The following is a 288,358-nucleotide window of genomic DNA, read 5'->3' as shown; positions in this document are numbered from 1 at the left end:
CGCCTCCTGAAGTCGATCGAAGAGCTCCATACGATGTTTTAAATGTTCTTTCCATGTCTGGAAGTTGAAAATAAAAGCAGATCGTCCCACTTTCTCCATGCAATCCTTCAATAGTGGGTCAGGATAAGAGTCCGTTCTTGTAACTGAATTCACCTTTCTATAGTCCACACACAACCGTTGGGTACCATCTGGTCTAGGTACTATCACTATGGGTGAGCTCCATTGGCTGCAATCCACTTCAATTATGCCATTCTTCAGCATACTCTCAATCTCTCTGTTAACCTCTGCCGATTTGAAAGGATTAAGTCTATATGGATGTTGTTTGACAGGAACAGCATTTCCCACATCTACATCATGTATAGCCATTTTAGTACTTCCCAATTTATCTCTACAAACTTACCCATGTGATATCAATAACTCTTTCAGGTCAGTTTGTTTTTTCTCTGGAAGGTAACTTAACAATACATCCCAATTTTTAAGAACATCCTCATTTTCCAATTTAATTTGAGGTATGTCAAATTCACAGTCACCTGGATTTGGTTCGTCACTTTGAGTTAGAATCATTAAAACCTCCTTTTTCTCTCCTTCCCTTTCAAAGTCCCTTTTAAGCATATTCACATGACACACTCGGTGTGTCTTCCTTCTATCTGGTGTTTTTACCACATAATTCACCTCACTTAATTTCCCTTCAATCTGATACGGTCCACAAAACCTAGCTTTAAAGGCTCCCCTACCACTGGTAACAACACTAAAACTTTATCCCCACTGGCAAAACTATGAACTTTGGATTTCTTGTCCGCTACCTGTTTCATCACATTTTGTGCGACTTTCAAATGTTGTCTAGCCAATTCACCTGCTCTATTTAATTGTTCTCTAAAATTTGACACGGAATCCAATAGTGTAATTTCCGATTTCTCACCCACCAATTTTTCCTTAATCAATTTAAGTGGTCCTCTTACCTCATGACCAAAAATTAGTTCAAAAGGACTAAATTTGGTAGACTCATTAGGTGCATCCCTAATTGCAAACAATACGAATGGGATTCCTTTATCCCAATCCTTTGGATAATCTTGACATTACGCCCTCAACATTGTCTTTAATGTCTGATGCCACCTTTCTAACGCTCCCTGCGATTCTGGATGGTACGCAGTTGATTTAAATTGTTTTATTCCTAAGCTAGCCATAACTTCTTTGAATAACGTTGAAGTAAAATTTGTTCCTTGATCCGATTGAATTTCTGTGGGTAGTCCATATCTAGTAAAGAATTTAAGTAACTCCTCCAAAATCCTTTTAGCTGTAATATTACATACTGGAATGGCCTCTGGAAACCTAGTAGACACATCCATTACAGTCAAAATATATTGATTCCCACTTTTTGTTTTAGGAAGTGGTCCTACACAATCGATTAGGACCCTTGTAAAAGGTTCCTCAAATGCTGGAATGGGTATTAAGGGCGCTGGTTTTATCACTGCTTGAGATTTCCCTATCACTTGACATGTGTGACATGATTGACAAAATTTAACTACATCTTTATGTAGTCCAGGCCAATAAAAATGTTTCTGGATTTTAGCTTGAGTTTTCTTTATTCCCAAATGACCTCCCACTGGTACCTCATATGCCACTCGCAACACCTCCTTTCTATACCCTACTGGCAATACTACTTGATGAACTTCTGCCCGCTTTTCATCCGCCTGCATATGTACAGGTCTCCATTTTCTCATCAAGACATCTCTTTTATGGTTATAACACTCTGGTATACTCTCAGATTCCTCTTCCGTATATGCTTTCTGATATATCCATTTTATTTCTACATCTTTCTGTTGTAACTCCGCCAATTTTCCTGAACTAAAAATATCCGCCTCATCCTCCACCTGTTCTTGTTCTTTTTCAACCATCTGATCAAAAATTGTTTCTGATAATTGCACTTCAACTTTATCTTCACTCTTTGATTTCTCCTCTTGTCTTAACCTGTGACTTTGCGACCTTGTTACTACACAATCTGGAAAAATCCCAGGATATTCGTCCTTCAGCACTTCAGTTGACTGATTTTCCAATGGTGTATCAACCACAGTAGGCATCACTCCCACCTGCGATCCAGCTATATCATTACCCAAGATAAACTGTATTCCTGGACAAGATAGTTTATCTATTACTCCTACTACCACTTCACCACTCTTCACTGGACTTTCCAACCTTACCTGATATAATGGAATGCTACTCCTCTCACCCTGAATTCCACATATCACCACCTTTTCTGGCAACATTCTTCCCAAACTACATAATTCCTCATCTCTTACCATTAAAGATTGACTACCCCCTGTATCTCTTAATATTGTGACTTCTTTACCTGCTCCTCCTGATACATATGAGTAAACTTTATCCACACAAGTAAATTCTTTAAAGACATCTGGCACCTTCTTAACAATTACTTCTTGAACAGGCTGTACAATCATTTGCACCTCCTTCGCTTCCCTTGGGCTTTCCTTTACCACTCGAACAAACCCCATCGTCTTATCCTGTTTTACCACATCAGTCTTCCCAGTACTTTTCTTCAACCACAACACTGTGACTTTATATGGCCTAGTTTATGACAGTGAAAACATTTGAAACTTTTCATTTCTTTTCCACCCTCCTGGATTTCTTTTTAAATCTGAGGTACACTCTCTTTATTGTCTCCCATCAGATCACCTTTATCTTTACCACTTGAGTGTTTCTCATGTCCCCAGTTTCTATCCCTCACCGGCTGAAACCGATGTCGGAAACCAATCTTTGATTTATGAACTAATTCATAATCATCTGCCATTTCCGCTGCTAATCTTGCAGTTTTAACCCTCTGTTCTTCTCACTACATCAGGAATTGAATTTTTCAACTCCTCCAAAAGTCTTTTCTCCTTTCTTCCCTCTCCTTTTCTTTTTCCTCTCTCTCTCTTTCTCTTTCTTTTTCCTCTCTCTCTCTTTCTCTTTCTTTTTCCTCTCTCTGACTCTTGTATGCCAGCCGCTTAATTCTTTCTGATGTTCGATTTGTTTAATTTGCAATTGAATTTTTGCCATTTCCAATGAGTCACACTCTATCTCAGGCAACATTAAATGCTTAACCACCGCCATAATGACCTCATCTTTTCGCATTTTGTCAGGTAATGTTAACTGCAATGTTCTTGCCAAATCTAACAGTCTGCTTTTCGTTTCTGTCCGTAAAGTACTACGTGTGACATTCTCCATCCCAAAAAACTTCTGAGCCTCTGAAAGAGCCATTGTTCACAACACTCTCCCCACTTAAACTAAAAGACCACACCGGAAAAGCAACAATCCTTCACTGTCTTTAAGTTCACAAAAGCCAATCCAATAGATAGTCTTTTATCCCGTATGAGCCCCCAATTGTTATGGGCGAGGCATTTTCAGAACCCCAAAATGTATCATGGAGTTCAACCAACCTCTCCCTTTAATGGATTTGTTGCTTTTCCTAGCACACGGCTTTTTCCCTAGGTGTGGGATTACAATTATGGACACGTGGGTTTTTAAACATAAAACACTGTTTATTCCATGAACTCAATTTAACATCTTAAATAAACATTGGATCTCTTAACACCCCTTACTTCAAAGATAACTCAGAAAATATTGCAACAGTAAATAACTCCTTAAAATGTTCCTTCAAACTTCCAAGACACTTAACACCTTTAAACTGTATCACATCAGGTTAAAGGATATATATATTTTCTGTAGAATGGCAGAGACATATTAGCTTGGTTGACTTCAGCTCCAGCACCTTGCTTTCTTCCTGCAAACAACTCATAGCAAACCAGAACTTCTCAAGCTGCTGTCTCAAACTGGCTTTCTCCTTTTAATCAGCTCACAGCAAAACAGCCAGGCGCTTTTACACTGCTCTCAGCAAAACCAGCCAGGCACTTTTCAAACTGCAAAACCAAAACTGCAAAATGTCTGAACCGAGCTGAGCTCCACCCACTCTATGACATCACTGTTTTCTTAAAGGTACATTGCTTAAACATCCATGTCTTAAAGGTACCCTCACACGACACCAAGGTTTGAGCAGCACAGGTTACCTACCACACAGGTAACAAAACACGAGTCACCCAACAACAGACATTGAATTCCTTTACGTTTTAATGGACTTTATCATTCTGGGAACCTATCATCCCTCACTCTGTAACCTATGGACGCGATTGACTGTAAAAATGTCAAAGTCTGGTTTCGGGGGCATTTGGCGGGGTGTTTCATGACAGCTGCAAAGCCGAGATTGAGACCACTATTCCAATGGCACGTAGCCATTATTTGGGGACTCGGGGAGTTCCTCCCCATCAAGGCCACACTTTGAAAATTTTCCGCCACTGGGGAGCTGAACCCACCAACAGGCCCAGCTCCTCACAGATCAGGGTGACATTTTGAAAGCTGCTCCAATCTCTACATCCCCTTTCTTTCAAGATCCCACTTTCAGGACTCTGCCCTTCACCCCCCAAAACATTCTGCAGCTCCCACAAATCCCCCCTCACACCCGCCCCCACCAGTCCCTAACCATTGGCAGTGTCAATCTGACACACGGATACCTTGGCACTGCCAGGGTGCACAGTTGGCACTGTCAGGGTTCCGGATGCCAGGGTACTGCACTGCCCCATCTCTAGCCAACAGAGGGGCTCTAATGGCCACTGAGATTCTCCGAGGTATCATCACGCTTGGTCTACGCTTGTGCAGATCACTGCTAATCACCGCCCAATTGAAGCCTCACAGGCACGGCCTGATGGCTCATTAAAATATCATTATCTGGATCACACCCAGTGAGGGCGTGAACAAGTTTGCATCAGGCGTAGTGAGTTGGGTGACTCACGATCAGCCTGGCACCCGACGCAAATTGTCAAGCGAGGAGAGGGCAAAGAGGGAAAACATTCGACCTCCCCTCACGGTGGACATTAATGCAGCTCCAGCAACTTGCTTTCTTCCTGCAAACAACTCACTGCAAACCAGAACTTCTCAAGCTGCTGTCTCAAACTGGCTTTCTCCTTTTAATCAGCTCACAGCAAAACAGGTGTATGTTTTTAACATGTATCTCTGTACACAAATGTTTATAAACTTGTGCAAAGATTGACTCCAGTCCTTTTCTTCACCTTTTTGGGGAATAACAGTAAAAGTTATAGGTTTGGAATGTGCTTGTGAAGGAGCCATCGGTGAGTTTGTTGCACAATATCTTGTAGATGGTACACTACTGCCACAATGTGCCAGTGAAGGAGAGTGTGAATGTTTAGCTTGAGGGTGGAGTGCCACCTGCCTACTTTGTCTTGGATAGTGTTTAGCTCCTTGAGTGTTGGAGCTGCCCTCATCCAGGCAAGTGGAGCGTATTTCATCACACTCCGGACTTGTGCCTTGTAGATGCTGGACAGGCTTTGGGACGGTGAGTGAATATCCACAGAATACCCAGCACCTGACCTTTTCTTACAATAACTGTATTTATGTGGCTGGTCTCGTTAAGTTTCTAGTCAATGGTATTGTTTCCTGACTCTAAGAATCATAGACTCTCTACAGTGCAGGAGGAGTCCATTCGACTCATCGAGTCTGCACTGGTCCTTGGAAAGAGCACCCTACTTAAGCCCATGCCTCCACCCTATCCCCGTAACTCAGTAACTCCGCTAATCTTTTGGACACTAAGGGACAATTTAGGTTGGCCAAACCACCTAACCTGCACATCTTTGTTGATGGTAAAGGTTTTAGCAATGGATGACTTCCGGTTGCGGCCATGCCTGAATAGGTCGCACGTTCGGCAGCTCCCGCCAGGAACGGACTTTTGGGCTCTCTAGAGGGGCCCCAACGGCACTTGTTCGACGGCTTCCCATGTGGGAAGGTGGTAGCAAGGTCCGCCCGAAAGTATATGGATTGGACCAGGAGTGGAGCCGTGAAAAAAGGGATCTTGGAGCAGCGAAAAGTGAGAGGGAGAAAAAGCAAGATGGCGGCGGGTGGAGGCCAAGCAGCATGGGCGCAGTGGTCGCAGGAGCAGCAGGAGTTTCTTAAACGCTGCCTTGAGGAGTTGAAAACCGAAATGCTGGCGCCAATGAAGGCGGCGATTGAGAAGCTAGTGGAGACCCAGAAGGCCCAAAGGGCGGCGATCCGAGAGGTGCGGCAAAAAGCCTCGGAGAATGAGGACGAGATCTTGGGCCTGGCGTTGAAGGTGGAGGCGCACGAGGCGCTGCACAAGAGGTAGGCGGAAAGATTTGAGGACGATAGGTCGAATAGCTCGAGGAGAAAGAATCTTCGGATTCTTGGTCTCCCTGAAGGAGTGGAGGGGCCCGATGCCGGGGCATATGTGAGCACGATGCTCAATTCGCAGATGGGCGCGGGAGCCTTCCCGAGGCCCTTGGAGCTAGATGGGGCGCACCGGGTCCTGGCAAGGAGACTCAAGGCCAACGAGCCGCCAAGGGCTGTAGTGGTGAGGTTTCACCGCTTTATGGACAGGGAGTGTGTCTTGAGATGGGCCAAGAAAGAGCGGAGCAGCAGGTGGGAGATCACGGAGATCCGAATCTACCAGGACTGGAGTGCAGAGGTGGCCAAGAAGAGAGCTTGATTTAATCGGGCTAAGGCGGTGCTCCATCGGAAGGGGGTGAAGTTTGGTATGCTGCAGCCAGCGCGATTGGGGGTCACATCCCAGGATCGGCACCACTATTTCGAAATTCCTGAGGAGGCTTGGAGCTTTATACAGACTGAAAAGTTGGACTCAAATTGGGGGTTTGTTGTTGTGGGGGGGATGTTTGTTTGCTGTATATATGGTTTTACCTACGTGTAGGGAATGTTCCCTTGGTTGGGTGCTGGATGGGGAGGGGTGAAGGGATTTGATGGGGAGACTGTGGGAGAGTGTGGGCGTCGGTGTTGGAGGGTGGGGAGGCCCGGGGATGGGGAATTGAGGTAAGGTCGCAAAAGGAGCTGCGCAAGAGGGGGCGGGGCCGGCTCAGGAAAGCGCGGACTTTTTCCCGCGCTAGGGAAGGACGGAGGTGGGGGTCGGGGTGTTGGGGGGCGGTACTGGAGAGGAGCGCACACTGACTGCCAGGGAGGAGGGGGAGGCAGGATTCCCACACTGGGGGGGGTCGATGGGAAGGCGGCAGAGGCCGGGGTCAGCAGGAGTCAGCTGACTTACGGGAGTGTTATGGGGGGAGCAAAAGAGCTAGATATGGATCTAGCGGGGGGAGGGGGGGGGTATAGAGATGCTGCTGCATTGGCCAAAAGGGAACTGGAAATAGGAGAGGTGGTCGGGGCGGGGGTCCGCCGTCCGGGGGACTGGAGGGTACGGGAGGCGCGGGCACGTGACTGGCCTAGAAAAGGAGATGGCTAGTCGGCCGGGGGGGGGGGGGTGGTGAACAGACCCCAAATCCGGCTGATAACTTGGAATGTGAGGGGCCTGAATGGGCTGGTCAAGAGGGCCCGAGTGTTCGCGCACTTAAAGGGACTGAAGGCAGACGTGGTCATGCTCCAGGATACACATTTGAAGGTGGCAGATCAGGTCAGGCTGAGAAAGGGATAGGTAGGACAGTTATTCCATTCGGGGCTGGATGCGAAGAACAGAGGGGTTGCAATACTGGTGGGGAAGCGGGTGGCGTTTGAGGCAAAGAATATTGTAGTGGATAATGGAGGTCGATACGTGATGGTGAGCGGTAGGTTGCAGGGGGTGTGGGAGGTACTGGTAAACGTATCCGCCCCGAAATGGGATGATGCCGGATTTATGAAGCGCATGCTGGGTCGGATTCCGGACCTGGAGGTAGGAAGCTTGATAATGGGGGGGGGGATTTCAACACGGTGCTGGATCCAGCATCGGATCGCTCTAGGTCCAAGACGGGGAAGAGGCCGGCTGCGGCCAAGGTGCTTAGGGGGTTTATGGACCAGATGGGGGGAGTGGATCCATGGAGGTTTGCCAGGCCCCTGGCCAGGGAATTCTCATTCTTTTCCCATGTACATAGAGCCTACTCCCGGATAGATTTTTTTGTTTTGAGTCGGGCGCTAATCCCGAAAGTGGAGGGAATGGAGTATTCGGCCATAGCCACCTCAGACCACGCCCCGCACTGGGTGGAGCTGGAGTTAGGAGAGGAGGGGGATCAGCGCCCATTGTGGCGTCTTGATGTGGGATTATTGGCGGATGAGGAGGTGTGCGGGAGGGTGCGGGGGTGCATCGAGAGATATTTGGAGGCCAATGACAACGGAGAGGTGCAGGTGGGGGTAGTCTGGAAGGCGTTGAAGGCGGTGCTCAGGGGAGAGTTAATCTCTATCAGGGCCCACAGGGAGAAGAGAGAGGGCAGGGAGAGGGAGAGGTTGGTGGGGGAGATCTTAAGGGTGGACAGGAGGTATGCAGAGGCCCCCGAGGAGGGACTACTCAGGGAGCGGCAAAGCCTCCAGACAGAGTTTGACCTGTTGACCACAGGGAAAGTAGAGGCACAGTGGAGGAAAGCACAGAGGGCGACGTATGAGTATGGGGAGAAGACGAGCCGGATGCTGGCACACCAGCTTCGTAAGAGGGAGGCAGAGAGGGAAATAGGTGGAGTTAAGGATAGCGGGGAGAATACAGTGAAGAGTGTGGTGAGAGTAAATGAGGTATTCAAGGATTTCTTTGAGGAGCTGTACAGATCGGAGCCCACAGCGGGGTAAGAGGGGATGCGATGATTTTTGGATCAACTGTGGTTGGAGGAGCAGGAGGTGGCTGGTTTAGGGGCGCCAATTGGGTTGGAGGAGCTGGTTAAAGGATTGGGGAACATGCAGGCGGGGAAGGCCCTGGGGCCAGATGGGTTCCCGGTCGAGTTTTATAGGAAATATGTGGACCTGCTAGGCCCGTTGCTAGTGAGGACTTTCAATGAGGCAAGGGGTGGGTGGGGAGACTCTGCCCCCGACAATGTCCGGGGCGCTGATCTCTCTGATCCTGAAGCGGGACAAGGACCCACTGCAATGTGGGTCGTATAGACCGATCTCGCTCCTCAATGTGGATGCTAAGTTGCTGACAAAAGTGCTGGCTACAAGAATTGAGGACTGTGTCCCGGGGATGATCCATGAGGACCAGACGGGATTTTTAAAGGGCAGGCAGCTAAACACTAATGTGCGGAGGCTCCTCAACGTGATTATGATACCATCGGTGGAGGGAGAAGCGGAGGTAGTGGCAGCTATGGACGCGGAGAAGGCCTTCGACCGGGTGGAGTGGGAGTATCTTTGGGAAGTGTTGCGGAGGTTTGGGTTCGGGGAGGGGTTCATCAGCTGGGTCAGGCTGCTATATAGAGCCCCGGTGGCGAGTGTGGCTACGAATCGGTGGAGGTCGGAGTACTTTTGGCTGTACTGAGCGACGAGGCAGGGGTGCCCCCCTGTCCCCCTTGTTGTTTGCATTGGCAATTGAGCCGTTGGCCATGGCACTAAGGGAGTCCAGGAAATGGAGGGGATTGGTCCGAGGGGGAGAGGAACATCGGGTGTCGCTGTATGCGGATGACCTGTTGCTGTATGTGGCAGATCCAGTGGAGGGGATGGTGGAGGTCATGCGGATCCTAAGGGAGTTTGGGGACTTCTCGGGCTACAAGCTCAACGTAGGGAAAAGTGAGCTCTTTGTGGTGCATCCAGGGGACTAGGGAAGGGGGATAGACGACCTACCATTGAAGAGGGCGGAAAGGAACTTTCGGTACTTGGGGATCCAGGTGGCTGGGAGTTGGGGGGCCCTGCACAAGCTCAATTTGACGCGGTTGGTGGAGCAGATGGAGGAGGATTTCAAAAGATGGGATGTGCTGCCACTCTCGCTAGCGGGCAGGGTGCAGTCAGTTAAAATGATGGTCCTCCCGAGGTTTCTCTTTGTGTTCCAGTGCCTTCCCATTATGATTCCCAAGGCCTTTTTTAAACGGGTAGGTAGGAGCATCATGGGTTTCGTGTGGGCAAATAAGACCCCGAGGGTAAGGAGGGGGTTTCTGGAGCGTAGCAGGGACAGGGAGGGCTGGCGCTGCCGAATCTGTGCGGCTATTATTGGGCAGCTAACGTGGCGATGATCCGTAAGTGGGTCATAGAGGGTGAGGGAGCGGCGTGGAAGAGGTTGGAGATGGCGTCCTGCAGGAGCACGGGCCTGAGGGCACTGGTGACGGCACCGCTGCCGCTCTCGCCGACAAGGTACACCATGAGTCCGGTGGTGGCGGCAACGTTGAAGATCTGGGGGCAGTGGAGACGGCATAGGGGCGAGGTGGGAACCTCGGTTTGGTCCCCGATTCGGGAGAACCATCGGTTCGTCCTGGGAAGGATGAATGGGGGGTTTCGGAGCTGGCATTGGGCAGGAATTAGAAGAATGGGGGACCTGTTTATAGATGGGACGTTTGCGAGCCTAGGGGCGCTGGAGGAGAAGTTTGGGTTACCCTGGGAAATGCGTTCAGGTATATGCAAGTGAGGGCGTTTGTGAGGTGGCAGGTGAGGGAATTCCCGTTGCTCCCGGCACAGGGGATTCAGGACAGGGTGATATCGGGTGTGTGGGTCGGAGAGGGCAAGGTTTCCGCGGTCTATCAGGAGATGAAAGAAGAGGAGGAGGCCTCGGTGGAGGAGTTAAAGGGCAAGTGGGAGGAGGCGCTTGGGGAGGAGATAGATGAGGGTCCGTGGGCTGATGCCCTGAGTAGGGTTAACTCCTCTTCCTCTTGTGCCAGGCTCAGCCTAATACAATTTAAGGTTACTCATAGAGCGCATATGACAGGGGCGAGATTGAGTAGGTTCTTTGGGGTGGAGGATAGATGTGGGACGTGCTCGGGAAGCCCGGCGAATCACATCCACATGTTCTGGTCATGCCCGGCACTAGATGGGTTCTGGAGGGGTTTCGCGAGGACTATGTCCAAGGTGGTGAAAGTCCAGGTCAAGCTGAACTGGGGGTTGGCACTATTTGGGGTAATGGATGAGCCGGGAGTGCAGGAGGCGAAAGAGGCCGATATCCTGGCCTTTGCGTCCCTGGTAGCCCGGCGGAGGATCTTGCTATTATGGAAGGATGCAAAGCCCCCCCAGTGTGGAAGCCTGGATCAATGACATGGCAGGGTTCATTAAGCTGGAGAGGATAAAGTTTGCCTTGAGAGGGTCTGTGCAGGGGTTCTTCAGGCGGTGGCAACCGTTCCTAGACTATCTCGCGGAGCGTTAGGAGGAGGTCAGCAGCAGCAGCAACCCAAGGGTGGGGGGGGGGGAGGGGGGGGGAGGGGGGGTCTCTTTCGAGGGGTTATTTGGGTGGGTGGGTGGGGGCTTCCCCAAGGGTACCTTTGAATGTTATATGGGGGGGGTTGCTATATACGGGGGAAATCCAATGTATAAGTTTTGTTTTCTTTTCGATTGTTGTGTTTGTGTTCCTTTTTCTTTTTGTTATGTGGGGGGGGGGTTTGTTAAAATTTTGTTGGAAAATCTGAATAAACATATTTTTAAAAAAAAGGTTTTAGTGATGGCAATACTGTTGAATGTCAAGGGGAGGCGGTTTGATCTTGGTGGAGATATCCATTGCACTGGAGTGGAGCAAATGTTACTCGCCACTTATCAGCTCAAGCCTGGACAATTTGGCTATATTAATAATTTGATATGATTTATTATTGTCACACGTATTAGCATACAGTGAAAAGTATTATTTCTTGCATGCTATACAGACAACGCACACCGTACACAGGGAAGAAAGGAGAGATTGCAGAATGTAATGCTAAAGTCATAGCTAGGGTGTAGAGAAAAGATAAACTTAATACGAGATAGATCCATTTGAATGTCTGATGGCAGCAGGGAAGAAGTTGTTCTTGAGTCGGTTGGTACGTGATCTCAAACTTTTGTAACTTTTTCCTGATGGAAGAAGGTGGACGAGAGTCTGTCCGGGGTGCGTGAGGTCCTTAATTATGCTGACTGCCTTTCCGAGGCAGCGGGAATTATAAATAGCGTCAATGGATGGGAAACTGGTTTGCGTGATGGACTGGGCTACATTCACGACCTTTTGTAGTTTCCTGCGGTCTTGGACAGAGCAGGATCCATATCAAGCTGTGATATAACCAGAAAGTATGCTTTCTATGGTGCATCTGTAAAAGTTGGTGAGAGTCGGAGCTGACATGGCAAATTTCCTTAGTCTTCTGAGAAAGTAGAGTCGTTGGTGGGCTTTCTCAACTATAGTGTCGGCATGGGGGGACCAGGACAGGTTGTTGGTGATCTGGACACCTAAAAACCTGAATCTCGACCCTTTCTACTTCGTCCCCATTGATGTAGACAGGGGCATGTTCTCCACTATGCTTCCTGAAGTCGATGACAATCTCCTTTGTTTTGTTGACATTGAGGGAGAGATTATTGTCGTCGCACCAGTTCACCAGATTCTCTATCTCATTCCATTACGGTGGTGTCATCAGCAAATTTGAAAATCGAGTTGGAGGGGAATTTGGCCACACAGTCATAGGTGTATAAGGAGTATAGTAGGGGGCGGAGGACACAGCCTTGTGGGGCACCGGTGTTGAGGATGATCGTGGAGGAGGTGTTGTTGCCTATCCTTACTGATTGTGGCCTGTGGGTTAGGAAGTTGAGGATCCAGTCGCAGAGAGAGGAGCTGAGGCCCAGGCCACGGAGTTTGGAGATGAGTTTCGTAGTAATAATGGTGTTGAAGGCTGAGCTGTAGTCAATAAATAGGAGTCTGACATAGGTGTCTTTGTTATCTAGGTGTTCCAGGGTTGAGTGCAGGGCCAGGGAGATGGCGTCTGCTGTGGACCTGTTGCAGCGGTAGGTGAACTAGTGGATCAATGCAATCCGGGAGGCTGGAGTTAATTTGTGCCATGACTAACCTTTCAAAGCACTTCATAATCATGGATGTCAGAGCCACTGGACGATAGTCATTAAGGCACGCTGCTTGGCTTTTCTTTGGTTCAGGGATGATGGCCGTTTTCTTGAAGCAGATAGGGACCTCAGATTGTTGGAAGGTGAGGTTGAAGATGTCTGCAAATACCCCCACCAGCTGATCCGTGTAAGACCCGAGTGCTCATCCGGGTACCCCATCTGGGCCAGTGGCTTTCCGTGGGTTTACCTTTGTGAAGGCTGCTCTGACATCTGCAATGGTGACCTCAGATAATGGGTTTGAGACTTCCAAGCACCCAAGTTGAAGTGGAAAAATGCTGGAGATGAAACAAATGTTCACATAAAGATGAAACTCAGGAGACAAAGGACGTGGACCCAGTGTGACGAACGGTTACTGCCTTATCATCATGTAAGGTGATGTCCCCTTTAAGACCGGGCTTGGAACCCTGGGGACTCCGCCTCTGGCTCCGCCCATCTGTGAGCCATATATAAAGGGGTGCCTAATGAGCTATGTAGCAGTCAGCACTTGTCTCAGATCTAACATAGTTCTTAGTCTAATAAAGCCTTCTTTACAGTTTAATCTCTAAGCTTCGTTATTGAGGATACCTCACCCAGAAACCCTGTGTCACCAAGCAGGCAATTATATCTGATTTCTTCCGATGGAGAGAGTGCTTTCCATCTGCTTGACACAATAAATTCCTTTATAATATCTTGTTTGCTTTGCGACCAATCATTCAGCTAATCTGTATGCTTCTAATCTGATCCCTGGGAGGGGCAGTTGCAAGGATTAGTCAGCAAAAAACCTGATTAACAGAGGACTCCCTGAGAGAAGAGACTCTACCTGACATTTTTCATCTGTGGGATATAATGTAGGCAATAAAATGATAAATGACAAATTATGCCATTTTTATTGTTTAGCAAAACAATCAACTTACAGAACATGGTGATATGTGAAGAACAGTGCAATATAAATGTACAGAGTTATTCTAAGATTTTATGGTGCATTTAGCAGATCACAGATTACATTGTGCTACATTTGGGTCAACACACTGGAAAGATAATTAGTAAGAGCTTGAGAAAGAGCAACAGGACTGATACAGGGCTAATTCCATGTGTAATGGTGAAGAGCCTTCAGGATAGGTGAGCAGATTCAAATTTTATAACCTCGAAGGAAACGAGGACCTCATCAAGGTATGTAAAGTATAAATAGAATGGTTAAAGGTAACTCAATTACTCTCAGGAAAGCAAGATGGGATAGATAAAATGGATATTAGTGCAACGCAAGTTTAGCAGATATCAACTTATAAAGTCACAGAAAGAACTTGCATTTATTTTCTGCCTTGCTCATACTTAGATCCACTTCCTCAGGATCTCAGATTGGAAAGACAAAGGGGGTGATTCTCCGAGCCCCACGCCGGGCCACAGAATCTGAGCAACCGCGCCACGACGCCGGCGCGTGATTCTCCGAGGTGCGGAGAACCAACGGCATTTGCACCGGCACATTTGGCGCGCCGCCGATTCTCCGGCGCGGATGGGCCGAGCAGCTACTCCGACATGACAGAGTCCCGCCGGCGCCGTTCACTCCTGGTCACTGCCGGCGGGAACTCTGTGGGAACGCTCGGGGGGCGGCCTGTGGGGGTGGGGAGGGGGGCTCCTTCACCGGGGGGAGCCTCCGAAGGGGTCTGGCCCGCGATTGGGGCCCACCGATCGGCAGGCCGGCCTCTCCCCCCCAGGCCTACTTCCTGGCACGGTCGGCCCCTGAACACTGACCCCATGTTGCGTCGGGGCCGGCGCGCGTAGGATGTTCCCCACACATGCGCAGGATGGTGCGGCCCAACTGCGCATGCGCAGGATTGAGCTGCCCCAACTGCGCATGCGCGGGTTGGCTCCGCGCCCATTTGGTGTCGCGTAAGGAGGCTGGAGCGGCCTGAACCGCTCCAGCGCCATGCTGGCCACCTGTGGGGACCAGAATAGGTCATGCCCGGGCCCTGTTCACGCCGTCATGAAATGCAACGGCGTTCACGACGGCACGAACACTTGGCCTCCATATCGGAGAATCGTCCCCAAAATGTGGAATCTGTTTGGGTGGAGCTAAGGAACAGCAAGGAACAGCAAACATCGGTAGGAGTTGTTTATCGGCCACCAAACAGTAGTGTTACTGTGGAACATGGTATTAATCAGGAGATTAAAGAAGCATGTAGCATGGGTAATAACAGTAATCATGGGCAACTTCACTCTCAATATAAACTAGGTAATGCTTGGAGGACGAGTTTCTAGAATGTGTTAGGGATGGTATTCCAAAGAAGTATTTGAGGAACTGACTAAAGACCAGGATATATTAGATCTACTATTATGGGCAGAAATTTACACTCCCTCCCCACATAATGGACGCTTGAAGTCCTTTTCTTGCCCAGTCACAATTTCTAGGCTGGTGAGAGCGGGTGAGGGTCGGGTGGGAAAATAACGATAAAACTTTTCCCAACTCAGGTGGGAAGAGGGTGGTGCCTCACTCGGAATGCTCCCTCAGAGTTGTTGTGCCCTCTTCCCCAAGACATTGGAGCTTCGGGACCCCCTCAGCCCCTGGCCTATTACCCAGTGCCGCGATCGCATCCCTTCCAATCCGCCCATGAGTCCCCTATGCTCCCGGCCCCTGGCCCGAGGGATTACCTTTTCGAAAATCCCGGAATTTAGTCCCAGGGAACATGTTGCAGTACTGCTTCTGGCCACAGCAGCGCTGTGACTGGTCAGGTTGAAGAGACAATTTGATTGGCCGACAGTTCTTACGGATGGGACTTCCTTCCAAGAACGGATCGAAGTGTCAGCAGCTGTTAATCAACGCTCTAGTAAGCATTAAATGGCAGTGGGAGTTGGAGAGTTGGCAGCTGTGGGTTAGGTGCTGACTCTAGGGATGGTGAGTGCTGGTGACTCGCCGTCCTTAAAATTCTACTCTATGTAACAAGAAAGGGATAATTAGTAATCTCGTTGTAAAAGAACCTTTAGGGACAATTGACCATAATATGATCGAATTTTAAATTATGTTTGCAAGTGAGGAAGTTCAACCTGTAAACAGTTAAATTTGAACAAAGGAAATTATGATGATATGAGGGACAAATTGGCTGATGTGGATTGGGAAAATGCATTAAGAGGCGTATGACTGTACATATGGAATGGATAGTCTTAATATAATTTAAAGCAACTATACATTCCTTCAAGGCACCAAAATCCAAGTCAGACTTCCGGGTGCGGCTATGCAGAGCTAGGTCGCATGTTTGGTAGCTCCCGCTTGGACGGACATTTGGGCTCTTTACAGGGCCCCCACGGCATTTGTTTGACATTTCCCGGTGTGGGAAGAAGACTGCAACACTCCCCTGACGGTGTCCCCCAGGAATGTTATGTCTTTTGGCTACCAGACCCGGCAGAAACAGTAAAAGATTTGGCTTTGGCTGCAGGATAAACAAAGCCTCTTCCAGCATGCAGGCAGGGGAAGGGCAAGCTTAAGGCTGCAAGCTGACTTGAGGGCCTTTATTAAAGGTGAATTCTAGCAGCAGAGGGAACAACTGTGAAAAGATCTACCAATGCCATTGAAGAAGCGGGGTCGAGGCTTCTGGAGGCGGCCACGGAGGAGTAGGTCGCGCATTCGGCAGCTCCTGTCTGGAACGGACTCTCAGACCTTGTTCAGGAGTTTCCACAGACTTTTTGGGGCAGATTGGTGAAGCGAGCACTGCCAAAAGGATTCTCTCTCGAGATTTCTGGTTACGTCTATCCGCAGCTAAGTCGCACATTCGGCGGCTCCCGCAAAAACGGACTTTTGGGCTCTTTTCAGGGCCCCCAAGGGCACTTTTTCGACATTTCCCGGTGTGGGAAGGAGTTAATAATAGCTCCTCATTAGTATATGGCTTTAACTAGGAGCGGGGCGACAAAAAAGGTGGTGGACCAGAAGAAGGGAGGGAAGAAGGACAAAATGGCGGCGGGCGGAGACCAGGCAGCGTGGAGGCAGTGGGTGGAGGAGCAACAGGAGGGTATCCAGCGCTGCCTCAGAGAGATTAAAACGGACCTGCTAGAGCCGATGAAGGCTTCTATTGATAAGCTGCTGGAGACACAGACGGCCCAGGGGGTGGCGATCCGAGAGGCTCGACAAAAGATCTCTGACAATGAGGACGCGATCTTAGGCCTGGCGGTAAAGGTGGAGGCACACAAGGCGCTCCACAAGAAATGGCAGGAGCGGTTCGAGGAGATGGAGAATTGGTCGAGGCGGAAGAATCTGTGGATTCTGGGCCTCCCGGAGGGGCTGGAGGGGCCGGACGTGGGGGCCTATATGGTCACCATGTTGAACTCGCTGATGGGAGCGGGGTCCCTCCAGGGGCCCCTGGAGCTGGAAGGGGCCCATAGAGTGTTGGCGAGGTGGCCCAAGGCTAACGAGCCTCCGCGGGCGGTCCTGGTGCGGTTCCATCGGTTCGTCGATCGGGAGTGTGTGCTCAGGTGGGCCAAGAAGGAGAGGAGCAGCAGGTGGGAGAACGCGGAGGTTCGGATATACCAGGACTGGAGTGCGGAGGTGGCGAAGAGGAGGGCCGGGTACAATCGAGCGAAGGCGGTGCTGCACAGGAAGGGGGTGAAGTTTGGCGTGTTGCAGCCGGCGTGACTGTGGGTTACCTACAAGGACCGGCATCATTATTTTGAGTCTCCGGAGGAGACGTGGGCCTTTGTTCAGGCCGAGAAGCTGGACACAGACTGAGGCTCGGGATGGGCGATTGGGGACTGCGGTGGATATGTTATGCCTACTTTTGTTTCGGGGGAGGGGGGGCCTTTGCATTGTTATGGGTTTCTTTTTCTCTGTGTTTTTCTCTTTCGGGTTGGGGAGGGTGGTTGGGGCTGGTTGGGCACTGTTTTGGTTGGTGGCGGGGCCTGGTAGGTTCCCGCGCCGAAGACTGGGGGGGTGCGTGGAAGCGAGGATTGTTTCCCGCGCTTAGAACGGAGGGGGGAGAGGGAGAGCCCGTGGATGGGGAGCGGGAGAGGAGGGTGTGCCACACAATGGGAGAAGTCGAGGGGGAAGCGGGAGTGGCCGGGGTCAGCAGGAGTCAGCTGACTTGCGGAAGTGCAATGGGGGGAGTAAACCAGCTAGGATGGGTCCTAGCCGGGGCGGGGGGGGGGGGGGGGCGGGGGGGGGGAATTGAGTTGCTGCTGCTAAGGTCAAGGAGGAGCTGGAGCGAGTGGGGGGGGGGGGGGGGGGGTCGGGACGGGGTGGGGGGGGGTGGTGCCGCTGTGGGGGACCGCCCGGGTGTGGGGTGCAGGCGCGTGGCTGGCCGAGGAGGGGTCATGGCTAGTCGGCGGCGGAGGGGGGCGGGTAGCCCCCTGATCCGGCTGATAACCTGGAATGTAAGGGGACTGAATGGGGTAGTTAAGCGGGCCCGCGTATTCGCGCACCTGAAGGGGCTCAAGGCGGATGTGGTTATGCTCCAGGACACACACCTGAAGGTGGCAGACCAGGTAAGACTGAGGAAAGGGTGGGTAGGTCAGGTGTTTCACTCGGGGCTAGATGCCAAAAATCGAGGGGTGGCGATCTTGGTGGGAAAGAAGGTGTCATTCGAGGCGTCGAGCATTGTGGCAGATAATGGCGGTAGGTACATAATGGTAAGTGGTAACTTGCAGGGAGAGAGGGTGGTACTGGTCAATGTGTATGCTCCGATCTGGGACGATGCGGGTTTTAAGCGGCGTATGTTGTGTCGGATCCCAGATAATGGGAGGAGACTTCAACACGGTGTTGGATCCTGCACTGGATCGCTCCAGGTCTAGGATGGGTAGGAAGCTGGCGGCGGCTAGAGTGTTGAGGGGATTTATGGACCAAATGGGAGGGGTGGACCCTTGGGGATTTGCAAGGCCAGGGGCTGGGGAATTTTCATTCTTCTCACATGTCAATAAGGCTTATTCTCGAATCGACTTTTTCATTTCGAGTAGGGCGCTGATAGCGAGAGTAGAGGATACCGAGTATTCGGCAATAGCCATTTCGGACCACGCCCCGCATTGGGTGGACTTGGAGATGGGGGAGGAGAGGGACCAGCGCCCGCTGTGGCGCTTGGAGGTGGGGCTGTTAGCGGACGAAGAGGTGAGCGAGCGGGTCTGAGGAAGTATAGAGAGGTAATTGGAGACCAACGACAACGGGGAGGTCCGAGTGGGGATGGTATGGGAGGCACTGAAGGCGGTGGTGAGGGGAGAGCTGATCTCCATTAGGGCCCACAAGGAGCGGAGGGTGCGGGGGGAGAGGGAGAGGCTGGTGGGGGAGATGGTGAGGGTAGTCAGGAGGTATGCGGAAGAGCCTGAGGAAGGATTGTTGAGGAAGAGGCGCAGCTTCCAGGCCGAATTCGACCTGGTGATCACCAGGAAGGTGGAGGTGCAGTGGAGGAAGGCCAGGAGGTGGTCTACGAGTATGGGGAAAAGGCAAGCCGGGTGCTGGCGCATCAGCTTCGGAAGCGGGACGCAGCTAGGGAGATCGGGGGAGTTAAGGACAGGGGAGGGAGCGTGGTGCGGAGTGGGGTTGGCATCAATGGGGTCTTCAGGGACTTCTACGAGGAATTGTACCGATCCGAGCCCCCACAGGAGGAAGGAGGGATGGGCCATTTCCTGGACTAATTGAGGTTTCCAAAGGTGGAAGAGGGACTGGTGGCGGGACTGGGGGCCCCGATTGGGCTGGGGGAGCTGATCAAAGGGATAGGAAGCATGCAGGCGGGGAAGGCACCGCAGCCGGACGATTTCCTGGTCGAGTTCTATAAAAAATATATGGACCTGTTGGGCCCGCTGTTAGTTAGGACCTTTAGTGAGGCAAGGGAGGGGGGGGGGGGCTTTACCCCCGACGATGTCCCGGGCACTGATCTCCTTGATCCTTAAGCGGGACAAGGATCCCCTGCAATGTGGGTCTTACAGACCGATCTCCTTGCTAAATGTAGATGCCAAGGTGCTGGCGAAGGTCTTAGCCACGAGGATTGAGGATTGTGTGCCGCAGATAATCCATGAAGACCAGACGGGGTTTGTGAAGGGGAGACAGTTGAACGCGAATGTGCAGAGGCTTTTGAACGTTATCATGATGCCGGCGAGGGAGGGGGAGGCGGAGATAGTGGTGGCGATGAACGCTGAGAAAGCCTTCAAGAGGGTAGAGTGGGGGTACCTGTGGGAGGTGCTGAAGAGGTTCGGGTTTGGGGAGGGGTTTGTCAGGTGGGTTAGGCTGTTGTATGAGGTCCCGATGGCGAGTGTGGCCACAAATAGGAGGAGGTTCAAGTATTTTCGGTTGCACCGAGGGACGAGACAGGGGTGTCCCCTCTGCTCTTCGCACTGGCGATTGAACCCCTGGCTATGGCACTGAGAGAGTCGAGGAACTGGAGGGGGTTGATGCGGGGTGGGGAGGAGCATAGGGTGTCGCTTTATGCGGACGACCTGCTGCTGTATGTGGCGGACCCGGTGGGAGGAATGCCGGAGGTAATGAGGATCCTTAGGGAATTCGGGGACTTTTCGGGGTACAAGCTCAATATGGGGAAGAGCGAGCTGTTCATAGTTCAGCTAGGGGACCAGGAGAGGGGGATTGGCGAGCTCCCACTAAAAAGGGCGGAGAGGAGTTTCAGATATTTGGGGGTCCAGGTGGCCAGGAGCTGGGGGGCCCTGCATAGGCTTAACTTTACAAGGCTGGCGGAGCAAATGGAGGAGTTCAAGAGGTGGGACGCGTTGTCGCTGTCCTTGGCGGGTAGGGTGCAGTCAATCAAAATGACGGTGCTCCCAAGGTTTTTGTTCCTGTTCCAGTGCCTCCCCGTGTTTATCCCGAAGGCTTTTTTCAGGCGGGTTAACAGGAGTATAATGGGGTTTGTTTGGGCGCGAGGGTCTCCGAGGGTGAGAAGGGTGTTCCTGGAGCGGAGTAGAGATAGAGGGGGGCTGGCGCTGCCCAACCTCTGTGGGTACTACTGGGCCGCCAATGCGACAATGGTGCTCAAGTGGGTGATGGAGGGGGAGGGGGCTGCATGGAAGAGGCTGGAGACGGCGTCCTGTGTGGGTACGAGTCTGGGGGCGCTGGCAATGGCGCCGCTGCCGCTCCCTCCAAGGAGGTATACCACGAGCCCGGTGGTGGTGGCGGCCCTCAAAATTTGGGGGCAGTGGAGGCGGCACAGGGGGGAAGTTGGGGCCTCGGCGTGGACTCCATTACGGGGGAACCACCGGTTCGCCCCAGGAAGAACAGGTGGAGGGTTTTCGGGGTGGCACAGGGCAGGGATACGAAAGTTGGGGGACCTGTTTGTGGACGGGAAGTTCGCAAGCTTGGGTGAGCTGGAAGAGAAGTACGGGCTCCCCCCCGGGGAACACCTTCAGGTACTTACAGGTAAGGGCGTTTGCCAGATGGCAGGTGGTGGAATTCCCGTGGCTACTGCCACACACAATACAGGACAGGTTGCTCTCGGCGGGGGGGGGGGGGGGGGGGAGTGGGGAAGATCTCGGAAACTTATCAGGTGATGCAGGAGGAGGAGGAGGCCTCGGTGGTGGAGGTGAAAGGTAAGTGGGGGAGTAGTTGGGAGAGGAGATCGAAGAGGGGACGTGGGCAGATGCCCTAGGGAGGGTGAACTCTTCCTCATCGTGCGCGAGGCTCAGCCTCATACAGTTTAAGGTGCTGCACAGGGCACACATGACTGGGACAAGGATGAGTCAGTTCTTTGGTGGTGAGGACAGGTGTGTTAGGTGCTCAGGGAGCCCAGCAAATCACACCCATATGTTCTGGGCATGCCCAGCGCTGGAGGAATTTTGGAAGGGCATAGCGAGGACGGTGTCGAGGATGGTAGGATCCAGGGTCAAACTGGGCTGGGGGCTCGCAATATTTGGGTTGGCAGAGGAGCCGGGAGTGCAGGAGGCGAAAGAGGCCGGAATTCTGGCCTTTGCATCCCTGGTACCCCGGCGAAGGATTCTCCTTCAGTGGAAAGATGCGAGGCCCCCAAGCGTGGAATCCTGGATCAGCGATATGGCAGGGTTCATTAAATTGAAGAGGGTGAAATTCGCCTTGAGAGGGTCGGTACAAGGGTTCTTTAGGCGGTGGCAACTGTTCTTAGACTTTCTGGCAGAACGATAGACATTGGTCAATGGCAGCAGCAGCTCGGGGGGGGGGGGGGTTTACTTTATTTTGGTTTATGTTATTTACACTGGAGGGTCTGAAGGGGTGTATACACCTGTTGTGTTAAGTCGGGGTGTTAATGTTAATTTATTATTTATGTATGGGGGGGAGGGGTTTGGGGGGTTGCTTTTTTAGATTGTGTTTTGTACTTAACCCTGTTGGGTTCTTTTTTTCTTTCTCATTTTGTTGTTGATATTTTATGAAAATCTTTAATAAAAATTATTTTAAAAGAAAATAAATCCAAGTCAGCCAACTGCAGTTAACAAAGGAAATTAAGATTTGGATAAATTTTTTTTCAAAGGCCCACAAAGTTGTCATAAATAGTACTAAACCTAAGAATTGGGAGGATTTTAGAATACAGCAAGGGAGGATCAGAAACTGATAAAGACAGGAAGAATAGAGTATATATGTAAAGTAGCATAAAACATAAAAACGTACTACAAAAGCCTCTAAGTTGTATAAAAAGGAAATCTTCAGCTAAGACAAATGCGGGTCCATTACAGGGTGAGTCAAGAGATTTTATAATGGGGAATAGAGAATGGTAGAGAAGCTAAATGATTCTTTTCAGTCTGTCTTCACTTAGTAACTTCCAGAATTAGAAATCCAAGGGACCAGGTAGAATGAGCAACAGAAGAGAATTAGTATTAATAAGAACGTTGTATTAGAGAAAGTTATGGGACTGAATGTTGATAACTCCCTTGGACCTGATAATCTACATTCCAGAGTGTTGAAAGAGGTTGCTATGGAGATAGTGGATGCATTGGTGATCACCTTCCAAAATTCTACAGATTCTAAGATGGTTCCTGCAGATTGGAATGTAGCAGATGTCACCCCACTATTTAAGAAGGAGAGACTACAGGCTTGTTAGCCTTACATCAGTAGTAGGGAAAATGAAAGAACCCTATTCTAAAGAATGTGATGAAAGAACACTTGGATAATAATAATCTGACTGGGCATTGTCAACATGGATTTATGAATGGGAAATTATGTTTGATGGATCTGTTGGAGTTTTTTGAGGATGTTACGAACAGAATTGATAAAGGGGAATTGGTGGACATAATATGCTAGGATTTACATAAGGCCTTTGATAAGGCCCCCCACATGTGGTTGGCTAGCAAACCTAAAACATTTAGATAGACGGTTATGTCATAATATACACCAGTATATCATGGTGCAGATACACACACACTGATGGACACACAGCAAGACCAATCAACACACACAATTTTAGTAAGGTGTTTGATAAGGTTCCCCATGGTCTGCTCATGAAGAAAGTAAGGAGGTGTGGGATAGAGGGAAATTTGGCCAATTGGATAAGTAACTGGCTATCACATAGAAGACAGAGGGTGATGGTGGATGGAAAATTTTCAGACTGGAGACCAGTTACCAGCGGTGTACCACAGGGATCAGTGCTGGGTCCTCTGCTATTTGTGATTTTTATCAATGACTTGGAGGAGGGGGCTGAAGGGTGGGTCAGTAAATTTGCTGATGACACCAAGATTGGTGGAGTAGTGGATGAGGTAGAAGGTTGTTGTAGGCTGCAAAGAGACATTGATAGGATGCAGAGCTGGGCTGAAAAATGGCAGATGGAGTTTAACCCTGATAAGTGCGAGGTGATTCATTTTGGTAGAAAAAATTTGAATGCGGATTACAGGGTCAACGGCAGGATTCTGAGGAATGTGAAGGAGCAGAGAGATCTTGGGGTTCATGTCCACAGATCTCTGAAGGTTGCCACTCAAGTGGATAGAACCGTGAAGAAGGCCTCTCGTGTGTTAGCGTTTATTAACTGGGGGCTTGAGTCTAAGAGCCGCAGGGTTATGCTGCAACTATGCATGACCCTGGTGAGACCACATTTGGAGTATTGTGTGCAGTTCTGGTCGCCTCATTAGAGGAAGGATGTGGAAGCATTGAAAAGGGTGCAAAGGAGATTTACCAGGATGCTGCCTGGTTTGCTGGATAGGTCTTATGAGGAAAGGTTGAGGGAGCTAGGGCTTTTCTCTTTGGAGCGGAGGAGGATGAGAGGCAACTTAATAGAGGTTTATAAGATAATGAGGGGGATAGATAGAGTGGACGCTCAGAGACTATTTCCTTGGGTGGATGTAGCTGTTACAAGGGTGCATAACTATAAGATTCAGGGTGGGAGATATAGGAGGGATGTCCGAGGTAGGTTCTTTACTCATAGAGTGGTTACGGTGTGGAATGGACTTCCTGCTGTGATAGTGGAGTCGGTCACTTTAGGAACTTTCAAGCGGTCATTGGATAGGCACATGGAGCTCACCAGAATGACAGGGAGTGGGTAAGCTTGATCTTGGTTTCGGACAATGCTCGGCACAACATCGAGGGCCGACGGGCCTGTTCTGTGCTGTGCTGTTCTATGTTCTATGTTCTATAACACCGCAGCCAATCACCAGTTAGAGCACACTCACTATAAAGATAGGGGGCATCAGAGTTCCCGCTCATTCGGGATGCAGCCTCTCAGAAGGACACAGCTAACAGCACAGATCCTCACCATGTGCTGAGTGCATAGACTGGTTAGGACAGGCATAGGTCTTTAGTTTAATCTAACATCGTGTTAACCCACAGTGAAAGTATGTTCAACAGTTTCTAACTTAATAAAATAGTGTTGCACTATTTTAAGTGTTGGTGGCCTGTATGTGTTCCACGGATCCAGAGCACCCAACACATCATGATACCAGGAGTTGAGGGATATTAGAACTTCTTAGACCTACCTGCAAGTGATCTGCCTTCCACCAGCATACAGCCATCCTGCAAAATGGACAGCGTCCGCCCACCGCCGCCGCTCCACATCACCGGTAACCTAGGGGGCCAACTGGAAGATATTCAAACAACGCTTCCAGCTCGACCTTGAAGCCACAGACCGGGAAGATGCCTTAGACACCAGGAAGATCGCTCTCTTCCTATCCACGGCCGGGGAACATGCCATCCACATTTTCAATTCTCTCACCTTTGCTGATGATGAAGATAAATCAAAATTCAAGACGGTCCTCCTCAAATTTGACACCACTGCAACATAGAGGTGAATGAAAGTTTTGAGCGCTATGTATTCCAACAGCGTTTGCAGGGTAAGGATGAACCTTTCCAGTCCTTTCTCACCCACCTCTGCATCCTTGCGCAGTCCTGTAATTACGGACTCCATGATACGCGACCAGATCGTTTTCGGTGTTCAGTCGGACCCGCTATGCCAGCAGCTCCTCAAGGTAAAGCAGCTCACCCTAGCGACCGCCATCGAGACCTGCGTGCTACATGAACACGCCACTCGCCGGTATTCCCACATCCAAGCAGCTGAAACGGCGCGGCAAGGTCCCCACGAGGCAGAATGGGTCCAAGCAATCGAGCAACTCCAGGGCCGCAGCCTGGATGAGGGCGGCCATTTTGCACGCTTTTCGTGGACTCCCGCGCTTGTGCGCACCGAACGAGGGGACGGCGGCATCGACGAACGTACTGCGCAGGCGCGCACCACGTACAACCGCACCACGCATGCGCGGTGGCACAGCGAACATACTGAAGCTACAACGTGCGACAACTGTGGCTCCGCCCACTTAAAGCGGCAATGTCCTGCCAAATTCCGACGATGCCTGAGATGTGGCAAACTTGGCCACTACGCTGCTTTATGCAGATCAGCTCATCCTGCCAACTCATATCGCTCCAGCCAGCCTCGCAGGAATGTCCAGGCCATTCAACCCACGGTCACTGAATCCGATGCGGACCTACTCCCCGATATTGACACCGAGGACCTGAAGGCGCCTTTTCGAGTCGGTATTGTTCCAAAAAACAGGGTGTCCCCGAAGCAAAGAATCCAGCCTCGATCGGTATACAGCATCGATCCAGACGATGAGTGGTGTGCCACCCTTACGGTCAAGCGGTCCCAAATACGATTCCACCTGGACACTGGCGCCTCCGCCAATCTCATTGCGTGGTCTGACCTCCAAAGCCTACGTGTCAAACCAACCATCCTCCCATCAGCCTGCCAGCTATTAGTTTATAATGGCAATGCCATTGCTACCAGCGGCTCGTGCCAACTTGAAGTGACTCACAGGTCACGCAAAGCCATCCTTCTCTTTGAAATCGTTGGCTCCTTGAAAGCCACCCTGCTTGGCACACAGGCATGCAAGCTGTTGAAACTAGTTCAGAGAGTTCACTCTCTCATGCTGACGCGTCTGCCTTTCAGGACACCGACTTCAGGGCGCAGCTCAACGCCATTATCAACCAGTACCACGACGTCTTCGAGGGCATGGGCATGCTCCCGTACACGTACAAGATTTTATTAAAACCGGACTTCCGGGTGCGGCGATGACCAGCTGAGTCGCACGTTTCGGCAGCTCCCGGCGAAATGGACTTTTGGGCTCTTGATAGGAGCCCCAACGGCAATTTTGACGGCTAAAAACACTGTGCGGTAAACCAGAAGGGAATCCCCCCTGGATACGGATGAAAAAAGGAGAAAGTGGCCGGATTGCAGTGGATCCTTTAGAACAGCGGCAAGGAAGGCAAGCAAAAACCAAGATGGCATCGGAAGGTGGCAGTTTAACATGGGGCCCTGAACAACAAGAGTTCTTGAAATGCTGTGTGGAAGAACTCAAAAAGGAAATGAAGAAAGAGCTGTTGGCCCCGATACTACAGGCGATCGAAGGGCTAAAGGAGGAACAAAAGACCCAGGAGCGGGAGCTTCGGGTCGTGAAGGCAAAGGCAGCCGAGAATGAGGACGACATACAGGGCCTGGTGGTGAAGACGGAGACGCATGAGGCACATCAGACACGATGTGTGGAAATGCTGGAGGCACTGGAGAACAACGCAAGGAGGAACAACCTGAGGATTCTTGGTCTTCCTGAAGGTGCGGAGGGAGCGGACGTCGGGGCATATGTGAGCACGATGCTGCACTCGTTAATGGGAGCGGAGGCCCCGGCGGGTCCGTTGGAGGCGGAGGGAGCATACCGAGTGATGGCGCGAGGACCGAGAGCAGGAGAAATTCCCAGAGCCATAGTGGTGAGATTCCTCCGTTTTAAGGATAGAGAAATGGTCCTTAGATGGGCAAAGAAAACTCGGAGCAGTAAATGGGAGAACGCGGTGATCCGCGTTTATCAAGACTGGAGTGCGGAGGTGGCGAGAAGGAGGGCGAGCTTTAATCGGGCCAAGGCGGTGCTTCATAAAAAGAAGATAAAATTTGGAATGCTGCAACCGGCAAGACTGTGGGTCACATATCGAGGGAGGGACCACTACTTTGAGACGGCGGATGAAGCGTGGACTTTTATTGTGGAAGAAAAACTGGAATGAGCGGGTTATTAAAAAGAACGTTTGAACAAAGTGGTGGGGCGAATGTGGGGGGCGAAGAGGGGGGTTAAAAAGGGGGGAAAGAGGAGTTTTATGTACTAATCCTGCGATGTGGTAACTTTTCTCTCTTCCACAGGTGGTGATGGGGGGAGGAGGGGAGGTGGAGGAGATGGGGCGTTGGCCATTGGGGGCGGGGCCAAGGGAGAAGCGCGGGCTTGGTTCCCGCGCTATGATAATCATGGCGGGAATAGAGAAGCAGGAAGGAGGGGGCGTCGCACGGTGCGAGCCGAGGTCACGGGGGGAAGCCGAGGTCGACCAGAGTTTGCTGACTTCTGGGAGCAACATGGGGGGAGTAATTACGCTAGCGGGGGATCTAGCGGGGGGGGGGGGGGTGGGAGGGGGGAATTACTGGGTTGCTGCTGCTGGGGAGAGGGGGGAGCTGGTATGAGAGGGGATGGGCGGGGGGGGCACCGCCTGGGGGAGATACAGCTGCGTGGGAACCGGGTGAGGAGCTGGAAAAAGGGGATGGCTAATCGACAAGGGGGAGGTGGTAGGAAGCCCCCCAACCCAGCTGATCACGTGGAACGTGAGAGGGCTGAACGGGCCGATAAAGAGGGCACGGGTACTCGCACACCTTAAGAAACTTAAGGCAGATGTGGTTATGTTACAGGAAACGCACCTGAAACTGATAGACCAGGTTAGGCTACGCAAAGGATGGGTGGGGCAGGTGTTCCATTCGGGGCTAGATGCGAAAAACAAGGGGGTGGCTATATTAGTGGGGAAGCGGGTAATGTTCGAGGCAAAGACTATAGTGGCGGATAACGGGGGCAGATACGTGATGGTGAGCGGCAAACTACAGGGGGAGACGGTGGTTTTGGTAAACGTATATGCCCCGAACTGGGATGATGCCAATTTTATGAGGTGGATGCTAGGACGCATTCCGGACCTAGAGATGGGAAAGCTGATAATGGGGGGAGATTTTTATACGGTGTTGGAACCAGGGCTGGATAGGTCGAAGTCCAGGACTGGAAGGAGGCCGGCAGCAGCCAAGGTACTTAAAGATTTTATGGAGCAGATGGGAGGTGTAGACCCGTGGAGATTTAGCAGACCTAGGAGTAAGGAGTTCTCGTTTTTCTCCTATGTCCATAAAGTCTACTCGCGAATAGACTTTTTTGTGCTGGGAAGGGCGTTGATCCCGAAGGTGAGGGGAACGGAGTATACGGCTATAGCCATTTCGGATCACGCTCCACACTGGGTAGACTTGGAGATAGGGGAGGAAACAGGAGGGCGCCCACCCTGGAGAATGGACATGGGACTAATGGCAGATGAGGGGGTGTGTCTAAGGGTGAGGGGGTGCATTGAAAAGTACTTGGAACTCAATGATAATGGGGAGGTCCAGGTGGGAGTGGTCTGGGAGGCGCTGAAGGCGGTGGTTAGAGGGGAGCTGATATCAATAAGGGCACATAAAGCGAAGCAGGAGAGTAAGGAACGGGAGCGGTTGCTGCAAGAACCTTTGAGGGTGGACAGACAATATGCGGAAGCACCGGAGGAGGGACTGTACAGGGAAAGGCAAAGGCTACATGTAGAATTTGACTTGCTGACTACGGGCACTGCAGAGGCACAATGGAGGAAGGCACAGGGTGTACAGTACGAATATGGGGAGAAGGCGAGCAGGTTGCTGGCACACCAATTGAGGAAAAGGGGAGCAGCGAGGGAAATAGGGGGAGTGAGGGATGAGGAAGGAGAGATGGAGTGGGGAGCGGAGAGAGTGAATGGAGTGTTCAAGACATTTTATAAAAAATTATATGAAGCTCAACCCCCGGATGGGAGGGAGAGAATGATGGGCTTCTTGGATCGGCTGGAATTTCCCAAGGTGGAAGAGCAGGAAAGGGTGGGACTGGGAGCACAGATCGAGGTAGAAGAAGTGGTGAAAGGAATTAGGAGCATGCAGGCAGGAAAGGCCCCGGGACCGGATGGATTCCCAGTCGAATTCTATAGAAAATATGTGGACTTGCTCGCCCCGGTATTGACGAGGACCTTTAATGAGGCAAAGGAAAGAGGACAACTGCCCCCGACTATGTCTGAAGCAACGATATCGCTTCTCTTAAAGAAGGAAAAGGACCCGCTACAATGCGGGTCCTATAGACCTATTTCCCTCCTAAATGTAGATGCCAAGATCCTGGCCAAGGTAATGGCAATGAGAATAGAGGAATGTGTCCCGGGGGTGGTCCACGAGGACCAAACTGGGTTTGTGAAGGGGAGACAGCTGAACACGAATATACGGAGGCTGTTAGGGGTAATGATGATGGCCCCACCAGAGGGGGAAACGGAGATAGTAGTGGCGATGGATGCCGAGAAAGCATTTGATAGAGTGGAGTGGGATTATTTGTGGGAGGTGTTGAGGAGATTTGGTTTTGGAGAGGGGTATGTTAGATGGGTGCAGCTGTTGTATAGGGCCCCGATGGCGAGCGTGGTCACGAATGGATGGGGATCTGCATATTTTCGGCTCCATAGAGGGACAAGGCAGGATGCCCTCTGTCCCCATTATTGTTTGCACTGGCGATTGAGCCCCTGGCGATAGCGTTGAGGGGTTCCAAGAAATGGAGGGGAGTACTTAGAGGAGGAGAAGAACACCGGGTATCTTTGTATGCGGACGATTTGTTACTATACGTGGCAGACCCGGCGGAGGGGATGCCAGAAATAATGCGGATACTTGGGGAGTTTGGGGATTTTTCAGGGTATAAATTGAACATGGGGAAAAGTGAGTTGTTTGTGGTGCATCCAGGGGAGCAGAGTAGAGAAATAGAGGACCTACCATTGAGGAAGGTAACAAGGGACTTTTGTTACCTGGGGATCCAGATAGCCAAGAATTGGGGCACATTGCATAGGTTAAATTTAACGCGGTTGGTGGAACAAATGGAGGAGGATTTCAAGAGATGGGATATGGTATCCCTGTCACTGGCAGGGAGGGTGCAGGCGGTTAAGATGGTGGTCCTCCCGAGATTCCTCTTTGTGTTTCAGTGCCTCCCGGTGGTGATCACGAAGGCTTTTTTTAAAAGGATTGAAAAGAGCATCATGGGTTTTGTGTGGGCCGGGAAGACCCCGAGAGTGAGGAAGGGATTCTTACAGCGTAGCAGGGATAGGGGGGGGGCTGGCACTACCGAGCCTAAGTGAGTATTATTGGGCCGCTAATATTTCAATGGTGAGTAAGTGGATGGGAGAGGAGGAGGGAGCGGCGTGGAAGAGATTAGAGAGGGCGTCCTGTAGGGGGACTAGCCTACAGGCTATGGTGACAGCCCCATTGCCGTTCTCACCAAGGAGCTACACCACAAGCCCGGTGGTGGTGGCTACACTGAAGATTTGGGGACAGTGGAGACGGCATAGGGGAAAGACTGGAGCCTTGGGGGGGTCCCCGATAAGAAACAACCATAGGTTTGCCCCGGGGGGAATGGATGGGGGATATGGAATGTGGCAAAGAGCAGGAATAACGCAACTGAAAGATCTGTTTGTGGATGGGAAGTTCACGAGTCTGGGAGCGCTGACCGAGAAATATGGGTTGCCCCAAGGGAATGCATTCAGGTATATGCAACTGAGGGCTTTTGCGAGGCAACAGGTGAGGGAATTCCCGCAGCTCCCGACACAAGAGGTGCAGGACAGAGTGATCTCAAAGACATGGGTGGGGGATGGTAAGGTGTCAGATATATATAGGGAAATGAGGGACGAAGGGGAGACTATGGTAGATGAACTAAAAGGGAAATGGGAAGAAGAGCTGGGGGAGGAGATCGAGGAGGGGCTGTGGGCAGATGCCCTAAGCAGGGTAAACTCGTCGTCCTCGTGTGCCAGGCTAAGCCTGATTCAGTTTAAGGTATTACACAGGGCGCATATGACTGGAGCACGGCTCAGTAAATTTTTTGGGGTGGAGGATAGGTGTGCGAGGTGCTCGAGAAGCCCAGCAAATCATACCCATATGTTTTGGTCATGCCCGGCACTACAGGGGTTTTGGATGGGGGTGACAAAGGTGCTTTCAATAGTACTGGGGGTCCGGGTCGAACCAAGCTGGGGGTTGGCTATATTTGGGGTTGCACAAGAGCCGGGAGTGCAGGAGGCGAGAGAGGCCGATGTTTTGGCCTTTGAGTCCCTAGTAGCCCGGCGCAGGATATTGTTAATGTGGAAAGTAGCCAAGCCCCCGGGGGTGGAGACCTGGATAAATGACATGGCAGGGTTTATAAAGCTAGAGCGGATTAAGTTCGTTCTAAGGGGGTCGGCTCAAGGGTTCACCAGGCGGTGGCAACCGTTCGTCGAATACCTCGCAGAAAGATAGATGGAATGGAAAAAAGAAGGCAGCAGCAGCAGCCCAGAATCGGGGGGGGGGGCGAGGGGGCGGGGGCGGGAGGAGGAACCAGAAGGACTCTCAGGGTTGTTAATATATACTGTATAATATGTATAGGTCGTTGCGACAGATAATTATATATTGGACTGTTAAATTATATTTTTGGAGAGTGTTACTTGTGATAAGGCAGTTGCCAATTAGGGTTAGTTTTCATTTTTGTTATTTATTATTTATTCATTTTTTGTTTATAAAATAGGTCATTGTTATTTGTGATGTTATAATATTGTGTAAAGGATGCACAATGTACTGTGTTGGTTGACCAAAAATTTTCAATAAAATATTTATAAAAAAAAAAAAGATTTTATTAAAACCGAATGCCACGCCTGTGGTGCACGCACCTCGCAGGATCCCAGCACCCCTTAAGGACCGCCTCAAGCAGTAGCTGCAGGTCCTCCAGAACCAAGGAGTGATTTCCAAAGTCACGGAACCGACCGACTGGGTCAGTTCCATACAGAACATAGAACATTACAGCGCAGTACAGGCCCTTCGGCCCTCGATGTTGCGCCGACCTGTGAAACCACTCTAAAGCCCATCTACACGATTCCCTTATCATCCATATGTCATTCCAATGACCATTTGAATACCCTTAGTGTTGGCGAGTCCACTACTGTTGCAGGCAGGGCATTCCACACTCTTACTACTCTCTGAGTAAAGAACCTACCTCTGACATCTGTCTTATATCTATCTCCCCTCAATTTAAAGCTATGTCCCCTCGTGCTAGACATCACCATCCAAGGAAAAAGGCTCTCACTGTCCACCCTATCCAATCCTCTGATCATCTTGTATGCCTCAATTAAGTCACCTCTTAACCTTCTTCTCTCTAACAAAAACAGCCTCAAGTCCCTCAGCCTTTCCTCATAAGATCTTCCCTCCATACCAGGCAACATTCTGGTAAATCTCCTCTGCACCCTTTCCAATGCTTCCACATCCTTCCTATAATGCGGCGACCAGAATTGCACGCAAAACTCCAAATGCGGCTGCACGAGAGTTTTGTACAGCTGCAACATGACCTCATGGCTCCGAAACTCAATCCCTCTACCAATAAAAGCTAACACACCATGGTATGTGTAAAAAAGCCTTCCGGCGAATTGAGAATTTGCATTGATCCCAAGGATCTAAATCGCAATATCATGAGGGAGCATTATCCAATTCCCAAGTGCGAAGAGCTCACATGTGAGATGGCTCGCGCCAAGCTCTTCACCAAACTCAACGCAAATCCAGCTCGATAAATCCAGCAGTAAACTTTGCACATTTAATATCCCCTTTGGCAGATATTGTTACAACAGGATGCCGTTCGGGATCATATCTGCATCAGAAGTTATGGAACAAATGATGGAAGGCATTGAAGGTGTTTGCGTCTATGTCGATGACATAATCATTTGGTCCACCACCCCGCAGGAGCATGTTAGTCGCCTCCAGCGCGTATTCAGACGTATACATGAGCATGGCCTCCGCCTCAACAGGACCAAATGCTCTTTTGGTCAGAGGGAACTCAAGTTCCTCGGGGACTACATCTCCCAATTGGGTGTGCAGCCGGATGCGGACAAGGTAGCTGCCATCACAGCTATGAAAACTCCAGAGGACAAGAAGGCGGTCCTCCGATTTCTGGGCATGGTCAATTTTTTAGGGAAATTTGTTTCCAACCTCGCCTCTCATACCACGGCTCTCAGGAACCTGGTCAGGAAGACGACAGACTTCCAATGGCTCCCTGCCCACGAGCGCGAATGGAGAGAACTCAAAACAAAACTGACCACGGCCCCGGTCTTAGCTTTCTTTGATCCAGCAAAGGATACCAAAATTTTGACCGATGCTAGTCAATCCGGCATTGGGGCAGTGCTCCTTCAACATGATGAGCCCTCATCATGGGCCCCCGTTGCATATGCGTCACATGCGATGACCCCAACGGAGCAGCGCTACGCGCAGATAGAAAAGGAGTGCCTGGGCATTCTGACCGGTGTGGCTAAGTTTCACGATTATGTCTACGGACTTCCTCAATTCACCGTCGAGACCGCTGGTCAATATAATACCGAAAGACTTGAATGACATGACACCTCGCCTCCAGCGTATTCTTCTCAAGCTCCGGCGATATGACTTCCTGCTGGTTTACACCCCAGGCAAAGACCTCAGCATTGCTGACACTCTCTCCAGGGCAGTCAACACTCCATGTGACCCAGTGGGATTTGTCTGCCAGGTTGATGCCCATGTGGCTTTCGCGGCCTCCAATCTACCTGCCTCGGATGAACGCCTCATCCAAATTCGCCGCGAGATGGCGGCTGACCCCTTGCTACAGCATGTCATGCGCCACCTAACAGACGGGTGGCTCAAGGGCCAATGCCCTCAGTTCTATAATGTCAGAGATGATCTGGCAGTAGTCGACGGGGTTCTTCTAAAACTGGACCGCATTGTCATCCCGCACAGCATGCGCCAGCTTGTCCTGGAACAACTACATGAGGGTCACCTTGGCGTGGAAAAGTGCCGCCGACGGGCCCGAGAGGCAGTGTACTGGCCCGGCATCAATGACGACATCGCCAACACAGTGCTCAACTGCCCCACTTGTCAGCGCTTCCAGCCGGCCCAACCACGTGAGACCCTGCAGCCCCATGAGTTGGTCACGTCACCATGGACCAAGGTGGGCATCAATCTGTTCCACGCGCTGGGTAGACTATGTCCTTATCGTGGACTACTTTTCAAATTGCCCGGAGGTGATATGGTTGCACGACATCACCTCGTCTGCAGTAATTCATGCATGTAAAGAAACCTTTGCTCAGCACGGCATCCCGCTCACGGTTATGTCGGACAATGGCCCCTGCTTCGCCAGCCAGGAATGATCCAACTTTGCCAGGCAGTACAATTTTGCCCATGTGACATCCAGTCCACTGTACCCCCAATCCAACCGCAAAGCGGAGAAGGTAGTACATATAATCAATCGGCTCCTATGCAAGGCTGCCAATGCCGGGTCCGATTTCTACCTTGCCTTGCTGGCCTATCGCTCCACCCCACTGTCCACTGGCCTGTCGCCAACCCAGTTACCCATGGGTCGCACCCTGAGGACGACAGTGCCGTCCATCCATGTCCCAGACCTCGACCACGTTCCGGTCCTTCGCCGGATGCAGCTGTCTCGTGCATAGCACAAGGCGGCTCATGACTCCCGTGCAGCTGATCTCCCTGCTCTGGCTCCAGATGACAATGTCCGTGTCCATCTTCCGGATGGGGACTGGTCTGCAACCGCTGTTGTCATTCGGCAGGTGGCCCCCGCTCGTTCCTGGTTCGTCTACCGGATGGCTCTATTCTGTGCCGCAATCGACGCGCCCTCCGCCTCGTTCCACGCTCGCCACGTGATCCTCCACTGTCGCCTCGCCCTCCTGCTGACCCTGCCACGGACTATGCAGAGCTCCCTGTCACTCTGCATCCCCCTGACTCTGACGCAGTCCAGTCCGCTCCTGAACCGGCGGCTCTCGACCGACCCTTGAGGCGGTCAACCAGAATTCGTCGCCCACCTCAGAGACTTAATTTATGAACTTTGCGGACTTATAGACTCTCTGAATTGTTTTGTTGCTTTGTTTAATCGTTTCCCTGGTTTGTATATAATGTTGATCTCGTCATTTTTGTTGCATACTGCTTCTCTGCACCAGGCACCTTCCCATGTAAATAGCTTAGTTCTCATGTACGTAGTCCTGTAAATATGTCTTCGCACCCCACACGTAGTTAGGAACATTCTCACCACACATTATTTATTGCCAACCATACATCAGTATATCATGGTGCAGATACACACACACTGATGGACACACAGCAAGACCAATCAACACACACAACACCGCAGCCAACCACCAGTCAGAGCACACTCACTATAAAGACAGAGGGCGTCAGAGTTCCCGCTCATTCGGGATGCAGCCTCCTAGAAGGACAGAGCTTACAGCTTACAGCACAGATCTTCACCATGTGCTGAGTGCATAGACTGGTTAGGACAGGCATAGGTCTTTAGTTTAATCTAACATCGTGTTAACCCACAGTGAAAGTATATTCAACAGTTTCTAACTTAATAAAATAGTATTGCACTATTTTAAGTGTTGGTGGCCTGTGTGTGTTCCACGGATCCAGAGCACCCAACACTTCAGGTTATATGCTAGCATCGATTAAGGATTGGTTAACAGACAGAAAATAGGGAGCAGGAATAAACGGGTCATTCACACATTTGCAGGCTGTGATTAGTGGGGTACTGCAGGTGTCATTACTTAGGACTCAGCTGTTCACAGTATGGGGGTGATCATGAACCTGCATGAGTGTAAACAGTGACACAGGCACAAAATTTCGCAAAGTCGGAAAAAAGATTCTTATCAGCGATTAAAGAGGTTCCTGCCCAGGAAGGGCAGGAATTTCATTTAAAGTCTCGCTATGGGACTTTGTTTGCATTTAGTAAAATTGCGCGGTAGTATTAACGCTGAGCAATGTTACTCTTTCCTTTAACCATTACAGTACTGACTCCCTAGGTAACCATTGTGCTGAAAAGGCCACTGCATTCACGATAAAGATGACATAAATCAAATAACTGGCAAGTAAATCGTTATGGAAATGATAGATGATTCCGGGGCCTGTTTGGGTACACAGAGGGAGAATTCAGAATATCCAATTCTCATAACTCATTCAACTCAGAGTTGAGTCTCAACTTCTTATGATTGTTTCATATGTCTACTAATCCTGGTCTCCAGTAAGTTTTCATTAACGTGCCGAGGATGACATTCATAAAAGCCTTTCTGATAATTATTTTAGCTCCTCACTCAACTGTTCATCTCCATGGAGATCTACTCAGGTCTCCGTAAAGTGATACAGATCCTTCTCTTAGGCTTTTAACAATCAAAACTGAATTTATTGAATAAAAGATGCATGAGCAAATACATGACGGTGCCAAAATAGATATATTCACAGTAAAATTCATAGCATCAACGTCTTTTGTGGTTTCCATATTCAATTATTTATTTTTTAAATGACCATTTTATTAGATTTTTTTTCTCTTTTTGGTTCTCACCATTGTGGACATTACTGAGTTCTGATCTAACTCTAGAGAGCCACAAATGCAATAATGAACAATTCAACTAGAGGCCCAGAACTACGCGTCCCCGTTTAAAAAACGGTAGCGCCCATTTAAGACAGAGAGAAGCTTTTGGAACTCTCTCAAAAGGTGGTGGAAGCAGTATCTTTGAACACTTTTAAGGCAGAGGTAGTAAGATACTTAGAGTGTGTGTGGGTGTGTGTGTGTGTGTGACAGGTTATTGAGGGGGCGGGGTAGGTGGGAGGTTACAATCTGGGCGGCACGGTAGCACAGTGATTAGCACTGTTGCTTCACCGCGCCAGGGACCTGGGTTTGATTCCTGGCTTTGGTCACTGTCTGTGCGGCGTCTGCACGTTCTCCTCCTGTCTGCGTGGGTTTCCTCCGGGTGCTCCGGTTTCCTCCCATGGTCCAAAGATGTACAAGTTAGGTGGATTGGTCACGCTAAATTGCCCCTAAGTCCAAAAAACGTTAGTTGGGGTTGCTGGGTTGCCAGGATAGGGTGGAGGTATGAGCTTACATAGAGTTTCAATTCCAGATTTTTAATAATGATATTCAAATTACACCAGCTGCTGTGGTAATACTTTAATCCATGTCCCCAGATCATTGGATGAATAGTCCAGTGGCATTACCGCTATGCCACCATCTCCCTCGACTGCACTGAGACAGGGCAACATATATTCAAAAACTAACTATAAAAACAGAATAAAAGATACACTGTCTGTGCGGAGTCTGCACGTTCTCCCCTTGTCTGCATGGGTTTCCTCCGGGTGCTCCCGTTTCCTCCCAAAAGTCCCGAAAGACAGGCTTGATAGGTGAATTGGACATTCTGTATTCTCCCTCAGTGTACCGAACAGAGCTGGAGTGTGGCGACTTGAGTTTTTTCACAGTAACTTCATTGCCGTGTCAATGTAAACCTACTTGGGACACTAATAAAGATTATTATTATCTGATCAGCCATGATCTAATCGAATGGTGATTGGCTTACTTTTCTCCTTATTCGTGTGTTTGTATATAGCTTTTTTAAAAAAAAAAAATTTTTATTAAAGGTTTTCATAAAATATCAATAACAAAATGAGAAAGAAAAAAGAACCCAACAGGGGTAAGTACAAAACACAATCTAAAAAAGCAACCCCCCAAACCCCTCCCCCCTGTACCTAAATAATAAATTAACATTAACACCCCGACTTAAGACAACAGGTGTATACACCCCCTCAGGCCCTTCCAGTGTAAATAACATAAACAAAAATAAAGTAAACCCCCCACCCCACCCCCCGAGCTGCTGCTGCCATTGACCAATGTCTAGCGATCTGCCAGAAAGTCGAAGAACGGTTGCCACCGCCTAAAGAACCCTTGTACCGACCCTCTCAAGGCGAATTTCACTCTCTCCAATTTAATTAACCCTGCCATATCGCTGATCCAGGATTCCACGCTTGGGGGGCCTCGCATCTTTCCACTGAAGGAGAATCCTCCGCCGGGCTACCAGGGACGCAAAGGCCAGAATTCCAGCCTCTTTTGCCTCCTGCACTCCCGGCTCCTCTGCCACCCCAAATATTGCGAGCCCCCAGCCCGGTTTGACCCTGGATCCTACCACCCTCGACACCGTCCTCGCTACGCCCTTCCAAAATTCCTCCAGCGCTGGGCAGGCCCAGAACATATGGGTGTGATTTGCTGGGCTCGCTAAGCACCTAACACACCTGTCCTCACCCCCAAAGAACCTGCTCATCCTTGTCCCGGTCATGTGTGCCCTGTGCAGCACCTTAAACTGTATGAGGCTGAGCCTCGCGCATGAAGAGGAAGAGTTCACCCTCCCTAGGGCATCTGCCCCCGTCCCCTCTTCGATCTCCTCTCCCAACTCCTCCTCCCACTTACCTTTCAACACCACCACCGAGGCCTCCTCCTCCTCCTGCATCACCTAGTAAGTTTCCGAGATCTTCCCCAATCCCACCCACCCCCCCGAGAGCACCCTGTCCTGTACTGTGTGTGGCAGTAGCCGTGGGAATTCCACCACCTGCCGTCTGGCAAACGCCCTTACCTGTAAGTACCTGAAGGTGTTCCCCGGGGGGAGCCCGTACTTCTCCTCCAGCTCACCCAAGCTCGCGAACTTCCCGTCCACAAACAGGTCCCCTAACTTTTGTATGCCTGCCCTGTGCCACCCCGAAAACCCTCCACCTGTTCTTCCTGGGGCGAACCGGTGGTTCCCCCGTAATGGGGTCCACGCCGAGGCCCTAACTTCCCCCCTATGCCGCCTCCACTGCCCCCAAATTTTGAGGGCCGCCGCCACCACCGGGCTCGTGGTATACCTCCTTGGAGGGAGCGTCAGCGGCGCCGTTGCCAGCGCCCCCAGACTCGTACCCACACAGGACGCTGTCTCCAGCCTCTTCCATGCAGCCCACTCCCCCTCCATCACCCACTTGCGCACCATTGTCGCATTGGCGGCCCAGTAGTACCCACAGAGGTTGGGCAGTGCCAGCCCCCCCCTATCTCTACTCCGCTCCAGGAACACCCTTCTCACCCTCGGAGTCCCTCGCGCCCACACAAACCCCATTATACTCCTGTTAACCCGCCTGAAAAAAGCCTTCCGGATAAACACGGGGAGGCACTGGAACAGGAACAAAAACCTTGGGAGCACCGTCATTTTGATTGACTGCACCCTACCCGCCAGGGACAGCGGCAACGCGTCCCACCTCTTGAACTCCTCCTCCATTTGCTCCACCAGCCTTGTAAAGTTAAGCCTATGCAGGCCCCCCTAGCTCCTGGCCACCTGGACCCCCAAATATCTGAAACTCCTCTCCGCCCTTTTTAGTGGGAGCTCGCCAATCCCCCTCTCCTGGTCCCCTAGCTGAACTACGAACAGCTCGCTCTTCCCCATATTGAGCTTGTACCCCGAAAAGTCCCCGAATTCCCTAAGCATCCTCATTACCTCTGGCATTCCTCCCACCGGGTCCGCCATATACAGCAGCAGGTCGTCCGCATAAAGCGACACCCTGTGCTCCTCCCCACCCCGCACCAACCCCCTCCAGTTCCTCGACTCTCTCAGTGCCATAGCCAGGGATTCAGTCGCCAGTGCGAAGAGCAGGGGGGACAGGGGACACCCCTGTCTCGTCCCTCGGTGCAACCGAAAGTACTCAGACCTCCTCCTGTTTGTGGCCACACTCGCCATCGGGACCTCGTACAACAGCCTAACCCACTTGACAAACCCCTCCCCAAACCCGAACCTCTTCAGCACCTCCCACAGGTACCCCCACTCTACCCTATCGAAGGCTTTCTCAGCGTTCATCGCCACCACGATCACCGCCTCCCTCGCTGGCATCATGATAACGTTCAAAAGCCTCCGCACATTCTCGTTCAACTGTCTCCCCTTCACAAACCCCGTCTGGTCTTCATGGATGATCTGCGGCACACAATCCTCAATCCTCGTGGCTAAGACTTTCGCCAGCACCTTGGCATCTACATTTAGCAAGGAAATCGGTCTGTAAGACCCACATTGCAGGGGATCCTTGTCCCGCTTAAGGATCAAGGAGATCAGTGCCTGGGACATCGTCGGGGGTAAAGCCCCCCCCCTCCCTTGCCCCATTAAAGGTCCTAACTAACAGCGGGCCCAACAGGTCCATATATTTTTTATAGAACTCGACCGGGAAACCGTCCGGCCCCGGTGCCTTCCCCGCCTGCATGCTTCCTATCCCTTTGATCAGCTCCTCCAGCCCAATCGGGGCCCCCAGTCCCGCCACCAGTCCCTCTTCCACCTTTGGAAACCTCAATTGGTCCAGGAAACGGCCCATCCCTCCCTCCTCCCGTGGGGGCTCGGATCGGTACAATTCCTCGTAAAAGTCCCTGAAGACCCCATTGATGCCAACCCCACTCCGCACCACGCTCCCTCCCCTGTCCTTAACTCCCCCGATCTCCCTAGCTGCGTCCTGCTTCCGAAGCTGATGCGCCAGCATACGGCTTGCCTTTTCCCCATACTCGTAGACCTACCCTGGGCCTTCCTCCACTGCACCTCCGCCTTCCTGGTGGTCACCAGGTCGAATTCGGCCTGGAGGCTGCGCCTCTTCCTCAACAATCCTTCCTCAGGTTCTTCCGCATACCTCCTGTCTACCCTCACCATCTCCCCCACCAGCCTCTCACTCTCCCCCCGCTTCCTCCGCTCCTTGTGGGCCCTGATGGAGATCAGCTCTCCCCTCACCACCGCCTTCAGTGCCTCCCATACCATCCCCACTCGGACCTCCCCGTTGTCGTTGGCCTCCAAGTACCTCTCTATACTTCCTCGGACCCGCTCGCTCACCTCCTCGTCCGCCAACAGCCCCACCTCCAAGCGCCACACCGGGCGCTGGTCCCTCTCCTCCCCCATCTCCAAGTCCACCCAATGCGGGGCGTGGTCCGAAATGGCTATTGCTGAATACTCGGTATCCTCTCCTCTCGCTATCAGCGCCCTACTCAAAATGAAAAAGTCAATTCGAGAATAAGCCTTATGGACATGTGAGAAGAATGAAAATTCCCTAGCCCCCGGCCTTGCAAATCTCCAAGGATCCCCCCCTCCCATTTGGTCCATAAATCCCCTCAACACTCTAGCCGCCGCCGGCTTCCTACCCGTCCTAGACCTGGAGCGATCCAGTGCAGGATCCAACACCGTGTTAAAGTCTCCCCCCGTTATCAGGCCCCCCACTTCCAAGTCTGGGATCCGACCCAACATACGCCGCTTAAAACCCGCATCGTCCCAGTTCGGAGCATACACATTGACCAGTACCACCCTCTCTCCCTGCAACTTACCACTTACCATTATGTACCTACCACCATTATCTGCCACAATGCTCGACGCCTCGAATGACACCTTCTTTCCCACCAAGATCGCCACCCCTCGATTTTTGGCATCTAGCCCCGAGTGAAACACCTGACCTACCCACCCTTTCCTCAGTCTTACCTGGTCTGCCACCTTCAGGTGTGTCTCCTGGAGCATAACCACATCCGCCTTGAACCCCTTCAGGTGCGCGAACACGCGGGCCTGCTTAACCGGCCCATTCAGTCCCCTTACATTCCAGGTTATCAGCCGGATTAGGGGGCCACCCGCCCCCCTCGACTAGCCATGACCCCTCCTCGGCCAGCCACGCGCCCGCACCCCACACCCGGCCCGTTCCCCACAGTGGCAAACCCCCGTCTTTACCCACCCCACTCGCTCCAGCTCCTCCTTGATCTTAGCAGCAGCAGCAGCAGCCCCATCCACCCTCCCCAACCCGAAAGAGAAAAACACAGAGAAAAAGAAACCCAAAACAATGCAAAGGCCCCCCCCCCGAACCAAAAATAGGCATAACATATCCACCGCAGTCCCCAATCGCCCATCCCGACCCTCAGTCTGTGTCCAGCTTTTCGGCCTGAACAAAGGCCCACGCCTCCTCCGGAGACTCAAAATAATGGTGCAGGTCCTTGTAGGTAACCCACAATCGCGCCGGCTGCAACATGCCAAACTTCACCCCCTTCCTGTGCAGCACCGCCTTTGCTCGATTGCACCCGGCCCTCCTCTTCGCCACCTCCGCACTCCAGTCCTGATATATCTGAACCTCCGCGTTCTCCCACCTGCTGCTCCTCTCCTTCTTGGCCCACCTGAGCACACACTCCCGATCGACGAACTGATGGAACCGCACCAGCACCGCCCGCGGAGGCTCGTTAGCCTTGGGCCTCCTCGCCAACACTCTATGGGCCCCTTCCAGCTCCAGGGGCCCCTGCAAGGACCCCGCTCCCATCAGCGAGTTTAACATGGTGACCACATAGGCCCCCACGTCCGGCCCCTCCAGCCCCTCCAGGAGGCTCAGAATCCGCAGATTCTTCCGCCTCGACAGATTCTCCATCTCCTCGAACCGCTCCTGCCATTTCTTGTGGAGCGCCTCGTGCGCCTCCACCTTTACCGCCAGGACTAAGATCTCGTCCTCATTGACAGAGATCTTTTGTTGTGCCTCTCGGATCGCCACCCCCTGGGCCGTCTGTGTCTCCAGCAGCTTATCAATAGAAGCCTTCATCGGCTCTAGCAGGTCCTTTTTAATCTCTCTGAGGCAGCGCTGGATACCCTCCTGTTGCTCCTCCGCCCACTGCCTCCACGCTGCCTGGTCTCCGCCCGCCGCCATTTTGTCCTTTCTCCCTCCCTTCTTCTGGTCCACCACCACCTTTTTTGTCAACCCGCTCCTAGTTAAAGCCATATACTGACGGGGAACTATTATTAACTCCTTCCCACACCGGGAAACGTCGAAAAAGTGCCCTTGGGGGCCCTAAAAAGAGCCCAAAAGTCACGAGAGGGAATCCTTTTGGCAGTGTTTGCTTCACCAATCTGCCCCAAAATGTCCGTGGAAACTCCTGAAAAAGGTCTAAGTGTCCGTTCCAGACGGGAGCTGCCGAATGCGTGACCTACTCCTCCATGGCCGCCACCGGAAGCCTCGTCCCCGCTTCTTCAGTGGCCCTGGTGAGATCTTTTCACAGTTGTTCCCTCTGCTGTTAGAATTCACTTTTGATAAAGGTCCTCAGGACTGTTTGCAGCTTTAAGCTTGCCCTTCCCCCGCTTGCATGCTGCAAACTGCTGCAAATGCTGTTTATCCTGTTGCAGCCAAGTCTTCCACTGCTTCTGCCGGGCCTGGCAGCCAAAAGACACAACACTCCTGGGGACACCATCAGGGGAGTGTTGCAGTCCTCTTGCCACACCGGGAAATGTCAAACAAATGACCTGGGGACCCTGCAAAAGAGCCCAAAAGTCCGTTCCAAGCGGGAGCTACCGAATATGCGACCTAGCTCTGCATAGCCGCACCCTGAAGTCCCGTGTTTGTATATAACTAACCCTAAATGACTCTGATAGAGTCGCTGAGTTTACGTGGACTTAAATACCTGACAACACAAAAAAGGTTGCCGTCAGTCATGCACGTATCTTTTTAAAAACTCGTTCAGGGGATGTGGGCGTCGCTGAATGGGCCAGCATTTAATGCCCATCCCTAATTTCCCTTTGAATGATAGAAGCAAGGGGCGTGCGGCACGGTGGTGCAGTGGTTAGCACTGCTGCCTCACGCTGCTGAGGACTGGGTTTGATCCCGGCTCCGGGTCACTGTCCGTGTGGAGTTTGCACATTCTGCCCGTGTCTGCGTGGGTTTCACCCCCACAACCCAAAGATGTGCAGAGTAGGTGGATTGGCCACACTAAATTGCCCCTTGATTGGAAAAACTTTAGAAAAAGAATCATAGAATCCCTACAGTGCAGAAAGAGGCCATTTGACTGCACCAACCCTCTGAAAGAAAACCCTATCGAGGTCCACTCCTCCACACTATCCCTGTAACCCCACCCATCCTTTTGGACACTAAGGAGCAATTTAGAATGGCCAATCCACCTAACCTGCACATCTTTGGGCTATAGGAGGAAACCGGAGGAAATCCACGCAGACACGGGGTGAAAGTACAAATTTCACACAGTCACCCGAGGCTGGAATTAAACCCAGGTCCCTCGTGCTCTGAGGCAGCAGTGCTAACCACTGTGCCACCATGCTGCTCTTGAACTGAATGGTTTGCTAGGCCATTTCAGAGTCAACCAGATTGCTGTAGGCCTGGAGTCACATGTAGATTAGGCCAGGGAAGGTTGGTAAATGTTCTTTCTTAAAGGACATTAGTGAACCAGATTTTTTTTTAACGCAATCGACAATGGTTTCATGGTCATCATTCGACTTTTAATTCCAGATTTTCATTTATTTCAAAATGTGAGCACAGTTTCTGCTTTGAGACTCAACTGAGGCTAGAATGCTTCATTGTGTAAATGCTGGAGAGCAGCAAAGATAGGTTAGTGTCAAATGACTTCAAAATAGATATAGACAGCAGCATAAGTGACATTTGTCATAATACGCACCCATGCACATCATGAAGTAAAAACAGGCAGTGACAGACACCCAGGTGAGCCAATCAACATACAGGACAGAACACAACCAATCACCAGACAGAACACCAGAGGGGGGCTTCCAACGATAAAACACACGAGACATCAGTACTCCTTCTCTTTCCACTGGTGACAACTGTAGTGACAGTCAGGGTGTATATATCAGTCAGCACCTTCTACACGTGGATCAGAGCTAGCCTGGTCTAGTTAGTTAGAGTTAGTATACTTAGAGTAGTAGAGTGTCAACTCACAGCCAGCTGTGTGCATTGTTATAGAAGTTCAATAAATCGTATTGAACCAACGCCTACATTTGGTGTATGCTTTACAGTTTATCTGCATCCTGTTGCAGTCCGTGTTACCCCAGGGTGAATAACACAACAACATTGGTTGAGATTTTAAAAGTAAATAGAACCAAGAAGAAGTTTAGTTACAGAACAACCTTGATCTAATCAAATCACTCCCTTTGTGTTGTGTCCCTGGCACCGTTATCAAATCTCTCCTGAGATTCCACCTGACACTCACCTTCCATTTTGCTCCACCTGCTCTACCCCAGTGTTTTTCAAACTTTATTTCCCAGGACACTTTTGGCAACCAGCCGACCTTTGCGACCCACGTCAGCCGACTTTCGCGACCCACGCCGGCCGACCTCCATGATCCACGCAATGCTCATTTACCTTTCAATGCGAAAGGGGAGCCTGGATGTCCTCATGATCTCACTTGAATCCGGTTCAAAGGAGGAGAGGGCAATGTACAATCAGGTGCAGACTTCAGCCAGTTCCTTTGTGCCGTCTTCATCTTTCTGAAAATGGAAAATCTAACCTCACACCTGGTCGTCATGAAGGGCAACAGCAACAAAATGTGTGTTTTACTCAGCATGGATACTTTTGGCACGTTTTTAATGTGGTATTACAGGTAAGCTGCAGCAGCATAGTTTTTTTAATATGGAATCAGCTGTAAGTTAATGACTGACTCTGGGGTCTCAACCTCAAAACAAATTTTTCACAAACCACTTATTTTTCGAATTCATTTGCCAGTACTTCCCTGCATATAACACACATGGGCTTTGCCTCTTTATTTGCATTTTCACAATTGACAAAACTGTACCTCATGAAATCATCTTTAAATGTTTTGTTTCAAGTTAAGTTTCTTTTCTTCAGGGCCGTTAACCAAAGGCCCTGGTGATCTTAGCACTACCACTGCTCTGTCCTGCCCTGGACTCTTCTGAGCTGCTCTTTCCAGGCAGATTCTGTTGTTAAATTCTCTCCAATAGGTAAACTGTCTATTTGAGTCTCTGGCCAGCTCTTATTTTTTAAAAAATTAATCGTCACAGTTCATTTGCCTTGCTTGCCAGCACCTGCAAAATCGAAGCAACTCTACTCCCTGCTTTGGCACCAAAAGTACATCCCTGGACAGCGTTTCACATAAATTCTACGTGCAGGGCACGTGACCTACTTTCCACTGCCGCTTCTGACCGGAAGACTCAACGCAGCATAATCTGTACCTCCATTTAAAATGCGGCAGTGGCCGCAATTCTCCATGTAGAAGCCGGTAGCGGCTGTTCGGTGCTTCTCCTGTGATCGGGACCGTCGTGGGAACAGCGGGACCGATCGCTCTGCAACCATCCCAAGCCCATGGGTCTCGACCCTAAGTTTGGAAAACCCTGCCCTACTCCATCTCTCTTCAATAAAACCCATCACATTTCTACCTCTCTTCAGCTCTGAAGAAAAATCACATGGACTTGAAATGTTAACTCTGGCCGAAATCTTCCATCCTCATTCGTGGCTGGGATTTTCCTGTGCCGCTGAGAGTGAATGGAGTTTTGGCTGGAACATCAAATTTTCTGTTCTTGTTTGCAACGGGTCGACAAGGCTGGCGAATCCCGCCCTCTGCTTCTCTCTCCACAGATTTTGACAGACCTGCTGTGTTTATCCAGCATTTTCTGCTTTTACTTCGGATTTCTAGCATCTGCGGTATTTTGCTTCGATGATCTAGCTGAATGCTGGAGCAGGCACGAGGGGCTGAATGGCCGACTGCCTGATCCTATGTTCTCTACTTGCCCACAGACGGTGGGGTGACCAGGTGACTGAGCAGAAATCTTGCCATTAACTTCCCCCCAAAAATGTACCTGAACCAAGCTAGATTAAAACAATACATTCAGTTTTGTAAAGAGAAAATTCCACGTTGAACATGATTTGACTGAAATTCAATATGTCTATGCATCCTGTTTTACTTTCTTTAATACATAAACTTTTATAGGCCTTGCTGCAGCAACAAATAAAACCGTAACTGTGCTGGTTAAGCATCGTAGCCAAGGAAGGCTGTGTACCCTGCACTGTCCGGGATCACTGCCCCTCAGCAGAGGACAGTGAATGTTAAAGGCTATAACTGCAGGTTGCTGGAATATCTGACCGATCTCACTTCACTGTGGTTTGTGGTGTCACCTCAAGTTACAGTTTTCGAGGCAGACCTAATTTTATCACGTTGAACACATTACTGCCACATTGCCCTGTTCGCTACAGTTGCTGCTAAAACAGAGGTCTTAGCTGCCATGGTGCACGTTTATCGAGTCATGGTGACCTTCTGCGCTGAAAACCCTTTTTGGGGATTAAGTTTCCAGCTGGGTGGATGGTGACACATTTTGGACTGATTCCATCATTTCTGGAGGAAAGCTCAATCCAGCATCCACTCTGGTCTGGTCTTGTTTTCAAAAGTAGATTTGGATTTTGTTTATTGTCACGTGTACCGAGGTACAGTGAAAAGTATTTTCTGCGAGCAGCTCAACAGATCATTCAGTACATGAAAATAAAATAAAATAAAATACATAATAGGGCAACACAAGGTACACAATGTAACTGCATAAACACCGGCATCGGGTGAAACATACAGGGGTTTAGTGTTAATGAGGTCAGTCCATAAGAGGGTCGTTTAGGAGTCTGGTAACAGTGGGGAAGAAGCTGTTTTTGAATCTGTTCGTGCATGCTCTCAGACTTTTGTATCTCCTGCCCAATGGAAGAAGTTGGAAGAGTGAGTAAGCCGGGTGGGAGGGATCTTTGATTATGCTGCCCGCTTTCCCCAGGCAGCGGGAGGTGTAGATGGAGCCAATGGATGGGAGACAGGTTTGTGTGATGGACTGGGTGGTGTTCACGACTCTCTGAAGTTTCTTGCGGTCTTGGGCCGAGCAGTTTCCATACCAGGCTGTGATGCAGCCAGATAGGATGCTTTCTATGGTGCATCTGTAAAAGTTGGTAAGAGTTCATGTGGACATGCCAAATTTCCTTAGTTTCCTGAGGAAGTATAGGTGCTGTTGTGCTTTCTTGGTGGTAGCGTCGACGTGGGTGGACCAGGACAGATTTTTGGAGATGTGTACCCCTAGGAATGTGAAGCTGCTAACCATTTCCACCTCAGCCCCGTTGATGCTGACAGGGATATATGTACAGTACTTTGCTTCCTGAAGTCAATGACCAGCTCTTTAGCTTTGCTGGCATTGAGGGAAAGATTGTTGTCGCTGCACCACTCCACTAGGTTCTCTATCTCCCTCCTGTATTCTGACTCGTCGTTCTTCGAGATACAGAACCACTGGAGGAAGAGCGGAACATTGTGACAAGATGAATACCAGAACAGAAAGGTTGTAGCTAGAAAAGATCAAACTGACTGGAGCTTTTTTCTATAGCAAAGCAAAGGCTAAAGGAGGTTTTTAAAAGTGTGAAGTGTTTTGATCGGGTGGACACTGAGAAGATGTTGCCACTTGTCGGAGAGATGATTATTATTAGATAATCACCAGCTGATGGAAGAGAGAACACAGGAAAATCTTCTGTACGGAAACAATGGTAAGAATGTGGAACTCACTGTAACGGGTCGTTGAGGTGAGTAGTATAGAAAAACTGGATAAGCATCTAAAGAAGAAATGAACAGAAGGATATACTAATAGGGTTAGATGAAGTGGGGGGGGGGGGGGGGGGTGGCTGTGTGGGTCTTAGATGCCCACAAAACAAAGTGGACCGAATGGCTAGTTTCTGTTGTATAAATCGATTTCAGAATAAATTTGGAGCCTCTGCTGCAGAAAAAGCAAAACATTTTGATGCTGGAAATCTTTTTTTAAAACAAATTTAGAGTATCCAATTATTTTTTTTCCTCAATTAAGGGGCAATTTTGTGTGTCCATTCCACCTACCCTGCACATCTTTTGGGTTGTGGGGGTGAGACCCACGCAGACATGGGGAGAATGTGCAAACTCCACTGCACTGTAAATTCTATGATAATCTATGATTAATCTAGGACAAAGGTTCGGCACAACATCGTGGGCTGAAGGGCCTGTTGTGTGCTATATTTTTCTATGTTCTATGTTCCACATGGTCAGTGATCCAGGGCCGGGATTGAATCCGGGTCCTCGACGCTGTGAGGCAGCAGTGCTAACCACTGCGCCACCATGCCGCCTTCTGATGCTGGAAATCTGAGCTAAAATCATAAATGACTGGAAAAGTTCAACTCCAATTCTTCGGGTTCTGATGGGAGGCCATCAACATTTTCCAATTTTATGATTGGAGTTTATACTGCAGGCAGTGCAAACTCAGACCAATGTGAGACAGGCTCCTGGAGAGGACTGCCCTCACACAATTTCACTGTTCTAAGTCAATTCCAACATGGTACTGCCTCTCAGGGTGAAGAAACTTCTCCTGATCTCAATTCTAAAAGTTTATCCCTTATCCTCAAACTATGACTCCGAGTTCTCGACTCCTCCGCCATCGGGAACATTCTTTCGGAATCTACCCTGTCTAGTCCTGTTAGAATTGTATAAGTTTCTACGAGACCCCTTCTCACTCTTCTAAACTCCAATGAATATAATTACAACCAATGTTGTCTCTCCTCGTATGACAGTCCCACCATCCCAGGAATCAGCCTGGTAAATGTTCGCTGCACTCTCTTCATAGCAAGAACATCCTTCCTCAGATAAGGACACCAAAACTGCACCCAATACTCCAGGAATGGTCCCACCAATGCCCTATACAATTTTAGTAAAACATTTCTATTCCTATACTCAAATCCTCTAGGTATGAAGGCCAACATACAATTTGCCTTCTTTACTGTCTGCTGTACCTGCACGCTTACTTTCAGCGACTGATGCACGAGGACACCAAGCTCTCGCTGAGTAGCCACCTCTCTCAATTTACACCCATTCAAATAATAATCTGATTGCTATTTTTGCTCCCGAAACGAATAACCTCACATTTATCCACATTATACTGCATCTGCCATGCATGTGCGCACTCACTCAGCCTATCCAAATCCCGCTGAAGCATCTCTGCATCCTCCTCACAGTTCACCCTCCCACCCAACTTTGTATCATCTGCAAGTTTGGAGGTAATAGATTTAGTTCCCTCATCCAAATCATTAATATATAATTGAACAGTTGGGGTTCTAGCACAGATCCCTGCAGTACCCCACTAGTCACTTCAATTCGAAAAAAAAACATTTTTTCCAATGTTTTGCTTCCTGTCTGCGAACCAGCTTTCTATCCATTTTAAGACTACCCGTAATCTCATGCGCTTTAAATTTACATATTAATCTGTTATGTGAAACCTTGTTGAAAGCCTTCTGAAAGTCTACATAAACCACATCCACTGGTTGTCATAGGTCAACTCCACTAGTTACATCTTCAAAGAATTCTGGTAGATTTGCCAAGCTGACTTTGTCTGATTATACCACTGCTTCAAATACTGTGCTTATTTTGATGTTGCATTGGACACACGGCACCTCTAACGTTGCAGCCTCTTGGTATGGTACTGGGGCATTCGTCTAGAGTTTCTACTGAAATCCCTGGAGTGGAGAATTAAGGGCACACCAATTGGCAATTGGTTGTATTTTGCTTTTGTCAATGCGCTGTCATAATTCAATTGGCTGATTCGTGAAGGTGACTCCTTCACTGTTGCACAGTGAGAACCAACATACAGCACAAGTTAGGAATGTGATGAAATACTCTCTATTTGCCCGGATGAGTGAAACTCTGACAACACCCAAGAGGTTTGCCCACAATCTGCAACAAAACATCCCTGTTGACTGGCACCCCATTCGCCACCTTAAACATTCACACCTTCCAACACTGATGCCACCTACAAGACACACACATCTACAGATTTAAAGTGGTTTGCAAAAGAAGCAAATGTGATGTGAGAAAAATCATTTTTACACAGCGTGTTGTTCGAGTAATGTGCTGTCTGGAATGTACTGTCTGGAAGTGTGGTGGAGGCAGGTTCAAGCGTGGCATTCATGAAGGCATTAGATGATTATTTGAATAGAAACAATGTGCAAGGGTACTGGGGAAAAGGCAGGAGAATAGCACCAAGTCATAATGCTCGTTTGGAGAGCTGGTATTGACACAATGGGCCAAATGGTGTCCTTCTGTGTGGTAACAATTCTGTGATTCTGAGTGCTACAGCAACTCACCAGCACTGTATCTTCCTAACCCGTGACCTAGCAGATAATGACAACAGATGCATGGAAGCAGCACCATCTGCAAGCTCCCTTCTATGTCACACACTGACATGGAATTATACCATCCTTCCTTCATTGTTGCTGAGTAAAAATCATGGAAAACCCTTTCCAACAGCACTATATGTGCACCTGTTGTATTGTAGCCAATTCGTGTGCAGCAGGTTCCACAAACGGCGGTGTGATAATTGTGGTGTTCTTTGTGATTCTTATTATCAGGATGGATGTCGTGGTGTTTACAAAGACCACAGAAGCTAAGTTCAATAACAAAGCTAACATTTATTACACTACTTATTAAAGCTCGACCACTTACTCCTGTAGCAAGCAATAATCTAGTAATCTGCAATCTACACTCTCCTAACACTAGTCTCTGCACTCTATTTATAACTGTACTCTACTCTCTAGACCTCTCCTCCGCACTCTCTCCAGCCCTCTCCCAGAAGCCTGAGAGTCAGTGCTTTATATAGTTCTGCATCTAACTCCATCCAGTGGTCAATTATGATATTACATGAACCCTTTATATTCTGGACATTCTACATAATGTCACAATAATGACCCGCTAATTTGTTTTTGGTGTTGCTGATTGCTAATTTTATTTTTCAAACTTCAAATCTCATCTCCAACTTCATTTCCACAGCTGTGATAGGAAGAAGGGTGAAGAACAGAGTGCTACTTTGCAAGGACAAAGGAGTTGAGGGTAAACAAAACTTTAAAATGACTGGATGGGGTGATCAAGGGTGTACCCCAGATCTGTAAAGTTTAAATTGATAATGAATTAGCTCCTTGTCATCTGTCCGAAAGATATTTTACAGCCACGCTCTCAGTTGCAGACAGCATTTCCATGGGAAGCCCACATAAAATATGTCTTAAAACATTGCTTGCCACATCCACCCCAGTTACACAGGGTTTATGTCAAAGCAGAATATCTCAGCCACAACATACATTACCAAAAAGAGACCAACGCATTCCCTTTTGCTGCTTATCTATCACAACATCATAAAGTTTGAATGTCAGAATCAAAATATCTTAAGTGCATGTTACAGGGTAGGTAAGTCTCTCTTGAGTGCGTGTGCTCCATCCGCTCTTTCGAAAGTCTAGCTCATGACCGCTGATTTCACTGATACATCGTCATCTACATCACTCATCAGCACATCCGTGATCTCGGTTTATATACTTGCCTTTGCCCCAATCTCTTTGGTGAGCAAAAATAGATCAATCGCAAATTTAAAATTGATCCTGCAGCAATTGCCATTTGTGAAAGAGTGTTCCAAAATGCCACAGCCCATTCTGTGTCGAAAGATATTTATAACTCTGACACCGAAGGTAGGGCAGATGAACAGGAGGACCCCATGCAGACGTTCCATCCTGATGGAACAATCTGAATGGGGTGGACTTTCACCCTCATTCTCTATAATCTAGTGGGAAAGATTTCTTGACCTTCACAGAATGGAATAAAAACCAGCCGAGTTCTGTAATGGTTACACAATCTGCTAAATCAGATTTACAACCAGATCATCACCAAGGGCTTGTTGATGCACTGAAAGCATTTTCAAACACTGAATGAAAGTTCGATGTTTGCTTCATTCCCAGCAGGTTTGTAAATCGTGCCTAAAAAAAAATGGGGACTGTTATGTATCTGGGAATACATTCCTGTTGGTTATGCGTCGCATGATGTGTAGTGATGTCAGCAGAATGTTTGCGCGGGCTTTGTGCAGATCAGCATCTTGCCTATTTTGAACAACACCCTTAATAAACCTCTCATCGTGTTTTACAAGAATCTTTGCGGCAACAAAGAAATATCACAGGAACCAGTTCCCCAATCTTTAATTGGAACTATAAAGAAGGTGGTGGGTGGAAGTGGGGGAGGGTGCCTGTTATAACCCGCATGAGTCTTATGGGATAGGGATAATTAACTACCCCGTGGATTTTGCGGAACATGTGCTCCCCCAATAAGGGGGAGGGGATCTTTAACAATATTTGCTTTGTATAAATAGAGTTGGCCAGTAAGGCACCGACTAGAGAAGACCCAGGAGGGAACTACTGGAGCTGTACATAATAGCAATTGTTAAATAAAAGTTTTTGTTTTCGACCAACTTGGTTTGGATTCTTCATGTCCCTCACAAAAGTGCCCCATACGAGCTGCTGATTTTAATAGCAGGACTTGTTTTTAATTATATTCAAGAGGCTGTCTGTTTTTTAGGCGTCCTGACTAACAGGCTGTCTGCCTGCCTCGTGGGATGTCAACTGGGGGTGGGGCGTTGGCAGCCAAGGTCGCCTTTGAACATAGTTGATGATCAGAAGTGGCGTGGGGGGGTTCGCGTTTGGACATCTAGAAGTTACAGACACTGTGAGCACGGGGTCAACATTGTAGGTAGCATGCTATCGCAGGAAGTGCAGACATCATATAAAATATGGATATCATAGTGGGTGTGGAGATCATGGGAGTCAGACATAGCAGGGGTTACAGACATCATAGGGAGGGTATGGATATTGTGGGTGGCACAGACATCCTAGGGGCTATGGACATCACTGGGTGCGCAGATATCCATGTAGCTATGTCCACTTATGTCCAGTAATGTCCACCTTATTGATTTCCAATTCCACTTGGGGCGAAGAGGATCAAAGGATATGGGGGAAAGGCGGGATCAGGGTATTGAGTTGGATGATCAGCCATGATCATAATGAATGGCGGAGCAGGCTCGAAGGGCCGAATGGCCTCCTCCTGCTCCTCTTTTCTATGTTTCCATGTTTCTAACTCCCTTCCTGCACCTAGTGGTGCCCTAATGCAGACCGTCGTCCTTTTCCATAGGTAGTAATTTCTGGGACAGGTCACCCGGGGCTAGAGGGGCAGCACTCCACATCTAGCGTGGCTGACCAGGGGTCTCTCGCACTCTTACTGTGAACCATTGGCATGTTTGGAAGGATTTTGGCCATTCCTTGGCCATCAAGTCCTGGGGTGGGAATCAAACCCAAAGCTTCTGGCTCAGAGGCAGGGACGCTACCACTACGCCACAAGACTTCTCCATCTTACTGGATATTGTGGGGTTCCGGACATCACTGGTACAGATATCAGGGATGCTGAATTGTATTGGATTTGGATCAAGGGAATGCCGGTATCGTAGGGAGTTCGGAAGCAAGCGTTGAAGATATTGTGGGGGTGGTTTGTCCACTATCAGAGGAGATTTTACATTGCTGAGGTCAGTCACTTGGGATCCACTCAGGTAGAGGTAAGCTTGTTAATGCTTGGAAAACTCTCCTGCTCCTCCTGGCTCACAAGCTGTGCAATAAAAATGTTTGCCACATGGACCTACTTGCCTCTTTTTATCTGTCTGGACTCCTAGCCTCCATGTGTTAAAATGTAGTTAAAGGTTTTAGTGTCAACTCTCCTCCTGAGAGCAAGTTGTTCACCCACCCATCAATTCGCCTCTGTTAAAATCGGAAGTGAAGTTGGCGATGGGATTTGATATTTTAATTTTCTCACACATCTGTAATCCAACTCTCTTTGGGGGTGAGAATCCAAAACATGAAAAGCAATGTGTCACAAGTTCAATACGTTTGCAGAAAGAAAGTAAATCTTGTATTTGGGACACTCCTGAGCACTTATCATTGATAATATTGTATTGCAGCCAATCGTCCCATAGCAGGTTCCACAAACAGCTGTGTGATAATAGAATTTACAGCGCAGAAGGAGGCCATTCAACCCATTGAGTCTGCATCAGCCCTTGGAAAGAGCACCCTAACTAAGCCCACACCTCCACCCGATCCGCGTAACCCTACCCAACCTTCCTGGACACTAAGGGGCAATTTAGCGTGGCCAACCCACCTAACTTGCACATGTTTGGACTGTGGGAGGAAACCGGAGCACCCGGTGTAAACCCACGCACACACAGGGAGAACATGCAGACTCCGCACAGACAGTGGCCCAAGCCGGGAATCGAACCTGGGACCCTGGAGCTGTGAAGTAACTGTGCTAACTACTGTGCTGCTGTGCCGCCCTAAAAATAACAGGCGGTCTCCCATCCAAGTACTACAGGCCTGAGTCTGCTTAGCTTCCGAGATCAGACTAGAATGGGCGTTTTCCGACGAGTACAGCCATAGGCCATAATTTGTTTTTGGTGATGCTGGCTGGTTGAAAAAAAAATTCAAATTTTAAAATCCCATCTCCAACTTGAATTCCACAACCGAGAGAAGGAAAGGGATGAAGAACAGAGTGCTAATTTGCAGGGGTAAAAGAGTTGAGGGTAAAAGAACAAAGAAAAGTACAGCACAGGAACAGGCCCTTCCGCCCTCCAAGCCCGTGCCGACCATGCTGCCCGACTAAACTACAATCTTCTACACTTCCTGGGTCCATATCCCTCTATTCCCATCCTATTCATGTATTTGTCAAGATGCCCCTTAAACGTCACTATCGTCCGTGCTTCCACCATGTAGCGCACAAAGACTCACGAGAGACGAATAGAGATGAAGTCGATGAGGCTTTATTAAGCGTGACTTGTTCCCCGCAGTTCAGCAACAGACTGGCCTGCGGGGGAGAACTCCTGGTTCTTATACTCCGCCTTCAGGGCGGAGCTAGAGATCAACAGCCAACCAGGACCCGGGATCGGTCAGCCAATGACATCACGGCTTCACAGTCCCACATGACCCCTAATGCATACTACCACATTCACCCCTTGTTAAAAATGAACCCGGCGGGGTGGTGCTTCGCATGGTGGTAGGGGTTTACAAGGCTGGTCCTGGGAGGAAAAAAAACTTTTGCATGTCATCACAGTGCCCTACACTGGGCTATGTACAGGGTTTTTTTGTTTTGAACTATTTACAGTATTCGTAAGAGGGAAAAAGGAAAAAAAATTCTCGTTAAAGTCCACAACATTCTAGTGTTACACCGATGCCACGAGTCGGTCGGGCGGTCTGGTCGTCCTTGTCGATCGCCTCAGCCCCGGTGGTGGTGGTGCTTGTTCCAGTGTTGTCGTCTCTGGGAGCTTTATAGTTTCTGCTTCAGCTTCACTTCTGGTCGGACCTGGGAGGAGGACCGATCCTCCCGGGAAGGGGGCGGTCGCGGGGTGCGCCGGTGGCAGGGAGGGGGTGATTGGTGTCGAGGGGTGTGCGTGTTGCCGGCGTGCACCAGATCTCGCAGGGAGACTGTGTCCTGTCGGCCGTCGGGATACTCCACGTAGGCGTACTGTGGGTTCGCGTGGAGGTGAACCCTCTCGACCAACGGGTCCGACTTGTGCGCCCGCACATGTTTCCGGAGCAAGATGGGTCCTGGGGCCGCCAGCCAGGTCGGCAGTGACGTTCCAGAGGAGGACTTCCTGGGGAAGACAAGGAGGCGCTCATGAGGCGTTTGGTTAGTGGTGGTACACAGTAGCGACCGGATGGAGTGGAGGGCGTCCGGGAGGACCTCCTGCCACCGTGAAACTGGGAGATCCCTGGACCGTAGGGCCAGTAGGACGGTCTTCCAGACCGTGGCGTTCTCCCTCTCTACTTGCCTGTTCCCCCGGGGGTTGTAGCTGGTCGTCCTGCTTGAGGCTATACCCTTGCTGAGCAGGAACTGGCGCAGCTTGTCATTCATGAAGGAGGACCCCCTGTTGTTATGGACGTATGCGGGGCAACCGAACAGTGTGAATATGGTGTTAAGGGCTTTAATGACTGTGGCCGCTGTCATGTCAGGGCAGGGGATGGCGAAGGGGAAACGGGAGTACTCGTCCACCACGTTCAGGAAGTATGTGTTGCGGTCGGTGGAGGGGAGGGGTCCTTTGAAATCCAGACTGAGGCGTTCAAAGGGACGGGAGGCCTTGATCAGGTGCGCACTATCCGGCCTGAAAAAATGCGGTTTGCACTCTGCGCAGATGTGGCAGTTCCTTGTGACTGTACGGACCTCCTCCACGGAGTAGGGGAGGTTGCGGGACTTTATAAAATGGTAGAACCGAGTGACCCACGGGTGGCAGGGGTCCTCGTGGAGGGTTTGGAGACGGTTAATTTGTGCGTTGGCACATGTGCCGCGGGATAGGGCATCGGACGGCTCGTCCGATCCTCCCGGACCAGCCTTGTAAACCCCTACCACCATGCGAAGCACCACCCCGCCGGGTCCAGGATCCTAGCTGCAGGATCCCACTCCGTACAGATCAAAGGATTTCCCTAGCTGCAGGATCCCACTCCGGGACAATCCTGAGCTCCATAGTCCTTTAATCACGCTTAATAAATTGTAGCGCACAAAGACTCACGAGAGACGAATAGAGATGAAGTCGATGAGGCTTTATTAAGCGTGACTTGTTCCCCGCAGTTCAGCAACAGACTGGCCTGCGGGGGAGAACTCCTGGTTCTTATACTCCGCCTTCAGGGCGGAGCTAGAAATCAACAGCCAACCAGGACCCGGGATCTGTCAGCCAATGACATCACGGCTTCACAGTCCCACATGACCCCTAATGCATACTACCACACACCACCTCCTCCAGCAGTGAGGTCTAGGCACCCGCTACCCTCTTTGTAAAAAACGTGCCTCGTACATCTCCTCTAAACCTTGCCCCTCACACCTTAAACCTATGCCCCCTAGTAATTGACCCCTCTACCCTGGGAAAAAGTCTCTGACTATCCACTCTGTCTATGCCCCTCATAATTTTGTAGACCTCTATCAGGTCTCCCCAGGTCCGTAAAGTTTAAATTGATAATGAATTAAATCCTTGTCATCTGTCCTGAAGATATTTTACAGCCACGCTCTCGTTTGCATACAGCATTTCCAAGGGGAGCTCACGTATGTCCCACAACGTTGCCTGCCGAACCCACACCAGTTGCAAAGGGTTTATGTCAAAGCAGAATATCTCAGCCACAACATACATTACCAAAAGAGAACAAAACATTCCTTTTTGGTTCTTAGCTATCCCAACACATAAAGTTTGAATGTCAGAATCAAAATATCTTAAGTACATTTAAATTATAAATAGTTATCAGGTACTGCAGGCGGCATGGTGGCACAGTGGTTAGCACTGCTGCCTAACAGCGCCAGGGACCAGGGTTCAAATCCGGCCTTGGGTTATTGTCTGTTTGGAACTTGTAAATTCTCCCCGTGTCTGCGTGCGTTTCCTCCGTGTGCTCCAGTTTCCTCCCACAGACCGAAAATGTGCAGGTTAGGTGGGTTGGCCGTGATGAATTGCTCGCTTAGTGTCCAGGGATGTGCAGATTAGGTTATGGGGCAACGGGGATAGGGTGGGTGAATAGGGTAGTGGACATGGGTACAGTGCTCCTTTGAAGCGTCAAATGGCCTCCCTCTGCACTGTAGGGATTATATGATACGAGAGTTTGTTGAACAAATAAGGATGATTTTTCTTTCTAATGTGTGGCAGGGTTCAAAGGTCAATGATCCTGTGGTAACTCCATGGGAGATTTAACATCTTTTCATTCATCTAATGTGTCCATGTTGTCTCCGTGTCGGTAAAAGAAAAATCTGTAGATATACAACCAATCGGAGTCATACGTTGTTTGAAACGTGTTAACTTGACCCGCCGTCATGATCTGTGAGAATGTTGGGAAAGATGACACCAGGGAGTCCAGTGAACCTGGTTATTTACGGGGGTTGTTAAGAGTGAATGGTTAACTCCCAAAGCTGTAAAACACAGCCAGTAATAATGAGGAAAGTGCCTGAACTTCGCTCAAAGCTGAGAAAGTGTTTCAAATCTTTCTTCATTATCGCAGTTGAGTTAAGCCTTTGCTGATATGTAGTTCCATGAAGCAAAGGTACATACACATGGTGAGCCCTTTCAACGACAATTATTGGTCCAGCGTCTGTTGTACCCACTGGAGAGTGATGGATCCAAAGTGAGAATTGCAACTGGTTTCCTCATTTGTTCGCAGCCTAGGATAGTCTGGTTGGAACTGATCCCTTGCTACACCCACGTTATGGTTTTCAGGTTGCCTTGCTGTCTGCTCCAACTGAACAGGTATTTGTCCTTAATGTAACATGTAACAGTACAGATGGTTTTACTCTAACTTGCATGGACGGGGTGAAACAAACCTGGGTGAAATAAATGGAGCAGTTTAGATGCACGGGAATTCATTGAGGTGAATTTGCGATTTCTGTGCCTGATCCCATGGGAAACAACTTATTGTGCTTTACCCATCTCACCCATTTTGCTCAGTTTCAATGCGGCTGTATCTGAATGGTTAAAAGACCAACATAAGTAGGGTGATTGTGCATGACGTCAATGCGGAGCATGTTCCATCTCAATAGATGTTACAGCTGAATTTCGCATCCTGGTTGGTGTTGGTAGCAAGTCGCAGTGATGCTCATAGCGACCTCAGGCAGGCTCTGGGCTTCACCATTTTCTCCATCTTGGACAAGCCCAGACACGTAGATCCAATCAGATGTTGGATATCCAGGTCACAGGCTACCCTCCCACAGAGATCTGGTGGATTGCTGATCCTCAGTCTGGTATCAGGGGGTTGTACTGCAATGGGTTGTACTGCAATGGGAATTGGGAAAGCAGGCCACTGTCAGGATGACAGCCTGTCTTCATGTTACTTTGAGTCAATGTCTGCTCTGGCGCTGGAGGGTGAGCTGCACGAGACTGTCCCTGCAGACAGTCTATAGCCGGACTCTTTAGAATAATAGAATTTACAGTGCAGAAGGAGGCCATTCGACCCATAGAGTCTGCACCGTCCTTGGAAAGAGCACCCTACTTAAGTCCACACCTCCACCCTATCCCCGTAACGCAGTAACCCCACCTAACCTTTTTGGACACTAAGGGCAATTTAGAATGGCCAGTCTACCTAAACTGCACATCTTTGGACTGTGGGAGGAAACTGGGGCCCCCGGAGGAAACCGGGGAGAACATGCAGACTATACACAGACAGTGACCGGGAATCGAAACTGGGGCCTTGGAGGTGTGAAGCAACAGTGCTAACAACTGTGCTAACATGTCGCTCGCTCCATGTGTATCTGAAGAACCCTTAAATGAGAAATTGCAGCTTCCCTTCTCCCATCCTGTAGCCATTAGGGGAGCACCCCATCACAACACTTGATTAGGGAAGGGCACAATGGGCTCATAGTTGGGCAGTATTTGGCAAGTATTTGAGTGAACCATGCGAGTTAGAATAGCAATAATATATAGCAAGCCACTGTTATACAGAACACTTTTTGTTGTACTGCAGCAAATCACCAGACCTGTCCAGGTACTGGAACCATTGCCTGACAATTTGATGGTCTGATGGTCTGATAAATGAGGGCTTACCTGACCCTGGATCAGGTTGTAGCACAGGTCAGTTGGTGTGCGCACATCCTTGAGATCTGTCATGAGCCCAGATTGCAAAGAGATAAACCTAGTCGGCAAGCAGCAGCCTCTCACTAACTGTGAAGGGGGCAAATGGGAATTGAAGGAACAGAGGCTTTCTGGAGAAGTGAGTACTGACTGACAGGATGTATTGCTGGTGATGACACACCTGTGGTTGCGCATAAATGATGCAGGAGCCTTGCAATTTCTGGGTGTAGGGGCCCATGGGACGACAGGTTCAAATCTCTGATGAGGTGGCACAATTATTATTTCTGCAGTAAGCCTGAAATCTGTGTGAAGTCCAGAGTGCCAATCTCCAGCTTCTGATCACCCACAGGGGAAGAAAACACAGCATCAGCCACCCATTCAATACAAGCATGGGCTGCCGATTGACTGATGTTACTGATCCCCCTCATGGCAGCTTGAAATAAGGTGGAGAAGCCATGGAACTCAAGGCTGCAGTGACCATGACTATAACAGGTATTGTGCCAGCCAGTTGCAGAACCTGTAACATGAGGTGGCACAATTATTATTAAAAAAAAATTTTTTTTAAGAGTACCCATTTATTTATTTATTTTCCAATTAAGGGGTAATTTAGCACGGCCAATCCACCTAACCTGCACATTTTTGGGTTGTGGGGGTGAAACCCACGCAGACTTGGGGAAAATGTGCAAACACCACACGGACAATGACCCAGGGCCGGGATTCAAACCCGGGTCCTCAGCGCTGCAGTCCCAGTGCCCAGTGCGCTGCATGCCATCCCGACACAATGATTTTACAGTCTGACTATGGAGCACTGCCCCTCAAGAGAACTGCAACTAATGTTGTTCTGATCCTCTGAACTTTAATGGGAGTGTCATCCCTTCAAATGTACTGCCTCTTCTGTCTGCTCTCTCCCCCACTCCCACTTGTTTTGCTCCTCTTGACAGAGGGAATTCCGAAATAGACTCCCATGAACAAGAATTATGATGACTTCAGAATGTTCTACAGAAAGTAAACATGCTTTGAAATCATCTATCACAGATTCCGATGCTGATACTGAAGTCAATTTTTTCCATTAGTTTTGGTGCAGCCAGATGTGAATTTCTCTTTGCGCACCTTTCAATCCACAGACACTATTTTAAACAGGTTACAGACTGTGTTAAAACAGCACTGACAGGAATCCATGTAGTATGGGTTGAAGTCAGAAATAGGAAAGGAGCAGTCACCTTGTTAGGAGTTTTCTATAGGCCCCCCAATAGTAGCAGAGATGTGGAGGAACAGATTGGGAAACAGATTTTGGAAAGGTGCAGAAGTCATAGGGTAGTAGTCATGGGCGACTTTAACTTCCCAAATATTGAGTGGAAACTCTTTAGATCAAATAGTTTGGATGGGGTGGTGTTTGTGCAGTGTGTCCAGGAAGCTTTTCTAACACAGTATGTAGATTGTCCAACCAGAGGAGGGGCAATATTGGATTTAGTGCTGGGTAATGAACCAGGGCAAGTGATAGATTTGTTAGTGGGGGAGCATTTTGGAGATAGTGACCACAATTCTGTGACTTTCACTTTAGTAATGGAGAGGGATAGGTACGTGCAACAGGGCAAGGTTTACAATTGGGGGAAGGGTAAATACGATGTTGTCAGACAAGAATTGAAGTGCATAAGTTGGGAACATAGGCTGGCAGGGAAGGACACAAGTGAAATGTGGAACTTGTTCAAGGAACAGGTGCTACGTGTCCTTGATATGTATGTCCCTGTCAGGCAGGGAAGAGATGGTCGAGTGAGGGAACCATGGTTGACAAGAGAGGTTGAATGTCTTGTTAAGAGGAAAAAGGTGACTTATGTAAGGCTGAGGAAACAAGGTTCAGACAGGGCATTGGAGGGATACAAGATAGCCAGGAGGGAACTGAAGAAAGGGATTAGGAGAGCTAAGAGAGGGCATGAACAATCTTTGGCGGGTAGGATCAAGGAAAACCCCAAGGCCTTTTACACATATGTGAGAAATATGAGAATGACTAGAGCGAGGGTAGGTCCGATCAAGGACAGTAGCGGGAGATTGTGTATTGAGTCTGAAGAGATAGGCGAGGTCTTGAATGAGTACTTTTCTTCTGTATTTACAAATGAGAGGGGCGATATTGTTGGAGAGGACAGTGTGAAACAGATTGGTAAGCTTGAGGAAATACTTGTTAGGAAGGAAGATGTGTTGGGCATTTTGAAAAACTTGAGGATAGACAAGTCCCCCGGGCCTGACGGGATATATCGAAGGATTCTATGGGAAGCAAGAGATGAAATTGCAGAGCCGTTGGCAATTATCTTTTCGTCCTCACTGTCAACAGGGGTGGTACCAGGGGATTGGAGAGTGGCGAATGTCGTGCCCCTGTTCAAAAAAGGAACTAGGGATAACCCTGGGAATTACAGGCCAGTTAGTCTTACTTCGGTGGTAGGCAAAGTAATGGAAAGGGTACTGAAGGATAGGATTTCTGAGCATCTGGAAAGACACTGCTTGATTAGGGATAGTCAGCACGGATTTGTGAGGGGTAGGTCTTGCCTTACAAATCTTATTGAATTCTTTGAGGAGGTGACCAAGCATGTGGATGAAGGTAAAGCAGTGGATGTAGTGTACATGGATTTTAGTAAGGCATTTGATAAAGTTCCCCATGGTAGGCTTCTGCACAAAGTAAGGAGGCATGGGATAGTGGGAAATTTGGCCAGTTGGATAACGAACTGGCTAACCGATAGAAGTCAGAGAGTGGTGGTGGATGGCAAATATTCAGCCTGGATCCCAGTTACCAGTGGTGTACCACAGGGATCAGTTCTGGGTCCTCTGCTGTTTGTGATTTTCATTAATGACTTGGATGAGGGAGTTGAAGGGTGGGTCAGTAAATTTGCAGACGATACGAAGATTGGTGGAGTTGTGGATAGTAAGGAGGGCTGTTGTCGGCTGCAAAGAGACATAGATAGGATGCAGAGCTGGGCTGAGAAGTGGCAGATGGAGTTTAACCCTGAAAAGTGTGAGGTTGTCCATTTTGGAAGGACAAATATGAATGCGGAATACAGGGTTAACGGTAGAGTTCTTGGCATTGTGGAGGAGCAGAGAGACCTTGGGGTCTATGTTCATACATCTTTGAAAGTTGCCACTCAAGTGGATAGAGCTGTGAAGAAGGCCTATGGTGTGCTCGCGTTCATTAACAGAGGGATTGAATTTAAGAGCCGTGAGGTGATGATGCAGCTGTACAAAACTTTGGTAAGGCCACATTTGGAGTACTGTGTACAGTTCTGGTCGCCTCATTTTAGGAAGGATGTGGAAGCTCTGGAAAAGGTGCAAAGAAGATTTACCAGGATGTTGCCTGGAATGGAGAGTAGGTCTTACGAGGAAAGGTTGAGGGTGCTAGGCCTTTTCTCGTTAGAGCGGAGAAGGATGAGGGGCGACTTGATAGAGGTTTATAAGATGATCAGGGGAATAGATAGAGTAGACAGTCAGAGACTTTTTCCCCAGGTGGAACACACCATTACAAGGGGACATAAATTTAAGGTGAAAGGTGGAAGATATAGGAGGGATATCAGAGGTAGGTTCTTTACCCAGAGAGTAGTGGGGGCATGGAATGCACTGCCTGTGGAAGTAGTTGAGTCGGAAACATTAGTGACCTTCAAGCAGCTGTTGGATAGGTACATGGATTACGGGAAAATGATATAGTGTAGATTTATTTGTTCTTAAGGGCAGCACGGTAGCATTGTGGATAGCACAATTGCTTCACAGATCCATGGTCCCAGGTTCGATTTCGGCTTGGGTCATTGTCTGTGCGGAGTCTGCACGTCCTCCCCGTGTCTGCGTGGGTTTCCTCCGGGTGCTCCGGTTTCCTCCCACAGTCCAAAGATGTGCGGGTTAGGTGAATTGGCCAATGATAAATTGCCCTTAATGTCCAAATTGCCCTTGGTGTTGGGTGGAGGTGTTGAGTTTGGGTAGGGTGCTCTTTCCAAGAGCTGGTGCAGACTCAGGGGGCCGAATGACCTCCTTCTGCACTGTAGATTCAATGATAGTCTATGATTAATCTAGGACAAAGGTTCGGCACAACATCGTGGGCCGAAGGGCCTGTTCTGTGCTGTATTTTCTATGTTCTATGTTCATGTGAACCCACCTGGGAATAGTGGCATAATGATAATGTCGGTGGGCTAGTAATCCAGAGGTCCCTCGCTAATGTTCTGGGGGCCTAGGTTCAAATCCCACCATGGCAGCTGATGGAATTTAAATTCACTTAATAAATCTGGAATTGAAAAGCTAGCTTCAGTAATGGTGATGTCACTGCCAATCCTTGTGAAACCCCATCATGTGACTCCAGACCCACAGAGGTGTGGTTGCCTCTTAAATGCCCTCTGTGGTAGCATAGCCCCTTTAGGGGGCGATCTTTCACAGTGACCCATTTGGAATCTTTCTAATGTCCCAAAGGCAGCCAAGAGCAGGAGAGACTTGAGGGGTGGAATCTTCCCAAAGTTTAAGGCTCAGAAGGAAACTCTTCAGTTACACAGGCCAGTTTTCTCTCCAGGTCTTGAGCTTCTTTAAAGAAAAAAAAAGTTGCCGTGGTTTATGCCATCACTTTGATGGGGTGGGCTTGATAAAGCCGGCATCCGGATCCATAGAGATCGGGGAGCTATCTTTAAAGGGTGGCCTGATCGGAACTGATACTAAGCAGCCCCCATCACGGAGGTATCAAGGGCCCACCCCGCCTGGACAATCAGCAGGGGAATCCCACTCCCACCACCCACCACTGAATAAGAATCGTTGGCATTCCCCACTCAGTGCCCACTCCCCCCTCGCCTGCAAGATCCCCCCTCAGAACCCACTTCCCCAACCCCATCACACACTAATGGGAACCTCCTCATGGACACCCAGAAGGACCCACCCTGGCACAGCCCCCTGGCACAGATTGACCTGTGCCGGGGTAATGCTAATATCCTTCTTACCCCGGAGGCTATACTTACCTTTGCTCCCCCGGATGGATCCCCTCGACTGTTTCTCAATTGAACAAACCCATGCATCGGCAAGGTTTGAATATTCAGTGAGGGGCTATCAGATGGCCAGCAGTGGAGAGGTGGGGGGAGGGGGTGGCTCAGTAATAAGATTAAAATGTATGTAAGTCTATTAAAATGAGATTTTTGCCCTTTGTTTCCCAATTTGCGCCCACGGTGCTGTTCTCCCTGACGCCGGATGCAGGTACAAAATTGCCCCCAGCAAATGGACCTATTCTTTGCAGACAAAAGGAACATGAACACACAATGCCCCTGCTTCAGCTAAATAAGAGGCAGCCATTCGCTGCCTTGACAGAGTTGGGCCAAGGTGCCTAGTTCAAATTTCGAACAATGCTTGGCAGTTATCTGTCAGTCGGCATCAACTGGTGCTTTTCCCATGGCAACACCTTTGCCAATCAGAGACCATTTGTTAACCAATCAGCATTCTCTTCTCATACAGCATAAATTGTTGTTTTCCCCTTATATCGGTTTTCTTGAGAAGTGTCCTGTTGAGAACAAGACCAAAAGCTTTGACATCTCTTTGTTCAGCAATACGCTTGAAGTGTATTAATCACTGTTATAATGTAGGAAACATGGCAGTTAATTTTGTGTAGCACAAGCTCCCACAAATAACAATGTGCATAGGGCCTGACAATCTGTTTTTGTAATGTTATTCAAGGGATAAAGATTGTGCAAGGCAATTGGGAGAACTTCCCTGCTTTATGTCAAATAGTGACGCCGGATCCTTCCTTTCACCACAGCAGGTAAGATGGTTTCACATCTCATTCAAAGGACAGCGCCTCAGACAGCGCAGTGCTGTATTGGAGTGTCAGATTGCATTTTGCACTCAGGTTTCTGATTCAGAGCTGAGAGTGCTGAAAATCGAACCGCTGACATCCGTTACATCACCCCAGATGCTCCCAACTGGCTGCTGTTTATATAGAATTCCAAAGGAAACATTCTCAGAACAAAACCCCTTTAACAGAAGGAAAATGCTGGCGGTCTGAAGTTAAAACTGCCAAAGTTGGAAATATGCAGCACATCAGACAACGTTCTGTGGAGAGAGGAAACAAAAGTTAACATTAGCAGTGAATGATCTTTCATCAGAAATTGCTCCCAATACTTAGAGAAGATAAAGTCGCTGTAGTCCCAGATGACCATAGACTGCTTTCCCCTTTGAGGGGGAGAGCTGACTGGTGGTGATTTAACCTGAGGATTACCACACTTCAGGCGAGGGGCAAGGTTGAGAAGGCAGGCCTTCATGAATAGCCTCAATACTTACACCACTTTTCACAATCTCATAGTTAACTGATAAAACTTTCCAGAGTGACACGTTTACCATCTGTAACCCTTTGTAAAGCCACAGTAACCACCACAGCAATCAACCCACTCATGATTTACCCCAAGATGAGTTTTTGCTCACATATCTGTCCCATCACTAAGATTGCCTATTTCCACCTCTGTAACATCACCTTATTCTGCTCCATACCTCAGCTTATCCGCTGAAACCTTTAACCATGCTTTTACTACCTCTAGGCTGATTATTTTAACCCATCGCTGGCTGGTTTCCAACCCACTGCCCTTTGTAAACATTTTTCTTTTAATTTAGAGTACCCAATTCATTTTTTCCAATTAAGGGGCAATTTAGCGTGGCCAATCCATTTAGCCTGCACATCTTTGGGTTGTGGGGGCGAAACCCACGCAAACACGGGGAGAATGTGCAAACTCCCCCCCCCCCAACAGGCCGTCCCCCCAGCCTTCCCGCGCTGTTCCCGCCGGCAGCGACCAGGTGTGGATGGCGCCGGTGGGAACCCGTCGTACTGGGCAGGCCGCTCGGCCCATCCGGGCCGGAGAATAGCGGGGATAGCGGAGAATCGCCATTTTGGGTGTCTCGGACGATTCTCCGGCCTGCGCCGCGCAGAACTCGATAGTGCCGATCCCGCCGCTTGGGTGAATCGCGGGAGGGCATTGGACCGGCGTCGCGTGAAAAAATGGCGCCCCAGGCGATTCTCCCAAACGGCGCGCGGCATCGGAGAATCGCGCCCCAGATGTTGTGGTTCACTTACCATTTTACTGTGTGGGTGAGCATTAGTCACTAATCATAGAACTGTGTATGGTTAGCACACACGCTGTTTCACTTTGGGCTGGAGAGAATGCATAGGGTAATATGCAAGCTGGAATCTGTTGAATGTAGTTTGTAATCAAGAGGCTGGAGTGTTAGCACAAACCACAGCATTGTCCCAACTTGAGGTACATAAAAATATATTCTATACTGGACAATATGTACAAGTAAAGTCTATGGGAAGGGTATCATCCATTATGGGAAGTTTTACAAGCAGCAAGTATCTGAGGAAAGAGGCGGAGATAAGTTTTTGTGGTTAAATCGCATGATTTGATAAGGTTTATTGCAATGCAGCTGTTGAGATGCATTATAATTCTACTAAGAGACGAGGTGTTGGGCGGAGATTGAAACAAAAATACATTTTGAGAGTGGGCTTTTTGAATAATTCATACATTCTGACCTGTTTACAGAACACAGCGTGGGTGCCAAAGCACCTCTGACGCAGACAGGATTCCTAGCTCAAAGGGGGATACATAGGAAGAAAAGAAACACTCTGAAGATTTCAGCTGATCGTTCCAAGCTCTGTTTTGTCACTTCTCCCAGCTGTTTGCCATTCTGTTCACCCTCTCTCTCTCTTTCTCTGTATCTCCAGTCTCAGTTTTATGCGCGGCTCTGTGTCTATCGCTCTCGCCTCTGAGTCAGGAGGTTGAGGGTCCAAAGTACAGTCCTTGTCCTTGTCGCAGCCGCGATCTTCTGATCCCGCCAAAGTCGACCCCCTGATGTTGAGACTTTGGCGCGAGCGGACGATTGTGGCAGTCAATGGCTCACTGCATCCACCATGGGGAAACCCACCGGGAGGGGGTGGAGGGTGCAAAATCCCAGCCATTGACTTTGTGCAAAAACTAGGCTGACTCTCCAGTACTGAACTACAGAAGTGCTGTACTATTGAGAGATTAAACCAAGGTCTCCCCACTCAATTGGGGGGGGGGGGGGGGTTCTAATGGTTCTGACAGTATTTTGTGAAGAAAAGCGGGGGAGTTCTGCCCAGTTTCCTTGACAATGTTTATCCCTCAACTTTAGAAATACTTTATTTGCTTTGAAGTGCTTTTGTACATTATGAAGACATTAAAGGCATTGCATCACAGAATCACAGATTTGTTACAGTGTAGAATGAGGCCATTCGGCGCACCGCTTTTCCCCCGGCTCCCCAAACAAACATTAGGATTTAGCACCACTCCCCTGCCTTTTCCCCATACCCCTGCACATTGTTTCTATACAAGTAATCAACTCATTTCCTCTTGAATGTTTCAATTGAACCTGCCTCCCCAACACTTACAGCCAGTGTGTTCCAGACCCGAACCACTTGCGTGAAAACGTTTTTTCTCGCATCACATTCGTTTCGTCTGCAAATCGTATTAAATCTGTGCCCTCTCGTTCTTGATGCTTTTACGAGCGGGAATAGTTTCTCCCTATCTGCTATCCAGCCGCCTCATGATTTTAAACATCTCTGTCAAATCTCCTCTTAGCCTTCTTCTCTTCGAAATATTACAATCCCAACAGACCCCAACAATTGCTAGGAGATGTCATGATAGGCCGACATGCAGATAATGATATACAGACAGGCACAGACAGGCAGCTAATGAACACAGAGAACAGGACATGACCAATGAGCAGGCAGGACACTCAGGGGTGGTATCTCACTATAAAAGGCACGAGGCACTCACACTCCGCCTCTTTCCACTGATGAACATCTACGGAGTGAGTCAGGGTGTATGTACAGTATCACACCTCCTACACGTGGCTAAGAGCTAGTCTGATTCAGTCAGACAGAGTAACCACACTTAGGTTAGCAGAGAGTCAAACTCATAGAGAACTGTGCTAACTGTGCTACTGGTTCAATAAATCAGATTGAACTAACTTCAAGGTCTGGAGTATCTTTTGGTTAAAGCCAGTTTCTGCCTGTGTTATCCCAGAATACATAACACGACATGCTACCAGGAGACTGTTTAATCTAGGTGGTTTACCTCAGTTCGTTCCGTGACGACCAGCGAATGTATCCCGGCACCATGGAGAAGATTCAGGCTCCTCACCAGCTCAGGACCTCCGGCAATCTCAGTGCCAACTGGTGGACATTCAAGCAAAGGTTTCTGATGTACATCGAAGCTTCAGACATTGTGGGTGCGTCTGATGCAAGGAAGATCGCGCTTCTCCTCTCATCAGCGGGTGATCAAGCCATCAAACTCTTCAACACTTTTCACTTCACCGAAGGCCAGGACAAGACAAAGTTTCAGATCATCCTGGACAAGTTTCATCGTCACTGTGAAGTGGACACCAATGAAATCTTCGAGCGCTACATATTCAAACAGTGTCTACAAGGTAAAGATGAATCTTTCCACTCCTTCTTAACTAACCTCCGCCTGCTAGCGCTGTCCTGCTGACTCCATGATCAGAAACCAAATCGATTTTGGAGTTCACTCTGATCCTCTGAGAGAGCAGCTACTGAAAATCAAGCATATGACCCTGCCAGTCGCGATTGAAACATGCACAGTGCATGAGCATGGCAAACATTGCTATGCCCAGTACAAATCGGCTGAAAATGAGAAACTTGCCTTCCACGAGGCAGAGAGTGTGCAGGCCATCTCCCGGATGCAGCGCCTCAGCATTGATGAAAGCGGCCATTTCGCATGCTTTTCCCAGGGCCCCACACATGCGCGATGCGAATGGGATAATGAAGCAGCCGACACCCACACTGCGCATGTGCGACGACGTGCGGAGCGTCAGGACGACGACGTCATGATGTGCTCGAACTGCGGCTTCGTCCACTTAAAGAAACACTGCCCTGCAAGAGGCAGGCAATGTTGAAACTGCGGGAAGCCTGGACACTACGCAGCCTTGTGCAGGTCTGCACCACCAGACGGGCCAGCGCTCTCAATTCCGACGACGCGCGTTTAGAGTGTGCAACAACGATTACAGGATTCTGATCCTGGCAGCACAATGGATCCAGAGGAAGAATGTCTGGACTCGCCTACTGTGTGGGCATCATTACCAAATGTGAATATGCCACATCCAACTCATCACAAATTCAATCCATCCTCGCTGTGGATTCTGTGGACGAATGCGTGCGGTGAAGCAGGTCAACCACTGCTCCATCCAGGTTAAGCTGGACACAGGTGCTTCTGCCAACCTCCTCTCACAGGCAGATTTCAAGCACATCAAGAAGCCCCCCAAGGTCCTTCCAGCAGCCTGCAGGCTCCTGGACGACAACGGAAATGCCATCACGGCACTGGGATCCTGCCATCTACTCTTCTCCAACCGGAGCACCCATGCACGGTTACGTTTTGAAATTGTCAAGCCAGACAGGGCATCCCTACTTGGCGCGCATGCCTGCAAGCAGCTGAACCTCGTGCAGCAGGTTTAGACAACGACATCCTCCAATGTGGATCATCAGGCCGGCATTGACGACATCCTCGCTCAGTATCCGGATGTGTTCGATGGGATGGGCATGCTGCCATATCGATACAAGATTCTGCTACGACCTGATGCCAAGCCAGTGGTCCACGCACCATGCCGGGTCCCGGCTCAGCTGAGGGAGCACCTGAAGGCACAGCCAAGGATCTTCAGCAACAGGGCATCATTTCCAAGGTAACCGAACCGACTGACTGGGTCAGCTCGATGGTATGTGTCAGAAAGCCTTCGGGAGACCTGCGCATCTGCATTGATCCCCAGGATCTGTATAAGAATATAATGCGTGAACACTACCCCATCCCGAAGCGGGAGGAACTCACCAGTGAGATGGCACACGCACGTTTTTCCTCCAAGTTAGATGCGTCACATGGATTTTGGCAAAGGGCAGCGCTGCCGGGGGTGCTTTGTCTGCCCGCAGAAATAGCACTTTGGCCCCCTGGGGTTGGTTGGCTGCCATGCGGCACAGGCTTGGGGTTGGCTGGGGGCGGTCATTGGTGGGGTCCACAATGTCCAGGAGGGGGCCGCCGTGCGGTCGGGGGTGTACACTAGTACATTGCGGGAGGCTACCGTTAGTGAGGTCGCGCGTTTCTTGATCGCCGCGAGGTCAAGCGTACCCCCTTCTAAGAGGCGCTGGCAGATGTACGCCGACCCTATGCCCGTAACGAAAGCGTCCCTGATTAGGAGTTCGGAATGTTCAATGGCCGAAACTGCCTGGCAATCGCAGTTCCTCACCAGGGCGTGCAGGGCACGCCAGAAATCTTCCAATGACTCACCAGGGAGTTGTTGCCGCGTGGACAGGAGGTTGCTGGCGTAGAGTTTGTTGATTGGCCGGATGTAGTTCTCTTTCAGAAGGGCCATGGCTGAGGTAGTTGGCGTGTCCCATATAAGGGGAAAAATATCGGAGCTCAACCGTGTGTACAGGGTCTGGAGTTTCTGTGCTTCTAAGGGTTGTTCGGTCGCTGATCCGATGTAGGCTACGAAGCAAGCTAGTCAGTGGTCGATTGCCGACGTGGCGTTGTCTGCTTGAGGATGTAGCCGCAGGCGATCTGGCTTGATGCGTAGGTCCATCCCTGTACATCGCTGCTTAATAAATTGATGCACTATCAATTACGATGAGACGAGAGTAGAGAGTAATCGAGGCTTTATTAAGCAGAGATGTGTAGTCTCCTACAGCTGCTGCTGAAATGGGTGCAGCTCGGTGAGCACACACATTTATACTCCGCCTACTGGGCGGAGCCAGCAGGCAGGGATCTACCCCTGTATTTGTAGTACAGGAGCCTTACGGTATTACTTCTCATATACGTCATATATACAAACAGTGGTGACTACCACAAATGCGTCACATGGATTTTGGCAAATCCAGCTGGATGAGTCCAGCAGAAGGCTCTGCACCTTCAACACACCGCTTGGCAGGTACTGCTATAATCGCATGCCGTTTGGCATTGTCTCGGCATCGGAGATCTTCCATGGCATCATGGAGCAGATGATGGAGGGCATTGAAGGGGTTCAAGTGTACGTGGATGACATCATCATATGGTCCACGACCCCTGAAGAGCATCTTTCCCGTCTTCAGCAGGTATTCCACCGTATCCATGCCAATGGCCTGAAGCTGAACAGGTCCAAATGTTGCTTTGGCATGTCGCCACTCAAGTTCCTAGGTGACCAGATCTCTCAGCAGGGCGTGTGCCCGGACACAGACAGGGTCAAGGCCATCAGAGCCATGAAGGCCCCTGAAGACAAGAAGGCGGTGCTGTGCTTCTTGTGCATGGTCAGTTTTCTGGGCAAGTTCATCCCAAATCTGGCCACACACACCACGGCCCTACGACACCTGGTGAAAAAGTCCACTGCCTTTGAGTGGAAGGCAGCACATCAGGCAGAGTGGTTGGAGCTGAAAGCCAAGTTCACCACTGCACGCGCCTTGGCATTTTTCGACCCAGACAGGGAGACGAAGATCTCGACAGATGTGAGCCAGGGTGGCATCGGTGCGGTGCTGCTTCAACCCGATGACACTTCATCCTGGGCACCGGTAGCCTATGCATCGAGGGCCATGACGCCCACCGAAACAAGGTATGCGCAAATAGAGAAAGAATGCCTGGGTCTTCTCACTGGCATTCTCAAGTTTCACGGCTATGTCTACGGCCTGCCGACATTCACTGTCGAGACGGATCTTTTTTCATAGAATTTACAGTGCAGAAGGAGGCCATTCGGCCCATCGAGTCTGCACCGGCTCTTGGAAAGAGCGCCCTTCCCAAGGTCAACACCTCCACCCTATACCCATAACCCAGTAAACCCCACCCAACACTAAGGGCAATTTTGGACACTAAGGGCAATTTACCATGGCCAATCCACCTAACCTGCACATCTTTGGACTGTGGGAAGAAACCGGAGCACCCGGAGGAAACTCACGCAGACACGGGGAGAATGTGCAGATTCCGCACAGACAGAGACCCAAGCCGGAATCGAACCTGGGACTCTGGCGTTGTGAAGCAATTGTGCTATCCACAATGCTACCGTGCTGCCCTAATCATAGGCCTCTTGTCCACATTGTCCACAAGGACCTGAATGACATGATACCTCGGTTACAGCGCATCCTCCTCAAACTGAGACGGTACGACTTTGACTTAGTGTACACGCCTGACAAGGAGCTCATCATCGCTGATGCATTGTCCAGCTCCATCACATTGCCTCGTGAACCGCTGGAAATCATCCGGCAGATTGAATCACAGGTGCAGCTGTGTGCTAGCACCCTCCCGCCATCTGATGAGAAGGTAGTTCGTATCCGCGAGGAGACAGCCAAAGACCCCCTTTTGCAGCGAGTCATGCACCACCTCGCCAATGGCTCGCAGAAAGGGCAGTGCCCTCAATTTTACAATGTAAAGGACGACAACAAAGAACAAAGAAATGTACAGCACAGGAACAGGCCCTTCGGCCCTCCAAGCCCGTGCCGACCATGCTGCCCGACTAAACTACAATCTTCTACACTTCCTGGGTCCATATCCCTCTATTCCCATCCTATTCATGTATTTGTCAAGATGCCCCTTAAATATCACTATCGTCCCTGCTTCCACCACCTCCTCCGGTAGCGAGTTCCAGGCACCCACTACCCTGACGGTGATTGATGGTATCCTCCTCAAGCTGAACCGGATTGTCATTCCACTCAGTCTCCAGAGCTTGGTGTTCCGCCAAATCCATGAGGGACACCTGAGCGTCGAGAAGTGCAGACGCAGAGCCAGGCAGGCTGTCTACTGGCCCGGTATTAGCTAGGACATCTCGAACATGGTTCTCAACTGTGCAGCCTGTCAAAGCTTCCAGCCAGCGCAGAGCAAGGAGACGCTCCCGCAGCATGAAATCGAGACCTCCCCGTTGTCCAAGGTTGGCATCGACCTCTTTCGTGCGAATGGTTGTGACTACGTGTTGATTATTGACTATTTCTCCAATTACCATGAAGTCGTGAAGCTCTCAGAACTCACATCTTGGACCGTCATCAAGGCCTGTAAGGAGGCGTTCTCCAGGCATGGTACCCCACTCACTGTCATGAGTGACAATGGCCCGTGCTTCAACAGCCACAAGTGGTCTATGTTTTAAAGCCATACCATTTCAAACATGTCACTTCCAGCCCACACTATCCGCAGTCCAATGGGAAGGTTGAAAAAGGGGTGCACATTGTGAAACAGCTCATCTGCAAGGCCGCGGATTCTGCTTCTGACATCTACCTCACGCAGCTTACGTATAGGGCGACCCCACTATCCACTGGCATGTCGCCGGCTCAACTCCTGATGAACAGGGACCTGCGAACGACACTTCCAGCCATACACTTGCCCAACCTGGATCACCTCCCGGTGCTGCAGAAGGTGCAGCAGCTCCGAAACCAGCAAAAGCAGGGCTATGGTGCTCATGCCACCGATTTGCCCGTGTTATCCCCGGCAGACACTGTCAGGATCAAGATACCGGGTGGTGACTGGTCTGCTCCAGCTGTCGTTGTTCGACAGGCTGCGCCCCGCTCGTATGTTGTACGTATAGCTGATGGTTCTGTTGTGCGACGAAACAGACGGGCACTGTGCAAAGTTGCCTGCCCCCAACCACTTTCATCTCCGTTTCCGTCCGTTGTTTTGCCACCTCCTGATACCTCGAACTACGAGGCCACCAGTCAGGCTTCCATCCCGCCTGTCAAGGCGCCGTCGTCCCCACCACCACCTCTCCGGCGGTCGACAAGGATCAGACGCAAGCCCCAGAGACTGGACTTATGAACATTTGTTTTGTTTGCTATGTTCTGTTTTCTCACATTAGACAGCTGTCTTCACATGTAAATACGTTCACATATGCCACCGCTTATAAATATGTTAATATATGCCACCACATGTAAGTACGTTCCCATGTGCCAACAAAACATTTTTAAAAAAGAGGGAGATATTATGATATGCAGACATGCAGATAATGATATACAGACAGGCACAGACAGGCAGCTAATGAACACAGAGAACAGGACATGACCAATGAGCAGGCAGGACACTCAGGGGTGGTATCTCACTATAAAAGGCACGAGGCACTCACACTCCGCCTCTTTCCACTGATGAACATCTACAGAGTGAGTCAGGGTGTACGTACAGTATCACACCTCCAGCACGTGGCTAAGAGCTAGTCTGGTTCAGTCAGACAGAGTAACCACACTTAGGTTAGCAGAGAGTCGAACTCATAGAGAACTGTGCTAACTGTGCTACTGGTTCAATAAATCAGATTGAACTAACTTCAAGGTCTGGAGTATCTTTTGGTTAAAGCTGCATCCAGTTGCAGCCTGTGTTATCCCAGAGTACATATACATAGAACATAGAGTGCAGAAAGAGGCCATTCGGCCCATCGAGTCTGCACCGACCCACTTAATACAGTTTAACATTAGCTGAGCAAAGAGTAATACTTGCTTTATAAAACAGATATGGCTCCAGTTGGAACCCCTTCAGACTCTGGCTGAATATCTTCAAATAGCTGCTTCAACTAGGTTGTTTCAGCCTCTTCCTTGTCTTCAGACAAGACTGCTCTGCTTTAAAATATTAGTGTTCTTTTTTTAAACTATCCTACTTGGAAATAATTGTGGCCTCAGAGTCAGGCAGATCAGAACTCATTGCCGAGGGCAGCCCGGTGGCACAGTGGTTAGCACTACTGCCTCACGGCGCCGAGGTCCCAGGTTTGAACCCGGCTCTGGGTCACTGTCCATGTGGAGTTTGCACATTCTCCCCATGTTTGCGTGGGTTTTGCCCCCACAATCCAAAGATGTGCAGGGTAGGTGGATTGGCCACACTAAATTGCCGCTTAATTGGAAAAATGAATTGAGTACTCTAAATTTATTGAAAAAAAGAACTCACTGCCTCTCTGGGCTCCACCCAGCAATGACCTCATCTATTCCAGTTAAAAAAGCAACTTACCTCTGCAGGCTGCAAAACCACATTAGCTCCCCAGGGACCACACCAGTCAAACCATAGTCCATTAGCCCAGACTGAAAAACATGTTCATTTGCCAATTTCACCTGCAATTCCCAAGAAACAAAACAAAAACCTTTTTAAAACCATGATCACTGCAGTCACACACTACAACCCCAGGGCTTTTAACTGTTAACTTATCCCAATATTTAGAAACCAATATTCTTAAAATCCTTCAATTGTCACAAAGGAGAACAGTCCCAACCTCTCCAAACTTTCCTCATAATTTAAGTTTCTCATCCCGGGAAACATTCTTGTAAACCTCTTCTGCACTCTCTCCAATGCGTTCACACCCTTCCTATAGTGAGGTGCCCATAACTGTACACAATACTCCAGCTGATACCTGACTAGTGTCTTGTATAAGTTCAGCGTAACCTTCTTGCTCTTGTACTCTATGCCCCTATTAATAACACCCAGAATACTATATGCTTTATTAGCTGCTCTCTCCACTTGCTCTGCTACCTTCAATGATCTATGCGCATATACACCCAGGTCTGTTTGCTCCTGCAGCCTTTTAGAATTTTGCATGGTGGCACAGTTGTTAGCACTGCTGCCTCACAATGCCATAGACCCGGGTTCAATTCCGTGGGTGACATTCTGTGGAGTTTGCACTTTCTCCCAGTACCTGCGTGTGTTTCCTCCGGTGCTCTGGTTTCCTCCCACAGCCCAAAGACGGATTGGCTATGATAAATTTGCCCCTTAGTGTCCAGGGAAGTACAGGGTAGGTGGCATTCTGGGGTTCAGGCAGGGGAATGGGCCTAGATAGGGTGCTCTGTCAGAGGGTTGGTGCAGACTCGATGGGCTCAATGGCCCACGTCTGCACTGTAGAGATTGTATGATTCTATTGAATTTGATATTGTCTCTCCATGTCCTATCAAAATGCATCAGCTCACACTTCTCCGCATTAGCTTCATCCGCCACCTATCTTCCCACTCTGCTATTTGTCTATGTAATGAAAGTTCATTCTTGCTTTTTTTCCTGTATTCTTCATTATGATTTTCTTCCTTTGAAATGTGCATTCTATCTATTTTAGCTATCAGTTTCCCTCTGAAACAGTATTGGATTTTATTTGATGTCCTTTCTCTCTTCAGCATCTCTTAGGGCTATAGAATGATACATAAGAACATAAGAACTAGGAACAGGAATAGGCCATCTGGCCCCTCGAGCCTGCTCCGCCATTTAATGAGATCATGGCTGATCTTTGTGGACTCAGCTCCACTCTCCGGCCCGTACACCATATCCCCGAATCCCTTTATTCTTTAGAAAGGTATCTATCTTTTTCTTAAAAATGTTTAAAGAAGGAGTCTCAACTGCTTCACTGGGCAAGGAATTCCAGAGATTCACAACCCTTTGGATGAAGAAGTTCCTCCTACACTCCGTCCTAAATCTACTTCCCCTTATTTTGAGGCTGTGCCCCCTAGTTCTGCTTTCCCCGACCAGTGGAAACAACCTGCCCGCATCTATCCTATCTAGTCCCTTCATAATTTTATATGTCTCAATAAGATCCCCCCGCATCTTTCTAAACTCCATTGACTACAGTCCCAGTCTACTCAACCTCTCATCATAATCTAATCCCCTCAACTCTGGGATCAACCTAGTGAATCTCCTCTGCACTCCCTCCAGTGCCAATATGTCCTTTCTCAGGTAAGGAGACCAAAACTGAACACAATACTCCAGATGCGGCCTCACCAACACCCTATACAATTGCAGCATAACCTCCCTAGTCTTGAACTCCATCCCTCTAGCAATGAAAGACAAAACTCGATTAGCCTTCTTAATCACCTGTTGCACCTGCACACCAACTTTTTGCGACTCGTGCACCAGCACACCCAGGTCCCTCTGCACAGCAGCATGTTTTAACATCTTACCGTTTAAATAATAATCCATTCTGCTGTCATTCCTCCCAAAATGGATAGCCTCACACTTGGCAACATTGAATTCCATCTGCCAGACCCTAGCCCATTCACCTAACCTATCCAAATCCTTCTGCAGACTTCCGGTATCCTCTGCACTTTTTGCTTTACTACTCATCTTAGTGTCGTCTGCAAACTTTGACACATTGCACTTGGTCCCCAACTCCAAATCGTCTATGTAAATTGTGAACAACTGCGGGCCTAACACTGATCCTTGAGGGACCCCACTAGTTACAGGTTGCCAACCAGAGAAACACCCATTTATCCCCACTCTCTGCTTTCTGTTAGTTAACCAATCCTCTACCCATGCTACCACTTTACCCTCAATGCCATGCATCTTTAGTTTATGCAGCAACCTTTTGTGTGGCACCTTGTCAAAAGCGTTCTGGAAATCCAGGTATATCACATCCATTGGCTCCCCGTTATCTACTGCACTGGTAACATCCTCAAAATATTCTACCAAATTAGTCAGACACGACCTACCCTTTGTGAACCCATGCTGCGTCTTCCCAATGGGACAATTTCCCTCCAGGTGCCCCGCTATTTCCTCCTTAATGATAGATTTCAGCATTTTCCCTACAACCGAAGTTAAGCTTACCGACCTATAATTACCCGCTTTCTGCCGACCTCCTTTTTTAAACAGTGGTGTCACGTTTGCTACTTTCCAATCCTCTGGGACCACCCCAGAGTCTAGTGAATTTTGATAAATTATCACTAGTGCGTTTACAATTTCCCTAGCCATCTCTTTTAACACTCTGGGATGCATCCCATCAGGGCCAGGAGACTTGTCTACCTTTAGCCCCATTAGCTTGCCCAATACTGGCTCCTTAGTGATTACAATCATCTCAAGGTCCTCACCTATCATTTCTTTATTCCCATCAGTCACTGGCATGTTATTTGTGTCCTCCACTGTGAAGACTGACCCAAAACACCTGTTCAACTCCACAACCATTTCCCCGTCTCCTATTATTAAATCTCCCTTCTCATCTTCCAAAGGACCAATATTTACCTTAGCCACTCTTTTTTGTCTTATATATTTGTAGAAGCTTTTACTATCTGCTTTTATGTTCTGAGCCAGTTTACTTTCATAGTCCACCTTACTCTTCTTTATGGCTTTTTTTAGTAGCTTTCTGTTGTCCCCTAAAGACTTCCCAGTCCTCTAGTCTCCCACTAATTTTTGCCACTTTGTATGTTTTTTTCTTCAATTTGATACTCTCCCTCACCTCCTTAGATATCCACGGTCGATTTTTCCCTTTTCTACCGTCTTTCTTTTTTGTCGGTATGAACCTTTTCTGAACACTGTGAAAGATCGCTCGGAAGGTTCTCCACTGTTCCTCAACTGCTTCACCATGAAGTCTTTGCTCCAAGTCTACCATAGCTAGTTCTTCTCTCATCCCATTGTAATCACCTTTGTTTAAGCACAAAACAGTAGTGTTTGATTTTACCTTGTCATCCTCCAACTGTATTATAAATTCCACCATATTGTGGTCGCTCCTTCCAAGAGGATCCCGAGCTATGAGATCATTAATCAATCCTGCCTCATTACACAGGACCAGATCTAGGACCGCTTGTTCCCTTGTAGGTTCCATTACATACTGTTCCAGGAAATTATCCCGGGCACATTCTATAAACTCCTCCTCAAGGCTGCCTTTACCAACCTGGTTACAAACCTGATACAAAGCCATACGATAATCATACATGAGTTAGCTCTTTGAAAGGGCTATCCAGTTGGTCCCACTACCCTATTCTTTCACCATAGACCAAGTATTCATCAAATTCCCTTTTGTCTGCCATCACCATTTCATGCAGTGTATTCCAGATACATCATGGAAAAAAAAATTCTTCATGTCCCCTCTCGTTCTTTTGCCAATTCCCTAAAGCCAATGTCTTCTTGTTACTGATTGGTCAGCCACTGGAAATAGTTTCAACTTATTTACTTTGTCATAGAGCTTCCAGATTTTGAACACCTCTATCAAATGCCCCCTAGTCTTGAGACTAGTTTGAAGGTGTCTTAGTCCCATCTGACTGCACAACCTTCCCGAAGGCAGCCAATTAACAGGCTCCTCGTGGACCCCTGTCCAATTTTGGATGGTGGGTAGGCTCCGCAGGTGGGTGGTTCATTTGCAGAGTCCATGTGGGTGGGTGGTTGGCTCTCCCACTGGGAGAAATAGGTAGGTGGACATTGCCAATGCAGGTGGGAGACCTAGAAGGCCCCTCAAGGTGTTCTCATTTGTCAAAATGTTCAAACATAGAAACATAAAAAATAGAAGCAGGAGAAGCCTTCAAGCCTATTCATGGCAGATCATCAAGTTCAATACCCTAATTCTGCCTTCCCCCATACCACTTGATCCCTTTAGCCCCAAGAGCTATATCTGATTCCTTCTTGAAATTACATGTTTTGGCCTCAACTACTTTCTGTGGTAGCAAATTCCAGATTCACCATTCTGGGTTAAGGAATTTCACCTCACCTCAATCCTAAAAGGTTTACTACGCATGATCCTCAAACTATGACCCCCCCCCCCCCCTCCCCACCATCGGGAACATTCTTTCTGAATCTACCCTATCTAATCCTGTTAGAATTTTGTAAGTTTCTATGAGATCCCCTCTCACTCTTATCAACTCCAATGAATATAATCCGAACCGACTCACCATGCACTTTAAATGTATATATTAATCTGCTATGTAAGTGTGCTCACAGCTACCAGGCCATCTCTGTGAGGGTGGAGGGAGGGGTTGGGCCCCTCCGCATACATGGCCGTCTGGTACCCTTGGCCCCTAGTTAAGGGGGAATTAAAGGAGGTGCACTCCCTGGCTTTGGCAGAGTGTCCAATCTGGTAGCATCAGCAATTCACCCCTAAATGGGCACTTACTTGACAATTGGCCCCATGCCACTGGCGTTACAGTAAAATGGTGAGAACCACTGACATCCAGAAACTCCTCTTTAACTGCAAGTCTGATCAAAAATAAGGCAGGCATAGTGATTGACAGCTGTCACAGGTGATCAAAGCCTCTGCTGATGCTGCATTTTGGTTGCTCAATGTTTCACGCTGCAGTATGCTTCCCAACGCCCCCCTTCCCCCCTCCCCATCCTCATCTCCCATCCCCAGAGCCCTTGACGAGAAGGAGTGAGGAGATTGTAGGGATCAGGGAGCTTCCCATCTCGAGAAAGAGACAGAGGCAGCCTCCGATATCACTCCGATTTCACGAAAGCAGTCACTTGGTAACTCAATGAAGGCTGCGCCTGGGGCAGTGAAGGAGAAAGTATGCGTCAGCCTTCCTGGGGACAGTGTTCAGCTGTCAGGATCTCGGAAAAGAGGGAGGGGGCAGGGAAGAGAGGAGGACTGCTTCTCCATTCGTGCTGCGCTAGCATCCTGCTATTTCCCCAATGCTGCATGCTGCTGGGGGCTGGCTGGCTGGCACAGCTCCCTGCTGCATTCCACTTGCTGCTCTTTCAGCTCGCCTCTGCGGCGGACACTTCAGCCTCATGTGATCATCATTCAGGAAATTCCTTGGCAAACATATTTACTACCAGACTTCCCACAAGCAAAGACGGAGAGTCTTTTTTTTAACAGCACAGATAAAGGAACTCTGCACCTTGGATCCGTTTAAGATAAACACTGGAAAGAAAGTATTTCGAACCACTCGGCATCAGTAGCCCTGACACAGGTAAGTGTCATTGCGCCTGTACCCTGGTATCAGTTGGGACTGACCCAGTCCCTTGTTAGGCAAGTAATGCCTCAAAACGAGCTTTTCAAAATTCACCTTGCTGGTCTCCGTGATGCATGTAGTCGACAAGAAGAAAGCTGAATTTCAGCAACATTTACAATGTTGCGACCTGGAAACTGTCCCCCGAACTATGCAGATGCCAGCAGTCTGTCTTTAAGAAATCGGTTATGTCTTGTATTGGTAGGTCTGTGTCAGCATAAAGCTGCGTTAAAATGGAACATTGCTGTTCAGTGATTTTATTTGACCTCCTTGCACTCAATCCTTGACTGCCACTTTGAGTTGGTGGTGAATGGGATCAGATGGGCAATTTGATCATCTGGACCCATTTCGCTGGATTTTTAGATTGTTCAGGTTCCAGCTCTGATTTGCATGGAGCAGGTTTGTGTTTGAAAGAGGCGCATTAACCGTTTGGTTGCTGAGAAACTTTTGAAACAGTTTTTAATAGGGCGGCACTTTGGTACTGCTGCCTCACAGCGCCAGGGACCTGGGTTCAATTCTGGCCTTGAGTCACAGTGTGGAGTTTGCACATTCTCCCTGTATCCGACTGGGTTTCCTGTGGGCGCTCCGGTTTCCTACCACAGTCCTAAGATGTGCAGGTGGGTTGGCCATGGTAAATTGGCCCTTAATGTCCAAAGGTTAGGTGGGTTACAGGGATAGGGTGGAGAAGTGGGCCTAGTTAGGGTGCTCTTTCGGAGGGTCATTGCAGACTCAATGGGCTGAATGGCCTCCTTCTGCACTGTCGGGATTCTATGATTCAGACAGGATAACTAGATAGCTTGCATGAATCACATAGAAGGTTAATAGTTAGTGGCCGGGGGTTACACAGGGATAGTACATAGCTAACAATTTTACAGTGCCCAGCTAATCTGTTTAGTCACTGTTAGTTGCGGGATAAATTGGCCAGGACACAGGGGGCGACTCCACTCCTCTGCATAATGCAATGGAATCTGTTATGCCCACCTGAGAGGGCCTTGAATCAACATCCCATCCAAAAGAATTGATAACTGGAGATCGGGAGGAGCCCAGTGGAATTGCAGAGATAATGGATTACACAGAGAAAACCCCACAACCAGCATTGGAGAAGAGCAATAGTAGGTAACAAATTACATGGAACATAGCCAGGAGTTGAATCCGGAGATGAAAAGATAACTGGCAGGGAGTTAAAAGGTATCAGGCAGTGAAACACGGGAAGAGTAATAAAAAATTGACAGTGAGTTACAGATAATTAATTACATGGAGGGCAATGGACAATGAGCTACATGAAGAATAAGTTGCTGTCAGCTGTACAGAGTACATGCCCCACACACAATTCCACGAGTTCCAGATAGCTGGCAAAGTTAATTGAGGGTAATAGACACCTGCATCACCGAAATAATAACAAATATCTGGTGGTGAGTTGAATGGAGGGAAATATATGCCTGGCAGTGGAGTAAATACAAGGTAACAATAGACACCTAGCAGTGAGTAACATAGAGGGTGATAGATAGCTGACAGAGCAAGTTGGAGAGGTGCAGAGGACTGTAGGATTGCAAGTTTTGCACCTTTGTTCGCGAAATGGGTAACGGGTAAACCTGGGGACTACAGGTTAATCAGTGATAGGAAGTCTAGGAGAGACCATTGCCAGGGTCGGAATTACTTCTCATTTGAACAGATGGGACAATGAAGTAGAGATGAATGAACATCTATCAACGAGTCACGCAGAAGCTAAGAAACACCTTGTAGTGGGTTACACAGAGTAATAGACAGCTGGCTGACAGTTACAATGCAGTAGGTCCATGCGGTGCTGTTGGTTATGTAAGTGGAGGACCCTGAGCCTGAGAGTGTGATTTGTATTTTCCAACAGAGATGTGTTATTATTCAACAGACACACCAAACCTGCTTTAATGAAACATTAAAGCAAGAGGCAGCATCACAGAGGCAGCAATGGAAGGGTATTAGTGGTGAGAGTGCCTGTCCAGTATTATGTGTACTTTCTTAGTAAAAGCAATAGTTGACCAGGTGGAAAATAATTTTTCTTTCATCCGACAGAATTAGTTACTGCAAATTTTGAGTGAAAATCACACTTTTGTTTGATCTGGATTGGTTTGACCTGAACATATTTCCTACAGTAATATTGGCAGTGTTACCCACTGTGATAGCTTCCTCATATAATCTGCTTCACTGAACTCAATGTAACAGAATCTGCTAAAGCTGTGCATTTGTATCACTTTGTAAAATTAGTCACCAGAAACATGCTACAAATTACTGTTTGTGATGTTAGACTTTATTTGACTCGGGTTGAGAGTCATCTATCTGGTTTTAAGCCAGAAAGAGATGAAATTGTAGAATCATTAAATATTTCCAATTTAGGACAAACTTAACAAAGATTAAACAGCTCCCTCTGATGGCTTAATGGGTACACACAGAAAGGGACATAAACACAGACGTGTCACTAGTATATTTTGAGGTAGCCAACAGAAAGAGTTCGCACATAGCACCTTCCTTGATCAATGTTTTTACTGAGCTGTGTAGAGTGTGCATCAGTCTGGAAGGTATCATGACCACGTGGTTCTACGTCTGCATAGCCACACAAAATAATTTAACGGTACCCCCATTGGAAAACAGGCCCCGCACAATGACTATATTTTAAAGGGAATGTTGTTCATGACTCCCAGAATTCGCAAAGCACTCACTGCAAATTAAATATTTTTGAAGTGTAGTCATCTTTGTGTTCAAATTCCTCCAGTGGCCTCACCCTTCACTACCTTTAACCTCCTCCAGTTCTGCAATCCTCTCTGCGCTCCTCCAATTCTGGTCTTTAAACATCCCTGACTTCCGTCGCCCCACTGTTCTTTCATCTGCCTCGGCCTAAGTTCTGGGGTGGCCTTAACCTCTCTGTATCTCTCACCACCTTTTAAAAAGCTTCTTAAAACCTGCTTCTTTGATCAATTCACCATTAGCCACCTGTCCCTTCCCACTGTGGCTCTGTGTCCAGTGCCTGTTTGATCACATTCCTGTGAGACCTTCAGTGCATTAAAGGAATTATGTAAATAAATGGAAATTGTCATTCTTGTAGCCAGTGTTGTAATGTAGAGATGTATTATCTCAGCAAGGGACAGTGATGGAGGCTCATCGTATATTTATATTATATATGTAACATAGGATCCCTGAATTTATAACTCTAGCCGATCTCTCATGATGCTGTTGGGGTGAAAGGTTATCGGGGGTAGGCAGGAATGTGGGGTTCAGTTTCCAATCAGATCAGCCATGATCTTGTTGATTGGCGGAGCAGGCCTGGGGGGGTGTGGCCTACACCTGCTCCTAATTCCAATGCTGTCATAGGTAGTCTGCGGTCTGGACTACTGTTGTGATGTGATGTTGCCAACTTGGTCTGAACCTTAAAATCATGACTCCAATAGGCAAGGCCAGGCCATTGTAAGTGGTTGTAAATTGCTGAGGTCACTCACAGAACAGTTAGAACCGATTGGAGATTTGAGTCTCTGGAACAATGATTAATTTCCGTTCCGAGTGTTCCTAAGGTTATATTGCAGCAATAAGAAAGTCTGAAATGTGACATTGAGAAATGGTTCCTCTGAGTGGTTTCAATTTTAGTGATTACCCAGGTCGTGTTACCTCAAAACTCTGTGTCTCATACCCTGATAGTGTTGATTCTGGGAATCCACAGGAACGCAATCTTTCACGTAGGAAATCATTGTTAAAGGCATTTTGTCGCAGAAAATGCAACTGCAAAAGCACATTTATTAATTTCCTTGTATTTTGAATGTCATTATAATATTGCAAAACTCATTTCCAGTAGCAACCAGCTACCTTGGTGGGAAACCCAATAAGATTGCCAAGAACAATTGCAGAATTATCTGTGTTTGGTTGGTTTACCGTCTACTTTTCTGGGCAGATCTCACAGGCTGCTCATTTCCGATTCCTTGCTGACATGGTCGTAGTTTCTTCATTGACTTTCTTCGTATTTGACTCAAAACCTCCCGACCAATTCAATTGTGATATTTCTCCTTCTGCGGGGAGGTGGAATTTGAGGCAGTCATTTTATATTTTTACAAAGTGTAATGCAGAAAGTGTGACCCAGACCGTGTTGTGACAGGTCAATTTTTGGGCTTGATTTTTAGCCTTGCCGTAACCAGGATCGGAAGCAAATGGGTGCTAAAAATATTGCTCGCCACTCCCCCATCTCTCCCCTACCCCGAGGGCTACCCAGAGCAGAGATGAGGATGAGATAGGTGCACGGCAGGGCTACCCTCACCCACTAGCGGTGAATGGCTGATCCAACGTGTTGAGGGCTACTTAGAAGGTCAACTCAAAGAGGCCAATTTTTTTCTTTCAGGGAAGTGTGGCTGGGCCAGCATTTGCTGCCCAACCCTAACTGCCCTTGAACTCAGTGGCTTGAGTGGCCATTTCGGAGGGCAGATATGAGTCAACCACATTGCAGTGGATCTGGAGTCACATGTAGGCCAGACCACGTAGGATTTCCTTCTCTAAAGGACATGAGAGAAACAGATGGGTTTTTATGACAATTGATAATAATTTCATGGTCACCATTACTGAGATTAAATTCATATTCCTGATTTATGATTGAATTTAAGTTCCAACAGCTGTTGTGGTGGGATTTGAACCCTTGTCTCTGGAACATTAACCTGGGTTTCTGGATTACTCGTCCAGCAATATTGCCACCACACCACTATCTCACCACCGCACAGCCCTCCTCTCCAGTGAGCCTTAAGGTTAATCTTGCTGGTGGTAGGGCCAGTTCAAATGCTGAGAGGTGGTCTGGCTTGAAAATCCATTTTATGATTTACATGAGCAAACATTGGAGATGGAGATGCCTCCCTTTTGAAGTGCACCTTCCCTCACTTACCTTCGTTGCAACGGGCAGGTTTCACGCTGGAAGTCCTTCGAATGGCCCTTCAACTGTGGGGAATCTCATTGGGCGAGAGTGAGCCACACCCTCTGGCCATTAATCGTCTTCTCCGGAGAAAATCACAATGAGTGACTTTTCCCCACAAAGAGCAGGCTTCTGACTAGTCAGATTCAGAAGCCCGCGGAGAAAATCCTGTCCTTTATATCATATTCCCTGTACACAGTGAGTCAGGCACGCAGTGGCAAGAGGCATGTATGTCTTCATCAAAGTAATTTGGAGAGAGGTTTGTGAGAGGCTTTGCAAGAGGCGGAGAGACAAATGTTTTTGGATTGGTTCACTGCAGAATGATATTATAGAACATTGCTACATATATACATTTCAAAAAGCAATAAAGTGAAATAATCTAACAATAAGGGGAAATTAACTTTCTCCTCTCCATGCCACTCTTTAAGCCAAAGAAGCATAGAAAGCATTGGGCTGGATTTTATGGTGCCCTGTGTTTTTGATGGGAGGTCGGGGGAGGGTGGAGAACGTACAATATGTTGGATAGGTACCCACCTTCTTCCCGCCCTGTCCCCCGTAATATGAGATGCAGGTAAGGTTCCTTTTGTGAGGGCCATGAAGAATCCAGCACGAGTTTTAAGGATACAAAGTAATAACATTTATTTACAATAACATATATATATAACAGCAGCAGCAACTTCCCTTGCTGCACACTCCTTCCTGCTGGTTCCAAACTGGCCAGCTTTATTTATACTTGGAGTTTACTAATGGTTTCTCTGCCCCCCCTCATTGGGGAAGCTCATACTCCCACAGCATTGTGGGATTGTCATTAGTCACCAGCCAATGGTAAGCAGGCAGGTTATAACATCCCTCCCCCCCAAAGTCCAAGGAATCCACCGAAGACACTGGGGAAGGAGGGCGTCGGACTCGTTTTGCCGCAGGCCGGACACCATTTGCACGCGGCACTGGATCAGGCGGCGTGTAACGAGACGGAGACCTGCGCTTCCGTGATGAACGGCGTAACGGTTGTACATCCACGGCCTGTGGACCCGAGGATTCCCCCTCTGATGCGTCCTGTGTCTCCATCTTGGAGTCAGAGTCTGCTGCTTCCGTCATGTCAGCGTCTCTATCTCCATTCGGTTCTGTAACGACCTGCGCAGGCTTTGAGTGAGGCATCAGTGGAAGATTGTGAGGACTACCTTCCCTTGTCTCTGGTCTCTGCGGCTGTAGAAATGAGCTCCGGGGGCGGGGAATCTTTGGAGGGGATAGTCTTCTGGACCGAACGTGGTCTACATGTTTGCGCTGGAGACGACCCTGGGCTTGCACCTGGTAAGATATAGGGCCCGTTTGGCGAAAGATTAGGGCCCGTTTGGCGAAAGGTTACGCCAGGAACCCACTGGGCACCACCAGCAAAATTCCGAACGAACACTGAGTCACCAGGCGCAAACTGCCGAATCGGCCGATGCCGAGAAAATCCCTGTCCCTGCCGTTGTTGTGTGCGGCATACTTTTGCGCCAATGTCCGGGAAACCATACTAAGGCGGGTGCGAAGTCTCCGACCCATTAGGAGTTCTGCGGGAGCTACCCCAGTCACCGCATGGGGGTTGGTCCTATACGTAAACAAAAAGCGAGCCAGTCTCGTGTCCATTGATCCGGAAGACTGCTTCTTTAAGCCTCTTTTGAATGTCTGCACTGCGCGCTCTGCCAACCCATTCGAAGCCGGGTGGTAAGGGGCAGTGCGGATATGGCGGATGCCGTTCATCTTCATGAACCTCGCAAACTCCTCACTCGTGAATGGAGTGACGTCATCCGTGACCAGCACCTCGGGGAGGCCATGCGTACTAAAAGACAGACACATCTTCTCAATTGTTGCGCAGGACGTTGTGCCTAGCATCTTATGCACCTCTAGCCATTTAGACTGGGCGTCGATTAATAGAAGGAACATGGATCCTTGAAAAGGGCCTGCAAAATCTGCATGCAAGCGCACCCAAGGCCGCCCTGGCCATTCCCAGTGATGTAGGGGCGCGGCCGGCGGAAGCTTCTGATGCTCCAAGCAAATGGAGCAGTTTTGGGCCACCTTCTCAATGTCGGTGTCGAGGCCTGGCCACCAGACATAACTCCGGGCCAACATTTTCATTTTGGTCACACCTGGATGCCCATTGTGCAAGTCTCTTAGTATCAGCTCTTGGCCTTTTTCAGGGACAATCACACGCGTCCCCCACAAGAGGATGCCGTCTTCCACGCTGAATTCTGACAGCTTGGAGGAAAATGCCCGCAACTCGCCTGGGAGCTGTCTATGCTGCCCATCATACAGGACTATGTGCCGAACCTTTGACAGGACTGGCTCTGTCTGTGATGCCGTGACAGGCAAGGTGTCCATAAAATTAGGGTTGCAACCACCTCACCGGTCGTGGGGGTTGACATGGGGCCGGTCGATAAAGGCAATCGGCTCAGTGCATCGGCATTTGCTATCTGCGTTCCTGTTTTGTGCTCCAGAGAAGACTCGTATGCAGCAAGCAACAAAGCCCAGCGCTGGATCCGTGCAGAAGCAATGGGCGGTATTGGCTTATCCTCTCTGAAAAGTCCCAGCAGAGGCTTATGATCAGTCACGATAGTGAAATGGCGGCCTTACACGTACTGGTGGAAGCGATTCACCGCAAAAACCACTGCCAGGCCCTCCTTCTCGATCTGCGCGTACTTTTTCTCCGCTGCAGTCAATGTGCGGGAGGCAAAAGCTATCGGTCACTCGGCCCCGTTCTCCATCTTGTGGGACAGGACGGCCCCAATACCATACGGGGATGCATCACATGTGACGAGCAAAGGCTTTCCAGGGTCATAGTGGGTTAGTAACCCAGACGACGACAATTGTTGCTTTACCCGCCGGAAAGCGGTTTCTTGCGGCTGACCCCAAACCCAGGTGTGATTTTTCTTTAGCAGAAGGTGCAACGGGGCCAGCGTAGTTGCCAGATTGGGCAGGAAGTTCCCGTAATAGTTTACGAGACCGAGAAAAGAACGAAGATGCAAAGTGTCAGTCGGGGCGGGGGCCTATTAAATCGCACGCACCTTCTCTGGGACGGGGTGCAAACCTTCGTGGTCCACCCGATAACCTAGGTAGACTACTTCCTTTGCCTGAAATACACACTTTGTGCAATGTAAACGGACTCCAGCCTCCGAAAAGCGTCTAAGGACAGCCTCCAGATTTTCCAAATGTTCCTCCTCCGACGTCCCTGTAATCAAAACATCATTTAAGTAGACAGCAACACGTGGTAAACCTCTCAAAATGCCCTCCATAACACGTTGAAAAATAGCGCAGGCAGAGGATACTCCAAAGGGCAACCGTGTATATTCAGACAGGCCCCGGTGTGTATTAATCATTACATATGGTCGGGAGGCAAGGTCCAGCTCCAACTGTAGGTAGGCGTGACTCATATCTAATTTTATGAGGGAGAGTCCGCCTGCAAGCTTCGCGTAGAGATCCTCTATGCGAGGCATTGGATTTCGGTCGAGTCGGGAAACCGTATTCACTGTAAGGTTATAGTCACCACACAAGCGAACTGTGGCATCTGGCTTCATTACAGATACAATTGGTGCTGCCCAGTCAGCAAAACGGACGGGCCTGATAATACCCATACTCTCCAAACGAGTGAGCTCCCCTTCTACCTTCTCGAGCAAGGCACAAGGCACCGGGCGTGCCCGGAAATAGCGCGGCGTGGCTCCTGGGTCGACTTGGATACGGGCTACGGCCCCTTTTATTTTCCCCAAACCAGGCTGGAATACGTCTGGGTATCGTCCTAGCACCTCAGTCAACCCTTCAGAAACTGTTTGGAGGATGTGCTGCCATTGCAACCGCAAATGACACAACCAGTCCCGACCCAACAGGCTGGGCCCATGGCCGCGCACCACGATAAGTGGGAAACGCCCCTCCTGGCGTCCATAAACAACAGGGGTCATTGTAGTTCCTGCAATGTCCAGTGGTTCCCCCGTGTAGGTGGCCAACCTGGCCTGTGAGTCGGTTAATGTAAGGGTCTGTATACCCTGCTTGATGCGGTCGAATGTCCTCTGGGCGATCACGGAGACCGCTGCGCCAGTGTCCAACTCCATCTCAAGCGGGTGACCATTGACCCGTACTGTCACCTTAATGGGGGCCACACGGGGAGCTGCCACACAATGCAGCTGCAGGCAGTCGTCCTCCGTCTCCACGTCCTCAGGAGTAGTCGCTGCAGGTTCATCTACATGGAAGGTACGGCCCCTGGGCTGGTCCCAGTTTCGGTCGGAACGGCGGCGCCTCTGGCGCCCCCAGGACCGGCGTCCGCGACGGGGTCGGTGCCTACAAGTCTGACACGGACATGGCTCCTCATCCATTGGTTCTGGAGAAGGCTCCCTTCGGGGAGGAATGTCCGACGGCCATTGGCGTCGGTCCGGACGTCGCCTCGCCCAAGGTACCGCAGGAATGCGGGGGGACGTTTTCAGACGGAAGGGGTTGCGCCCCAAGGCATGCACTTCCATTCCCTGTAGCTCCTGCACTCCTCGTTCTGCGCTCTCTCGGGACAATACTATTTGAATGGCCTGTTGAAAAGTCAATGTTGGCTCAGCGAACAACTTTCTCTGGGTGGCCGCATTGTTAATACCGCAAACCAAACGGTCGCGTAACATTTCTGACAAGGTCTCACCATAGTCACAGTACTCCGCAATCCTGCGTAGCCTGGATAGAAAATCACCAAGGGATTCTCCTGTGGTCCTCTCAGCAGTATTAAACCGGTAACGCTGGACTATCGTGGACGGGGTTGGGTTAAAATGTTGCCCCACTATATTCACTAGTTCATCAAACATTTTGGTGTCCGGCGCAGCTGGGTACGTAAGGCTCCTAATCACCCCAAATGTATGCGGGCCGCAGGCGGTGAGCAATATGACCACCTGGGACTCGTTTTCAGTGATATTGTTTGCCCGGAAATAGTAACGCATCCGCTGTGCGTACTGGTTCCAGCTTTCCAGCGCAGCATCAAAAACATCCAAACGTCCGTACAGAGGCATGGTATAATAGAAAACAACTTCCAACCTGTATCCAACAAAAATCCAGGGAAGTGGCTTCAGCAGTGTAGACAGCTAGTCACTTTAACCCTCGTCGCAGTTTTGTGAGGGACACAAAGAATCCAGCATGAGTTTTAAGGACACAATGTAATAACGTTTATTTACAATCACATATATATATATATATATATATAAAACAGCAGCAGCAACTTCCCTTGCTGCACACTCCTTCCTGCTGGTTCCAAACTGGCCAGCTTTATTTATATTTGGAGTTTACTAATGGTTTCTCCGCCCCCCTCATTGGGGAAGCTCATACTCCCACAGCATTGTGGGATTGTCATTAGTCCCCAGCCAATGGTAAGCAGGCAGGTTATAACAGTTCCCATTATCCTGCCCTCCTTTAAGCCTAGTGAAGCCCTTAAGTGGACAATGACTGTTCACTTAAGGCCCTAAATCTGCCCCCACTGTCATTATACGCTGGACAGCGGAAGACAGACGAGAGTGGGAAGTGGGTTTTTTATGAAAGTTGGTGAAAAGGCAGGGAGGAAGGGGTTACATTTTGGGAGGGGGGGCTGTGTGCATCGGAGATATCATATCTTAGACCACCCCCCCCCCCCCCTTTGTGCATCTCTGTCTGGCTTCCAAAACCCGCCTCCCGCAACCACCTCACTCACCCCCCCCTTTCGGGACAGCAATCACTCCAAGACCCAAAAGACTCTGTTTACCCATCTCTGGGCACACATGACACCCGGGGCCTGCTTGCAGCCCCCAGTGGTGGCCACTACTCTCCTCTGGAGCTGCTGAGACTGTAAGAGCTGCCAGCTAATCAGGGTGGCGGAAATATGACCATCACTTTATTCAGGCCATCCACAGCCTATTATTGCTATGGGGGTGGCCCTTTTTAAAAGTCAGTCAATTTTCAATTGACTTTTATTCCGGGTGGCTGGAATGTCACCCAATTTTCGATTGACCTTTTTTCCAGGTGGCTGGAGTGCACCCCTGCACCCCCCACCACCCACCGTGGAAAATCCAGCCCTTTTTTTTTAGTTTCTTCTTTTCCCTTTTTCCAATTATCTCTTTGATAATACTTAATAAATTGACGCAGAACCTTTTGACAAATCATTTTGTGTTCAGGATCCATATTCAGAATCTTGCTCAAAACTTGAATAATGATAGTGTTCAGTTAGTGTTAGTGTAGATGCTAGTGTTCAGTAAAGCAATTACCATTTTGTGAATATATAGAATCACAGGGCTGAATTCTTCTACTGTAACCGCCACAAGATCGCCACAGGCAGGACACAGACCATGTAAAGGTCCATTGACCTCAAGCAGGAATTCCTAGTTGCTGGGCGGGCGTGGCCAGAGATTCCTGCCCATAGAATCATAGAATCTCGACAGTGCAGAAGGAGGTCATTCGGGGCCCATCAGGTTTGCACCGACCCTCTGAATGAGTACCCCACCTAGGCCCAATCCCCCACCCTATCCCCGTAACCTGCACATCTTTGGTCTGTGGGAGGAAACTGGAGCAGCCAGAGGAAACCGACATAGACACGGGGAGAATGTGCAAACTCCACACAGACAGCCACCCAAGGTTGGAATTGAACCTGGTTCCTTGGCGTTGTGAGACAGCAGTGCTAACCATGCTGCTCATTTCGAACTATTTAGAATCAGACAGCACACAGGGAGGCTATTCACCCATCATTGCTTGTGCTGGCTCTCTATAAGAGAAACCAATTTGTTTCACTCTCTTTCTCCCAAAGCCTTGCAATTGTTTGTTTCCCCCCCTTTTTTAACTATATATCCAATTCCCTTTTGAAAGTCATGACTGAATCTGTTTCCTCCACCCTTTTAGTCATGCCTTCTAGATTATAACAACCTGCTGTGTAAAATAAATCTTATCTTCCGTCTGCCTCATAAATCTGCCTCACTATCCCAACCCTTCTGTTGCTGGAAATACATCCGCTCTATGGACCCGATCAAAAGCCCCTTGTGATTTTGAACAACTCTACCAAATTTCCCCTCTATCATCTCTACTCTAAGGAATACATATCCCAGCATCTCCAATCCCCCCACATAACTGAAGACCCTCAACCTCACTGAGGCCATGACATCCTTTCTGAAGTGTTGCATTCAGAATTAGACACAATACTCCAACTGGAGGTTTAGCACAGCTTCATTGCTTTCATACTGCATGACACTATTTATGAAGCCAAGAGATCCCATCGGCTTTTTTTAACAATCTTATCAACTTTTCCTGACAGGTATGTATGTGCACTCGTGTACGTTGATTCTTGTTCACTAGGTTGTTCAACAGAAAGTCCTGAAATTTGTTTTCTGACAGTCATTGCAAGACTAACATATCAGGGGGTGTCTTTATCTATGTGATCACTGTGTCTGAATATGATTATGGAGACTACAGTAACCTGCTTTGATCTATTGACATCATCTCATTCTCTCGCTCGTGATTGTTAAAGCCTGACAAATACACTCAATATCTTCTCTCAACACTCTTTGATAATTCCTATCAAACCTGAGGGACTTAGCCTATTCAGCTGCTCCAGAACATCTAGCTCCTTTAGATTGAAGATTTCAGTTTGTGGGGAGGGGGGGCGGTGCTGTGTTGGATGGTGTGTGAGCAATGTGTTTTCCTTTGTAAATAATTTAAGGCAGTAATCATGTAAAATAGTTACTATTTCATGTTCATTCTCAGTTTCTAGTGACTCTGTGGCTTCCAATGATCCACACTTGTTGGACAGTCCTTCCTGTTGTAATACTAAATATGAAAATATTTTATTGCTGTTAGATTTTATCTCTGCAGTTATGATTCTCTTTGTTTCAATTGTAATTTTAATTTGAGTTTGCTGACATGGGGTATGGATTTGCCCTGCTCATCTGAGCATTATTCAGACATCTTCTGCTGGATTGTTGATGAAAATTACCTTGCAGTAAATTGGTTTTAATTATTCCCTCTTTACCCAAGCATTTAGATCTTGGTCGAACTGAATGTGAGTTTACATCACAGATGAAATTTCTACCCAGAATAATCCATAATGTATACTGCACTTTCTATAGAATCAACGTTAATTTCCTCCCCGCTGGTGCTCAGAAAAATGGTGGCACTAATTCATATTCTCTCCCTTATGCCTATAGCCTTGGACGCCTCTCCTTCCTCTGAGTCTCTGATACCCCCACCACATTGTTCATCTCTACAATATTCATTAGTAAACATTTTAGTGAAAATTCTTCTCCTTATATGTCACCAAAGTCTACCAGACTGTTGTACATGTATTGTCCCTTTTGATCATTGCATCTATAGTCAGCTGTTGACCACTTCCTACCCCACCATCTTTCCCATTCGGGATGCGGATTTCATCTTAGCCTCTCCTCTCCCCTCCCCTTGCCACCTACCTCTTTAAATCAGATAACATTGTTGCCTCAGTATTCCTTGCAATCTCTTCTGCCTCTGCAGCGTTCTTATTTATTTGGAGCATGTCACCGTGGTGTGGTTAAGACACCAGGGGCGAAATTCTCCCCCAACGGCGGGATGCCCGCCGACTGGCGCCAAAGCCGGCGCCAATCAGACGGGCATCGCGCCGGCAAAAAGGTGCGGAAGTCTCCGCATTTATGGCGGCCTAGCCCCAACATTGAGGGGCTAGGCCGACGCCGGAGGGATTTCCGCCCCGCCAGCTGGCGGAAATGGCGTTTGTTGCCCCGCCAGCTGGCGCGGAAATGCGGCGCATGCGCGGGAGCGTCAGCGGCCGCTGTCAGTTTCCCGGCGCATGCGCGGGAGCATCAGCGGCCGCTGTCAGTTTCCCGCGCATGCGCAGTGGGGAGAGTCTCTTCCGCCTCCGCCATGGTGGAGGCCGTGGCGGAGGCGGAAGGGAAAGAGTGCCCCCACGGCACAGGCCCGCCCGCGGATCGGTGGGCCCCGATCGCGGGCCAGGCCACCGTGGGGGCACCCCCCGGGGTCAGATCGCCCCGCGCCCCCCCCACGACCCCGGAGCCCGCCCACGCCGCCTGGTCCCGCCGGTAAATACCAGGTTTGATTTATGTCGGCGGGACAGGCAATTCCTGGGCGGGACTTCGGCCCATCCGGGCCGGAGAATCCAGCGGGGGGTCCCGCCAACCGGCGCGGCCGGATTCCGCACCCGCCCAATCTCCGGGAGCGGAGACTTCGGCGGGGGCGGGGGCGGGATTCACGGCGGCCAACGGCCATTCTCCGACCCGGCGGGGGGTCGGAGAATGACGCCCCAGGCTCCTGAAATCCTACGGGTGTTCGCTCTCTGTTGGAACATTGTGCACAGGACCAGCAGGACCACTGGAGAAACATTGAAGATATGGAGAATTTGTTTCCAAAGAAAGTGCACCAAAAGCTAGTGACCAATAAAAAAATAATAGACATTAACCAATCCAATGAGGAATTCAGGAGAAGCACTTATACCTGGATAGTGGTGGAGTTCATGATTGAGACAAATAGCATTGATGCATTTAAGTTGATGTTGGATAAGTACATGAGAGAAAAAGGAACAAAAGACCATACTGATAGGGTTAGATGAAGAAGTGCAGGAGAGGCTCCTGTGACATGAACACCAGCATAGAGCATTTGAAATGAATGGTCTTTTCTTTGCTGCAGGTTCTAAATAAAAATGTTTGCTTAAACCAGTTCTCTCGGCAATTCTGCCAGTTTTCCACTGAAATATGGCAAGAAAATCGGAGACTGAGGACGTGAAAGGCAAATCTTTCTCTTTTTCACAAAGGCTGTGCAGCAATCCTTCCTTCCATTCTGACCGCAAGGGATAAGCTGGATAAGGAGAAGGGTCAAGTAGCTCACTCCCTCATATTGGTTTCTTCACCCCATGACACAGCCCCAATTTGCCGGCTGTGAATAGGAAGATAGACTTGGATTTATCTCAACCTCAAATTGCTCGACAGCTGATGAGAGACTATGTGAAATGCAGCTTTAACGTAGGGAAGTCAGCAATCAATTTGCATACATCAAGGCACTAATGGAATAATGGCTGTAGCAGCTGTTTTAGATGGTTGATGACCAATAAATTTTAACGAGGACAACTCTCTTTCTCCTAACCTCAGAGTAAGGGGTTGCTCATTTTAGACAGAGATGAGGAAGAATTTCTTCTCTCAGAGGGTAGTGAATCTGTGGAATTCTTTACTGCAGAGAGCTTTCGAGGCTAGGGACCCGATTCTCCCAAATAATGTTGAAGTTCATTTGTGGCGGGTTTTTCAGGGAGTTTCCCACCGGCTCTGCTGGTGAGTTCCCCATCACTATTCAATGACGTATAATCACTTTTTTGGGCCCTGAGGAGTTTCACATTGGTTTAGCCCACACTTAGAATTATTTTTAGCACTGGGGAGCTGAATTCAGAGATTGGGCCGCCATTTTGAAAGGGTGCCCCAATCTCTAAGTGAGCTTGTGGGTCCCCCACATCCTGCAGCCATGGGCAATGTCACCCTCCACACACATGGGCACTACCCCACACCCCCCAAGTGAGGACACCCTGCTGTATTGCACATTGCCCTTGGTGTTGGGTGGAGGTGTTGAGTTTGGGTAGGGTGCTCTTTCCAGGAGCCAGTGCAGACTCAAAGGGCCGAATGGCCTCCTTCTGCACTGTAAATTCAATGATAATCTATGATTAATCTAGGACAAAGGTTCGGCACAACATCGTGGGCCGAAGGGCCTGTTCTGTGCTGTATTTTCTATGTTCTATGTAGTGTCCCTGGGCCCCAGCACCTACTCCCTTCCAGAATCCCCACCCATTCTCGCTCAACTTCCCAGAGGTGCCTACTTACCTGCCCTGCACTCTCCCAACCTTCAAACCCCCACTCCACCCTCATTCTATGGGCAAGGCCCCTATCGCCTCCTGGCCCATGGCAGTGCCACTCTGGCACTCAGGCACCCTTGCACTGCCACCCTAGCACCCAGGCAGTGCTCCTGTTGGCTTGGTAGTGTCATCCAGGCACCTTGGCAGTGCTAGGGTGGCAGGGAGCCACCCTATACTCATCCTGGCCACCCTGGGGTCTCTTGTGGCCCAGGAGACCCCCCCCCTCCCCAGGTGCTGTTCCACCTGGTCCACGTTTGTTTGGACCAGCGCCCAGCTGCACCCTCCCTGGGGAGGCCGGTGAATGCCGCCAGGTAGGTCATAAATAGGTTTGTGACCGACCTCTGCAAGCGTCATTCGGTCACGCCCATTTGGGGCAGGGTTCTGATGTCTCGCAGTGCGTTGGAGAATCTTGTGAGGTGCGGAGGCTGTCGGGATGCTCGCCGGCGTGCTGTCCCGGCATTCACGGGCCGCGTTGCGTTCAAGCGAGAGCCCAATGTGGCCGGAAATCCCCGCCCAATGTTGTTACGTATGTCCAAGGCTGAAATAGACAGACTTTTAATCAGTGAGGAAACCAAGGGTTATTGGGATAAGGTGGGAAAGTGGAGTTTTGAGGATTATCATATCAGATCAGTCATGATCTCATTGAATGGACTGAACGTCCTACATCTGCTCCAACATCTTATGATCTTCATTGAACAGTAATGTGAAATCTTTCACATTCATCTCAGAGAATGCAGAAGTACCTTAGTGATGAACACTCAGGTACAACCCGAGGACTTTATGTGCACCTATCTTAAGGGTGTTCAACAGGAAGGAACACAATGGGCTGGATTCTCCGGTCCCCCAGCCGCGTGTTTCTCAGCAGTGGGTCCGTTGCTGCCGACAGGATTTACTATTCCCGCTGCCTCTCAATGGGATTTCCCATTGAAGCAACCCCATGCCGTCGGGAAACCCGCGGGAAGGAGTGCGTCGCTGGCGGGAACGGAGAATCCCAACGGGCAGAGAATTCCAGCCAATTTGTTAATTGAAGGAGTAGTATGCTCCCTTAGCCTTGATTGTTCTGAAAAAATGAAACCTCATGGCGTTTGGCGTCAATATTGATACAGTTCTTCGCCTTGCCCACCGTTATCGACTTTGCAAGGTTTTATAGCCCAGCATTCTGAACACATGCAAGGTGATCCATCCTGGAGCAAGTGGCATTACGTTCTGTGGGAATTCCCAATCCCACCCTCCCTACTGCAATGGCTGTTTCTGTGGGTTTTCTGCTAATCATCCAGCCAGGTTGCAGCAGGAGCTCAGGGGTGTCCTGACAGGAATCCTATCCCAAGTCGTTTTTATATACTCCATGCGACAGATTATGGCAACACCATCTTTCCTGTATTGATATGATATATTCAGGCATTGATGTACAGGGAGATCTGGGAGATCAGGTCCATTGTACCCTGAAGGTGGCAACGCAGGTCAATAGAGTGGTCAAGAAGGCATACAGCATGCTTGCCTTCATCGGATGGGGTATTGAGTTCAAGAGTTGGCATGTCATGTTACAGTTGTATAGGACTTTGGTTAGGCCACATTTGGAATACTGCGTGCAGTTCTGGTCGCCACATTACCAGAAGGATGTGGATGCTTTAGAGAGGGTGCAGAGGAAGTTCACCAGGATGTTGCCTGGTATGGAGGGTGCTAGCTATGAAGAAAGGTTGAGTAGATTAGGATTGTTTTCGTTGGAAAGACAGAGGTTGAGGGGGGACCCGATTGACGTCTACAAATTTATGAGAGGTGTGGACAGGGTGGATAGCAACAAGCTTTTTCCAAGAGTGGGGGTGTCAATTACAAGGGGTCACGATTTCAAGGTGAGAGGGGGAAAGTTTAAGGGAGATGTGCGTGGAAAGTTTTTTACGCAGAGGGTGGTGGGTGCCTGGAACGCTTTGCCAGCGGAGGTGGTAGAGGCGGGCACAATAGCATCATTCAAGATGCATCTAGACAGATATATGAGCGGGCGGGGAACAGAGGGAAGTAGATCCTTGGAAAATAGGCGTCAGGTTTAGATAAAGGATCTGGATCGGCACAGGCTGGGAGGGCCGAAGGGCCTGTTCCTGTGCTGTAATTTTCTTTGTTCTTTGTTCATTTGCTTCTATTTATATAACTAACACCAAGAATTGTATCTTGAATATTTATAACTGCATGCTCATACATATATATTTTGTATTGCATCTGGACTTAACTTATGCAGATAGGTTAGTTCCACAGTTATTTGATAAATTGTGTTTCCAGATGCAAACTGTTTTCTGTGATAATCGTCTCCTTGACTCTAACCATCACATAGTATTGTTTCTCGTAATCAGTACCCCTTACCCTGTGTAGCTCGATCACCTGATCAATGACAGCTGTACTTGGCAAATGCGAACATGCAAAATGACAGGCAGCTCACGTTACACCAGGTAATGATTTTCCTGGGAAGAATTACGGATGCACTCAGCGGTGAGTACTCTGCACTCGCATGAGGTTCGCGAGCTTTCAAGCCGAGTACAGCCTTATAATTAATGTGATTATTTACCCACACGCCCAGCTGCCTACAATACTTGTATTTTATTATCCTATCCCCTCCAAAGCAAGTGCAATATATTTGACTACTTTCTTTTGCTATCTCGGCCCATAAGACTTTCAGAAATTCTCCAATTTTGTTCCTGTTTCTGCATTCCAACAGGCTTGCCTCCCGCAATTACATTAATTGGAAATAGCACGGGGTTCATTTGTACCTTCACCGCCTGGGTGGTAATCTGGGAGAGCCGGATGATTTTAAAGGGATGCAAATAGATTGGGCTTTAGAATAGATGGGCAGTGGGCAGAGAAAGTGAAAATGAACCCCACCGTTCAAATATAATTTGAAGCCCAACAAAAGGCAGCGTTGGCAGTGCTGTGGGTACAGGTTGGGCTCAGGGAGAGTTGTCCAGCTTATAATAAGGCCATAAGATGTAGGAGCAGAAGTCGGCCATTTGGCCCATCGAGTCTGCTCCGCCATTGAGATCATGACTGATTTGATATGATAATCCTGAATTCCACTTTCCCATCTTATCCCCATAACACCTGATTCCCTTACTGATTAAAAATTTGTCTATCTCATCCTTAAACTAATGTGGCAGGGGGATGGGAACCAGATTAGGAAGTTAGAGGTCTGTAAAGAGGCAGCAACTAAAGCCAGTAAGGTACGAGATAATAAACTCAATGTGACTAAGGGGAAGAGTAGACAGGGAAGAGACGGTGAACGCAAATGGCCTGGTGGTCTGAGGTGCATTTGTTTTAATGCGAGAAGTGTAGCAGGTAAGGCAGATGAACTTAGGGCTTGGATTAGTACCTGGGAGTATGATGTTATTGGTATTACTGAGACTTGGTTGAGGGAAGGGCAAGACTGGCAACTAAATATCCCAGGGTATAGATGCTTCAGGAGGGATAGAGAGGGAGGTAAAAGGGGTGGGGGAGTTGCATTACTGGTCAGAGATGATATCGCAGCTGTGATTAAGGAGGGCACGATGGAGGATTCGAGCACTGAGGCAATATGGGTAGAGCTAAGAAATAGGAAGGGTGCAGTAACATTGTTTGGACTTTACTACAGGCCTCCCAAAAGCGAGCGTGAAGAAGAGGTACAAATATGTAGACAGATTATAGAAAAATGTAGGAGCAATAGGGTGGTCGTGATGGGAGATTTTAACTTCCCCAACATTGAATGTAGTGTTGGAGGTGTGGATGGAGCAGAATTTGTAAGGAGCATCCAGGAGAGTTTTTTAGAGCAGTATGTGAATAGTCCAACTCGGGAAGGGGCCATACTGGACCTGGTATTGGGGAATGATCCCGGCCAGGTGGTTGAAGTTTCAGTCAGCAATTACTTTGGGAATAGCGATCACAATTCCGTAAGTTTTAGAATACTCATGGACAAAGACGAGAGTGGTCCTAAAGGAAGAGTGCTAAATTGGGGAAAGGCCAAGTATAACAAAATTCGGCAGGAGCTAGGGAATGTGGATTGGGAGCAGCTGTTTAACGGTAAATCCATGTTTGAAATGTGGGTGTCTTTGAAGGAAAGGTTGATTAGAGTGCAGGACAGACATGTCCCTGTGAAAATGAGGGATAGAAGTGGCAAGATTAGGGAACCATGGATGACGGGTGGAATTGTGAGACTAGCTAAGATGAAAAAGGAAGCATACATAAGATCTAGGCGACTTAAAACTGATGAAATTTTGGAGGAATATCGGGAAAGCAGGACAAATCTCAAACGCGCAATAAAGAGGGCTAAAAGGGGTCATGAAATATCTTTGGCTAACAGGGTTAAGGAAAATCCCAAAGTCTTTTATTCATATATAAGGAGCAAGAGGGTAACTAGAGAAAGGATTGGCCCACTCAAAGACAAAAGAGGGAATGTAGGCGTGGAGTCAGAGGAAATGGGTGAGATTCTTAATGAGTACTTTGCATCGGTATTCACCAAGGAGAGGGACATGACGGATGTTGAGGCTAGGGATGGATGTTTAAATACTCTAGGTCAAGTCGGCATAAGGAAGGGGGAAGTTTTGGATATTCTAAAAGGCATTAAGGTGGACAGGTCCCCAGGTCCGGATGGGATCTATCCCAGGTTACTGAAGAATCGAGGGACGAAATAGCTGGGGCCTTAATAGATATCTTTGCAGCATCCTTGAGCACAGGTGAGGTCCCGGAGGACTGGAGAATTGCTAATGTTGTCCCGTTGTTTAAGAAGGGTAGCAGTAATAATCCAGGGAATTAGAGACCTGTGAGCTTGACATCAGTGGAAGGCAAACTGTTGGAGAAGATATTGAGGGATAGGATCTATTCACATTTGGAAGAAAATAGACTTATCAGTGATAGGCAGCATGGTTTTGTGCAGGGAAGGTCATGTCTTACAAACCTAGTAGAATTCTTTGAGGAAGTGACAAAGTTAATTGATGAGGGAAGGGCTGTAGATGTCATACACATGGACTTCAGTAAAGCGTTCGATAAAGTTTCCCATGGCAGGTTGATGGAAAAAGTGAAGTTGTATGGGGTTTAGGGTGTACTAGCTAGATGGATAAAGAACTGGCTGGGCAACAGGAGACAGAGAGTAATGGTGGAAGGGAGTGTCTCAAAATGGAGAAAGGTGACTAGTGGTGTTCCACAGGGATCTGTACTCGGACACTGTTGTTTGTGATATACATAAATGATCTGGACGAAGGGAGAGGTGGTCTCATTAGCAAATTTGCAGATGATACTAAGATTGGTGGAGTTGCAGATAGCGAGGAGGACTGTCAGAGAATATAACAAAATATAGATAGATTGGAGAGTTGGGCAGAGAAATGGCAGATGGAGTTCAATCCAGGCAAATGCGAGGTGATGCATTTTGGAAAATCTAATTCAAGAGTGGACTATACGGTCAATGGAAGAGTCCTGGGGAAAATTGATGTACAGAGAGATCTGGGAGTTCAGGTCCATTGTACCCTGAAGGTGGCAACGCAGGTCGATAGAGTGGTCAAGAAGTCATACAGCATGCTTGCCTTCATCAGACAGGGTATTGAGTACAAGAGTTGGCAGGTCATGTTATAGTTGTATAGGACTTTGGTTAGGCCACATTTGGAATACTGCGTGCAGTTCTGGTCGCCACATTACCAGAAGGATGTAGATGCTTTAGAGAGGGTGCAGAGGAGGTTCACCAGGATGTTGCCTGGTATGGAGGGTGCTAGCTATGAAGAAAGGTTGAGTAGATTAGGATTGTTTTCGTTGGAAAGACGGAGGTTGAGGGGGGACCTGATTGATGTCTACAAAATTATGAGAGGTGGACAGGGTGGATAGCAACAAGCTTTTTCCAAGAGTGGGGGTGTCAATTACAAGGGGTCACGATTTCAAGGTGAGAGGGGGAAAGTTTAAGGGAGATGTGCGTGGAAAGTTTTTTACGCAGAGGGTGGTGGGTGCCTGGAACGCCTTGCCAGCGGAGGTGGTAGAGGCAGGCACAATAGCATCATTCAAGATGCATCTAGACAGATATATGAGCGGGCGGGGAACAGAGGGAAGTAGATCCTTGGAAAATAGGTGACAGGTTTAGATAAAGGATCTGGATTGGCGCAGGCTGGGAGGGCCGAAGGGCCTGTTCCTATGCTGTAATTTTCTTTGTTCTTTGTTCATACTTAAAGACCTTGGGCGTGATTCTCCACTCCCACGCCTGTTGGGAGAATCGCCTGGGCCGCCGAAATTTCCGGGGCCGCCGGTCCGACGCCATTCCGCGATTCTCCCGAGCGGCGGGAACGGGCCAGTCGAGTTTCGCGGGCCGCAGGCCGGAGAATCGCCGGAGATACCCAAAATGGCGATTCTCCGGCACCCCCGCGATTCTGAGGCCCGGATGGGCCGAGCGGCCAGGCCAAAACGGCGGGTTCCCCCCGGCGCCATCCACACCTGGTCGCTACAGTCGTGGGCGGTGCGTGAACGCTGGGGGTGCGGCCTGTGGGGAGGCGAGGGGGGATCCTGCACCGGGGGGTACCTTAAATGTGGTGTGGCCCGCGATCGGTGCCCACCGATCGTCGGGCCGTCCTCTCTGAAGGAGGACCTCCTTCCTTCCGCCGCCCCACAAGATCCGTCCCCCATCTTCTTGCGGGGCGGATATGGACAGGACGGCAACCACAGCGCCAACCCGCGCATGCGCGGATGACGTCCGTTATGCGGCGCCGGCTGCGTCATCTAATCAGTGCCGCTTTTACGCGGGCGACAAGGCCTCGCGCGGGTAGATGACGCGGCCCCGATACTGGCCCATTGTCGGGGCCTGAATCGGTCGCGACCGGGGCCGTTCCGCTCCGTCGTGAACCTCGACGGCGTTCACAACGGCGCGGCCACTTCGGCGTGGGGGTGGAGAATCGCGCCCCTTGCCTATACAGCCCTCTGCGGTAACGAATTCCACAGATTCACTGCCCTCTGAGAGCAGAAATTCCTCCTCAGCTCTGTTTTAAAATGGGTGACCCCTTACTCTAAGTTTATGTCCTCTTGTCCTAGAGACTCTCAGCATCTACCCAGTCAAGTCCACCGAGGATCCTATGCTTCTCAATAATGTTGTCTCTCATTCTCCAAAGAGGACAGGCCCAACCTACTCAACCTCCTCATAAGAAAATCCTCCATACTGGGATCAACTGAGTGAACCTTCTCTGGACTGCCTCCAATGCCAGTATATCTTTCCTCACCTAAGGTGATCAAAACTGTTCACAGTGTCCCAGTGCATGTTACCATATTAGGGGCACGTGCGCTTTAATCGCTGGCCTTTCACCACAGGACCTTGCTTCTAATCAGACCCAGGCTTACATAATGAGAGCATAGGAACTAGTGGAGGCTATTCAGCCCCTCAAGCCTGTTCTGCCACTGAATGAGATCTGCAACTTAACTCCAATAACCCAGCTTTCTCCCATATCCCTCAATACCTTTAGATAATGGAAATCTGTCAATCTCAGATTTAGTTGATCTGACATCAAATGCCATTTGTGGATGACAGTTCCAAGCTTCTACTATTCTTGCGTGTAGAGGTTTCCTAATTTCACTTGTGAGAGGTAGACCACTCCTGACTTTGGCTGATTTATGCAAAATGACTGCATGTAGTTGCTAAATAGCCATTTGTAGGTGCAGCTGGATGTTAATGGTCCCTGGACTGTGTTGGCCCTCTAGTTGCATGTCTGGCAGAGTTTAATTGCTCAATAGCTTCTACAGTTGACTCCCCGTGTCTGCGTGGGTCTCACCCTCACAACCCTAAAAGATGTGCAGGGCAGGTGAATTGGCCACGCTAAATTCCCCTCAATTGGAAAAAAAAAATCATTGGGTACTCTAAATTTATTTTAAAAAACATTTCTACAGTAGAATGTCTGTGACGGTGAAATTGCCCTTAGTGAACTGCAGAGTTACAGGATAGTGGTTACACCTGTTCCATGCAAGATGTTGGACTGGATGCCAGGGAGAGTTGATGAGGGTGGGTGTCTGTCAGGTTAGTGTTTGTGTCTCCTTGGAATGTTAAATATAGAATGTCTGAATCCCTGAGAGGGGTGAGGAAATTCTAATAAAATAGTCATGAATGTTAAACATGTTCTGCTGGTTTTTGCAACTAAGCTGAATCAGGGAAATTTGACTTCACATATTGTTGTGTCGTCAAATAGTATTTCGGGGAGTGGAGCGGAGTGCTCTAAAAGGAGATGTCTTAAACCATCATAATCATCTTGTATCAGATGAGGAGCAGAAACAACAATTTACTGAGGTACTGTAGTGAATATGGTCGTCATTTATTGCTAATGACAGCTGATTCTCACAAGCTCAGTGCTGTTGTTCAAGTTAATTCTGTCCGGGTTGACTTCCGGTGGCGGCTATGAGGGAGTAAGTCGCATACTTGATGGCTCCCGCTCTGGCCGGGCTTTTAGACCTTTTTCTCCAACGTTTTTGTGGCTTTGAGTTCTAATTTTGAAAGTGCGGGCATTTAAGCACTGGATCCAGACAGTGGTGCATGGAACGGAGAACCCGAAGGGATTGTAAGGGAAGAAATAGAAAGGTAAGCAAGGGCTGGGTAGAAGTGGCTGCTGAAGTTAACGTGGCCGAGGTTCGGACCCCTGCTGCGACGGCCCAGCCATCGATGGAGGAGCTGATGCAGATCATCCAAGAGGGCTTCGCCAGACTGAAACGAGATTGTCTCGACCCAATAAAGGAGTTGATCGATCGGATGGAACGGAGGCTGGATGCCCAGGATCGGACGATCCAGAAGTTGGAGAAAGCGCTGGCGGACCAGGAGGAGCACCAAACGGTGGTCAAGCTGGAGATGGGGATGCTGAAGGATCAGCAGAAGAGGCTGTTAGAAAAAGTGGAAGAGCTGGAGAACAGCACGCGCCGGCAGAATGTGAGAATTGTCAGTCTCCCTGAAGGGGCTGAGGGGGCTGATGCTGCCGCTTTTGTGGTCAATATGTTCCAGAAGCTTCTGGGGGAGGGGCTTTTCCCCGACCGTTGGAGGTGGACAGGGCGTACAGGGCGATGGCGAGGAAGCCACTGCTGGGGGATTCCCCCAAGGGCGATGGTGGTCCGGTTCCACAGATTTCTGGATAAAGAGTGTGTTCTCCAGTGGGCCAAACGTACCAGGAACTGCAAGTGGGACAATAGTATACTGCGTGTCTATCAGGACCTGAGTGTGGAGGTGGCCAGAAGGAGGGCAGGCTTCAGGCAGGTGAAGGAGATCCTGTTCAAGAAGAAAGTGAAGTTCGGGCTCCTCTACCCGGCGCGCCTCTGGGTCACTCATGAGGACCAGCACCATTACTTTGAGTCGCCCGAAGAGGCGATGGACTTTGCCAAGAAGAAGGGTCTGGCGCAGAACTGAGAACGCTTTGGACTTAAGCGGCAGTATCTTTCTCTTTTTTCTTCTTTGAACGATGTATATATGGTTTGATTGTTGCCCTTTTTGTTGTCTTTGAAGTTTGCGTGAAGATGGGGGAGTAAAAGATATTCGTTTTTTGTTGGGTTTTTCGGTGTTTTGATGGAGATGGTTGGTTAGGGGCTTTTTTTATTTTGTATTACTTTAAATTGTATTATTGAGGGGTTTTCTTGTGGAGGTCTCTGTCTCTCTTGGGCTGTCTCCTATGGTAATTAGGAGATTGTTCGGTTTTAGTTTGATGCGGGAAGCGGTTTCGATGGGCGGGGGAGGGGAGTAGGGAACAATAGGTGGGAGACTTTGTGGCGCTGGAGGCGAGGGTCACCAGGCTAGCTGGGTGAGCTAGCCCACAGAAGCACAGTGGGGGCGGTGTATTGGTTCAATACGGGGTAGGGGTTGGGTTATAGGGTGATGTTGCTAGGGGGGGAGGGGGAGGAGTTACTCTGCTGACGAGAGAGGGACCTGGGTTCAGGGACGGAGAGGAGGTCGGGGGTGAGGGCTACCTGGAGGCGGGCAGATGGTGTGGCGGCGCAGGGGCAGGGGACGGGCCCAGAAAGGGGGATGATTGATCGGTGGTGGGGGGGGGGGGGGGGGCAGTGCGTTAGAGGGCTGAATGAGTCAAGAGGGCCCGTGTGTTCGCGCACCTGAGGGCACTGAAGGCGGACGTGGTGATGTTGCAGGAGACACACCTGAGAGTGGAGGATCAAGTTAGGCTGAGGAAGGGCTGGGTCAGTCAGGTCTTCCATTCGGGGTTGGATACCAAGACGAGAAGTGTGGCGATTTTAATTATTAAGCGGGTGCAATTCCAGGCGGGCAGTATAGTTTCGACATGGGGGGCTGTTATGTTATGGTGAGCGGTAAGCTGGAGGGGAGGCAGGTGGTATTGGTTAATGTCTATGCGCCGAACTGGGACGATGTTGAATTCATCAAGAGGGTGCTGGGGAAGGTACCGGATCTGGACTCGCACAAGCTGGTGATGGGAGGGGATTTTAATACGGTTATCGACCCCGGCCTGGACCAGTCATGCTCGAGAATGGGGAAGGTGCCAGCGATGGCAAAGGAGCTGATAGGATTCATGGAGCAGGTGCGGGGGATTGACCCATGGAGGTTTAGGCAGCCGACGGTTAGGGAGTTTTCTTTCTACTCGCATCTACATAAAGTGTATTCCCGGATCGATTATTTAATTTTGAGTAGTGAGTTTGGCGGGGTTGGTGGACAAGGGGTCCTCGGCCATGACTATTTCGGACCATGCCCCACATTGGGTGGAACTGGAGGTCAGTGAGGAGAGCTTCCAACGCCCGCAGTGGCAATTGGACGTGGGCCTGTTGGCGGATGAGGCGGTATGTGAGAGAGTAGGGAAGTGCATGCAGGACTACCTGCAGGTCAATGACACAGGGGAAGTCTCAGCAGCGGTGGTCTGGGAGGTGCTGAAGGCAGTGGTGAGAGGGGAGTTGATTTCAATCCGAGCTCACAGGGACAGGACGGATAGGGCAGAGACGGACCGACTGATCAAGGAGATCCTACGGATAGATAGGAGGTATGCGGTGACCCCAGGGGTGGAACTGTTAAGGGAGCGTTGGAGGCTGCAGGCCGAGTTTGGGGTACTGTCCACGGGTAAGGCAGTGGAGCAGCTTAGAAAGGCGAGGGGGACGCTGTATGAATATGGGGAGAAGGCCAGCAGAATGCTGACACAGCAGTTGAGGAAGAGGGAGGCAGCCAGGGGAATCGATAAGGTGGTCGACGGGGATGGGAACCTGGTCGGGGACTCGGCCGGGCTAAATAGGGCGTTCAGGGATTTTTATAGCGGACTTTACCGCTCGGAGACCCCCACGGGGCCCGTGGGGTTGAAACACTTTCTGGACGGGCTGACTTTCCCAAGGGTGGGCAGGGAGCTGGTGGGCGAGTTGGGGGCTCCGATTAGGGCCAAAGAAATATCTGAGGGCTTGAAGGCGATGCAGTCGGGCAAAGCTCCGGGGCCGGATGGGTTCCCGGTGGAATTTTACAAGAAATTTTCGGGGATATTAGGGCCATTGCTGGTCAAGGTTTTTAACGAGGCGAGGGATAGAGGGGTGCTGCCCCCGACAATGTCACAGGCCACCATCTCGTTAATATTGAAGCGGGACAAGAACCCGGAGCTATGTGGGTCCTATAGGCCGATCTCGTTGCTCAATGTGGACACTAAAGTTGCTGGCCAAAGTGTTGGCCTCCAGGATTGAAGATTGTGTGCCGGAGGTGATTATGGAGAACCAAACCGGATTTGTCAAGGGTAGGCAGTTGGTGGCCAATATTAGAAGGTTGCTTAACGTGATTATGATGCCCCCGGAGAGAAGGGAAGTTGAGGTAGTTGTGGCCATGGACGCGGAGAAGGCGTTTGACCGGGTAGAGTGGGACTACCTATGGGAGGTGCTGACACGGTCTGGGTTTGGAAGGGGCTTTATCGACTGGGTCAGGCTGTTGTACCAGGCCCCGGAAGCCAGTGTAAGGATGAATAAAACGACCTCGGACTATTTTAGGCTGCACCGGGGGACAAGACAGGGATGTCCCCTCTCCCCACTGCTGTTTGAGTTCGCCATAGAGCCACTGGCAATTGCTCTGAGAGCTTCTAAGGGCTGGAAAGGGCTGGTTGGGGGGCGGGGGGGAGGTGGAACATTGGGTATCGCTGTATGCGGATGACTTACTCCTATATGTAGCAGATCCAGGGGCAGGGATGAGGGAGATTATGGCGATTCTGGGGGAATTCGGCCGGTTTTCGGGATACAAATTGAATATAATGAAGAGTGAGATGTTTGTAGTCCAGGCAAGAGGTCAGGAGGGCTAGCTGGGGGAGCTATCGTTCAGGTTAGTGGGAGACAATTTTAGATATCTGGGGATACAAGTGTGGCGCGCGACTGGGGTCGGTTACACAAGTTGAACTATGTCCCGGCTGTTTGAGCAGATGAGGGGCGAGTTTCGGAGATGGGATGCGCTCCCGCTGTCACTGGCGGGGAGGGTGCAGACGGTTAAGATGACGATATTGCTGAGATTTTTATTTGTGTTCCAATGCCTCTCGATTTTCATCTCGCAGTTCTTTTTTAAGAGGATCAACAAAATTATTTTGGGCTTTGTTTGGGCGGATAAGTCCCCACGGGTGAAAAAGGTGACGCTCAAGAGGAATCGGGGGAGGGGGGGCTTGCCCTGTCAAATGTTAGTAATTATTACTGGGCGGCCAATATTGCGATGATAAGGAAGTGGGTAGTGGGGACGGGGCGGCTTGTGAGCGGATGGAGGCAGCCTCATGCAGGGGCACAGCTTGGGGGTGCTGATAACGGCACCGTTGCCGTTCCCGCCGGCGAGATATTCTACCAGTCCCGTGGTGGTGGCGGCCCTGAGGATCTGGGGTCAGTGGAGGAGATTTGTTGGTGCAGTGGGTGCATCGGTTTGGTCCCCAATATGTGACAACCATCGATTCACTCCTGGGAGCCTAGATGGGGGATTTCGGGTATGGCAAAGGGAATTGAGAAGATGGGGGACCTGTTTCTGGAAGGGAGCTTCCCCAGCTTGAGGGCGCTGGAGGATAAGTTTGGTTTGGCAGCAGAGAATGATTTTAGCTATCTTCAGGTGCAGGACTTTCTACGCAGGCCGGTACCATCCTTCCCACTCCTGCCACAAAGAGGGATTCAAGATAGGGTAGTGTCTAGGGGATGGGTGGGGAGGGGAGCGTCTCGGACATCCACAAAGAATTAATGGGGGCGGAGGAGACGCATACAGAGGAGCTGAAGCGTAAGTCGGAGGAGGAACTGGGGGGTGAGATGGAGGACGGCCTATGGGCGGAGGTGCTGAGCAGGGTCAACGCGACTGCTACATGCGCAAGGCTCAGCTTGATCCAGTTTAAGGTGGTGCACCGACCGCACATGACAGCGGCCCGGATGAGTAGATTTTTTTGGGGTGGAAGACAAGTGTGTCAGATGTGCGGGTGGACCAGCGAACCATGTCCATATGTTTTGGGCATGCCCAAAACCTAGGGGATATTGGCAGGGGTTCGTGGATGTCATGTCTAGAGTATTGAAGACAAGGGTGGAAATGAATCCAGGGGTAGCGATCTTTGGGGTGTTGGAAGTCCCGGGTGTTCAGGAGGAGAGAGAGGCAGATGTTCTGTCCTTTTCCTCCTTGGTAGCCCGGCGACGGATATTATTGGCTTGGAGGGAGTCCAGGCCCCTGAAGTCGAGGCCTGGTTAACCAACATGGCGAGGACCAATGATGACATTTAGACCATATGGCATAGGAACAGAATTAGGCCACTCGGCCCATCGAGTCTGCTCCGCCATTCAATCATGGCTGATATTTTTCTCATCCCCATTCTCCTGCCTTCTCCCCATAACCCCTGATCCCCTTATTAATCAAGAACCTATTTATCTCTGTCTTAAAGACGCTCAGTGATTTAGCATCTGTTGTGCTTTCCCTTCTCTTCATTTACATTGAAAACACAAATTGTGGTTGACGGTGAAGAGAAGGAAGAGTAGCGAGAAGAGGAACATGAGTAGAGAAAGCATGGCTGATTGCTCACTCCCCTTGCTGTTACTCGATCTGGCTGATCAAGTGAAAACTAACTGCTGTCTGCCCATACAGCAGCCACCACTAAATACTGCATTGGCTTTAGAAAGGGGCTATACAAATGCGAGGGCTAGATTTTCTACTTGTCACACTGGTGTGAAACTGGTGTCACAGACCGAGAATCTGTTACCGAAACCACCCGGTCACCATTTGATTTTAGTGACCATGAGCATGTGGTATGTCACTCGACTATTAATCCAGAGTCCCAGAGCAAGATCTGGGAACCTGGGTTCAAATCCCACCGTGTTAGAAATTTGAAATCAATAAAAATGTCTAATGATGACTATGAAACCATAAGGGGCTGGTTTAGCACGAGGTGCTGGTTTAGCACAGGGCTAAATAGCTGGCTTTTAAAGCAGACCAAGGCAGGCCAGCAGCGCGGTTCAATTCCCGTACCAGCATCCCCAAACAGGCGCCGGAATGTGGCGACTAGGGGCTTTTCACAGTAAATTCATTTGAAGCCTACTTGTGACAATAAGCGATTTTCATTTCATTTCATTTTTCATTCGCGATTGTTGTAAAAAAAATCCATCTGAATCACTAAATCGGGTGGCACAGTGGTTAGCACTGTTGCCTCACAGCACTAGGGTCCCTGATTTGATTCCAGCCTTGGGTAATTGTGTGGAGTTTGCATGTTCTCTCTGTGGCTGCGTCCGGTTTCCTCCCACAGTTCAAAAATATGCAGGCTAGGTGGATTGGCCATGCTAATAATTCCCCTTCATGTTCATAAGATGTGCAGTTTAGCTGAGGTCACTGGGATAGGGCAGGGGAGTGGGCCTGGGCAGGGTGTTCTTTCAGAGGGTCAGTGCAGATTTGATGGGCCAAATGGCCTCCTTCCGCACTGTAGGGATTCTATGGAATGATTTTCCACTGTGGATGGGCATGCTCATAGCATTTAGCCTGAATCTGAGTGGTGGATGAAGGAAGAGGATGAATAAACAAAATAATGGACGTTTTAAGAATTCCGTGAAGAAGTTATGTTTTTGAATTAATTTGCCTTCTCTCGATATTTTGAAATACTTTTATCTGGACAGGTAATTGGATATAACCTGGAGTGTGCCTTGGTTAATGCCAAGAGATTACGTCACAGACTGATTCCATTCTCCTGCTCTTCAAAAGTGACAAAGTAACGCTTATACCAGGCTCGGTTTGGGCCATTCAGTACCAAACAAATGAATTAAAAGGGGGAAGAAATAGGCAAATAATAGAAACACAGTAATTATTCATTGTATTAGTTTTTTGTATTAGCTAAGGGGCTGGTTTAGCACACTGGGCTAAATAGCTGGCTTGTAATGCAGAACAAGGCAGCAACGCAGGTTCAATTCCCGTACTGGCCTCCCCGAACAGGCCCCGGAATGTGGCGACTAGGGACAGTAACTACCGACAGTAAGCCTACTTGTGACAATAAGCGATTATTATTATTTTGTAATTGCATGAATATACAATCCACAATAGTACATATAATATATAAAATAGGATATATATATGTGTGTATATATAATATAGTCTATACATATGCTGGAAAAGGAAACACCTGGGGATAGACTAGGGGAGTAGAAGCAATTGGACACCTCTTTCAAAGAGGCAGTATTCGCAGAATGGGCTAAATGGCTATATTCTGTGCTGTTATAGTCTATGATTGTATAAATTGCTATAGAGTCCACAATTCTATTTCTGATAGGACTGTTGCGTTTCTATGTATAGCACAAGTGGACAACATCATGAGCACTGTTTAAAGCTAGCTTGCATCTCTCAAAGGGGGTGCATTGTGGCTGGAGCAGGTGTTGACGGTCATGCAGGAAGTCATTGTTACCTGGGATACATTGAAGAATGGGGCCATGTGGAGTGGGTTCCAAGCTTTTTGGAGCTTATCTTGGAGAAGCTGGGAAGGAGGAGAGATGTCCTTCTTCTGCAGGAGATCAGGATGCATAGGAGCAGACAGTCATGGATGTCACTCACAGACATCAGTCCCAAAGCCCTAGATGCAGTGTCTCAGAAAATCCAATAATCTCACATAGGTAGCCAAGTGAGCGCTGGATTTCATTCCCTGCAGTATAGTCTCAGATGCTGCTCGATTTACCACACCCCAATCACTCTCTAAATCAGGGCCGGGATTCTCCGTTGTGAGTCCATCCCGCTACTGCTGCTAGTGAGGACAGAGAATTTGGCAATGGCTTTTGCTGGTGGTGGGATTCTCTGCTGCCGCCGCTTGTCAATGAGATTTCCGATAGAAACCCCCCACACCGCCAGGAAACCCACAGGCGGCGGGGGGGGGGTGCACTGCCAGCAGGGCCCGAGAATCCCGCCGCCAGTGAACGGTTAGAGAATCAATCAGGATGCAAACCTGGCATCCAAATATTCTATTCCACCCTCATAGCCGCATTTGATTGATTTGATTTATTGTCACGTGTACCGAGGGAAAAGTATTGTTCTGCGTACAGTCCAGACAGATCATTTCAGACATGAAAAAACAGGGGACATACATAAATACACAGTGTAAATACATCGACACAGGCATCAGATGTACTACGGATTGTAGTACTACTCAGTAGAGAAGATGTGTGGAGAGATCAGTTCAGTCCATAAGAGGGTCATTCAGGCGTCTGGTAACTCCGGGGAAGAAGCTATTTTTGAATCTGTTAGAACGTGTTCTCAGACTTTTGTATCTCCTGCCCGATGGGAGAAGTTGGGAGAGTGAATAACCTGGGTGCGAGGGGTCTTTGATTATGCTGCCCGCTTTCCCAAGGCAGCAAAAGGTGTAGACAGAGTCAATGGATGGGAGTCAGGTTTGTGTGATGGACTGGGCTGTGTTCACGACTCTCTATAGTTTCTTACGGTCTTGGGCTGAGCAGTTGCCATACCAGGCTGTGATGCAGCCAGATAGGATTCTTTCTATGATACACCTGTAAAAATTGGTAAGAGTCAATGTGGACATGCCGAATTTCCTGAGGAACTATAGATGCTGTTGTGCTTTCTTGGTCGTAGCGTCGAACTGGGTGGACCAGAACAGATGGTTGGTGAGGTACAGACCTAGGAATTTGAAGCTGTCAACCATCTCCACCTCGGCCCCGTTGATGCTGACAGGGGTGTGTACAATACTTTGCTTCCTGAAAGTCAATGACCAGCTCCTTAGTTTGCTGACAGTGAGGGAGAGATTGTTGTCGCTGCACCACTCCACTAGGTTCTCTATCTCCCTCCTGTATTCTGACTCGTCATTATTCGAGATCCACCCACTATGGTCGTGGCGTCAGCAAACTTGTAGATGGAGATGGAGCCAAATTTTTCCACACAGTCGTGTATGTATAGGGAGTATAGTAGGTGGCTAAGCACGCAGCCTGGCGGGGCCCCGGTATTGAGGACTATCGTGGAAGAAGTGTTGTTGTTTATCCTTACTGATTGGTCTGTGGGTCAGGAAGTCGAGGATCCAGTTGCAGAGGCTGGAGCCACGTCCTAGGTTTTGGAGTTCTGATATGAACTTGGCTGGGATTATGGAGTTGAAAGCGGAGAAGGGGTCTGACGTAGGAGTCCTTGTTGTCGGGATGCTCCAGGGATGGAGTTTAGGGCCAGGGAGATAGTGTCTGCTGAGGACCAGTTGCGGTGGTATGCAAATTGCAGTGGATCAAGGCATTCTGGGCCATTAGTAGGGAGTATCTCCCGATTAAACCATTGTTTCAGTTTGGGGAATGTCCGTACTATCTTCTTTGGTATGCAATCTTCTACACACTTGCTAATGAAGTCTGTGACGATGGTGGCATACTCGTTTAGGTTGGCCGCTGAGTTCTTGAATATGGACCAGTCCACTGACTCCAAGCAGTCACGTAGGAGCTCTTCTGTTGCCTCAGACCAGTGTTGCATGGTCTCCTTAACCGGTTTCTCCCACATAAGTTTCTGCTTGTATACGAGAGAAGGAGCACCATTTTATTGTCCGATTTTCTGAAGTGTGGTCAGGGGATGGATCGGGTCGGTGCCCTTGATGTTTGTGTAGCAGTTGGCCCTCCTGGTGGAACAGGAGATGTGATGGTGGAATCCTGATAGTACATTCTTGAGGTTGGCCTTGTTGAAGTTCCTGGCCACGATGAACAAGGCCTCTGGGTGTTCTGTTTCATTGTTATTTATAGCGGTGTCCAATTCATCAAGCGCCTTCTTCATTTCCGCCGTGATGATGGCAGAAATGAAGTCCCATGGAAGGTAATACAGGCGGCATGGGCAGAAGGTAGCACGGCCACATCTCACAGCCTGCACACACTTCTAGCTATTCAACAGTGACAACTCAATTCAAACATATTGTGCAATACTTACTGACACATTTCACTCTCGCTTGCAAGAAAAAGTGGCACACAACTGGTGGAAGGGGGGGGGGTGATCGGGTAGATGCGCAGCAGAAGCTAACCACAAAGGGAAACAGCTATTTCTCTATGTCCTAGCCCCTACGGAAAAGACAGTGCTGGTCATTATTGGGATGACAATTGCTGAGACCATTGCCAGTAACAGGGTTGAAACCATCAGAGATGGCAGTATCCTTAGCTGTAATCCTGCATCTCATGTGATTTACAATGCAGGTGTTAAAAACATACACCTCTTACTTCCCCACCCCCTATCCCCCACCTTCCTGAAACCACAGTTTGCTCTTTTGGCTCTCTCCTTTCAGATAGCCAGGCAGGAAGTGCAACCTAGAAAGACAGCAGTGGAACACTGAGAAGACAGTCATAGAGTCATAGAGGGTTACAGCATGGAAACAGGCCCTTTGTCCCAACTTGTCCATGCGGATGATCAAGATCAATTTCATCCATGCAGATACTGACGTGATGCATAATATAAAGGCCATATTCAAAGCAGGCCCTGCACGTGATGAGATACGGAGCAAGTGGCTTGCAGCCAGGTCAGGGGGCAAGGATAGTGCAGGTGCCAGTTTGAGTTCTGGCACAGAGGATCCAAATATGCACGTTGCTGGGAAATACTTGCAGAGGAACACTGAGAGTCCAAAAATGTGTGGTTAGGTGGATTGGCCATTCTAAATTGCCCTTTAGTGTCCAAAGCTTAGGTGGGATTACGGGGATGGGGCGTGGGCCTAGGTAGGGGGCTGTTTCTGAGACTCGATGGAGCGAGTGGCCTCCTTCTGCACTGTAGGGATTCTATAAAGCAATGTTTGACACATTGGGAAGCCTGTCAGAATATCTATGGCTGACGTCAAGCAGATTGGAGGAACCCAGCACCATCTTGGCAGATTAGGGCCCATATTTTCCAGCATGAAAATGTGAAGCGTGATGGCTGATGATGAACTTTCCATTGCAGCAGAGACAACAGCCATCAGGCGTCTTGGGCGTTGCAGTGGAAGCTACTGCCGTTGGCTGGCTATGTAAGGCCAGTTGACTGCCATACTCCTGCCATCGTGGCTGCTGATTGCTTTGTGCAAAGAGGCTTGCAGGGTGTCACAGCACCTCAGCAATCTGTCCTCCAATCGGATTGCTGAGGCGCTGCCCTTGGTAGAGGCAATGGTTCCATGCAGCACAGACGTGCTGTCCTCTCTCAGGAGGACTGTATTCATCCTGACAGCCCTGTTGGTCCAACAGTGCCCTCACTGTTTCCTGTCAGTCAGCCAGCCCCGACTACCCCTGCATTGATAGTACATTCCACAGCTGGGTCTTAGATCCAAAATCAACTGCAAGCCTCTCCCCAGTAAAAAAACAGCAACCGTACACCAACCATGGTGCAATCATTGGCGTGACACAAGAACAATCGAAGGCACGCGGAAGACAGTCACTGCAGGAATGCACAAGGATGATTTGTTAGTTTGTTTATCTAATTTATAAACTTGGCTTAGGTGCCTAATTTGGCGTGGCTTTTGTTTTTTGCATTGTAGCCAAATATATGATACCGCAGGGAACATATGGGGCGCGATTCTCCGAAATGGAGACAGAGGGCGCGTTTCTCCCATGCCGCGCCGTATGGGGGAATCGGCATTAGCGCCATTTTTTCCCGCGATGCCGGTCCGACACTGGTCCGTTTGGCGTGGCACCAGTAGCGGACTGCTGTTCCCGGCCGGCCGCCGATTCTCCGGCCTGGATGGGCCGAGCGGCCGCACGGAAACGGCAGAATCCCGCCGGCGCCGTTCACACCTGCTCGCAGCCGGCGGGAACTCTGCGTGTAGGGTTGGGGGGTGGCCTGTGGGGCGGGGGAAAGCGCTCCTTCACCGGGGGGGGGGGCCTCCGATGGGGTCTGGCCCGCGATCGGGCCTCTCCAGCCCCGGCCCTATTTTATTACGCGGCCGGCCCTTGAACCCACACACCATGTTGCGTCGGGGCCTGCGCGCTGAGTAAGTCCCCCGCGCATTCACGGGTTGGCGCGGCCCAACTGCGTATGCGCGGGTTGGCGTGACACCCATTTGGCACCGGGAAGGGAGGCTGGAGCGGCGTGAACTGCTCCAGCGCCGTGCTGCCCCCTGTGGGGGCCAGAATCGCTACTGCCCGCGGCCGTTTTGCGCCATCGTGAACGCCGTCGCGTTTCACGACGGCTCGAAACTGGCACAGGCAGCAGCGATTCGGGCCCCCACAGGGTTGCGCGGGGGACTTCCTCAGCGCGCCAGCCCCGACACAACATGGCGTGGGGATTCAGGGACCGGCCGCGTAATAAAATAGGGGCTGGAGAGGCCGGCCCGCCGATTGGTGGGCCCCGTTCGCGGGCTAGACCCCATCGGAGGCCCCCCCCCGGAGAAGGAGGGCTTTTCCCCGCCCCACAGGCCGCCCCCGACCCTACGCGCAGAGCTCCCGCCTGCTGCGACCGGGTGTGAACGGCGCCGGCGGGACTCTGCTGTTTCCGCACGGCCACTCGGCCCATCAAGGCCGCTACTGGCGCCGCGCCAAACACGCCGCTTCTCGGAGAATCACCTGCCGGCGTCGGACCGGCGCCGTGGGAAAAAATGGTGTGATCGCCGATTCTCACATACGGCGCAGCATGGGAAAATCGCGCCCAAGGAGTTGACAATTGGGGTTCAAGTCACTGGTTGTTCCTGGAATGAGGTTTTCACAGACAGCCCAGGCAAAAAGGGATTGAGCTGGGCAAATATTTTTTTTTAATCAAAATTTATTCATCTGTGGGCTATACATATTCTGCAAACACTGTGTTAATCACTGTGCCTGTCACTTGTGTGAGAACCAGCAGGCAGGTCTGAATGTTGTGATACATATCAAGACGCAGATCTAAAATTATATCAGAGTTAGAGATAAAAGTAGAAACTCTGACACAAGATAATTTATTTAATCGTTTGAGGGCAATTTTTTCCACTGTACATGTACCTTTCCATTGTCCATTGTCCATTGTACATTGTACATTTTACATTGTACCTATCCATTGTATATTGTCCATTGTACATTGCAGAATGCAGTTGATAATCATGAATTTTGACACACACTCTGCTGTCTATAACCAATCTTCAAAATTGTCCAGGCAGCCGAAACTTTGGCTGGGAAAGCCAGTGGATTTGTGGTGGCCTACCACATACCCATGGCAGGTCCCACCATGGTGGGCCCAGAAAATCCCAGTAAATCCTTCGGCAAACCAATGGTCTGCTCGATCACTATTAAAGGACATCGCAGATTTCTCATTGTATGCATTCTGTACACCGGGTGTGCACCGGTATCATCGGCCGTGTCATAGCCCTTATCATCGTTCAGTATCCACCCTTTGGTTTCTTGTGACACACTCCACTGCCACAGGATGAAGACGTTGTGTGTTGTGAGAGTACCAGACAGGAAGCTGCACCAGGCACTGCCTGTGATCGCACACCAATTGGACATCGAGGGAGTCAAATCCCTTTTGGTTCCAGTATTGGGCAGTGTTAACATGTGGCTGCAATTTGGGGAAAGCTGAAATTCTAGCACAACCACATTCTCACTTCACCTGGTTCCTTCTGGCAAGAGAGTGAAATGTAATTGGCCCTTAATGAGTAGAGAGTCACAGTGACCTCCCTGACACCACAGTGAGCAACAAACTGTGAAATGTTGTGAACAACTCCAGCTCTAGTCTGCTGGGAGCCAAACACATAAAGGTTAATCACCACAGTCACCTTCCGAGTCACTGGTACTTCCTCTGCTCTCTATTGGAGTTGTGGCTGAAGTAGATGGCGGATTTCACAGACAATGTCCTCACTCAAATACAAGCATCACTCTCATTGTTCTTCAGAGATTCCCTGTACACCCTGGGTATATATGGCCTCTTGGGGCCTTTCTGACCCTTCCTCTCCTCCCTCTTCCAGCAGTACCCCTGGTCCATGAGCCCTCTGATCATTCTCCCAGTTATGGTGTATTTCAGGATGCCTGTTAGTTGTACTCAAGTTGCATAGAAACTTTGAAGTCAGTAAAAAATGCCTTCAGCACTTGTCACACGATTGCAACTGTAAACAAATCAAGCAATTACTTGATTTGAAACCACAGCTAGAATAAATTAACCCACAACCAATCTGTAAGTAGTTGAAGATCCCTTTAAATAATATTGGTGGAGAAGATCCTTCCAGCTGCTGAATGTGTGTCCACCTCTGCTCGATTAAGGGAGAGCATAAAGTGGACTGATAAGCTCCAAAATGGCACTGCTAGTGTCAAATTACCATTATTACACAGCCCTGCATACTTCTAGCACACCTTCAGTGGGCACAATCTCACACCCTCACCAATATGGGACCCAGTGTGAGTCACATCACAAGTTTGGATTTTGCCCGTGGACAACATTTTGGAGGCATAAGGATTCTGTTCCCACCTAGAAAACAGACGGAAGTAATTAATTTTTCTCGCCTGTGATGTAGTTTCCTTTTCCATTCTTAACTTTTGATCTCCCATCATAGTCTTTGGCAGGAAACCTTTCCGAGAGAGAGGGGACATTTTTACTCCTTGTGCACCATTTCTCCAGCGCTTCTGCATATTGTGGTGAGAAATCAGGACAACTCCAAGCTTTGGTAGCTATGGTACTGGACTAGTAACCTGGAAGACATTAGCCTAAATCCGAAAATAGCAAGTTGTGAATTGAATGCAATAGTCCTGTAATTGGCAGCCTGGGGCCAGAGAGAAAGTCACCATATTAAGTTGTTGGGTTGTTGTAAAAGTCCAATTGGTTCACAAGTGTACTTCAGGGAAGGGAACCTGTCACTTTTGACTGGTCTGTCCAATAATTACCTCCAGTGTTTTTCATTATTCTTTCTTGAAAGTGGGCTTCGCTGGTAAGGCCAGCATTTGTTGCCCATCACTTGAACGGAATGATTTGTTGGACCATTTCAGAGGGCAATTAAGATTCAACCACATTTTTATGGATCTGGAGTCACATGTGTACCAGCCTGGGTAAGGACACCAGATTTCCTTCCCAAAAGTACATAGGTGAACCAGATGGGATTTTAGGATAACCAGTGATAGTTGCCATGGTCACCACTGGTAGTCTTGTGCCACAGTGGGTAGTGTCCCTACCTCTGAGCCAGAAGCTTCAGGTTTGAGTCCCACCCCCAAGACCTTATTGGTAAGGAAAGTACCTTCATATTGCAGCCAAACAGATTGAGTGTCAACCTACAAAAGCCTTCCAACACATGATAATTGGTGGTAAGAGCAGGAGAGACTTCTGGTCAGCAATGTTTGATGTGGAGAGGTGCCCCTCTAGCTATAAACCCCTGGTCACAGACTAGCGACCTATTCTGGAAATTACTAGTTATGGAAACAGATGAAAGTCTGCCTCAGTACACCATTAGGTGTGGGAAGAGAATTGGATTGGGTGGTCACCATTACTGAGAATAGCTTTATATTCCAAATGTATTGATTGAATTAAAATTGCACCAGCTGCTGTGGTGGGATTTGAACCCATATCCTCAGAGCAATAACCTGGGACTCTGGATAATTAGTTCAGTGACATTATCATTACAGCACAATCTTGCCCAATACAATAGAGTTTTAATCCACTGGGGGCATCTAGGAATGGGTAATGAATGCTGCGGTGCCCCATCGCTCAAAAATAAATATTAAAATAATTTCAAGTCTATGGTTAAGTGCAAATGAACATTTTATGAAGCCATCGTACATTTTAATTGTGCAGTGTTTGCAGGATGTGCTGATATCATTTTTTAAAAATCTGTTTATTAAAAATGTTTCAGAATCTTTTCTTGGGCGACGAATGCTAAGAAGGTGTTGGGATGGTATGGGGAGTCGGAGGAGGTGTGGGTGCAGATGGAGTCAGGCTTGTGTAGGGCTATAGGCGTTGGTGACGACTACCTTGCCCTTTTCTCCGGGGAAGTATTCTGGAAATCCGGTGGTAGCTTCCACATTGCGAATATGGAGACAGTTTTGATAACATTTTAAACTGGGGGTGGTATCGAAGCTGGTGCCAGTGTGTGCGAACCATATGTTCAAGCTGGTGAGGCTTGACGGTAGATTCTGGGGATGGGAGGTGAAGGAGGTCGCTGTGACAAGGAATTGTTTGTGGAGGGCAGATTTGCGAGCTTTGAGGAATTGGTGGCAAAACTTGGGCTTTCACGAACGGACAGATTTAGATATTTGTAGGTGCATGATTTTGCGAAGAAAATTTTACCTTCTTTTCCTGTGATACCCCCTTCCTCGTTGTTGCAGAGGGTTGTTCATTGGTGGGGATGGAGGAGGAGAGCATGTCGGGGATTTATGGGAGGCTCATAGCAGAGGAGATGGCATCCTTGGTTGGGGTCAAAACCAAGTGGGAAAAGGAGCTGGGGTCTGAGCTGGAGTGCGGTGTGAGATTCTGTGACGGGTGAATGCGACGGCATCATGTGCAAGGTTAGGGCTGATACAGTTGAAAGTGGTGCAAAGGGTCCATTTGATCAAATCCAGGAGAATAGGTTGTTTGTGGGAGTGGAGGATGAGGGCGAGCGGTGGGACAAGACCAGAACATAATGAGTGTGGTTAGTCAGCCCCCGAGAACAGTGCTCATATTGTCCTCCACCCCAGAGAAAAATCCACTCACCCTTGCTTTAGTCAGATGTACTCTGTGCATCACCTTAATTGGATCAGACTTAGCCAAGCACATGAAGACGTAGAGTTGACCGTGTGAAGGGCCTCACTCCATACCTCGTCATACAGAATGGGACCCAACTCACCCCCCCATTTCGCCTTCACCTCACTCAGTGGAGCTGATTCCACTGAGAGGATATGGTCATATGTGCCAGAAATAGCCCCCCCATCAGACCCAGCCAAAGACAAAAGGCGCTTCAACAGGGAAGAGGGTGACGCCAAGGGAAAGGAGGGGAAAGCCTTGCTCGAGAAATCGCAAATCTTAAAGTATCTGAAAAGACTGGAATCAGTCAGAATTTCTCCATTTGTTCCTTAAAACTTGCAAACCTTCCCCCCCACCCCTCCACAAACAGGCTTTGAAACCTCTCCAAAACCTTCCCCTCCCATGACTTAAATGTCGAGTCCAAACCTGCTGGCAGAAAAAGGTGGTTATTGCAGATGCGGGCGGGCAAAGACATGGGACAGAGCTTAAAATGCTGCCTGAACTGCTTCTAGATTCTCAGGGTGGACACCACCACTGGATTCAGGGAAAGTCTTCCCGGAGAGAAAGGTAACAATACAGTAACTATTCCACCAAGGCTAAAAACAGTGCACAAACTCGCTTCCATTTGGCCCCACATAGAACCAGGATCACTGAACCACAACAATATCTTCTGAATATTGGCTGCTCAATAGTAAAACAGTAAATTTGGAGCAAAGCCCCACAGATCCTTGGGGCGGGATTCTCCAGCCACGTTCGCCTGGCGACCGGAGAATCCAGCCCTAAGTCAATGGAGTTCTCCATTGTTCGCCTCTCACCCGTGGCGTTCTTGCAGCGGGCGGGGCGGGAGAATCCAGCCCTTGGAGTCTTGTCGTCCAAATGAAGGAGGACATTAATACATTGACTTTGCCAAAAAAGGAATTGGGGAGAAAGATGGGGGGACAGTGAAAAATAAATAAAAATCTCGGTTCATTTTAATAGTCTGAATCCTGTTCGCCAAGGACAGGGGGAGGTTATCCCACCTCTGTAAGTCTGACTTGACACTATTAACCAGATTTGTGTAATTTAATTTATGAAGTGAGGCCCAATCGAGGACCACCCGGACTCCCACATAACGAAAAGTTGTCTTGACAACGCTAAAATGTAGCGGCCCAAGTTGGCGTCTCCTCCGTGGGGGGTTGACAGGAAGCATTCGCTCTTGTCCAAGTTCAACTTGTACCCAGAGAAGGAGCCAAAACTTATAAATTCTCTCATCATAGAAGGTACCGGGTTCGTAATATAGAGAAGTTGTCATCCACGTAAAGTGAAACCCTATACTCCACCCCTCTCCAATTTATCTCCCTCGACTTAACAGAGGACCTCAGCACTATAACAAGCGGTTCTCTTGCCAAGGCAAACAGGAGCAGAGACAGTAGATTCCCCTGTCTCGTGCCCTATTTAATGGGAAGTAGCCAGAGTTCAGACCATTCGTATGAACACTAGAAGTGTGGGCCCTATACTGTAATCGAATCCCGGGAATAAACCTGTGCCCAAATCCAAACCTCCCAAGATCAAACAGATATTCCCACTCCACTCTATCAAACGCCTTTTTGGCATCCAGAGAAACAATTACCTTCGGTTCAGGAATCAAGGAGGTGAAAAGAACAACATTTAGCAGGCGGCGTACATTGGCTAACAATTGCTGATCATTAACAAAGCCTGTCTGATCCTTCGAGATCAACTTGGGAGGCAGGTCTTCCGCCACAATGCCAGCACATTAGCAAGTAATTAACATCCGCATTTAAGAGTGAAATACGTCGATATGACCCACACTCTGTTGGATCTTTGTCTTTCCTGAGAATCAAGGAGATAGAGACCTGTATGAGTGTAGAGGGCAACACATCCCAGGAAAAGCAATCATCAACATGTCCAGAATTAAAGGTACCAACAGCTCTGCAAACGTCTTCTAAAATTCAATGGGGAAGCCATCTGGGCCTGGGGCTTTACCAGCCTGCATCAACCCAATGCATTTAATAATTTCCTCTGGGCCTAACTGGGATTCCAACTTCTCAGTCCTCTCCCCCTCCACAGCTGGGATGAGTAGGCTGTCCAAACGACCCCTCTATCTATAGAGACCCCAATAGAAAGATTCAGAAGCTGCATTAACCTGAGGAGGGGGCAGAAATTGGGCTACCACTCAGGTTGCGTACCTTTTTAAAAATAAATTTAGAGTACCCAATTCATTTTTTCCAATTAAGGGGCAATTTAGAGTGGCCAATCCGCCTACCCTACACATCTTTGGGTTGTGCGGGCGAAACCCACGCAAACACGGGGAGAATGTGCAAAATCCACACGGACAGTGACCCAGAGCCGGATCGAACCTGGGACCTCGGCGCCGTGAGGCAGCATTGCTAACCACTACACCACCGTGCTGCCCTTCAGGTTGCATACCTGTACAATCTCCAAGGATGCCTCCAGTCGTTTCAGCTGGTGAGCTAACAGGCGACTTGCTTTCTCTCCATATTCATACTCCTTGAGTGTCGCAGCTGGCCAATCGTTCTGTCCGTTGACAATAGCTTGGATAGTGTCTGCAGCTTTTCCCCACTTCCCAACAACCCTGGGGTTGGGGCAAGTGATTACCGGTGGTCCCTCAAGAATGGAGCCCACCAGCCTCTGCTGCTCCACCCTCGCTGTCTTCACCATGTACACTTTGTAGGAGAAAATTTTCCCCCTGAGGACAACCTTAAGGGATTCCCACAGCATAGAGTGTGAGATAGACTCACTTTAATTACATTTTATATATTCTCTAAAGGTGGCGGACATGTGTTCACAAAATGTCCTGTCTACTAATAATCCAATCTCCATGGAGGAGCCTGGGAGGAACCTGACTCTAATGCCAAATCAACAAAGTGCGGGACATGGTCCGAAATCACTATCGCTGAGTAACCAGCTACCACCACAAAAGGGAGGAAAGACCTTTCCACCACAAAAAAATTGATCCGCAAGTATACCTGATGCACGTGTGAATAAAAAATCAAAACTCTTTATCGCCTGGGTGCAAAAAGCAGCAAGGATCTACACCCCCATCTGTTCTATGAAAAACAAGAAAGCTCTGGCCACCCCTGATGGTCAGAGATCTGGGCTTGGACCAACCCAGACTAGGGTCCAGGACACAAATCAAGTCCTCACCCAAAATAAACTGATGTGAATCCAAATTGTGAAATGAGGCCAACAAACTATTAATACATTTTGTACCGTCCTAGTTTGTAACATAGATATTAACCAGAGCCACTGGAGTACCCACCACAGAGCCACAGACAATACTATGTCTGCCATTGGGGTCAGGCAAGATCTTAGTATCAGAAAATGGAACCCTTTTATTAATTAATATTGCCGCACCCCGGGCTCTAACATCGAAGCCCGGATGAAAGACTTGTCCCACCAACCCCTTCCGCCGCCTTGTCGGTCTCTGACCCTGCAGGAACACCACGTCGGAATTTAAACACTTAAGGTGAGCAAATACACTCGACCTTTCACTGGGCCATTCAACCCCCTGAAATTCCAGGTGACCAAACAAATTGGGGGTCTCCCACGCAGTCTGCGGAGTCAGTCATTTCCACCAAGGGAGATTATCCAACAAATACATAAAAGGTACAGCAAACAGGCCTACCCAAGATGGCCAACAAACCAGATCACAAGGCTAAACAAAAAAAAAAATCTACAGTCACCGTCAGCAAACTACCCCTTCACCCCGTCCTTGCCCTCAGATACTTGCTCCATGGGCTTTCATGGTTTCTTTCATGGTTTCATTGGTCTTCCCCAGAGCCGGATGGGAGCCAAGGCCTCCTCCATCGATTTACGGAGGTCCTCCGACACAACCTGCCAGTGCTTATCAAATTCTTTCGCCAAGGTACTCGAAAGTACCTCGGCCGTTAGTGGTGTGGCCGGAGCCCCAGAGGCTGCCTCCGCCACCTTTTTCTGCCGATGAGCTCTGAGAGGCTCTGATTCCGTCGACGAACTTCGACTGTCTTCCTTTTTCCACTGGTTTTCCTGGGCATTTCACCTATATAGGATCCTTCTCCCATTAATTCTGTGGGTTTTCAAAAGAAAATATTCCCTTAAACTAAGAGAAAAGGGCACAAAGTGCAGTACTCTAGCTGGAGCCACCTCGTGCAAGTCTTCCCCTTACATAACACCACCGGAAGTCTCGGGGTGCTGATATAATAAGAGTTTTCCTCACCAACCATGGAAGCTGTGGCTTAGTTGATTGTCTTCAGAGATTCGGCATTCCTCCAAACTTAAAGCATTTATTTACATAATTTCCTGTTTGTCTTCTCAAGGAGAATTGAAATCGGACAAATCATTGCAGCAAATTTGCATCAGAATGGGTTACTTGGCTCTTTTCACATTCGAACTGCTGACAACCAATTGAACAACAGTGACAATATTGTATGGATGTCAGCTGGGCCATGAAACCATTCCGGAAACTCTCTCAATCTCCTGCCCCCAATTCAGTAGCAATCCAACCCTTCACGCGCTACAGAAAGTGTGCAAACAGGCATCTTCTCTGGTAATTCTACTGAGGTTATGGCAGAAGTTTTGGAGAATCCCTATGGAATTTTAAGAACGTGGTTGAAACTGGCTTTAAATTACTTCAGCGCTGTAATAGAATTAAATAATCCAACCCCAATTGAATTTTGGAGGGAAAATGCCCCCTTCTGTCATCCATTCAGTGACTGAATTTGAGAGGAAAGTAAATAGTTTCCCTAGAAGAAATTCCAACTCAACAGTATTTAACTCGAAGGGAACTCTAATGACAATTTTTTGTTGAATCATTTAACTAGTACAGAGGTACTGCTGAAAAAAGAGACATGCAATCAAAGCTTTTCATATTGTGCTCATCAGGATAACTTGCAAGACTTTCCAACAGTGACAGGGCAACAAAAATTTACACTGCATGAGATGAGAGTGCTGATTGGTTGTCAAGTGGACTCTACTTGGCGGAGGTATTGCCATGGAGAATACAGTGTGAAACAGTTAACTGCCCAGGTTTGTTCCAATTCAAAACAGGCAGATTGACTTGATAGGCCACGGCATTTGTTATGATTCCAGTTGATGTTATCACTGGACGGGAAGGTCCCAGAATGGAACCCTGACTCGGAAGACCGCAACTTTTAATTTTTTTATAACAGTCATGGTACTGCTAATTAGTTTTAACAACAAGAAGAAACATTTAATAAACAGGGAAAAATTGGATTATAATACAATACTCCTTTATTCCCCTCCCCCCAGATTAACAATTACACACTGATTTTAAGATTAACGTGGGTTACATAGATTTCATAGAATTTACAGTGCAAAAGGAGGCCATTCGGCCCATCGAGTCTGCACTGGCTCTTGGAAAGAGCACCCTACCCAAGGTCAACACCTCCACCCTATCCCCATAACCCAGTAACCCCACCCAACACTAAGGGCAATTTTGGACACTAAGGGCAATTTATCATGGCCAATCCACCTAACTTGCACATCTTTGGACGGTGGGAGGAAACCGGAGCACCCGGAGGAAACCCACGCACACACGGGGAGGATGTGCAGACTCCGCACAGACAGTGACCCAAGCCGGAATCGAACCTGGGACCCTGGAGCTGTGAAGCAATTGTGCTATCCACAATGCTACCGTGCTTACAAAGTACATCTTAAGCTATAATGGTCTCATGAACACAAAAAGTCACTTTTAAGCATGCAAGATGACTGTGGTCAGATACACGCACGTCACTTTGAACCCGAGTTAGCACCTTTGGATTTCTCCTCAGAAATTCCCCATATTTCTTTTTAAAATGTATATTTTATTCAAAATTTTTTCGGTCAAACAAGAACAGTACAGGATTTTCCCCTTTTTACAACTTTAAAACAATATAAATAATAATGACCATTTTTTTTAAACAAATAAATAATATATATTTTTTTTTTTAAAATAATATTTTATTGAAAATTTTTGGTCAACCAACACAGTACATTGTGCATCCTTTACACAACATTATAACAATACAGATAATAATGACCTTTTTTATTTAAACAAGAACAAAAGAAAACAACAACAAATAAATAAATATTAAATAACAAAAATAAAAACTAGCCCTAATTGGCAACTGCCTTGTCTCAGGCCACCCCCCCCCCCCCCCCCCCCCCCCCCAAGTTCTGGGCTGCTGCTGCTGCCTTCTTTGTTCTCCCCTATCTATCTTTCCGCAAGATATTCGACGAACGGTTGCCACCGCCTTGTAAACCCTTGAGCCGACCCCCTTAGGACGAACTTAATCCGCTCTAACTTTATGAACCCCGCCATATCATTTATCCAGGTCTCCACCCCCGGGGGCTTGGCTTCTTTCCACATTAGCAATATTCTGCGCCGGGCTACTAGGGACGCAAAGGCCAAAACATCGGCCTCTTTCGCCTCCTGCACTCCCGGCTCTTGTGCAACCCCAAATATAGCCAACCCCCAGCTTGGTTCGACCCGGACTCCTACTACTTTCGAAAGCACCTTTGTCACCCCCATCCAAAACCCCTGTAGTGCCGGGCATGACCAAAACATATGGGTATGATTCGCTGGGCTTCTCGAGCACCTCGCACACCTATCCTCCACCCCAAAAAATTTACTGAGCCGTGTTCCAGTCATATGTGCCCTGTGTAATACCTTAAACTGAATCAGGCTTAGCCTGGCGCACGAGGACGACGAGTTTACCCTGTTTAGGGCATCTGCCCACATCCCCTCCTCAATCTCCTCCCCTAGCTCTTCTTCCCATTTCCCTTTTAGTTCGTCCATCATAGTCTCCCCTTCGTCTCTCAATTCCCTATATATATCCGACACCTTACCGTCCCCCACCCATTTCTTTGAGATGACTCTGTCCTGCACCTCTTGTGTCGGGAGCTGCGGGAATTCCCTCACCTGCTGCCTCGCAAAAGCCCTCAATTGCATGTACCTGAATGCATTCCCTTGGGGCAACCCATATTTCTCGGTCAGCGCTCCCAGACTCGCAAACTTCCCATCCACAAATAGATCTTTCAATTGCGTTATACCTGCTCTTTGCCACATTCCATATCCCCCATCCATTCCCCCCGGGGCAAACCTATGGTTGTTTCTTATCGGGGACCCCCCCCAGTGCTCCGGTCTTTCCCCTATGTCGTCTCCACTGTCCCCAAATCTTCAGTGTAGCTACCACCACCGGACTCGTGGTATAGTTCCTTGGTGAGAACGGCAATGGGGCTGTCACCATAGCCTGCAGGCTGGTCCCCCTACAGGACGCCCTCTCTAATCTCTTCCACGCCGCTCCTTCCTCCTCTCCCATCCACTTACTCACCATTGAAATATTAGCGGCCCAATAATACTCACTTAGGCTCGGTAGTGCCAGCCCCCCCCTATCCCTACTACGCTGTAAGAATCCCTTCCTCACTCTCGGAGTCTTCCCGGCCCAAACAAAACCCATAATACTCTTTTCTATCCTTTTGAAAAAAGCCTTCGTGATCACCACCGGGAGACACTGAAACACAAAAAGGAATCTCGGGAGGACCACCATCTTAACTGCCTGCACCCTCCCTGCCATTGACAATGCTACCATGTCCCATCTCTTGAAATCTTCCTCCATCTGTTCCACCAACCGCGTCAAATTTAGCCTGTGCAATGTGCCCCAATTCTTAGCTATCTGGATCCCCAGGTAACGAAAGTCTCTTGTTACCTTCCTCAACGGTAGGTCTTCTATTTCTCTACTCTGCTCCCCTGGATGCACCACAAACAGCTCACTCTTTCCCATGTTCAATTTATACCCTGAAAAATCCCCAAACTCCCCAAGTATCCGCATTATTTCTGGCATCCCCTCCGCTGGATCCGCCACATATAGTAGCAGATCATCCGCATATAAAGATACCCGGTGTTCTTCTCCTCCCCTAAGTATTCCCCTCCATCCCTTGGAACCTCTCAGCGCTATCGCCAGGGGCTCAATCGCCAGTGCAAACAGTAATGGGGACAGAGGACATCCCTGCCTTGTCCCTCTGTGGAGCCGAAAATATGCCGATCCCCGTCCATTCGTGACCACACTCGCCACTGGGGCCCTATACAACAGCTGCACCCATCTAACATACCCCTCTCCGAACCCAAATCTCCTCAACACCTCCCACAGATAATCCCACTCCACTCTATCAAATGCTTTCTCGGCATCCATCGCCACTACTATCTCCGTTTCACCCTCTGGTGGGGCCATCATCATTACGCCTAACAACCTCCGTATGTTCGTGTTCAGCTGTCTCCCCTTCACAAACCCAGTTTGGTCTTCATGAACCACCCCCGGGACACATTCCTCTATTCTCATTGCCATTACCTTGGCCAAGACCTTGGCATCTACATTGAGGAGGGAGATTGGTCTGTAGGACCCGCATTGTAGCGGATCCTTTTCCTTCTTTAAAAGAAGCGATATCGTTGCTTCTGACATAGTCGGGGGCAGTTGTCCCCTTTCCTTTGCCTCGTTGAAGGTCCTCGTCAGTAGCGGGGCGAGCAAGTCCAAATATTTTCTGTAAAATTCAACTGGGAATCCGTCCGGTCCCGGGGCCTTTCCCGTCTGCATGTTCCTAATTCCTTTCACCACTTCTTCTACCGTGATCTGTGCTCCCAATCCCATCCTTTCCTGCTCTTCCACCTTGGGAATTTCCAGCCGATCCAAAAACTCCATCATTCTCTCCCTCCCATCCGGGGGTTGAGCTTCATACAATTTTTTATAAAATGTCTTGAACACTTCATTCACTCTCTCCGCTCCCCGCTCCGTCTCTCCATCTTCGTCTCTCACCCCCCCTATTTCCCTCGCTGCTCCCCTTTTCCTCAATCGGTGTGCCAGCAATCTGCTCGCCTTCTCTCCATATTCATACTGTACACCCTGCGCCTTCCTCCATTGTGCCTCTGCAGTGCCTGTGGTCAGCAAGTCAAATTCCACATGCAGCCTTTGCCTTTCCCTATACAGTCCCTCCTCCGGTGCTTCCGCATACTGTCTGTCCACCCTCAAAAGTTCTTGCAACAACCGCTCCCGTTCCTTACTCTCCTGCTTCCCTTTATGTGTCCTTATTGATATCAGCTCCCCCCTAACCACCGCCTTCAACGCCTCCCAGACCACTCCCACCTGAACCTCCCCATTGTCATTGAGTTCCAAGTACTTTTCAATGCATCCCCTCACCCTTAAGCACACCCCCTCATCCGCCATTAGTCCCATATCCATTCTCCAGGGTGGACGCCCTCTTGTTTCCTCCCCTATCTCCAAGTCTACCCAGTGTGGGGCATGATCCGAAATGGCTATAGCCGTATATTCCGTTCCCCTCACCCTCGGGATCAATGCCCTACCCAACACAAAAAAGTCTATGCGTGAATAGACTTTATGGACATAGGAGAAAAACGAGAACTCCTTACTCCTAGGTCTACTGAATCTCCACGGGTCCACCCCTCCCATCTGCTCCATAAAATCCTTAAGCACCTTGGCTGCTGCCGGCCTCCTACCAGTCCTGGACTTCGACCTATCCAGCCTTGGTTCCAACACCGTGTTAAAGTCTCCCCCCATTATCAGCTTTCCGGTCTCTAGGTCTGGGATGCGTCCTAGCATTCGCCTCATAAAATTGGCATCGTCCCAATTCGGGGCATACACGTTTACCAACACCACCATCTCTCCCTGTAATTTGCCACTCACCATCACGTATCTGCCCCCGTTATCCGCCACTATAGTCTTTGCCTCGAACATTACCCGCTTCCCCACTAATATAGCCACCCCCCTGTTTTTCGCATCCAGCCCCGAATGGAACACCTGCCCTACCCATCCTTTGCGCAACCTAACCTGATCTATCAGTTTCAGGTGCGTTTCCTGTAACATGACCACATCTGCTTTAAGTTTCTTAAGGTGTGCGAGTACTCGTGCCCTCTTTATCAGCCCGTTAAGCCCCCTCACGTTCCACGTGATCAGCCGAGTTGGGGGGCTTCCCCCCCCCCCCCCCTTGCCGGTTAGCCATCATCTTTTTCCAGCTTCGCGCCGAGTTCCCACGCGGCTGTATTTCTCCCAGACGGTGCCCCCCCGCCCATCCTTTCCCGCACCCACTCCCCCCTTTCCCCAGCAGCAGCAACCCAGTAATTCCCCCCTCCCCCCCCCCCCGCTAGACCCCCCGCTAGCGTAATTACTCCCCCCATGTTGCTCCCAGAAGTCAGCAAACTCTGGCTGACCTCGGCTTCCCCCCGTGATCACGGCTCGCCCCGTGCGGTGCCCCCTCCTTCCTGCTTCTCTATTCCCGCCATAATTATCATAGCGCGGGAACCAAGCCCGCGCCTCTCCCTCGGCCCCGCCTCCCATGGCCAACGCCCCATCTCCTCTCCCTCCCCACCTCCCCCCATCACCACCTGTGGGAGAAAGAAAAGTTACCATACCGCAGGATTAATCATACAATACAATCCCTCTTCGCCCCCCCCCCCCCACTCGTCCCACCACTTTGTCCAAACGTTCATTTTCGTAGTCCAATCATTCCAATTTTTCTTCTACAATAAAAGTCCACGCTTCATCCGCCGTCTCAAAGTAGTGGTGCCTCCCTTGATATGTGACCCACAGTCTTGCCGGTTGCAGCATTCCAAACTTTATCTTTTTTTTGTGAAGTACCGCTTTGGCCCGATTAAAGCTCGCCCTCCTTCTCGCCACCTCCGCACTCCAATCTTGATAGACGCGGATCACCGCGTTCTCCCATTTACTACACCGAGTTTTCTTCGCCCATCTAAGGACCATTTCTCTATCCTTAAAACGGAGAAATCTCACCACTATGGCTCTGGGAGCTTCTCCTGCTCTCGGTCCTCGCACCATAACTCGGTATGCTCCCTCCACCTCCAACGGACCCGTCGGGGCCTCCACTCCCATTAACGAGTGCAGCATCGTGCTCACATATGCCCCGACGTCCGCCCCCTCCACACCTTCAGGAAGGCCAAGAATCCTCAAGTTGTTCCTCCTTGCGTTATTTTCCAGTGCCTCCAACCTCTCCACAGATCGTTTCTGGTGTGCCTCCTGTATCTCCGACTTCACCACCAGGCCCTGTATATCGTTTTCATTCTCAGCTGCTTTCGCCTTCACGACCCGAAGCTCCTGCTCCTGGGTCTTTTGTTCCTCTTTCAGCCCTTCAATCGCCTGTAATATCGGGGCCAACAACTCTTTCTTCATTTCCTTTTTTATCTCCTCCACGCAGCGTTTCAAAAACTCTTGTTGTTCAGGGCCCCATATGAAACTGCCACCTTCCGACGCCATCTTGGTTTCTGCTTGCCTTCCTTGCCGTTGTTCCAAAGGATCCGCTGCAATCCGGCCACTTTCCTCTCCTTTTTCCATCCGTGTCCAGGGGGAACACCCTTCTGGTTTACCGCACGGTGTTTTCAGCCGTTAAAATTGCCGTTGGGGCTCCTATCAAGAGCCCAAAAGTCCGTTTCACAGGGAGCTGCCGAAACGTGCGACTCAGCTGGTCATCGCCGCACCCGGAAGTCCACAATAAATAATATATTAACTAAACGGCAACTGCCAACAACAAAATAATAACTCTCCAAGACAATAAAGTCCCACATGCCAGTATAAATAACTAATATACAAACAACTATAGGAAACCCCTGAGGGCCCGCGTGTGCCCCCCCTCCCCCCCCCACCCCCCCCCCCCCCCCGGGTTGCTGCTGCTACCTACTCCAAGAAATTCCCCATATGATTGTCACATGAGAGTTTACAAACTCCACTCCCAATAGCACACTTTAAATTTTTTTCTCACAATAATGTTTTCCCTTAGCCGTTTGCATTCCAAACTCCAGTCCAGGTTTTCCAAATGACACTTTTAAACAAAACTTCTGCTCCACTTTTACTGCGAATCCAGTCTAAGATTTTACATCCCTCCTGAGGATTTATTTGTCTTGACTGCTGTACAGACTTTTCATACTTGCTTTAACTCCCAGACTCTAGTAAAATGGCATCAAACGTTTGATTTACCTCTGAAGTCTGCTGTTCCACTTTAAATCTGGTTACTGCAATTGTCTCTTTAACTGAGAACACTTTTTAAATCTTCCTCCAATTCTTCGGAACAATACCTTGGCCTCTGTTTTCTTAACTTCAGTCCTCTTAGACGTTATTTCTGTCTCAAGTCCCTGGTTATCTGGACTGTAACCTGTTCCTTAGGAAGCCTGCATCTTTGCAGCTCCCATATCCTGTCCAGCCTCTCAGGCAGACTTGAGAGATGCTCAATGCCCATTGTCCTGTCTCCAACTGCCAACAAATTCAGTTAAACTAAGAACAGAAAGCCTTCCTACCTTAAAAGGGCCTCCAGTTGCAAGCAACGACGGCTACTACTATTTATTATTCACAGCGTAACCCTCTCTAGGCACAATTGAATCACAATTGGAATTGAAACCAACCCCCACGCATACAAACACCTTTGTCCAACTTGAATCTAAATATAGGCTTCAACCTTCCAGGCACAGAAACATTAAATTAAACCCACTTAAATTATTCCTTATTTCTAAAGTTTACAAATACAAATCTAAATCCCTTAAAACTACCTTTGTTTTCCTAACACATTGCCATAGGGAATTAATCATTTAGTGGTGTATGAGTGCCCTCTTATACCAGTTTGGCAGGCCAAAATCTTGGTCCATCATTTCCCACTAAAAAAAACTCCCAGTAATCCACCTTCTTGCCATTACCCTTGACCATTTCCTCAATGCCTAACTCTTGAGTTCAACCTCCCAATTTAGAGAATTTTGCTTATGTTAACAGGTGATGTGAAAGTGCAAGTTATTGCTTTGTTGATACCCCAAAAAATTATTAACTCAACATGTTTGATAAGTTAGTATCTTTATTACAATAGAGTGTTGCACTTTGAGTTTAAGAGAAAACCTGTACTGGCATTTAAGCTCAGCATTCCCAAGTGTTACTCGATGGTCCAGAACTTCCATAGGGAATCCTGCTGATCTCCTGCCATTACTCGGGTTGGAAATCAGTGGAACATTAATAGAAATGGCTCTTTTCAGGAGGGAAGAAGAATCCATAATAATAATAATCTTTATTAGTGTCACAAGTAGGCTTACATGAATGAAGACTGCAATGACGTTACTGTGAAAATCCCTATTCGCCACACTCCGGCACCTGTTCGGGTACACTGAGGGAGAATTCAGAATGTCCAATTCACCTGACAAGCACATCTTTCGGAACTTGTGGGAGGAAACCGGAGCACCCGGGGAAACCCATGTAGACACGGGGAGTACGTGCACACTCCGCACAGACAGTGGTCCCTGGCACTTTGAAGCAACAGTGCTAACTACTGAGCTACCATGCCATCCACTCACAGAATTTCAGGGCCAGTGTATTTATGGCAGTGTGTACCAACACTTGGGTGCAAATGAAGCTGATATTGTGTTGTTAACAGATGGCTCTGGAGATCCCTACACACATTTAATTGCTTATGAACAATCTGTTCAAGAGGGCATCTCAAAGGTATTGTTTATGAAGTACACGGGTGTCCGTCCCAATAATTGAATCATATCAGTATGTGGGAGTTCAGATAGATTTCAATGTTATCTTGGACAGTGTTCTTCAAGACCACGATGAAATGATGCCATGGTCTTTCTCATCACTCTTCAGTGACTGTGAAGTGCCAAAGTTGATCATGTTGGCAAATGTGTCCAAAAGGTTCTACCTCACGATTAAGATTCATTACGCACAGAATGGAAACCTTCCTTTGGCCCACATATGAGATTTTAGTCCATGCTGTGTGATTAACCTATGTCAATAGGAGTGAATAGTTGTAGGGCGGTGGAATCAGTCTCATCATTTTGCTAAAGTCCTTCACAGGAAGACCAGAATTAAGCGGAAGGCAATAAGTAACAGGCTGCAGTGATATTAAAGATAGAAAGAAACATGCAACTACCTAAATAAAAAAAAGAAACAAAGTTATGAGAAATGTACAATAACATCTGTTAGCATCTAAAAAAGACAATAAAAACAGTTTGAGGTTTTGGGTAAAGATGACTGGAACATCAGGGTAGCTGATACCTTTAAAACTGTCCAGTATAAATCACTGCAGCATACTGAAATCTGGCCCAGTGACTAATTGACTGCCTATTGACAGTAATATTTGAAAATATCTTAAATTATAACAACGACAATACCTCAAAAGCTATACGCACTTTGGAACATGCAGAGATTGTGAAAGGTGCTATCGATATCTGATTACCAGTTCTTTTCCTTCTTTATAATCCACCCAATCAGATATTTGCACAAACCAGAAGGCTCATTTTGCAAACATGTGAACTTTATATCTTTGTTTGATATCTGACTTGATTGGGCTGCAAGGGGAACAAGTTGTTGCTGTAGGTCTGAACCTCTTCCAGTTTGTGAAGCCTCTTGTTAATGTGGTGAGTGTCCATGTTACAGTCAGGCTAGAACATACAATCCCAACGGTGCGAAAGGAGGCTATTTGGCCCATCCAGTCTGCACCCACCCTCTGAAAGAACACCCTACCTAGGCCCACTCCCCTGCCCTATCCCCGTAGCCCCACCTAACCTGTACATCTTTGGACACGAAAGGGCAATTGTAAACTGGTCCATCCACCTAACCTGCACATCTTTGGACTCGCAAAGCACTCACTTACTTCACGACGAGTTGTGCAGCACACCATGCCATGGCGAGGACTTTCACTGAGCAAGTAAAATGTAGTGACATGTGTTAGCTGAGATAAGCTAAAACAACAAACTTTGGACAATGTCATCGCAACTCTTAAGTATATAACGATTTACAGCCTCTGTTGTTACCTACAAAAATCCCAGGTGATGTTGCTAGAAGCGTCTCTTTACGGTAATGTTTGCTATTCTTGCTGAATATGCCGCCAAAGCTTTTTGTCTTCCATTCATCAAGACAGATTTGCAAGAATACCAAATTCTAAAGGGAACAACAATTTATACTGCAACCAGGCAGGTCGACTCTGATTGGTCAAGGCATTGCTATGGGGAATGAACTAAGGAATGGCTGTTTCCTAATCATTTGTTTAGTTGAAAAAGGCACAATGTGTGGACATATTATTTTTGTTTGCAAAGGAATGGGGCCTAGTGTGCGAATATATGTAGATTCCAGCAAGCAATGTTCAAGTTCTGTACCAGCAAAGAACCGGTTCAGCGTTTTGTTGGTGTTTAGGTCACACCACTGTGACAGAAGCTGCAGTAGGTGGCTGATAATTGGTTGGCAAGTGGACTCTAATTCCTAGAAACATTACCATGGAGAATGCACCAGGGAACTGCTAACCGCCATGCTTTTGTTTAAATTCAAACCAGGCAGCTCCACTCTGATTGGTCAAGGCAATGCTATGGGGAATGAACTAGGGATGGCAATAGTTAGTGACAAGCAGATTGGAGAAGAACTTCACTTTGTTCCGTGATAATTTTTCCTGGCTTTACCTTAACTCAATATGGCAAAGGGACATTAACTCTGGTTTTCTGTTAACTGATATTTTGTTTAATGTTTACTGTTTATTTCATCAGGAGTTGCAGAGATCTTGGCCCTGAATTTCTCTCCAAGAATTATGAGAACAAACTATATTTATATAGTGATTTTAACAAAACAAATGTCACTGGAGCATTATGAAGCATAATCAACCACTTGGCCACAGAAAGTGGCTTGGGGCAGATTCCCCAAAACCTGGTCAAAGAAGCAGGTTTTAAGTAGTATCTTACACAAAGAAAGACAGTAAGATGTCTTACAACACCAGGTTAAAGTCCAACAGGTTTGTTTCAACACTAGCTTTCGGAGCACTGCTCCTTCCTCAGGTGATTCACTCACAGGGCCCCGGGTTAATTCCAACCTTGGGTGACTGTCTGTGTGGAGTCTGCACGTTCTCCCCATGTCTGCGTGGTACAGGTTCAAATCCCGCCATAGGAGCTGGTGAAATTTAAGTTCAGTTAATGAATCTGGAATATAAAACTAGCCTCAGTGTCGGCGAGCATAGATTTCTCATTGATTGCTCTAAAAACCCATTTGGTTCACTAATGTAATTCAGGGAAGGAAATCTGTCGTCGTTATCTGATCTGGTTACCTGATCTGGCCTCCATGTGACACTGGACCCACCGCAATGTGGTTGACTCTTAACTGCCCTCTGAAATGGCACTCAGTTCAAGGGCAATTAGAGATGGACAGCAAATGCTGGCCATGCCAGTATCATGTCAAATCCCACAAAAGAATTAAGAATTAATTTGAAATGCCAAAGTACAGTCTTGAGTGGAAATCCTTCCTTAGACGAGTGCAATACCTGAAGGAGAAGGACCCCATTACTTCCTTTCATCAATATGGGGCTTGATTCTCCATCAGCGGGATCCTCTGCTTTGCTGGCTGCGCACTCACCCCGCGGATTTCCCGACGGTGTGGGGGAAACCCCATTGACTGGCTGCCGGGACGGAGGATCCCACTGCCGGCGGGGGGGGGGTGCCACACACAGGTGCAGTGGGATGGAGAATCCTGCCCATGATGCTTTCCATAGCAACCACCCTCTAACATCAATAAGTGTTCAGATGACCCATAGTCACCTGGAAATGGATTGAGAATATCCAAACTCATTTCACTAGGGTTGTAAACTCTGGTTGAAGATATTCCCAGAGGTTTCATCACACAATCTCCAGCCCCCATCTGCCTCTCTCCCTCCCCCTCCACACCGACACCGTTGGTTGTCCAACTTGTCTATCTTCATGATTCTCTGCCTTCCGAGGCCAATTGAAATCCACAGAAAAGCTCTTAATTGCCCAATCGTATGATTCTTGATTGCCAATCAAACAGCCATTTACCCGAACACCAATTAAAAAAAATAATTGATAAACAATTGTCCAAATGAAATGATAAACACTATTTTTTTATTGTGACGCATAGGTTTTCTCCAGGGTTTCGCAACAGTTTCCTGGAGATTGATTTTCCACTCCAGGGCAGTATAGGCCAATCGTGGCAATTTGGCAGCCCCATGTGGAAGCCTTGAAACCTGCAAGACAGACAAGACTGGAATTGAACCCAGTTCCCAGAGGTTAGAGCCTCGTGTCGAACTTAAAGGTATGTCTATCACCTCCCCTCCCCACCCTCCTTGTCACGCCACATGGTGGTGCCAACTCCGCATCTCAGAATGAGAACAGTGGTTGTAAGTACCCAGATACAGCATAGTCACATACCCACACACCATGAATCTGGTTTCCTACACACCATGATGGAAATCTCACCCATTCTGTGGTACCAGCATTATAGAACACCATGGTGTCATAGAAATAGAAATATAGAGCGCGATTTAACTAAATGGGAACAAAGTCCAAGAGCGAGTGCGTTTAGCTGCCTGTTTCCCGGCGCTCGCAGTGCAAGAAACACAATGCTGTTAAACGGCACTCAATTCGATAGGGGGCCTCAGCGGGGAACATGTAGCTGAGGCACTGAGGAGCTCCGCTCACCAGAAATCCTCAGTGTAGCGAGAGATCGGCATGCTATTTTTAAAAATGGCGTCCTGATCTCTGAGCTCCTGGCGCGACCCGCAAACCCTAAGTGTCATCTCAGATGGGTTTGGCTGTGAGTTCTCTCTGACTCTGTCGGCGAGTTCCCCACTGCTATCTAACCACACATAGTCACCTTTTTGGCCCCTGAGGAGTTTCTCATCAGTGATGCCCAGACTTAGGGGGGGATTTACCGACCACCCCGCCGCGTGTTTTTGGCGGGGGAGGATTTCCTGTTGACAGCATCCCACATCGCCGGGAAATCTGTGCGTCGGTGGGACCAGAAATTCCCCGACAGTGTGAACAGCTGGTAAATTCTGCCTTGGAATTATTTTCATCACTGGGGAGCTGAACTCACTGGCCAGACTGGCATCTCAGAGATCGGGCCATCATTTCGAAAGGGTGACCCGATCTCTAAGTGGGCTTGAGGGTCCCCCACACCACCACCCATGGGCAATGTTACCCCCACACACACATGGGCATTCTCTCAAACCACCTTAAGTGAGGACACTCCACTATGGGGTTGCTGAGAGGCTTCCTTTTCAGGACTTCCCACACACCCTTTTGGGCCCTCCCATTCTGGGCCCCCCCCACTTCCAGGACCCGCCCCCTTCACCCTCCCCAACCTTCCAGAGGCCCCTTAATACCTGCTCTTCAACCCCCCAACCCCCACCCTTCGTAGCCCCCTCAACCTTCCTTTCATGGTCATGGCCCACTCAGGCCCTGACCTTTGGCAGTGCCATCCAGACCCAATGGCACCACCATCCTGGTCAGGGTGTCAGTACCAAGGTGTGTGGGTGCCAGGGGGAGAGCCAGAGCTATTAAACATCATTCGGGTTAGATAGGGGTCTCAGCGGGGAACGCGCGCCGAGGCGGCATGTAGCCCCGTTTTCTGCATTGAGGAGCTCTGCTTGCCGGAACTCCTCAGTGTACTGAGAGATTGGGTCACCATTTAAAAATGGCATCCCGATCTCTGAAGCCCCCGACGTGACCCCGGCTCAACCTCCAAGCCCAACTAACTATGATGGGTCTCTGGGCTCCACCGCACCCCTACAACCCCAGAGCAGGGCACCTCCAGCCCGATGTGAAAAATGCTAGCTTGGCATCTTGCCAGTGCCTACCTAGTACCTTGGCAGTGCCCCTGCCAGCTGGTAGTGCCACCTGGGCACCTTTGCAGTGCCAGGTTGGTGGCAGGATGCCTGGGTGGTACCAGGATTGCTGGGGCATGCACCTTGGGGCCTCCAATTGCCTGGGAGACCCCCACGAGTGCTGTTCTATCTGGTCCCCATTTGTGGAGACCAGTACTGAAAGGCACTCGCCCGAGGACCCTGAGGTGACGGGGACTTTTCTGTTAAATCGTGCTCTAAGTGTCATTTGTGGCAGGTTTTACTTGGAGTTTCCCGCCAGCCCTGTCGGCGAGTTCCCTACTACTATCTAACGACATTTAGGGCCCGATTTACCGGCTGTTCACGTTGGCGGGAAATTCCGGTGTCATGCCACAGCATAGGTTTTCCGATGACTCGGGGTGATGTCAACGGTAAATCACATTGACAATAGCGGAAGCAGTAGATCCTGCTGGGGACGCCGCTGCCACTGAAAAACACAAGCCGGGCTGGTGGGAAAATCCCACTCAGTCACTTTTCTGGGCCCTGGCGAGTTTGTCTCTGGTTTAGCCCATACTTAGACGGCAGAATTTAACAGGAAAATTTCTAAGTTCATTTGTGGCAGGTTTTACAGGGAGAGGCAAGTTCACCACTGCTATCAAAGTTTAGCCCACACTTTGAATTTTTTTCAAATGGCCGCCTTGGTCCCTGACCATGGGCAGTGCCACCCTGGGACCTGGGCACCCTTGCAATGACACCCTGATACCCTGGCAGTCTCATTTGTGTGAACCAGTACTGAACGGCGCCCTGCTGCAGCCTCCCTGGGGAGGCTCGTAAATACCTGGTAAGTAGGTCTTAAGTAGTTTGAAGGCCTAGTTTACTGAGAACGGCTTGGGCGCCCCATTGTGTGCAGTTCCTGATCCCGACACCCTGCGGGAGATGGGTAGATTCCGCAAGGCATCGTGGCTGTCGGAAACCCCGCAGGAGGCTTCACCCGGGATCTATCTGCCACATCACGCTCCTATTGGGACGCGCATCGCCGGTAGATCGCACCCCTGATCTGACCAAGGCCCTGTATGACTGCAGGATGACATTCCTGTTCCAGTACTCGAATTCTCTCTTCATGAAGGCCAACATACCATTTGCCTTGTTCACCGCCTGCTGTACCTGCATGTCAATCCCCAAACGGTGGCCATCATCCTACCCTTAACATGGAACCAACCCCACGTGCAACATAATATCAATGCCATGCACCCCAAGAAAGAAAAAATATATCGTGCTGTTCATGGCAACCAGCATTGCACAGCTAACAAAAAACATTTTTTGAAGTGTAGATATGGTTGTAATCTAGGAAACACAGAAACTAATTGGCAATCAGTGAACGGCCGCAACCCGCAATGGCCAGATAATGACCAGATGGGTCCATGCTTACAGCGATTTCCAGACATTAGTTATGCCCATGGGAAGCCAGGCTGTTCAACTAGAAGAGGAAGAAAAATAAAACCAATGCTTTTTAATACAAAAGCAAAACAGTGGACATTTGAACTGGCATATAAAATACTGGAAATACCCAACAGGCCAGGTAGCATCAATGGAGAGAGAGAAAATTTAAGGTCACTGACCTATTTTCTGCTCACAAAAAAGCAGAATGTGAACAAAACCCCACAATAGAGCAGTCCATGAGTTCAAGGTGAAGGGGTAGGGACCAGCAGTTGCGAATGACCCTTGAAATGAAATGAAAAATTAAAATTGCTTAGTGTCACAAGTAGGCTTCAATGAAGTTACTGTGAAAAGCCCCTAGTCGCCACATTCCGGCGCCTGTTCAGGAAGGCTGGTACGGGAATTGAACCGTTTTGCTGGCCTGCCTTGGTCGTCTTTAAAAGCCAGCGATTTAGCGGAGTGTGCTAAACCAGCCCCAGATATCAACCATATGAACCATGTCAACTGTGGCTCCATGGTAGCGCACTCAACCCCTGAATCAGAAAGTTGTGAATTCACACTCCAGAGACATGAATATAAATCTAGGCTAATACTCCAGTGCATTGCTGAGGGAGTACTGCACTGTTGGAGATGCTGTGTTTCTCTTGTCATCTCTTATAAATACAACTTACCTGTGCAATAATGTATTAGAGAGCAATGTGGAAAGTTGCATTGGGATGAGGGGTGACTTGTTACACCTTGGTTTCATTTTAGTTATTGTGCATTGCAGTTCAAAAAGAACAGATAAAGGATTTGCTTGTTCTTGGTTGTTTAGATTTTGAAGATTGGATACTCATAAACCCGCCATGGATTGGTTCTCATTATCATGGATTTCTCTGCACTGCGACGTTTAACAAGCACCTGCTCGACCAATATGGCCCTCCTATAACTGCCTTTCCTCTGAAGTAGACAAGACGTTGTGGTTTGAAACAGCTGCTCATCAGCCACATCAAGACACCGTGGTCCTTGGTTCTTTGGTTTCTATAGCAACGCGCCAACCTGTTAGCTTTGCCCAGTCATGGGAGGATGTTTCTCGAAGCCTAAACCAGGTGACTACTCTTTCAAATGCTTCACTAATTGCTCCTTATAATTGAGGAGGTTTCAATACGTTTTGAATAATTCTGACTGAAGTAGGTCAACACACTGAGTAAGGGGGGGAGCTCTGAGGAATTTTAAATCTCTTTCATCCACGCTCATTGCAGCTTAGGGAGCCTTTGAAAATGTGTTTATCCCCGAGAGTACCAAATTTCCACAACAGCTTCCAACACAATCCTATTAAAAAAAACACATTTCTCTCCCTGGTGGAAAGAGCTCTCAATTTCCCAATGGCTTTAAAGGTGCAGTGTTCCATTGGTTTTCCTCCCCTTATTTATTCAGGTTGGTTCTCCACATCAAGCTCTTGTAAAGATCAAAATTGATTTGGGCATCAGTTTATTCCCCCTTTATTTATGTGGAAATCATGCTTTCTTTATGCTTAAATAATAAACACCGATGACATAATTGGGAGAACTGGGTGGGTGGAGTTAATAAAGTGCATGGGAAATATACAATCCGAGAAATTATTATTGCCAATATTACTGAATGAATGCCTTGTGTGTTCATATAACCTTTCTTGGTGTTAACCCATTTAAAGTAAATAGGTTACAGTCACTGTTAAAATAAGGAATGAGCAGATAAAACCTTCATCTAGGCTGCAGATATGAATAGTGAGCAGACCAAGTGAAATTACTGAGTCAAACAATGCAGGGAAGTTGGATTAACGTCATTAGAACACAAAGCGCACAGCTTCCTCATGCATAGTGGGTAAATGCATCAAATAAGGTCATATTGAGCCAGGCAGATGAAAAGGTCAAAGGGCATTGGTTATTTGCAGAGAGCTGCAGGCACTAAAATTGGCCTCAGTGCTCATGGATTTGTTTTCCTGCTCCTGGCTCATCTAAATAATTGCAGGTGTATATCGGGATACGATAGTCCACATTTGAAGAGAAGAAGGTGATATATCAAAAGGTTGGGATCAGGACCCTCTGCAGTTGGCACTGTTTCTGTTGGTCTTCAAACAGGACATTGGGGAAATCTCTGTTTTGAGGGAGAGAAGAGTGGATCCAAGACTAGTATGTTAAACTTTAAATAAGGACAATAATGAGGGCATGAAAGCAGCGCTAACTAAAGTGAACTGGCAAAGGAGGTTAAGGGATAGGTCAATTGAGATGCAGTGACAGACATTTAAAGGAATATGTCAGAATATACACAACAGTTACATTCCACCAGGAAAGAAAAAATCCAAAAGGTGGACCCACCATCTGTGATTAACTAAAAAACCTGAAGGCATCAAAAACTTGAAGAAAAAGCATGAGGATGTGTGGCAGGTCAGAAGATTGGAGAAAATATAAAGAACAGCAAAGCAGGACTAAAAGATTAATAAGTAGGGAAAAACTAGAGTACAAGAGAAAGATAACTAGAAAATTAAAAACAGACTAATAAGAATTTCTATAGATAAGAGGTAACAAAGCAAGTGTTTTCCCAATAGAAACTGAGTCTGGGGAATTGGTAACGGAAAATATGGCGTTGCCAGATGAATGAATTTTGCACCAGTCTTCACTATGGAGGATACAAGTAGCATTCCAGAAACAGCTGTAAATCAAGAATTGGAAGGGCGCCAGGGTCCCAGGTTTGATTCCCGGCTTGAGTCACAATTTGTATGGAGTCTGCACGTTCTCCCCATATCTGCGTCAGTTTCCTCCGGGTGCTCCGGTTTCCTTCCACAAGTCCCGAAAGACGCGCTGTTAGGTGAATTGCACATTCTGAATTCTCCCTCAGTCTACCCAAACAGGTGCCAGAATGTGGCGACTAGGGGATTTTCGCAGTAACTTCATTGCAGTGTTAATGTAAGCCTACTTGTGACAATAAAAAAATTATTATTAACTGAGGAAACTTCTAGTCACCAGTGAAGAGATACTGAGCAAATTGATTGAACTGCGGACTGACAAATCCAAGCGTTCTGATGAATTTTATTCGAGTGTCTTAACGGAAGTGGCTCATGGGTTGGTTGATGGGTTGGTTTTAATTTCCCCAAATTCACTAGATTTGGGGAAGATTCTATTAGGTTGGAAAATAGCAAAAAGGGAGGCAGGCAGAAAGCAGAAAACTACAGGCCAGTTAGCTTAACATCTGTTTTATAGGGAGAATGTTGGAAGCTATTATAAAAATGTTAGAGCAGGGCACTTGGGAAAACTCATGGTAATCAATCAGAGTCAGACTTAATTGAAGAAGTAACCTGTGTTGAAGATAAAGGGAAACCGGTGGATGTCCTGTACTTAGATTTCCAGAAGGCATTTGATACGGTGCCACAACAAAGGTCAGTGCAGAAAATAGAGGTTCATGGCATAGGGGGTACCATGTTGGCATGGATAGAAGATTGGCTAGCTAACAGGAAACAGAGCAGATATAGTTGTGTCTTTCTCTGGTTGACAGGATGTAATGAGTGGTGTGCCACAGGGATCAGTGCTGGGGCCTCAACCTTTTACAATTAATGGGGCGTGGTTTAACTACCATGTTTGCACCCGCCGCGCAAGTTAAATAGCGGGAAAGGCCAAAATCAAGATTCGTACTGGGCGCGAATCAGTTTGCTATCTAATCGGCCTGCTCCCGATGGCGAGTTCCAGAACACGTCCAAATATAGTGAGCATTTCATTCGCCCCAATTTGCATCAATTTCCATCTCATTTGCAAGACTGAAGTCGAATGGAAGGGTGTCCCAGGAATTAACCGGCTTCCCAGCAAGAAAACACGCAGGCATCGTTCAGCACTCCTTCTTAAAAACGTAAAGCTGGTGCAATGACTGCTGAGGAGAACTGAGGGGATGAGTAGCCATTTCCACTTTCCGGCACGCAGCTCCAGGGCACTGGAGCTGCTGCCCTAGTACTCGGTGGAGGGGTTGGGGAACCCCCTCAGGGGTGTTGGGCTCAAACATTCCAGTTGGGAGGTCGCCCCTGGGCCGGGGGGGGGGGGGGGGGGGGTTGGGTTGAGGGGCTTTTAATCTGTGAGGCCTTCAAGCCATCATTAAATATTGTGGATAACTATAACAGGGGCAACGACAGCTGCTGCCTGTCTGTCCTGCCAAACACTTCCAGGACAGAGCCCTGCTCTTGGTTATATGCTGAAGATCCCTTTAACACCTTTTGATTGTGCGCAGCCTCTAGCTTCACAGCTGAAGGTCTGTTGCTAATAAGGAATTGGCCTTTTTAGTTGAGAGAGCACTTGACGGCTGCAGGTTGTGTTTGCTGCTTGCTCCTGCTGGTGGCTGCAGATGCCTGGAGGCTGCCGCTGCTGTTTCCTTCCTTTCTGTAGCCGGAAAGAAGGTCAATTGTTTCTAAGGCACTTGGGTCCTGGAACACCGGGCTTAGGGGGAAGTAGGGTCCAGAAGGCAATCTGGTTTGCAAGAAGACGCACCGGGTTCTGGTGTGAGTCATTGATCCCAATAGGCCACCTGAAGATGCCATTGAAGAAATGCTTTCATAGGTTGCTGATGCTTTTGTTGCTGATGTGGTGAGTGCTGCATGTAACTGACACATCACTGGGGGTTAAACATGCTGGAGGTCAAAGAAGTTCAACTGCACCTTGAGCGCCAGTGGAATATGTGGAAGCCAGGATTTGGTTCCAGTGAGATTGCTTTGTGTGGGAGGGCCTGCACAGCTGCGGCTCCTGGAAGAAGAATGACACTGATAGGTGGAACAGGTAACACATTGATGGACAGATCGGTTGTATGACAAAGTTCTGGACATGATAACACATTCTCAGGCTTATCCTCCGTTTCTGTTGAGGAACCTGCGAGCGGTGATACCATGATTTTGTTTTTATTTTGTGAAAATGGGCTGATACAGCTTTGTATTGGTACCAATATGGAACGGTGATGTTTCCTTGTTGTTTAATGGTTAGTGTGAATTGCGGAATATTTCGTAGTTGATTTTCAAATCTTTGTTACCGTTAACCATTTAATAAACAAAATATTGTCAAGTGGATTCTTGTGGGTACACGTGCCGTGTCTCAGACAATGATATTGCATTGCATTTCAATCACACTTTCAATCCTGAATAGTTTGCCTGAACTTTAGAAGTGTCAGCACCATAGAGGCAGCAGCCAATCAAACACTCAAGAACTGGGCTTCAGCACTGGGAATATCTTCACGACCAAAGGGTGAGTGTGTGAATCATGGGAGAGCACCTGATCACGGTCTCCTTAATGTTCCCGGCAAGGGGCTGGGATCTAGGGGCTCCTGATGTGGGTGCAGAGCGAGGTTTTCTAGCTCAATGGATGGCACTCTGAGAGAAGGTGGACACGTAAGGATGGGGAGGCTTGGGGGATTCGAGGGTCCTGGGATTTCAGGGAAGCCTTAACTGGTTGTCGGGCTGTCTCCTCTAACTGGTTGTCGGTCTTTCTCCTCCAATTCCTTACAGATACCAAAATGGATAGGGGTGTTGATCCTACAGAGGATGCTCTTGCACTACTTGTGGCAGTCCAGGCAGCCAGACGCCGGGGAAGGCAACAGATTAAACGCAGGCTGGAGGCGGTACCCCATGAGCAGGGGGCTGCCATACACGATGAAGACCCAGCCGTCCATCAGGCCAAGGAGGGTCCCAGAGGCGGACGGCGGCGATGGCTCAAGGTATACAGGCATCGTTGGTCATTCGGGGAGATGACAGACAGCATGTGCTGCAGGAGACTCCGTCTCAACAAAGAGACAGTGCGACACCTGTGCCATGTCCTCGTCGACTTGGCACCCAGTGGTGGAGGACACCCACTCCCAGTGGCCATTAAGGTCACCGCATCCCTGAACCTTTATGCGATTGGTTCATTCCAGGACTTGTACGGCATTTCACAAGCTACAGCCTACAAGTATGCCCTGGCAGCTGACTATACCAACTTTGAGCTGGACCAAGCCCACCAAGATGCCCGGGTTGCATTATTCTTTTGCCATTGCCGGGATGCCCCAGGTCCGGGGGCAATTGACAGCACACATATCACCTTGTGCGCACCGGGGCATCAGGGAGTGCCCTTCATTAACAAGAAGGGGTTCCACTCCCTCAATGTTCAACTCCTGTGTGACCACCACCTCTGGATCATGCACATGTGTGCACGCTTCCCAGGGAATGTGGATGACAGATACAACCTAGGACACTCGGAGATCCCCAACAGCTTCAAGGACCACCCAGGATGACAGGTTAGCTCCTGGAAGATAAGTAGAACCCACTGAGGTCCTGGCTGTGATACCAGTGCAGAAGCCAGAGACTGAGGCAGAGACCCGACATAACGAGGCTCATGTTGTCATTGAGCGATGCACGGATTGCTCAAAATTCGGGTCTGATGCCTGGACCACCCTGGTGGTACACTGTAGTATACCACCCAGAGGGTCACTCGTATTGTGGTAGTCTGCTGTCCCCTCCACAACCTGGCACAGCAGCGGGAAAAATGCTGGAGGAGGAGTGGCACGCGGCCTTGTCTGGGGATGAGGAGAAGGCGGACCAGGAGGGGATTTTGGACAAGCCCAAGGAGGACCCGCAGGAGGAGCCGGAGGATATAGAGGATCGGCAGCGGCAGGTGTCTGGCATGCCCACAGGACCAGAGATGCCCTCATCCTCGCCCACTTCTCATAGCACAAGGTTATGTCCACCGGCTCCCCCGTCCCCCCATTCTCCTCCTTCTCCCTGATTTCCCTCCCCTACCTCCTCACTCCAACTACAGTGTTCCACCCTCTAAGAGTCCATGTAACCGCCTCAGGGGTGATGGGCCTGTGTTGGCACTGTCAGTGGGTCAATATACAAGGCAGGAGAGTGCTGATAACTCACTGTGAGGTTAGCTCTGGTGCTCCTCAGTTTCTGCTGAAGTCTGACTCCTGTCTTTCTGTTTCCAATGCACTCACACCCAAATCTGAATGGGGTCTGCATTGGGGGCCACTGTGCTCGGGGGACGGGGGTTTGAGAAGAGCGGAGGGCAACAGGCTTGTGGGGAGACAGGCAGGCCTGCTGTGAAGATTAACGTGATAGCGGCTTCACAGATATTTGGTTTAGCATGGTTTAATAGTGAACATTTGACATTTCCATTCCCCCTCGCTACACATGGGGACCCTTCCCCCCCAGTGCCCACTCAGTGACCGTCAATCTTCTTGATCTTATGTGGTCTACTGTTACATCTAGGTGGTCCCCCAAGATGCATGTTGGATCAGCTGGAATTCCCTAAGGTGGAGGAGCAGGAGAGGGCGGGACTGGGAGCACAGATTGAGATGGAGGAGGTAGTGAAAGGGATTGGGAGCATGCAGGCGGGGAAGGCCCCGGGACCAGACGGATTCCCGGTGGAATTTTATAGGAAGTATATGGACGTGCTGGCCCCGCTTCTGACGAGAACCTTTAATGAGGCTAGGGAAAGGGGGCAGCTGCCCCCGACTATGTCAGAGGCAACGATATCGCTCCTCCTAAAGAAGGAAAAAGACCCGTTGCACTGGCGATTGAGCCCCTGGCCATAGCACTGAGGGGTTCCAGGAAGTGGAGGGGAGTGTTCAGGGGAGGAGAAGAACACCGGGTATCTTTGTATGCGGATGATTTGTTGTTGTATGTGGCGGACCCGGTGGAGGGGATGCCAGAGATAATGCGGATACTTGCGGAGTTTGGGGATTTTTCGGGGTATAAATTGAACATGGGGAAAAGTGAGTTGTTTGTGGTGCATCCGGGGGAGCAGAGCAGGGAAATAGAGGATTTACCGCTGAGGAAGGTAACAAGAGACTTCCGGTACTTGGGGATTCAGATAACCAAGAATTGGGGAACCTTACACCGGCTTAATTTAACAAGATTGGTGGAACAGATGGAGGAGGACTTCAAGAGATGGGACATGGTGCCCCTGTCACTGGCAGGTAGGGTGCAGGCGGTTAAAATGGTGGTTGTCCCGAGATTCCTCTTTGTGTTTCAGTGCCTCCCGGTGATGGTCACGAAGGCTTTTTTTAAGAGAATCGACAAAAGCATTATGAGTTTTGTGTGGGCCGGGAAGACCCCGAGAGTGAGGAGGGGGTTCTTGCTGCGTAGTAGGGATGGGGGGTTGCTGGCACTACCGAGCCTAAGTGAGTACTACTGGGCCGCCAATATTTCAATGGTGTGTAAGTGGATGGGAGAAGGGGAGGGAGCGGCGTGGAAGAGATTGGAGAGGACGTCCTGCAAGGGGACCAGTTTACAAGCAATGGTGATGGCACTGTTGCCGTTCTCACCGAAGAAATACACCACAAGCCCGGTGGTGGTGGCAACATTAAAAATTTGGGGGCAGTGGAGACGGCATAGGGGAAGGACGGGAGCCTCGGTGCGGTCCCCGATAAGAAATAACCATAGGTTTGTCCCGGAGAGAATGGATGGGGGATTTGGAGCATGGCAAAGAGCTGGGGTAGTACAATTGAGAGATCTGTTCGTAGATGGGACGTTTGCGAGTCTGGGAGCGCTGACGGAAAAATATGGGTTGCCCCAAGGGAATGCATTTCGGTATATGCAACTGAGGGCTTTTGTGAGGCAACAGGTGAGGGAATTCCCGCAGCTCCCGACGCAGGAGGTGCAGGATAGAGTGATCTCAGAGACATGGCTGGGGGATGGTCGGGTGTCGGACATATACAGGGAAATGAGGGACGAGGGGGAGATCATGGTAGATGAGCTGAAAGGGAAATGGGAAGAAGAGCTGGGGGAGGAGATTGAGGAGGGGCTGTGGGCTGATGCCCTATGTAGGGTAAACTCGTCATCCTCGTGTGCCAGGCTAAGCCTGATACAATTCAAGGTTCTACACAGGGCGCATATGACTGGAGCACGGCTCAGTAAATTTATCGGGGTAGTGGATAGGTGTGGGAGATGCTCGAGAAGCCCAGCGAATCACACCCACATGTTCTGGTCATGTCCGGCATTACAGGGGTTCTGGGTGGGGGTAGCGAAGATGCTTTCGAAGGTGGTGGGGGTCCGGGTCGAGCCAAGCTGGGGGTTAGCTATATTCGGGGTTGCAGAAGAGCCGGGAGTGCAGGAGGCAAAAGAGGCTGATGTTTTGGCCTTTGCGTCCCTAGTAGCCCGGCGAAGGATATTGCTTATGTGGAAGGAAGCCAAACCCCCGGGCGTGGAGACCTGGATAAACGACATGGCAGGGTTTATAAAGTTAGAACGGATCAAGTTCGTATTAAGGGGTTCGGCTCAAGGGTTCACCAGGCGGTGGCAACCGTTCGTCAACTACCTCACAGAACGATAGAGGGAACGAAAAGGAAGAAAGACAACAGCAGCAACCCGGGGGGGGGGGGGGGGGGGGGGAGGATCCGGGGGGGCTCTCAGGGATGTCATTGTATATGTATAGACATTGGTTATAGGTAATGTATATTGGACTGTTGGACTGTATCTTTGGAGAGTAACTATTTTTGACAAGGCAGTTGCCAATTAGTTTTCTTTTTGTTTCTGTTTATATATAATTTATTTATTTGTTTAAAATTGGCCACTGTTATTTATATTGCTTTATTGTTGTTTAAAATAAAAACTATGTACTGTTATGTTTGGCCAAAGAAATCTTGAATAAAATATATATATTTTTTTTAAAGATGCATGTTGGAGTTGGAACCAGCCTATTGCTTTTTGCTCCCTGTGGTCTTTGATGCTCTTGGCGGATGGCCTCTGGAAGGCCTGGAGCTCAAGGGCCCCAGCTGGCTTATGAGTGTCGCTGGCATTACCCTGCCATCCTGTCCTGCCTGCTGCCCTTGAGATGCGCCAGTGTCAGGAGTGGGGACTGAAGATCGCCGTTGTCTCCTTGGCGACAAGCCCCGGGTTGGCCTCCAGTGCTTCCTCCTCCCTAGCGGTGCCCGTAGGGCCCTGGGCATCTCATCGCACGAAGGGGCGGTTGGAGTGAGCTCCAGAGGCCTCTTTGTCATTTTGCTCTACCAGGCCTAGAGGCTCCCCATTGTCTGCACCATTGTGTCGACGCCCTCAGAGATGCTCCTCAGCGACTGGGACACACTCAGGAGTGCCTCGGCAATGACACCCACATCTGGGACACGTCCCTCAGTAGCTGGAACATGATGTCGAGGCCCTCAGCCATGGTCGTCACAGACTGAGCCTTGGGCACCACCACTCAAGGTGCAGGCGTTGTGCTCCAGGCTTTCCACTGCGGCCGTCTCCCTAGCAGTGTTGGCCTCAGTGCCACACATTGTCGGCTTCATTTCCAGCACCCATAGCCTTTGGGACTCCTCCAATCAGCTATGCACTCACTTGAATGCTGCTGACAACCCCTTCTGAATCTAATGGTCATGTGCTAGCATCTCCCTCAGCTCTGGGATAACCTTGTCCAGAGGCTTGGCTTCTGACTGGGACTCAGCTGAGTCCTGGTCCAGTAGACCTCTGACTGCTGACTCCCTTGAATGTACCTGCCTCCACCTGATGTTCATTATCAACCTTTTAAAAAATAAATTTAGAGTACACAATTCTTTTTGTTCCAATTAAGGGGCAATTTAGCATGGCCAATCCACCTAGCCCGCACATCTTTGGGTTGTGGGGGCAAGACCCACACAGAGACGGGGAGAATGTGCAAACTCCACACGGACAGTGACCTGGGGCCGGGATTGAACCCGGGTCCTCGGCGCTCTGAGGTAGCAGTGCTATGTGCATCATCAACTGTGTTGAGCATTAAATTGTGCCCCCAGAAGCCTGTCCACTAATGTCGCCCACCGAGGTGTGTGTTTCTGCACTGGTGGAGGGTGCGGGTGATAGCTGTGACAACTTGATGGTGGTCTCCTCGGAGCCCTACTCCAATGTTTTCTTGGCTGGCAGGCGGGGGAACGACTCTGGGTGGCCTGGCTCCATCAGTTGGGGACTCTACGAGACAATGGACATGTGGTCAATGAGAGGGAAGGATCATTTTGTCTGACATGATCCCTTGAGACAAGTCATCTGGCCGAAGGGGCAGTGGATCCTCACCTCTGCGGTACATACCAACCTCGCTGTGGGTGACTGATCTCTCCTCGGTCAACCCCGCAACCTCCAGGGCCCATTCCTCATAGGTGGTGAGGACTTGGACCTCTGGTACTCCACCCCCCCCCATCTTGGCCCTTTCCCACCTATTATGGGCTAACTTCTCTTGTGGGAAAAAAGGGAGGGTTTCGCCAACCACACGTTTGATGGGTCAGGGGGTCTATGGTGGTGTCTGTGGTCATCTGAGGGCGCCACAACTGGACATCAAGGGGGTGGTGCTGATGGGAATCAGGGGGTGCTGAGGAACAAGCACGAAGATTGGATGGAGGGTGCGAGGTGTCAACCAGTGAATTGTCGGGAGGGGGGGGGAATGTTGGGATTTTGAGGGGTGGTTGGTGGAGGTCTTTGGTCTTCTTCCTACATTGTCCAATGGTTCTCCTTGTCATGCTGCCCACACTGACAGCCCACTGCCACTGCCTCCTGGCGGTATTGGTGGCCCTGCTGCTGGGCCTCTGACCCCCTCGGGGGAACAGGGTGACCCGACTCAGTTTCACAATGTCGAGAAGCCTGGCAAGGTGGGCATCCGCAAAGTGAGGGGCTGGTCTGCGTGCTGCCATGCTTGTGTGTTGACTAGGAGTGAGTGATGAGGGTCAGTTTAAAAGCAGCCCCCCCTTGGTAGCGGTGCAAGTCTGATGAATCAGACTGTGAGACAGTCAGTAATAGCGAGAAGCTCATGGGGGCTCATTTCCAGCACTAAGTGCCATTAAATACAGGCCACGATCTTGCCAACGTGGCCGTGGAGAAACACCCCACGAATCGCACCCAAAATGACACTTAAAAGATTCTCTGTTAATTCTGCCCTATATAAATGACTCGAATGATGGGACCAAAGGTGTGGTCGCTAAATTTGCTGATGACACAAATACAGGTCGGAAAGTAAGTTGTGAAGAAGTCATAAAGAGGCTACAAAAGGATTTAGATAAGTTAGGTGGTGGGCAAACATCTGGAAAATGGAATATAATGTGTGAAAATGTTAATTGTCCATTTGGCCAGGGAGAATAAAAATGAAGCATATTATTTAAATGGCGAGGGATTGCAGAGCTCTGAGATGCCTAGGGATCTAGGTGCACTAGTGCATGAATTGCAAAAACCTAGTATGCAGGTACAGGAAGTCATTAGGAAAGCTAATAGAGTGTTATTGCTTATTGTGAGGGGAATTGAATACAAATGTAGGGAGGTTCTGTTCCAGTGAGACCACACCTAGAGTACTATGTACATTATTGGCCTCCTTATTTAAGGAAGGATGTAAATACGTTGGAAGCAGATCAGAGAATGTTCACTAGACTAGTGCCTGGAATAGATGGGTTGTCGTATGAGGAAAGGTTGGACTGGTCAGGTTTGTATCCGCTCGAGTGTCAAAGAGTAAGAGGCGACTTGATTGAAACTTTTAAGATTCTGAGGGGTCTTGACAGTCTGAATGTGGGGAGAATATTTCTTTTTGTGGAAGAATCCAGAACTCGGGATCACTGTTTAAAAATAAGGGATCACTCATTTAAGACAGAGGTGAGAAAAGGTGAGCATTTGGAACTCCCTTCATCAAAAGACAGCGAAAGCAGTATCTTTGAATATTTTTATGGCGGAGTAGATAGATTCTTGATAAGCAAAGGGGTGAAAGGATATTGGGGTTAGGCAGGAGGTTACTATCAGATTAGGAATGATCTTATTGAATGACAGAGCAGGCTCGAGGGCTGAGTGGACTGATCCTTCCTCCAAATTCATATATGTTTGGATATTCATAAAATCCCCTACAGAATTTCAGTACTATTGCTAATCAAAACAGGTTGGCCCATTTTAACTCTGTATATGACATGATGGATTACCTTGATTCACCCTAAACACCCTTGCTCTTCCTCACTTGTGCCACATGTGACCCATGTGGCACAATCTACTCAGGGCCAATCACCAAATCCTTCCAGCACAGAGTTTGAAACCAGTCCAGTTTGAAAGCAGATAGGGTGGACTCATGAGGAGACGATTGTTCCACTAATTGTGCTACCTCAGTGCCTGGAGGAATAAACAAACTGAAGCTAGAACCAATCATCTATTGTACAGGTTCCTATTAAAGTGCAAGGGAGGAGGGCTGTTAGGCAAAAGCAAGGGCCTCTAAAGTGAGGCTTTGAGGCCCACATAATGTAATTAAAATCTGCAAAAACAGAATGCACAAAGTCACCTGGGCCATTAGGAAAATGAAGCGGCAAAAAAAAAAATCCTGTATTGTTTTGCCTTTGACTAAATTCCATTAAATTAAATGGTCAAGAGACCCTGCAGTCTAATTCCAGTGATGAACGGTTCAGGTGTTCTCCATCATGCCCATGAGCTTACCTCAGGCCTGGAGAGAAAATTACATTAAGTAATTATCTGACCCAACAGGCATTTTTAAGGACCCTCCCCCTCTCCCCCTGGCAGGTGAATAGTAAACAGGCAGTAAGAGTGGGTCTTATGAATTTAAAAAAATTAAAATCTTTATTGTCACAAGTAGGCTTACATCGACACTGCAATGAAGTTACTGCGAAAAGCCCCTAGTCACCACATTCTGGCACCTGTTCGGGTACACAGAGGGAGAATTCAGAATGTCCAAATGACTTAAGTCTTTCAGGACTTGTGGGAGGAAACCCACGCAGGCACGAGGAGAACGTGCAGACTCCGCACAGACAGTGACCCAAGCAGGAATCAAACCTGGGACCCTGGCGTTGTGAAGCAACAGTGCTACCACGCTGCCCGGGACAAAGAAAGTGACAAATACTTAGAGGTGCAGAGAAAGTCTTCTCACTCTTACTCACTCTTCCAACTTCTTCCATCGGGCAGGAGATACAAAAGTCTGAGAACACGCACAAACAGATTCAAAAACAGCTTCTTCCCCACTGTTACCAGACTCCCAAACGACCCTGTTCTGGACTGACCTGATTAATACTACACTCCTGTATGCTTCACACGATGCCGGTGCCTATGTATATGCATTGTGGACCTTGTGTTGCCTTTTATGTATTTAATTTTAATTTTATTTTGTTTTCATGTACTAAATGACCTGTTTGCGCTGCTCGCAGAAAAATACTTTTCACTGTACTTCGGTACACTTGACAATAAACAAATCCAATCCAAAGTCAAGAATACGTAACGAGTACGTTGCATTGAGTTTTACCAAGGAAGAAAATGCTGATGAAATATTGGAGATGGTGGGGATTATGGATGGGAGGATAGGGAGGTAATAGGAAGGATTTATTGGAAACGCCGGTGCTTAGAATGGATAAGTTGCCTGGTCTGGATGGCTTGTATCCTGGGCTGCTAAAGGAAGTGGGAGTGGAATAATCTTCCAATATTCCCCAGAGGTGAAGAAGTGTCAGAGGATTGAAGAGTTGCAAATGTGAGTTATTCAAGAAAGGGTATGAAAGGGTATCTATAGCTATGTCAGGAATAAAAGAATGACTAGGGTAAGAATAGGGCCATTCAAGGATAGTAGCGGGAAGTTGTGCGTGGAGTCCGAGGAGATAGGAGAGGTGCTAAATGAATATTTTTTGTCAGTATTCACACAGGAAAAAGATAATGTTGTCGAGGAGAATACTGAGATTCAGGCTACTAGACTAGAAGGGCTTGAGGTTTATGAGGAGGAGGTGTTAGCAATTCTGGAAAGTGTGAAAATAGATAAGTTCCCTGGGCCGGATGGGATTTATCCTAGGATTCTCTGGGAAGCTAAGGAGGAGATTGCTGAGCCTTTGGCTTTGATCTTTAAGTCATCTTTGTCTACAGGAATAGTGCCAGAAGACTGGAGGATAGCAAATGTTGTCCCCTTGTTCAAGAAGGGAAGTAGAGACAACCCCGGTAACTATAGACCAGTGAGCCTTACTTCTGTTGTGGGCAAAATCTTGGAAAGGTTTATAAGAGATAGGATGTATAATCATCTGGAAAGGAATAATTTGATTAGAAATAGTCAACACAGTTTTGTGAAGGTTAGGTTGTGCCTCACAAACCTTATTGAGTTCTTTGAGAAGGTGACCAAAGAGGTGGATGAAGGTAAAGCAGTTGATGTGGTGGAAATGGATTTCAGTAAAGCGTTTGATAAGGTTCCCCACGGTAGGCTACTGCAGAAAATACGGAGGCATGGGATTCAGGGTGATTTAGCAATTTGGATCAGAAATTGGCTAGCTGGAAGAAGACAAAGGGTGGTGGTTGATGGGAAATGTTCAGACTGGAGTCTAGTTACTAGTGGTGTACCACAAGGATCTGTTTTGGGGCCACTGCTGTTTGTCATTTTTATAAATGACCTGGAGGAGGGCGTAGAAGGATGGGTGAGTAAATTTGCAGATGACACTAAAGTCAGTGGAGTTGTGGACAATGCGGAAGGATGTTACAAGTTACAGAGGGACATAGATAAGCTGCAGCGCTGGGCTGAGAGGTGGCAAGTGGAGTTTAATGCAGAAAAGTGTGAGGTGATTCATTTTGGAAGGAATAACAGGAAGACAGAGTACTGGGCTAATGGTAAGATTCTTGGCAGTGTGGATGAGCAGAGAGATCTCGGTGTCCACGTACATAGATCCCTTAAAGTTGCCACCCAGGTTGAGAGGGTTGTTAAGAAGGCATATGGTGTGTTAGCTTTTATTGGTAGAGGGATTGAGTTTCGGAGCCATGTGGTCATGTTGCAGCTGTACAAAACTCTGGTGCGGCCGCATTTGGTGTATTGCGTGCAATTCTGGTCGCCACATTATAGGAAGGATGTAGAAGCATTGGAAAGGGTGCAGAGGAGATTTACCAGAATGTTGTCTGGTATGGAGGGAAGATCTTATGAGGAAAGGCTGAGGGACTTGAGGCTGTTTTCGTTAGAGAGAAGAAGGTTCAGAGGTGACTTAATTGAGGCATACAAGATAATCAGAGGATTGGATAGGGTGGACAGTGAGAGCCTTTTTCCTTGGATGGTGATGTCTAGCATGAGGGGACATAGCTTTAAATTGAGGGGAGATAGATATAGGACAGATGTCAGAGGTAGGTTCTTTACTCAGAGAGTAGTAAGGGTGTGGAATGCCCTGCCTGCAACAGTAGTGGACTCGCCAACACTAAGGGCATTCAAATGGTCATTGGATAGACATATGGATGATAAGGGAATAGTGTAGATGGGTTTTAGAGTGGTTTCACAGGGTGGCGCAACATCGAGGGCCGAAGGGCCTGTACTGCGCTGTAATGTTCTATGTTCTATGTTCTATGGGTGTAAGGACATTCCTAGCAACAGCCGGCCGGTCAGTTTAACATCTGTGGTGGGATAAGGTTTTAGAAACAATAATCAGGGAAAAAGAAATCAGTAGGGACTTGGAGAGATTTGAGTTCTTTAAGGAGAGCCAGCACGATTTGTATGACAGAGAAATTTCCACTTAAGGGGCAATTTTAGCATGGCCAATCCACCTACTCTGCACATCTTTGGGTTGTGGAGGTGAGACACAGGCAGACACGGGAAGAATGTGCAAACTCCACACTGACAGTGACCTGGGGCCAGGATCGAACCTGGGTCCTCGTGAGGCAGCAGTGCTAACCACTGCGCCGCCATGCCACCCCCATACAGCAGAGATTCAGCTTGGCTAATTGAATTTAAGTTTTTGAGCAGGTATCACTGAAGCGAGTGCAGTTGATGTTGTCAGTATGGCTTTCAAGAAAGAATTTCTCAAAGTACCACCTAAAAGGATGGTTAATAAAATTGAGGCGGATGGAGTAGAAGAGGCAGGATTGTCATGGACAAAGCAATTGGCCCAACGACTGAAAATAGCAAGTCATGATAACTGGTTGGTTTTTCAAATTTGGAAGCTGATAAATAGAGATGTTCCCCAAGGTTGAGTGCTAGGATCACTGTTTCTTTATGTCTAAAATGTCTTGAATATTGGGCTACAGAGTAAAACGTCAGAATTTGCTGATGTTGGGTTGGCAGACAGTGAGGACGATACCAATCGACTGGCATGGTGGCACAGTGGCTGCTTCACAGTGCCAGGAACCTGGGTTCAATTCCAACCTTGGGTGACATTGTGGAGTTTGTACATTCTCCCTGTGTCTGTGTCAGTTTCCTCGGGTGCACTGGTTTTCTCCCACAATCCAAACAGGTTAGGTGGATTGGCTATGCTAAATTGCCCCTCGCCGAGGGTACGGAGATAGGGTGGGGTTTGGGCCTAGGTACGGTGCTCTTTCAGAGGGTCAGCGCAGACTCAACCGGCCAAATGGCCTCCTTCTGCACTGTAGGGATTCTATGATCTATGATGCAACAGGGCGTGATAATTTTAAAATAATGGGTGGAGATCTAGCAGATGGAATTTAATAAAAAGAAGCACAAATTGATCCAATTTGGCAGAATGGATCGGGAGAGGCAATATAGACTTACGGGCACAGTTCTGAAGAGGAACAGAGGGACCGGGATTCATGTGCATTGATATTGGAAGGTGGCTGGAAATATTGAGAGAGTAGTTCACAAAGCATTTGGAATCTCGGGCTTTGTAAATGGAGTACAAAAGGAGTGAAATTATGTTGAGCCCTTATAAAGCTCTGGTTAGGCCACAACTAGAATATTGCATCCAGTTCTGATCACTTTAGGATATGTGAGAGTCTTTGAGAAGGGTACAGAGGATTTAGCAGAATGGTTCCAGGAAGAGGGATTTCAGCTACAAGGTCCGGCTAGAGACGCTCAGACTGTTTATCTCAGAGCAAAGGAGGCTGAGGGGAGATTTAACAGAGGTGTACACGTTTATCTTAGGTTTCAATAAAGTAGACAAAGAAAAGCTGTTCCCATTCACTGATGGTACAGGGACTAAGTGACACAGATTGAAGGTTTTGGGCAAGAATGCAGGAGCGTGTGAGGAAAGGCTTCTTTATACAACAATTCGTAATGACTCAGAACTTGTTGTTTCAAGGGTGGTGTAAATGAGTTGATCACAGATTTCACAAGTAAATTGACAAGGGGCGGCATGTTGGCACAGTGGTTAGAGCTGCTGCCTCACAGCACCAGGGACCCGGGTTCAATTCCAGCATTGGGTTACTGCCTGCGCGGAGTTTGTACATTCTCTCCACGTCTGCGTGAGTTTCCTCCAGGAGCTCCAGTTTCCTCCCACAGTCCAAAGATGTGTGAATTGGCCATGCTAAATTGCCCCTAGATGTGCAGTTTATGTTATGGGGTTATGGCTATAGGGCGGGGTGGATGGGAGAGTGGTCATGGATAGAGAGCTCTTTCGAAGTGTCGGTGCAGACTTGATGGGTCGAATGGCCTCCTTCTGCAGTGTTGGGAATTCCATGAAATTGGATTGGCAATTGAAGGAAATAATCATTCAGGGCTTCGGGGATAGTGCGGGAGAATGGGACTAACTGGGATGTTCCATAGAGAGTCTATGGGCCTCCTTCTGTGTCATAATGATTCTACGGTCAGGACTTTCCCTGTGGGCTTCTGAAACCCACCGTCAAGCTGAAATGTGAGTCAGAAGCCGGTATTTTGTGCGAAACAGTCACTCACTGTCACTTTCCCCAGAGTGGCCACTTAATGTCTGAAGGACTGGCTCAATGTCCAAACAAGGGTGTTGGACAGGCTCTCAAAGCAGGAGGGCCAATCAAAGGCCTTCCTGCTTGAAAAAGTTGGCAGGCTGTAATAGCAGGGAAGTAAAGTAGAGGGAGCTTTAAAATGTGAGATGGCTTGGCCCGATGGGCCCGTAAGTCTATATTGCCTCTCCCTATGATTCCCTCCAATTTAAACTTAAACTATAAAATGGGTTTTGTAGCCAGACCACCAGTGTGGAGGTCGCGGGAGCATCCCTTCTACTGGACGGCCAATGGATGCTGCATTACCCAGGCAGACAGCGGGCCTCGAGGCCTGTCTGGAGTATACCCTCCCCACCTTCACCCCACCCCACCTGGCCTGCCGCTGGACATCTACACCAGCCCCAGGTGTCTGGAAACTAGATGCTGACTGGAAGATCCCAGTTGACTTCATTTAATTAGCCTTAAGTGACCTTTCATGAGTATGTTGACGATCCGCCTCATTCGGGCATCTCAATCCCCCCTGCCTCCGGGAGAAATGGAGCTGGGGAACCGACATGCTAGCTGACGGGCTTATTTTTAGCTTTCGCCCACCACCAATCCTGACCTTGGTGGTGACTAAAAGTCCAGCCCAGTGATTCTCAGATCTCCATGATTATGCAGCAAATAATAAAACAAATTACATCTCGAAGAATTCACTGACAATCTTGCAACACACTCAAAAGTGACTGGAGCCATTTTTATATCTAGGTATTCAAATGAAGACACTATCCAATGTGTTCCCTGAGCCAGGCCCTTGTGTCATAGAATCATCAAATCCCTACAGAGCAGAAGAAGGCCATTCGGCCCATCGAGTTTGCACCGACCCTCTGAAAGAGCACCCTATTTGGCTCACTCCCCTTCCCTAATCTCCTGACCTCCTGAAAAAGCAGTCACATTGCTCTCACCTCCCACTTCCCACTCAAGGTGGGCAATCTGGCAGTGCTGAAAACTGTGCCAGTAGCCATACTACTGACATTCTGCAGGGTCATAAAATCCTGACGGATGTGTTGATCAGTAATATATCCCCTAACGTTGTCTTTCCGCTGTTAACTGCGCCACTAACTCCCCCAGGGATGAACGATTTGCATTTTCTGGAAGGATTTGCCAAATCCATTAACTCTCTGCCTCAAACTTTAAATTCCCTCAAAGAGATTTCATATTGCTTGCTCATAGTTATTAGCCGGATTTAGAAATCAAAAATTCTTTTCCCTTTTGACCTATGGATCTGGCTGCAGCTATTTAAATCCAAATGCATTCCTAATTGTAAAGCAATGATATCATCCAAACCGGTCGCTGATGTTTGAGACCAGTACGGTGCTGTTAAAGGAGAGACCATTTTCGTAGAATCATAGAATCACTAAAGTTCAGAAGGAGGCCATTCGACCCATCGAGTCTGAGCACCCTACCTAGACACATTCTCCTCCCCTATCCCTGTAACCCCATCTAACCTTTGGACACAAAGGTGCAATTTAGCATGGCTAATCCACCTACCCTGCTCATCGCTGGACTGTGGGAGGAAACCGGAGCACCCTGAGCAAACCCACGCAGACATGGGGAGAACGTTAAAACTCCACACAGACAGTCACCCAAGGCTGGAATTGAACCCAGGTCCCTGCAGCTGTGGGGCTGCAGTGCTAACCACTGTGCCTCCGTGCTGCCCCCTTTCAACCATACATTTTTCTAATCTATACTTCTCAATCTGCGATATGTTTAAAACTGACCCAATTAGATCCTGGAAGCCCTGTGAAAGTTTTGTTATTGGCTGTAACCATGGCAACACTGGTACATATTACTCCAGAGGCAACAACATACATTGAAGCTTTCCTTAGCATCTTGACAACACCAAAATCTCGCGGCCTGTCAAAGTCTCCAAAGCGTTCTGCCCATAATTTGCGGACAACTGGCTGCAGGTATGGTCAATGGATTCCTCCCACTTCTCCATCATTTCCAAACATAATTGGGGAAGTATTTCTAATTCTTGCATATGGGATTGACACTGGTTCTTTTGAATATGGGTTATGGAAGGTCGGAGTCCCTCAGTTCCTCAGCTAAGCATACTTATTTCTCCTGCCTCCATGGAGGAAAGGTGCTCTTTCTCTCGCCCACCCCCAGATCTTTATTTACAGCAGTGATCAGTGCTTCATACAATAAAAACCCTACTGATTCACTGGGAACTTCATCCTGAAAGGATATCTGGGCTGGTATTGGGTACTTGGGTCGGTGATAAAGGGCAGTGGTTGAGGATCTGAAAATGCCGGCAGATTGTGTTCTAAAAGTCCTGGAGTGGTGATTGGATCTTGGCCCCTTCCTGTGTTACACACTGAAGTACTTAGCTGCTGACACAAAGACATTCCCTTAGCTATTAAGGAATTAAACTTGGAAAAAGCATATAAAGCAGTCAAAACCAATGGCTATGAGTCAACTCTTCCTTGGGAAGGAGACACAATAGTTCAAGGCACTGAGTGCAATGCGCATTACCCCATATGAGCACACGGGTGTCATGGCGATGGGAGCAGGGATAAATTTTCATCTTAACCACGCCACTGGAATGAAAATCAAGTGGATTCTACAATGGTTCGGCAATCCAATCACTCGGATAAGCCCTCGGAGTAAAGACAAAAATTGTCTCTTGTCCCCTTTGCCTCTTGAAAGGAGCAAAAATTCTAGTGTCAAGAAATCTGAGTTACCAGAATGGGTTTTATGTTCATCTTTTTGGCATAAACGATTTCCCATGTCACCCAGGTGCTGAGTGAGAAAAGGTTTGGGATGTGGGAATGTGAGTGAAGGTTCTATCAATGATAACAGATTTGTCTTGACTTAACTTGTACAGCCCTTGAGACATCATTGACCCACTTCCTGTGGCAGTCCTGAGGGTGGAGGCATTTGCACCCAGTATTACTACTACCTTTTCTCCCTCAGCATTAATAACCCTCTTACCGGCTTCCTGTCTTCTGAAGTCTCTCTCTTCTGACCCTGGCTTTGAGCAGCAAAAGCTCCAGAGATGTATCTGAAAAGCTCGCTGCCCTTGTTACAGCTGGTTCTCCAGCCCAACGCACCCCCCATTGGCTGCTGCACCCTGAAACATCTGGAACCCACAGCTGTTGGAAAAGTGGAAAACACCCTGTAACTGGCTGAAGTTTTTAAAGATTGCAGCAGTACTTGCACCAGTACTGAACTGGATTTCCTCCCAGTGGTGGCATTACTGGTCCAAGTCTATCTTGAATAGCAAATGAAGGACCAATGACTAAATTTCAGTGGGTAATCCATCAAACAGAAGGAAATTTAACACCATGCTGTTGTTACCACCTCAATCTGGCTGAATACTGAAAAAGAGACCACAGCAGATCACACACTAGACATTGGCAGGATGGGTGGAGAGCAGTGAACATTTAAAGGGGGGGGGATTGGCAGTTGTCAGATTGTCAGGTTGGCATTACTAGATCCTGTGAGCTATATTGGAAGTTTTAATACAGATTATTTTCCTTGAGGCTACCTGGCCCTTTAAGTTGCTGACTGTTGCGGGCGTGTGACTCATGCAGCAGCTGCCATTTTCTGACTATACCCTGCCGCAGTCCCAACAATGCAAAGCTCCTCAGCGCACATTGGCAGGAAGAAGCCAGAAATATTCCAATGAGGATGTGCACAGAAGTCCGGCTGGCATAAGTCGCAGAGCTGTTGGGAGAAGGTGGAAAATTTGTCCTGGCAAATTTCTTCTGGTGATCGGCAAAGAACAGAAAACTGAAAAAGAAAGATTTGCATTAATATCGCATTGTACGGCCATATCCTCTGCCTTAGTGATGTTAATTGAGGGAGACACTTCGCCCAGGACACTGGGAAGGGCTGTTCTGCTCTTCTATGTAATGCCGTGGGATTTTTTTAAATGTCTAGCCACAGGACAGACAGGACCTTGGTTTAACACTGGTGGTTGTCAACCTGTGACCCGAGGGCCACATGCTTTCCAACAGGGTTATGAGTGCGGCCCACTCACTAAAGTGGCAGCACGTAAAGTGAGGGCTAGTCGAGTGAGGTGCTGATGGCTCACAACATTGACTGCGAGAGCCGTGCACTCCCTCCGTGCCCAAGCAAAAGCGTGGATTTTTTTTGTGTTTACTATATGAGGTTGCTGACAGTTCTTTATGAAACTATGGAAACAATACAGCACAGAAGGGGCCATTCAGCCCATCTTGTCCTTGCCGGCCCAAAGACACCCAAGTGCCCTTTCTAATCCCATCTTCTTGCACAGTTTTAGAAATATAAGAACGATTAAGTATGTTCTATAACTTTTGAAATATTCGGCGTATATTAAATGGATTCAATCTTATTCGTGGTTAGTGAACAAGCCCAATTTTAATCTTGTGGCCCACTGAGATGTGGGAGGGCCACTCATGCGGGCCACTCACCAGCCTAGGTTGCCCATCACTGGTTTAACGTCTGACAGTGCTGCACCCCCTTGGTATTACAGTGGCGTGTCGGCCTAGATTTCTGGGCCCATATGTCTCTGGGATGGAACTCGGAGCCACAGGCTTCTATATCAGGGTGAGAGTGCTACCAACTGAGCCAGGGCTAGGAGGAAATCGAGGTAGAAGTACGTGAAATGGAAGTGTATCGTAGGAATTGTCGGAGCAGGGACAGCTCCAAGTCAGTACCTCAAGGTGAACTAATCATCAGCTGAAACGTTTGCCACTTGAAGGATTACAGAGAGGGATTATCAATCGCAGCATGGTTCAGGATGTCAGAACAAAGTTACCACTGTGTGTGTTAATTTCAACCTTCTTAGCAGCAGAGGTGTCCAGAAATGGGCTGTAAGAATCTCCTTTGTGTTTATTCAGGGAATAAGGGCAAGGAATAATTTTCCACAGTTACCCAGCCCATTAAAGGGACAAGCTCCTGACCAAAATCAACAAGTTAACAAAGCCATCAGTGGCTCCTCTCCATCTCAATCTGAATTCGCTCTTGTGTTGCAATGCTGTGCTCATCATAGAAGCAGGAATGGCAGCTCGCACTCACCTGAGTCAGAAAACATTGAGTTCACGTTGAACTGCAGAGACTTCAGCACAAAATCTAGGCTGTCATTCCTGTGCAATTGTGAGGGAGTGCCGCTCAGTCGATGGCATTGGGCTGGATTCTCCGATCCTGTGGCTATGTCCACAGGATCCGTCTGGTCTTACAACCAAAAAGCCGGCACCGCCCCCGCACTGATCCTCCGTCTGATGGGGGGCTAGCAGCCGGGCAGCACAATGCCCCTCCCCGGCTTGACCTGTGGATAAGGCCGGAGAATGTCCGGGTCCGTGGTCGCGCATGCACAGGGCAGCGACTTGCAGCGGCCGCGTCGTGCAACATGGCGCCGGGCACGCGCGGACCCGGCCTTCCAAAAACTGCCCCCTGTACCCAGCCTCGCCACCCCCGGACCTCCCCCTCCAGTCCCCCGAGCCTATGCCGAAGCCTCCCCAGCCAGCGGAACGGCTCTCCCCCTCCCCGCCCGACTTTGGCAGCGATGGACTAAGTCCACAGATGCCACGCGAGGTCCCCGGACAGTGTGAGCACACGTGTCGCACACCATCGGAAATTTGGCCCATCGGGAGCGGAACATCGGGGGATTGGATTGGATTTGATTTGTTTATTGTCACGTGTACCTAGGTACAGTGAAAAGTATTTTTCTGCGAGCAGCTCAACAGATCATTAAGTACATGGGAAGAAAAGGGAATAAAAGAAAATACATAAAAGAAAATACATAATAGGGTAACACAAGGTATACAATGTAACTACATAAGCACTGGCATCAGATGAAGCATGTTATCTGGAATAATTTTCCACAGTTACCCAGCCCATTAAAGGGACAAGCTCCTGACCAAAATCAACAAGTTAACAAAGCCATCAGTGGTCAGTGTTAATGAGGTCAGCCCATAAGAGGGTCATTTAGGAGTCTGGTGACAGTGGGGAAGAAGCTGTTTTTGAGTCTGTTCATGTGTGTTCTCAGACTTCTGTATCTCCTGCCCGATGGAAGAAGTTGGAAGAGTGAGTAAGCAGGGTGGGAGGAGTCTTTGATTATGCTGCCCGCTTTCCCCAGGCAGAGGGAGCTGTAGATGGAGTCAATGGATGGGAGGCAGGTTCGTGTGATGGACTGGGCGGTGTTCACGACTCTCTGAAGTTTCTTGCGGTCCTGGGCCGAGCAGTTGCCATACCAGGTTGTGATGCAGCCCGATAGGATGCTTTCTATGGTGCATCTGTAAAAGTTGGTAAGAGTCAATGTGGACATGCCAAATTTCCTTAGTTTCCTGAGGAAGTATAGGTGCTGTTGTGCTTTCTTGGTGGTAGCGTTGACGTGGGTGGACCAGGACAGATTTTTGGTGATGTGTATCTCATGGAATTTGAAACTGCTAACCACCTCCACCTTGGCCCCGTTGATGCGGACAGGGGTGTGTACAGTACTTTGCTTCCTGAAGTCAATGACCAGCCCTTTAGTTTTGCTGGCATTGAGGGAGAGATTGTTGTCGCTGCACCACTCCACTAGGTTCTCTATCTACCTCCTGTATTCTAACTCGTCGTTATTTGAGATCCGGCCCACTATGGTCGTATCGTCAGCAAACTTGTAGATGGAGTTGGAACCAGGTTTTGCCACGCAGTCGTGTGTGTACAGGGAGTAGAGTAGGGGGCTAAGTACGCAGCCTTGCGGGGCCCCGGTATTGAGGACTATTGTGGAGGAAGTGTTGTTGTTTATTCTTACTGACTGTGATCTGTGGATCAGAAAGTCGAGGATCCAGTTGCAGAGTGAGGAGCCAAGTCCTAGGTTTAGGAGCTTTGATATGAGCTTGGCTGGGATTATGGTGTTGAAGTGGGAGAGCCTCAGGTGACGTCCTGCAGCTGTCTATACGACGTGCGGTGTACTCCCCGAGTATGCTGTTTTTGAGGGGGCAGAGCATCACAAAAACAGCGGCGACCCCTGATTCCGGCGTAAACGGGGATTCTTCGGCCGATCGGCGAATGCGATTTTGGCATTGGCGATCAGAGAATCCAGCCCATTGTCTTCCAGGTGACTAAATTCCTGTTTTCCTCTCAGGTGAATGTTGTTATGCCAGGTATAGACACGTCCTATCAGAACTTTTCAAAAGGTGGGGTTTTATGTTCCTACCCGCTGACGGGATCTTCCGGTCTGCAGAAGACCCCTCCCCCCTACGTGACAGGTGCCCCGGCAGAGGGACTGGCAAGCCACGCAAACCCCGTAGGCATCAGCGAGACTGGACAATCCCGCTGGCACTGCCTGAAAACATGCCACAGCTGTGGGCCTGAAAGTCCCGCCCAAATCCTCCGGCACCTTGAAACTGAACAATAAAATGCAGCAAAAGATAGCCACCGAGGTTTACCTCACTTGATCTACCACAAACTATCTTCAAAGGACAAAGGGACGTCTTCCAGTCAAAGAACTGTCAATATCCACATCCTTAGACCATCCAAAAGAGCTTTCCTGACCTGATGGGTGTTTTCAGAAACAAAAAGAGTGATTATCTCAGACTCCAGGGTGTATGTCTGCACACAAAGACCCAGGCTAGATGAACATTAGATACAGTATTTTAAATAGGCGGGTTGAGGGACAGTGAGGTCTGAGGTGATTGAGCAAGACCTGGTATAGGATCGATCCAGAGGTTTGGATGGTCTGAGATTCAGGGAGGGTGGATGACGGAGAGCAGCCAGAATGCAACGGGAACAGTCACATCTGCAGCGGAGAGTTTCAGCAGTAGATGGGCCGAGGTAGAAAGTGGTCGATGTCGTAGTGGTTAAGACGTGATTGAATAGGTAAGAGTGGATCTACGTTCGGGGAGTCTCACCGATCTGGACAATGAGAAGAAGCTTTGATCAACGTGCCCAACATTGCAGGAAGGTCAAGAAGGGAATATGCCCCAGGGTTTCAGAGGATGTTATTTATGACTCTGTGTAAGAGCATTTTAGTACTGTGGCAGGGGCAGAGACTTGGAGATATTCGAACACAGATTTGAAGAAAGATGGGTATCAATCTGAGAGGCCCCAACATGTTCGTCACTGGACTGGGCAAACACCAGGACCCAGAGGTGAAAGACCAAGATGGAGCATGGGAACAGGAGTAGGCTGGTCAGTCGCTTGGCACATCTTGTTTCCATATTCCTTAATGACCGTACCTCATAAAAATTAGTCTTCATTTTGAGTTGTTCAGCTGATCCCTACACCTGCCGGCCCAGACTCAGCAGCTTTTTGAGGGAGTGTCCCAAATTTCCACTATGCTTTGTGGGGAAAAAGGTGCTTCCTGAATGCATTCTCCAAATGGCCCAGCTCTCATTTTAAGGTTACGTCCCTGGTTCAAGACTATCCTAGGAGGAATGTTTCTCTCGATCATTCCTATCACAACCATTCACCAACTTAAAAAACTCAACCAGATCGTCCCTTAATTTTCATCCTCCAGAGACTACAAGCATAATCTATGCAACCTGCCCTCACAATTTAATCCTTTTAGCCTCGGTATCATGTTGGTGCATCTGTATTGTATGCCCTCCGAGGCTGGTAATTCCTCCGCAAATCCATGCTTAAAAACTTCATACCACTGCCACATCATTCCACCCCTTTGTATTCCAGCCCATTTGTGATAAAGGCCAACATTCCAGTCGGGAAATTGAGGTCTGGCCTAGGAGACAGTGCTAGGCATCAATCCGAACAGATCTTTGATGTGGTATCATGAAGGGAAATCTGATTCAATTTCTCCTTTACTTTGCTTCAGTGGAGCACAGGGGATACATTTGGCGCAGTCATTCTGGGCTGTGATGACTATCGTGTCAGTTATCTCCCATTCGAGTGGAATCGGGTGAAGGAGTTTGTGACGTGAAGCGAAGACAAGCCACTCGCTGGAGAGATGTATCTATCCCAAACATTGTGCGAAGGCTCTTTCCACAGACTGAACAATCGAGCCAAAAACAAGCCACGTTAACTGATGTAATGCGACTGCAGTTTAACACTGCAAAATAAGGCCTTCGTGCCCTGTGACTTTTCTCTGCTGTTAAATTTCCTAATTAAAATTTTGCACAGTAGGTAAAATCCTGAACAGCAGATTGCAGCAGCCTCATTTCTGATGGTCAGCAGATTTGCTGGTCTGTGAGGCACAGCAGGCTGCTGTTTGCATCAACCTTAAAGCTGAACTACATCGCTTCAAATCAAGATCCTGACAGGAAAACATTGTCACCTCACAATTCAATGGAGGGCTTTATCAGCAAGTCGATCACTGTCGCTTTCGGTCATTATGAAGAAATAATAAGATGTAAAACACGTCCAGTAGTCGTAATATACAACAGTATATCATGATACAGATACACACACACTGATGGACACACAGCAAGACCAATTAACACACCAGTTAGAGCACACTCACTATAAGCCAGGGGGCATCAGAGTTCCCGCTCATTGGGGATGCAGCCTCCTACAAGGACAGAGTTTACAGCTTACAGCACAGATCCTCACCATGTGGCAGGCATAGGTCTTTAGTTTAATCTAACATCGTGTTAACCCACAGTGAAAGTATGTTCAACAGTTTCTAACTTAATAAAATAGTGTTGCACTATTTTAAGTGTTGGTGGCCTGTATGTGTTCCCAACACATCATGATACCAGGAGTTGAGGGATATTAGAACTTCTTAGACCTACCTGCAAGTGATCTGCCTTCCACCAGCATACAGTCATCCTGCAACATGGACAGCGTCCGCCCGCCGCTCCGCATTACCGGTAACCTGGGGGCCAACTGGAAGATATTCAAACAATGCTTCCAGCTCTACCTGGAAGCCACAGACCGGGAAGATGCCTCGGACACCAAGAAGATCGCTCTCTTCCTATCCACGGCCGGCGAATATGCCATCCACATTTTTGCTGATGATGAAGATAAATCAAAATTCAAGAGGGTCCTCCTCGAGTTTGACACTCACTGCAACATAGAGGTGAATGAAAGTTTCGAGCGCTATGTATTCCAACAGCGTTTGCAGGGTAAGGATGAACCTTTCCAGTCCTTTCTCACCCACCTCCGCATCCTTGCGCAGTCCTGTAATTACGGGCCCACCTCCGACTCCATGATACGCGACCAGATTGTTTTCGGTGTTCAGTCGGACCCCTACGCCAGCAGCACCTCAAGGTAAAGCAGCTCACCCTAGCAACCGCCATCGAGACCTGCGTGCTACACGAACACGCCACTAGCCGGTATTCCCACATCCAAGCGGCTGAAACGGCGCGGCAAGTTCCCCACGAGGCAGAATGGGTCCAAGGAATCGAGAACTCCAGGGCCTCAGCCTGGATGAGGGCGGCCATTTTGCGCGCTTTTCGTGGACTCTCGTGCTTGTGCGCACCGAACGAGGGGACAGCAACGTCGACGAACGTACTGCGCAGGCGCGCACCACGTACACCGCACCATGCATGCGCGGTGGCGCAGTGAACGTACTGACGCTACAACGTGCGGCAACTGTGCCCCGCCCATTTAAAGCGGCAATGTCCTGCCAAATCCCGACAATGCCTGAGATGTGGCAAACTGGGCCACTATGCTGCTTTATGCAGATCAGCTCGGCCTGCCAATTCGTATCGCTCCGGCCAAACTCACAGGAATGTCCGGGCCATTCAACCCATGGTCACCGAATCCGATGCAGACCTACTACCCTGATATTGACACCGAGGACCCGAAGGCGCCTTTTCGAGTCGGTATCGTTAGAAAAAACAGGGTGTCCCCGAAGCAAAGAATCCAGCCTCGATCGGTATACAGCATCGATCCAGACGATGAGTGGTGTGCCACCCTTACGGTCAAGCGGTCCCAAATACGATTCTGCCTGGACACTGGTGCCTCCGCCAATCTCATTGCGCGGTCTGACCTCCAAAACCTTCGTGTCAAACCAGCCATCCTCCCATCAGCCTGCCAGCTATTAGATTAGAATGGCAATGCCATTGCTTCAGCGGCTCGTGCCAACTTGAAGTGACGCACAGGTCACGCAAAGCCATCCATCCCTTTGAAATCATGGGCTCCTCGAAAGCCTCGCTGCTTGGCACGCAGGCATGCAAGCTGTTGAACCTAGTTCAGAGAGTTCACTCTCTCTCTCCTGCTGATGCATCTGCCTTTCAGGACACTGACTTCAGGGCGCAGCTCGATGCCATTATCAACCAGTACCACGATGTCTTCGAGGGCATGGGCATGCTCCCGTACACCAACAAGATTTTATTAAAACCGAATGCCACGCCTGTGGTGCACGCACCTCGCAGGGTCCCAGCACCCCTTAAGGACCGCCTCAAGCAGCAGCTGCAGGACCTCCAGAACCAAGGAGTGATTTCCAAAGTCACGGAACCGACCGACTGAGTCAGTTCCATGGTATGTGTAAAAAAGCCTTCCGGCGAATTGAGAATCTGCATTGATCCCAAGGATCTAAATCGCAATATTATGAAGGAGCATTATCCAATTCCCAAGTGCGAAGAGCTCACATGTGAGATGGCTCGCGCCAAGCTCTTCACCAAACTCGACGCCTCAAGAGGATTCTGGCAAATCCAGCTCGATAAATCCAGCAGGAAACTTTGCACATTTAATACCCCCTTTGGCAGATATTGTTACCACAGGATGCCGTTCGGGATCATATCTGCATCAGAAGTGTTCCATTGGATTATGGAACAAATGATGGAAGGCATTGAAGGTGTTCGCGTCTATGTCGATGACATAATCCTTTGGTCCACCACCCCGCAGGAGCATGTTAGTCGTCTCCCGCGCGTATTCAGACGTATTCATGAGCATGGCCTCCGCCTCAACAGGGCCAAATGCTCTTTTGGTCAGAGGGAACTCAAGTTCCTCGGGGACCACATCTCCCAATTGGGTGTGCAGCCGGATGCGGACAAGGTAGCTGCCATCACAGCTATGAAAACACCAGAGGACAAGAAGGCGGTCCTCCGATTTCTGGGCATGGTCAATTTTTTAGGGAAATTTATCCCTAACCTCACCTCTCATACCACGGTTCTCAGGAACTTGGTCAGGAAGACGACAGACTTCCAATGGCTCCCTGCCCACGAGCGCGAATGGAGAGAACTCAAAGCAAAACTCACCACGGCCCCGGTCTTAGCTTTCTTTGATCCAGCAAAGGAGACCCAAATTTCGACCGATGCCAGTCAATCCGGCATTGGGGCAGTGCTCCTTCAACATGAAGAGGCCTCATCATGGGCCCCCGTTGTATATGCGTCATGTGCGATGACCCCCACGGAGCAGCGCTAGGCGCAGATAGAAAAGGAGTACCTGGGCCTTCTGACTGGTGTGGTTAAGTTTCACGATTATGTCTACGGACTTCCTCAATTCACCGTCGAGACCGACCATCGCCCGATGGTCAATATAATATAGAAAGACTTGAACAATATGACGCCTCGCCTCCAGCGTATTCTTCGCAAACTCCGGCGATATGACTTCCAGCTGGTATACACCCCAGGCAAAGACCTCATCATTGCTGACACTCTCTCCAGGGCAGTCAACACTCCATGTGACCCAGCGGGATTTGTCTGCCAGGTTGACGTCCATGTGGCATTTGCGGCCTCCAATCTACCTGCCTCGGATGAACACCTCGTCCAAATACGCCACGAGATGGCGGCTGGCCCCTTGCTACAGCGTGTCATGCGCCACCTAACGGACGGGTGGCTCAAGGGCCAATGCCTTCAGTTCTATAATGTCGGAGATGATCTGGCGGTAGTAGACGGGGTTTTTCTAAAACTGGACCACATTGTCATCCCGCATGGCATGCGCTAACTTGTCCAGGAACAACTACACGAGGGCCACCTTGGCGTGGAAAGGTGCTGCCGACGGGCCTGAGAGGCAGTGTACTGGCCCGGCACAGTACTCAACTGCCCCACTTGTCAGCGCTTCCAGCTGGCCCAACCATGTGGACCCTGCATCCCCATGAGTTGGTCACGTCGCCATGGACCAAGGTGGGCATCGACCTGTTCCACGCGCTGGATAGAGACTATGTCCTGAACGTGGTCTACTTTTCGAATTACCCGGAGGTGATATGGTTGCACAACATCACCTCGTCTGCAGTTATTCGTGCATGTAAAGAAACATTTGCTCGACACGGCATCCCGCTCACGGTTATGTCGGACAATGGCCCCTGCTTCGCCAGCCAGGAATGGTCCAACTTCGCCAGGCGGTACAATTTTGCCCATGTGACATCCAGTCCCCTGTACCCCCAATCCAACGGCAAAGAGGAGAAGGGAGTACATATAGTCAAACGGCTCCTATGCAAGGCTGCCGATGCTGGGTCCGATTTCTACCTTGCCTTGCTGGCCTATCGCTCCGCCCCGCTGTCCACTGGCCTGTCGCCAGCCCAGTTACTCATGGGTTGTACCCTGAGGACGACAGTGCCGTCCATCCATGTCCCAGACCTCGACCACGTTCCGGTCCTTTGCCGGATGCAGCTGTCTCGTGCACAGCACAAGGCGGCTCATGACTCCCGTGCAGCTGATCTCCCTGCTCTGGCTCCAGATGACAACGTCCGCGTCAATCTTCCAGATGGGGGCTGGTCTGCAACCACTGTTGTCCTTCGGCAGGTGGCCCCCCGCTCGTTCCTGGTTCGTCTACCGGATGGCTCTATTCTGCGCAGCAATCAACGCGCCCTTCGTCTTGTTCCATGCTCGCCACGTGATCCTCCACTGTCGCCTTGCCCTCCTGCTGACCCTGCCACGGACTATGCAGAGCTCCCTGTCACTCTGCCTCCCCCTGACTCTGACGCAGTCCAGCCCGCTCCTGAACCGGCGGCTCTCGACCCACCCTTGAGGCGGTCAACCAGAATTCGTCGTCCACCTCAGAGACTTAATTTGTGAACTTTGCGGACTTATAGACTCTCTGAATTGTTTTGTTGATTTGTTTGATCGTTTCCCTGGTTTATATATAATGTTGATCTCGTTATTCTTGTTGCACACTGCTTCTCTGCACCAGGCACCTTCCCATGTAAATAGCTTAGTTCTCATGTACCTAGAGCTGTAAATATGTCTTTGCACCCCACACGTAGTTAGGAACATTCTCACCACACATTATTTATTGCCACATGCATACATTCTTTTATAAAAGGGGGGATGTCATAATATACACCAGTATATCATGGTGCAGATACACACACACAGATGGACACACAGCAAGACCAATCAACACACACAACACCGCAGCCAATCACCAGTTAGAGCACACTCACTATAAAGACAGGGGGCATCAGAGTTCCCGCTCATTGGGGATGCAGCCTCCTACAAGTACAGAGCTTACAGCTTACAGCACAGATCCTCACCATGTGCTGAGTGCATAGACTGGTTCGGACAGGCATAGGTCTTTAGTTTAATCTAACATCGTGTCAACCCACAGTGAAAGTATGTTCAACAGTTTCTAACTTAATAAAATAGTGTTGCACTATTTTAAGTGTTGGTGGCCTGTATGTGTTCCACGGATCAAGTTCCAACATCAAGTATATGTTGGGTTTTAGCCTGTACAGGAGCAACATAAGAAACAGAGTTGATGGGCCTGAATAATAGGCCACACCAGGAACGAAAGCAGACGGTCGCTTAGAAAAAGTGCTGACAACCTGTGTGGCATGTCCCAAGCTTCATCCTTGGCCTGGGCTATTTTCCTGGATTGGGCCACTTAAGACCAGTTGAGGTCAGCTGGAATTTCCCAGTTGGCCTCTGGTCCTTGAAGGCAGTGCGTTCCAATTTAACTTCCTGGAGGGGATTTCTCAGCAGCAGACAGTGGGTCAGTGTTTGAGGCAGGCCTTGAATTCCTCCCTGCCTGCCTGGATGCAGCAGCAATCACAGGCCGCAGTGCGGAGGGGCTCAATCCCAAGCAGTGGCCTGTCTGCAAAAAGCCATTCTTTAAAAAGTTGGAGAGTGGGAGGCTCCATTTTAAATGCACCCTCCCTCACTTTGCTGCAGCTTTCCCCCGATGGGCTCTCTGGCTTCGAGAACCCATCCACTGGTCATCACTCCAGGGAACGTCACAGTGAGTGACTGCTCCCACTCAGTGCTGGCTTCTTCACCCACATCTGAAACTGGCAGTGAGGTTCAGGGAAAATGCAGCCCTCTGGCCAGAATTTCACGCTGCTCCCTTGGCGGCATCTGAGGCTGGTGGGTGGGGGGGGGGGGAGGGGGGGGGGGAGGATATTCCCTCTGGATTACCACTAGCCCTGACCTGGTTGCAATTTTACACTAGTGTGGCCAGAGCCTCGGATGGGAAGCCCATCCTTGCCCAAATTAAGGCCCTTAAGTGGCCACATGTGGGCTGGTTTAACTCAGTGGGCTATACAGCTGGTTTGTGATGCAGAACAAGGCCAGCAGCGCGGGTTCAATTCCCGCACCAGCTTACCCGAACAGGCGCCGGAATGTGGCGACTAGGGGCTTTTCACAGTAACTGCATACGAGTGACAATAAAAGATTATTATTATAATTGCCGTTTCCTGCGCAGCCTCAATTTTTAAGTAAGAGCTCTTACAACACCGGGTTAAAGTCCAACAGGTTTGTTTCAAATCACTAGCTTTCGGAGCACTGCTCTTCCTCAGGTCCCTTTAAGGATCAGTGCTCCGAAAGCTAGTGTTTGAAACAAACCTGTTGGACTTTAACCTGGTGTTGTAAGACTTCTTACTGTGCTCACCCCAGTCCAACGCCGGCATCTCCACATCATGGCTACCATCAATGTTTAAGCCCAGCGGATGGATGACAATCAGGGAGGGGAAGGCGGGTGGGCTCCTCCATCCATAGCCCCTGTCTGACAGGGGGCGTCCGCCCCTTAAGTCCCGTGATCTGTGGACCTCCCTCTGCCCCAGCTAACCTAACCCCTGAGATCCTTCCGACCCCCCACTCACAATCCCAGGCTGGAACTGCTAAGGTAGCACTTTTTGTTTGACAGGAATCAGTACTGCGGGTGCTCTATGTTGGTGCAGGGGTATGCGGGGGGGGGACGGGGGGGGGGACTGAGAGGGCGAGGACCCTTATCAGTGAGTTAGGGCATGGGGGTTGGGGGGGGGTTTGGGGTCAGGTTGGCGGTGTCAAAAGATCGGGAAACCATTTAAAAATGGTGTCCTGATCTTTCCCTGCACAGAGGTGTTCTGGCGAGTGGAGCTTATCACTGCAGCAAATGGGACTAAATGTGGCCTGGGACTGATCTACCCAAATCGCCATTCAATAGCGTGGTGTTTCTCAGCGCTCTGAGCGCAGGGAAACACCCTGGCAGTCGCGTGCTACAGGACTTGTTCTTTTGCCACAGATACTGCCAGAGCCTCTGAGTATTTTGAGCATGTCCTGATTTTATTTGAGACTTCCAAGACCACATTATTTTCATTTTGTGTTGTCGCCTTTCTCTGATGACTGCTCTGTTCTGTTGTTCCTTTATTTCCTCTTTTTCAAACTAAACCTAAATTTCGACGTAGGCCGGGATCCTCCAGTCTGGCCAAAGGTGGGTTTGATGGGGGATCAGCCTGTGAGCAACGCAAATGGTCAATGACTTTGGTGGGACCAGAACATCCCACTGGTGGCCAATGGCAAGGTCCTCCACCGCCAGAAAACCCACCGTGGGGGCGTCCGTAAAATTCCAGCGATGGCCTCTGCCTCAATCATTATCTTTAGTCGTGCATTCCACAGCCTCATAAGACTCAGTGTAAAAAAGGATTCTCCTGCATTCTGCCCTAAACCTTTAGAATTTTGACATATCTATCGCTGTTTGTTTGTGACCCTGAACCATTACAAATGGTCTACTGACCAACCGGTCCCATCTCTTCATCATTTTAAACACCTCCATCACGTCACTTCACAATCTCTGTTCCAATAGAAACACAAGTCAATCTTTCTGAATCTCTGTATTTGCCTTTCTTTAAATCAGGCAACATCCTATTTCATCTGTGCTGTCCCTCCATTGCCTGAACATCCGAAATCTATATAAACAAGGTGCTTCAATTCTGAAATCGTACAGGCTGATTGTTACGGCCTGAATTTTCAGCCAGGGTAGCCAGCCTTGGGAGAAGGTGCCCGCAAAGGTGGGATCGCCATTGCTGGAGGAACGAGTGCAAGCTAGAGTCGGGCCAGTTGAGCCGGGTAAGAGGTCGGAGGTGGCCATAGGGATTACCAGGTGCCGAAGCTGGCTGTTTGAAAGGCCCACCTCAGTATTTTGGCACTTCAACCCTCACCCCTCATGCCCCCTCACCCGCCTCACCATCCACACTCCCATGCCACCGCAGCCCCGCCAGTCACCCATGGTCCCCTATTCCCCAATGCCAAACTATGTCCCTCCACCTCCCCCATGCAAAGCCATGGCACTTCCACGCCCATTGATCCACTATCCACTGTCCAAAACCAATGAACCCTATAGTGATGATAGGATCTGTAAAAAAAACAAAGCTTTTAAAAAAGTAATTTATTCATTACTTGCTACTGTGTTTAAAAAGGTAATTTCACTACAAAGCGATAAGAGTGTTAATCATCCAAACACAGTAATGTTTTAAAAATTCGTACATGGGACATGGGTGTCGCAGGCTGAGCGCACATCTCCAAAAATCTGTCCTGGTCCACCCACGTCGACGCTACCACCAAGAAAGCACAACAGCGCCTATACTTCCTCAGGAAACAAAGGACATTCGGCATGTCCACATTAACCCTTGCCAACTTTTACAGATGCCCCATAGAAAGCATCCTATCGGGCTGCATCACAGCCTGGTATGGCAACTGCTCGGCCCAGAACCGCAAGAAACTTCAGAGAGTCGTGAACACCGCCCAGTCCATCACACGAACCTGCCTCCCATCCATTGACTCCATCTACACCTCCCGCTGCCTGGGGAAAGCGGGCAGCATAATCAAAGACCCCTCCCACCCAGCTTTTTTAAAAATAAATATTTTTATTCTCCTTTTTCACATTTTCTCCCACATTTACACCCATCAACAATAAACAATAATCAGCAAGATATGTCAGTCCCCATAATAACAACGATCCCATCTACCCACCAACCCCCAAACCTCAACCCGCATGTTTACATAAACAAATGACAAAAAGGAATCAGGGATTACCCGTAGTCACCCTTAATCTTACACAGCTCCCCCCCCCCCCCCCCCGCCCCCCACCCCCAACTAATGTTCGATGTTATCCAGTTCTTGAAAGTGCACAATAAATGGTGCCCATGACTTGTAGAACCCCTCCGAGCTTCCCCTCAGTTCGAACTTAACCTTCTCAAGGGTCAAGTATTCCAACAGGTCCCCCCGCCACGCCAGGGCACTGGGTGGAGAGGCTGCTCTCCATCCCAGCAGGATCCGCCTTCGGGCGATCAACGAGGCGAAGGCTATGATATCTGCCTCCGCTCCCGTTTCCAACCCTGGCTGGTCCGACACCCCGAATATGGCCTACTGGGGACCCGGGTCCAGTTTCACATGCACCACCTTGAAAATTACCCGAAACACCTCCTTCCAGTACTCCCCTAGCTTTGGACAGGACCAAAACATATGAACGTGATTCGCAGCCCCCCCCCCGCCCCCCCCCCCCGGCAACACCCACACACACCCTCTACTCCTTCAAAAAATCGGCTCATCCTTGCCCTCGTGAGGTGTGCTCGATATACCACCTTCAGCTGTATCAGCCCCAACCTTGCACATGAGGTGGAGGCATTCACTCTCCGGAGCACCTCACACCAGACCCCCTCCTCTATAACCTCTCCCAGCTCTTCCTCCCACTTTGCTTTGATCCCTTCCAGTGGTGCCTTATCCTCTTCCAGAATAGCTCCGTACACCGCTGACACTGCCCCCTTCTCCAGTCCCCTTGTCGTCAACACCTCCTCCAGCAATGTGGAGGCCGGTTCCTCTGGGAAGCTCTGTATCTCCTTCCTGGCAAAATCACGAACCTGCATGTACCTAAACTCTTCTCCCTGCTCTAGCCCATACTTCGCTTCCAGCTCTCTCAATCCTGCAAACCGACCCCGAAGAAACAAATCTTTTAGCGTCTTACTCCCCTTCTCTTCCCATTTCCGAAATCTTCCATCCCACCTCCCAGGCTCAAATCTGTGGTTCCCCCGAATCGGCATTTCCCTTGACCCTACCCCCAACCCGAAGTGTTGGCGAAACTGCCTCCAGATTTTCAATGAAGCTATTATTACCGGACTCCCTGAATATTTCCCGGGAGCTATCGGGAGCGGCGCTGTTGCAAGTGCCTTCAGCCCTGACCCCCTGCACAAACTCTCCTCCATTCTGACCCACTGAGAATCAACCCCTCTGACCCAGCTCCGCGCTTTCTCCACATTCGCCACCCAGTAGTAGTACAAAATGTTCGGGAGCCCTCCCAACCAGCTTACTCAGTCTTCCAACTTCTTCCATCGGGCAGGAGATACAGAAGTCTGAGAACACGCACGAACAGACTCAAAAACAGCTTCTTCCCCGCTGTTACCAGACTCCTAAATGACCCTCTTATGAACTGACCTCATTAACACTACACCCTGTATGCTTCATCCGATGCCGGTGCTTATGTAGTCATATTGTATACCTTGTGTTGCCCTATTATGTATTTTCTTTTATTCCCTTTTCTTCCCATGTACTTAATGATCTGTTGAGCTGCTCGCAGAAAAATACTTTTCACTGTACCTCGGTACACGTGACAATAAACAAATCCAATCCAGGTGCTGCTCTGAAATAATCTTCTCCCATTAGAAATTCCTCTTTGTTTTCACTCAGTGACATTGAATTTACTTTGCCACTTTTTTGCCCATTGCATCTTATTGGTAACCATTTTTGCAGCTTTACTTTATCCTCAGAATTAATTACCGTGCCTCCTCTTTTAGTCTCATCTGCAACTTCTGCGTTCAAAGTAATACAAGCCAGCAATCTGTCTTCATAGTTTAACCTGCTAAATTGGCATCATTCTGGTGAATCGCACCCAAATAGATCCTTCCGGACTTGCGGTGAGCGCGGGAAATAAAATGAAGTCTGACTAAACACCCTGTACCAACTGAAGTATAATTTCCTCCCCTTTTTAAACAAATGCCCTTGAAATGATGTTCACCTACAACAAGAGAAAGTGAAGTCAATGAGAATATAACGTATATATATAAAATAATACAATATTGAACAAATATATATATAATAATATATAAAGTTACACACACAGCAAACACAGTTTACCATTGAACATTTTAAAGAATATATAAACTTTTGGAAACTATTCCATCATCTATCTTATTTCGGAAAAGGTATTTAGTAATTTTTTTACAATATTTCTGTAGAAGTACCAGGATTGTATTTTTCAGTATTAACAAGATATATTAATCTCTGGCTAATAATAATATGTTACGACTGTTGTAAAGTTTAGTAACGCACTGGTTGAAACCTTTCTTTGTGGTCGCTGCCTATCTTTCAGTTGAAGTCAAAGTTGATGTGACAGCCCCTGACAAGGAGAAGGAGAGAGAGAAGGAAAACCTTTCACCAAATGGCAAAGTCAGCCCTATACCCCCCTGTAAGGCCAACGGGAGCACAAAGCACATCGAGGAACGGCCCATCACGATCGACCTCGACCAGAATCCAAAGGACATGGTAGAGATAGCAGTGTGCCATGTCAATGAACTCCAGGATGGACAGTAAGTATCAGTACATGAGTGGCCACCGACACAACAATGAGACATCACCTATATTTTACCAGGGAACCGTCCACAAGTGAGTCAGTCCAAAGGGCGAGATTCCAGTTGGAATCCTCATTTTGAACAACTCTTAACGAGACTCTAGGGCAGGAGGGATAGAGTCCAATGTCACTGTTGGTTCACAGTTATCATCTACCACTGAGCCTTACCTTCCTTATTAATTTTCCATTTCAGAAATTATTGCTCAAAATCCGAGTAGGGTTGCCAACTGTGATTAAATGTGTCCCTGAAGGTTTCATCACATGACTTGGCCCCAGGCTCCAACCATTAGTCGGCCAGCACTTCCATCCTTCTGACGCATTGGGCACAATCCAATGGCCACGCTGTGTCGGAAAAGCAGCTCCCCGCAGCGCAGCGTGGCCGATAAAAGCCGGGAGATCCCGCTCCCGGGATCTACTCGGCTTGCAACACTTTGCGAGGTCCAATGCGATCTCGCAAGGTGTTGTGATATAAATTGTGCCCATCGTGGGCGGGATCATTTTTTGGCAAATCTGCATAATAGAGTGAGACAGCTAGCCTCACTTTAATGTGCAGATTCCCGAACCCCCTGAGGCTTCGGGATTCATTCCCTTCACTTCAGAGACCTTGGGCGAAATTCTCCTACCCGCCCCGCCACATTTCTGCGCCGACCGGCCGGCGGGAGTCTCCGTAACACCGGCCGGTCAATGGGGTTTCCCATTGTGGGGCACCCCCACGCCGTCGGGAAACCCCCGAGCGCCGGCAGAACGGAGACTCCCGCCGGCGGAGAATGACGCCCCTTGAGTGAGCGCTGTTCAGCACTGGTCCCCACAAACGGAATGGATTTGGAAGCCCCCAGCTGCATGCCCTTTGGGTAGGGTGGTGCCCAGGCATTGCTGGTGCCACCTGGGCACCCTGGCAGTGCCAGCCTAGCACCATGGTCGTGCCACCTGTATGCCAACCTGGCACTGTCATGGTGCCCAGGTGGCACTGCCAGCTGGCATGGGTGGTGCTAAGTTGGCAATTTTGTGCATGTGTGATTGGGCTGGGGGTGCCCTGGGTGGGGTGGTGTTGGGTGCTGTTCGGGCTGGGTGGGGTCCCTTTGCATAGTGTGTTCGGACTGGGGGGAGGTCGGGGATCGCTTTGGGTCTCGGATATCAGGACGCCATTTAAAAATGGCGTCCCCATCTCTCGCTACACTGGGGATTTCTGGTGAGCAGAGCTTCCACTGTACAAAACGTGGCTATGTGCGGCCCCTTGTACAACGCGAGTTGCATTGAATAACCATGTGTTTCTCGGCACTGCGAGCGCCGGGTGACACGCAGCTAAACACGCTCGCTATGGAACTTTGTTCCCTTTAGGGAGAATCGCGCCCATTGTCTCCCATGGCCATTAACATATATAGTCCACCCCCTCCTAATATTCAAAGGCATCCAATACCTGAAAGTGTACTATGAATGACACCCATGAATTGTAGACCCCCACCCCCCAACCTCCCTCCACACAGATTCCTCTCCTCCACTTACTCCTGTAAACTCCTCCCCCCAGTATAGGTTCCTTCCCCCAACTTTCCACCCCGGCTAGACCACTCGGACCCTGTTCTGCCAGGCTCCGATGGCCGCAGCCCCTCCCCCCACCTCACTCCCGTTCACTGGCCGGCTTAAACCGGCCAGCGTGGAGGCCCCTGCCCGGGTCCCTTTCCCCCTTGCCCGGTCCCAGGGAAACAAAGAAATCCCCTTTAGCACACAACCGCAGCATACACACCCAAACCCCAAAGAACCATCATTGCAAATGAAAGTTCCATCTCTTCCCTTGTCCAAATATATACAGCGTAGACTCATTTAGTACAGACACCAACACGCAGTGAAAAAATAAAGTTACATGAGGCTACATCGGTACACGACCCGCTCTCAGTCCCATTTCTCAATTCTGCCACAGTCCTTCTGCCTTCGCAAACTCCTCCGCCGCTTCTGCCGTCCCAAAATAAAAGTCCTTGGATTTGTATGTCACCCTCAACTTAGCTGGGTATACTATGCCACACTGCACCTTGCTGATGTACAGTGCCTTCTTCACTCAGCCGAAGGCCGCCCGCCTCCTCGCCTACTCCACCGTAAAGTCCTGGTATATGCATATACCAGCTCCAGCCCACTGCACCACCCGCTTCTGCTTTACCCAGCACAGGACCTTCTCCTTCAGCCTGTACCTACGGAAACAAACAATCACTACTCTTGGCGGCTCAGTCGCCTTTGGTATAGGCCTCCATGACCAATGAGCCCGATCCAGTTCGTATCGAGAGGGATCGTCCCCCTCCCCCAATAGCTCCGCCAACATCGTGACAAAATACTCCATCGGCCTTGGGCCTCCCACCCCTTCGGGCAGACCCACAATCCTCAGATTCTGCCGCCTGGATCTGTTTTCCAGGTCTTCCACTTTGGCTCGCAGACCCTTGTTGGTCTCTATCTCCTTCCGCAACTCCTTCCCCATCGAGGTGAGTTGATCACTGGGCTGCGATAATGCCTCTTCCACTTCCTTCAGTGTCTCCTCTTCGGTGATTCCGGGAGCGTGTCAAAACCCTCTTCATCCCCGGGTGGGAGCAAGGGGAGGACGGATTGTCCTGGAGCGGGGGCTGCAGTGGGGTGCGCCCGGGGAGGGGAGGGTGGCGCCGGGGCAGTGCGGGTGTGTGTGGGGACCCAGCTGGTGCCAGATCCCTGAGGGAGACTGTGTCTTGGCGGTTGCAGACGATGAGCGGCCCGATGAGGTGCCCGACGGGCAGGGGTCCTGAGGTGGGTAAGATGGCAGCGCCCACAGGCCGCACGTGTCCTGGGGCCGGCAAGATGGCGGTGCCCATTGGTTCTAAGGCAAGCAAGATGGCGACACCCACGGGACGCACGTGTTTTGAGTGGAGCAAGATGGCGGCGCCCACGGGCCGCAGGTGATCTGAGGAGAGGAAGATGGCGGTGCCCACTGGCCGCACGTGGAGGGTGCCGGGACAATAGCAGTGATTGAGCGGGCCTGGCACACTGCAGCAAAATGTGCCTTCTTGCCACAGGCCTTGCAGAGCGCGTTCCGCGCCGGGCAGCGCTGCCGGGGGTGTTTGGTCTGATCGCAGAAGTAGCACTTGGGTCCCCCAGGGTTGATTGGCTGCCGCGCGGCGCAGACCTGGGGTTGGCTGAGCGCGGTCGCTAATGGGGTCCACGATGGGGTGGCCGCTGGTGGAGTCCACGATGCACAGGGGGAATGGGCCGTGCGGTCGGGGGCATAAGCCTGTACATTGTGTGAGGCGACCGTGAGCAACAGCGCTAGTTTCTTGGTCGCCGCGAGGTCAAGCGTGGCCCCTTCTAAGAGGCGCTGGCGGATATAGTCAGACCCTATGCCCACAACGAATGCGTCTCTCATTAGCAGGTTCGAATGTTCAGTGGCTGAAACGGCCTGGCAGTCACAGTCCCTCACCAGGGCGAGCAGGGCATGCCTGAAATCTTCCACAGACTCACCGGGAAGTTGTTGCTGCATGGATAGGAGGTGCCTGGCGTAGATCTTGTTGGTCTGCTGAGCGTAATTCTCCTTCAGTAGCGCCATGGCCTCTGCGTAGGTAGGCGCTTCCTGGACGAGGGGAAAAACGTTGGGGCTCAGCCGCGTTTACAGAATCTGGAGCTTCTGTGCTTCTGAGATTGGGTCTGGTGCAGACCCGATGTATGCTTCAAAGCAAGCTAGCCAATGTTGGAAGTCCTTTTTGGCGTTGTCTGCTTGAGGATGCAGCTGCAGGCGATCCGGCTTGATGCGGAGGTCCATCTCTGAAAAACTCAGTGTAATAAATTGATGCGCGATCAATTACACAAAGATGAGAGTAGGATGTAATCGAGGCTTTATTACACTGAGATGTGTGGCCTCCTACAGCAGCTTACGAAATGGCTGCTGTTCGGAGAGCACACACATTTATACTCCGACTCCTGGGCGGAGCCAGCAGGCAGGGATCTACCCCCGTACCTGTAGTACAGGGGCCTTACCGTAATACCCATATATACAATATAATACAACAGTGGTGACTACCACAGTCATTTCTTCTGCTGTGAGCGATGTGGCCTCCCTGGTGCCCCAGCCTCCGCTTTCCTTACAGTTCCCGCGCTGACTTTTCCACTCATCGGCGGACTTTCATTAGCCCCCTTTTTCACGGCCGTTTATTTCGAAAGCTTGGACATTTCTCCTCACTGTGTCTTCCTCCAACTTTTTCAGCATCCGTTGCCCCTGGGGCCGGGCATTAAAACCCCAAACATTCTATTCCCGAGCGGGAGCCCTCCAACGTGCGGCTGCCTCCCGCCCGCCGTCACCAGGAGCCGACAAACATTCTTTGACGTCCCGATGCGTTTCCTCCAGGGTCACACACAGCAGTGTCCTGGAGATTGATGTTCACTTGCTGGAGGCTCCAGGCCAAATCCTGCAGGGTTGGCAACCCCATCAGAGAGCAGCAACGAGATTTCCTCTGCCATTGCCAGTGACTGGGTTACACGTGTTAAAGCGATGATCGCAATCAGAATTTCATTTCAGGGATTAAACTGTCTACTGAGCTGGATTCTCACTGAATTGCTTGTTCTGACACTTAATAAAAACCCACACAATAGAATTGCCATGAATGTCTTGTTTGCACCAAGTTGATTAAATAGCCAGAAGGAAATGGGGTGAAATGGCTTTTCTTCCTCAGATGATGGACCCAATGTATCACATCACGGGAATAAAACGGATGAATTGGGGCTGCAGTTTGACTTGGCATTTCTGATGGTGAACAGCAAAATGGCATTAGTAAGCCAGCAGTGCCACCAGCAGGAATGCAGCAGTATTACAGCTCCTACAACACACACTCCAGAAAAGTCAAGTGTTCAGTGAACTGAGCCAGGCCGAGTGGAAGGGGAGGGTAGGTACGCACAAGAGGCCAGAATTGGAAGGGTGTGGCAATCGCAGAGGGGTGGGCGAGGTTACAGAGGTGTGGAGGGCCAAGAGTGGGGGGGGATTTGAACACAAGGGTGAGAATATAAAAACGAGACATTGGGTGTGGTTCGGGCAGGCCGTTCGATTTACAGGGAATTCACAATCGGGGCGGGTGAAAATGAAATGAACTGCCGGTGAACCATGTGCTTTATGCCCACAGGATGCGAGAGGTGGATGTGGCGTACGGCAAGGCCCTGCTGATTAAAGAGAGAGGAGAATACTGTGCAATAGGACACAAATGTCCCCATTACGGAGCGCCCCTGGTGAAAGGTCAGTGTGTAGTCACATGGACACGGTTCAAGGTTATGAGGAATACTGAAAAAAACTGCTGCAGCAAATTGTTAACTGACGGAGGATTCAAGTACCACAGCACGATAATTAAAAAGCAAAGCATTTGAGTGGCAGCGCAATGTGAAGTAGGTCTCAAACACAGGGATACTGGATGGCCCTTCACATTAGGGCCTGTCATTGCCAAGAATGGTTCGCCTCAGTCTGGTGAAGATGCATCTCTGACAAGCCCTTCAACAAGGGAGGTAGGACTGATTCTTACATAATAATAATCTTTATTGTCACAAGTAGGCTTACAGTAACACTGCAATGAAGTTACTGTGAAAAGCCCCTAGTCGCAACATTCCGGCGCCTGTTCGGGTACACCGAGGGAGAATTCAGAATGCCCAATTCACCTAACAGCACGTTTTTCAGGACTTGTGGGAGGAAACCGGAGCACCCGGAGGAAACAGCCGCAGACACTGGGAGAACGTGCAGACTCCACACAGACAGTGACCGAAGCCGGGAATCGAACCTGGGACCGTGCTATCGTGCCACTCATAAGATGTAAACAGTAACATGAAGGACAGGAGAAAACTGCTGCAGTGTGGCCTTCAATTTTCTGCTTATTAAATTTGATGAAGATCGAAGACACCGCATCTCCCTGTCGCCTGACAAACTCAGCCCTCGGCCAAACAAAAGGGGACCGTGTGTACCATCTACAAGATGCACTGCAGCAACCTGCCAAGGCTCCGAAAGCAGCACCTCTCGAAACCGTGACCTCCACCACCCAGAAGGACAAGGGCAGCAGGTGCATCAGAATGACATCGCCCTGCAAGGTCCCAAACCACCTGCGATCCTGGCTTAGAAATATATCACCATTCCTTCACTGTCGCTGGGTCAAAATCCTCCCTGACCAGGACTGCGGGTATACCTGCACCACGTGGGTCAAGAAGGTGGTTCACCACCACCTTTTCAAGGACAATTAGAGATGGGCAACAAAAATGCTGCCTCCATCCAGAGTGTGAATAACTCGGAAAGGAAACTACGCACACACAAGGGGCGGAATTCTCCCCTCCCCATGCCGGGTGGGAGAATCGCCCGGGCGCCGCGTGAGTCCCGCCATGCCGCCCCAGCACCCGCACGCGATTCTCCCCCCCCCCGCCCCCCCAAACCGGCACGGCGGGAATCACGGCTGGTCGCTCGGAGAATCGCCGCTCGCTGTTTGAAACGGGCGAGCGGCGATTCTCCGGCCCAGATGGGCCGAGCGGCCTGACCAACACGACAGGTTCCCACCGGCGCCGTCCACACCTGGTCGCTGCCGGCGGGAACAGCACGGAAACGCTGGGGCGGGCGGGGGGTTCCTGCACCGGGGGGGGGTGGGGGACTCAAAAGGGGTCTGGCCCGCGATTGGTGCCCACCGATCGGCGGGACGGCCTCTCTGAAGGAGGACCTCCTTTCCTCCGCTGCCCCGCAAGATCCATCTGGCATCTTTTTGCGGGGCGGCCGCGGGGAGGATGGCAACTGCGCATGCGCGGATGACGTCATTTACGCGGCGCCGGCCGTGTCATTTACGCAGCGGCGCTTTTACGCGGCGCCAAGGCCCGGCACACGTAAATGACGCGCCGCCGCTCCTAGCCCCCCGGGGGCGGGAGACTAGGGGCTGGGAACGGCCTCCGACGCTGGGGTGAAACACTCCGGTTTTCACTCCGGCGTTGGCACTCAGCCTCCAGATGGGAGCATTGCGCCTAGGGTGTCCGGAATCCGATGGGAGTGAATATTACCTGGTATGCGGTGCACACGTTCAAAGCTGGCACTAGAACACCCAAAAGCTGGACTGCAGCAGTCAGCAGCAAAATGTATCACTCTTTTCCTGATGTAAAGTGGTTTGATATTGTGGACTATTATAAATTATAAACAGAATGAAGCCTCTATTGGTGATTGTACTCGGTATAAGAGGCGTGATTTCTATTCTCAGGTGTCTTGACCAATGGGCGAGTTCGGTGTCCCTGGCATGGTGCCTGTTTCAATGTTGCAACAGGCGATATCGAAGATTTCCCAGGATTGGACAGTTTACCCAAGTTTCAGGTAATGCTTGCTGTGTCCTTTCGTGCTACAATATCTCCCCTCCCTGCCCGGCACCGTTATATGTTCCTTTGTTCCCTATTGTGTCAACCATGATTTAGTTGGTAGCACTTCTATCTCGGAGTCAGGAGGTTGTCGGGTTCAATTTTCACTTCACAATCTTGAGCCCAACAATCCAAGGTGACACTGCAGTGCAGTACTGAGGGAGTGTTGTACTGTTGGAGGTGCCGTTTTCCAAAGAGGTGTTAAACCTGAGGTTCTGGCTCACCTTTTGGGTCAATGTAATGAATCCAGTGTCACTATTTTGAAGAGAGACCATTCAGCCTATCCATACATATCTGGTGATCATGTCCCACATGAGCAGTAGTCATTGACTGTTAATTGGGAGAGGTGTAAAACAAGTTCTGATTTGCTGTCACCTGTGCCGCAGAGTCAAAATTATCCCCACTCAACGTTGAAGACTCAGCTAATTGTAAACTAACCACTAGTTTAACAAAAGTATAGCGTTTTAAATGTTTAAACAAAATAACAGCCTCTGCCTGAAGAATAGAGGCTCCAGTCATGGTGAGACACAGGGTAGACTCTTGGGGGTTTTGCCTGGATAGCTGGAGACCCCCACACTGCCTCTTTTCAGGATGAGATGTTGAACCACAAGCTAATCAGGCAGTGCTGAGGCCTTCCCCTAGAATCAAGACCCCGGGAGCACATGTCTCAGTTACTGAGAGTCCGCACATCCTCCCCGTGTGTGAGTGGGTTTCCTCCGGGTGCTCCGGTTTCCTCCCACAGTCCAAAGATGTGCAGGTTAGGTGGATTGGCCATGATAAATTACCCTTAGTGTCCAAAATTGCCCTTAGTGTTGGGTGGGGTTACTGGGTTATGGGGGTAGGGTGGAGGTGTTGACCTTGGGTAGGGTGCTCTTTCTAAGAGCCGGTGCAGACTCGATGGGCCGAATGGCCTCCTTCTGCACTGTAAATTCTATGATAATCTACGATAAACCACAAGAACAAATGCATGAAAATGCAAGAAAACATTAATGGTTATTTTTCATTAAATGTTTTGCAAAATTGAAAGATTTCCAAATAACCTGTAAATTGCACAGAACCCTTCAACTCCGGTTGAAAAACATACCCTAATCATCTTTAACAAAGCAAAATATGGTGGTTTCTGGAATTTGGAACTAAAAACAGAAAATGCTGGATAAACTCAGCAGGACTAAAGAAAAAGGCTTTTTAAACGAAATATATACCAAATAAAGTGCATATCTTACATCTTATGGATTAATTGCAATTCAGAATATCTTCTTTTGTTATTCTCTGTATTTATGGATTCTCCTTCTAACATTTCATATTCTATTACTATCCAACCAGTGTACTGACGACATGCTTCCCTGCCAGTCTCTTGTTTTGTTGTATAACTAGGAGGGTGCATCTTGTAATCTTCTCCCATGTGGTGATTGAACAAATAAATTATAAGCCAAAGTGTTACAAACTTCATCAAAATCCATTAATTTTAAAATCACAACTAATATATACCTTACAATAATTTAGAGTTGAATTTTCTATGTAAATAATATAAATGTTCAACAAGCAGCCACTAATTTCAGATACTTAAAAAAAGTTAACAGTTACAGCAGTGAAATATTGTAAGTGTTGTCATAACTCTTTTTATGTTACCTTCTCCGTTACTGAAACCATAGCAGCACTGGATAGCATTGTGGATAGCACAGTTGCTTCACAGCTCCAGGGTCCCAGATTCGATTCCGGCTTGGGAATCTGTGCGGAGTCTGCACATCCTCCCTGTGTGTGCGTGGGTTTCCTGCGGGTGCTCCGGTTTCCTCCCACAGTCCAAAGATGTGCAGGTTAGGTGGATTGGCCATGATAAATTGCCCTTAGTGTCCAAAATTGCCCTTAGTGTTGGATGGGGTTACTGGGTTATGGGGCTAGGGTGGAAGTGTTGACCTTGGGTAGGGTGCTCTTTCCAAGAGCCGGTGCAGACTCAATGGGCCGAATGGCCTCCTTCTGTTCTGTAAATTCTATGATAATCTATGACTGGCAGCATCTGTGGAAAGAGAAACAGTTAATGTTTTGAGTCCTTGTGACCCATCTACAGAACTGAAGAGGGATAGAAACGTAATGAATTATAAAATTGGAGAGGGAGGTGGGGCAGAATGGAAGGTCAGGGATAGACGGAACTAAGGAGAGATTGACAAAGGGGGTGTTAATGGTGGCATTAAGGACTGAAAGAGTGCTTTTAGTAGCATAAAGGTAAGAATGTGTTAATGGGAGAACAAAGGAGAGTGCTCAGTGGGACCTAACTGAAGAACAAGTGACAGGTGATACTGTGGGGGAGGGCTGGCATTGTATTGGGGCAAACCAAGGGAACCCAAAAACAAAAAGAGGGGTCAGGGTGGAGGAGGAAGTTCACAATCTAAAGTTGCTGAACACAATATTGACCCAGAAGGGTGTAACATGCCTAATCAGAAGATGAGGTCTTCTCCCAGTTTGCGTGTTCTGCTTTTTAAAATCTCGAATCACCTTTGTTCACCTTCGCAGGTCAGAATCGAAAAGGAGAAGGTGATGGTACGAGCAAGTAAACAGGTAACACAGTGTCCTTGTGAAATTGGTCCCTAAAGCTATATGTTCTGGGAGTGAATTCAGCCCCAGGCCTTTGGGTGGAAAACCAGATCTCCTCCACAGGCTGTAACAATGATACATAAACTGGGTTAGAGAAGGCCCGCGAGCCCTGAGAAAAAAATAAGCTACCCCCCAGTTAAGTCTAGTGTGCAGTTAATGACCGCACAGGGAAGGTCTGATCATCAAATTACACAGCAGAGGCCGAGGCCATTTGGTCTATTGGTCCTGTGCTAGCTCTTCCCCGTCTCATGCTTTCCGCTTACCCCTGCCATTTCTTTTCTTTCAAAGCGTTTATCTAATCCCCATTTCAGTGCATTCCAGGTCATAATGCACTAAAATAAATCTCCTCATCTCCCTCCCCGGCTTTTTGCCAGTTGACCTGTAGGACCTGGTGCAGGGGGTATTGCTATTTTGAGTTAAGCCTGATTGTTGGCGCAGTGTTGTAATAACTCAGCAGTTGCAGCTAACCTGAGCCAAGAGCGCTTGACACTGGGTCAAAATGTGTCACCTTTCTTTACCGCTCCCCAGGACTGAGTGTCTTCACTTTGATAAGGGTGAAGACAAACACTTAAAAAACAAGCAGCAATTTGTCCTGATTGGTTGCTGATGATTTGTTTGCTCAGCACTTGTTACCTCCCCCGTGTTGCACCTAAGCGGCCCTCCACCCCTCACCCTTAACTCCTGCTGGAAGGCTGAACTTGGGAAAGATTTGTTGAAAAGTCATCGACTTGAAACTTCCTCCCTCCATATACCTGCCGAGTGTTTGCAGCATTTTCTGTTTTTATGACAGGGCCTAATTGGTGCTTTTAAACAGCACATTATCATAGAATTTACAGTGCAGAAGGAGGCCATTCGGCCCATCGAGTCTGCACTAGCTCTTGGAAAGAGCACCCTACCCAAGGTTAAACAGCACATTCATTCTGATTAGAGTGGCTGGAAAATCCAGACTGTCAGAAGTGTTCTTTTGAACGTTGTTTTCTACCCCATCATTGCGGGCGATCTGAGATCCAATATGTGCGTTGACACCAGCGGCGTTTGCCATTGAGTTTTTCGCTCAGTGTGACTTGTTGTGCGGACAAAGAAAGGAGCAATGTTCAGAACGCAGACCGATGACTGCTCCTGGTGAGAGTGTTCTATTCCCGGATCCATACACTCCATGGTGATATTCGACACTGACGATGCGCCAAGCCCAATGGAGTCCTTTCCCAGCATCCTCCCCCGACCCCGGAATTGTTGCCACTGTGATTTCACTGTCTACCCTTTTGCTCCCAGGCCCTCCAGTCACAGAAGAGGGTGAAACGGATGGCAAGGTGCCCGACTCTGAGTGTCAACAGCTTCAGCAACACCAGTGTGCTCATCATTGGGTCAGGTACGTGCACAATCCCCTTAAAGCTGAAAATAGCAGCTGGAGGTGAGACCACTGGGGAAATAGAGAGGATTGGGAACTTCACTTTAACCAAAATAAATAATTTGCATTTAGATAGCACCTTTCACGACCTATAAATGTCCCAAAGAGCTTTGCAGTCCATGAAGTACTTGTTGAAGATCTGAACTGGAAGAAATTTGGCAGCCAGTTTACGTACAAGATGTTGCAATGTAATAACGACCTGATAATCTGGTTTTTAGAAGTTGATCTATGGATAAATATTGGCCTTCCTTCCTTCAAAATTGTGACACAGGATCTTTTGCATCCACCTCAGAGGCCACACAGGGCCTCGTTTTAACATCTCATCTGGAAGGTGGTTCCTCTGACAGTGCAGCACTCCCTCAGTACTGCGCTGAAGCATCAGCCTAGATTTTGTACTCAAATCTCAAGAATGAGACTTGAACCCACAGCCTCTTGATGCGGGTGTGCTACCATCTGAGTTCCAGCTGGTACTGGGATCAAAGGCGAACTCAGTTGGCCGGACAGTTGGTTCGTGACGCACAGTAAGGGAACAGCGCGGGTTCAATTCCCGTACCGGCTGTGGTTATTCATGAAGGAACCGCCTTCTCCACCTTGCCCCTCGCCTGAGGTGCGGTGATCCTCAGGTTAAACCATCACCAGTCAGCTCTCCCCGTCAAAGGGGGAAGCAGCCCATGGTCATCTAGGACTCTGGTGACTTTATTTACTTTACTTTACTTTACAGTGTGGCACAGTTTTCAGATCAGTGAGCTGAACTATTCTCCGCCCATGAGAATAGTGAGGGATGCGAGCTATGTGTTTGATTTATTGATTTATTGTCACATGTACCGAAGTACAGTGAAAGGTATTTTTCTGCGGCCAAGGGAATGTATACAGTGCGTACACAGGAGACAAAAAGAATAATCGACAGAGCACATCGACAAATAGTAGGGAAGCAGTGAGATAGATTTGCAATGTTTCCTATACTGAATTAAGACATGAGAACCATGGAACAATGGATGACAAAGGAGGCTATCTGGTCAATAGGGGAAGCAGTGGCGCAGTGGTATTGTAACTCAGAGACCTAGAGTAATGCTCTTGGGACCCGGGTTCGAGTCCCACCACGGCAGAGGGTGGAATTTTAATTCAATAAAAATCTGCAATTGAAAGTCTAATGATGACCATGAAACAATTGTCGATTGTTGTAAAAATCCATCTGGTTCACTGATGTCCTTTTGGGAAGGAAATCTGCCGTCCTTATCTGGTCTGGCCTACATGTGACTCCAGATCCACAGCAATGTGGATGACTCTTAAATGCCCTCTGGGCAATAAATGTTGGCCCAGCCAGTGTCACCCACATGAATGAATAAAAAGAAATTCAAGGAGTAACATTGTCAGATTCTAAAACACACCACAGGCAGTGCAGTGAATGTAGACTCCATTAAAACAGACTGAGAGATAATGTAAAATAGCAGCAATCAAGGGGACTGGGGAAGATATAAAGAACATCAAAGAAATTAAAAGATGGTAGGAGATCAATGTGGGAAGACAAAAATAAACACAAATTTATCAATTATATCGGAAGAAAAAGACTAGTCGGGGGATTGTGTCACCCTTAAATGGATGGAGTTAATATTGTAAATGAATATAAGGAAATGGCAGACTTTTTGAATAATTGTATTGTACAAGACTTCACAGTGGATGAATATAGCTGACTTTCTGGGGGCAATGAATAATGAATAAAGAATTGGAACTCAGTAAAATAGTGGGCAGCACGGAAGCACAAATGGAAAGCACTGTGGCTTCTCAGTGCCAGGGTCCCAGGTTTGATTCCCCACTGGGTCACTGTCTGTGCGGAGTCTGCACGTTCTTCCCGTGTCTGCTTGGGTTTCCTCCGGGTGCTCGGGTTTCCTCCCACAGTCCAAAAACGTGCAGGTTGGGTGGATTGGCCATGATAAATTGCCCTTAGTGACCAAAAAGGGTAGGAGGGGTTATTGGGTTACGGGGATAGGTTGGAAGTGAGGGCTTAAGTGGGTTGGTGCAGACTTGATGGGTCGAATGACCTCCTTCTGCATTGTATGTTCTATGATCTCAAATGTCAATGTAAACGAGAATACGGCATTAGGAAAAAGTACTGATACTAAAGATTGATAATTTCCATCCGAATGTTTTAAAAGAAGTGGGGAGATTACTGATGTCTTTGCCATAATCTTCCAAAGTATGCTCAGGAGTTGTTCCTTTTTAGCAGAAAGCTGCAAATGTAGCTCCATTATTTAAGAAAGGTGAGAGACCGAAACCAGAGAAAATTATAGAGCTGCTAGGCGAACACTGTTAGAATCTATAATTAAGGATAGAAATGACGAGGCACTTTGTGAAAATTGACCTGATTAAAAGGAGGCAACATTTGTTTGTGAAAGGTAAGTCCAATAACCCCAATTGAATATTTTGAAACGGCTGAAATGATAGGACAAGAGAATATCAATGGATGTAGTTTATATGGACTTCCAGAGGCGTTCAATAACTTTCCTGAGACTGATACCGAAGATTAAAGTTTAATTAAAGGAATTGAAACAATATTATTGGCCTAGTTAGGAGATTGTTTAGATGGTAGATGATAGAAGACCAGATTGAATCCAGGTGATGGGGTTCTTGCCCACCGGCTCGCGAGCTGAAGAGAGCCCAGCATCACCCTGTGGTGAAGGCCTGCTGTATTAAATACTAGTCAAGCATTTAAGTTGCCACTGGCGGACCTTCCCAGGAACAAAGGCCCTGGGGGTTGAAATCCTACTCCCCCCAACCCAAGCGGTGCAGGTCAATCATAGGTCAGAAACTCTTCATTGCAGGAAGCACAATTGACGGAGCGGTGGAGACGCCAGGATCAACTAGGGAACAGTCCACAGGTGAGTAAGGAGGGAATGGTGGTCACCAGCTGGGAGAATGGAGAGGGTCAGACAAATCAGAAGGAAGGGCAGGTGGAGGCTCTCAGTGCCATCTCCCCCACCGCCTCCATCTCCCCCACCTCCCCCATAGCCAACCGGAACTCATGGGTTTGTTTTTTGGGCCTCCTATGTGGTACGTGCCCTGTCCACCACCAGTTGAATACCAGTAGCAGCGTGATAAGGCTTGCTTGCCCACTTGAGGGCCTCAATTGGTGGTGGAGTGAGAAGACTTCCACAAGCTTTCCCACGTCGGATTTCATCAGGGCAGAAATGGGAAGGCGGCAGGGTCCCTAGCTGGAACCCCCTAGCCTGTTTAAACCCCCCACCTCCAAACTCACCTCAGCATGGGCATTAAATTTGCAAAGAAGTGATGGGTGGGATTTAGTGGGCTCATCAGCCATGGATGCAAATCCCTCGTGGCTGCAAAATCTAGCGAGAGGCCAAAAACAGGATTTGCACCGGTGAGATTGTGGCAGCAACATACCCCAGCCTGTCCCCTATGACACGATCAGGTTCACACCCAGGAAGGGCGCCAACCTGCTTTGCATGAATTTCAATGCACTACAATATACGTAGTATGGTTAATGTCACATCTTCAGCCCTCACTGAATCATTCCACGCTCCCCCAGGTGTGATGTCACGCTGGAGCAAATTGCTTTTTAAAAACAGGAACCAGGTGCCAATACCAGTGTCTCCACTGAGCACCAGGGAGTCTAAAGTGCTGGATGAGACCCTGAAAGAGGAAGCAAAATGTTGCCCAGTGTGGATGGGGTGTAGCTGCTCAAAACACTGCAGTGGCTGTCCAGGAGTCGTAAGTGTAGAGGCATGACAGCAATGAGATCTCGGAATGATGCAGCCTGAGTAAGAAGGGTGCCTATTCGCCTATCGCTGAAGCTGAAAGCAATTGTGCCCTCATAACATTCCTGAGACTCATGCTCATCAAACTAATTGGCCATCAAGAGTTAACCCTTAACAATGTCAGCTGCCCACAGGTTCTGCCTTTTGGCTAAGATCAAACCAAAGATGAAGGACAATGCCTTTTCATGTCACCTTGAATCTTGTATGTCTCTCTTGTGGAGACCATGAATTTTATTCAATTTGAATTTGAATCGGTTTTTGGAACAGACAATGAGATGGAATAAGGGCTGTCTGTCTAATCTGCGCATTGGCTTTGCAACTTTAGGGATAAAAACAAATTCAAACTCAAGGAACTTGACATTAACTGGCCCAGGCAGCAGGCGATCGAGGGGTTTTCCAGCCCGACTGTCTGTTCCCTTTCCGTGGCTTCATTCACAGCCCTGGAGAGGGAGCATGCGGTGTCCACGGGTACCATTGAGGCCTTCCATGCTCAGTTTGCACTGCAGAGTCAGGGGTGCTCGATTGACCCTTTTAATCACCTTTTGATTTGATGTTTTTAAGTTTCATTTGCCCTTTGTTTCTGTTTAGGGCACTGACCCTTTAAGGAGAAGCCCCTCTTCATTTGGCCCTCAGTTTGTTGATTTAGTTTAATTGGTTGATCTCCAAGATAGTTCAAACTCAAGGAATGGGGTCTATGTTCAAGGCTAAACACTTAGGAACACGGCATCAAGAGGCACTGGCTTTGCTTATGTGCTGGACCCCAACGCCCGCCACAGGTACACCGGTCAATCAACTGTGCCCAGGTCACTCTATGTGTCCCTGTGGCACCAGGGAGTCCCCTTTATAAACAGGAAAGGGGGCAAAATTCTCCGGTATCGGCGCGATGTCCGCCGACCCGCGCCAAAAACGGCGCAAATCGGTCCAGCATCACGCCGCCCCAAAGGTGCGGAATCCTCCGCATCTTGGGTGGCCGAGCCCTAACCTTACGGGGTTAGGCCTGCAGCGGACTGATTTCCACCCTGCCAGCTGGTGGAAAAAGCCTTTGGTGCCCCGCCAGCTGGCGCGGAAATGACATTGCCGGGCGGCCGCTCACGGCATCCTCGCGCATGCGCTGTGGAGGGAGTCTCTTCTGCATTCGCCATGGTGGAGACCGTGGCGAAGGCGGAAGGAAAAGAGTGACCCCACGGCACAGGCCCGCCCGCGGATCAGTGGGCCCCGATCGCGGGCCAGGCCACCGTGGGGGCACCCCCTGGGGCCAGATCGCCCCACGCCCCCCCCCCCCCCCCCCAGGACCCCGGAGCCCGCCCGCGCCGCCTTGTCCCGCCGGTAAGATAGGTGGTTTAATCCACGCCGGCGGGACAGGCATTCTAGCAGCGGGACTTCGGACCACCTGGCCGGAGAATCGCGGGGGGGGGGGGGGGGGTGCCGCCAACCGGCGGTGCGCGATTCCCGCCCCTGCCGAATCTCCGGTGCCGGAGAATTAGGCAACCGGCGGGGGCGGGATTCACGGCAGCCCCCGGCGATTCTCCGACCCGGCGGGGGTCGGAGAATCTCGCCCAGGGTTCCACTCTGTCAATGTGCAGCTGATGCGTGATCATCAGATGTGGATCATGCACATGTGTGCACATTTTCCAGGGAGTGTTCATGCTAGTTACATCCTCGGGCAATCGCAGATCCCTGGCATTTTTGAGGGTCACTCCAGACTGCAGGGATGGCTTGTAGGGGACAAGGGATATCACCTGAGGTCTTGGCTGATGATACCAAGGCAGAGGCCAGAGACCGCAGCAGAGGCCCGGTACAACAAGGCTCACAGTGCCACCCGATCTGTGACAGAGCAGTGTTTCAACATCCTGAAGATGTGTTTCCACTGCCTCAACAGGTCTGGGCCATCCTCCAGTACAGTCCACAGAGAGTCTTCCACATTGTGGTGGCTTGCTGTGCCCTACATAACCTGGCTCTGCAGAGGGGCGATAACCTTCATGAGGAGGGCCTGGAGGAGCAGGGCATGTCCTCGGATGAGCAGGATGTTCAGGAGGGAGTTGATGATGTGGTAGCTGAGGATCCAGAGGATGGAGGCCAAATGGGAACAATGGTGCATATGGGCAGAAAGGCTAGGGATGCCCTCATCACCTCCCGCTTCGTGGACGAGCACCAGCATGTTGTTTGACAGCGCAACACACCCCACCTCCACTCCCAGGTGTCATGGTCCCTCTGCGACCAGGTTGGGGAGTCCTGAGTGCCCGTTGCCCAGTCACTGCAGGAGGGTGATGACAACAGCAGTGAGGAATGGTCTGTGATGCTCCTCAGCTACTGCTTTTGTCTGACTCTGGTCTGTCTGCTGCCAGCACACTGATTCCCTGGCTCATGTCTGAGTGAGGTTCTGCCTTTCAATCCTTTGTCCCTTTGCTCTAGAGAGGGATTAGGGCCGAGAGTCACTGAATGAGACCCGAGTCCTATCACTATGAGTGAAGCAATTGCAATTAGGGAGCCAGACCGTTTGCCTGACATTGAGGGGCAATGAGAAGGACTTTGTCCTGATGGGGAGAAGCGCTCTGCCATTGGGGTCTAGAATGTGAGGCATTGAGATGGTGAGAAACAGTAGCATTTATTTAAGTGACAAGTGCAGATGTAAAAAGTCCCTTCCGATACATCAGTGGTGAAGGTGGTCTGCTGCCTTCCACGCTCTGTTGGTGTTCTCTGGACGATCTTTTTGGATGGCACTGATATTGTTGCGTCACTCTGTTCTGCCTGCTGTACCTGAGTTGTGCCACTCTCAGGAAGGGGGGGCTTCAGATTGTCTGGACTTTCCCAGGGTCTCCTGGGTGGAAGGCCGAGGGATGTTCTCCAGCAGATTCCCTTCTCTCTGGGTGCACATGGGCCCCTGGGTTACTCCATGGGACGGAAGGGAAGCTGGAGTGAGCTCCAGAAGCCTCAATGTCATCTGCCAGTTCTGGTGGTCCTTCCATCATCTGCACCATGCAAGTCGAAGCCCTCAACCAAGGTCCTCAGGGACTGAGCCATGCTTCGGAGTTCTTCCGTCATGGATCTGACGTCTTGCCGCAGGCTTTCCACTGCGGACGCTGCCCTTGCAGTGTTGGCCTGGGTGCCATGCGTTGCCATCAACACCTCCTGCGACAGAAGGTTTTGGGACTCCTCCATTCAAACTTGCAGTCGCGAGAATATCACTGACACCACCTCCTGGTATTCCCGGCTCTGCCTTTGCATCTCTAGCTGCTGAGGGATGAACACGACTCCTGGTTGGGGCACAGCTGAATCCTTGGATCCAGCAGACCTTTGACTGTCTGATCCCTGGGACATTCCTGCCTCCACCTGATGTGCATCAGAAGCTGTGTGGTGTTCACCAGATAGGGACCCAGAAGCCTGTCTACTAATGTCACCCGCTGAGGTGTGTGTCTCTGCAATGGTGGATGGTGAGGGTGATAGCTGTGACGCCTCTGCCATGTCTTGCTCTGAGATTTCCTTTGAGGTGGTGTCGAGAGTGGTTGGTGGGCCACAGCTTGTAGATGGTCGAGGCTCTTGTTGATATTCCTGCAAGACAAAGGGCATGGCTTTCGTACATGGCCTGGTCAAGGGTTTGAGCTAAACAGAACTCACTTGAACCTGGTTACCTGGATGAAGGTGCAGTGGCTCTTCACTTTTCTCTCGCAGACGCACCTCGCTCTCAGTGCATGTCTGCTTCTGCTCCTCCCCTGCAAATCCAGTGCCCTCTCATCAAACAGAGTCAGGACCCTCAATTTGGGCATCCCATGGCCTGTCTTCTCTCGCTCTTTGGTGACTTTCTTCTGCAGGATCACAAATGGGGATTATCTGAGCTGAACAGCAGGTGGGTCAGAAGTCAATGACACCTGGCATGCATGGGAACTGTCCTTAAGCAGGGAGGGGTTGTGATGAGGAGTGCCGGGCATTTGCGGATATTGGTTGGAGGTCGGGTGTTGGGACCCTGTGAGGTGGCAACATGTGTGATCGATGTGACATTATGGGGGATGATGGAAGAGTGAGTGCAGAGTGAAGATGAGGAGCACTTCCCCTAGCTGATCGGAGGTGATAATAATAATGATCTTTATTGTCACAATTGGGCTTACATTTATACTTCAATGAAGTTACTGTGAAAAGTCCAAGCAGATTTAAATATCCATGTACACAGATCACTACACTGTAATAGTCAGGCTTGTTAAGGGGAGGCAACGATACAAATACATATCTGGATCAATATTTGAAGTGTTGGGTGCTCTGCCACACAGATGAACCAACACGGTTGCGAATGGTACAACTCAGTTTTATTTCAAACATCTATTTACAGTGGTAATCTGTTTACTGAGGTTCGATCATAACCCTTGAATCTGTGGACCTATTCCTAATTCTATCTTGTAGTGGCACTCAGCACATGGTGGATGTCTGAGTGGCTTGCTATGAGCTCTGTGCCCTGAGCTGTCTCCTTGCTCGAGTGCTCAGGAAGTGTCGTGTTCCCTGTTTTGTACTGTGTCTGCTCTTGCCTGTGATTGGCTGTCGTGTTGTGTGTGTGTTGATTGGTCCGTTGATCTGTCCATCAGTATGTATGTATGTATGTGCTATGATGTTTACCTGAATATCATGACAGTATTGGGCTCCGCACCAGAGAAAAGCTCATGAGAACAGCGTGAACCAGGTTAATAGGCTCAAACAGATTAATGTTAAGAAGAAGGATGTGCTGGAAATTTTGAAAAGCATCAGGATAGATTAGTCCCCTAGGCCAGGCGGGATAAACGCGAGGTTATTATGGGAAGCGAGGGAGGAGATTGCTGAGCCGTTGGCGATGATCTTTGATTCCTCACTGCCCACTGGAGTAGTACCCGATGATTGGAGGGAGGTGAATGTTGTTCCCCTGTTCAAGAAAGGGAAAAGGGAAATCCCTGGGAATTACAGGCCAGTCAGTCTTACGTCTGTGATGAGCAAAATACTGGAAAGGATTCTGAGAGATAGGATTTATGATTATTTAGAAAAACATAGTTTGATTAAAGATAGTCAACATGGCTTTGTGAAGGGCAGGTCATGCCTCACAAGCCTCATTGAATTCTTTGAGGTTGTGATGAGACACATCGATGAAGATCAGGGAGTGTATGTGGTGTACCTGGATTTCAGTAAGGCATTAGATAAGGTTCCCCATGGTAGGCACATTAAGAAAGAGAAATTTGGCTGTCTGGATACAGAATTGGCTGGTCGAAAGAAGACAGCGAGTGCTAATGGATGGAAAGTATTCCGCCTGGAGGTCGGTGACCAGTGGTGTCCCACAGGGATCTGTTCTGGGACCTCTACTCTTTGTCGTTTTTATAAATGACTTGGATGGGAAGTGGAAGGGTGGGTTAGTAAGTTTGCCGATGCCACAAAGGTTGGTGGAGTTGTAGATAGTGTTGAGGACTGTTGCAGGTTACAACAAGACATTGACAGGATGCAGAGCTGGGCTGAGAAGAGGCAGATGGAGTTCAACCTAGATAAATGTGAAATCTTCTTTACCATTGAGAAAAATCTGTGTTCTTCCTGCCTTTTGCAAAATTCTTTCATGGGATGTGGGTGTCACGAGCAAGGCCAGCATTTGTTTCCCATTCCAAATTGCCCTTGAATTGCTTGGCCTGCAAGGCTATTTCAGAGGGAAATTCAGAGTCAACCACATTACTGAGGGTGTGGAGTCACATGTAGGCCAGACCACATCAGGGTGGCAGATTTCCTTCCCTAAATGACATTACCAAACCAAATGTTTTTTTCTGACAATTGGTGATAGTTTCTTGGTCGCTATTACCATGACTAGCTTTCAATTCCAGAATTATTAATTGAAAATATATTCTACCAGGTGCTATGGTGGGATCTGAATTTCCTAGAGCACTAGCTGTGATCTCTAAATAACTAGTCCAATGACATTACCATTACATTACCATCTCCCCATTCCCTGATTGAGGTTTTCAAGATTTAGGAAAGATTTGATCAGGTAGATAGAAAGATATCTCTTCTGCTAATGGGAGAGTCCAGGAAAAGGGAACATATTAAAATCAGGGGTGAAATTCTCCTACCCGCCCCGCCACATTTCTGCGCCGACCGGCCGGCAGGAGTCTCCGTAACACCGGCCGGTCAATGGGGTTTCCCATTGTGGGGCAGCCCCACGCCGTCGGGAAACCCCCGGGTGCCGGCAGAACGGAGACTCCCGCCGGCGGAGAATGACGCCCCAGAACTCAGACTATTCAAGAGTGTGAAGACTTCTGACCTGGAAGAAGAACAGTAAAGAAAAGTTGTAATTTCTTTCAAATATCTGTGGAATCTGTATTTGTTTTAAAGAATGAATGAAAAGGACTTCTAAGAGTTTTGCATCAATTGTAAAGAGTTCAACTGAAATTTTCCTGGATTATACAAAATGTTGGTCTATGTGACCTGGAAGCATTACCAACAGGAAGTAAGTTGAGATACAAAAGCAATGTGGCTAGACACCGAGAAGACAGACAAAGAAACTACCGCTTAAGATAGGAGAGCTGGGGGGTGAGGTAATCAGCATACAGATGCAAAGAGACAGCGGACATAGACAGAATGTGGAACACAGAATTCTTGTGAGGGGAAGAAGCAAATCCCTCAGGAAGAAATCCGTTTTTCCCACTGCGCCACCGTGCTGCCCCTGATGAGGATAATTATTTATCTCAGAGAGTCATGCGTCTTTGGAGCTCTCTTCCTGAAAAGGCAGTGGAAGCAGAATCTTTGACTATTTTTAAGGCAGAAGTAGATAGATTTTTGGTAAGCAAGAGAGTGAAAGGTTATGGGGGTAGGGGGATGCAATTTTTAGGTTACCATCCGGTCAGTCATGATGTTATTAAATGGCGGGGCAGACCCGAGGGGCTGAATGGCCTACTCCTGTTCCTTGTCTGTATGTCATTATGCTGATGATAATTGTACCCTGTGAAAATTGCAGATGAAAGCTGCTGTCAGGTAGGACTCCTGACCTACCCCGGCATAAATAAAGAATAGCATTTTGTGGAAATATCTTTATCGTATTGACTGTTTAAAGTGTAACTTACCTATTTATTGGAAGTATCATTTGTCAGTAAATTTGTGTTTAATTTACGTTGCTTCTGATTTGTGTTAAAGTGAAAGTTGCAAAATAAACGAAGGTCAGGATTCTCCGGCCTTTCGCTGGCGGTGGGATCCTGGGGTACTGCCGGCAGTTTCCTCGCGGTGCGGGGTGACACCAATGGGAATTCCCATTGACAGCGGCAGGAGCAGAGAATCCCAGCGTCAGCGAATGGCGTGCTGCCTCCCATCGCTGAGAAATACACAGCTGGGAGGCTGGAGAATCCCGCCCAAAGTCTTGTTGTAATTCCTTAGTTTGGGGATGATTTAGTAAATTTGGTGATTTTTAAATTTGGTAAACGAGTGGAAAGTGAAGTCTTCACACAAAGGATGGCAGAGATGTAGCACTCCTACAAAAGGCAACACATGCTCATTCAATTCATCATTTAAAATCTAAGGTCGATAGTCTTTTAGCGAAGTGTGGGTATAAAAGGTTGGGTGAAGCTAAGGTATCGATCAGTCATGCTCTCAATCAATGGTACAACAGGTTTGAGAGACGGAGTGGTCTATTCCTGTTCTCACGTTCCTGTGACTGGCCATTTCCTGCTGATATCTTCTAAAGTTCTTGCCTGGTTTAACAAAATAATCTTTCTTCCTCCATAAATGTCCAAAACTGCTGCTTGTATCCTAACTCGTACCAAGGCCCATTCACCCTGTTCTCACTGATCTACATTAGGATCCCCCAATATAGACTTATCAAGCCTTAAAACTCTCTAAAAATGTTACATCCCTCCAATTTTGACTTCTTTCACTTCCACTGCCCCATCAAGATGACAGTGCCCTCAGTCGCCTGGCTCACAAACTCTGGAATTTTCTTGCTAAATCTCACAACTTCTCCACTTCTCTCTCTCTTGCACTCTCTCTCGCTATCTCTTTTGTTCTCTATCTCACTCTCTCGCTTTCTCTCTCTCTCTCTCACTTTCTTGCTTTCTCTCGTGCTCTCATTTCTTTCTCTCTCTGCTGCTTCAAAATGTTCCTTAACGTCTACCTCTGACCAACCTTTTGGTCACCTGCCTAAAGTCTCCTTCATTGGTTTGGTGCCAATTATGCCTGCATTGCCGAGAAGGCTGTGGTATATTTTAATAAATTACAGGTGCTATATGAATGCAAGTTGTTGTTGCTGTTGTTGATAGTCTCTCATTCATCGCAGTGGAGCTGATTGTTTGTTTCTCCCCTCACCCCACCCCCAGGCCCCGCAGGGTTGGTCTGCGCAGAAACACTGAGGCAGGAGGGCTTCACCGAACGCATTGTAATGTGCACCATGGAGATGCACCTGCCTTACGACAGACCTAAACTAAGTAAGGTTTGTATCTGTATCTAAAACCAACCCACCCTCCCCCATCTCCACCCAAAGTGACACACTGGTGACAGACACAGACAACTCTTGTTGGGAATACCGGTCTATGCTGGACAGACAGTGTTTCAAAGCAACAGCCTGTGATGGCCATGAATGGGTAATTAAGGCTGTGAGGGAGGGCATTGCATTTAACAAGAATGATATTGGAGCTAAAAGGGGTAAATTATGTGGACTGATTGCATAAACCTGGCTTGCATTTCTCTGATGACAGGAGATTGGGGGCGGGTCTGATCGAGGGGCTTAAAATTCTGAACTGATTTGATAAGTTACTTGGGAACAAGCCAATATTGTCTGGTTTTGGGTGGGGGGTGCGGGGATCCAGAATAAAGGACAAGATCTTAATATTAGTGCTAGGCCAGAGAGGAGTGAAATCGGCAGTGGAATGTGAAATGTTAGTGGAAATCTGGAGTTCCCTTCTATCGTACGTCTCTGGATTCTGAGACATTTGGAGTTTGCAAGACTGCGTTTTGTGCTCGATAAGCTTCCTAGGGATAGGGGGCAATGGCCTGTCAATGAGGATGAGATACAGATGAACCATGATCTCATTGAATGGGGGAGTAAGCCCGAAGCCTGAATAGCCCAGTCCCGTTCCCATATTCTATGCAGTTTGCTCACGGGGACCCACGCAGGACAAAAGGGACCGGTCTCCTGCCTGCATCCACTGATAATCTGATGTACTTCTAGAGGTTGTAATTGATTTTACTCTTCAGCCATTTTGTTGTCTTTGTTCTTTTTTAATGAGCACAGTGCTTCCTCTTATTTTTATTTCCTCTCCTGAAGCAGCAGAGATCTGGGGAATAGAGTTTCACAGCCATGAGCCACTCACATTATCAAGGAAGCCTGAACACTCACCGCGAATAGCAGCACGCTAAGAAAACCTGAGCACAGAAAGCAGGATAGGCCACTTGGTCCCTCGGGTCTGCTCCACCATCCAGGAAGGTCATGGCTGATTTGATCTTGGCCTCAAGTCTACGTTCCTGCCTGTTCCCATAGCCTTGGACTCCCCTGTGGATGAAAAATCTGCCTAACTCAACTTTGAATACACTCAATGACTCAGCTTCCAGAACAGTCTGGGGTTTAGGTATCTCCATAGAATCACAGCACTCTGAAACGGGCAATGTTGAATTAGCCACAAGTTATACACCATGTCCGAGTTTTATTTCAATCAAAGTCAATGTAAGGGGTACGCAGGGCGGGGGGGGGGGGGGGGGGGGGGGGGGGGGATTGGGCAGGCAATTTAACATTGTCAACTGTTTAGAATAATCACCATGAACGTCCCAATTCTCTGATGAGGGGGGAAACAGGAGCCCTGGCTGATTTTATTCCCATGTTGTTTCTGAAGCCGGGCTCACATCCCTCCTACACCATACCAGCTGAGGTGAGCTTATCGTCATGGCGCAGAAAGGGTAGTCAGGTGGATCTGAACAGAAGCTACATCTTATTTGCCACATTACCTCATATTCCAAAATAAAACATGCCGGTGAGTTGGAGGCAGAGCTGATACTGACAGGAGGCTATTTTCCACCTGCATTCCATGGCAGTTATTTTGATTCTCTGTGTTTGTCTAATATTTTGCTTCAGTGGGACAGGGCTTTTGACAGGCATATGACAGGGGCCCAACTCCCATTTTCCACCACAATTAAAAGCTACAACCTACTGCAAATATCTGAGCCTGACCACCCCTCCATCCAAGCAGTAACTACAGCCCTTCTAATATCTAAGGCTATATTTTTTTTTAACTCTTTCTCGGGATATGGGCGTCACTGATAAACCCAAAATTTATTGTCCACCTGCTGCCCTTGAGAAAATGGCAGTGGGTCTTCTTCCTGAAGTACGGTATCTGTTGACAAACATACACCCATAGTGCCTTTAGGTAGGAAGCTCCAGGACTCTGACCCAGCGATGATGAAGATTCAGTAATATATGCCTAAATCAGGATGATGTGTGACTTGGAGGTGGTGCTGTTCCCATGCGTCTACTGCCCTGGTCCTTCTGGGTGATGGAAGTCATGGATTTGAGAGGTGTTAATTCTGAAAGTTAATATAGGTGCAAAGTGTTACTTTGTACATGCACTTCTCCTTTATAAATCTTGTGTTAACAAAAAACATAAATTTTGTACATTCACAATGTGTTCCAGAGAGCTAGGTTGACATGTTTGTGAGAGGAGAACTGAACAGTGCACGACTGGGATCATTATGCATGTTTCTATCACAGTGTTCATAGTCATTTCTTGTGTTTTCAGTCCCTCGAGTGCCAGACCGAGCAGATAACCCTGCGTTCCAAGGATTTCTTGTCCCAGTATGACATAGAAGTGCAAACGGAGAGAGAGGTGAGAGAGCAACAGAGCTATTCAAACAGCGGTATCATTTTCTTTGTTAGCATTGCCCCCACCCTCAGTACAACTCTCAGTAATATCCCCTACCTTCATTATAGCTCTCAGTAATAATATCCTTTACCTCATTACAACTCTGTGATATCCTCTACCCTCATTACAACTCTCAGGAAAATCCCCTACCCCATTACAACTCTCAGTAATATCCTTTAAGGGCAGCACGGTGGCGCAGTGGTTTGCACGGCTGCCTCACGCGCCGAGTTCCCAGGTTCGATCCCGGCTCTGGATCACTGTCCGTGTGGAGTTTGCACATTCTCCCCGTGTTTGCGTGGGTTTCGCCTCCACAACCCACACGATGTGCAGGGTAGGTGGATTGGCCATGCTAAATTGCCCCTTAATTGGAAAATATTAGTTGGGTAGTACCCTAAATTTAACAAAAAAGTAATATCCTCTACCCGTTTTACAACTCCCAGTGGGATACTCAATCCACATTGCAACTCCCAGTCAGAGCTTCCATTCTCATTACAACTCTCGGTAATATCCTTTACTCTCATTTCAATTCCCAGTAATACTCTGGATCCTCATAATCCCAATGTTACTCCTCACTCTCATAACATTCCCAGTAACACCCCACTGTTTTAATAATCCTTAGTAACACCCGCAGTCGCCATAATATCAGCATCTTGATTTTAGTTTCATTATTTTAACAAGGGTGATTATAATATGAGCCCAGCCTGTATTTAACCTGCATTCGTAGCCCACCTCGATATAACCAAATATCCTGCTCTTCTCAAAATATTTGAATTCTTATTGTACCCCTCCAATACAACACCCGGCCACTCTTTTAGCCTCAATAATAATCCCTATTAGGTCCCTAGAAATAGGCCCCCTTCCTGCATTATAACCCCAAACTACCACACTCTCATTATAGCTCTGAATGCTCACACACCCTCGTAATACTCACCCACTCTCACCAGCAGCTCTTCGTTGTAATACCACTCAATAACCGACTCCCTAAAGTAACTATCTTGATCTTTGTTATGGGGAAAGCCCTTTTGCTCTAGTGTTTTCACTTCTTTCCTCCGGCTTTCTCTGTCCCTCTCCCGAAGGTGTTTGAGTGTAGCTTCAGAGGCACTGGTGTCCTCTTTACTTCATCTGAATGGCCATTCTTCCCATCTAAGTCTAGGCAGCGAGTATCGACAGGCTATTTGGTTTCAGCGGGATCACAACACAGCCACATCCTGTCCTGACTCGCAGGTTTGTACAGGGGCCTGTGGAGCTGCTCGCCAGCTATGGTTCAGCACCCTCAGGAGGAGCAAGTGGGAAACTATGGAACCAATCCTTGCCAGAAATGAGGGTATAATCCCCTCTGTAACGTGGTGAGTCAGACTGACCTTCAGCTCCCCTATGTTGCAGGTGCTGTCAGTGGATGTAAAGAGTAAGGTGGTCCACTTTAAGGATGGATTCAAGATGGAGTACAACAAATTACTAATTGCAACTGGGAGCAGGTAACTGACTGATGGGTTTGTGACATTTTGCTTTTCCTGTTAACCTCACATGTTGGAGAGGACTGGGATGCTGAGGTAGAAACAAGCATAGTGGTGGAGGACAAATTGATTCGCTAATGTCAACTTGACTCTACTGTAAACACTTTGACCTCTGGCATCAAACCCTGCACCAGGACCTCCTCCTCCCTCCCGACTGAGAACAGGATGTTGCATCATAGGGGTCAAACTGATTGGATGATTTAATTAAGCAAACTCACCTGTTCAGGTGAATGTTAAACATCCTGTGGTGGCAATAAAGAGAAACCAACATTCCTAGTTCGCAGTGAACTGGACACTTGTCTCAATTTTGTTTCTTTATTCTTTCATGGGATGTGGGCATCACTGGCTGGGCTGTCATCTGTTGCCCATCCCTAATTGCCCTTGAACTGAGTGAATTGCCAGGCCACTTTTCGAGTCACCCACATTGTCGTGGGTCGGGAGTCACACCAAGGTAAGGATGGCCAATTCTCTTCCCTAAAGGAAATTTGTGATTTTTACAACAATCACTGATAGTTGTCAGGGTCCCCATTACTGAGACTAGCATTATATTCCAGATCTATTAAATGCTACCAGCTGCCCTGGTGGGATTTGAAACCCGCTCCTCAGGGCATTAGCCTGGGCCTCTGTATTACTGGTCCACATTTCCACTACATCGCCCTCTCCCCACTGGGCTGCTGGTGCTGAGGGTGATTACGTAAAGCCTTAAATCTGTTTGAAGTACGTTAGGATATTTCAATGTGGTAATGCGTGATATATGTAAGTATTTTCAGCCACCACTTTTCATCCCCTTCGGTAAAAATGTTGCAAATCCAATTGGTAAAGGGGAGGGGATAGGGGTGGGGGTGGGGGTGGGGGTGGGTGGGGGTGGGTGGGGGTGGGGGGGCAGGGAGGAGGCAGAGGGAGCAGAGTAATTCCTTAGTCAATTGATTGGGTCCTGGATCTGTACTCAGACTGGGCAAGGGGAATCGCCAATAAGGATTGACTGCTCAATTACACATCCCTACCTTTAGTTCAGCTTCTTCCCTTCTGTTTGTATAACCTTGGCTTTGCCGCAGTTCCATATGAGGCAAGCTGGAAGGAGAGTTAAATCCTGTTTTGAATCAGTGTGACATTCAGCAGGGTGCTGATAAATGGGATTACAGAAACAATGTGCTCCCATACCAGAACTTTACACCAAAATCAGGCCCTAATCACTGTTGTTTCACTTAAACACTACTGTCCACTCACAGCTGAAAAATAATTCACACAGGCATTAGATGATCACCTCAAGGTTTACTGGGGTGAAGTTATGGAACGGTTTACTGACCTATGGTTGGGAATTACAGAAGAGCGAGTTTCCCCAAAAGCTGTGGAGTTTTGACTTTGGGATGCATGTATTTTATTTTGCCCAGGTTACCCACCTGAAGCCACCCTGGGTGCTTGCCAGTCACTGTGGTACAAGGCTAGCTGGTGGGGGGAGAGATTGCAGGTATGGTGTGAGCTGAGTGTGATTCGGAAGGTTTGCGATCATCCGAGGGGGGAGCTGACAGATAGCAATGGGATGAAATGTGTGGGGAGAGGGAGCGGGTTGTCTTGGAGAAGGTCATGGGGTCAGTGATTGCAGTAGTTCGGGGAGATTCAGGCTGTTGGGGGAGATTATGAAAATTGTGGAGTTACAGGGGTTGGAGTTTCATTGTAGCTTATGGTGCCCAGAAAAAAACACTCTTGTTCCTCTTCGCCCACAAGCAGTCCTCTAAAATTATATCCATGGGGATCAGGACCAACGTTCCCTCTAATATCACTTTAAAGTGTGTAGGTGTTTGTTGCACTGTGGGATTCCTTTGTGCCGCTGCATTAGTGCACATCTTGAAGGGACTAATTCTTGTGAAAGACCTATTTTTTTTCCTGCACCATGCACTCCATGCAGCTTAGTGCGAACAGTAATCAGGATCTTGTTGCCTCCACAGTTTTCTGAGGCGGGGAAACCTGGCCGTAGTTAAAAATAGTCCCATGTTGAACTGGAAGTATGCAGCTCCATTAAAAAGTTTCAAGGACTGATTTGCTTCCTGCATGTGTGGAGTCAAAGCCACCTCTTGGCCCATCTTTATTAAGTCATCATCATCATAGTCATAGAATTTACAGTGCAGAAGGAGGCCACCCGGCCTATCGAGTCTGCACCGGCTCTTGGAAAGAGCACCTTACCCAAGGTCAACACCTCCACCCTATCCCCACAACCCAGCAACCCCACCCAACACTAAGGGCAATTTATCACGGCCAATCCACTTAAGCTGCACATCTTTGGACTGTGGGAGGAAACCGGAGCACCCGGAGGAAACCCACGCGCACACGGGGAGGACGTGCAAGACTCCGCACAGACAGTGACCCAAGCCGGAATCGAACCAGGGACCCTGGAGCTGTGAAGCAATTGTGCTATCCACAGTGCTACTGTGCTGCCCAGTCTGGAAGTAGCCACTTTGGAATTGGCTTCATGTTTGAAAGGTTGAACACCATTAATTTGACTTGACTGAAGTTTTGGGGGGTTTATATGTACACTCCCTGTATCAACCCCACCCTCAAAAGACGCACAAACGTACAGCCATGTCACCAATGGTACCCGTGTCAACTCATGGAGTTAGCAAATTCGCCTCTCACCACTGCTCTTTCCCCATATCCAGGACATTCTTTTCTCGTCAAGTATTCATCCAGTTCTTCTTTGAATGTTATTATTGAATCTGGTTCCATCATCCTTTCAGACAGGATATTCCACATCATAATGACTCGTTGTGTAAAAACATTCTTCTTCTCCGCCTTCTGATTAACTGAAATCCATGTCATCTGGTTACTGATTCTCCGGCCTTGTGGAAAGAACTTCTCCTTATTATCTCTATCAAACCCCTCATGATTTTGAACACCTCAATATTATATCTCCCCTTCAGGCTCTTAAAAAAAGGAAAAAAATCTCAGCTTCTCCACACCGTTGAAGTTTAATAGCCGAGACGTCCGGTGGCGGCTCTGAAGGAGTAGGTCGCACATTTGGTGGCTCCCGCTCGGGTCGGACCTTTGGACCTCCTCCCCTGTTTGTTGTTGGACTTGATTCGGTAAATTGATGGTGGAGGCAATTGTGGAGTGGATTCCTACATCGGTGCATGGAGAGGCTCGCAAAGGAACAATCAGATGAACAGAGAAGGCTTGGGCTGAGGCTGCAGCGGGAGAAAGCATGGCGGACGATCGGAGTCCTGGCTTGTCGACTCAAGGGTCGACGGATCAGCTGATGCAGTTTATTCAGGAGGGCTTCGCCAAGCAGAAACAGGAATGCTTGGACCCGATTAAAGAATCGATTGCGCGGCTGGAACTTAGGCTGGATGCCCAAGACTGGGCGATCCAGAAAGTAGAGAAGGCGCTGGCTGAGCAGGAGGAACATCAAACTGCGGTGGAGTTGGAGGTGGGGATGGTGGGAGACCAGCAGAAAAGGCTCCTGAAGAAGGTGGAGGACCTAGAGAATAGGGGTCCGAAGGAGCGGACACTGGGGCATACATAGCGGGCATGTTCGAGAAGTTACTGGGGGATGGGACGTTCTCCCGACCCTTGGAGGTGGACAGGGCTCACAGAGCGCTCGCGAGGAAGCCGCAAGTGGGGGATCCCCCGAGGGCAATGGTGGTGAGATTCCACAGATACTTGGACAAGGAGCGTATTTTACAGTGGGCCAAGCAGACACGGAGCTGTAAATGGGAGAACAGTATCCTGCGGATCTATCAGGATCTGAGTGCGGGTGTACCTAGGAGAAAAGCGGGGTTCAATCAGATACAGTCGACCCTTTTTAAGAAAAAGGTGAAGTTTGGACTGCTGTATCCGACCCGTCTTTGGGTCATGTATGAGGAGCAACATTTTTATTTTGAGTCGCCCGAGGAACCGATGGACTTCGCGAAAAGGAAAGGACTGGAGGCGGCCTGAGGTCTTTGAACTTTGCTGCAGCGCTCATGTTAAAAAAGTTTCTTGTTTTTTGGACGTTAGCTGTAATGTCTTCTGTATTGATTTGTGGCCTGTTGCAGAGCTGAGTGAGTTAATGTTTACATTTGCACTGATGGGGGATGGAGGTGTGTTTGTTAGATGTTGGATCTTCCGTTTGATCTTTTCTTTGTTTTTCGTGTTTTCTTTTCAGGCAATTGTGTTGGGATTGTTCTTCTTTTGAATATGTGTGTCCGAGCCCCGGGGGGGGGGGGGGGGGGGGGAAACAATAGGTGTGAGAATGTCTGGTGCCATGGGCAGGGGTCACCAAGCTAGCAGGGCAGGCTAGCTCACGGAAGCATAGTGGGGGGTGAGCAGGTGTTATGCTTGTTGAAGGGGTTGGTTTACATAGTGCTGTTACTCGGGGGAGCGGGGGGGGGGAAATGTTCTGCTGACGGAGGAGGGACGTTTGCTGTGGGACAGAAAGGAGGTCGGGCGCGGAGGCTGCCTGAGGGCGGGCAGTCGGATGCGTGGGGCGCGGGCTGGAGACTGGCCCAAGAAAGGTGATGGCTGATCGGCGAAGGGGGGGACGGCGATCATCCTCCCAACTAGGCTGATCACATGGAATGTGAGAGGGCTAAATGGGCCGGTTAAGAGGGCTCCCGTGTTCGCGCATTTGAAGGGACTGAAGATTGAAGATGGTAACCTTGCAGGAGACCTTAGAGTAACTGACCAGATTAGATTAAGGAAGGGATGGGTCGGACAGGTTTTTCACTCGGGGCTGGACTCGAAGACTAGAGGGGTCACAATCCTGATTAATAAGCGAGTGCTATTTGAGGCGGGAGGAATAGTTGTGGATGTGGCAGGCCGGTACATTATGGTCAGTGGAAAGCTGGAAAGGTTGCTGGTAGTAGTAGTGAATCTGTACGCACCAAATTGGGATGATGTGGAGTTTATAAAGAGGATGTTGGGAAGATCCCGGACCTGGATTTGCATAATCTGGTCATGGGAGGGGACGTTAACACAGTTATCGACTCTGGGTTAGACCGGTCGAGCTCGAGGACGGGCAGGGTGCCAGCAATGGCGAAGGAGCTAAAGGGGTTCATGGAGCAAATGGTGGGGGGGTGGACCCATTGAAATTTGGGCAGCCGAGAGTGAAGGAATTATCCTTCTACTCACACGTGAATAAAGTGTACTCCCGGATTTATTTTTTTATTTTGAACAGGGCTCTACTGACCGGGTAGTGGACACGGGCTATTCGGCGATCACAATCTCAGATCATGCCCCGCACTGGGTAAACCTACAGATTAGCAAGGAGAGTACCCAGCGCCCGCAGTGGACGTGGGACTTTTAGCTGATGAAGAGGTGTGCGGGCGGCTGAGGAAATGTATTCAGAACTACCTGGAAGTCAATGACACAGGTGAAGTTTCGGCGGCGGTGGTCTGGGAGGCATTGAAGGCGGTGGTTAGAGGGGAGCTGATCTCGATACGGGCCCACAGGGAGAAGGCAGACAGAGCAGATACAGACCGACTGACAAAGGAGATATTTCAGGTCGACAGGAAATATGCGGGGACCCCAGAAGCAGGGCTTTTAAGGGAACGACGGAGGCTACAGACGGAGTTTGGCTTGTTAACTACAGGGAGGGCGGTGGAGCAGCTGAGGAAGGCGAGGGGGGTGATCTATGAACATGGGGAGAAGGCCAGCAGAATGCTTGCGCGGCAGCTTAGAAAGAGGGAGGCAGTCAGGGAGATAGGGAAAGTAAAGAACGGGTATCGCAACCTGGTCGGGCAGCATGGTAGCATTGTGGATAGCACAATTGCTTCACAGCTCCAGGGTCCCAGGTTCGATTCCGGCTTGGGTCACTGTCTGTGTGGAGTCTGCACATCCTCCCCGTGTGTGCGTGGGTTTCCTCCGGGTGCTCCGGTTTCCTCCCACAGTCCAAAGATGTGCAGGTTAGGTGGATTGGCCATGATAAATTGCCCTTCGTGTTCAAAATTGCCCTTGGTGTTGGGTGGGGTTACTGGGTTATGGGGATAGGGTGGAAGTGTGGGCTTGGGTAGGGTGCTCTTTCCAAGAGCCGGTGTAGACTCGATGGGCTGAATGGCTCCTTCTGCACTGTAAATTCTATGATTCAGCAGGGGTTAATAAGTCGTTCAAGGAGTTTTACAGTAGGTTGTATGAGTTGGAGCCCCAGCTGGGCCGGAGGGGATGAGGCACCTTTTAGGGGGGATGAATTTCCCGAAGGTGGACGGGGGTTGGTAGAAAGGCTGGGGGCTCCAATCGGGTTGGAGGAAATAGCAGAGGGACTGAAGGCCATGCAGTCGGGTAAAGCCCCGGAGCTGGACGGGTACCCAGTGGAGTTCTATAAAAAGTTCTCTGCGATATTGGGGTCGCTGTTGATGAGGACATTCAATGAGGCAAGGGAATGTGGGGTGCTTCCCCCGACGATGTCACAGGCCACTATCTCATTGATCCTGAAGCGGGACAACGACCCCAAGCTATGCGGGTCCTACAGGCTAATATCCCTACTAAATGTGGATGCCAAACTGCTGGCCAAAGTTTTGCCCTCTAGGATTGAAGACTATGTTCCGGACGTGATTGGGGGGGACCAGACAGGGTTTGTTAAGGGTAGCCAGTTGGCCGCCAATGTAACAAGGTTGTTAAATGTGATTATGATGCCCCCAGAAGGTAGGGATGTGGAGGTAGTGGTCGCAATGGACATAGAGAAGGCTTTTGATCGTGTGGAATGGGAATATCTGTGGGAGGTACTGGGGAGGTTTGGATTTGGGCGGGGCTTTATTGACTGGGTCAGGCTGTTGATCAGGCTCCTGTTGCGAGCGTAAGGATGAACAGGTCAACATCGGACTATTTCAGGCTGCATCGGAACACGGGACAGGGATGCCCCTCTCCCCACAGCTGTTCGCATTAGCCATAGAGCCGATGGCAATTGCGCTGAGAGCCTCAAGGGGCTGGTCCGGGAGGGAGTGGAACACAGTCTCGCTTTACGCAGACGACCTGCGTATGTTTCGGACCCACTAGAGGGGATGGAAGAAATTATGAGGATTCTGGGGGAATTTGGCCGGTTTTCGGGGTGTAAACTAAATATGGGGAAAAGTGAGATGTTTGCAGTCCAGGCAAGGGGGCAGGAGAGGCGATTGGGGGAGCTGGCTTTTAGGGTGGTAGGGGGAAGCTTTCGGTATCTAGGCCTCTATGTGGCGCGGGAATGGGAACGGCCACATAAGTTAAATTTGGCCCGATTAGTAGACCAAATGAAGGACGATTTCCGAAGGTGGGACGCGCTTCTGTTGTCACTTGCTGGGAGGGTGCAGACAGTGAAAATGACGGTCCTCCCGAGATTCCTGTTTGTGTTTCAGTGTCTCCCCATCTTTATTCCACGGACCTTCTTTAAACGGGTCAATAAGGTGATCACTGGCTTTGTATGGGCGGGTAAGACCCCGCGAGTAAAAAGGGGATGCTTTAGCGGAGCCGGGGGGAGGGCGGACTGGCGCTGCCGAACTTTAGTAATTAGTATTGGGCGGCGAATATAGCCATGATCAGGAAGTGGGTGGTGGGGGAGGGTGGGTATGGGAGCATATAGAGGCGGCATCATGCAAGGGCACCAGTTTGGGGGCATTAGTAACGGCTCCTCTGCCATTCCCGCCGGCACGGTACTCCACCAGCCCTGTGATGGTGGCGGCCCTGAGGGGCTGGGGGCAATGGAAGAGGCATGTGGGAGCGGAGGAAGCATCGGTGTGGTCTCCAATCTGTAATAATCACCGGTTTGCCCCGGGAAGGCTGGATGGAGGGTTCCAGAGATGGCAGAGAGCAGGGATTGAGAGGATGGGAGATATGTTTACAGAGGGGAGCTTTTCTAGCCTGGGAAGCTGGAGGAGAAATTTGGATTGGTGAGGGGAAATGAGTTTAGGTACCTGCAGGTGCGGGACTTCCTACGCAGGCAGGTTTCAACCTTCCCGCTCCTACACCAAGGGGGATTCAGGACAGGGTAGTTTCCAGAGTGTGGGTGGGAGAAGGGAGGGTTTCTGACATTTACAACAAACTCATGGGGTCAGAGGAGACGCAGACCGAGGAGCTGAAACGCAAGTGAGAAGAGGAGTTAGGAGGAGAGATAGAGGATGGTCTCTGGGCGGACGAGTTGAGCAGAGTCAACGCGTCCACAACATGTGCCAGGCTCAGCCTGATACAATTTAAGGTCGTTCACTGGGCCCACATGACAGTTGCCCGGATGAGCAGGTTCTTTGGGGTAGAAGATAGGTGCGCAAGGTGTGCGGGAGGGTCAGCGAACCATGTCCAAATGTTCTGGGCATGCCCGAAGCTTAGGGGATTCTGGCAGGGGTTTGCAGATGTCATGTCCAGGGTATTAAAAACAAGGGTGGCACCGAGACCAGAGGTGGCGATTTTCGGAGTGTCGGAAGACGCGGGAATCCAGGAGGAGAAAGAGGCAGACGTTCCAGCCTTTGCTTCCCTGGTAGCCAGGAGATGGACACTATTAGCTTGGAGGGACCCAAAGCCCCCGATGACAGAGACCTGGCTAACTGACATGGCTAGCTTTCTCTGCTTGAAGAAAATCAAGTTCGCCTTGAGAGGGTCACTGTTAGGGTTCGCCCGGAGGTGGCAGCCGTTCGTCGACTTCTTTGGGGAAAATTAGCCATCAGCAGAAGTGGGGTGGGGGTGGGGGTTAGCTTAGTTTAGAGTAGGGGGTTAGTAAAGGTGGGACCTGTAAGGGAGGAAGACGGCTTTTGCACTATGTTTATATTTTCATGTACATTGTTTATTTTGTTGTTGTTGTAAAACCATAAATACCTCAATAAAATGTTCATATTAAAAAAAAGTTTCACAGCCTTGGCACCATTCTGATAAACCCCCACTGCACTTTTTCGAAGACCATGACATCGTTCCTAAATTGCTGTGGGCTGATTTGGACACGTTCCTGCAGCTGAGGCCTAACTAATAATTTTTGAATCCTCCAATCTGGCTGTCTTCTGTTAAAGGAGATGCATGTGGTAGATGTTTTGCATCTTTTTTCGGGGGTGAATGCATTTAAGGGAGGGTAGTTTGGCCTGTTCAGTTTCTGGGTAACTTTGGAATCTTTGATCTGAGTGAGTGGAGTGGGAACCATACAGAATGGCATAGAACATTATAGAAATCTAGGAAAGTTTTTGGAATAGATGAGGCCACTTGGCCCATCATGTTTATGCTAGTTGGAGAAGAGCTACCTAACTCAATCTCAACTTCCTGCACTAACCTTGCCTCAGGAGGATTCATCGTCAGAGTCACAACTTCATTCCTTGCATTTCAGGCCAAAACCACTTCAGTGTCAAGGGGCAGACCTGGAGAATGTTTACCAGCTCAGGACGCCTGAGGATGCGAACTGCATTGCAAAACTGGCCAACGACAGGAACGCTGTTATAGTGGGAGCTTCTTTCATAGGTATGACGTTCTGAACAACCTTACCACCCAGCCTGTCAGTACCAAATTAGGATTCCTAGACAGTATTTAAGTTCACAATTTAACTTCCTGATTGTTGGAATAACCTTTTCAAATTCACTTGCAAATACTTGCAAAGTTAAAACACAACTTTTATTCTATGAACGATAACATTTCTCACTTTTAAAGTCGCTGTAATAATGGGTTAATAAGATAACATACTCACCGGTCGCGATCGAACGGCTACGCAACATCCAAAAATGCGGCACGAAGTGGGCGATAGAAGCCGGGAGAACCCACTCCCGGGATCTACCCGGTTCGCAATGCCTCACGAGAACTGCGGGACGTGGTGATGTGAATCCCGTCCATTGTGGCTGGGATCACGTTTTGTTAAATCTGCACATTAGAGCGGGGCAACTAATTTCACTTCAATATGCAGCTTCCGGAGGCACCTGAAGCGTTGGGATCTATCCCCTTCGCCTCAGAGACCCTGGGCGAGCACCATTCAGTACTGGTCTCCACAAATGGGGACCAGATGGAACGGCACTCTTGGGGGTCTCCCAGGGAATCGGAGGCCCCCAGGTAATTGCTCTCTGGACAGGGTGGTACCCTGGCACTTATGGTGCCATGGGAACCCTGGCACACTGTCAACCTGGCATTATGGCAGTGCCATCTGGGTGCCAGCCTGGCACTGCCAAGGTGCCAAGCTGGCATTTTTTGCATGGCAGCAATCGGGTCAGGAGTGGTCTGAGTGGGTGTTGGAAGGGTGCTTGGGGGGGGGGGGGGGGCGGCTCAAAATGAATTGGGGCGTTGGGGTTTGCATCAGGAGCTCCAGAGATCGGCCCCATTTAAAAATGGTGTCCTGATCTCTCGCTACACTGAGGAATTCATGCAAGTAGAGCTCTTCAGTGCAGAAAACAGGGCTCTGATTGGCCTCGGCTGTGCGACCCCTGCTGAGGGCCCATATCTAACCCGGGTGACGTTTGATAGAGTTGTTTGTCGGCATTGTGAGTGCTGGGAAACACGCGGCTAAACACGCTCACTGTGGGACTTTGATCCCATTTAGTTAAATCACGCTCACCATGTTAAAATATATATCCAGTTATCATCAAGGTCAGTAGTCCCAGTGCTGGAAGGTGAGCAATATTCAGCTCAGGAGGGACAGGATTTAACCTGGATTTAACCTACAAATCAAACCTCCATAAACACTGACCGAGCAACACTCCCCGTTGATCTACAATAAAGTTCACTTTACTCTGCTCCAACAATGGCTGTTAAGTACATTATAGTGAAATAATAACAGAAAACACCAGAAATACTCTGCAGGTCTGATAGAATTTTTGGAGAGAGAAACAGAGTTACTGTTTTGAGTTGAATATGTTCTGAGGAGGCTTGAAATGTGATGGGTTTTATGCCATTGAAAGTGGATTGGGGTGAGTTGGGGGGGAAGAGGAAGAACAAAGATGCCATGGAACAAAAGGCAAAAACATTTGTAACAGTTGTAGTAGAGAGACAAAGCATTTGTCCAGAGGTAATATGAATGGCTGGATAATTAACAGCCCTGTCCGAAAGCGAAAACATGAAAAACATTGGTGGTGGGAAGCTTCTAGAAACAATTATTCGGGATGGAATTAATAATCAATTGGAAAAATGTGGGTTTATTAGGAAGAACCAGCTTGGATTTCTAAAGGGGAAATCATAGAACATAGAACAATACAGCGCAGTACAGGCCCTTCGGCCCACGATGTTGCACCGAAACAAAAGCCATCTAACCTACACTATACCATTATCATCCATATGTTTATCCAATAAACTTTTAAATGCCCTCAATGTTGGCGAGTTCACTACTGCAGCAGGTAGGGCATTCCACGGCCTCACTACTCTTTGCGTAAAAATCGTGCGTAACTAACTTGCTGGGGGTTTTTGAAGAGGTAACAGATAGGGTCGATGAGGGTAATGCTGTTGATGTGGTGTACATAGACTTCCAAAGGTATTCAAAATAATGCCACACTAAAGACTAGTGAGAAATGTTATAGTTTATAGAATAAAAGGGACAGTAGGAACGCTGATACAACATTGGCTGCGAAAGAGGAACCAGTGAGTAATAGTTATTTTTTGGGCTGGAGGAAGGTTTGTATTGGAATTCCCCAGGGGTCGGCATTAGGGCCCTTGCTTTTCCTGATATATATTAACGATCTAGAACTTGGTGTGCAGGGAACAATTAAAAAATTTGCAGATGATTCAAAACTTAACAGCATTGTGAACATGTGAGGAGGGAGTGTAGAACTTCAAGAGGACATAGCCAAGTTGGTGGAGTGGGCAGATAGGTAGCAGATGAAATTCAATGTAGAGAAGTGTGAGGTGATGCATTTTGGTAGGAACAACATGGGGTCGACTACATCGCTCTACAGAGAGCCAGCATAGACTTGATGGTCCAAATGGCCTCCCTTTACAATGCTATGGCACCAGTGTGACATTTCTACATCCCATTTAAACCAGGATTACCACCGCGCTGCCAATTTATGCTGAATCATATTTATTTGAGTGTTGTGGTCTTGTACCAAAGTTGTATCTCACAGGACCTTTACAGCCATCAGCATAAATATTTCCATCATGTCAGGGGTGGCTTGATTCAATCCCAATAATGCATTATGGAGTGCAAAATCCACAGGAAGAAGAACAGATCAGACCTGGCTAATTTAAAAAAATGCTCAACAAAATAGTTTCAGCTTTAGAATTCGGAAGTAATCTTCAGCAGAGTTTAAAAGTTATGCTTGATGATGAAGATTACAGAATTATTTATTTTCCTCAGGGATGGAAGTAGCCGCCTACCTCACTGATAAAGCCCACTCAGTGTCTGTCATCGGGATTGAAAACATTCCCTTCAGGAAGGTGCTGGGAGAGAAGGTTGGACGGTCAATTATGAAAGTAAGTGAGGGTAGGCAATGGAGACGTAACTGGCTGACGAGTGCACGTCTAGAGCACTGATTGAGTTTGTTTGTTGGAGTGATGCCTTCAGATGGACTAGGACATCAGTGGAATGATCTTCAGTAGTTAAAGGACAGAACCTTAAATGGTTTTGTGAATAAGTTGATTCACCGTTGATTTTTTTACCCCTTAAGTCAGTTGCCATCATCGACATTGGCATGACAGTGGTAGCACTCTCGTCTCAGAGTCAGAATCCTATGAGATCAAGCCTTACTTCCAATATTCAAGCTTTCGATGCAATGCTGAGGTATTGCCATATTGTCAGAGGTGCCATCTTTCAGATGAGATATTAAACTGAGGCACTGCCAGCTGGACATAAAGGATCTCAGAATATTATTTCTCCCTGGTGTCCTGGGCCAAGATTGATTTCAACCAAATTCGACAGATCATCTTGTCATGATCACATTGCTCTTTGTGGGATCTTGCTGTGCACAGATTGGCCATGTGTTCCCTACGTTACAACAGTGGTTATCAAAATGAATTAATTGGGTGTAAAATGCAATGGAATATCCCGAGGTCAGGAAGTCCGCTAAAGAGAAAAAGCTTTCCAGAAATGTTGAGTAATGTTTAACGATGCGCAGAATCACAAAGGTAATTCTGTTGTTAAAGTTAACTGTTGTATAGAAGCCACTCTGTAAGAGATACAAATTCTGCTGCTCTGGCAGAAACCAAACCTAAAATGGCCAAGATTGAATGTCATTTTATGAACATAAATGTTCTAGACTTTTTTGCATGGCAAATGAATCAAGTTCTCTTTTCTCTTTTCTCAAGTTCAGCTGTTCTCTTTATATATTTACGATCTAGATAACGGGACTGAGGGCATTCTGGCTAAGTTTGCCGATGATACGAAGATAGGTGGAGGGGCAGGTAGTATGGAGGAGGTGGGGAGGCTTCAGAAAGATTTAGACAGTTTAGGAGAGTGGTCCAAGAAATGGCTGATGAAATTCAACGTGGGCAAGTGCGAGGTCTTGCACTTTGGAAAAAAGAATAGAGACGTGGACTATTTTCTAAACGGTGACAAAATTCATAATGCTGAAGTGCAAAGGGACTTGGGAGTCCTTGTCCAGGATTCTCTAAAGGTAAACTTGCAAGTTGAGTCCGTAATTAAGAAAGCAAATGCAATGTTGTCATTCATCTCAAGAGGCTTGGAATATAAAAGCAGGGATGTACTTCTGAAGCTTTATAAAGCATTAGTTAGGCCCCATTTAGAATACTGTGAGCAATTTTGGGCCCCACACCTCAGGAAGGACATACTGGCACTGGAGCAGGTCCAGCGGAGATTCACACGGATGATCCCAGGAATGGTAGGCCTAACATATGATGAACGTCTGAGGATCCTGGGATTATATTCATTGGAGTTTAGGAGGTTGAGGGGAGATCTAATAGAAACTTACAAGATAATGAATGGCTTAGATAGGGTGGATGTAGGGAAGTTGTTTCCATTAGCAGGGGAGACTAGGACCCGGGGGCACAGCCTTAGAATAAAAGGGAGTCACTTTAGAACAGAGATGAGGAGAAATTTCTTCAGCCAGAGACTGGTGGGTATGTGGAATTCATTGCCACAGAGGGCGGTGGAGGCCGGGACGTTGAGTGTCTTTAAGATAGAAGTTGATAAATTCTTGATTTCTCGAGGAATTAAGGGCTATGGAGAGAGAGCGGGTAAATGGAGTTGAAATCAGCCATGATTGAATGGTGGAGTGGACTCGATGGGCCGAATGGCCTTACTTCCACTCCTATGTCTTATGGTCTTAAGTAAACACTCAGCCGTGATGGCATGATATTCCTACAGTGAGTGACTGGATTGTGCAGTCAGACTCTATAATCAGCGATGATAGTATTAAGATTGATCCTACTCAGTGCTCACTTTCTTTTCTGTAACACAGATGTTTGAGACCAACCGGGTGAAGTTCTATCTCCAGAATGAGGTCTCAGAGCTGCGGGGGCAGGATGGAAAGGTACTGAAACAGGACCTTGAGATATTTTGTGAGCATTGTCCTCTTTCCTCATGTCTATTCACAGTTATAATTAGCACTGCCATGTTTGAAGTGCCTTGTGCTGGAATCATAAGTCAGGATGTTGGGTGGGAGAGAGGTGTCTCATGGAGCATTCCTCACCTTGGCTGTGCACTGATTATGCAGCAGCAACACAGTGGAGGAAGTAATGGGGACAGTTTGCATCATACGGAGACAGCAATAGGAAGTAAAGTGCTTGTGGTTTAAAAATTTAATTTATGGGATGCGGACGTCACTTGCTAGGCCACCATTTATTGCCTATCCCATAAATGCCCTTGAGAAGGTAATGGTGAGCTGCCTTCTTGAACTGCTGCAGTCCATGTGGTGTTTGAACAGCAACAGTGCGGTTGAGGAAGGGAGTTCCAGAATTTTGATCCAACAACAGTGAAGGAATGGTGTTCTATTTCCAAGTCAGGATGGTGTGTAGCTTGGAGGGAAACTTGCAGGTGGTGGTGTTCCCAAGTGTTTGGTGAGATATCAGACTTAAGCTGAGGACCATGAGATGTACCCAGTGTGATTTGCATCGGGGAATGCACAAAGTGGAAATGAATATGTATGACGTGGTACCCAGTGTGCTCTTTGAATATAGCCAACAAATTTAGGGCCATAGAAAAGGGGGCGACCAGGCTGGTTGCACAGCAGCTTTGGCAGATGCCTGAGAATGGTTCATCCCCTCACTGCCCACTCTCTTGGCTGAGGAGGCCTTGCTGAAAGCGAATTAGGAGAAAAAATACCCAAGCCTCAGACTTCCAAAGAAACAAGCTTCTCCCTGAATGTGTTGCACTCACTGAATAGTCCAACAACTGACTGTTTCTGTTCTATCTCAACGAAGGTGAAAGAAGTTGTTCTGAAAAGTGGGAAAATCCTCCGAGCAGATGTCTGTGTGGTTGGAATTGGTAAGTGTGACTTCCGGAATGACATGGGTTCTAACTAAACAGTTCAGATTTTCTTCTCACCCATGGCTGAGAGTGAGGATAATGACTCTCTCCAATTTAACCTTCACCTCGGTGGCTGTCCTATCGGCTGTGTGTCGTCCTGAGTGTAGTATATTCAGGAATCCCCTTCTTTAATGGTGCAAATTCATCAACACATACATGGGACACATACATGGGAAACACATAGGAGATAGGGAGGGAGAACACTGTGGGGGACGTTTTTAATCTAACCCGCCCTTTGACAAACTGACGGGTTCAGATTTTACTCCCCATTCCCTTCAATGAAAATAAAACCAGCGACTCACTTAGCTGATCCCATCACTTTCACACAAGGTGGGTGATGGTGACCCCTATGAAATGTTGAAGGAGGGAAGTCTCATGCTGACTCGAGGAGACAATGAGGGAAAGACTCTCACAGTGACCAAGAGAGAGTGAACAGCTTGGGCTGCACAACAGAAGCTGGTGTAAAGCACCTTCCAACGTGCGTAGTGATCGCCATGTTCCCAATCTTTCTCTTTGGATGCTGAAGTAGCCGTTAAAGATGTGAACTGGCCATGCATTTAAAACAAAGTGAATAAAGTTCTCTACATTGGGGTGTGGGCACTTTCAATGAATATTGTCTTGTCGAATGACTCCTCATGGATCATGATTCTTAATCTTCCTCTGTAGGGGTTGTGCCAGCTACATCATTCCTGAAACAGAGTGGCATCAATATGGATTCTAAAGGGTTCCTTCCTGTCAATAAGGTAATATGCATAGGAGGCCTAAGCCACAAATAGGGTCTTGTATCCATGAGGGATGAGGGTTCTTTGCCTGTAGTAGTGCAGTCACTATGGTACTGGATAACAAACTTAAGGATCATGAATTCCAATTTTGCCATCGCAAGGTGAGAAATGGAATTCAATAAATTAAATGATTTGCAGACCAGAAATAAATTCACCACCAATGCTGTCACCAAAACCTAACTGGTTCACGAATGTATTCCAGGGAAGTGAACTCCTTCTACCCTACAAGATTAACTATTTATATTCTTCAGTTGTGGTAAAGCAAGCCGCCAGTTTCATTCAACATCAAAGGAGTTACATCGTCACCAGTTGGAGAAGGCCAGTCCCTGTTCGTGGAACCAAAGATAGCTATAAATGCCATCCAACCAATACTACCAACATCCCAGGAACAAATATATTGAAAAGAAAAATCATGTTAAGCCTTGTGTTTGTGATTCTTCATTCACATGGGGTCCTTCCTGACACTTATGAGGCAATTGGTTGCACTCTCCTGATGTGTTCATTCTTCAGCTCATACCTGACATATTCTCAACACACCCGTCCTTCCAGTCCATCTCAATACACTAACCCCACTCTCATGCGCTTTAATTTTACACACTAATCTCTTAAAAGGGACTCTGTCAAAAGCCTTCTGAAAGTCCAAATAAATCACATCCACTGGCTTCCCCTTGTCTACTCTACTAGTTACAACGGCAGCATGGTGGTGCAGTGGTTAGCACTGCTGCCTCAGGGCGCCGAGGTCCGAGGTTCGACCCCGGCTCTGGGTCACTGTCCGTGTGGAGTTTGCACTTCTACCCGTGTTTGTGTGGGTTTCACCCCCACAACCCAAAGATGTGCAGGGTAAGTGGATTGGCCACGCTAAATTGCCCCTTTAATTTGAAAAAATTAATTGCGTACTCTCAATTTATAAAAAGCAGAAAAAAAACGTTACTATTTGCATCCTTGAAGAATTCCAGATTTGTTGAGCGTGATTTTTTTTTTTGTAAATCTATGCTGACTCTGTCCGATCCTGCCAGTGTTTTCTAAGTGCTCTGCTGTTAAATCTGTTATAATGGGCTCCAACATTTTTCCCACTACTGACATCAGGCTGACTGGTCTATAATTCCGTTTTCTCTCTACCTTCCTTTTTAAATAGTGGGGTTACATTAGCTGCTGACCAATCTATAGGAACTGTTTCAGAGTCCATAGAATCTTGGAAGATGACTATCAATGAATCCAATGGGATGTAGATTATCAGGCCCTAGGGATTTATTGGCCTTCAACCCCATCAATTTCCCCCAACCATTTCTCTACTAATACTGATTTCCTTCAGTTCTTCCCTCGCACTCCCAGCCTTGACAATTTCAGGGAAAACAAATTCTGTACAATGTATTCACAAGCATTTCTGGTACATTATTTATGTCCTCCTTTGTGAATGAAAATATGCATTTAGTTTGTCGGCCATTTCTTTGTTTCCCATTATAAAATCCCCTGTTTCTGAGTGTCTGGGACCTACATTTGTCTTCACCAATCTTTATCTCTTCACATACCTATAGAAGCTTTTATACTCAGTTTTTATGTTCCCTGCAAGCTTACTCTTGTACTCTGTTTTGTGCTTCTTAATCGATCCCTTTGTCCTCCTTTGCCGAATTCTAAATTGCTCCAAATCCACACATCTGCTGTTTTTCCTGGCTAGATAGTATACCTGTTTCTTGGATCTAATACTATCTCTAATTTCCCTTGTAAGTCATGGTTTGGCCACCATTTCATTTTTATGTTTGTGCCAGACAGGAATGAACAATTGTTGCACTTCACCCATGCCCATTTTGATTGCTTGCCATTTCCTATCCACTGTCATCCCTTTCAGTGATGTTCCATAATCCATCATAGCCAGCTTGTGCCCCATACCATCATAGTTTCCTTTATTTAGATTCAGGCCCTAGTCACTCGCCACCTTGATAACAAATTCTGTCATATTATGGTCGCTCATCCTCAAGGGGCTTAGCACACCTTGATTGCCAATTATTACTTTCTCATTACACAATACCCAGACTAGGATGACCCATTCTCTTGTTGGTTCCTTTATCGTATGTGTCCCTAATTTCCTGTTCCATGCCAGTCCCAACATCACCACTACAGTTTGGGGTTCTGTATACAATCCCCACTAACGTTTTTGCCCCTTGGTATTTCTCAGCTTTACTCTCACAGATTCCACATCATCAAAGTTAATATCCTTCCTCACTATTGCGTTAGTTTCCTTTTTAACCAGCACTGCAATCTTTTTCTTTTTTTTCTTCCTAAATACTGAATACCCCTGAATGTTCAATGTTCGCTGGGCAACCTGGAGGCATATCACTGTAATCCTGACTGTATTATATCTGTTTACATCAATTTGTGCAATATTCACCCATTATATTGCAAATCCTCTGAGCAGTAAGGCACAAAGCCTTAAGGCTTGCCATTTTTACATTTCTTGGCCTGTTCATTCTTTTTCACTGGGGCCCTGTTTGATTCTAGCCCTTGATTTCACTTTTCTTATTCCCCTTTCTGCATTTTGTTTGTGTCCGTGTTTCCCCCCTCCTCTGACTCCTTGCATAGATTCCCATCACCGTACCATTTTAGCTTGATCCCTCCCCAACACTCTAGCACATACCCTCCCTTGGGCATCAGTCCCAGTGCTGCCCAGGTGTGACCGTCCAGTTTATAGTGCTCCCACCACCCCCAGAAGCGGTTCTAAGGAATCTGAAACCCTCCCCCTTGCACCATCTCTTCAGCCACATATTCATCTGATATATCCTGCTATTTCTACTCTGACCAGCATGTGGCACTGGTAGTAATCCAGAGATCACTACACTTGAGGTCCGACTTCTCAACTTTCTTCTTAACTCGCTATGTTCTGCTTTTAGGACCTCATCCCTTTTTTCACCGATGTTATTTGTACCAATATGCACCACAACAACTGGCTGTTCAACCTCCTCCTTCAGAATGTCCTGTAGGCACTCTTGAGACATGCTTGACCCTAGTGCCAGGGAGGCAACTTACCAACTAGGAATCTCGTTTGCGGCCACAGAAATGCCTACCTATCCCACTTACAATTGAATTTCCTATAACTATTATATTCTATAGCTCTTTACTCCTCCCCTGTGCCGCAGAGCCAACAGTGGTACAACAAATTTAGCTGTTGCTGCTTTTCCCTGAGAGGGAAGTCCCCCCACCCCTAAAGTATCCAAAGTGGTATATCTGTTTTGCAGAGGAATGGCCCCAGAAGATTCCTGCATGGATTGCCTAGTCCTCGTGTTCTGCCTGGTGGTCACCCATTCCCTTCCTGCCTGTGGAGTCTTGGTCTGCGCTATGACCCGTCTCTATACCTGTTATCCATGAAACTCTCCACCTCGCGGATGTTGTACTCACCGCGCGGATGTTGCACTATGTCCCCAGCTGCCGCTCCAGCTCTGAAACCCAGGCTTCCAGGATATGCAGCTGGAGACAGTACTTGCACTCATGGTTGCCCCGGGACTGGAAATGTTCATGGTTTCCCACATAGAGCAGGAGAAGCACACCAAGCTTTGAGCTTTCCTGACATGACTTGTCCCTTTAAATTAAAACTGCTGGAAATACATAAAATCAAATAATATTAATTATTCTGGGACACTTCTTCCCTAGTCCTCATTACTACAGAAAATAGCCCTTACAAACTATAGACCACAACATATAGCCCTTACAAACTACAAGTGATAAAAGTAATAAATATGTACAAGACCATACTCACCCAATCAGCTGCTTCAACTTGTCTCACATCACTTTTGAATCCTGACGTCACCTCAGGAGCTCGAAACTCCAAGCTAGCACTCCACTCTCAGTCTCGCTCTTTCTTGCGCATTTTCACCCTCCCGGCTCAGCTCTCAGTCTCGCTTTTCTCATGCTCTTTTATCCTCCCTGCGCCACTCTCCTCTATGTTAGCGGGACATATCCATATTACACTTCAATGTCGTGACCTGGAACAATATTTTCCTCCCATCCAATTCCCCACTAATCGGGTGATAGAGACAAACTATATCCTCTGAAATGGGACAACCAGAACAAAGGGGCATTGCCTTGATAATAAATCTGGGCCATTCAGGTCAGAAACACTTCTTCGTGTAACGGGTGCTGGAAATATGGAATTCTCTTCCCCTTCTGTTGAGGCTGGGGTTTATTTGATAATTTCAAAACTGTGATTGATGGATTTTTATTAGGTGAGGGTATGAAGGTTATCAAACCAAGACATGTAGCTAGAGTTAAGATACGCATCAGCCATGACCAAATTGAATTGCAAAACATGCTTACTGGGGTGAATGGTTGGTATGTTCCTAACTCCAGAATTATTCCAGTGTGGCAACTGTTAACATTTCCACTGTTAACCATGCTGGTTTTGATTCTTGGCCGCCCTTTCTTTGAAGTGGTCTAATGAGCTACTCGAACTGTATCTCAAACTTATTCAGTTCAAGAAGGGGGCTGACCACCATCTCCGGACAATGAGGGCTGGGAAATAAATGCTAGCCTTGCCAATAGCCCCCATATGCCCAGAATTAATTGTTTGAAAAAAGACTTCTCTATAATTAGCACCGCAATGTGGGAAACCGGGAAAGATAAAATGTCCGCAATTTAGTGGCCTCTCTAGCCACGGACCCAAATCCCATAATGGCCAAAAATGAGATTTACGCTGCCGAGGTTTTGTTTTGGGATCTTCCCCGCCCCTGTCCATTGACACTATTAGGTTCATGCCCAGGAAGGACGCAAGCCTAATTTGCTGACAATATAATTAACAGACTACTTCTGCCCTCAACAATCTTCCCACCCAGCCTGTGTGACATCACACTGTTGCAAATCACTACTGGTTTTCAAAAACAAAATCCGATCGTGATGACCACCCCAGGGGCGCACAAGTAAGTATAGCCCTCGGGTGGTGAGGTACATTGCAATAGCACTGCCTCTGGCACTGCCAAAGTGACACTCCCAGGGTGGCAGTACCAAGGGTGGGCCTTCTCTCCTTAATTTTAGTGGAGGAGGCACACCCTGATGCTTGTGGGAGTGGGAGGGTGCGCAATGCCCGTGTGGCGGGGGTGTCACCCCCCATACTTGTTGGGGGGGGGAGGCCTCCCTTTCCATGGGGGTAGTGCGGGAAGTTTATTTTCTGCGCAGATTGAGACACCATTTTTAAAGATGGTGTCACGATCTCTATGAAGCCAGCCTTGCCAGTTCTGCCAGCCCGCACCCCACCAGAGTCGCAGCACAAACCATGTCCCAGATTCTATGCGTACAGAGTGCTGGAAAATCTGGAGTGAAAACTCAGCTGTGCATCTGGAGAGACACACGCCAGCTTTCGGTCTGAAACTGACACTCTTACAAAATCTGGGACGATTCCACCCAATATGTTTGCATTTTCTCTCTTGTCCCTCCAGCTTATGCAGACGAACGTGCCTGGGATCTTTGCTGCTGGTGACGTTGTTACTTTCCCCCTTGCCTTTCGGAACAATAAGAAGGTGAATGTGGGTCACTGGCAGATGGCACATATGCACGGTAAGTGGCACTTGTTGATGATATTGGGCAAGGAGACAGGGGAGGTCGTGGCGTACTGGTATTGTCACTGGACTAGTAAACTAGAGACTCAGAGTAATGCTCTGGGGACCCAGGTTCAAATCCCCCCACTGCAGATGGCGAAAGTTGAATTCAATAAAGAAATCTGGAATTAAAAGTCTAATGGTGACAACTCGATTTTTCCACCTAATCCTCATATCCCTTAATTCTCTGAATGACCAAAAATATGTCTACCTTGGCCTTGATATTCAATAATGGAACATCCACAACCCTTGGGTAGAAAATTCCAAAGATCGCAAACCTCTGAGTGAAGATATTTCTCCTCATCTCAATCCTAAATGATCGGCTCTTATCTGGAGCACCCGTGTTTTGGATTTCCCAGCCAGAGGGAAACAACTTCTCAGTACTTACCCTGTAAGCCCCTTCAGAATCTTGTATGTTTCAATAAGGCCAGTTCCTCCTTATCAGGCAATCCTCTTATCCCAGGAGCCAAGCGTATGAAGTTTTGCTGTCTCCAATGCAACTGTAACCTTCCTAGGATATGGAGATCAAAACTTCATATGACAGTCCAGGCTTTGTCTCACCAAAGCCCTGTACAATTGTAGCAAGATTTCTTTATTGTTGTATTCCATTTCCCTTGCAATTTGGGGTATCATATCATTGCCTTTCTAACTGCTTGCGGTACCTACAATGCTCCTGGTACGATACATTCAAGTTTATTTGGACATCATTTAGAAGATTTAGAAGTTTTGCACCTTTAAAAAAATAAACTGCTCTTCTATCCCTATGGTAAGTAACTTCACAATACCCTCCCTACATTATACTTAATTATTATCAGGTGGCACGGTAGCACAGTGGTTAGCTCTGTTGCTTCACAGCGCTAGTGACTCGGGTTTGATTCCCGCTTTGGTCACTATCTGTGTGGAGTCTGCACATTCTCCCCGTGTCTGCATGGGTTTCCTCCACGTGCTCCAGTTTCCTCCCACAAGTTCCAAAAGACGTGCTTGTTAGGTGAATTGGACATTCTGAATTCTCCCTCTCTGTACCCGAACAGGCGCCGGAATGTGGTGACTATGAACTTTTTACAGTAACTTCATTGCAGTGTTAATGTAAGCCTACTTGTGACAATAATAAAGATTATTAGATTATTATTATCCAATCACTGCTAATACAACATTGTTCAATCACATTCCAAGTGAGTACATGTGATTGTATTATCCAATCACTACTAAGGCATTGTCGGATGTGACTACCTGTGGTTAATCCCACCCATTCCTCTGTCCTGCTTGCTGTTCAAATTTATTTTAAACCCTTCAGTCCCTCCTTTTGGCCCTTGGAAAATGCCCATGTATGCCAACTATCAGTGTTGAGAATGCCTTCCTTCATCCTTCAAGTGACCAGTCATCCAGATACAAGGAGGAATCCTAAATTGCTGAACTGTATAAATTAACTGTTGCCTTAATCTTCTTCCCCTCAGGTCAAATTTTGCAGTGGATATTGGGGCGTATCCTCACATTGCCATTTGATATTCCCTCAAGACCGCTCGCTGGTAACAGCACAAGCTAATGGTCCATATTAAAAGTACTAGGCTAGGCATGGTTAACAGTATCCAAAATATTTCCCACCAACTCACTGGCCAATGTGCAGTCGTCTTGGCTAACCTAGTGGCTATTTGGATAGCCAAATCCACTTGAATACACCTATGGTGATCTGTTCCTTCAATGCCGTTGTGTATTGATGCTCTATCTCTGTGGCCTGTCGCATAGCCATCTGTGCTCCCTCATTTAGGGTTTTTATCTCTAAGCTCAGTACCATCCCACCAGGGACTGAAGACATATCCAGTAGTTCAACCCGGCAAATGGAAATCTCCCAAATTAAGGTCCTTTGCATACAGAAACTGGCGTTTGATATGCATCTCAGCTTTCCAAAAATCATCTCAGTTTCATCTCTCATAAAACACCGCTGGGTGGGAGACATCTGGATGGCTTTAAACACGTCATTAATAGGTATCATCATAATTGTGACTTTAGCGCTCAGTGCAACAGGCACACACAATGTCACACTTGGATTCTGTATTACAGTCCTTGGTGCTGATCCAAATGGAGTAATTGAAGTGAGTGAGGTATCTATGAGATCCCACTCGATAGACCCACCCATCCTTCTCTATTCTAAGTGATTCAAATCAATAGCAGTTCATAAAAAATGTTTCAGGATGGTGCTCTTGTGGAATCATCATTAAGAATTTGAAAGCTCCATCTTCCTTCCCCCCTCCCACAATCTGCCTCCATCCATCCGCCCCCTCCCCCGCCCCCACTCTGAGGTTGTGTGACCACCAACTCTCGTCATTCCTTCTGTAGATTTAGGAGATGCAAATTATATATCGAGTCAATACATGCCAGGGTCCCATTCCAAATCTAACATCTTCCATGTCCGACTTTATTCCCTCAATCAAATCTCAGACCAGCATATCATATGCCTTTCCCCCACTCTGTGCATCGGTGGTATTAACTAAGGCTTGATTGGTGACATTCACGGCTCCCATCAATCCTTCTCCCTGTATTCTGATTGCTGTTAAGATGTACCCTGTTCCGGATTATTTATTTCGCAATCATTTGGCTGTTTCATCCTCCATCAAGAATACATAGTTATTGCCTCATAAATTTGGATTAAATTCAGTGCTGAGTTAATACTTCCAAAGTGTCCTCCTTTGTCTCCTACTATACTCCTTCTTTGTCTTTTTTGCCTTCTGACCCTAGGCACAATTTGAGTTTTATCATCCCCAGTCGATTTTTCTAACCAGCGTTGTGTGTATCCAATCGAACTTGGGTGGCGCAAACACCTATAGTACTGTTACCCGGCCTGTTATATTGTATGTTACTTCCAAAGATATCATAATTACATCATGCTACAGCGGTTTGGCCTTCCATATTCTAACTCTCCTATCTGGAGTTAGTGTTGTCATGTCAGGACAATGAGTTGTGCTTTGATAATCACAAATACTCATGACAACCATGTCTATTATATATTTGCACACTTCCTGTCAATGTTTACCACCAAGACCCGGTTCCTAAACAAAGGGTGGTAGATCAGTCCATCCAACTGTAATACTGATTTAACTTTTGGTCCCATTACAACTCGAGGAATATAGATAGCTTAAGTGAATGGGCAAGGGTCTGACAGATGGAGTACAATGTTGGTAAATGTGAGGTCATCCATTTTGGTAGGAATATCAGCAAAATGGACTATTATTTAAATGGTAAAAAATTGCAGCAATCTGCTGTGCAGAGGGACCTGGGTGTCCTTGTGCATGAAACGCAAAAAGTTGGTTTGCAGGTGCAGCAGGTAATTAGAAGACTAATGGAATTTTATCCTTCAATGCTAGAGGGATGGAGTTTAAAAACAGGGAGGTTATGTTGCAGCTGTATAGGGTGCTGATGAGGCCACACCTGGAGTAATGTGTACAGATTGGTCTCCTTATTTGAGAAAAGATGTACTGGCACTGGAGGGACTGCAGAGAAGATTCACTAGGTTGATACTGGAGTTGAGAGGATTAACTTATGAGGAGAGACTGAGTAGACTGACTATACTCATTGGAATTTAGAAGATCGAGGGGGAATCTTATAGAAACATATAAAATTATGAAAAGTATAGATAAGATAGAAGCAGAGAGGTTGTTTCCACTGGCAGGTGAAACTAGAACTAGGGGGCATAGCCTTAAAATAAGGGGAAGTAGATTTAGGACTGAGTTGAGGAGGAACTTCTTCACCCAAAGGGTTGTGAATCTTTGGAATTCCCTGTCCAGTGAAGCAGTTGAGGCTACATCATTGAATGTTTTTAAGGTAAAGATAAATAGATTTTTGAACAGTAAAGGAATGAAGGGTTATGGTGAGCGGGTGGGTAAGTGGAGCTGAGGCCACAAAAAGATCAGCCAATATCTAATTGAATTGCGGAACAGGCTCGAGGGGCCAGATGGCCTGCTCCTGCTCCTACTTCCTGAGTCCCAATATCCTTTGTTTACACCTTGCTCACACTTCAAACTTTTTAGTTTGATGTGTCAGGATGGTTACTTGGTTGGTAATCCAGACGTTTGGTTTCTTTATCCACTCCTCAACTCCTTCTCTCAGAAGTTGACTATATTGTCCCTTTTGAGGGCATTAACATCAGCTCCTGATGCCTGGGTGGTTTCCATATTAGTTTTAATTGAGTAAAATGTTTGCATTTAGTCCCAGTTTTCACGTCTATAAGCACATGCATATCACCTGTCATAATTATCTTGTAACTAAATCTATATCTCTAACTGCTTGCCTGTCCTTCACTTCTTGTTTGATCTGATGCAATTGTTTACTCATTTCCCGAACATACTCTCAAATCTTGTCTCTTGCGAGGATCTGCGTCCATCTACCCTGCATTGCTTGTCCTGTCATCAACTCAAATGGAGCAGATCCGGTACTTTTATTTGGGGTGGCCCGCAGACCCATTATAATGTTAGATAGGATGATAGTCCAACCATTCCCGCCTGCTGGATTGCTATAGGCATGGATGTCTTTGATGCTCTATTCATTCTCAACACCATTTCTGAACTCTTCAGTATGGCAGGTGATATTATTTTTTTGCCTTATACCCATCTGTTTACAGTAAAGTGTATACCCTGGTCTGAATCAATATGTGTTGGCATTCCTTCCATCGGGGTATAAACTCTTCTGCTAATATCTTGGGGGCGGTCAGAGCGAAGCAGTCCCTTGTTGGGAATGCTTCCACCCATCTGGTAAATTCATCAGTCATCCCTAGACAGTCTTCCTTGCCCTTCGATGATGGAAATGGTCCCATAAAATCAATCTGTTCTTGTTCCCATGACCTCCTGGACCATGGCTGGTGGTGTAATTTAATTTTGATGACTGCTTTGCCTGGGTTAATATGGGAACATGTGATGATGCATTGTTGGCAATGCTTAGCAACTTCCTGATCAATACCCTACCACCACCACATTATCTCCAACATGTTCCGTCCAGTATGCTGATTCCCTTCAGATATTCCCAATAGAATTTGTTTAACTCCCAGCAGGGATATCAATCTCCCTTCCTTTTTCCATACTCCATCTGCATCTTTTGGTGCTTCCGTCTCTTCCCATTCCTTTCATTTTTCCCATTGCTTGTGTTTGCAGACTTGCAACATTTATGTCTGTAACCTTTTCTAATTGCTTGGTTATGGGCAGCACGGTGGTGCAGTGGTTAGCAATGCTGCCTCGTGGCGCCGTGGTCCCAGGTTCAATCCCGGCTCTGGGTCACTGGCCGTGTGGAGTTTGCACATTCTCCCTGTGTTTACGTGGGTTTCACTCCACAACCCTAAAAATGTGCAGGCCAGGTGGATTGGCCATGTTAAATTGCCCCTTAATTGAAAAAATTTAAAATAAAAAAAACTTTAAAAAAAATAAAATTCACCACAACTTCCTCTGGGCCCTGCACAGCCTTTATTAACTCCCTAATTAATTCCTCATGTCGAATCACCTGTCTACTAGATGTGACCATTCCCCTCCTGCTACAGGGACCTAAATAATCCTCGATCACTCTGAATGCATATCGACTATCAGTATTTATGGTCACCCTTTTGCCTTCTATCAATCTTAAGTCTTCTTTGTTTTCTGGCCCTCACCTCTGCCACTTGGGCTGAATGGTTACCGTCAATCTCTCTCTCTTGCTTTGATCATTTCTCCTTCCTCCACTACAGACCATCCTGTTCGGGGATTCCCTCCGACTATCCTAAGAGACCCATCCACATAGAGGGTCATAGCAGCTTCTTCCAATTACTCCTTTCTCACTCCATCCGTTTCCTCATCACCTTCTGCTACATCACATCTTTGGCTTTCTCTCTCTCTACATTCATGAATCCTGTGGGTTGTTACCATCCTCTATTTGCCTATTTATAGGGAGCAGCACGCTTTCCCACTGTGCCTTCTAACATCAGATACTGATTTTAGCTTCCCAGTATTCAGAATCTGCACTTTGGTATGCACGGTGTGCAGAACAACTTCCCCTATCATGATAATTGGCTCACTTACTTTGATCGCAATGGAGTAAGTGATGCACCGGGTTAACTAAGCAACCACAGGGGATTGTTTATTTGAATAATAGGCTGCGGGCTGCTGTAGTCCCCATATTGTTGGGTCACTACAGCCTTTCCTGCAACTTAATTTAAAAGGTTAAGCTGTGTGGAGACATAAACACAAATCAATTGCCTACTGAAAGGGTTAGCTTTGAAAGGGGCGAGGGGCGGGTGGAGGAACTTGACATGCAATTATGTCACTTTATGTAATTTTAAAAAGCTTCTCCAACCACAAAGCAAAACTAAATTTAAAACTTACTCTATTAAATTATTTGTTATATTGCTCAATTTTGACCAAACAGCCTGGGTGATAGCATAAAATTGCAAGGAGATATTGATTAGGTGAATGGGTAAAATTGTGGCGAATGGAATTTAATGTAAGCAAGTATGATGTTATCCAATTTGGACCAAAAAAGGATAGAGCAGAGTACTTTCTAAATGGAATGAGGTTAGGTACAGTGGATGTCCAAAGAGACTTGGGGGTTCAGACGCATAGGTCCTTAAAATGGCAGGAACATGTGCAGACAATAATCAAAAAGGCTAGGGGATGGTTTAGCACAGTTGGCTAAACAGTTGGTTTGTAATGCAGAACAAGGCCAGCAACGCGGGTTCAATGCCCATACCTGCCTCCCCGAACAGGTGCCGGAATGTGGGGACTAGGGGCTTTTCATAGTAACTTCATTGAAGCCTACTTGTGACAATAAGTGATTATTATTATTATTATTATTATTATTAATGGAATGCTAGAGGATTGGAATATAAAGACTATATTCTTTATATACTGCAGCTATTCAAAACCCTGGTTAGACCCCACTTGGAGACTATAAGGAGTTCTGGGCATCACACCTTAGGAAGAATATTTTGGCCTTGGCGAGAGTGCAACGTAGGTTTACAAAATTATACCTGGATTACAGGGGGTGAGTTACTCAAAGTAAACTTGTTTTTGTTAGAATTTAGAAGGCTACGGGGTGATCTGATCGGGGTATTCAAGATATTAACAGGGAAAGACAGATAAAGATTAACTATTTCCACTGGTTGGAGATTTTAAAACGAGGGGGCATAGTCTAAAAATTAGAGCTGGACCATTCAGGAGAGATGTTGGGAAGAACCTCTTTGATCAAAGGGTGGTAGAGATTTGGAATTCTCTCCCACAAACAGCAGTAGAAACTAGATCAGTTGTTAATTTTAAATCTGAGATAGATACATTTTTGGTAAGCAAATGTATTAAGGGATATGGGCCAAAGGCAGGTATATGGAGTTAGGATGTGGAGATGCCGGCCTTGGACCGGGGTGGGCATAGTAAGAAGTCTTACAACACCAAGTTAAAAGCCAACAGGTTTGTTTCGAATCACTAGCTTTCGGAGCGCAGCTCCTTCCTCAGGTGAATGGGGGGCTTCTGCGAGGACTGGTGGGGGCTGGCCAGGGGGTGGGAATTCAGGAGAAATTTCTTTACCGAGAGATTGTTAAAAATATGAATGTACTATCACAAGGAGTTAAGGCAAAAAGGATAGTTGTATTCAAGGCGAAGTTAGAAAAGCAGATGACCAAGAAAGAAATTGAAAGGTGTGCTGATAGTATTAGAGAGGTAGGAAGAGGCTCTTCGCAGCAAACAACAGTTTGACTGAAAGCCCTATTTTCTGTGCTTATCGCTTCGATATAACTCAATGGGCAGAATTCATCCATCAGGGACTAAGTCTCGTGGCGGGGGCAGGGTGCTGGGGGGATGGAGTGGGGGAGTGTTTCTCACTGCAGAGTTCAATGGAAAACCGTACCCTATCTTTCGGCCCCAACTTCATTAATTTTGCCACTGGGGATAATCCATGATGAGGCAGGCTTGATTGCGAGCATCCCACATCCGGATGCCATATTTAAACGTTGCTCAAAATCACTGACCCACCATCAAAAAAAGAATATGGAGCCCCCAGAATACGCTGGGGGCTGGGGGTAGACCTCCTCAATGACTCTACATCTCGAAGGTCCACCTGTAGATGCTTTCCCTACCCACTGCTGTTGCTGGTGGCTTCCAACCCAAATTCCAGGAGCAGGTAAGTCCCGACTTCTGCACGCCATGTTGTTCCGGACATGTTCTGGACCAGCACGATTTCCTGCTAGTGGCACAAAGAGTAGTGCTTCATGGTGGCCTCCAGCGGATTTCCAGATCTGCCATGGTGGGCACCAGTAGAAGATCCCACGAGAAATTCAAGCTGGCGTAAAACCATTCTTGAGCCTCCTGTGGAATCTCCACCCCCACCACCCCCCACCCCCTCCCCCACCCTGCCCCACCATCACTATTCAACCCACAAACTGGAGAATGGGAGAATTCTCCCAGTGTAACTGGTAATTTTACTTCCCACTGAACAATTCACTGGGAATGAAACTGATATTTACAGCTTTCAGAAAGGAACTCAATTAAAAACTAATGTTAATATTAAGATTTTAATCATTTCCTTGCAATACAGAATGTGTCAGATAGTGTAGAACAGAGAAGGAGTGATTCAAATCAATGGACAGAGCAAGTTACAACATCTAATCACCCTTCAGTTTCCTTCATTAAAGCTGTTTTCCCAATTTAACCATTTACTGCTCTACTTGCTTATTTTTAAAAAATCATTCCGCATCATGATTAATGCAACAAGACAGGGAAAGAGCTGAAATATAAAAACCTTTTTACACACAAACCTGAGCCCCAATGCCATTTCTTGCCTGTGCTGTGCTGACCCTGACACATGGGTTAGCCGAGCAGAATTGTTCTCGCTGTATTTTGCGCATTTATGGGGCCGACAGTAAGATACCCATTGGATGTTTAATACTGCACAAGACCCTGTACAGGCATTATGGTTTCTACGTGGCATGTCTTCATCTTTGGCCTATTGTATACAGACCATGACTGTCAGTCAGTTATGACCTAGTGCTCTAGTACTGACCCCCTTAACCAGGAGCTACAGGCTTACAGTTGGTCCACCTGTCAAACCCATCTGCTATTCTGGAAAGGATTGTACCTAAGACAGGCCTGGGTCTCGTGCCAAAAATACAGTCAAGATTTGTGCTTGGATGGCACCATTGTCCAAAGCACTTCAAGGGCAACAAGATATTTTTGAATGGCACTGACTGTTGTGATATAGGAAACATGGTAGCCAAGTTGCTCACAGCAAGATCCCACAATAGCAATGCAGTAGTGACCAGGTACACTGTTTCATAATCTGAGGCAAATAGCATAGAATCCTTTAAGTAGAATCTTGATCAGATGAAACAAGTGCTCAAAATTAATAGAGCACTATTGGGATAAAGTTCAACAAGCATTGAAATCCTTTTGGACAACACTGGTCCAGATAAACACACGAGAGAGAAAGCAATAGAAGGTTGATACCGTGTGGTGAGAAAGGATTTGTGAAGCATAGACCATTTGTCCTTCCTTGCTGTCTGGTTCTTTGACTGTGTACCGTAAGACTAACACATGATAGAAAGTTACTTGCTGCAGGTGTGAGGCCCAGTATTGGTCCAATATACAGACTGACTGTTCTTATGTTTATGCCTTTCCTCAGGTCGAATAGCTGCTCTCAATATCCTGGGGAAAGGAACAGAGATTAACACAGTGCCGTACTTCTGGACAGCCATGTTTGGAAAAAGCATTCGCTATGCAGGTAAAACCACCCTAGAACACAGGCTCACTCTCTCCTCTTCAACTATTAAAGCCTATGATATCTTCACATTCCCATCTCTTCAATGCCAAGCAAATCAGGGGTCAATTTTGTTTTCACGACCCATTCAACGAATCGTAAATAATAACTCCATATTCATCTATTTTAGCAAATATTTGACAAAAAGCTGGGATAAACTATATAGTTTCCAATTACTCTGCAGTTGTTTCCTCCTGGAAGCTGGTCTGGTCAAATAAGAGTGGATGGGCATCTCTTGTTACCTAAAGGAAATCTTTGCAACTGGGCCCCAAGGAGTGTCACTGCACCAAGACCAGAATGCAATTCCAACAACACTAAATCATACTCTACTTCTTACAAATCAAGAATAATAATTGAGAAGCAAAAGAAGAACATACTGGAAACATACAACAGATCATACAGCAACATATAGAACCAGTTGAAGGGGGACGATTTTAAAAAAAAGACACACAAGAGGAGGCATAAGAAGATTGACCTTAAAAAGAAAACAGGAGATGGTTAGGTGATTGAAATGAGATTTCAGTCTAGCTCTGGAGATTAAAGGTATGCCAGAAGTGATGAATACATACTTTGCAATGGTTTTTACAGTGGTGGAAGTGAGAAAGGAGATGCACTAAAGGAGGGTGTAGCATACTTGGTAGAGACAACTGTGGGAAAAGAATTGGTTCTGAAACAATTAGCAGAACTCAGGATAGCTACATCAATCAGGCATGTAGCCTCAGCTGCTGAAGGAAGTCAGAGAGAAGACAGTAGACGATCTGACCACATGGTCTGGCGGCACAGTGGCACAGTAGTTAGCACTGCTGCATCACAGCACCAGGGACCGGGTTCAATTCAGGCCTTGGGTGACTGTGTGGAGTTTGACTACTCCCCTCGTGCCTGTGTGGGTTTCCTCTGGGTGCTCCAGTTTCCTCCCACAGTCCAAAGATGTGCAGATTAAGTGGATTGCTAAACTGCCCTTAGTGTCCAAAGATGAGAGGGTTAGGTGGAGTTACAGGGTTAGGGCAAGGGAGTGGGCCTGGGTAAGGTCCTCTTTCCGAGGGTCAGTGAAGACTTGAGGTGCTGAATGGCCTTCTTCTGCCCTGTAGGGGTTCTTTGGCCTATGGAGCACAATTTTTCAGTTCTCCTTAGCTAGGCAAATTGTGTTCTAGTCTGGAGAGTGGCCAGTGTAACATCTCTTTTGGAATTGGAAAATTAGGATAAACCAGGTAATTGTAGATCAGTTAATTTAACATCCACTCTGGGCCAAAAACTTAGAATTTACAATTTAGAACAAGTTACTGGGTATCAAAAGGTTTGTGGGATTGTCCAAGAGAATTAATTTGGAATTATAAAGAGCTGATCAAGTTTAACAAGTTGTTTTTGACGAATTGTGACCGATTGGATAGTTAAAAGGTAATGCAGTACATATGGGGCAGGATTATCCAATCCCGTTTTACGACCTTGTGAACGGGCCGCTCCCAGGACTAATTCATGCCCTTACAGGGGGCCAGCATGGCACTGGAGCGGTTCGCGCTGTTCCAGCTGCTGACCCCGGTGCGAACGGCGCGCCGTGGGATCCGCACATGCGCAGTGCTTCGGCACCAACGTGCGCATGCGCAATGGCCTCCTTCAACCCCGATGCAACATGGTGCAGGACAAACAGGGGCCGGCGCATAGGAAAGGAGGCCCCCAGCCACATAGGTCAGCCCGCCAATCGATGGGCCCCGATCGCGGGCCAGGCCACATTGGAGGCCCCCCCCACCCCAGAGGTCGGACGCCCCCTCCCCCCCCCCCCCCCCCCCCCACAGGCCACCACCCAACCCTTCCACGTCGAGGTCCCGCCGGCCCAGAGCAGGTTAGAATGGCACCGGTGGGACTCAACTCTTTTCTTACGTCCGCGCAGCCCATCCGGGCCGGAGAATCGGCGGGCCGGCGTCGGGGCGGTGTGGCCCGTTCACGGGGATTCTCCGGCCAGGCACAGGGCTGGGAGAATCCCGCCCATGGTATCGTCATGTCTTCAAGTGTTTGATAAAGTATCTCAAATTATGAGGTTTTCAAGCATTGGTGGGATAATTTTAACCCTCCAGAACTATTGGGTGTGGGTTAGGCAGCAAAGTTAAAGTGTTAAAAATTTCAAGCCGAAAGCCAACCTGCCTTCAACCCACATGCTTTGTATCGCAACTGAAGCAGCACAACAGGCAGGTGACTGACAGGCCCGCAGGAGGTAAGCCTTTCATTGAAAACATCAACTTTTACAAGCTTTCCACATTGAACACAAGTCAGATGGGAGTCCTGCACCTCAGGAAACCTGGCAGGTAAAAGGAGGTGAGGAGTGCTGGATCCAAAAGGTAAACTCCTTCTGACCCTGTAATAAAGACTGAAATTTTAAGAAATACTCAGCAGGCCTGTCCGCCCCTGTGGAGAAAGAAAGCGAGCTAATGTTTCACGTTGATAATCTTTCAGCAGAACTGGGAAAAGTTAGAAATGTAACAAGTTTTAAGCAAGTGAATGGGAAAAAGAACAAAAGGAAAGGTGCAAGACAGTGTGGAAAGCAAAAGATATTGAGCACAAAAGAGGTGGTATACAAGGCAGTAGGCATGGGGCAAGTAAAGAAACAAAAGATGTGTCTTTAGGAGTTGTAAATGACAGATAACGACTGCCATTTAAAAACAAAAAAAGAGAAACCAAAAGCATTAAACCAAAATGGGAACAGAGGTGACCATCTGAAATTGTTGTGTTCAACCATGAAATCTGGAAGGCTGTAAAATGCCTAATCAAAAGAAGAAGTGCAGTTCCTCAAGCTTATGTTGTACGTCACTGGAACAGGAGACTGGGGCAGACAGGTCAGTGTGGGTTCAAGGTGAAGAATTAAAATGACAGATGATGGAAGTTCAGGGTCACATTTGCAGATTGAATGGAGCGCTCTGAAAAACGGTCACCTCATCTGCATTTCATTTGCCCAGTGAGCAACAGATCTAGTAGACTACTATGTGTAAACAAGTACAAGTAAATCACTATTTCATCAGGAAGGAGCATTTTGGAGCCTTGAACGGCGAGCTGCTCACGATTCTACTCTTCACACCTACTCCAGACACACCTTTTTGTTTCTTTACTTTTCTCACTATTATTCCCTTTGGCTTTGAACCATGAATCCTTGTGCCAGTTAATCTCTCCTGCCGTTCACCTTCCCACAGGCCTTCCCAATTGTTTCATTTTCCACCCTCTCCTCTTACATTTGCTGAAAATGTAATTCATTTCTAACTTCCCCCATTTCTGATGAAAGGTGACAGACCTGAAATGTCTCTTTCTCTGTCAGGCCTGCTGAGTATTCCCAGAATGTTCTGCTTTTATTTCATATTTCCAGTGTCAACAGTATTTTGCACTCGCGTTAAGTTAAATTTATTTGTAAACATCCCGGGAGCAAGCGTGAAAAAAAATCAGTTTCAAACTAAGAGGCACAACGAATGAATTTTGGTTGGATTAGAGAATCAGTGCTGGATCCATTTCTGGTTGATTTGGGCATCAGAAGCACAATCGCAAAATTAGCAGGTGACACAAAGAGTAGAGGGTTCAGCAAGAAGGATTTCAGGAGGATCTAAATGGGTTAATAGAATGAGCAGACAAGTGGCACATACCAATTCAATGTGATGAAGAATGAGGTAATGCATCTCGGGGGAGAAACAAGACCTCATTAAGCTACTTATCAAATCAGGCAGTTTCTTCAGTGATTGACGAACATGATGATGAACAATGTCATTGATCAACACATCTGTTAATTTCTCCGATATATAAAATCCTTCCGTCATTACCATTTATTGGCTTTTGCAGGTCATGGGGAAGGGTTCGATGATGTCATCATTCAGGGGGATCTCGACGAACGGAAGTTTGTGGCTTTCTACACCAAGTAGGTGATTCTCATATTTACCGGCCATTTCCCATTGGGTTCTGGTGTTCAAGAATTCTCTCAGCTGTATAAATGTAGAGAGGAGGTCTTGTGGCGCAGTGGGTAGCGATCCTGCCTCTGAGCCAGGAGCTCCAGGTTCGGATGCCACCCCAGGCCTTGATGACCAAGGAAGGTGCATTCATAACGCGGTCAAACAGGTTGAGTGTGTCAACCTGAGAATCCTTCAACACCTTGCGGTAAGAGCGGGAGAGACTCCTGGTCAGTCACGCTTGATGTGGAGTGGCGTCCCTCAAGCTAGAGCCCCTGGCGACAGACTAGCAATCATAGGAATTACTGCTATGGAAACAGATGATTGTCTGCCTTAGTGCATCACTAGATGCAAGAAGTGAATTGGAATAAACGTAGAGCGAGATTTAGTAATTAATTATTCTGAACATATGTAAGATGGGAGGGATGTTACAAGCCCCAGCTGGGAGAATAGGCCTACTGCCGTATTATTACTGAGTGAGCTAATACTGCTTCATGCTTGTCATTCCACAAATGATGAATTCCTGATTGGCTGGGAGAGGCAGCACAAAGGCTCAGTGCCCACATCCACTGGCCTCACCAACCTCTTTCCCCATCTTGCTGAAGGAGAAAGAAGCAAGAAATCAGAGGCTGATGCGTAGCTACCATTAGCAGAGAAATGGGTGCAGGAGAATTTCTGACTTACCATTCCCATTAAAATCTGTGCCTCAAATTACTCAACGATACATTTTGAGAACGTAGCAGATTGTCTGGAGTTTCTGACTTTGACCCATTCTGAACATCTGGCCGTCCTTTCAGAGCCTAGAGCTCAGTATCTCTGGTAACCTCCTGGTCATGTTGGCACAATCCTACAAAGGAAGTCCAACTCATCCAATAGAACACCAGAAACCATGGACTACTGCCCCAGATGGAACTTATTAAGGTTCCTTTGATGAACGGGATAAGTTTTAGGATATTTTTTGCACTTGTCGAGCAGTGTTTCTTTTGAATTAAAAAAAAAATTTGGAGTCCCCAAATTATTTTTTCCAATTAAGGGGCAATTTAGCGTGGCCAATCCACCTACCCTGCACATTTTTGGGCTGTGGGGGCGAAATCCACTCAAACATGGGGAGAATGTGCGAACTCCACACGGACAGTAACCCAGGGCCGGAATCGGACCTGGGACCTCGGCGCCGTGAGGCACCAATGCTAACCACTGTGCCACCGTGCAGCCCATGTCGAGCAGTGTTTGTTGAGAGAGGGTAGAAAGAACTTGCCCTGCATTTTTCCCAAACTGCTTCTGAAATAAGAACAGAAATTTTGAAAGGACAGAGCCAGTTAGTCTGATTCTGGAGAGGCAGCTGACAACAGGTGTAAATATTGATGTATTCCATTCCCAGGCATCTACATCTTAATGTAAGGTGCAATATATGTGGAGAGCACAAAAATGAACTAAAAGCCTTTATTTATGGGAATGATTATTTCCGATTGTTTTTGAAAAACTCAATCCTTGAAACTTGCGATATTCACCCCCAAGGCTCCCTTCTCCAGATTGTACCCCTGCGCATTTTCAACACTGTGGTTGTGGGTGAAGGGGAAGGGTTATGTTTAGTAAGGACATTGGGAGTCCACACCAAGTAAAATAAAGAAACAAAGTTTTATTTATTACACGGTATGTGCACAGCCCAGTAGAACCCTACCGGGTTCCTCTCTGCTACAGTGCCTTACTGGCGGACTTCTTTGCAGAGATCCCCCATTTCCAACGGGGGAGCTCTTACTCCGCAAGGACCAGGAGAAAGATAATCATTCCCATCCTGTAGGCCTCGTGCGGGATATTACAGTGTGGGAGCTTTATCCTCTCCCCATTATCTCCTTAGTATCTTACGGTTATAACTGATAAACAAACATATATAACACATTTATTTTCAGTGAATGGGAATGATATAATTCTATGTATGGCCAACCAGTGTTGTCACCCTACCCTACCAGATTGTACTGCAGTTCACTGTGATATTAGCCCTCCTCCAGTGGACAATGTTGTGAGCTGGTATTTTGTATCAAATAGTTGAGGACTGACGATTATCTCTGTGAAGGGTTTCATTGCTTTGCTCTATGGAGTAATAGCTGAAAAGAGTGATTAATTGAAAGGTCACTTTCAGTTTTGACTAACAATGCAGTGAACAGGATAATTTCCCAATGCATGACCTCTGTGTTTCACACAGTATCCTCAAACATTGCATTTCTTTCTGGGAGAGCTTGATGCACTCGCTCGACTAAATTACTTTCTCCATTGAGTGGCCTTTTCGTCCTTGGTAAATGATGAGCAGTGGATAATGTTTCTATCCTTCAGTATTTATTATTCCATTTGAAAACAATTATAATTTAATAACTTCAGTGGGAAATGTGGTTGAGATGGGTGTTGGGGTGGGGTCCTTGGTGTGAGAAACCTCGTGTGGTCAATTCTGCTCTTGAGAGGCAATACCTGACCTCTGGGGCGGGATTATCCCAGCCTTGGGCCGGGCCGGAGAATCCCCGCGACCGGGCAATGCCACCCCGATGCTGGCACGCGATTCTCCGCAGAGCGGCGCCAGTCGCGGGCTGCTCTACGCGCCCCCCCCCCCCCCCCGCGATTCTCCAGCCCGGATGGTTCGAGCGGCCGTAAGAAAAAAAACGAGTCCCACCGGCGCCGTTCTAACCTGCTCTGAGCCGGCGGGACCTCGCCGTTGAAGGGTCGGGTGGCGGCCTGTTGGGGGGGGAGGGGGTCCTACCCTGGGGGGGGGGGCCTCTGATGTGGCCTGGCCCGCTTCTCTGGGGGCGGCCTCCTTTCCTACGCGCTGGCCCCTGTAGCCCTGCGCCATGGTGCGTTGGGGCTGGCGCGTTGAAGGAGGCCACTGCGCATGTGCGTGTTAGCGCCAGCGCCATTGCGCATGCGCGGATCCCACAGCACACAGTTCACGACGGGATCGGCAGCTGGAGCGGCGCGAACCACTCCAGCGTTGTGCTGGCCCCCTGTAGGGGCCAGAATTAGTCCTGGCAGCGGCCCGTTCACGCCGTCGGAAAACGTGATGGCATTTACGACAGCGTGGACACTCTGCCGCGGGATGGGAGAATCCCGCCCCTGATCTTTACTGTCCATGGACAGTTAACTTCAGCCATATTAGAAATGTGAACACTGAACAAACACAGCATGGTTCCAAATCTTCGCAATCTGTTATATTTCTGATAATAATTATATTGAATAATAGTCACAAACCTCCTTGAACCATTCTGCAAAAATATGCCATTAACAACACAAGTAAACAAAGCCTTGTCAGATGTAGTGATCTGCTAATCTGTATATACACAAGGGGTTAATGTAAAGACACTACAACTAAGTAATCACTAGAGGGCAGCACTAGAGATGTATAAATAGACAGACTGAAGCCAGGATCAGTCTCTTCACAGGAACAGTAGCTAGTGACCACAAGCATACAAGGACACCTCAGCACAGGTGTAGATAATCGTAAGTATTTCTTAATCAATCATGTTCATGTAACATCTTGTTTAAGCATTGGAGAGAGAACGAACTCACAGTTAAGTAATCAAAGTTACTCAATAAAGCATTTGCTCTAATTGGAAGACTATGAGTGTTAATCACTATCGAGTTAAAGATTTTCCTGGAAGAAGCAAGTGTTGCACAATGTTGCACAAAGCAATATAACATTACTATCCGAATCTGTTATAACCTGCCTACTTACCATTGGCTGGGGACTAATGACAATCCCACAATCCTGTGGGACTATGAGCTTCCCCAATGAGGGGGGCGGAGAAACCATTAGTAAACTCCTAGTATAAATAAAGCTGGCCAGTTTAGGAACCAGCAGGAAGGAGTGTGCAGCAAGGGAAGTTGCTGCTGCTGTTATATATATGTTATTGTAAATAAATGTTATTACTTTGTATCCTTAAAACTCGTGCTGGATTCTTCGTGGCCCTCACAAAAGAAATAGTAATATAATATCAGGAATTTGCAGTAACCAATGCCACACACAGTTCAACATTTTCCTGTAAAAGGTCACATTGTGTAATAGTGTAAAGCCGGTGTTATCAGACCAGCTGCCCATTATAAATCACCCCAATTGAGTATACACACCCATTCCTTGCTTCCCTTCCATGACGTATTATTTTAGACTTATCTACATTAAATTGCAACTCGTGCTTCCACATTCCACTAACCTGCCTGCGTATTCCTGATTTTTTTTATGGTCCTCCTCGCCATTGTGTCATCAAAAGTGTTCTAATTTGTGCCAAGGCCAAATCATCTATTTTTACTCGGAGCAGAAGTGGAGCCAAAACTGAAGTAGTAATTTCTAGCAACACCCATTTGCCCCAAACCTATGTTTCCTGCCCCAACAATCAGCTGCTTATCCGCCCTTCCACATTTCCCCTTTTACCATATGCCCCAAATTTTGGTAATAAAATAATTAATTGACCTGCTCACATGACTTTCGCTCAGAAGAACAGTCTGCCTACTTTAACCTCTCCCTCCCCACCTGGTTACTAATCTGCCATCTCATCATCAATCTGCTGGTTCTCTTTCCCACAACACTGATCAGCCTCGCCCTGGGCCCACAGGGAGTCTTGCTGGGGCTGCATTTTCATTGCCATTGGTGGGTCTGAATGGAGGTGGACAACTGAAAAATAAAATTGCGCCAATGTTATACATGATGACTCCTGCTTCTGTTCCTAACTCAGATGGGTTTTTGAAGGTGAGAGGAGAGTTCAGAAGGCAGACTAGCAAACCCGCCCACAACAATGATCAGGTCAATTAAGACATTATAGGAGCTCATTCGCAACACATTTTAAAATCTTTCCAAATTTTCATGGGGCTGGTCTTCTGTAATTGCCTATTTGTTACAATTCAGTCATGGAATGTGCACATCGCTGGCTAATCCAGCGTTTATTGCCCTTCCCTAATTGCCCTCGAGAAGGGGGTGGTGAGCTGTCTTCTTGAACCACGGACGTCTCTGTGGTTAGGTGCACCCACAGTGCTGTTAGGGGGTGTTCCAAGATTTTGATCCTGTGACAGTGAAGGAAAGGCGATATATTTCCAGTCAGGATGGTGAATGGCTAGGAGGTGAAAATCCAAGCGGTGGGATTCCCAGCTATCTGCTGCTCTTGTCCTTCTAAATGGCAGCAGTTGTGGGTTTGGAAGGTGCTTCGTAAGGAACCTTTGGTGAGTTCTTGCAGTTCATGTTGTAGATGGCACACACAGCTGTCACTGTGTGTTAGGAGGTGGAGGGAGTGAATATTTGTGGAACGGGTGCAATCAAGCAGACTGCTTTGTCCTGGATGGTGTTGAGCTTCTTGAGTGTTATTGGAGCCGCACTCATCCAGGCAAGTGGAGAGTATTCCATTATATTCCTAACTTGTGCCTTGTAGCTGGTGGACAGGCTTTGAGGAATCAGGAGGTGAGTTACTCGCTGCAGGATTCCTAGTCTCTGATCTGCTCTTGTAGTCACAGACCAACTCAGGGGTGGTAAGAACATGGGTCACCTCTGTTTTAAATGGAGACGGTCAACCTATAAGTGGCAGTGAGGAGGTTTTGTGGATGCCTCCTCAATGGCGGAGAGCCTTTGTGGTTGTCTTCTCAATGGGGCCTACCCCATCACAGGAAAAGTTTATTAAAAAATTACATTCTTCATTTCCTACCCTATTCTGGCTTCAGGTCTTCAGCCACTCAGCATGAACTCTGGTTGTTGGTCATAGGGGTGGTGCACAGGAAATGACTTTGTGCACTTCCTGTTTTGGTATGTGCCCAATGTGCAAATCCCCTATATTTTGGGTGTATGTTTGAACAGGAAATTCCAAGGAAATTGTGGGAAATTACGCACTGAAACCTCTTGGACACTGGCTCCCGAAGGGAATAATGCAAAAATAATTGCAAAATGGGCTTTGATAATTTCGGTAAAGGTGAGGGGTCCTTTATCAAGTCTGAAGCAGGATGGAACCTTCTAATGCTTTATACTGACATATTTGACTCTTTTTAAAATAAATATTTCAATATGAAATAGCTCTTATGTGTGTGCCCAGTGTTAAAACTTAAAATTATTTTACAATCTAGGAAAGCTACTGGAATGAACAACTGCATACAGACCTGGAGGTAATACCAGAACACCGTGACTCACTGCGTGGTGTAACCATCCCTCCAACAGTCTTTCTCTATCTCTCTACCAATCATGGTGTTGACAGCCACTCCTACTGACATGTGCACAGCCCAGTTTAACCTCTTCCCTACCCATTGTTGGCCACTCACTTTCAATGCAAGGAGGTGAGGAATCTGCCCTTCAGCTAAGTTCAAATGCCAGCTGAGTGTCAATCATCAGGGGAAAGCTGATGAGCTCATTTCTGTTACTCTGGTCACAATGTTATTGTTTTTTAGAACAGTTCGAAAGGAAGATCTTGCATTTATAGAGCACCTTTCACAGCCATGATTGAGATGTATAAAATTATGAGAGGCATCGGGTAGACAGGAAAGACGTGTTTCCTCTTGGTGGAGAGATCAATGGTCAGGAGGCACAGATTTAAGGTAAAGGGCAGGAGGTTTAGAGGGGGTGTGAGGGAAAACCTTTACACCCAGAGGACGGTGGGAGTTTGGAGCTCACTGCCTGGAAGGGTGGTGGAGGTAGAGACCCTCATAACATTTAACAAGTATTTAGAAAAAAGCAAATTACTGCGGATGCTGGAATCTGAAACCAAAAAGAAAATGCTGGAAAATCTCAGCAGGTCTGGCAGCATCTGTAGGGAGAGAAAAGAGCTCATGTCTTGAGTCCAGATGACAGCTATGACAAAGGGTCATCTGGACTCACAGAATTTCATAGAATTTACAGTGCAGAAGGAGGCCATTCGGCCCATTGAGTCTGCACCGGCTCTTGGAAAGAACACCCTACCCAAGCCTCCGCCCTATCCCCATAACCCAGTAACCCCACCCAGCACTAAGGGCAACTTTGGACACTTAATGGCAATTTATCATGGCCAATCCACCTAACCTGCACATCATTGGACTGTGGGAGGAAACCGGAGCACCCGGAGGAAACCCAAGCACACACGGGGAGAACGTGCAGACTCCGCACAGACAGTGACCCAAGCCGGGAATCGAACCTGGGACCCTGGAGCTGTGAAGCAATTGTGCTAACCACTATGCTACCCAGCTGCCCAAACGTTAGCTCTTTTTTTCTCCCAACAGATGCTGCCAGACCTGCTGAGATTTTCCAGCATTTTCTCTAAGAAGTTTTCAGATGTGTACTTGTGATGCCAAGGCTATGGGCCAAGTGGTGGAAAATGGTTAGAATAGGTGGTTGTTTTTGACCGGCGCAGACATAATGGGAAAGGGCCATTGCTGTGCTGAAGACCTTATGACTCCAATCTTACTATGTCCCAATGTCATACACAACCAATCAACTACTTTTGAAATATAATCGCTGTTGTAAAGGAGGGAAATGCAATAGACAATTTGCGCACAGTAAAGTCTCAGGAAAAATAATGTAAAGGCTAGGTAACCTGTTTTTAGTGATGTTGGTTAAGGGATTAATGTTGATCAGGGTACCAGGAAAACTTCCATTCTTCCTTTGAAAAGTGTCATGGGATCACTTCCATTCCAGGGCAGATGGAAGTGAACTGCAGTTTCAGGCCTTCATCCAAAAGGCGGAATCTCTGGCCATGCAGCATCCTCTCAGTGGTGCACTGGAATACTAGCCTAGATTATGGGCCAGTGCTCTGGAGTAGAACTTGAACTTCCAACTTTCTGATTCAGAGATGAGTGTTACAAGGGTCATAGTTGACAAATGCATAAAACTTGGGGAGGACTGAGCACTCACCAAACATGGGCCTAGCTGAATTTTCTCAAATGAAATGCAGAGTTGAGCACTCCTTTCTTCCCCAGCTTCCCATATCTAGTGGCACAATATCTTCAGGCACAGGGAGCAGAAAATCCTTGTCATTGATCTATATGGTGTATATATGGATTCATTTGTGGGAAGGTTTCCCAGCCTGGTCTCATATTCCCAGGAGGTTGAGATGGAAAAGCTGGAAATGGCCCCCATTGCTTCTTTGCCATTGAGCTTTCAAGTCAAGCACTAGGAAGCCGCTGGAATATCTCTGCCCCCTTTAAGCTAATCTCTCCATCTGGGTAATGGGTGTTCATACGAGGAATGATGAGGAAAATTGGTGCGGCAGAGTTAAAGGAGAATGGCTTAAGTTCTGGCTCTACCACACTTGGAGTACTGTGCACACTCCTGGTCTCCATATCATGAAAAGGATATAGAAGGGCTGGAGAAAAGAATTACATTAATGATGCCAGAATTGAGGACTATAACGATCGGGAATATTAGGAACGCACTGGACTTGTTCTTTTTCCCGGAAAAGGGAAGGCCGAGATGTGACCTGATAAAGGTCTTTAAATTGATGGCGGGATTCAATACCATGGACAGAGAGAAAATATTTCCACTTTTGGGGGAATCCATAACTAGGGGCCATGAATATTATGTCCAATACTAAAGTCCAAAAAAATCTAAAATGGCATTCAGGAGGAACTTCTATAGTCAATGAGTGGTTTGAATGTGGAACTTGTCATCACAAAGTGTTGTTGAGGTGACGATCACTGAGTTTAGGGAAACCCAGATGTATACTTAAGGAAGAAAGGAATAAAAATATATTCTGATAAGGTGAGGCTCATTTGCCAGGACAGATAAGTTGGGAAGGATGGTCTATTTTCCTGCTGTAAATTCTATGTAATTCAATGCATATAGTTATAAAAACACAGGAATGGATGCATTGGCTCACAGGAGGTGTGTTTACATGGGGGCTTTCCCATTATAACATCAGTGGGAAAGGTGCAGAAACCCTGGAAAAATGTCTTCAGGCTAGACAAGCAGAAGAACCCCACAGAAATGAACCCCTTTTAGCGCTATGGGGGCCTGGATGAAGATATATGTAGTTTGGCAGCTTGGCGTAGATGGGAAGACCATTTGAAGAGAATTGGCACGAGAACCAGAGGGGGAAGAGGAGTTTCTTTTAATCAGTGAGTTGTTGTGATGTGGAATGAGCTGCTTGAAAGGGTTGTGGAAGCAGTTTCAACAGTAACTTTCAAAAGTGTATTGGACAAATAGGTGAAAGGGACAAAAGCAATTGCAGGACTATAGGGGGAGAGCAGGGGCGTGGGCTAAATTGAGTTGTCCTTTCAAAGAGCTGGAACGTGGCACCAAGGGCCTTATAACTTCCTCATACGCTGCAGATTTGTATAATTCCATAAAATATAGTTAGAGGAATGCAAGTGTAGATCTAGCAGGTTATTGGAGGATATATGTGGCTGTACAAAGTTCGAGCAATACAGGTGCAGAGATATTGATTTATTCAAAGGTATATAAAGGAGATAGAGAAAATACAAGGGAAGCACTAGGTAACTATATAGATTGTTAGAAGTATAAGTGTAAATGTATAAAGCCATGGGACTGTGTTTCCGACATCTAGAGTTACAGAAGCAAATGTGTAAACATATGGAGATATCGGAGCATGGTGTAAAATGTAGAGTATAAGCACAGGGATAAATGTTTGGCATAAATATAAACAGAATTATAACACAAATATAGAGATATGGTGGCTTGGTCTTATGGGAGGAGTTGGAGAGAGGGGCAGGAACCCACTTATGTATAAAACGTAAATGTGTGTAGAACTAAAGAAGTATATATACACACATATATATTATATATAAAGTAAGCGAACAAGAGAGTTGTAGCAGTATGTATATAGATGTTTACAGCTCTAGGCGCACATGAATTGATGTACAGAGATATTTTGACTTAGGCATTGATGAAACAGGAATGATGCACAGATATAAAAGTTTAAGGCACTGAGTTAACGGATATTGATGTCTAGAGGTACAGGGCCATAAGGACATTTGTATAGATATTGGTGGCTTTCTGAAGTTTACTTTACTCAATTTCCTATACCATGATCGCCTGACTTACACATTATTTAGCTGAAATGGAACTTAGTGAATCACTAAGCTTCCAATGTGTGGTCAAATTCATTGGCAGTGAAGAGGTTAAACAACTTTGTCTTGGAATTGGAAAACCAGTGATGAAAATTGAACTGGCCCCAAAATCATTGATTGCCCTGATCACTTCTTCCCAGAGGAAAAGACTCACTGCTTCACAATAGTTGGTACTCTGAAGTCAATGGCTGTACAGCTGAACTTTCATTTGAGATCCAGTAGTCCTCTATCCTGGACAAAGCACGTTCCAGCATATGTATTAAAAACCTTTAGGCCCTCCAAGTCCATGTAAAGTAAGGTAGGGTAAGGTAAAGTAAAGTCACCATAGTCCCAGATGACCAGAGGTTGCTTTTCCCGTTGAGGGGGAGAGCTGACTGCTGGTGACTTAACTTGAGGATCACCACACCTCAGGCAAGGGGCAAGGTTGAGAATTCATGTAACCTCAGCCAGAACGGGAATTGAACCGGCTCCTGCATCATGAAACAGCTGTCCAACCAACTGAGTTAAACCCCCAACCCTCTCCCCAAGTCCATGTAAATGCTCTGTGCCTGAACATAGAGGGTCAATTTAAGTGAACTCACCCAGCGGGAGATGGGCAGGATCGGATCAACCACCCACTTGAAGCCCAAATCCTCCATGATCGCATTGAACGGCGGAACAGGCTCGGTGGGCCATTGGGTCTACTCCTGTTTTTTGTGTACTTTTGCTCACTTAGCACTTCCATCAATTTTACTTTCCAGAGAAGTCTCTCGCCAGCTGTAAAACTGGCGATGTGGATCGACACCTCTTGTAGGATTACAGGAAGATTAGAGACAGCTCAGTCTCTTGAGCTTGCTCGACAATTCAATTAGATCAAGGTAGATCTGTGCCTCATCTCTGCCTTTGGTTCATATAATTTGATGCCCTTACCTCATAAAAATTAATTGACTTTAATTTTTAAAATCAAATTGGTTGATTTCTTTGCTATTGATTTCCTCGTGGATTTTAAAATGGCAGTGGGGAGGGACAATCAGATTACATTCAGACACTGAAGGTGAAAATTACAAACCTCCTTTGCCTAACCTGATATGAAGAACCAAATAACTATAATCTGTGGTGTCCTGTTGGCTGGGTCGACCTGATTCACCCTTTGATGGGCTGAGCAGTGACCCTGCTGTACCAACCTGTGATGCATAGGAGCAACTATTATCATTCTGATTGCCTCTGATCAATGATTGCCCACCGCGTCTGCAAAACTGTGACATCAGTACTGCCTCAGCTTCTAGCAAAAATAATTCCGTTGGCTGCTGGCCTACCTCTAGCTCTGGAAGCTGAAATTCCAAAAACGTGAGAGCTTCTACAAACTGGGAGCTTGAGATTCCTGGTGACAGTGACTCCAGGAGTCTCTCCTGCTATTTTCCAAATCAATAGCCCTCAGCTATTTGGATCCGACTGTGCACCCAACTGACCACAACAAAGGTCAAGATCAAAATAAAAATCAGGGCAGTAGTGATACCTGTGCAATAGATGTCTTTAGTATGCTTAATAAATGTCAGATAAATGCTTACGGAGCATTCTAAGGACATCCAGGGATACAACCTTCTTGATTGCTCGAGTAACAAACTCTGGAAATCAGACACTGGCGCTTGATCAGACTTGTAGAGACTGAAATTTAACCATTTCCCTCCAGGACAAAGACCAAGTTTAATGAGTTAACTATCAGCTGGCTGCAATTCAAAATTAACACGACTGCTTTGATCTTTTCTCTCCTTTGAAGTTAATCGATGTAGATGGAGCTATATGCTTAGATAACTGGTGGTGGCTCTTGTTTCCTCTTTCGTAGTATTTTTGATCTTTCCTCTAACCAATGCATTCCAAGGTCCCACAAAATAACATGCTTACTGTCAAAAGAACAAATGTCTTAATTTGTGATCATGTTCTCCAGGAGCGATGAGGTAATTGCTGTGTCGAGCATGAACTATGACCCCATTGTGTCCAAAGTAGCAGAGGTCATGGCATCTGGAAGGACAATCAAGAAGAGGGATGTTGAGTAAGTGTCATTACTAGGCTGCTGGGTGTGTGTGGGAGGGGCGGATTTGGAGGGCACGCAGGGAGATGCTGCCTTTGCTGCAGTTTATGATATGAACAGGGGACTTCAGTAATGTAAGGAAGCACGCACGTGCACACATCCAGTTTAATTAGGGTGACCATCCATTCCATTTTGAACATGATAGTGGGCTATGCAGGCTATCCTACTGATTAAAATGGGCCAACAAGAAACCAATTGACAAGCTAAAAAGTGCAGAACCAAAATATTTCAATTATTCTTCATCCTGAGCACACGCTATGTTGCTGTCCATGAAATATCCTCCGATCACCCAGCTGCGTGTTTCTCCGCTCTGGCGACAGGGTTTTCAACTCCGGCCGCTTGTCAATGGGATGCTCATTGAAGCCACCCCATACTGCCGAGAACTCTGGCCATAGACTTCCTTTAAGGAGATATCCTCCACATCAATTTCTTAGCCCTGTTCTCAGACTGTCTCCTGTCTCGTGTTTCGATTGGGCAATATTTTGCTATTTCAATTGTGACGAGTCACATGGACATCAATTCTTTTTAATGCTTCAAGGAATTCGCTTTTATTTTCCCACTTTCATCTCCGATAATACATCTCCCTCTGGCCAGGCGAGAGATGCAAATAACCTGGTCAGGGATTTTCCACTGTCACTCTTTCTTGGTGTGGGAAGAATATCATCTCTGCTCAGTGCAGAGTGACTAGGAGTTCTGGGCAAAATATTTGTTGATTGTTCCCGCCCCGGCCCCCAAATTAGCTTTGGGGATTTTAATCTGCTTTTTCCTCCTGCCTCTCCCAACAATATACAAGGCTCCTATGGTGAATAGAATATCTGAATTCTGATGCACAATGCACCATGATTGTATGGGGAAGGTAGGATGGACGTGCTGGTATTTCTAGTTTAACAATTTTGTGTGCCTATATGTTTTCTCAGCTACAATGGGAAGGATGAAATTGCTAATTCACCACAAGAAATAGAATTACAAACATCAACCTACTCACCCTCCCCTTTCCCAAAAGTGAAAACAGTCCTGATTTTTAATATAATAGCATCCATGTAGCAAATTACCTTTCTTCTCTATACTTGCTGAACTCCCAAAACAATTAACCCAATTTGGAAATAGTCCCCAAGCATTAAGGCCCTTCTGAGATACCTTATACAGAGTATTGTAAAGTTTGTTCATTGTGCACGAAAACCTTTTAAGTACTACAGACATTGTCAGTCACTCCCACTGCAATACCTACACCAGAGAGTCAAGAGATGATGCAACTATTCAGAATGAATAAATAATGTGTTCCACTGGCCACATCTAGTTATCTTAGACAACGCACATGGGACAAGTTAAGTGGTTTGCTAAGTAGTCTCACAATGTTCACCTAAGGGTGTCTCTCTCTTTTCCCCTTTTACTCTCGATCTGAAGGATGTTTGCACATCATGGCCGGTAGGTAGTTGGGAATTTTGTTCTCCATTAACATAAGTTTAATCAATGTGGTTTCCTGAACTGATTTCAAATACCTGAGGGGGTTGAAGAAGAATGTTGCAGATTGCTTCCCCCTTTATTGTCTCTAGGTTTTTTTTCCCAGTGTTTTGCCTCTTCCAACAACAACCAATCATGGCCTGTATTTAGTTAGTACCATCAATGCAGTGAAACTTCTCAGGGTGCTTCACAGAAATAACATTTGACACCAAGGCAAAGAAGGAGAAGTTAGGGCAGAATTTTCAAAGAGGAAGGTCTCAAAGGAAGAAACAAAGAGGGAAAAAGATTAGGGATAGAGAGAGAATTTCAAAGCTTAGGCCCAGGCACTGAAGACATGGGCTCCTATGTTGTGTTGATGAAAATTGGGGATGCTCAAGAGGCCAGTACTGGAGAAGCACAGAGATTGAGAAGAATGTTTGGGCTGGAAAAGGCTACAGAGATTGGGAGGGTCGAGGCCAAGGATGGACTTGATAACTAGGATTTTATACCTTAAAATTGAGGTGTTTCTTAACCAGGAGCCAAAGTAAGTCAGCGAGCACAGATGTGAAAGGAGAACGAGACTTGATGTGAGTACATGTGCAGCGGAATGTTGATTGACCTTAGTTTATGGAGGATAGTATGTGGGAGGCTGACCAGAAGCACACCAATGTTAAAGTTCATGAGGGCCTGGATGGGTATTTCAGCAGCCGATGAACTGAGACAGGGGAGATTGGGCAATGTTCGGAAGGTGGAAATTGGCAACCTTACTGATAGCCTGAATATGTGGCCAACTTGGGGAAACCAAGGTTACTAAGGGTCTGGTTTAGTCTCAGATAGCTGCCCCCGAGGAGGTTGGAATTGGTGACTTGAGAGCTGAGTTTGTGGCAGGGACTGAAGGGGTTTGGTCTTCTCAATATTTAGTTGGAAGAAATTTCTCCTCATCCAGAACTGTGTGCCACATAAGCAGTCTGACAATTTAGAGACAGCGGAGGAGTCGAGAGAGGTGGTGATGAGGCAGGGCCAGGTATTCTCAGTATACTTTTGGAAACTGACATTGATTCTTTTGGATGAATTAACCTAAAGGAAACATGTAGATGAGGAATAGGAGGGGGCCAAGGTTACATCCTTGGAGGACACCAGAGGTAGCGTTCTGGGAGTGGGAAGAGAAGGCATCACAGGTGGATGGACAAGAATAGAACCAGGTGAGCGCAGTTCTACGCCTGGTTGACAATGGAAAGATGGTGAAGGTGGAGGGTGGTATCTATTGTATCAATAGGGATAGGTCACTTTTGTCACTGCCACATAGGATATTATTTGCAACTCTGATAAGAGTCATTTTGGTACAGTGGCAGAGGTAGAGATCTGAATGGAGGGGTTCAAATATGGAGTTCCAGGAAAGATGGGCACAAATCTTGGAGGTGATAACATTTTCAAGGACTTTGGAAAGAATTGGGAGGGTTAGAAGGTGGTGGGATAGACTGCAAGTATGACATGGGGTGGTTTATTTTTTTGAGAGGGGTGGTGATGACAGATTTAAAGGCAAGAGGGACAATACCTGATGGGAGAGAAGTGTTCACAATATTGGCTAACATGGGGACCAGGAAGGGGAGTTCAGTGGCAAAGGGGTTGAGGCCAAGGGTTGTGGAACTGGAAATGAGCTCAGAGAAGGACATCTAGAGAGAAAGTAGGGAAAGATATAGGGTGAAATTCTCCAAAGAAAATTGTCACTACGAGCAGGAAAATAGGTGCGAGTTGCTCCGGCTGTTCCGGCGCAATTCCCATCGTGATCTGCCCACTAGTCATTTCTTTTGAGCCATGGGAGATTTGCACCAAAAATGTCATGTGTGGGACCTGAAGTTGCCATTGAGGCTGAATCCTCCGAGATTGGGGCACCATTTTTAAAGGGCATCCCAATCTCAGAAAATCAATACACTCCCCCCCCCTCCCCCAGATCACTGTCATCAGGCCCCCTCCCATCCCCTGGTGTGCAACACCCCGCCATGGGGTCGCCAAAGGACCCCCCCTTCAGGCCATGCTCCTTGGCACTGGCAGGTTGGCACAGCCATGATACCAGGAGCAGTGCCAGGGCACTGCATCAATTTCCCAGGGCTACAAAGACCTCCGTGCCCCCCGGTGTGGTCAGCACATTTATCCAGAGAATTCAACAGTGGCTGCGAGAAGGTCCTCACTTAGGAAGCTTTGCACTTTAATGTCTGAGTGGTGCCAGCTGCTTCTATGGTGGAAAAGTACCTCCAGTGCAGGCATGCAGTTCAGGCATCAGAAATTGAAAAAGATCCAGTCTGAAACAATTGCTGTCAGACAGAGCACCTGCTCTTTCCAGGTAACTCTTCAGAGTAGAGAAAAAACACGATGGAAAAAATGCCAAAGGACATCTAGGGTGGCACGGTATCACAGTGGTTAGCACTGTTTCCTCCCACAGTTCAAAGATGTGCAGGTTAGGTGGATTGGCCATGCTAAATTGCTCTTAGTGTCCAAAGGGGTTGGGTGGGGTTGCTGGGTTAGGGATATGGGGTTGAGGAGTGGGTTTAAGTGGGATGCTCTTTCCAAGGGCCGGTGCAGACTCGATGGGCCAAATGGCCTTCTTCTGCACTGTAAATTCTATGTCTATGTCTATCCATCTGAAATAGAAACTGGCTGCTGAATAGTTCTGTTCTGTGAGAGAATTTTAGGATTTGAGTCCTGGGTGTGTTACGCTGGTTGTCACTTAACCACATCATTCACACGGAACTGGGTTTAATCGCAGTTTCCTCCCAATTTTCTTTTTTTCAAATGATGGATTGACACCTGGGGCGAGGTTCTCCGACCCCCCGCCGGGTCGGAGAATCGCCGGGGGCTGGCATGAATCCCGCCCCCGCCGGTTGCCGAATTCTCCACCACCGGAGATTCGGCGGTGGCGGGAATCGCGCCGCGCCAGTTGGCGGCACCCCCCCCCGGGGGATGCCCCCACGGTGGCCTGACCCGTGATCGGGGCCCACCGATCCGCGGGCGGGCCTGTGCCGCTGGGGCACTCTTTCCCTTCCGCCTTCGCCACGGTCTCCACCATGGCGGAGGCGGAAGAGACTCTCTCCACTGCGCATGCACGGGAATGCCGTCAGCGGCCGCTGACGCTCCCGCACATGCGCCGCCCGGAGATGTCATTTCCGCGCCAGCTGGCGGGGCACCAAAGACCTTTTCTGCCAGCTGGCGGGGCGGAAATTCGTCCGGCGCGGGCCTCGCCCCTTGAGGTTGAGGCTCGGCCCCCAAAGATGCGGAGCATTCCGCACCTCTGGGGCGGCGCGATGCCCGACTGATTTGCGCCGTTTTGGGCGCCAGTTGGCGGACATCGCGCCGTTTCCAGAGAATTTCGCCCCTGCTTTGTGACATTAAACTAACTTCAGAATCCAGATCGCAGATCAAAGCTCCCAACACAATCACTGCTGGGATATCCATTCTCCATTTATAGGGCAGAGGGGGCGGTTTATCTCAGTTGGCTGGACAGCTTGTTTGTGATGCAGAGCAAGGCCAACAGCGTGGGTTCAATTCCCGTATCGGCTGAGGTTAATCATGAAGGCCCTGCCTTCTTAATCTTACCCCTCGCCTTCGGTGTGATGATCCTCAGGTTAAACCACCACCAGTCAGCTCTCCCCCTCAAAGGCAAAAGCAGCCTATGGTCACCTGGGGAACTTGGGTTAGCGAAAGTAACTTTTATAGGTCAGGGGCACTTGGGTTAAAGAAAGTAACTTTTTTCAACAATTGTAAAGAGGCAAATGATTTTTTGAGTGCTGCATGGGCTTGTTATTCAGCTGTTGTCGCAGTTGTGGGGGTGGGGTGGGGTGCGAAGGGTGGGGGCATTCGCTCAGTGCTGCCCTTCTCACAGCTGAAGGCACTGGGCTTTACTTTCTGGGATGTTGGTGGGTTTTGTTGCTGCAGCAACATTTTAAACTGATTGAGTGAACCCAAAGTCCCAAAGGAACAATGCCAGCTGGAAATCAGACAACGAACCGGAAAAAACACGGGGGAAACCAGACATTACAAAAACATTCTTCAAAATGTCAAAAAAAAGCCAACTGTTGACAGTCGACGAAATGGGCAATTATTACTTAAAAGGGAAATATTTGTCAAGGCTTATGTACAGATAAAATATTTACAAATATACAACAATCAGAATCAGGGAAACACTAGCCTGCCCCCACATTCATGATGGCCAGGGATTTGGGATGAGACATTTCTCAACCTCAGCCGCCATGTAACCTTCTGTAAGATCCCCCATTGCCCTACTTCTGACATTATGGGGGCGATTCTCTGGCTGCGTTGCACCTGGGCCAAATCCCGCTATGTTGGGAGAATTGCGAGAGAGTCCCAAAATGGGATTTGAGGCGGCACAAATCAGTTTAAGGGCACAGCAGCCGCTGGTCAGATGCCATAATGGGGGTGGGAGTCCTTCAAGGGAGTTGTGGGTTGGAGGTCTCCCACGGGATGGAGATCACTTTGGGTCTAAAGACTGCTTTCTTACATGTTTAACGCTCCATAACAGGGCAAAGCACAGCTGCAACTGGGCAAGGTAGGTCAATTTCCTTCTCTAAAGGGGCATTAGTGAATCAGATGAATTTTTACAACAACCACCAATGGTTCATGGCCATCATTGGACTTCTAATTCCAGATTTTTATTGAATTCAAATTTCACCATCTGCCGTGGGGGATTCGAAACCAAGTCCCCGGAACATTACCCTGGTTCTCTGGATTACTAGTCCAGCAATACCACTACTCCAACATCTCCCTATTTATCAAAATATGGTAGTCAGGCTCCTCCCCATGAACCAAGGTCACATGCCTCCTAATGATAGGTCAGCAACAGAAACAATGGTGGAGGGGTGGGGCTGGTGGAAGTTCAGAGAGGAGATTTCAATCCAACTCCCTTCAGGCACAGTTGAAGTCCAGCAAAAATCAAAGGAAAATTAATAGGGGGAAGATAGTTTGTCAATTTGTAAAAATGAGAGACTTGCATTTATATAGCACCGATCATGACCTCAGGTCCTTCCAAAGTGTTTTTTAGCCAAGGAAGTGCTCTTTGAAGTCTTACAATTGTTCCAAAACTCAAATAATTTAAACACTGTAATCGCCCATAAACTGAAGTGATGTGTTGGTTGAAGGATTAATACTGGCTGGGGCACTGTTCATCAAATAGTGCCATGGACTCTTTTGTGTCCACCTGAGAGAGGAGACAGGACATGGTTTTAACATCTTATCCCAATGGCAGCACCCCTGACCGTACAGTACACACTCAGTACTGTACTGGGGCGTCAGCCTAGATTGTGGGGTTTTACAACAATCACCAATGGTTTCATGGCCATCATTGGACTTTTACTTCCAGATTTTTAATGAATTCAAATTTCACAATCTGCCATGGTGGGATTCAAACCCGGGTACCCAGAACATTACCCTGGGTCTCTGCATTACTAGTCCACTCACACGGAGATGACAGTGCTACAACTTGATCTAGGATAACACCAGCCACTTGTAGGATCTCAGCCAAATCATTATTCCTTCCTGATGCTTAATGTGTTACAAAGTATTCTGTATGTTAGCTCTGGTTGGGTTTAAGACAATAACTCAATAACCAAGCTTCACAAAACTGTACGATGACCTGTGGGGTTCTTTTGTCTTTCAGGACGGGCGATATGTCCTGGCTCTTTGGCAAAGGTACATAGTGGAGGCTGGGCCATGGGCATAGCCGTGGTTCAGAGCAGATCTCAGCGGCTCAGTCGGGCAGTCCTTTGTGAGGCACAAGGTCACCGGCAGTAGGTCGTGCTGAGGGGGATGGTGAGGGCGGGATGGGGGGAGGCCGTGCTCATTGTACAAAGCGGCAATCCCCTCGGCACCTGCTGCCATGCCGACCGAAGGTGCTTGCCTCCCATTTTAAACGGCAGGAATGCCCCCAGTGAATGGAAGGGCCACCTCACAGCTCCTCATAGTTCCACTGCGCGCGAGGCCCTTAAACAAAATCGACCTTTCAGTCGGATGAAAGCGAAGCAGCTCGCTACACAAATGTGCCATTTAAAGTGAAGGACAATAGGCCTTCAAACCTGTGCCCTTACCAACGCACGCCGCCCAATCCTGGATGCTACACCTGCTGCATTTTTCAACCTGACAGCACATCGACAGGAACAACTAACTCTGGGCATCACCCTGCGTCTCACATCGTCGTCAATGCGGTTTAGTATCAAAGCTCTGGCTCACTGTTTTGGATTGAGGGGGCGATCAGAGAATGTGCCAGACAAGAACTCTTACATTGATCATCTGAAAAAGGCTGGCGTGGCTTCTGTTCAACTTGTTAAGCTGTAATGAGAAAATGTACTTTTAAAAAGAAAAATCCACTCTTTGGTTCTTTTAGATGACTATTTTGGCTCTTTGGCTGTACCTCTGGTGCTCCTGTATGCATGTTCCAGCATCTGATACAATAAAAAGGACTGGCCAAGGCGAAGTTGTAATGATTTCAAATCTATGCAATAACCCTGAACATTTGGATTTCTGTTAGCATTAAAGAAAGACCTTTTCATGACCTCAGGACACCTCAAAGCATCTTACAGCCAACACTCACTTGTTGTCAAGGAGAAAACACAGTAGCCAAATTGTGCACAGCACAATGATAATGACCAGACAATCTGTTTTAGGTGGCTATTAACCACCATCAGAGAGAGCTGGCATTGTTGAGTGTGTTGATGGCTTCTGAGCCAGAAGGCCCTGGGATTGAGTCCCATTCCACAGTTTGTTGATCATGATAGAACACAACCACTGGTGCAGGTAAATCAGTGCGGACTAGTGCCGGCCTGGATAAATGGGGAGGGCTAGTGGCAGGAAGGGCACCTAGTTGTAAAACCATCTACCAAATACGAAAGAAACAAAGGTGATCAACCAGCATTGTGATGTGTTAGATGTAACATCGGGTTAAAACTGAGAGAGGAATGAAGGATTGAGGGCAGCCAGTACTCCCTCATTACTCCAGTGGAGTGTCGGCCTGGGTTTTTATGCTCAATTCTCTGGAAAGGGGCTTGAATTCATAACCTTTTGGCTCAGGGGCAAAAGTGGCAGGAACGGTAGCACAGTAGTTAGCACTGTTGCTTGACAGCAGCAGGGACCCAGGTTCGATTCCTGCCTTGGGTCACTGTCTGTGCAGAGTCTGCACGTTCTCCCTGTGTCTGCGTCGGTTTCCTCCGGGTGCTCCGGTTTCCTTCCTTCCTTTGAAGTGCAACACTACAGACGTAACCTGCAAGCTTGGCTATCTTGCATCATCAACATTAAATGGGCCTACTGTGGGGCTTACAAAATGGTGAAATCCTGAATGATGAAATGAGGACAGTTTTAGAGATGATTGAAGTTGAAATGCCCCCCTTCAATTTACTCCAGGTCACAAAGAATGTTGGGGAGGACACCAGTGTGATGGGACGATACCAAATGTACATAATTACAACCATCGAATGGCCCTGTGTTGGTCTTATTTTCCTCCATCCACCATTTAGGTTTTGGCTGCGTTGCGCAGGTCATTTTTAAATTTGTTGTCACCATATTAAAAATGTTGGTAAATCAGGTTGTCCTGAAATGACAGTGGTGGATCTGCTCTTTGAACCACCAAGAGTGGTACGGTGGAACAGTGGTTAGCACTGCTGCCTCACAGCACCAGGGACCTGGGTTTGATTTCGGCCTTGGGTGGCTGTGTGGAGTTTTCACTTTCTCCCCGTGTCTGTGTTGGTTTCCTCCGGGTGCTCCGGTTTCTTCCCACAGTCCAAAGATATGCAGGTTAGGTGCTAAATTACCCCTTAGTGTCCAAAGGTTGGGTGGGGTTACAGGATCAGGGTATGGGATTGGGCCTAGGTAGGGTGGTCTTTCAAAGGGTCAGTGTAAGGTCAATGTGCCGAATGGCCTCCTTCTGCAGTGTAGGGTTTCTATGATTCTATGCTGGCCTTCACTGTACAACACGTAGGGTGGAAGCAAATAATGTTATTTTGATGCTGTTTGCACACAGTCAGGAATTCTACAATATTGGCCCAGTAAAGGTGAAGGAACAATGATCTATGTATGTCAGATGATCTTCTCTCCTAGCCGTACATGACGTCAGGATCATCAGGCAAAGATAAACCTTGGCTTCTTTTCTCCACTGCCAACCATATCTTAAACCCTTCTCTCCCTTGCCCTCTTATCACCAATATGTGTGAGGAGGTCATGTACTTTTTTATCTTTAAGATTGTTCTGTTCAGTTGCCTCTGCTAGTTCCCACCTTCCCCGTGCCCACCATGTCAACTGTCCACCCAGAAACCCCCTTCTCCAACTGAATCCACGGGCTTAATTTGCCCCAGAGAGGTGGAAAACAGGAGTTGGGACTTTGCACGTCTTGAACCATCCTCCGAGGAGAAACTGATTGATGTCAAGATTATTGCTTGGGTGCGCCTTTTACTGGAGACAAGTCCTTGTCAATTAAGGGTAGCAGGTAAGCTCCCAAAGCTGAGGGCCAATCAGTGGCCTTTCAGTTTCGGGAAGTGTCCAGCTCCAGTACAAAGCAATTAACCTTTTTTTGTTTAAAAATATTTTTATTCTCCTTTTTCACATTTTCTCCCACATTTACACCCATAAACAATAATCAGCAAGATATGTCAATCCCCTTAACAATAACAACGATCCCATCCTCCCATCAACCCCCAAACATCAGCCCGCATGTTTACATAAACAAATGACAAAAAGGAATCAGGGATTACCGATAGTCACCCTTTTTAAAAAAATAAATTTTATTGAAATTTTTTTCCCTGAGCAACATTTTTCCCGCTTACAAAACAAGCGAAACGATAACAGTAACAAAAGAGAATTTTTAAAACTTTTTAACAATAATAGTAGTAATAATATACAAGTAACAAAACCTCGTACTCTATTGACCTATACTCAACTGCCTCCCCCCCTCCCCACCCCCCCCTTCCCCCTGGGTTGCTGCTGCTGGTCATCCGTCTTCCCATTAACGTTCCCCTAGGTAGTCGAGAAATGGCTGCCACCGCCTGGTGAACCCTTGAGCCGATCCTCTCAGGGCAAACTTTATCTGCTCCAGTTTAATAAACCCCGCCATATCGTTTACCCAGGCCTCCAGTCCGGGGGGTTTCGCCTCCTTCCACATGAGTAGGATCCTGCGCCGGGCTACGAGGGACGCAAAGGCCACGACATCGGCCTCTTTCGCCTCCTACACTCCCGGCTCTCCCGATAGTCACCCTTAATATACACAGCCCCCCTCCCCCACAACCCTCCCACCCACCCCAACCCCCCCCAACTAATGTTCAATGTTATCCAGTTCTTGAAAGTGCACAATAAATGGTGCCCATGACTTGTAGAACCCCTCCGAGCTTCCCCTCAGTTCGAACTTAACCTTCTCAAGGGTCACTTGACTCACTTAGTGCCAGGGGCTTAGACGGGGCGGAGTTTGTAAGGAGCATCCAGGAGGGCTTCTTAAAACAATATGTATACAGTCCAACTAGGGAAGGGGCGGTACTGGACCTGGTATTGGGGAATGAGCCCGGCCAGGTGGTAGATGTTTCAGTAGGGGAGCATTTCGGTAACAGTGACCACAATTCAGTAAGTTTTAAAGTACTGGTGGACAAGGATAAGAGTGGTCCGAGGATGAATGTGCTAAATTGGGGGAAGGCTAATTATAACAATATTAGGCGGGAATTGAAGAACATAGATTGGGGGCGGATGTTTGAGGGCAAATCAACATCTGACATGTGGGAGGCTTTCAAGTGGCAGTTGAAAGGAATACAGGACCGGCATGTTCCTGTGAGGAAGAAAGATAAATACGGCAATTTTCGGGAACCTTGGATGACGAGTGATATTGTAGGCCTCGTCAAAAAGAAAAAGGAGGCATTTGTCAGGGCTAAAAGGCTGGGAACAGACGAAGCCTGCGTGGAATATAAGGAAAGTAGGAAGGAACTTAAGCAAGGAGTCAGGAGGGCTAGAAGGGGTCACGAATAGTCATTGGCAAATAGGGTTAAGGAAAATCCCAAGGCTTTTTACACGTACATAAAAAGCAAGAGGGTAGCCAGGGAAAGGGTTGGCCCACTGAAGGATAGGCAAGGGAATCTATGTGTGGAGCCAGAGGAAATGGGCGAGGTACTAAATGAATACTTTGCATCAGTATTCACCAAAGAGAAGGAATTGGTAGATGTTGAGTCTGGAGAAGGGGGTGTAGATAGCCTGGGTCACATTGTGATCCAAAAAGACGAGGTGTTGGGTGTCGTAAAAAATATTAAGGTAGATAAGTCCCCAGGGCCTGATGGGATCTACCCCAGAATACTGAAGGAGGCTGGAGAGGAAATTGCTGAGGCCTTGACAGAAATCTTTGGATCCTCGCTGTCTTCAGGGGATGTCCCGGAGGACTGGAGAATAGCCAATGTTGTTCCTCTGTTTAAGAAGGGTAGCAAGGATAATCCCGGGAACTACAGGCCGGTGAGCCTTACTTCAGTGGTAGGGAAATTACTGGAGAGAATTCTTCGAGACAGGATCTACTCCCATTTGGAAGCAAATGGACGTATTAGTGAGAGGCAGCACGGTTTTGTGAAGGGGAGGTCGTGTCGCACTAACTTGATAGAGTTTTTCGAGGAGGTCACTAAGATGATGCAGGTAGGGCAGTAGATGTTGTCTATATGGACTTCAGTAAGGCCTTTGACAAGGTCCCTCATGGTAGACTAGTACAAAAGGTGAAGTCACACGGGATCAGGGGTGAGCTGGCAAGGTGGATACAGAACTGGCTAGGCCATAGAAGGCAGAGAGTAGCAATGGAGGGATGCTTTTCTAATTGGAGGGCTGTGACCAGTGGTGTTCCACAGGGATCAGTGCTGGGACCTTTGCTCTTTGTAGTATATATAAATGATTTGGAGGAAAATGTAACTGGTCTGATTAGTAAGTTTGCAGACGACACAAAGGTTGGTGGAATTGCGGATAGCGATGAGGCCTGTCGGAGGATACAGCAGGATTTAGATTGTCTGGAGACTTGGGCGGAGAGATGGCAGATGGAGTTTAATCCGGACAAATGTGAGGTAATGCATTTTGGAAGGTCTAATGCAGGTAGGGAATATACAGTGAATGGTAGAACCCTCAAGAGTATTGAAAGTCAAAGAGATCTAGGAGTACAGGTCCACAGGTCATTGAAAGGGGCAACACAGGTGAAGAAGGTAGTCAAGAAGGCATACGGCATGCTTGCCTTCATTGGCCGGGGCATTGAGTATAAGAATTGGCAAGTCATGTTGCAGCTGTATAGAACCTTAGTTAGGCCACACTTGGAGTATAGTGTTCAATTCTGGTCGCCACACTACCAGAAGGATGTGGAGGCTTTAGAGAGGGTGCAGAAGAGATTTACCAGAATGTTGCCTGGTATGGAGGGCATTAGCTATGAGGAGCGATTGAATAAACTCGGTTTGTTCTCACTGGAACGAAGGAGGTTGAGGGGAGACCTGATAGAGGTATACAAAATTATGAGGGGCATAGACAGAGTGGATAGTCAGAGGCTTTTCCCCAGGGTAGAGGGGTCAATTACTAGGGGGAATAGGTTTAAGGTGAGAGGGGCAAGGTTTAGAGTAGATGTACGAGGCAAGTTTTTTACGCAGAGGGTAGTGGGTGCCTGGAACTCGCTACCGGAGGAGGTAGTGGAAGCAGGGACGATAGGGACATTTAAGGGGCATCTTGACAAATATATGAATAGGATGGGAATAGAAGGATACGGACCCAGGAAGTGTAGAAGATTGTAGTTTAGTCGGGCAGCATGGTCGGCACGGGCTTGGAGGGCTGAAGGGCCTGTTCCTGTGCTGTACATTTCTTTGTTCTTTGTTGTTCTTTGTTCAAGTATTCCAACAGGTCCCCCCACCACGCCAGGGCACTGGGTGGAGAGGCTGCTCTCCATCCCAGCAGGATCTGCCTTCGGGCCAACAACGAGGCGAAGGCTATGATATCTGCCTCTGCACCCATTTCCAACCCTGGCTGGTCTGACACCCCGAATATGGCCTCCCAGGGACCCGGGTCCAGTTTCACATGCACCACCTTGGAAACTACCCTAAACACCTCCTTCCAGTACTCCCCTAGCTTTGGACAGGACCAAAACATATGAACGTGATTAGCACCCCCCCCCCCCCCCCGCCCCCGCAACGCTCACACATCCCCTACTCCTTCAAAAAATTGGCTCATCCTCGTCCTCGTGAGGTGCGCTCTATATACCACCTTCAGCTGTATCAGCCCCAACCACGCACATGAGGTGGAGGCATTCACTCTCCGGAGCACCTCACACCAGACCCCCTCCTCTATAACCTCTCACAGCTCTTCCTCCCACTTTGCTTTGATCCCTTCCAGTGGTGCCTTATCCTCTTCCAAAATAGCTCCGTACACCGCTGACACTGCCCCCTTCTCCAGTCCCCTTGTCGTCAACACCTCCTCCAGCAATGTGGAGGCCGGTTCCTCTGGGAAGCTCTGTATCTCGTTCCTGGCAAAATCCCAAACCTGCATGTACCTAAACACTTCTCCCTGCTCCAGCCCATACTTCGCTTCCAGCTCCCTCAATCCTGCAAACCGACCCCGAAGAAACAAATCTTTTAGCGTCTTAATCCCCTTCTCTTCCCATTTCTGAAAACTTCCATCCCACCTCCCTGGCTCAAATCTGTGGTTCCCCCGAATCGGCATTTCCCTTGACCCTACCCCCAACCCGAAGTGTTGGCGAAACTGCCTCCAGATTTTCAATGAAGCTATTATTACCGGACTCCGAGTATTTCCCCGGAGCTATTGGGAGTGGCGCTGTTGCAAGTGCCTTCAGCCCCAACCCCCTGCACAAACTCTCCTCCATTCTGAACCACTGGGAATCAACCCCTCTGACCCAGCTCCGCACCTTCTCCACGTTCGCCGCCCAGTAGTAGTACAACAGGTTCGGGAGACCCAAACCCCCTACCTGCCTTCCCCTCTGTAGCAGCACCTTTCTCATCTGGTCACCTTCTCTCCCCATATGAACGAGGTAATCCTTCCCTCAATCTCCCTGAAAAAAGACTTTGGCAGGAAAATCGGTGGGCATTGAAAAATAAACAGAAATCGCGGCAACACATTTATTTTAACCACCTGTACCCGACCCGCCAGTGACAGAGGAAGGCCATCCCACCTTGCCAGATCTGCTTTCACTCTCCCCACCAAACTAGTGATGTTGCACCTGCGAAGCCTCCCCCACTCCCGGGAAACCTGCACCTCCAGATACCTAAAGTGAGTCCCTGCCCTATGGAATGGCAGCCCCCCCACCCCTGCCCCCACCTCCGGCCGAGACACCACAAAATACTCACTCTTGTCCGGGTTCAGCTTGTACCCCGAGAAAGACCCAAATACCCGCAATAGCTCCAATATTCCTCCTATCGACGCATTCGGTTCCGACACATACAGCAGCAAGTCGTCGGCATATAAGGACACCCTATGCTCTAGCCCACCCCCCCACTATTCCTTTCCATGCTCCCGAACTTCTCAATGCGATGGCCAACGGCTCAATCGCAAGTGCAAACAGCAGAGGGGACATAGAATATCCCTGTCTCGTCCCACGTTGGAGAGAAAAGTATCTCGAACTGATATTGTTTGTGCGGACACTCGCCTTCGGTTCCTTATATAATAGCTTTACCCAGTTCACAAATCTTGGTCCAATCCCAAACCGCTCCAGCACTGCCATCAGGTACCCCCATTCTACCTGATCAAACGCCTTCTCGGCATCCAATGCCACAACTATCTCTGTTCCCTTCCCTTCCGCCGGTGCCATAACAACGTTCAAAACCCTCCTAATGTTCGAAAACAGCTGCCTCCCTTTCACGAACCCCGTCTGATCCTCCCCTATCACCTTCAGGAGGCACTCCTCCAGCCTACCCGCCAGTATCTTCGCCAACACTTTTGCATCCACATTCAGAAGTGATATGGACCGATACAACCCACACTCTGTCGGATCCTTATCTTTTTTTAGCAACAGTGAAATCGATGCCTGCCCCAAGATTTGCGGCAACACCCCCTTCCCTATCGCCTCTTCAAACATCCCCACCATCAGGGGTGCCAACCTATCCTTGAATTTTTTATAATATTCCACTGGAAACCCATCCGGCCCTGCCACCTTCCCCGACTGCATCCTCCCAATCGCATCCTTTATCTCCTGCTCCACTATTGCTCCTTCTAATGTAGCCCTGTCCCCCTCCCCTAGCCTTGGGTACTCCAACACATCTAGAAATTCCTGCATCTCGCGGTCTCCCCCGGGTGGCTCTGACTTGTACAACCTCTCATAAAACTCCTCAAAAACCTTGTTAATCAACACTGGAGCCACCACCAACTTCCCTGCCCTATCCCTCACCTGAAGAATTTCCCTTGCCGCTGTCTCCCTCCGGAGCTGACCTGTTCATAAACTGCACCCCTTGTTATCTCCATGTTCATAAACTGCACCCCTTGCTCGTCTCAGTTGGCACACCGCCTTCCTGGTGGACAGTCGGTCGAAGCTCGCCTGTAGTTCCTTCCTCTTTTCCAGCTTCGCTGGGTCCCCATCTCCTGCATACCTCCTATCTACCTCCAACATCTCATCTATTACCCTCTGCCGCTCCAACCTCTCCTCTTTGTCCACCCTGGCCTTAAACAAAATTACCTCACCCCGCACACCGCCTTTAGAACCTCTCAGACGACTGCCTTCAACACCTCACCCGTACAATTGAAACCTACATATTCCTTAATTACCATTTCAATTTTCTCACAGAACACTTGGTTCCCCAAAGCCCCACATCCAGTTTCCACCCCGGTCTCTGCACTACCCCCTTCTCCAGCACCATATCCACCCAATGTGGAGCGTGATCTGACACTGCAATTGCAGAGTATTCCGACCCCTTGACTCCAGCCAGCAAAGCCTTCCCCACCACAAAAAAGTCGATCCGCGAGTATACCTTATGGACCGCTGAGAAAAACGAGTACTCCCGTTCCCTTGGGTGTAGGAACCTCCAAGGGTCCACCCCTCCCATTTCCACCATTAGCCCAGCCAGCGCCTTCGCCCCCCCCTGATGGGACCAGCGAGCGCGGCTGTGATCTGTCCAACCTTGGCTCCTGCACCAAGTTCCAGTCCCCCCCCACAATCAGCTCATGCGTGTCCAAGTCGGGAATGGCCCCAAACACCTTCCTCGCGAATCCCACATCGTCCCAATTGGGACCGTATACACTTAACAGCGCCACTAATCTCCCCTCCAGCGCCCCTGCCACAATCACATATTTACCCCCCTGATCTGCCACCACCTTCTCCATCTGGAAGCGTACCCTTTTGCTGACCAACACCGCTACCCCTCGAGCCCTTCCATCAAATCCGGAGTGAAACACTTGGCTAACCCAGCCCATTTTAAGTCTCACCTGGTCCTTCACCCTCAAGTGAATCTCCTGCAGCATTGCTACATCGGCTTTCAAACTTTTAAGATGCGCAAGCACCCTTGACCTCTTGACCGGACCTCCTAGCCCTCTCACGTTCCACGTGACTATCCTTACTGAGGGTCTCTCACCCCCCCCACCTTTCTTATCCACCATCACCATACCACTGGGCCCTGTCCCATAAGCCGCCCCTGTCCATTGTTAACATCGAACCCCTTCCCCCCTCCCAAGAACCCCCCTACAAAAACATCCCCCAACATCCATCCCTTCCCCCCCTCTCACTCGCCTCGTAGGCCCATTGAAGCCTACTATCCAGGTTCCAACGTCCGCAGCCCTCCTCTCACCTCACCCCCGTTCACTAGCTGACTTTAGTTAGCTAGCGCGGGCGGCTCCCCCCACCAAGACCTCTCGCCCCCTTCCACCCAGTCCCAGAGAAAGAAACACCAAAACAAACCCAACAATCCAACCCCTACATTTAACCGTCGCAACACAGAACGCCATGAACTTGAACTCTGTAACAATGAAAAGAGAAGTAAATTGCAAAATAAATCAGTAAAAAGAAAGTTGTAACATTTATACATTTTCCAGCTGCTCAAACACAGTCCACAGTCTCTCTTCCAGTTCAGCTCTTCACGTCTGTCCCAAGCCTTCTGCCCTCACGAACGCCTCAGCCGCCTCCGCTGTCTCGAAATAAAAGTCTTTGGCTTTATATGTTACTCTCAACTTCGCCGGGTACACCACACCAAATCGCACCCCCTTCTTGTACAAAGCCGCCTTCACTCGCCCAAACGCCACTCGTCTTTTTGCCAACTCCACCGTCCAGTCCTGGTAGATCCGAACCGCAGTACCATCCCACAGCACCTCACGCTTCTGCTTCGCCCAGCCTACTACCTTCTCCTTCATGCAGTACTTATGGAAGCAGATAATTACTGCCTTTGGCGGCTCGTTCACTTTGGGCTTCGGCCTTAATGACCGATGAGCTCGGTCTAGCTCGTACAGGGTGGGGCTCTCACCCTCCCCATCAGCTCCGCCAACTTCTTAGCGAAGTATTGCATTGGCCTTGGGCCCTCGTCCCTTCGGGCAAGCCCACAATTCTCAAATTGTGCCGCCTTGAGCGGTTTTCCAAGTCTTCCAGCTTTGCTCGGAGTCCTCTGTTAACCTCCACCACTCTCCGCAGCTCATCCCTGTCTGGGGAGCCTGTCAAAAGCCAGACCTTAGCTGTCTGGTTTAGCACAGTGGGCTAAACGGCTGGCTTGTAATGCATGACAAGGCCAGCAGCGTGGGTTCAATTCCCGTACCAGCCTCCCCGAACAGGCGCCGGAATGTGGCGACTAGGGGCTTTTCACAGTAACTTCATTGAAGCCTACTTGTGACAATAAGTGATTATTATTACTAACCCACCCAGGCAGGCAAAGAAAACCTGTAAATTTGTTTGGAATGCTCCACTCCAGTCTGCCACCTCTGTTTCTAATATTAGCGAGCCTTGAGAATTCAGCCCATGCTTCTCCTATCTCACCTTATACCGTTCCCATTAAACTGTTGACTTCAACATCTCTTTATGCCCCATGTTAGCTGAGTGTAAATGGCTGCTGTCTTCTCAGGTACTGTCCACCTTACATTCAAAATCCACCTAATACCCCTCTCTCCAAGCTCCTTTTTCTCTCCAAAGTCTAAAATGACTGCCCATCACTCTGTAATTCTCTGTGTGAACCTCTAACCCTGCTCAAGCACTGTAGCAGCTTTAACCAGGTTCACAAGTGAAAACCTGTGACTGTGCCCAGGATGCATCATCCGCTTTAACCCAATGTGCAACCTTTGACCTAGTTGACCACATGATCCACCTCTAATACCTTTCTTCCGATATCTAGCTGAGTGGTACTGCCCTCATTTGGTAGTACTTACCGATGACCAGCTGCAACTTCACCTCCTGCCCTGTTGCCTCCAGAACCTAACCTGGAACTCTCCTCTTCCTTTTCTGCATGTTACCCTTGATAACATCATCTGAAGTAATGGGAGTCAGCTTCTACATGTATGCTGATAGTATTTAGCTCTACTTTCCAATCCTCACAACCCTTGAAGTCCGAGCATAAATTCCATTCCTTCAAGACGAGTTCCATCCCTCTTCCCAGTCATTGCCTCAGATCGAACCATAACCAAACTCAGAAGCTGAGTTGCCAACGCTATAGCTACTGCATCAAACAGATTGCTTGCATCCAATGCATACTATCCGAAACTTCTACCTCTGCTGAAATTATCATCCACACTTTTGTTATTCCAATGTTCCCCTGGCATTTCTGCCAGATTCCGTTCCTGTTTCAGTTCTCGCCTGAGGCTGCCTCCCTTCCTTGCTCATACATAAGACGAGATTTGGTGAAATGTCCTGTTTGAAAGTTGATGGCAGCGGCCATCTTCCAGGCTTCAGATTTTGAGCCACCTGATGCACGATCAATGACCACTAAAACCAGGTTGTCGTCCAACTGAAGGCTTTAATAAGCTAGATGTTTCCCCCAGCAGCTCAGGTATAGAATGAGGGCTGCTGGGATGGCACGGGTTCTTACACTCCGCCTACCAGGGCGGCGCTATTATACACTCTAGCCAATAGCAAGCATACAGGTTCTACCAATAGCACTTCAGCCTCTCAGGTACCGTAATACCTATAATACCACATTCACCCCCTGTTAAAAAAAAGTCCGGCGGGGGTGATGGCCAGCAACTATAAAACATAACAATATGGTACAATTAGTTATGAAGGTAGCGTAATACCTCTGTACAGTGTTTAGTAACTATTCACAAGTCTGGTAGCTATGTACATTTGGTGTTTTATATTTACAGATCACAGTTAAAATGAAGCAATCTGTCGATCGGGGGCCCTGGTCGTCCTCTGTGATCGTCGGAGCTTCGGTGGTGACTCCAGTGGAGGCTCGGGCGTCTGTGACTCCGGGAGCATGGCTTCGATCTCCATGGCAGCTTCGTCACCCCTAGACGCCGCTGGTGGGGAAAACGGCTGACCTTGGGAGGGAGCGCCCGTGGGGGGCGTCAGGGTTGGGGGGACCTAGGCAGGGGTGGTGGAAGGACCGATCCTCCTGTAAGGTGCTGCGGTGGAGGGGAGGGTGGGACTGGTGGCTGGAATGTGCGTGGAGTTTCGGCGGGCGCCAGGTCCCGTAGGGAGAGCGTATCTTGTCGACCGTCGGGGTACGCCAAGTAGGTGTACTGGGGGTTAGCATGGAGCAGATGGACCCTCTCGACCAACGGGTCCGACTTGTGCGCCTGCACGTGTTTTCGGAGCAGGATGGGTCCGGGTGCTGCCAGCCAGGTCGGGAGCGAGGTCCCAGAGGAGGACTTCCGAGGGAAGACCAGGAGACATTTGTGAGGTGTCTGATTAGTGGTTGTACAAAGTAGTGACCGGATGGAGTGGAGGGCATCCGGGAAGACTTCTTGCCAGCGGGAGACTGGGAGGTTCCTGGACCGTAGGGCCAGTAGGACGGTCTTCCAGACCGTTCCTTCTCCCTCTCTACCTGTCCGTTACCCCGGGGGTTGTAACTGGTCGTCCTGCTCGAGGTGAGGCCCTTGCTGAGCAGGAATTGACGCAGTTCGTCGCTCATAACGGAGGACCCCCTATCACTATGTATGTAAGCGGGGAACCCGAACAGTGTAAAGATGCTATGGAGGGCCTTGATGACGGTGGAGGTGGTCATGTCGGGGCAGGGGATGGCGAATGGGAACCGGGAGTACTCGTCAACCACGTTCAGGAAATACGTGTTGCGGTCGGTGGAGGGGAGGGGACCTTTGAAGTCCATGCTGAGGCGTTCAAAGGGACGGGAAGCCTTTATCAGGTGCGCTCTCTCTGGCCGGTAGAAGTGCGGTTTGCACTCCGCGCAGATTTGGCAGTCCCTGGTGGCTGTCCTGACCTCCTCGATGGAGTAGGGCAGGTTGCGGGTCTTGACGAAATGGAAAAAGCGAGTGACCCCGGGTGGCAGAGGTCCTCGTGGCGGGCTCGGAGGCGTTCCACTTGTGCGGTGGCACATGTGCCGCAGGACAGGGCGTCAGGAGGCTCGTTTAGCTTCCCGGGACGATACAAGATCTCGTAGTTGTAGGTGGAGAGTTCGATCCTCCACCGCAAAATCATGTCGTTTTTTTATCTTGCCCCGCTGAGCATTATCGAACATGAGAGCCACCGACCGTTGGTCCGTGAGGAGAGTGAATCTCCTGCCGGCCAGGTAATGCCTCCAATGTCGCACAGCTTCGACTATGGCCTGGGCCTCCTTTTCGACTGAGGAGTGGCGGATTTCGGAAGCATGGAGGGTATGGGAGAAGAAGGCTGCGGGTCTGCCCGCTTGGTTGAGGGTTGCCGCCAGAGCTACGTCGGACGCATCGCTCTCGACCTGGAAGGGGAGGGACTCGTCGATGGCATGCATCGTGGCCTTTGCAATGTCTACTTCGATGCGGTTGAAGGCCTGGCGGGCCTCTATCGACAGGGGAAAAGCTGTGGATTGGACCAGGGGATGGGCCTTGTCCGCGTAGTTGGGGACCCACTGGGCGTAGTAGCTAAAATACCCTAGGCAGCGTTTTAGGGCCTTAGAGCAGTGAGGGAGGGGGAACTCCATAAGAGGGCGCATGCGCTCAGGGTCGGGGCCTATAATTCCATTTCGCACTACGTAGCCGAGAATGGCTAGACGGTCAGTGCTAAACACGCATTTATCCTTATTGTATGTTAGGTTAAGGATTTTAGCGGTCTGGAGAAATTTTCAGAGGTTGGTGTCGTGGTCCTGCTTGTCGTGGCCGCAGATGGTGACATTATCGAGATACAGGAATGTTGCCCGTAAACTGTCCCGGTCAACCATTCGGTCCATCTCGCGCTGGAAGACCGAGACCCCGTTAGTGACACCAAAGGGAACCCTTAAGAAGTGATAGATCCGCCCGTCTGCCTCGAAGGCAGTGTATTTGCGGTCACTAGTGCGGATGGGGAGCTGGTGGTAGGCGGACTTGAGATCCACCGTGGAGAAGACCTTATAATGCACATTCCTGTTTACCAGGTCGGATATGCGGGGGAGAGGGTACGCGTCCAGCTGCATAAACCTGTTGATGGTCTGACTGCAGTCGATGACCACCCTATGCTTCTCCCCGGTCTTTACCACCTCTACTTGAGCTCTCCAGGGGCTGTTACTGGCTTCAATGACCCCTTCCCTCAGTAGTCTTTGGACCTCTGACCTAATAAAGATCCGATCCTGGGCACTGTAGTGTCTGCTCCTGGTGGCGACGGGTTTGCAATCCGGGGTGAGGTTCGCAAACAGGGAAGGCGGGTCGACCTTAAGGGTCGTGAGGCTGCAGACAGTAAGGGGGGTATAGGGCCGCCGAATTGGAAGGTCAGACTTTGAAGGTTACACTGGAAGTCTAAACCCAGGAGTGTAGCCACGCAGAGGTGGGGAAGGACGTAGAGATGGAATTTTTGAACTCCCTTCCCTGGACTCTGAGGTTTGCTAACCAAAACCCCTTTATCTCCACTGAGTGGGAACCGGAGGCCAGTGAAATTTTTTGATTAACAGGGTGGATGAGGAGGGAACTGTGTCGGTGTGTATGAAGCTCTCCGTGCTCCCAGAGTCAATTAAGCAGGACGTCTCGTGCCCATTGATGAAAACGGTCGTTGTAGCGGTTGAGAGTGTCCGAGGTCGAGACTGCTCCAGAGTCACCGAGGCCAATCGCAGTAGTTGGGAATTCTGTTCAGGCAGTGTGTGGTCGGCCGAGCTGGGATCCTGGGGGTTCACCCAAGATGGCGTTTCCCATTGGTCGCACATGGCCAGGGGTGCACAAAATGGCGGCGCCCATCCCTCAAGCGTGGCGTCCGTGGAACAAGATGGTGGCGCCCGGGGTCCGCACGTGGCCCTGGGATATGGGGGTGGCGGCGACCGCTTGCCACATGGGGCCCGTGGAGAGGTTTGTGGTGGCGGTCCGGATTCACCGCTGGAGACCGCGGTCACTGCTCGGGCCTGACATGCCCCCACGAAATGACCCTTTTTGCCGCATCCCCTGCAGGTGGATGCGTGGGCTGGGCAGCGCTGGCGGGGGTGCTTGGCCTGCCCGCAAAACTAGCAGCGGGGCCCCTTGGGGTTGGCAGGCTGCCTTGCAGCGCAGGCCTGCGGGGGAACGGGGAAGTCTCTGGGTCGGCCGCTACGGGGTTCCACGCTGCCCAGGAGGCTGCCGTGCGGTCGGGGACGTAGGCACGGGCGTTCCTGGAGGCCATGTCCAGGGAGCCTGCAAGGGCCCGTGCCTCCCTGAGACCCAGGGTGTCTTTCTCTAACAGGCGCTGGCGGATTTGTGATGAAAGCATACCTGCCACGAAAGCGTCCCGGACTGAGAATTCCGTGTGTTCGCTCGCCGAAACTTGCGGGCAGCCGCAGCTTCTGCCCAGCGCCAGGAGTGCGCAGTAGAATTCCTCCAACAATTCCCCATGGGTTTGCCATCTTGCTGCAAGCAGATGCCGGGCGTAGACCTGGTTTACCGGGCGTATATAGTGTCCTTTTAGTAGCTTGATTGCTGCATCGAAGTCTTCCGCTTCCTCGATGAGAGTGTAGATCTCCGGGCTCACCCTTGAGTGCAGGACCTGCAGTTTCTGCTCTCCCTTGGGTGCATTTTCTGCCGTCTCAAGATACCCTTTAAAACACGCTAGCCAGTGCTTAAAGATCGCCGCTGAATTCGCCGCGTGGGGGCTGTGTTACAGACACTCCGGCTTGATTCGGAGCTCCATCCTTTCTTCTTAAAATCTAGCTTATTAAATTGATGCACGATCAATGACCACTAAAACGAGGTTGTAGTCCAACTGAAGGCTTTAATAAGCTAGATGTTTCCCCCAGCAGCTCAGGTACAGAATGAGGGCTGCTGGGACAGCACGGGTTCTTATACCCCGCCTATCAGGGCGGAGCTATTATACACTCTAGCCAATAGCAAGCATACGGGTTGTACCAATGGTACTTCAGCCTCTCAGGTACCGTAATACCTCTAATACCACACCACCAAAATTAGCCCTCTCTCCATGCAGGCCATTACACTGCCCTTATTGGTCTAACATCAAAGCATTCAAGTGGTGCTTCAAAAAACACAAAGCTCTTGGCTTATATGTCTCACCACCCACATCTCTCCTGACCTCTGATATGACCCTAGGGACACACATTTACAAAGTAGACAATGTCTGAGGAATTTCATTGGTGTCTGTAGAGATTGCAACACTAAACTAGTTACTCTGAATGTTGTAGAGCAACTAATTCAACCGCAGACAGACAACTTAGTGGCAATGGAACTCAAACAAGGGAAAATGGGATAGGGGCAGGCAAGCTGATCTCAAATGCAATGCATAGGTTTACACAGCTGATGTTACGGGCGAGAGTGTTCAGCACGGTGGCACAGTGTTTAGCACTGCTGCCTCACAGTGCCAGGGACCCAGTTTCAATTCCAGCCTTAGGTGACTGTGTGGAATTTGCACATTCTCCCTGTGTCTGTGTTGGTTTCTTCCGGGTGCTCTGGTATCCTCCCACTGCCCAAAGATGTGCGGGTTAGGTGGATTAACCATACTAAATTGTCCCTTAGTGTCCAAAGATGTGCATGTTAAGTGGGATTACAGGGTTAGGATGGGGGAGTGGTGCTTTTTCGGCAGATTGGTGCAGATTCAATTGGCCGAAAGGTCTCCTTCTACTCTGTAGGTATTCTATGTTCCAACCTGAAACATTGTCTTCGCGTGGCGTATTTTCTGAATATTTGTGAGAAATGTCTGCAGAAACTGAGAATTTAAACTTCTCTGTCATTAAACAAAAACAAAGATATTTATTAAAGTATAAGGAAGACAATGAAATAATGCAAAGAACATTAACAGTAAGCACTGAGTCCCTCAAAGACAAAAGCATCTGTTTCCCCCGTAACCCTAAAATCTACTGAGACACCTTCAATTCCCAAACAACAACCATAAATCTATTGGTCAAATCTAGCCAGTGACAACCACATCGTATGGCCTAAGTGACCAGGACTTGGGAATGGTCTTCGGTTCAGTGAAGAAAACGATCTTTTGCAAGAACTGGCTTTTTGCCGTCAGCACCTCAACTCTAGCTGAGGTGTTTCCTGAGGCTGGTTGCCTCTCTCTCACTCCTATTGTCGCTTCTCCAACACTTCATATGTGACTAGCCTGCCTCCTGGCTCACAGCACTGTGACTGCTAAATATATTAATTGCAAAGAACACCCTCTTCCCTATTATAGATTCATCCTTCAGCCCATCTCATCTGCATCAGTCAAAACAACCACCTTTATTCTAATCCCTTTTTCCAGCATTTGGCCCATAGCCTTGTACGCTTTTGGCATTCTTTCCTGTTCCTTCTTTTATCTTAGGTGCTGCCGGACATGGTTTATAAAATACATGGCAGTTTGATTTTATTTGTGCAAAAACAATGCATTTATTTTAATATCCTACCATTTTGTGACATTGAATAGCTCGATTGTTGACTGCTGCTGTTGGAGTCAGATAACTCTCTCAACAAAGGTCCCAATGGAAACAAACTCAACAGCAACGGGCATCCCACAAATTTGCACAATACATGTAACAGCCACATCTCTATTTCAAAGTTGTCCAAGTTACGAGAAGGATATTTTGGGAACTTTTCAGAGTAGGTTACAACCAATTCCACTTGAGTACTCAAGACACAGGGAGGTAGTTGTGGAATTTCGTTCTCTGTTGAATTACTTAATGGCAACAGATTATGCTAACTTCCAGCCTCAGGCACCACAATGACTCACATTCACAAATTCTGATCAGAATTACTGGGTCAGTTGAACAACTCTGATATTTCTGCCATAAATAGTATCAACAGAACAGAATGGTTATTGAAGTGGAAAGATTGTACTTAGACAAAAATATAATCTCATAATATTTCATTGGAGAGCTTTGGATTTTAGTTAATGTTTGGACATCAGTTTAACTTGGAGAGCTTGTTGGTAAACCTATTTCTTCATGGGTTACACAAACACCTTGTGCAATGGAGTGTGAGTTCACAAATGCAATCTTCCACACACTATTGCAGAAATTTAACTATACCTCCATGGACAATAGTGAACAGGAGAGGATGAAAAGACAAGGGTGACGTGCACTGGGAACTCTCTACTCCTCCCACTTACTGTTTGCATCATGGTATCAATGAACAACCTGGAAAGAGGTTATCTGTTTGCTCTTAGCACAGATACCATTGGAGACTAAAAGGAGCTGGGGGTAAAAGAATATTTTTCTAACAGTGGGATGAATAGAAGCTGTGAATGATGGCTGGTGTCATTACTTATGAAATAGACATTAAAATTTTGTTATATAGAATGTACTGCAAGAATAGATTAGCTATGGAGAGTGTACGCCAGGCACAAGTTTTTATCACATGATCATTAAAATCAAGATTTGTTCCATATGTAGGAAAGGCAGAAACTTTTGCATAGCAGGATCCCCAAAACAGCAATGACATAAATAGTCATTTTTGTTCGAGGATGAGAGATTAATGTTGCCCAGAATACCGAGGAACCCTCTCTCCCTCTTTGTTAAAATAGTAAAGTACGATTGTTTGTGCCTGCCTGAGAGGGCTTAATATCTCATCCCAACAAGACTGCACTGAAATGTTAGTCTGAATTGTGCGTTTCAGTCAGTGAAATGGGGCTTGGACCGTGACTTTCTGACTCAGAGGTGAGAGGTTGCCACTAGAGCTATGGCTCATACCTTGACCCTAATGTTCAGTGCAATCAGAGGAAATTTTTGGCCAGTGTGATCTAAACAGGAGATCAAGGGGGAACATTCCACCAAAACCAAAATCCAAAAGCGAAAGGATGGACTGGTTGAATTCTTGCAATCACCAGTGAGACTTCTTATCATAGAATTTACAGAGCAGAAGGAGGCCATTCAGCCCATCGAGTCTGCACCGGTTCTTGGAAAGAGCACCCTACCCAAGGTCAAGACCGCCACCCTTTCCCCATAACCCAGTAACCCCACGGGCAATTTTGGACACTAAGGGCAATTTATCATGGCCAATCCACCTAACCCGCACATCTTTGGACTGTGGGAGGAAACCGGAGCACCTGGAGGAAACCCACGCACACACGGGGAGGATGTGCAGACTCCGCACAGACAGTGACTCAAGCCAGAATCGAACCTGGGACCCTGGAGCTGTGAAGCAATTGTGCTATCCACAAGGCTACCGTGCTGCCCTTAAAACTAAAGGCTGGTTCTCTGGTTGTAATTGGGCTAGTTTAGCTCAGTGGGCTAGACAGCTGGTTTGTGATGCAGAACAAGGCCAGCAGCATGGGTTCAATTCCCGTACCAACTTACCCGAACAGGCGCCGGAATGTGGCGACTAGGGGCTTTTCACAGTAACTTCATACTTGTGACAAGAAAAGGTTATATTATCTTAATCACTAACTAGGGGGGGGGGGGGGGGGGGGGGGGGGGGGAAGCGATCAGGAGTACAGAGTGTTTCTGGCTAACAGCCCAAGGATGGAAAGCGAATGTCAACAAAAGTAAATTACAAAATTAATCTAAAAATTCTACAGGCTCACTCCCATGAGGTATAAAGAGACACCAAGAATGCCAGATGAAAACAGAAAGCAAAACATTAGCCAGCTTGTGTTTCAGATGTTGAGGACCCTGCTGTGTATAAAATCCTGTACAGTTAACTGCATATAATAAAATAGATATTGAAAAGCAGGACTCCGGCAATTCATGGGAGAATTATTTTGCAGTGTTAGGAATCAATTCTGCCTTTGTTTGCTCTTCACCATCAGGGATCTGTTATTTTCGAAATGAAACCTATGAAATTTTTGGTTGGATTCTAGTCTGTAAATCATCCAGCTTTCCATGGCTCCATAGCTGAAATATACAAACTCCCTGAGCAGATTCTCCCTCAAAGCCTACCCTTGGACATCCACCATTTTACGTGAAATCGTCCAAAACCTTGAATCCATTGTCCACTTTTTGACATTTCTTTACACCTTTTGCCACTCCCCTCACTCCTGAGATTGTGGAGACCTTGCCACAATGGGGGTTTCTAAGAGTACCAGTTACCCTTTTTTCAATATCTCCACATTGTGGCCATTATTCAACTAAGTGATCAACGCAGACAACCCCAGTTCTCTTTTCACCAAACATTCACATACAGGCACTTTCACCGAATAGCCAACAGTCCCTGAATTAGATAAGGACAAAGAACAATACAGCACAGGAACAGGCCCTTCGTCCCTCCAAGCCTGTACCGGTCATGATACCAACCTTTGCCAAAACCCTCAGCACTTCCTTGTGCCGTATCCCTCTCTACCCATCCTATCCATGTGTTTGTCAAGACGCCATTAATGTATTTGCTTCCACAATCTCCCCTGGCAACGCGTTCCAGGCACTCACCACCCGCTGCGTGAAACATCTGCCTCGCACATCTCCTCTAAATTTTGCCCAACGGACCTTAAACCTATGCCCCATGGTGACTGAGCCCTCCGCCCTGGGAAAGAGTGCCTGCCCATCCACTCTATCCATGCCTCTCATAATCTTGTAGACCTCTATCAGGTCACCCCTCAACCTCCGTCGTTCCAATGAAAACAGTCCAAGTCTATTCAGCCTCTCCATATAGCTAACACCTGCCAGAGCAGGCAGCATCCTGGTAAACCTCCTCTGCACCCTCTCCAAAGCCTCCACATCCTTCTGGTAGTGTGGCAACCAGAATTGTGCGCAGTATTCCAAGTGCAGCCTTACCACGGTTCTATACAACTGTAGCATGACTTGCAAGTTTTTCTACCCGTTGCCCCATCCAATGAAGACAAGCATTCCGTATGCTTTCTTGACTACCTTGTCCACTGTGTTGCCACCTTCAAAGATCTGTGGAGCTGCACGCCCAGATCTCTCTGACTTTCTATATTCCTCAGAGTTTTGCCATTTATGGTATATTTCCCCAATGTTAGACCTATCAAAAGATGAAAACTGTTGTAGGGCATTGTACATCATTTGGTAGGTCTTAATGAAGTCTTAATGAAATCTTAAGCAGTTTAACCATATGTGTTTATTAACCACAAGAACTATGTACATATGTACAGCAAAGGGTTCAAGCTAGGAGTTGTCTCCCAGCTTGCTTGTGCACACAGCTCCGTCCAACACAAGACTGGCCCTTAGGTGCGAGTCTTATCATAGATTATCATAGAATTTACAGTGCAGAAGGAGGCCACTCGGCCCATCGAGTCTGCACTGGCCCCTGGAAAGAGCACCCCACCCAAGGTCAACACCTCCACCCTATGCCCATAACCCAGTAACCCCACCCAACACTAAGGGCAATTTTGGACACTAAAGGCAATTTATCATGGCCAATCCACCTAACCTGCACATCTTTGGACTGTGGAAGGAAACTGGAGCACCCGGAGGAAACCCACGCACACACGGGGAGAACGTGCAGACTCCGCACAGACAGTGAACCAAGCCGGGAATCGAACCTGAGACCTTGGAAATGTTCCCGCAATTGTGCTAACCACTATGCTACCGTGCTGCCCAGTGTGGGCAGCACTGTTCCCTGTGTGGGTGATACTGTACTCACTCCCACATTAACTCCATATGTGTCAGATCCTTATACTACAGAAATCAGCCAGGTCACATAATCATTTCAATCAAGATCGAATCAAGGCCCCACGGTAGCACAGTGGTTCGCACTGCTGCTTCACAGCTCCTGGGACCCGGGTCCAATTCCGTCATCGAGTGACTGTCTGTGTGGAGTTTGCACTTTATCACCGTGTGTGCGTGGGTTTCCCCCGGGTGCTTCGGGTTCCTCCCACAGTCCAAAGATGTGCAGGTTAGGTGGATTGGCCATGCTAAATTGCCCCTTAGTGTCCAAAAGGTTAGGTGGGGTTACTGTGTTACGGGGATAGAGTGGAGGCATGGGCTAAAGTAGGGAGCTCTTTCTAAGGGCCGGTGCAGACTCGATGGGCCGAATAGCCTTCTACTGCACTGTGGATTCTATGACGATCAAAGCCATATGATCAAAGATGGGGCATCCTAAACTTAACCACACAGTGAACCACATAGAACCCGAGAATTCTAGAATTCCAATAGTGCAGAAGGAGGCCATTTGGCCCATCGGGTGTGCATCGGCACTCTGAAAGAGCAGCCCACCTAGGCCCACTCCCCTGCCCTATCCCCATAACCCCACCTAACCTGCGCATCTTTGGACTGTGGGAAAAAACTGGAGCACCCGGGCGAAACACACGCAGACATGGGTACAAATTGCAAACTCAACACAGTCACCCAAGGCCAGAATTGAATCCGGGCCTCTGGCACAGTGAGGCAGCAGTGCTAACCATTGTGCCATGTACAACCCCAGTGAACCTGCCACTCATTGTTCTAACCACAAGGAACCCAAATTCCTAAATTCTGCCAATGGGAATTTTCAGTCCCACCAAAGTTGACCCCTGCCACGGGTTCCCCAATGGCGGCACAGGTGAGAAATGTAAATCCCCATCGACTTTGACGGGACTGGAAGAACCACAACAACCTGCTGTGGAGAATTACATCCATAGCATCATCACAGCACAGGAGGCCATTCAGCCCATCAAGTCTGTGCCAGCGCTTTGTAAATTAATTCAATCAGTCCCATTTCTCCGCTTTTTCCATGTAGCCCTGTAAGTTTATTTTCATTCTCAGCAGACTACCCAATTTCCTTTTGAAATCACTCGACATCTTACCTTCCACTACTCTCACAGGCAGTGAGTTCTGGGTCATTACCGCCTGCTAGATATAAAAGGTTCTTCCTCACATTCTTTCCGTATCTCATGCCTCTTTGTACCATAACCTAATGAGAACATCTTTCCTTTGTCTACCTTATCTAAACCTCCCACAATCCTCTATAAGATCTAAACTCATTCCTCAATAGTTGTTACTCTTTTGGATAGCTTCCAGATAGCTTTTGAAAGACGCTGAGCACAGTCAGTCATGATACGAATGACAAACACAGATAATATGTGTTGAAGAGCATTTATTTGTGAAACTGCAGTACAACTTGAATCGAGTAGTTACACTTCCGGTGGTGTAAAGTAGGGGGAAGACACGCACAAGGTGGCTCCTGCTGGTGTACTGTATATTTTGCCCCTTTTCGTGCTACCACGGGTTGTTTATTCTTGAAAACCCACAGTTATTGTGGCGATATCATGGTTATGTTGTAATTTTCCAACTGACCACTAGAATTCTCATTAGTATATAAGTGAATGTTAGAGTCAGGTGACGGCAGACTGACTGGAGAGCTGGAAGTGAGAGGTTGCTTGTGCATGATTATACTGTTATTCATCTGTTATTTTGTATATAATTGACCCACAGTTAATGATAATAAATTGTTCATAGCTTTAGCTACAAGTGTTCTTGTAATATAAATCAGGCCATCCGACAAGAACATTACATGGTACCAGGTGTGGGATTGGATGGTATTAAACTGAGAAAAAAAAACTATCAGTCTGCCACAAGGTCCACAGAGATTTGAAGATTTTTCAGACTGCCAGAATTAATAACAGAGTCGTTGAAGCCACCAATGAGTCTCAGATTTCATGGTAATGTGGACAGCAACTGCTCTGTGTTTAAACAACAATTTAGTCTGTTTCTTACTGCAGCAAATTTCGGAGATCAATCAGATTTGCGCAAGTTAGTGATGCTCCTAACAGTGGCAGGGCCCAAAGAAATTGCTGTGTTTAATACCTTTAAATTTGCAAATGATGACGATAGTAAAAATTCTAACC

The 288,358-nt window shown here is 48.4% G+C and overlaps 1 protein-coding gene across 7 annotated transcripts; it reads left to right on the top strand.

Moving 5' to 3' along the window:
• The first annotated feature begins 81,541 nt into the window (after positions 1 to 81,541).
• On the top strand, positions 81,542 to 264,657 carry aifm3 (AIF family member 3). Of its 7 annotated transcripts, none has more exons than XM_072497995.1 (22): positions 81,542 to 81,824; positions 143,470 to 143,743; positions 181,612 to 181,828; positions 186,987 to 187,096; positions 189,072 to 189,181; positions 191,731 to 191,775; positions 193,084 to 193,180; positions 205,287 to 205,399; positions 207,696 to 207,782; positions 209,202 to 209,293; positions 218,574 to 218,704; positions 221,514 to 221,629; positions 223,573 to 223,644; positions 224,534 to 224,597; positions 225,306 to 225,382; positions 230,842 to 230,959; positions 240,619 to 240,717; positions 244,564 to 244,639; positions 250,746 to 250,784; positions 256,597 to 256,701; positions 258,145 to 258,165; positions 263,849 to 264,657. In XM_072497995.1, exons 2-22 carry the CDS (start codon positions 143,713 to 143,715, stop codon positions 263,886 to 263,888), a joined length of 1,860 nt encoding a protein of 619 aa, XP_072354096.1. In that variant the 5' UTR covers positions 81,542 to 81,824; positions 143,470 to 143,712; the 3' UTR covers positions 263,889 to 264,657. The 7 variants fall into 7 exon arrangements, with proteins under 7 accessions (XP_072354096.1, XP_072354102.1, XP_072354100.1 ...); XM_072497996.1 differs by lacking the exon at positions 81,542 to 81,824 and adding an exon at positions 105,794 to 105,875; XM_072497997.1 differs by lacking the exon at positions 81,542 to 81,824 and adding an exon at positions 139,621 to 139,687.
• The last annotated feature ends 23,701 nt before the right edge of the window (positions 264,658 to 288,358 follow it).

Source organism: Scyliorhinus torazame, chromosome 1 (genome assembly GCF_047496885.1).
Source record: "Scyliorhinus torazame isolate Kashiwa2021f chromosome 1, sScyTor2.1, whole genome shotgun sequence".
NCBI classification, from domain to species: Eukaryota; Metazoa; Chordata; class Chondrichthyes; order Carcharhiniformes; family Scyliorhinidae; genus Scyliorhinus; species Scyliorhinus torazame.
Note: the sequence above shows the minus strand (reverse complement) of the source record. Positions and strands in the feature narration are given on the sequence as shown.

What these genes read in the sequence shown, in the direction of transcription:
- aifm3 (XM_072497995.1), top strand. Translation starts at nt 143,713, where the DNA reads ATGGGAGGATGTTTCTCGAAGCCTAAACCAG. An exon ending in TGGTACGAGCAAGTAAACAG is followed by an intron (nt 191,776 to 193,083) that starts GTAACACAGTGT and finishes TTTTGCTCCCAG; the next exon opens with GCCCTCCAGTCACAGAAGAG. An exon ending in AGTGGGAGCTTCTTTCATAG is followed by an intron (nt 218,705 to 221,513) that starts GTATGACGTTCT and finishes TATTTTCCTCAG; the next exon opens with GGATGGAAGTAGCCGCCTAC.